General features: G+C 33.9%; 7 protein-coding genes and 4 long non-coding RNA genes across 25 annotated transcripts; 7 read left to right on the top strand and 4 right to left on the bottom strand.

Moving 5' to 3' along the window:
- Positions 1–3705: 3705 nt before the first annotated feature.
- Positions 3706–30622, top strand: LOC145321870 (uncharacterized). Its single transcript, XM_080163512.1, has 13 exons — positions 3706–4004; positions 5010–5050; positions 5783–5904; positions 6665–6780; positions 7029–7090; positions 8142–8247; positions 8625–8737; positions 22378–22556; positions 22851–23268; positions 23673–23829; positions 28624–28806; positions 29314–29480; positions 29959–30622. The coding sequence occupies exons 1-13, from the start codon at positions 3938–3940 to the stop codon at positions 30031–30033; spliced, it is 1806 nt and encodes a 601-aa protein (XP_080019638.1). The 5' UTR covers positions 3706–3937; the 3' UTR covers positions 30034–30622.
- A 42847-nt stretch (positions 30623–73469) lies between these two features.
- Positions 73470–80300, top strand: LOC145321869 (uncharacterized). The gene is made up of 17 exons (XM_080163511.1): positions 73470–73568; positions 73954–74042; positions 74522–74572; positions 74672–74737; positions 74820–74870; positions 75365–75469; positions 75892–75945; positions 76514–76564; positions 76659–76712; positions 77179–77229; positions 77747–77800; positions 78060–78110; positions 78725–78778; positions 79180–79231; positions 79519–79654; positions 79735–79858; positions 80017–80300. The coding sequence occupies exons 1-17, from the start codon at positions 73505–73507 to the stop codon at positions 80149–80151; spliced, it is 1242 nt and encodes a 413-aa protein (XP_080019637.1). The 5' UTR covers positions 73470–73504; the 3' UTR covers positions 80152–80300.
- An 880-nt stretch (positions 80301–81180) lies between these two features.
- Positions 81181–94743, bottom strand: Mcm3 (minichromosome maintenance 3). The gene is made up of 18 exons (XM_080163510.1): positions 94591–94743; positions 94120–94242; positions 93615–93789; positions 93232–93354; positions 92799–92911; positions 92402–92482; positions 92144–92228; positions 91763–91891; positions 91456–91577; positions 90699–91064; positions 89952–90035; positions 89649–89720; positions 88505–88805; positions 84303–84412; positions 83930–83983; positions 83375–83567; positions 82661–82732; positions 81181–81538 (listed from the first exon to the last, which is right to left on the bottom strand). The coding sequence occupies exons 1-18, from the start codon at positions 94698–94700 to the stop codon at positions 81458–81460; spliced, it is 2394 nt and encodes a 797-aa protein (XP_080019636.1). The 5' UTR covers positions 94701–94743; the 3' UTR covers positions 81181–81457.
- Positions 94744–96244: 1501 nt separating this feature from the next.
- Positions 96245–209619, bottom strand: LOC145321865 (uncharacterized). Of its 14 annotated transcripts, none has more exons than XM_080163505.1 (39): positions 209312–209619; positions 193871–193942; positions 191793–191873; positions 171876–171997; positions 171363–171530; positions 170738–171138; positions 170171–170294; positions 166668–166804; positions 159476–159623; positions 158664–158806; positions 157861–158520; positions 157256–157632; positions 156710–157002; positions 156124–156257; positions 155548–155618; positions 154927–155139; positions 154390–154536; positions 141182–141320; positions 140716–140813; positions 140363–140439; positions 138076–138137; positions 137933–137961; positions 137356–137385; positions 127664–127678; positions 127273–127380; positions 121704–121769; positions 120826–120882; positions 120260–120312; positions 119146–119233; positions 108848–108984; positions 108171–108291; positions 105916–106082; positions 105296–105404; positions 104205–104432; positions 103250–103405; positions 102088–102163; positions 100322–100963; positions 99369–99634; positions 96245–98346 (listed from the first exon to the last, which is right to left on the bottom strand). In XM_080163505.1, the coding sequence occupies exons 2-39, from the start codon at positions 193916–193918 to the stop codon at positions 98053–98055; spliced, it is 6285 nt and encodes a 2094-aa protein (XP_080019631.1). In that variant the 5' UTR covers positions 193919–193942; positions 209312–209619; the 3' UTR covers positions 96245–98052. The 14 variants fall into 14 exon arrangements, with proteins under 14 accessions (XP_080019631.1, XP_080019624.1, XP_080019622.1 ...); XM_080163498.1 differs by lacking the exons at positions 138076–138137; positions 209312–209619 and adding exons at positions 138624–138685; positions 195243–195290; XM_080163496.1 differs by lacking the exon at positions 209312–209619 and adding an exon at positions 195243–195290.
- Positions 180362–186326, bottom strand: LOC145321866 (uncharacterized). The gene is made up of 6 exons (XR_013880436.1): positions 186244–186326; positions 185093–185153; positions 183877–183954; positions 182273–182341; positions 181165–181234; positions 180362–180605 (listed from the first exon to the last, which is right to left on the bottom strand). It is a non-coding gene; the product is annotated as an uncharacterized LOC145321866 (long non-coding RNA).
- Positions 209620–215087: 5468 nt separating the features above from the next.
- On the top strand, positions 215088–218602 carry LOC145321851 (uncharacterized). Its single transcript, XR_013880429.1, has 3 exons — positions 215088–215169; positions 215785–217846; positions 218168–218602. It is a non-coding gene; the product is annotated as an uncharacterized LOC145321851 (long non-coding RNA).
- A 14235-nt stretch (positions 218603–232837) lies between these two features.
- On the bottom strand, positions 232838–242139 carry LOC145321850 (bifunctional arginine demethylase and lysyl-hydroxylase JMJD6-B-like). Its single transcript, XM_080163482.1, has 11 exons — positions 242033–242139; positions 241333–241442; positions 239186–239301; positions 238490–238616; positions 238143–238232; positions 237676–237777; positions 237150–237239; positions 236912–237072; positions 236209–236273; positions 235710–235800; positions 232838–234000 (listed from the first exon to the last, which is right to left on the bottom strand). Exons 2-11 carry the CDS (start codon positions 241368–241370, stop codon positions 233906–233908), a joined length of 975 nt encoding a protein of 324 aa, XP_080019608.1. The 5' UTR covers positions 241371–241442; positions 242033–242139; the 3' UTR covers positions 232838–233905.
- On the top strand, positions 234871–235528 carry LOC145323271 (uncharacterized). The gene is made up of 3 exons (XR_013880908.1): positions 234871–234936; positions 235085–235212; positions 235435–235528. It is a non-coding gene; the product is annotated as an uncharacterized LOC145323271 (long non-coding RNA).
- A 9386-nt stretch (positions 242140–251525) lies between the features above and the next one.
- Eaf (ELL-associated factor) lies at positions 251526–253530 on the top strand. The gene is made up of 2 exons (XM_080163495.1): positions 251526–252801; positions 252951–253530. The coding sequence occupies exon 1, from the start codon at positions 251699–251701 to the stop codon at positions 252764–252766; it is 1068 nt and encodes a 355-aa protein (XP_080019621.1). The 5' UTR covers positions 251526–251698; the 3' UTR covers positions 252767–252801; positions 252951–253530.
- On the top strand, positions 253529–273602 carry LOC145321863 (mechanosensitive cation channel Tmem63-like). The gene is made up of 25 exons (XM_080163494.1): positions 253529–253657; positions 253970–254058; positions 254608–254679; positions 255038–255197; positions 259930–259997; positions 260456–260573; positions 261253–261379; positions 261765–261867; positions 262333–262402; positions 262760–262826; positions 263402–263556; positions 264164–264281; positions 264700–264821; positions 265441–265567; positions 266080–266189; positions 266653–266756; positions 267172–267320; positions 267756–267913; positions 268355–268464; positions 269164–269270; positions 269667–269782; positions 270218–270293; positions 270694–270886; positions 272296–272371; positions 272797–273602. Exons 1-23 carry the CDS (start codon positions 253584–253586, stop codon positions 270883–270885), a joined length of 2592 nt encoding a protein of 863 aa, XP_080019620.1. The 5' UTR covers positions 253529–253583; the 3' UTR covers position 270886; positions 272296–272371; positions 272797–273602.
- A 3195-nt stretch (positions 273603–276797) lies between these two features.
- LOC145323270 (uncharacterized) lies at positions 276798–279159 on the top strand. 2 transcript variants are annotated; one of them, XR_013880906.1, is made up of 4 exons: positions 276798–276852; positions 276967–277017; positions 277457–277518; positions 278652–279159. It is a non-coding gene; the product is annotated as an uncharacterized LOC145323270 (long non-coding RNA). The 2 variants fall into 2 exon arrangements; XR_013880907.1 differs by lacking the exon at positions 278652–279159 and adding an exon at positions 278435–278461.
- Positions 279160–288358: the final 9199 nt, after the last annotated feature.

Here is a 288358-nt window from a genome sequence, read left to right as displayed (position 1 = left end):
CGTACGTATTTTTAAAACAAGAAAGAATTAATGTATAATTTTGTTTTGACTTAGAAATTAATGTTCTGCTTATTAAGTTCTGACACTACAGGAGTTTTTGATGGTTTGTCCTTCCTTCAGATTTTAGAGCTTTCTTTAATGGATGTTGTCATTCTTATTTTCTCTATCATTATTATTTATATTCGCTTGTTTAATTTTCTTATTCATGGAATGCCATGCTGTACAAATCTTGAAACCAAGTATGGGAGGTTTTAAAAGCATATGCCTTGAAAATCAGGCCTACGTCAACTTGGGTGGGGATGGGAGTGTTTCTACTCTCCTAACAAAATTTTTAGCTATTGAATTATGTTTGGAGAATAAAACACGATCAATTGTAGTTTCAGCCTTATAATAATTGCAATTCTACAATATGTTTGTTTGAGGGAATTATTAGAAAGACAAGATATTTTGTTTTCTGCTAATTATACATGATTATAGCAAGGAGAATAATTTTGGGAAATTAATAATGGTAGTTTTAAATACTTTACATAAGTTTGGACAGAAATGATAATTTTACACAAAAATTGTCCCTTTCTTTGTCAAAAAGCAACTGAAAGCTTTAAAACAACTGAATTTAGAAAGCAAAGTTTGATGAAATTCTTTCTTGTCTGCTTGCAGAAAGGTCTTTAACACAACCAATCCTTTGATTACACGACCTTTGTCTTAGAAATCCTAACTGTTCATTGTAATGAGTTGCACCTGTTATAGGCTAAGACATTCCCCCTACTTTAAATATTTAAAATATATTGACATAGCAGTAGTATGAACCAATTTTAACGACTTTATTGACGCGGTGTTAAGATGAGATTCGAACTTATCACTTCCACGACGACGAGTGGATTAGCTACGTGTTTAGCCACAGTCGAAGCATTTGAGGTAAGCTCCTAGGGTCTAGGAGTGAAGCCACTATTAAATTTGATGTTTTGTATGAACGATTTGACAGTATATTATTCCTCTTCAATCTTAGTTCTGTGTAAATTTAAACCCCAATAGATTTATAGATTAGATAGATAGTTAGCCTAAAGTCTGTTTGTTTTATATATGTTCTATCATGTATATTGCCATAACATTGTCAAAAATGTTTACAAAACAGACCTATTTCGACATGATACAGAAACACCTTATTTACAAGCCCAAGTAATCATTTCAGAAATATCTTTTTATTTCATGGAAAAATATTGAAAATACTAAAAATATGCCAATTTGGGTGTAAATTTTTATATGTATGGTTAAAATAAAATCATTGGAAAAACCTATTTTCATACATTTTCTCTCATTTTTAACAGTTTTATTCACTTCAATTAACTTTTCAAATGGGATTTATGCAATTATTATTATATAAAATAATATTAGGTAGAAATTAATGGTACCTCAGAGAAAGAAAATTTAGAAAATAAAAAAATTGACTTCTATCACTTCAGTGGACAGCAGTTAACTTTTTGACTTTACTTTCCCAACCGAGAACAATCCTATATTATGGATTAATTGCATAAGTGAACAAGTACTCTATTTTAGTTCCTCTATTATTGACAGATCAAATTACAACCTTATTTTAGGCTCAATTTGTTTTTCGGCAGTTCTATCTTCGTTTGGTGCTAATTATTACAAGCATAGCAACTCTATCATTATAAAACATAGAAATAGCGGGACAAAGTGTCTCAAAAATCAGTCACATAACGTCATAAAAATGAGGAATTAACCATCTCTTTTTTGTTTGTTTTTTTCCAAATTCTTCTCTCATCTCCATCCTTTTTATGATGTCACAAGGCTGATTTTTGAGACACTTTTTCCCGCTACCAGAAAGAACATTGCTTGTATAATGAAGGTTATCTATCCATTCTAAAAAACCCATAAATCACAATGGGAATTGTTATAGATGTATGATAACAATGTTGATGCTTTGACCCAGGAATAAGGTATAACCAACAAGCAAAATAAATCTAGAATATTTTTATGATGGGCAGATATAGAGGTCGTCAATTCTACAATGTGTTGACCCCCGACGACAGCTGAAAATAAAGTATAGGATTTGTGATCTTTTTCCAAATTAATTTCGTTGTTGGTATAAGCTGGCTTTGACCGTTCTCAAATGTATAAAAATATACGACCCTTTCTATCCTTAATTCTAAAACTAGATTCTTCCTATTTTCACTTATCTTTGAGAACATATCAATTTGATATCATGTAAATTTGCAGGGTAAAGAACTCCACCCTCAAATATTAAAGGGTGAAGAATTCAACCCTCGAGGGTGGGATTCTTCATGTGAGCTCGCTTCCGTATATTCTGACACATTTTTACCAGTTTTGAAAAGGTTTCTGCTACTATTGCACATATTTGGACTTGTTATTAAAGACAATTGAAAAGTAAAAGTAATTGTTTGTTAAAAATTTATTCTTTCGACCTAATTATCATATTACACTACTTCAGAAAGGAATCTACAGGGTTAAGACAATAGCCGATAAATTAATGTACATCTCCAATGAAAATACACAAAATTACCCCTTCTGTAGATTACAATTATTGCTTGAAACATTGGGACACTCAACTGAATATGAAACAACCAATCAAAATTAATGGAATTTAAACGTATTTTTTTGTTTATAATTGTGTAATATGTAGTAATACTATTTTTATTTATTTAAAACAAAAACTTTCATTTTTGTAAAATAAACATATGAAAATAAATACTTTTTAGAATTGTAAATTTAAAAATTTGTTTATACTTAAAATATAAAGAGATATATTATTTATACTTTCATGTGTAATTTACTAATTTATTTACAATCATTTAACAGTTCTTAAAATCTCTCAATTTTACTAATAGGTAATCCCCAAAAAGTCACCTCCAAAAAACCGCCAATAATAGTTATTGGCCTATTTTTGTTACATTTAAATTCTCGGCCTGTTATTAGTTGAAATTTGGCGGCAAATCGACTTGATTAGCTCGGAGTCAGTAGAGAGCAGAGCTGCTATTGGCTGCGCGCACGCCGCTCGGAGATTTGGGGTGGCGGCGGACAGAGCAATTGATTAATCTATAGTGGGGCTTAATTTCCGCACATGGTTATCTAGAAAATATTTAAAGTCTCAAAAAAAGAAAAATTTGAAGAAAAAAAATATTAGGATATTAAGATGAGATTTCCAGTGTGGCTTCGAAACTGACTAATATCCGCTTGATTAGAACCGGTTGTCAGCCAACGCCTCGTATTACAGACAATTTCCGACGAATACTCAAATAAAAATAAGAAATAATTAAAACCAGTTTTGTCATAGAGCTCCTTCGGCCCCTTGGGATTAAGAAAACTGGTTAGAATCTTATAGTTTTATCTTTTTAACATCCGCGGAAATCTGTCTATAAAACGATGAGATAAATAATTATTATGAAAAGGGTTGTTGCACTTCGTGCTGTAGCAATAGTTTGCGGTCATGAAGATTTAAAAATGAGATGTTGTGGAAGTCATTGCCCACAGCTATCTCGAGTCCCTAAAATATGTAGTTAGAACATAAACGAAGAAATGGGAGGGGGAGGAAATTTATTATCGAAAGTCCCTATGGAGAAAGGGGGAAATTTTGGGTGGGAATGGGTACTTTCGTCGCCGGAGCTAAACTATGGGGGGGGGAGGGGAATTTAACGGAGGTAAAGTCCCTCTGAGAGACAGATTAATCTAGACGCTTAATATGTAAACATTGCAAGCAACCTGTAAGACGCAACCTGTGTTTATATTATAACATATACAGTGATACCCAGCTAATATATATATATGTAAAACTAGCTAGAGTATAGTTAACCGGATCTAAAAATTTGTTGATATTAAAGACACATAAATATTATTATTAAACAAATATTTAATTGAGAAAAATATAAATATTTAATTAAAATCCAAACAATAGTTGTGTGAGATGTTGGAGGGTGTAGTGTGTAGTTCTCTGTCGCGCCTCCAGGAGGCCACAACCAATGCGGGTTCAGGTTCATCACCAACATTTAGTTTCAACTAACAGACCATTTCAAATTAATAAGTTTATAACAGATATTTTATGAATTAACAAATGTGATACGTGAAAAGCTGAAAGTAAAAAAAAATTGTGTTTCGTAGTTTTAAAACTACTTTTGCAGAGTAAAAGTCTTTTTAAGGTGATTTTGTGCTTATAAAAATTACCATTACAGCTAAATTAAAACTATCATTTCTCTATTATTTTTCTTGTTGAAGAACAAAAAAATTTATTTACTAAAAATCATATATGTGGGCCACCTAGCCATCCCCTTCCCCTTCATGTATAATATTTTTTCTAATAAATATATTTCTAGTCCCTATGGGGCGTTTTCCCTGGACGCGATGTTTAATTAGATAAAAAAATATTTTACTTAAGGTAACTTAAAGAACGTGTTTTAAACTTTGTGATTTTTTTTAGCCCATTCGTGACAAGTTCCCAAAGTTCAAAGTTTTGATTCACCGGGCTTCAACAATATATTTTTTCAATAATTACACAACAGAATTTAAAAAGTAAGGTGTCAAATCAAAGGTCTTACCATTTTTGTTCATAATGGCAATTTTCTTCATTTTTTTGTTGCGCTTTAGCACCTAAAAACCAACTTAATTTAAAAAAAAAATTACTTCAAAAATAAGAGGTCTACAAAAAAAATGATTGCATATCTAAATTCTATGGATCATTTTACATCTACTACCCACTAAAAAATCGACTAGCTATTTTTAAAAAATCACAAAAGTTAGGACACTTTCTTTGGAAGAAAGGAACATTGGACTGTAAATCACACTGGTACACAAAGTTTTATGACAACGTTCTCTTTGTGTACTTTTATTGAATTTTAATCAGTTGATTTGGAACAAGTAGTATTCAACTTTTCAACCAATACGTTTAATCTACAGAAGGGTTATTTTGTTTATAGTCATTTGGATTTATAAATTTCTCTGGTAAAAAGTGAATTGAAATTAAATGTTGGTTATTGCGCCAGGTTCAAGCACAAGTGGATTATGGACTCCAAGCAACTTACAGGCACACACACCATTATGCAATCAAATAGATTCAGATATCTAAAGGGATAAGACATTGGATTAAACTAGTGCTGAGATGGATTCTTAAAAAACTTTTGCCTCACTAAAATTAGTAAGGCTCGCTAAAAATTAAGAGGGGACAATTTTGCCTCACTATGTTAGTGAGGCAGTAAGCCAAAGAAGTTTTTTTTTAAATTATTTATGATTATTGTCAATCTTATTAAGATTTTTTGTTGTTGTCTGTTGAGATTTTCCTAACCAATGAACCGATTGACTTTTCGATTGTAGGAAAGATTCACATTTATCTCTGAATATTTAAACGTAGTGGGATAAAGTGACTCAAAAATCAGCCACGTGACGTCATAAAAACGAAGGAGATAAGTGAAAAAAAACCTAAATATAGATGGATAATCCCTCATTTTTATGACGCAAAATAGGTTTTAACGTTAAGTAACTTAATTTCGATTTTATCTTTTATCTTTTGGGAATGAGGGTAAATTACTGAGTTTTAATTTTTAAAAGTTTTATGAAGGTTGTGAAATCATAAACTTACTCGTATATTATTATGCAGACTGTCTAAATACACACTTGATTTTTTTATGTATATTTTTATCAAAACATAGCAAAAAGGTTTGAAAAATGCTTCAAAAATTAGTTAAACAATTTCAAATACAGACAAAGCTAAGAAAAGGATAAATATCTAAAATAATGCATAACGCTGTGTTTACTAAAGGGTCCCCTCGCGCCCCCTGGTGGTGGCCCTCACGATCTTGGACACCCTGGACACCCCGGGCACCCGGCAGGAATACATCACATCACCCATCACACGCAACAATACCCAGGAGATGGAAGGAGGTGAGGATAGTTAACATTTTCATATTTTTAAAACTGATTTTGTTTACCCAATGATTTTGAAAAGTTTGGACACAACAAATTTAAATTTAACAAAAGTACCCAAAGTTTTATAATAACGTTATCTTATTAATTGTCTCGAAAACTTTGGGTACTTTTATTGGATTTTGATTGTTAAGTTCCAAACTAGTAGTGACCCAACTTTTAACCCATAATTTTGATTTAAGGAAAAACAGTAACAAGCCCTTTTCACTCCACAGGGGGATCGAGTATAGGCCGCTGACAATTTGTCAGTGTTTCTGTAACAATATGGCTTTTTTTATGGATATGGGATAGGGTTGTCAGCCCTAAGCCCTATGATTGCGGTGTAAAGCGTCCATATGCCCATCAGACAACCAACCCTTTGATTGCACAACCTTTGTCTGAGAAGTCCTAACTGTGTATGGTAGTGAGTTGCGCCTGTTTTAGGCCAAGGCATTCCCCCTACTCTTACTATTTATGTCGCGCACCAGACATAGCAACAGTAGGAACCATTTTTAACGTCTGTAGTTATGACGCGGTGTAGGACCGAGATTCGAACCTATCACCTTCCCGACGACGAGCGGATGCGCTACGTGTTGAGCCACGGTCGCGGGTTTTTGATTTAAGGAAGGGGTAATTTTATTTATCATCATTGTGGATGTAAATCAACTTACCGTCTATTGTCTCATTACTTAAGATCTCTGCAGTTTTGATATCATCTTGAAAAGAAATTTATTTTTAGATCAGCAGGCGGGTGGCATGAGGCCATGACACTGCCTCCACCAGGCACCCTGGACCTTGGGGCCGCCAGGAAGGCGGAAGAAATGGTCTGGATGGATAGCTCAGCTAATTCTACAGGTATAGTGTCCATATCTATCTATCTAACTATCTATACCTGGAGCCACATGGAAGGCGGAGGAAATGGTCTGGATGGATAGCTCAGCTATTTTCTACAGGTAGAGTGTCCATATTTATCTATCTATCTATCTGTATATGGAGGCTACCAGGAAAGCGGAGGATGGATGGATAGCTTAGCTAATTCTACAGGTATAGTGTTCATATCTTTCTATCTATACCTGGAGCTTTCTATCTATCTGTTTATCTAGGTGGTGGAGGACAAGATGATTATGCGGAGGACCCCGAGGGTGATGATGGCAGTGACAGCAAGGCAGGACACATTAGCATAATAAATAGAGCATCACAGACATAGACGTCCAAGGGGGGGGGGTAATGGGGCGATTACCCCCCCCCCAAACGATTTTCCTCATTTTACCCCCCCCCCCCCATTTAAAATTTACACCCAACCATTTAGGAGGGGGTATTTACCCACCCCAAACAATTTTGGGGGGGTAAATACTCCCCCCAAAATAAAAAATCTCTAATAAAAAAAATTTTTGCGCACTTCGCGCGCATTTTTAATACTATATATTTAATAAAATTTAAATTACCCCCCCCAAAAATTTTACCACGGGGGTAAATTTTGGGGGGGGTAAACTAGATTTACCCCTGCCAAAAGATTTCAGGGGGGTAATTACCCCCTCCAAGCAAATTTTACCCCCGGGGTAAAAATTTTGGGGGGGGGTAAAAAAAATTTGCGGCGCGCTTCGCGCGCCATTTTACCCCCCCCAAAAACGAATTACCCCCCCCTTCAAAAATTTTTATCCCCCCCCAAAAAAAAAGCTTGGACGCCCCTGATCACAGACCAGGCATATAAAGGGATAGGACAAAGGCCGATAAATTGATGGACAGCCTCAATGTTTATACACAAAATTTTCACTTTTTAAGATTACAATCAGTGGTTGAAACGCTTGGACACTCAATGAACCAATCAAAATTCAATAAAAGTCCAACAGACGGACAGACATAACGTGAACTGCCCTCCCTTTATTTTTTAAGTAAATTAAAATTAAGGAGGTGGAGGGTAGACTTTTCTTACGAGGAGCCCTAACAGTGCGGGGCTACCAATATAACCTAACCTAATATGACCTAAAAAAAGTGTTGAATTTTGATAATATTTGTTTGCTTTCATTCCTTAACATTTGTTTGTTCATTATTTTTGGTAAGCTCAGGTAAGGTTATATTGGGTATTAGGTAGCACCATAGGATAAGGGTATCGCAAATATAGCCCCGGCAGGGTTTAGGCAATGAAAAACCCTACAACCCCAAACATTTTTCTCGTGATGAATAAAATTTTTAATGTGTCAATGTTGAAATATTAGATGGGGCTGAAAGATTTCTTTGCACACGATGATTTCTGTGAACAAGACTCTCCAGAATCTTCTAATAATAATTCTAATGAGAAATCTGGCAAGAGAAATAATGGAGGTGAGTTTTCCTCAGAACCTCCCATCCCCCTTCAAACCTCCATTTAAAACAAGATAAAATAATAAGGGATGGTAGTAGTTTTTCGTTTGTTAGGCTTAGAAAATAATTACCCCCCCCCCTCCCTTCTTTTCAATTTATTTCAGAAATTATAAAGGGAGGAGGGCAATAGGAAAAGATTTAGTTCTTTAACATCTTATTCCCTTCCCTGTGTTCAACTTACTGGACATAACCCTTTTTTTAAATACTAAAAATTCGACATAAACCCTAAAAATTGTATTTTGACTCAATATTTCGAGATTCAACAGGTTCAACTGTAGTAAACTCAAACCTTGCAGGGTTCATTTAACACACAACTTAACCTAACCTAATTGTTTAAGGTGGACGACGTCAAGAGAAGCCGCCATACAGTTACATAGCTCTGATAGTTATGGCCATACAATCTGTGCCTAGCAAAAAGTTAACCCTTTCAGAAATATATCAATATCTACAGGTAAACCTAACCATAGTTAAAAAATGTCCAATATCAACCTACACTTCGTCATAACTAAAGATGTTTGTTGTAAAACTTAAAATTATTCGCTTCATACAATATTTAATTAATCCTTATATCACAAGGGCAACGCGGCATTATTTTATGGAGAGACTGCGCATGCGCAAGTTACGTACGAAGATTCTGGAACAAATCAGCTGACTTAGTAGAGCGGGAATATTCTTGAAATTGTTCAGTTGAATACAACGTGTGATTTGATAACTATTAATAGTTTTATATTATTAAGTATTTTTTGATTTTAATTTGTTTAATGCATTTTTTCAGAGGTTAAAACAATTAAAATTAGAACACCCTAATTATATGTATTGTTAAAAATGCCGGGAGCTAAAGTGTATGCTATTTTCCGTCAATAAATACTAAGAAAATCCGGCAATCTTATTTTTAACATACGATAAATAATATAGACCGTATCTAATGTTGTTAAACGTACGTACGCGCCTCTTTTATATTATTAGGTATTGAAGCTACCTAAAGAAGTGATAGGTATTTCTGTGTGCCACAGTTCTAATTTTAAAGTTAATTCGTACTTTTACATCACAATATTTTATTTATATACAGTGATAAATGTATACTTTAAAGTTTTATTCAAACGATTTTTAAACAGTTTTTTTAGACAAAGTTTCATTTTACATATTATAGTGATTTATCAAATGTGTTAACATCCAGTGATTGATACAAATATTAGTTATCCCACTATCATTTTCGCGGTCTTATGTACTTTTGAAGCTTATAAGTGATTAATGTTAATGTAAATTATATTTCTTAACATTTCTGCGGATTTTTATGTACTTTACGAGCCAATTTCTATTCTGTTTCCTTTTGGTGAGCTCGTTAATTTAACATTATTATTTTTGTGTCGTACAATATTTAGCGTGAGATTTTATATTAAATCTGCGTTCATTGCTTGAGCTACATAAAATATGATATTTGCTTCAAGGGAGTATGCATGAATAAATTTCTGCCAATATATCCCCTTTATGTTTGAATATGATATGTGTTTCAAGGGAGTATACACTCTAAATCTTCAGTTAATGTATTCCCTTTAATTTGAGCATGAGAAATGCTTAAAGGGAGCGTGCACTAATTTCTCCTAATATATTCCCTCTATTTGTGCGAGATTTCATACTAAATCTGCATATTAAATTGCTTAAGTTACATAAAATTTAATATTTGCTTCAAGGGAGTATGCATGAATAAATTTCTGCCAATATTTCCCCTTTATGTTTGAATATGATATGTGTTTCAAGGGAGTATACACTCTAAATCTTCAGTTAATGTATTCCCTTTAATTTAAGCATGAGAAATGCTTAAAGGGAGCGTGCATTAATTTCTCCTAATATATTCCCTCTATTTGCGCGAGATTTCATATTAAATCTGCATATTAAATTGCTTAAGTTACATAAAATTTGATGTGAGTTCAAGGGAGTGTGCACCAATCATTGTCTGCTAATATATTCCCTTTACAATTGAATATGATATGTATTCAAGGGAGTGTGCACTAATTTTGTCTGCTAATATATTCCCTTTATAGTTGAATATTATATGTGTTCAAGGGAGTGTGCACTAATTCTCTGCCAATATACTCCCTTTAATTCAAGTTTGAGCTATACTTAAAGGGAGTATAGACTAATTATTGTCTGCTAGTATATTCCTTTTGCTAATCTTACTTGCTAGATTTCCTTTCTAATCTGCATAAAAACACTGGTTCTCAGTTCAGATCCAACACACACCCTTCACAAGTACTCTCTATTATCTTGGGTACTTAAGAGTACATTTCAGTTTTGGTCATACAATTATATAGCACTGAATTTTCAACTGTGCAAGAAAAATGACTAAGCCTCCGGATTCTGGTGACAATCTTAAAGAAAGGCAATCAAGGCTGAATCAAAGCATAACCGGTGGAACCTCAGTTCGTAGCAGATCAAACTCTACCAAAGAGCGGTCGTCAAACGCCAGAGGTAGACTCCAACAGGCAACAGGTGCACAAACACGGTCCCAGTCCGCCAAATCAAGTACGGCTGGTACATCAGCAGGTACTGATCCATTATCTGCATTAAGAAGATTCCAAAGGGAACAAGTCATAGAACAGAAGAGAGCAGTCTCCCATGTGAGTACAAGCACACCGATTGGGAGTCCCAACTCTAAATCCATTGGGGATGTCAGTAAGGACGAGCTTCAAGGTATAGGTGACGATGCTACCTCAACTTTCATCTCAACACCTATTGCAGCTAGTGCTGCAACTGCTTTGATTTCAAATCCTGCTGCATTGGACCCAATTGAAGATCATTGCTCCACAGATGAATTAAACACATTCCTGGATCTAATTGCTACCCATATTCATCATTATGGAACAAATATGGTTCTTGACAACAATTGGAAATCAAATTTTAATGCAAAATATATTGCAATATCAACAAAACTTGGTAAAGCCAGAATGATTGCCTTAGATAGAAAGCTGGAGTCTACAATCAAAAGATGTACTGAATTATCAGCAGCATTAGATGAACACAAGTTAATGCTGAGCATCAAATGTTCTTCAGAATCTAATCTTAGCAGCTTTCATGGTTTCCCGTCACTCATTCAAAATTCAGACTCACATTTGAGCATGCGTGGTATCCAACCGGTTTCTGTACCTGGCCATGAATTGACCAAGATTATTGAAAGGATTGCATCCCTTGAGGTCATAGTCCCAACAATCAATACTCTGAGATCACAACAATCTAATATAGCAGAGCGTGTTGCTATTCTGGAAGCTAATGAAACACTAGACTTGAATTCCAGACTCATTGCTCTAGAGAATGCTTTTAAGAATTATCCTTCTTCTCAATCTGTGGATAATCTTTCTACCAGGTTCAACACATTTGAGGCTGAATCCAAAGATCACATTAAATCATTGCTGGACAAAAATACTAATTTATCACAATCTCACGATGCCCTATTACGTGAACTTAATACTTTCAAGAATAATACAGCAATTGAGATTGAATCCCTACGACAGGCAGTTATGAATTTCTCAGGCAATGCCGCAGCCCAGGAGCAAACTGTTCCCATTACTGCTTTTACACAGGGCAATTCTGGGGATCGCCCAGCACTTGGTACTGCCAAAGAAAATAACATTCAACGTACTGCATCATGGGTTGAGTCTCAAGCTAATGTCACATATCGCTCAGCTAATGGACATGTTCTACATGACGAGTTATCCAACAATAACTGTCAAATGGAAAATCCTCAAAAAACAGTTAGAGAAAATCTTTATCCAATCCCTAGAACTGTGACTCGTCCAGCTACGCCTAATGTGAACATGTTTCCCATAAATCCAACTATTAATAGGAGCTCAGATAACGCATCCGCTGTAAGTAACAGTAGTGATACCAATAGCCCTTTGAACCTTCAAGCTAAGCTATTGAGGTCAAACATCAAAGGCTTATCAAGATTAATCGCATCTGACCCGGCTAAAATGTCTAAGTGTACATTATCTGATATATATAAAAATCAGTTAAGTACTATAGACTCACAGTCCAGAGAGATCCAAAGATCTATGCACCATTATATGAAAAATCCAATTCATGATGTTACTTTGTGTGAAGAAGTCACCCATGTAATTGATTTAGCTATAAATTGGACAATTAAGGTTAGAAATTTATACCACAGTCTTGGTATACATAAAAGATCCCAAGCTAGCAAGCTTTATGATAGCATGCCAAAGTTTTCTCGGCAATCTGATATAACAGTGTTTGAGTTTTTCAGAAGATTTGCTGCATATACAGAGGATTTTGATATTCTTGAGGAAAAGGCTGAGCTGTTGTATAATAAATTTTTATCGCCTAGCATTCAGGATGAGGTGTCAGAGTACAAGCATGACTATGAAGCAATCAAGAGAGTGCTCACTCACAGGTATGGAGACTTGAAGACAATCACAACAGATATCCTCTCTCCAGTTATTAAGCTAGTTAAGCCTAATAGACAGGATGATGTCAACATATGTCTTGAATACTACAGAAGTCTGAATTCTGCACTTCAAAGAATCAATAAGCTATTAAGCTCTGATGATATCCCACAAGATGAAGCAAAGGAATACATCTTTTCTCAGGATTTCTTGCACCTTTTACTGTCATTTATGCCTTATGATGCAAAGTCAAAGTTTGTTGATAAAATGCAAGTCATGGATGAAGATACAGTCAGAATCAGAGGTAAAACTGCATTTAAGTTAATTATTAACTCAGTCTATTTATGTTACCAATCACATGACACAGCAGCAAGAACTGAAGCTCCGCCAGGACAGGAAATGCGAAAGAATAAGACAGACAAGTCTAAAGTAGTTAAGATACATAGTGCTACTAATGAGCCCAAATCCACATCCGATTCTGATTCAGAAAATGATCAAGAACTCCCTACTAGTTCTGTAAATTTTCAAAGCAAGCCTGTAAGTACTAAGCCTACTTCGCAACTTAAATTTCCTTGCATTTTGGATGGACACAAGCACCAATTAAATGAGTGTAGGGAATTCTTCTTCAAAAGCCCCAAGGAAAGAATTGAAGAAAGGAAGAAGTTTGCCTACAGGCATTGCCTTGTCTGTTTACAATCTTCAGATCTCTGTAACTCTAAAAGGTGCTCCAATATTGAGCACATACCGACTGAATTAGTTTGTAAGGAGTGCAAGAAAATAGCCAAAACTAATCCTAGAAGATCTGTATACTCGGTACTTTTCTGCTTTAATCCTCAACACACAAAGCCATCAAATCTTGAATTGCTTAAGGCAATTGAAAATTACGTTCCTGGATTTATTCCAGACAATCTAAAGGCTCCAGTTAATATTGCATCACACTTTCAAGTCCTAGCTGGACTTAGGTCCAAGTCCAAACCAGCATCACTAACCAAAAAGCCAGATTTATTGAAACCAGTTCCAGTTTTTAATACTCACACTGGACAGGAAGACAATCCCAGTTCCGTAGACATAGTGCAAGAAATCAAACATGACTCTATTGGAGTTATGCAATTCTTGAATATTAAGGGCAAAGCTGTTTTGTGCCTTTATGACCGAGGTGCCAATCAGCACCTGGTCGAAGGCAAATTGGCAGAAGAAATTGGAATGAAGGTAACAGGCACAGAACCTAGTGCTATTGGTGTAGTTTCTGGTGGTAAAATATGGACGGAGTATGGTACATACCAAATGATAATCGGGCCAACCCCTGCTGGAAAGTACCATGAAATAGAGGCTCAAGGAATGCATACAATCACTACCAAAGTTCCCAGATATGATTTATCTTCAGTAAATGGTGAAGCCCGTGAGTTCGCAAGTATTTCTCAGGATTCACCTTTGCCAGAATATGTTGGAAGTGAGCGTATTGGCCTTCTTATTGGCTTAAAGTCACCAGAATTAGAGCCTGAGTGTGTTTTTACCCTACCTTCTGGAATTGGATTATATAAAGCACCATTCAAGGATATATTTGGATCCTACTATTGTTATGGTGGCCCACATTCCTCATTTACTGAAATCAATCAAAGGTTCCATGGAAATGTTAATCATTTTAATATATATTTCACTGAGGTAGTAAACCAGTACAGAAACTCTCTTTACCCTTCTTTATTGGCTGCCCTTGAGCCTGAACTCCTTGATAATGGTTGTGGAGTATCAGAATTCAAAGAACCTGATTTACCTTACAGCCTCACAAGCTTATCTGGGGAAACCTACTTTCCCACCCCTCTGGATAGTCACAGCTTTATTGAATTAGGTCATAATGTGGATGATGAAAGGATTCCTGATAATGAAATTTGTTCAAGTAGTCATTGCAAATGTTTTGTTACGTCAATCCTTAAGGCCAAGGTTCCTCTTAGAAGGCTTAAATCATTTGCAGATGAGGATGATAAAGACAACACCATAAATTTCAGGTGTGACAAATGCAAACTCTGTAAATGTTCCACCTCCAACAGAACAAAAATGATATCTCTGAATGAGAAGATTGAGCAAGAAATCATTGAGAAAAGTGTCACTGTAAATCTGGAGGAAAAGAAAGTCTATGTTGATCTTCCTTTTGTCAAACCTGCTGACAAATTCCTAACTGACAAGCATGGGGGAAGTAACAATTATAAACAGGCTGAAAGAGTCTATAAAACTCAGTGCAAGGCATCAGAGGAAATAAAGTCAATGATTCGAGAATCACATAAGGATCTTGTGTCAAAGGGATTCATGAGAAAGATAGAGGAACTTCCTCAAGAGCATCAAAATCTTATAAACGACAGCCAGTTCCAACACTACATGCCATGGAGATATGTACTTAAGGAGTCATCCAGCACTCCCCTACGCATGGTTGTTGACCCGTCTATGTCAGGGCTCAATCAATGTCTGGCAAAGGGTGAGAATAAAATGAAAAGGATTCAAGACATTTTAAACCGAGCAAGGTTTAAAAGGCATATCTGGACAAGCGATATCAGTAAGTTATATAATCGGTTACATCTTAAACCAAGCTCTTACAGATATCAGCTTTTCTTATTTGGGGATGACTTACATCCTGACAAAGCTCCTGATGTTTATGTCATGTTAGTAGCTTGGTATGGCGTCTCGAGCAGTGCCAATCAGGCAAGCTTTGCACTTGAAGAACTTGCAAGGCTACTTAAAGACAAATACCCCCTTGCATACATAGTTATTATACTGGACACATATGTTGACGACATGATAGGCGGTGCTCACACCATAGAGGAGTGTATGGAGCAAATTGATCAAGTTTTAAAGGTCTTAGAAGCAGGTGGCTTCTCAGTCAAGTATGTCATTCAGTCTGGCCAATCTAGTGTTGAAGAAGTAATCAAGGTTCTGGGTTATAAGTGGTGTATCCCTAACGATACTCTTGCCCCAGGCTTTTCTGAAATTAACTTCAATGATAAAAGGCGAGGTTTAAGAGCACCTAATCCTTTCCCAGTGTGCTCACCTGAAGATGTATCTGATCTTTTATCCTCTAAGAATATAACTCGTAGAATGGTTATTTCTATGATTGCTCAATTCTGGGAACCCTCTGGAATCTGGGAACCATACAAACTCCAGCTTAAGCTTGACGCTCAGGGCCTTTCAGGTATTGGTTGGGACACTCCACTCTCTTCTGAGATGCAAGAATATTGGCTATCTAGGTTCCAAGAATTTCTTGAATTGCCTAATCTCTCAGTTCCACGATTTATTCTTCCTGACGGTGCACTGCCAGAGAAAATCAGACTCCTTTGCATTAGTGATGCTGCAGAATTTGCTGGTGGTGGTGCAATCTATGCTGGAGTAGAACTACCTAATGGATCATTCAGCTGCAAGCTCCTTACCTCCAAAAGCAGGTTAATGTCCAGTTCTATTCCTAGGAATGAGCTGGAAGCCATAAGAATTACAGCAGCTCTTGCATATGATGTCAAATGCTCATTAGGAGATTCTGTAAGTGAAGTGTTGTACTTCACGGACAGTTCCATTGCAATGTCATGGTGTCACAATACCAAGAAGAGATTAAGACTCTACTGCCTAAATCGTATGATGGAAATTCGCAGACTCATAGAGGCTGTGGTTGGTAAACAGAACAATCTTCCTCTCTTTCATATAGATGGGGCTACAAATCCTGCTGACTTAATCACTAAACCATCTGCACTAAAACCAATGGATCTTGGTAGTGAATCAGTATGGATTTCAGGGTATCAATGGATGACTCTACCTTTAAATATGATGTCCATTACAACATATGAAGACCTTCAGCTCTCAGCCATTCAAAATCAGCAGCTTAATGAGGAGTGTTTTCCTGAGGTTCCACTACCCTCTACTCAAACAGCCTCAGTCATACAGGATCTAGCTAGTTATGATTCAGATCACTGCACTGGCTGCCCTTTTAATAGTGGTCATGTGGTCATTGAGACCTGTTATGGTATCTCTAGCATTTCCCAGCACTGTAATGATTGTGCATGTACCACAACTCTTCATTCCTTTGTTGCCAAAGGCGGCAGAGTGTCATCATACATAATTGACATTATAAAGTATGGATTCCTGAAGTCACTTAAGATCATGTCTAAGGTTTTGGATTTTATATGGTCAGTCAAGCACAAAGTCCATTTGAAAAATGGGCTTAAAAGAGTACCAACATGCCCAAAATGTACTGCAATAGAATCATGTGAAGGATTAGTTCCAGAGTACCTTAAAGTGTTAGATAAAGAAACTTTTAATTATTTCCTCAGGTGTGAGACGGCAGAAGTGATGTCCAAGAGCAACAAGGAAAAACTCAAGAATTTTCATTTACGCAATGGTATTCTATATGCCCAGGGTAGAATTCCTGCTGATGCTGAAGTCATTCAAAAGGATCTTACTTTTGAAGTTTTCTTTGATGGTGATGTAATAAGAGGTGTGTTACCAGTTGTTTCTGCTGAATCTGATCTATTCTTCTCTTTACTTCTTCACATTCATCATAATGTAAGAAAACATGCTGGCAATGAAGCTACTCTTAATGAAGTCATGAGATATGTATTCCCCATTGACAATCCTAGACGAGTTATCCAAGTAGTTAGGAAAAACTGTCCCAGGTGCCGATTGATCCTAAAAAAGACCTTGGAGTTGGAAATAGGGCAGCATCCACAGTCAAGATATCAAATTGTTCCTGCCTTTTATCACTCTATGTGTGATATAGTCTACGGATTCAAATCAAAGCCTTTTAAGAATTCTAGGGGGACCAGATCACAATCTGAGAGTAAGGTGTATGCTCTAGTAATTGTTTGTCTATTGACTTCAGCTACCAGTATTATGGTGTTGGAAGGCCTTGAAACTCAGGACGTCATTATGGCACTAGAGCGCCACTCCAGTCGTCATGGTGTACCATCCTGCCTGTTTGTTGATCAGGGCACCCAACTTACTAACTTGGATAAGGTCACCATAACTATACGAGATGCTAACTTGAAGCTTAGAGAGTCTTTGGGTATTGAAATTTGCCCATCAACAGCTAAAAGTCATATGGAAAGGGGTCGTGTAGAGAGAAAGATTCGCACCCTGAGAGAGATGTTGTTAAAATCAGCTATCAACACCCAGTCTCCTCTCACTCCTTTACAATGGGAAACAGTTTTTTGCAAAATGGCCTCCGAAATAGATGATATTCCACTAGCTCGAGCTGACCGTTCAAATTCAGCTGACTTGGGGTGGGACATCTTGACACCTAATAGGTTTAAATTGGGTAGGAGCCACAACAGAGTCCTTCAGGGTCCTATTCGTCTGACTGAGCAATCCTGTCCAGTACAACTTCTCAAGCGAATAGAGGATATTCAAAGATACTGGTATTTACTGTTACTGGAGAGAATACACCACTTGGTCCCAAAGCCAAATTCTATGTCAAAATCTGATGAGGTAAAGTTAGATGACATAGTAGTGTTCAGATTCAAAGACAACACTAATCTTAAGCTTGAACAATGGAGAATTGGAAGAGTAGTGGACATTCTGAAGAAAGGAAGAGGAGTCCTTATCTCCTATCCAAGCACTGTTGGCACTAAAGTTACTATGAGGTTTGTTGAAAGATCTCCTAGAGACATCTCTGTAATTTCATCAGTGACTGATCTCAATTTGAACTCTAGAGAGTTTTTCCAACAGATCAAGTTAATGAAATAATGCCTTTTATATATTTTATATCTTACCTATTTTATTGTGATTTTACCTTTTTTTTTTTTACCAAATAAATTATATCTTGAGTTTTTTATTGTTAGTGATAGATATACCTCTATATTTGCTCACTTTGTAAAATAATGTCTTTATTAAAGCTCCCGGTATCAACTTTGTATTATTTGCATATTTTATTGTCCAAATATATATTATGTTTAGATTAAGCAATGTCGGAACCATTAAACCTTAAAGCTAAGCGGAGATACCTTGATGAAAGATCTAAACCAAGAAATCCAAAATTGAATGGTGAAGAAAACTTTCTCACAGAGTCGTATCAATTCAAATTTTTTTCTGAGAAGTCTGATAAGTATGAGAATACCCTTTATGAGGAATCTGACATCTATAAAGATGAGCGCGAGGAAGCCCAAGTATCTTCCTGCCGTAGAATCTTTGAGCAACACTTTAAAATCTTTGAGAATTGGAATGTTGAGGATTTGCTTCCCAGGGGTAATTGCCTTGGTGATCTGCTTAAGGTAGATCAAAAATATACCCAATCTTGGCATCAACCTGTTCTCTTAGGAGGTAGATCTACAGAGATGGAACACCGCATAATCAATGTGCTTGGTTTTTCTGAGAAGAGTTTGTTGTCTGCATATGAGAAATACATGGAAGCTTTACTAGCTCAGCGCAAGAATGTATACAATGCTATGCATTTTCCTGTGTTTGTACAAACAATGAAAATCTCAAAGGATTCCTATTTTGAGTTGTTGCAGGCCAAGAATGATGGTAAAGTATCTCACACTATTACTGTTGAAGCTGATGATCCTAACCTGATTGATGTTCCTGTAGGAATCACATTCTCTGATGGCTACTGTTTCTCACTTACCATCAAGTTTCCATGGGAGAGAATTCCCAGTGATACCAATGGCCTCTATGTCCCTCTTTCCCAAAGTTTTGCATACACATTTTGCAAAATGCCAAGGCCTCTGGTAAATTTTTTGAATCAAGCTCCTGCCATGTATATGGACAATGCTGATCATTTGCTAAAGTTGATGGAGTCCTTTATGAATGATTTTTTCAATTTCAAATGCTTCAAGCTGAAGGTGTTTGATCTCGGAAGTCTGGCTGTTGCTGCTGGTTGCAGGATGGATTCCATGGACATATTCTCATTGGCTGTAGTTTGCACTGGTTACCCTTTTCCTGTTAACATAGAGTCAATGGATCAGAGGTGGGCTTGGAGTAGTTCTGAGACAGAAAATGATATAATCTGGAACTACCTGGACATGAGGTTGTTCGTAATGTCACAGATTTATCTGATTTTTATGGGTTCCCTTATTAGGAACTTGTTCCCAGACCCAGATATTGCTCTCTATGCTCTCAGAATGTCACAGGAATCATTCATCACATGGTTTTCTTGTTTTGTTGCTACTGCTCTAGTAGATACCAGTATTGACGATACCTCTGGATTGGGTGATGCTAAGTCTAGATCTGAATTGCTAAGGTTGATTAAAACTGGCAGCAATCCTCACTTGGAGCAATTGGCTGATCTTTATTCATCTGTCCCAGTTCCTCAGTGTGGTGGTGAGCGCTATTTACATCATGCAAGAAGCACTTTTATACATCAGTTTTCTGTGTTGGAGCGAATTCATCTTCAAGGTTATTGTTTTGAACAGCCATCTCCAAGACCTGATGTTCTTGATAAGAAGTATGAACTGCTATACAAGAGGGAATATGTCATTGATGATTCTGGTGCTCCCTGTTATTATATTGGTTTACAACCTAGCCCACAGTTTGCTGATTCAATTTATGAGTTGGATCTAGAAGGTGCTTCTCCTTACAAGGTGGAGAATCTCAAGCCCATGTATGGTCGCCAAATTATCCCTGCACTCTGTGAGTGGATTAGGCTAAATCATCATATCATTCCTCATTTTATGAGCAGATTGGAGGGACTCTCTACTGATGAATTGAAGATTTTTTGGATTGAGCATATAAGAGTCTATGATTATATGCGAGCCTGTATGTTAAGACTCTCAAATTTGAGAGGTGGAGTCAGAGCTCTTGATCTTGTTCTTGCTAAACGCCAAGATAATACTCGGGAGCATTTGGCTCAGATTGCTTCAGCTAATCCTGGAAGGAAAGGGAAGGAGAGGCTTGACCTACTGGATGATACTGTCCATCATGAGACTGATGATAGAGTTGGCCTAGTTCAGTCTGTTTATCAGGCTATTCCTGGGTCTAATGCTGAAGAGAATAGGAGGAAAGCAATTCAGAGAAAGCACCGTCAAGCAGAATATGTGAGGTATAATCCTGATGCTCTGTCCAGTAGGGATTATCAGAGAGCTAAGAAGATGAGAATAATGCATGAGGTTGCTGTCAAGGTTGGTGAAAGGAAGATAGTTAATGATCCTGTTGCTTCACTGCCAAGTAGATCTGTTCCCCAGTATTCAGGTGATGGCCAAGGTACTTCCTCTGGAGGCAGTAGACAGGAGGAGCTCCCATTGAGGAGACTTTCTTCCCAAGATGCCAGGCACTCTTTATCAAGAAAGAATCCCTCCTATCAGATTGATGGCTCTGCCAGTTCCAGGTTGTCTTCAAGAGGATCTTCTAGAAGTATACGTAGAGGAAGTGGTGGATATCCTTCCGGAAATCATTATTAAAAGGTGAGAATCTTATTATTTTTGGGGACTCCATTTAGTCCTGTTCATTCAGTTTTTTTTTAATGATATCTTTGTTTGTTTGTCTGTTTGAGGACTCCTTTAAGTCCTGTTCACAAAGTGATTTGTTCAATATTTGTATGAAGCTCTTCCGTTGCCGGGAATGTTGTAAAACTTAAAATTATTCGCTTCATACAATATTTAATTAATCCTTATATCACAAGGGCAACGCGGCATTATTTTATGGAGAGACTGCGCATGCGCAAGTTACGTACGAAGATTCTGGAACAAATCAGCTGACTTAGTAGAGCGGGAATATTCTTGAAATTGTTCAGTTGAATACAACGTGTGATTTGATAACTATTAATAGTTTTATATTATTAAGTATTTTTTGATTTTAATTTGTTTAATGCATTTTTTCAGAGGTTAAAACAATTAAAATTAGAACACCCTAATTATATGTATTGTTAAAAATGCCGGGAGCTAAAGTGTATGCTATTTTCCGTCAATAAATACTAAGAAAATCCGGCAATCTTATTTTTAACATACGATAAATAATATAGACCGTATCTAATGTTGTTAAACGTACGTACGCGCCTCTTTTATATTATTAGGTATTGAAGCTACCTAAAGAAGTGATAGGTATTTCTGTGTGCCACAATGTTAAAAAGGTACCTACTGCTGTTATGTCAAATACTTAAATATAAGGTTCCCGGACAAACGCAGGAGTCCCAAACGTCGGAGTGGACAAACGCAGGAGTGATAAAATATTAATTTGATTAGGTATTTCTATACAGGTTAGGTTAGGTTAAGATATGAATATACAAATAGGCCCAACGCAGGGGTTAGGCATTTAAAAAACCTAAAAAATGGTTTAAAATAGGTTAGGTTAGGTTAAGTAACCACTCCTGCGTTTGGGACTCCTGCGTTTGTCGTAGGACCAAATATAACATTATTTGTGGGTAGAATGCATGGCTTAAAAACAACATTTATTAAAATAACAATTTAAAAAAGTACTCTCTCTGTAAAGGGTTTGATGCACCTGTTTATGTGCCAACGTATTCCCATAATTGAACTAAAAGTATTATTCCACAAACGTCCCTTCATATCCTATATATTAAAGTAACAGGATGTTGTGTGTATATCCCTGTAGGTTAATTTACTTCCAGATTTAAGTTTTAGGATGGTTTTATGCTATTTTTCTATCCCTATCTTATTCCTTTAGATAGAGTGTCTCTAGATGTGCCGTTGAGTAAAATAAATGTTTGACTGCATTTTTTAGATTTTTACTTAAGAAAAGGATATAATACCTCAAATCAAAACTTTCTTTTCAGGCCAAATTTCCGTTTTTCCGTGGGTCGTACCAGGGCTGGAAGAACTCAGTGCGACACAACCTGTCACTGAACGAGTGCTTCATCAAGCTGCCGAAGGCCCTGGGCAGACCCGGCAAGGGCCACTACTGGACCATTGATCCCGCACAGGAGTATATGTTTGAGGAGGGCTCCTTCAGAAGGTGATTCAATTGTTTAATTGGCGTTTAAAGTGTCTATGGCTAACATTTAATCGAATTGCGATCTTTTAAATATCAGTATAGACATTTCTACAGTAAATTTTCATAATAAAAAAATAAACATCACAAATTCGCTAAATATGTATGTAACTTATTAAATTTTAAGTATTAATTATTTATATATTTTAAATTTGTCTACGACAAGAAAGATATCTGAGATTTGCACATTCACAGACATACCCTCAATATAGACTAGCTGCGCCCCTAGCATCTTTTTATAAGTATCCTTTTTTTCAGAAGACCGCGTGGCTTTCGGCGCAAAGCAATCAAGTCCTACCCCGACTCTTTATTCTCGCCGCCAACCTCTGTGTCCGTCACGGCCGGCGGCGCCGTGATCCCGCTGGACCCCTCCTCCATGCACCACCACCACCCGCACCACCAGAGCCCGCTGCGCCACCATCCCGCCTCAATGGGCGGTGGTGGCCACCACCCGTCGCACGGAGTCCACCATCCGTACGACACAATGGTCGGACCGCCGCCGCCGCATTCAGTAGCCGATTACGACCCCGCTAATATTAGCATAAGCACGGCGAGTATGTTAATGGGCGGCTCGGCATCTGTTTCGGCCCAACACGCGGCGGCGGCTGCCACGTTTTCTATGAACAACAATCATCATGTGCTTGGCAGCTACTCCGCTTATCCGACCTACGCACAGGTACAAGGGGTAATTTGGTTTAATTTAATTAGGATACATCAATCTATCTCTCATTGTCTTATTCCTAAAGATCCCGGAAAAATGCCAAAGAAAATCAAGGATCTAAAGGGATAAGACAATAGATGTTAAATTTATAAATGTCCCCCCCCCTTCCTGAAAAAAAATGACAAAATCTAAAAGGCAAAGATCAACAAATCAGACATAGAACAATTTACATTAATTGAGTAATAACGCAAACAAATTAAAATTAAACAATATTTACAAGCCTTAACAAAAAAAACATTAATATGGACATACTTGCATTTTAAATGTACGAAAGCATTTTCAAATTACAGAGAAGCATTGCTGATCTGATTTGGCCTTATTATCCTAGGAATTAAGCCAATACATCTTTTTTTTTCAAGGTTGAATACTCGCTGCCACCTATGGAGGGAGGACGCAGTGCCGACCTGACCGACCTGGCCCCAGCTGTGCCATGGTGTTGGGGCACCACCCCTGCAGACTATCATCAGGCCCTGCAGCCATTCCATACCTCAGCTCTGGATACTGATGCTAACTTAGGTAGGGGGCAGATAGATAGATAGATAGATAGACAGGCATACACACAGAAAAACAGATAGAAAGACACACATAGACAGACAGATAGTTGGATAGATAGATAAAAGGATGAATAGACATTTATGAGGGTACATGAATAAAAAGATAGACAGACAGACAGACAGATAGATAGATAGATAAATAGACAGAATCAATAAAGATGAATATTTAGAAAAAAAGATGGATAGACAGACAGCTAGAAAGCAATGAAGCAATGATTTTTTTCCCAACGTTGTCTTTCAAATCAACCAATTAATGCATATGAAAAGAAATGTATTAAGAATTTCCAAAATTAGCGCAGCAACAATAAGCTAATTATTCTAGAAACATTAAAAGAAGAATAGTGTTCTGTTATACAAAGGAACTTTTGAACAGAACATTTCCAACAAAAGATTATTTGCTTTATATGAACATTCTGAAGATAGAACCTTTTTAAAAGTTTTATTGCAAAATTTACTTAAGATAAAAATTAAGTTTTATTGCCCTTTCACTCTCTCTATCTCTCTATTTCTGTCTCTCCTCCTCTTTTTTTTCTCTCTCTCTCTCTCTCTCTCTCTCTCTCTCTCTCTCTCTCTCTCTCTCTCTCTCTCTCTCTCCCTCTCTCTTTCTCTCTCTCTCTCTTTCTCTCTCTATCTCTGGAGCCTCCACTCTCTCTCTATCTTTCTTCTCTCTCTCTCTCTCTCTTCCTCTCTCTTTCCTTCTCCCTCTCTGTCTCCCTCTCACTCATTATCTATGGCCAAGGTTAACCGTGAGAATTATTTTTATCTAATAATCTATCCTTCCTGTTTATCTATCTATCTTTTGTCCATCTAACTATCAGCCTTCCAATCATTCCATTTATTTATCTATTATCTATCTATTTGCCTATCTTTTTATCATTCTATCTGTCTATTGTGTTTGTATTGCTAGTAATCTCTCTATATATATCTTACTATCTATCTATCTATTAATATTGTACATAAATTTTTCTCATAATCTATTTATCTGTCCACCAATTTAGCTCTATATCTAGCTAACTAGCGGCTTCGCCCCTAGAATCCTTTGGTAAAGGTTGAATTACACTCTCCCATTTTTTATTCTAGTTTCAAAAGTAAAGTAAAAAAAACACTTTTGGGGTAAAATCTTTATTTTGGAGGGGGTGGTTAACTTATACCATCTTCCAAAATAGCTATAAACCTTCCCAAGACCTATAAGAAGCTACAATGTAGAAGAACCATATCGGTTTAGCAAGAGCCTGTTACCTTTATATAAAGAATATATCTATTGTGTCATTTTTAACGATTAATGTATACATCTATTTATTTTTCAGAAAAGTAGATATATTTTTTTTATTGCTGCACTACTTTGTGCAAAATTGTTCATGTCTTAATTATGGTGAGACTATGTTTCCCTAAAATTAATTGATTTATTAACTAAAGACACTTTCAAGTTTCAACACATATTTATCTATTCATCTATCTATCCATCTATCCATCTATCTATCTATATACTTATCTGTCTATCTATCTATTCCGTTACCCTAAAATTAATTGATTTATTAACTACAGACACTTTTAACACTTATTTATCTCTCCATCTATCTATCTATCTATCTATCTATCTATTAAGTTTCCTTAAAATTAATTGATTCATTAACTATAGTCACTTTCAACACATATTTATCTATCCATCTATCTATCTATCTATCTATCTATCTATCTATCTATCTATCTATCTATCTATCTATCTATCTATCTATCTATCCATCTATGCATCTATGTATCTATTTGGTTACCCTAAAATTAATTAATTTGTTAACAAGAGACACTTTCAACACATATTTATCTCTCCATCTATCCATCCATCTATCTATCTATATATTTATATATCTGTCTATCTATTCAGTTACCCTAAAATTAATTGATTTATTAACTATAGTCACTTTCAACACATATTTATCTATCCATCTATCTATCTATATATATATATCTGTCTATCTATAAATTAAGTTTCCCTAAAATTAATTGATTTATTAACTATAGTCACTTTCATCACATATTTATCTATCCATCTATCTATCTATAGATTTATATATCTATCTATCTATTCAGTTACCCTAAAATGAATTATTTATATTTATCTATCCATCTATCTAACTACCTATCTATCTAATCTATCTATCTATTAAGTTACCCCAAAATTAATTGATTTATTAACTACAGACAGTTTCAACACATATTTATCTATCCATCTTATCTTTCTATCATAGCACAGTCAAACTTTGGCGCTTGTATTATATCGACACAATATTGAACGAATAGTGTTTTCTCTTGGGAGGGAGGTGGTACTCTCCCCAAAATAGCTATAAACCTTTTCAAGGCCTACTAGAAGCTACACTGTAAAGGAGAACCATATCGGTTGAGCGGTCAGTGAGATCCTTTGGTACAGACAGACAAAGATCCTTTAAACTTTATTATTAGGATAAATTGCTGACTTTTTATATCTAATTTTTGTCATTAATTGAATGACAACACAATTAGTTTGGTTTAACAGAAATATCTTCAAGAGGGAGGGGACATTGGACTGTAAATTGTTATGGTACCCAAAGGTTTTAAGGTTTGTGTAAAACTTTGGGTACTTGTGTTAAATCTTCATTTATTGGTCCATTTTGAGATAGTCAAAAAGTGATAATTTAGTTATCATCATAGGTGATGCACATCAATTTATCGTCCATTGTATTATCCCTTAAGATCCCTGAAATCTAACTACATGATTTCAACACATACATCTATAAAGTTCTTATCAAGGAAGGACTTTGATATCACACACACACACGCACACACACACACACACACACTCATAATGATATTGATAAACCTAAATTTCAAAGATCTACACTTGGGAAAACTACTTTATAATCATTTCCAGAACGTCTTCACAATTTTTCACGAATATTAAATAAAAATCATAAAATTAATACCAGTCTTGTACACACGGGCCTTCGGCCCCTCGGGACTAACAAAACTGATTTTATTTTTCATTTTGATATCCTCGGAAAACTGTTTATAAATACGATGCAATAAATAACTATTAAAGATTCCAATAATATTCTATAGTATTAGTTTTTAATTAAAATTCCCTTGCTAAGTGTTAAGTGCTGAACATATAATCTAAGAACATCTAAAAATATCCTGCCTTCAAAACAGCAAAACTTGTATCAAGGAAAATAACAAATTGATGGTTATGTTATTTCTAGTGGAATTCAATAGGAAAGAAATATGCTAATGTATATAAAAAAGCACCTAAAAATGTCTTGAAAATTTGAATCATTGAAAGAAAACGAAGTAGTGGGTTTCATCCTATTCTAACAGTAGCCTTTGATAGGTTATTTTAGGTTGAGTTAGGTTAGGGAAATGCGAAACCCGCTACTTCGTGTTTTTTCCATGATCCGAAAATTTGCCTAAATATATGGACACTAAACACTCATAAGAACATTAACATATTAATTTCTCCATTTCATAATTGCAAAAACTTCTTCCCACCAGCAAATCTGAAAATCTTAAAATGAATTTTGATTTTTAAACATAGAAATCGATATAGGATATACGTGGATATATTGACAGGGGTAAATTTGTCGTCAATATAGTTTGCTAATATGGACCTCATTTATTGGTCAGTTCGTTAATTCAGTAGGAGGAAAGGGGATGTAGTAAAGGATGGTTTCTGGGTATCGTTATTTTAGCCAGCTGCGAACATCACTTTATCAAAGTACATAAAACAATCTGGTGCAACATCCAAGTAATAATATATCGAATATGTCTAGAGTAATAGGATACACCATTGTTACACCATTAAAGAATGGCACATTGAAATTTCACCAAAATATTAATTGTAATTTTCATAAATGCAAAAAATATTCCCATGAATTTAGATTCTAACTCTACATATTTATCTGTTGCTAAAGTTTTAAAGAATGGCTGATCATTTTAATAACAGTTATTTTTTGTCGCTAATAAGCTTTTTACAAAAAGTTATCAGCGATGACAAATTAATTACTTTCTTTATATAATTTACTAGCGGCTACGCCCCTAGAGGCCTCTAGGGGCACTTGAGGAGGGGAGAGTCGAATTTGATAACCCAATTTCTTATTTTAGATTTTAAAAGAAAAAGTAAAAAAAAAATTTGGGGGGGGGGGGATTTTCCATTTTTTGGGGGGGGTTGGGGGTGTTCCACCCCCCAAGAAAATAGTTATAAACCTTCCCTGGACCTATGAGAAGCTTCACTGTAAAGGAGAACAATATCGGTTCAGCGGTTAGCGAGATCCTTCGGGACAGACAAAAAACGCTTACTACTTTATATAATAGGATTAGCGGATTCGTCCCTAGCATCTAGTAACTCTGTATTCGAAGGGGCATAAGGAGAAAAAAATAACTTTAAATCATATCAAGTGACCTATGTGAAGCTTACCTAAAATAGAGAACCCAATCAGTTATGTAATTTCGAGATAATAAGCTTCAGACTAAAAACACTTACTACTTTACATAATAGTAATAATCAGAGATAATTTGGACTAAAATTTAGAATTATAGCCTAAAACCTGCCTTGGACCAATTCAAAGCTTCCCTAAACATTAAGGGATAAACCAGCCGTATATAGGATCTTTCATTACGTAAAAACACTCAGATACAATTAACAACTATATAAAATGGAATTGATACTTAAAACCTAAAAAATGGAATTGATACTTAAAACCTATATCTACAATGTTTAATTTTTTAGGTTACAAGCTGGATGGAAAGGTGGACATAGGACCGGATCACAAAACTGCTGGCAGCGGCCTTATCCATCCCATCTCATCCGCGGCCTCTACGCCGCCCGCATCCGCAGACCATTTGTCGGCGGCGGTATCTGCGGCAGCGGCTAGCAGTCCACCCCGCAGCCACAGTGGCCTAGAATCACCAGGTTTCAACAGTTTTTTAACGCAGCAAATCTATAAAATGTTTATTTCATCAAAATTCTCAGGGAGGGAGGGAACATTGAGTTGTTTATTACACTAGTCTCAAAAGTTTTATTTTAAAGTTTTCTTATTCGTTGGCTTAACAACATTGGAGACTTTTATTGAATTTTTGGTTGGTTCATAAAGTTGAGTGTGCAAACATTTCAACTTAAATCTAAGAAGGAATTGCCTAAAAACATTACATTTACCAAAAGTGGTTATTAAGGTCTAACTAACAGACAAACAAAAATGGTTTCTATTGGTTATATATTAAAAAAAGAAAGGAGAAAGAAAAGTAGCCTACAACCACCCCAAGTCTTAAATTTAAAAAATAAAGTAGCCTAAAACCATTAGGAGTCCAAAGAGAAGCTTTTCTAAAAAGGATGACGTAGTTTAGTAGTTATTGAAGACTGAAGCACCAGGCAAAAACACTTACTTTTTTATATTATAGGATAATATTGATATGTTTCAAGGTTTCAAGCTGGCTGAGGATTACTCTGTTAGCCGGGGAGTTGACTATTGTATGAAATATTCGACAACAAGTAACAACACATCCATAGGAGGAGGAGGAGAGGAGGGGGGCAAGAATACTGCAGCAGACCAATATACAATTAGACAATCTGAATTCAAACCAGCCCAGGTAAAGAAATACTTATAAGGGTGCACTTTCCCACAAAGTGCCTATCGAGCACTGAACCCCCTACACCGTATTTTTAAAAGGGATTGAATATACTTGACATAAAGTAATAAACGAAAAACTCTCCCTCTCCCCTTCAATTTGATTTTTAAAAAGGAGTTGGGGCTTGTTCTCGATTAAGCACATTGAAAAGTTATTATATTAAGTAGAACGATGTATGATGCCTAAGACCTTGGTAACCAGTGATACCCTACCCCCCCCCCCCCCCCCCTCCCACCTTCCAATACATGTGAAGCCCCTAGAGTCCATGGGATTAACAACGAAATCTTTTATGTTTAAGTGGTCAAAGTAATTTTTATTCTATCTTTCACTTTTCATTTGAGCAATTGGGCTGGGTTTAGGCTATTTTTTGCTCAGGGTATTGTGAATATTTATTTAGTTAAAATCAATGAAAAAAGTATAATATTTCATCCATTTTTAGGAATTTCTACTAAGCAAAGAAGGTAAAGGATCTAATTATAACGAAGAAGGATTTCAAACCTACAAACCATACTAATAAGAATTATAAAGGTTATGCAGTACCAAATCATAAGGCCAGCTCAAAACAATATGGAAAAAAAATACAATTTTAAAAGTGATTTAATAAAATGAAAAACAATGTTTTGTTGAATAAATTAGTTGTTAAATGTGATAAATGTCTAGATATGCCTTATTAAATATACTTACTTATGTCAAAATTAAAGTATTGAATTATTTTTTCTTTTGGTGCTTTCATAAAAAGTGTCTTATTGAGCAATGATACCCCTTCTCCTCTTTTTTTTTACCCAATGCCTAACCCCTGTGGGGCTCAAAATAACTAACATAACTTAACCTAAGCAGAACTTAAGTAATAAAAAATATTTAAAAATAAGTGGGAGGGAGGGATTCTGTTGCTTAACAGGGTATTATGACTGAAAGCGCCTTGTTTTTTATTTAGCAACACAAAAATGAATACATAAGTAAATAAACTTGATGTCAAATATTTTTTCTCTGTGATTTAATAGCTTTATTTTCTAACAACCAGTAATATAAATAGTCCTTAATATAGTAATAATATCTTTAAAAAAACAGGGCTTGACAGCCGCGCCACAGAATCACATAAGCCTCAAATTTAAAAATGCTTGTGTAAATTAAAAAAGATTGTGAAAAGATGGATTGTCTGTTTAGACATCCAGCTGAATTTTAAAGTTAAAATATGAAAATTTTACTGAGGCTTACACAGGGCTGCCAAGCCCTAAAAAAGTTGTTTTTCCATTAAAGGTTTGTTTGTGATTTTAAAGTTAGAATTTATTTAAAATAACGAGATGCATAAATAACAAGAGTTTATTTTTTCTTTACTAAAATTCATTTCTATAAAAAAAAAACTTTTAGTCAAATCTTTAATGGAACTCTTCCTTTATAATCTTTATATAAAAGTAACAGGATCTCTGTGTGTCTGTCTGTGCTGAGGGATCTCGCTAACCAATGAACAGATACGGTTCTCCTTTACAGTATAGCTTCCATGGGTCATGGTAAGGTTCATAGTTAATTTGGAAAAGGTTACCACTACCAACCCCCCAAAAAAATTGCTTCCCCCCCCCCCCATAACATTTCTTTTTAAACCAAAATAAAAAGTGGAGGGGTTAAATTTAACCCCAACTCAACAAGTGTCCCTAAATGCCTCTAGGGGCGTAGCCGCTAGTTATTGATTGAATATGTATTATCTATATTATTTAGTAAATTTTGAGTATTTATACAGGGAGGGAGGGGACATTGGACTGTATAATATAATACTGGTCCCCAAAGTTTCATTAAAATATTTTGGTTACTTTTATTGAATCTTGATTGGTTAGTTTAAATTGACTTAAACTTTTCTACCGGAAGCTTTACACATAAGGGGTAATTTTGTTAATTAGGGTTTACATCAATTTATCATCCAATGTCTTATCCCTTAAGATCCCTGCTTTTTATAGAGTAGGGATTAATCATTATTTTTATCAACGATGATAAATATAAAATTAATGATTTTAAAATTTAGAATATCAACACATGCGAAATATATTTAAGTCAAATTACAAATATTTTGAAGTTTTAACATAAAACATTAAATATTTTTGAAGCATTTTTTGTTTTGTTTTAAAAGTTAGATTTGAAAAGCCACCAAAGTGCCTAAAATATTGCTTAATATGTAACAGAAATATTTTAAAAATGTTCACTATTAAAAACTAGTTTTTACTTATAATTAAAAATCCTAGAACATTTAGGCATTCTGAAAAAGGGGGTCTAAAATAATTTTGAAATGAAATAATGTTTAATTTACTATCTAATAATAGAATTTGAAATTGTATTTGGGATAGAGGAATAGGACAATGGGTCTTAAATTTGATATTTTTATGGTTGTAGCTGCTTCCCTTTTTTAGCTGCTTTTTGAGTAGTTTGGGAAGCTTATTCTTAAGGGGATAATAAGCACAATTTAACAATATAAAACGGCCACAGTAAAAGTGTCTGACTATGACGTCAGAAAAAATTAACAATTAACCAATGAGAAGCCAGTATTCACTATGGTAAAATATATAGCGGCCTCTCATTGGTTAGTTGTTAATTTTTCTGACGTCATAGACAGACACTTTTACTGTTTTCCATATAAAACCTTTTTCTGGATTAAAATTACCTGTGGAATAGTTTGGACACTTATCGTTTAAGATTCAAAAGATGTCCCTTAAGATTTCAAGCCATCAAACAAGAGAAAGTTTTTATATAACTTTGGGAACTTTATAAAACTTTTGGGTCCAGTCCAATATCTTCCCATCCTCCCTCTGAAATGGACAATAGATCATTCAGAATGGGTTCATCAGGATTGGGTTGTACACACTAACAGTGTCTCAACTTTTCCACCAACAGAATGAATAACTTGATTAATTTATCGTCCATTGTCCAATCCACAAAACCCTGAAATTATATAGTTTAAACTAGAGAGGGAGGGGATATTGGGATGTTTATTACACTGGTCCCCAAAGTTTTATGATAACGTTTTCTTATTCCTTGGCTCAACAACTGTAGGGATTTTAATTGAATTTTGTTTAGTTAGTTCATTAAGTTGAGTGTCAAAACATTTTAACCCCTATATGATTGTAATCTACAGAATTTTGTAATTGTAATCTAATTTTGTGTATCTTCATTGGGGCTTCATTATCGGCCAATTACCTTATCCCTTTGTATCCTTGAGTTACAACACATTTGTGAAGAAACAATTAACAAGCATTTAGATGTTCTTATCTGTTATATGTTGAATAAAAAAAATATAAATGTCTTTAAAATAAATCTTTTATTTTATTTATTATTAATCAGAAAATTGGCGGTAAAAATAGAAAAAAATACATCAAATTAAAGTATATTAATGGGTAATAACCCGCAAAGTGCCTAGCCTAACCCTACCCTCCCCCAATATTGAAATAAATTGGAAATAAGAGGTAAAAAAAATATTAATTTTGTCTAACCCATGCAGAGTGCCCAAATCCTTCAGGGCCTGTACCTGCGATGCCCTAACCATGCACTTAATATTACCTAACCTAGAGGGATCTTGGGAGGGTTGTGGTACACTCCTCCAAAATTTTTATAAACTTTTCCAGTACCTATGAGAAGCTACACTGAAAAGGAGGACCATATCGGTTCAGCGGTTACAGAGATTATTCGGTTTATAGAGAAAGACACACATACATAGACATCCTGTTACTTTTATATAAGCTGTGCTACTTTAGTACTTATGGATCTAATTTTCCACATATTTTAAATTGATTTTTTTTGCAACAAAATTTGCACACTGAATTTGACGTGACTAGCAAATATTTTCGCACCCTATTAGTTTTACTCTCAGTTAACTTTTAGCAATAAAGCAATAATCTTTTTTTGCTGTTAATTTAACAACTTAATCATGTCGATTATATGTCAGCCATTAGCACTTTAATAATCGACAGAGAAGGGGGAAGTTTAATAGTATGCCTAATTAGCGTATGAATCAATGGTCAAACAAAAGAACAGTAGGAATATCAGGTGGAGTCTAAAAGGGTCCTGAATGTCCTGCTTGTACTGTCAGATATCTTGAATTTTTACGTGTTCCTTTTTTGACGACTTTTTATACAGTTTTGTACTATGAGAGGTGTACTTGGAATTTATAGTTGGGTGGGGAACACGAATATAATAGTGTGTTAACACTTTATGGACGAAATGGGCAAACTTTCTATTAAAAAGTTATGAGCTATTTTTTTAAAGAAAATTTAATAATAATGGGAATAAGATATTTAAGAATATCGCATTAAAGGGCGAATATAGGTTCCATATGATATGAGCTTATATGAAAGGTGCCATTTCATACTTTTAGAATATCTATGCCAAATTTAAAAATTCAAAAAAATCCTTAAGTAGATTTTGCAATTTTCTGTTTCAATTGAACATATGATAAATGAGATTGACGACAAACGGTTTATTTTAGCCCTTTACAAGACTTTTTTTTGACTATTTTGCTTAAGTTTGATTGACTATTACAATGGCACGCATCTTAAATGATAATTTAAATGTTTATTAATTTAGATTATATACTCTTTAATTCAATTTTTAAAAAGCGTAGAAATAATTTGCGTAGAAGTGCACCAATAGTTTTGACGAGGGTAGATAATACGTCTTAAAGTTTATTTTCTGTACAAAGATCATTGGTTAATTCTGGAAAATATAAAAACCCTAATGTACGCAATTTTAACACACACACACACGAACCTTAAAAAAACAGGGATTTGAAATCATTCTTCCTCCAAGAAAATTTTATCAATTATTTTTTTTTTACTTTTTACATTATTTGATGGTTTTTTAAACTTTTTAATATTTTACTTTATATAATTTGTATTAAGGTAGAAGATGGGTATATTTACCCCTGATTAATTGGTTTCCACGTTATTACGACTATCCTTTAACGAAAGCTTTTTAATTCAACCTTGCTACGAAGCCTTGTGTGATGCTAGGGTAATTAAGTTCTTAGGGAACCACACTTATTACATAATATTATCTTGAGTTAGAAAGGTTTTAAGCTATAAACAGACTTATACAATTAGATATGTCAATATCCTTAAGTTATTTATAATCTATATAATGGCACCTTTGAAATAAGCTCATATTATATCAAACCTATATTCGCCCTTTAATATTGAAAGAGGACAATGAATAGAAAAATTAATATCATTATGAATCTTTTGAAGCGAAGCTTTTCTAAAATTATGGTTACTTTGTCCGCCCTAAGCCCGCAGCGCTCGGCTCCCTAGTCTGCCTAGCCGCAGCGCTCGGCCCTCTTGCCTGCCTAGCCGCAGCACTCTGTCCCCTTGCCTGCCTAGTTGCAGCGCTCGGCCCCCTTGCCTGCCTAGCTAGAAAAAAACGCCGATAATTAATTTAGGCATGCTAGAATTACCCTATGAATTTCAAAATTTGTATTATCATTCTTAATCTTAATGCATTATTTATAGGTCGTAGCAACTCTAAAAAACTCTATATAATCTTTAACAAATGTCTGTATGTCACTTTCAAACATGATTTTTAAAACGTTGATTTTTAGGACGTTTAGGAACAATGTAATAATTAATGCAAATTGATAATCAAGTATAAAAATGTTGAAAAAAAGTTTCAGCCTTTTATTTTTTTATAGGAGCCGAGAAAATCACGTTTTCCTTAAACTAATACATACAGACAGACGGACATAAGGACAGACGGACATTTTAAATTATAGAGTAGCTTCGCTAATAATAATCAAGTATAAGAATGTTGACAAGAAGTTTCAGCCTTTTATCTTTTATAGGAGCCGAGAAAATCATGTTTCCCCCAAACTAAGACATACGGACAGATGGACAGACGGACATTTCAAATTATAGAGTAGCTTCGCTACTAAAAATGTTAATTCACAATTAACAAAGATGACAACATCCGCTATTAGCGAAGCACAGATGTATCCTATTGTATAAAGTAGTAAGCTTTTTTGTCTGTAGCTTCTTATTAGTCCAGGGAAGGTTTTAACTATTTTAACTATTTAAAACAATAACTCTTATAGAGTTTCAGAAGCAGAACATTAATTTTTAAGTCTAAACAAAATCATACATAAATGTGTTGCAAAATTGCACATATATAGGATAAAATAAAAGGGCATACTTTCATTTTTAGGATTTTATTGTAGAGTTGCCTTGCTTATAATACTTTACCTTGTTGTCCTAAGAATCAATATTCCAAAAATCAGATGAATAGGAGAAGCATATTATACAACAACATGTTGTCAAAATGCTAAGCTTCATAAATTGTACCTAACTGTTATGGGAATCATCATGCAAAGTTTGATATCGATGGGAAAATTCTAACATGCCGAAATTAACGAAAAGAGCTAACCATTACGGACGGACCGACCCTAATTTTACAAAACTCTCTCTTATTTGACAAAAATGCGGGGTAGTTTATTGTTTGTTTTTAAAAGCGAAGCTTTTCTATAATTAAAGCCAGTCTGTCCGTCAGTCCGTCCGTAACGGTTAGCTCTTTTTGTTAATTTAGACATGTTAGAATTGTCCTAGCGATTTCAAACTTTGCATGATAATTCCTATAACAGTTAAACTGTTTTTAAACTATTTTTTAATGGGGGGTCAAAAATATACTAGGACACCTAAAGAATCAGACTGCAGAGCCCAAATTTGAATTAAGTCCCCAATAAACTTTTTTTGGGGGATTTAAAAATTAATTTTTACTGTTGCTCTGGTCAATTTTACCAGATCAAAAGGTCTTTTTTTACTTCGTGTAATATTGTAACTTAGTGAACAATTTTATATAATTCACTTTATACTGATACAATAAAAAAAACATTACTCTGTTCAATGGAAATAATTTTTTTTTCTAAAACAATTAATTTCATTGAAAAATCTGACATAATACAATAAAAAACATAATGCTGAATTTAAACCAATTGCATAAACATTTGTTGTCATCTTAATTTATTTAACCCTTTACAGCCAATTTTTATGTGTTTTAATGTATAATAGACATGAAACATTTTTATGTTAATTCATTGATATATTGTAAAGAATTTATTTTTAATTAGTATTGATAGATAAAATCAAAAGACCTAACTTTACTGTATACAATATTTACAAAGCAAGACACTCTAAAAGCTGAGTATTTTACCTACAAAGGGAAGAAACATCACGATTCAGTAAAAATTATTTAATCCATAGTAAAAAATAAACTTTAAAATCCTAATAAAAATTGATGTGGGCAATTGTTCTCATTTTTGGCTTTGCAGTATGATTCTACAGATGTCAAAGTATATTTTTAATATACCTTTTAAAAATAGTTTAAAAACAGTTTAAGTAAAGATTTATGAAGCGTAGCAACTCTATAATCCTTACTAGAAAGTCCGCACGTCCAACCTTTTTAATGTTTTTTTATATCTTATAATCAATCTTTATATCTGATTTTTAAAAGCGAAGCTTTTCTATAATTAGGGTCAGTCTGTCCGTACGTCCGTCCATAACGGATAGCTTTTTTCGTTAATTTAGGCAAGTTAGAATTGTCCTATTGATTTCAAATTTTGCATGGTAATTCCTTTAGTAGTTAGGTACGATTTAGAAAGCGTAGCAACTCTATAATTATTACAAAAATTTCCGTACGTCCATTTTAAACATAATGATTTTTCTACTTTTTTAACAACAAATTTTACTTTTTAAAAGCGAAGCTTTTCTATAATTAGGGTCGGTCCGTTCGTCCGTAACGGATGTTTTTTTTCGTTAATTTAGGCATGTTAGAATTGACCTATCGATTTTAAATTTTGCATGGTGATTCCTTTAATAGTTAGGTACGATTTAGAAAGCGTAGCAACTTTATTATTATCACAAAAATGTCCGTACGTCCATTTTAAACATAAAGATTTTTTTACTTTTTTAAAAACTAATTTTTATGTGATCTAATCATCCGATTGATCTGATTTTTGGTATATTGATTCCTGGGACAACAAAGTATAATGTAATAAGCGAAGCAACTCTATAATCAAGTCCTAAAAATGTATGTATGTCCTGACATTACCCTGAATCAAGCAGTTTTTCAACAAATTTACTTACAATTTTGCTTTGACTCTTATACATTTATATTATGATTATTCAGTTCTGACACTATACAAGTGTTAATGTCCGTTTGTCCTACCGTTTCAGTGCTTTGCCTTTATGGATGTTGTCATCCTTGTTTAACAACAAATGTTTATGTGATCTAATCATCCGATTGATCTAATTTTTGGTATATTGATTCCTAGGACAACAAAGTATAATATTATAAGCAAAGCAACTCTATAATCAAGTTCTAAATATGTAAATATGTCCATAAACATTATCCTGTATAAAGCAGTTTTTTAACAAATTTACTTACAATTTTGCTACGACTCTTATACATTTATAATCTAATTATTCAGGTCTGACACTATATAAGTGTTCACGTCCGTTTGTCCTACCGTTTCAGTGCTTCACTTTTATGGATGTTGTCATCCTTGTTTTAATACCGTTTCCTATTACATCTAGGTATAATGTTATAAGCGAAGCATCTCCAAAATCAAGTCCTAAAAATGTAAGTATGTCCTTAAACAGTGTCTGTATTTTAGCAGTTTTGCCTACAATTTTGTTGACAAATATACATTTATATTCTTCTGCTTATTTAGTTCTGACACTCAAGGGTTTATGTTCGTTTGTCCTACTGTTATGGAGCTTCTCTTTTATGGATGTTGTCATAATTGTTTTACTGTAGGTCAGGCATTATGTTATAATACAAAGAATTTCTATTATCAAGCTTTATAATATAAGATAAAATCCTAAAACCTAATTGGACAACAATTAATTTAGGTTAGGTTAGATTTAGTCATATTAGAATAGGTATTTTAAAGAGGTACTAGCTAGGAGCATGGACTTAAGTCAAAACATATCTATTTTTCTCAACAATATTCCTAGTTTTAAAGAGTTCGCTTATCAGGCAGTCTAATTTAATAAGCTTCACATGTTTAAATATGAAATCCTTGTTATAATCGAAGCTTTTCTACAATTAAGATTGCTCCGTCTGTCCATTATTGTTCTATCTATTTCAAACTATGCATGTAGAACAGTGGGAAAAGGAGAAAAGGTGTTTTAATTGAAATGAAAAAATCAATCAAAACATTTTTAATTATTAATTTATTACCTATTCTTTTTCAATTAAACTGTAGGTAATTTTGATGAAATAAAATCTTAATTTAGAAAAGCTTAAATTAAAACAATTTTTTTTATAATTTTCCCAACAAGAAATAACGTAAATTTTTCATAAATAAAGAGATGAAAAAAAGGAAATATATGATAAAAAAAAACATTATAAGTGACAAAATTATTTGTTTATTATGATACGGAATTTCGGTTAACTATTATTATGCAATAACATTTTTTATTAAAAATATTAATATGTACTTTATTACCTTTTCATGGAAACAAAGACAAGACTGGGGGCTCTACTTATAGTCAAACAAAAAGGGGGAAATGAACCCACCATCTAATTTGTTATTTAATAGATACATCACTTACAATTTTATGATAAGAAAAGGTAAAATAGATAACTTTAAAAGCGAAGCCATTCTATAATTGGGATCAGTCCCACCTTACGTCTGTATGTCAGTTTGTACGTTTGTACTTTTGTACGTTACAAGCAGCTCTTATTGTTAATCTAGACATGTTAAAATTTCCTATTAATTTTATTTTTTCAATATCAAAGCGATTTTAGTATTTTTAGATTAAATCTTTAATAGGTTTTTTTGGCTATTTTTATATTTTTCACATTTCCCTATTGTATCTTTTGTGGTCTGATTTTAAAAACTTCAGTAAATAAGGGTATTAAAATTGAATTTTCCATCATTGTAAGGTATCTGCAGATGACAGGGCAAGTAACTTTTTCTTATTTCATATATTTCTTCATTTCTTGATAATGATAACCCTTTGTTCTTATCATCCTTAACCCTTAAAAGTAAGGCCCCTTGCTGCGCCTATTAGTCGGGGGGGGGGGGGGGGGTGCAACGCCCCCCCCCCTCTTATTATCTCAGCTCCTATTAGAGCTAGAAAGCTAAGAAAATTTGTGCATGTTCCCTGTTTAATAATAAAGGACCTAGGAAATCTTCCGCAAATCCTCCTAGAATCAATTATATGAAAGAAGTGTTACAACAATCTTGTGAAATTTTATTTAAAGATTTAATAAATTAAATTATTTTTTTGAAAAATAAGTTATTTCTATAGTTTTTTATAAAAAAAATTTAATCGGTTAATTTAGGAAAAATCCGCCTTAAGATGTAAAATGTCGTCTTTTTATTGAGAAAACTTATTCTAATCCGCCATAAGTGTCACCATTCTTTTTTATATAAATATTTCTATATTCTTATTATAGGAAAAAATGGTTAAATTTTATTTTGACCGTGCGTTAAAAGAATGTTTTATGTTTGTGATTGGTTTTTGTTTGATTTGTGGCCATAATAGTAATAGAATTTTGGCAACATTGACCCAATAAAATGATTCTTTTGATTGTATTGATTAATGCTTACTACACTTTTTCATAAAAGCGTTTGGGGAAAACTTAAGTAAAATTTTATTAGTTTTTGATGCTATTTAGGGTATTTTAGATCTAAAAACAATAAAATTGAGTATTTACAATATTTTCCTCTAAAGCACCTATACAAAAACGTTTGTAAGCCCATACTACAAGTGTCTGCATACAATAGAAGTCAAGAATAATAAAGGAATACTCTTTAAAAGGGTTTTAAAATACTTAAGCCTTAAATTACAAAATAACACATGGGAAATATTTAAAGGGTGATGTTGATGTCAAATAATTATTGTTAACTGCTGCAAAATTTTCAAGTTAAGAATATGGGTTATTATTGTTTAAGCCTTGGATTTGTTTTCATAGTGTTCTTCGTTTAAAACTTATTAAATCTATTGTGAAATAAAAAAAAACGAGTGTTAATGTATAATGTGTTTTGTAGATTTTGTTTAGTTGAAAACTTAATCGCAGTAAAAGAAATAATAGAAGATTAAAGTTTTAAATGTTTTTAAAATTATATTGAAAATTTTGATCTTCAAAATTAAAAAACTCTTCTAAGGCGGTATAGATCAAAAAATATCTAAAGCTTTTTTCAGATGGCGGAAAATTGTCTAAATGTGTCGATTAAATTTTTTGTTTAAAAAAAACATACAAAAAAGCAAAATTTTAAAAATTCAACCTCATTTTAGAAATCTACATAAAAAATTTCTCAACTTTATTGTACAAACATACAAGCAGGGATAAGGGATAAGGGATTTGTAGAAGATTTCCTAGGTCCTTTCCAACTAAAAGTGAGTCAAAGTCAATTTCAGCTTCCTTCACCCTTTTATTTAACAATCTTTGTTTTTAGGTCCTTTTTTATTAAACAATTTTAAAAGGCTGCCATTTTCTAAATTTTGAAGCTAGAAAACTATTTTTTTTTTTTCAGAAAATGTTATCTTTATGTAAATTTTGTATTACAAATCTCAAAACATAAGTTTTGGCGGGCACAGCTGTACTTGGCAGCTGCCAGCTGCCACAGTCATCAGGTAAACTAGGGCAGATCATAATGGAATTTTATTATGTTATTAAATGCCCCCCCCCCCTCAGTTTTTCATGTGTAAAAGATTGAAAACCATAAATAATTGACTTAGTACATATGGATATAACATATACCAGAGACTTAACCCATTAGTGCCGAACCGGGCATCAAAACCCGGTTCCGAAAAATGGAAAAAAAAACGGTTTCCGGCTTCATAATTGCATCATTCTCAGAATGAATCCCCCCTCTACTACCCTGACTTTCATTTCCCCCTGGAACAGGCAGTTTAGCTTACTTCCGTTTGCTGGTATAGCTCAACAAAATTTGAAAATCATGAAAATTCAAAATACCCCTTCTAACTTTTTTGTTTTTATAGTAAAGTCGCTGATTTTTTTTGTGAAATCTAATGTTTATTGACAAGTACATCTATTTGTGAATTCGTTTTATTCAAATTATAATTTTTTATATGATTTTTTTATCGTTTTTTTACGCCCTATTATGACCCGGTTCGGCTTGGCCATAAATACCCGAAAATTTTAATACCCGGCTCGGTTTCGGTTTTTATTACCCGGTTTTAACTTTTCAACCAATAAAAATAACAGTTTACGTCATTAGTAAGGGTTTGAGCCCCCCTAATAACCCTAGTAATCTCTATAGGTGTCACCCAATAGTTTCATGCTCGTTTTCTGATATGTAACACCCAAATTTTATATGTTCTTTTTTTGTAGTGTGTGTCTTTTAAAACTTCGAGCAACGGGTTTTTTTACCCGAAAACGGCGGCACCTATAACCAAAACACTAAATTTGAAATAAATCGCTTCGTATTATACTTGTAGCTCTTTAGATTACATGAGGTTGTGTAGTTTTCAATTACAGATCGTATCAAAGTTCTAAAAAGTGTTCATCTCACTTTTGGCGTTCAAAAATTACATTTTTCGATTTTTGGTCAAAATAACCGGGTTTATACAGGTCAACCGGGTTTTAAAACTGGGGGAAAGCACCAAAAACGGGTGTTAATGCCTGGTTGGTATTTATGGCCAAGCCGAACCGGGTTTTTTTGCAACTTTCCTGTGCACGCCACTAGAGCAAAACAAAAAAATACGAATTCCGTTTTGACCATTATAAAGCTTCCCTGAAACTTACAGCTCGATCGGCCCATAAAAGTGGCTTTCGGCACTAATGGGTTAAACAAAGAATTTACCTTACAAAGATACTAAATATACTCTTTTAGTAAATCCCTATATGAATTATAAGTATAATTAAGATAAACATTTTCTTAAATATTTGCTTTTCTACCTTAAAAATAAAAAAAATACTTTGACTGACTTATAGTCTAAATTCATTATTAAATAGTGGCCTTGCATAATTCTTTTTAGGACTCTAGCTCTGAAAAGAGATGAAATAAAAGCAAGGGTGTTCATGCCATCCCCCTCCCTTCCTACAGATTAGGGTCTGAAAAGGGGCCCGACTGTTAACCCTTAACTTATAAGTATGACTTTTATAAGTATGGGTATGACACATAACTGAGAGTTAAAACTTTTTGAATATCTCCATCCTGGCGGGAACAGGATGCCAGCAAACCTGGAAATTTCATCCAGATAAAAAGCAAATATATTTTTGTGACTTAAACAAAGCATTTTATCTTACCATAATACTGAAATATCCTCTAGTGATACATCCTCAGATGAAATACAGGTGTTCAAGTCAATTTCAGGTTCCAGGTATGATCCTTCAGGTCCTGATCCTCCAGGTCTCCAGAAATCTTTAAAAGATTCCTGTGACCGCAATTTTTGACTTAGAGACTTCAAATTGCTTTTCTTACATGTCTACATAATGTATTAAAATTTCATAAAGATCCGCCAACATTTTCCGCCGACTGCGGCGGCTTGCAGCTACCAAGTACAGCTGCGGCCGCTAGAATTTATGTTTTGATATTTCTAATATAAAATTTACTTAAAGATAAACATTTTCTGCAAAAAAATTGTTCTTCTTGCTACAAAAATAAAAAAATTACAGCTGTTTGAAATTTTTAAGTAGAAAAGGACTTAAAAACAAAGGTTGGTTAATAAAAGGGTAAAGGAAGCGAAAATTGACTTTGATTCACTTGAGGTCAGAAATTCATTATCAAACAGGGGACCTGCAGAATTTTTTTTAGCCCTCTAGCTCTAATAGGAAATGAGATAATAGAGGGTAGCGTTGATCGCAACCCCACCCCCACCCAAACCCCAATCATAAAATCATAAAAAATGTTGTCAAAAAGAAAAAATTTGCATTTTATAATGAACGTCTGGAATTTCTGGTTGACTTTTTATATCGTACAGGCACCCTACTACTACGTTGGAAATCAATAAGACAACTCTAAAATTCCTAATGACAATAAAAGCTATCCGTTATGAACAGATCAACCAACGGACCATTTATAAGCTTTTTTTATTTACACAAGTATCATAAAAAATGTTATTAAAAAGTGTACATGGACGTAAGGATTTTTTATTAACAATAAGCGATAATTGTTACCAACAGAAAGGCGGACCAACCTCAACTATACAAAAGCTAAACTTTTAGTGATTATAGAAAAGCTTTCTTTAAAAAAAAGTTAATTAATTTAATTAATTAAAAATGTCGCACATTACTGAGTTTGCGTTTTTTGAGATAGACCAAATTACATTCAGGACCCTTTTAGACTCCACCGGAATATCATATTATAAAAAAAAGGATGACAGCATCCATAAAAGCGAAGCACTGAAACGGTAGGACAAACGGACATTAACACTTGTATAGTGTCAGAACTGAATAATCAGAATAAGAGTCGAAGCAAAATTTTAGGTACATTTGTTGGAAAACTGCCAGATACAGAATAATGTTTATGGACATATTTACATTTTTAGGACTTGATTATAAAATTGCTTCGCTTATAATATTATACTTTGTTGTCCCAGAAATCTGTATACCAAAAATCACACCAATCGGATCATTAGATCACATGAAAATTTGTTGTTAAAAAAGTAAAAAAAAAATATTGAAATCCATAGGACAATTCTAACATGCCTAAATTAACGGAAAAAAGCTAGCTAAACAGGTCGTTATGTATGTTTTAATAAACAATACTAACTTACTGGCAATGGTTATATAGTTACTACGCTTCCTAAATTGTACCAAACGATAACAGGAATCCTAAATGGAGAAAAAATACAAATTATTACGTATTATTTACTAATTTCTATTCCCCTGTAAACGACATAGACAGGACAGGATTGAAAAATCAGCGCAACACATTTTTGCACGTTGACGTTTTTTGCACATTTTTAAAAACATTTTGTTGAAATATATTTGATTGATTAATCGTTCTAGCAATGGATATATTATTACTTGGATGTTATACCACATTTTCATATTCTGTAATAAAGTGAAACTTGCAGCGAGCTAAAACCCCCTATCCAACAATTTCTTCTTTTCGGCTGGATTATAACTGATTTTAAGCCATACTGAAATTCATGTATCGAATCTTGCTAAAGAGAATTTCCTATGAACAATAAGATAAAACCTTGGGGCCAACAAAATGGGAATAAAATATAAATATTGAAATTTTGTATATTATTATCCGCGGAAAACATCCATAAACAACGAAGCACGAATAATGTAATGGACAAGTGAACAAAGTAAGTTATAAAGAATATGTTCAGTTGTTATAACAAAGAATAGGAATAAAATCACGAAACCTTTAAAAATAAGTTTAGGTATTTTGAAGCATGACCTAAAGACAGACGGATAAAACAGAAGCGAATTTGTCATAGGAATCTTAACTAAAAATTACAGATGTCTATCATCAATGGTAGCCGAGAAAATCTCATTATCCTAATAGCGTTACGGACAGACTGACTGACGGACATACAAAGTAAAGCATAGAGTAGCTTTGCTACTAAAAATGTGCAATTAAATGTCCTGAAAATAGTTTACATTAGAAAAATTAAATAAATTGTAAAATAATTGACAAAATTTTTGGGTGATTACTAAACTAAAATAAAAACATACATTAACACCAACAAACATTTTAGATTAGAATCGATCCTTCTTTTTAAAAGCGAAGCTTTTCTATAATTTGGGTCGGTTCCTACGTCCGTCCCTACGTAACGGATAGCTGTTTTTGTTAATGTATGCATGTTAAAATTGTCCTATCGATTTCAAACTTTGCATGGTGATTCCTGTAGTAGTTAGGAACAATTTAGAAAGCGTAACAACTCTATAATCGTTACCAGAATGTCAGTACGTCCATTTTAAACAAGTTGCTTTTTAATTTTTATAACAACAGTTTTTTCATGTATATAATCATACTATTGATCTGATTTTTTGAGTACTGATTCCTATTACAATAAGGTACAATATTATAAGCGAAGCATCTCTGTTATCGTCCTGAAATGTCAGTATGTCCTTAAACAGTATTCTGTATTTAAGAAGTTTTGCAACAAATTTACTTATAATTTTGACAAAACTTGTATAATTAAATTTTGTATATCCAGTTTTGACACTCTTTAAGAGGTAATGTTTGTCTGTCATACCGCTTCGCATTTATGGATGTTGTCATCCTTGTTTGGTAGCGAAGCTATTCTATAATTTGAAATGTCCGTCAATCCGGTCAAGAACGGAATTTAGGGAACGTGAATTTCTCAGCTGATTTTTAAAATAGACATCTATTTTTTGTTTAAAGCTTTCGCTCACCTTTGAGTATCCAGAATATTATACTTACTTGGATCGTCGGTCTAGCAGTCATGCTACACTTATATGACTTTTTTTGATTTTTTTACATTTATTTTACTTATAAGTTGTCGATCATCCTTCTTTTACTTTTGATTTTCTCTCTCTCTCCCTTTCCTCTCAATATCTCTCTACTTTTCAGTCAAACATAAATCTATTACAATTTAAATTTAGAAGAACTAGGATTGAACTGATTTGACTGCTTTCAAGGGAGTTTTTGTTGAAAGACAAAATCATAATCTATATTTTTTTGACTGATTCTTCTAATTGGAAGATGATTAAAGTCCCTCAACAGATTATGAGGTCATACGATAGAAAAGCCAATGAAAGGCCAGAATACATTGTAATTGGCCAATGGTAAAATTTATGCTGGCCTCTCATTGGTTATTTTATCGTATGACGTCATTATCTGTTGATGGACTTTAATCATCTTCCAATTAGAAGAATCAGTCAAAAAAATATAGATTATGATTTTGTCTTTCAACAAAAACTCCCTTGAAAGCAGTCAAATCAGTTCAACCCTAGCTAAATCTTCATGCCATTTCCAAAAAGGTATAAAACGTTGTTCTAGCTCAACTGTGGCCCAGATAAGAGCCGCCGTGTTGAAGGGTAGCTTGAAAGATGGGAATTTGGATCCTGCGGTTACTCACGTCCCTAGGGAAATATTGCCTCCTAGCAGCCCAGATCTTAATCCATTAGACTATTTGACCCACAGCTACTTTGAAGCATGCACCAATAGACGTGCCTATACCACAAAGACCTCCCCCATTGCCACTATCATGGAGAACTTCGCCAGCTTGTACAGGGTCATGGTGAACAGGGCCTGCGGGCGGTTCAGGGGGCGGGTAGGGGCAGTAATTGAGGCTAGCGGCGGTTTTATTGAATAATCTAATAGTCATATACCTATTTTGCCTCTCAGTTTTTAAAATTCGATAAAATCTTTAAAATTGACGATTTCATGTTAATTTATTTACAAATTAGAAAAAGTCCGGATTTATGTGCTGCACCCTGTATGTTTTAATAAACAATACTAACTTACTGGCAATGGTTATATAGTTACTACGCTTCCTAAATTGTACCAAACGATAACAGGAATCCTAAATGGAGAAAAAATACAAATTATTACGTATTATTTACTAATTTCTATTCCCCTGTAAACGACATAGACAGGACAGTATTGAAAAATCAGTGCAACACATTTTTGCACGTTGACGTTTTTTGCACATTTTTAAAAACATTTTGTTGAAATATATTTGATTGATTAATCGTTCTAGCAATGGATATATTATTACTTGGATGTTATACCACATTTTCATATTCTGTAATAAAGTGAAACTTGCAGCGAGCTAAAACCCCCTATCCAACAATTTCTTCTTTTCGGCTGGATTATAACTGATTTTAAGCCATACTGAAATTCATGTATCGAATCTTTCTAAAGAGAATTTCCTACGAACAATAAGATAAAACCTTGGGGCCAACAAAATGGGAATAAAATATAAATATTGAAATTTTGTATATTATTATCCGCAGAAAACATCCATAAACAACGAAGCACGAATAATGTAATGGACAAGTGAACAAAGTAAGTTATAAAGAATATGTTCAGTTGTTATAACAAAGAATAGGAATAAAATCACGAAACCTTTAAAAATAAGTTTAGGTATTTTGAAGCATGACCTAAAGACAGACGGATAAAACAGAAGAGAATTTGTCATAGGAATCTTAACTAAAAATTACAGATGTCTATCATCAATGGTAGCCGAGAAAATCTCATTATCCTAATAGCGTTACGGACAGACTGACTGACGGACATACAAAGTAAAGCATAGAGTAGCTTTGCTACTAAAAATGTGCAATTAAATGTCCTGAAAATAGTTTACATTAGAAAAATTAAATAAATTGTAAAATAATTGACAAAATTTTTGGGTGATTACTAAACTAAAATAAAAACATACATTAACACCAACAAACATTTTAGATTAGAATCGATCCTTCTTTTTAAAAGCGAAGCTTTTCTATAATTTGGGTCGGTCCGTACGTCCGTCCGTATGTAACGGATAGCTGTTTTCGTTAATTTATGCATGTTTAAATTGTCCTATCGATTTCAAACTTTGCATGGTGATTCCTGTAGTAGTTAGGAACAATTTAGAAAGTGTAACAACTCTATAATCGTTACCAGAATGTCAGTACGTCCATTTTAAACAAGTTGCTTTTTAATTTTTATAACAACAGTTTTTTCATGTATATAATCATACTATTGATCTGATTTTTTGAGTACTGATTCCTATTACAATAAGGTACAATATTATAAGCGAAGCATCTCTGTTATCGTCCTGAAATGTCAGTATGTCCTTAAACAGTATTCTGTATTTAAGAAGTTTTGCAACAAATTTACTTATAATTTTGACAAAACTTGTATAATTAAATTTTGTATATCCAGTTTTGACACTCTTTAAGAGGTAATGTTTGTCTGTCATACCGCTTCGCATTTATGGATGTTATCATCCTTGTTTGGTAGCGAAGCTATTCTATAATTTGAAATGTCCGTCAATCCGGTCAAGAACGGAATTTAGGGAACGTGAATTTCTCAGCTGATTTTTAAAATAGACATCTATTTTTTGTTTAAAGCTTTCGCTCACCTTTGAGTATCCAGAATATTATACTTACTTGGATCGTCGGTCTAGCAGTCATGCTACACTTATATGACTTTTCTTCATTTTTTACATTTATTTTACTTATAAGTTGTCGATCATCCTTCTTTTACTCTTAATTTTCTCTCTCTCTCTCTCTCTAACTCTCTCTCTTCTTCTCTCTCTCTCTCTCTCTCTCTCTCTCTCTCTCTCTCTCTCTCTCTCTCTCTCTCTCTCTCTCTCTCCTTTTCTCCCTATATCTCTCTACTTATCTATAAATTTTCAGTCAAACAGAAATCTATAACAATTTAAATTTGGAAGAACTAGGATTGAACTGATTTGACTGCTTTCAAGGGAGTTTTTGTTGAAAGACAAAAGATTAATCTATATTTTTTTGACTGATTCTTCTAATTGGAAGATGATTAAAGTCCCTCAACAGATTATGACGTCATACGATAGGATAGCCAATGAAAGGCCAGTATACACTGTAATTGACCAATGGTAAAATTTATGCTGGCCTCTCATTGGTTTTTTTATCGTATGACGTCATTATCGGTTGATGGACTTTAATCATCTTCTCTAATTGCATGATTATCGTTGTCGATTTCAAGTACAACATAACGTTTGTACAACAAGAACAAGAAAAGTAATAGCTTTTGTTTATTATTGACTGACGGATTTTAAAAATCCGGGATGTTTTATTACCAAAAATTTTCGTATTGTCCTTATCCCCATTATAATTTGGTACATTTTGGACAATTAATTTTGTCCCGTTTCTCAAAACAATTTTAAAAGGTTTTTCTTTATTATTATTTTTAATTTCTCATCGATAATTAGATCTTTATTGTCCTGTGAAATTTTATGGGAAGAGCTCATATCATCTTCATCTAAGCTTTTAGATATTTATTAGCGTTGTTACTCTATAATTCACTTTACGTGATTTTCTCAGCTCCTATTTAAGATACTAGCGGCTTCGCCCCTAGAGGCATCCAGGGGCACTTGAGGAGGGGGAAGTTGAATCCAAAAACCAACTATTTAAAATTTAGATTTTAAAAAAAGTTTGGGGGGGGGGAATTTTTTCTATGACCTATGAGAAACTACCCTGTCAAGGAGAACCCGATTGGTTCAGTGGTTAGCGAGATCCTTCGGTACAAACAAACAGACAGACAAACAGACATCGTTCTACTTTGTAATATAGATAAAACCGAAATCTTTTTAAGAATAAGGATTCAATAAATAGGATTGTTTGATCCTTTTCTATAAAGTAGTAGTGTTTTTGCCTAAAGCTTATTATTTCATTTTAATAACTACTGTAACTGACCTGATTTAGTTCTACTTTTCAGGGAAGCTTAAGGTAAGTTCCCGGATGTTTTAGGCTATTTTTTTAGATTGAAGCCTTTCTATTATTCAAGGCTATTTATTTATCTGTACCCTTTTTAGCAATTTGAATATAGAGTCCCTAAATTCTAGGAAAACGAAGAAAGTCCCTCAACAAAATTTTGACGTCATAAAAATGAGGGATGAGGAAAGGGAAAGAAGACCCCTAAAAAAGAGATGAATAATCCCTCATTTTTATGACGTCACATTGAGCAACTTTCTCGTGTTCCAAATTCTAGGGGTGCAACCTGCTAATAAGATAAATGTGAACAATTTTTATTTTATATGTAAACAAAGTCTATTAAAAAACTGAAAACTTTATTATGATGATTTGTAATTTAACTTGTTTTTAAACATTACAATTTAAGGACAAGGATGAAAATATACATAAGTTGCAAGGTGTAGAAATAAGAGGGATGGAGGGGATATTGGACTGTAAATTACACTGGTACCCAAAGTCTTTTCGTTGGCTTAAAAACTTTAGATACTTTTGTTAAATTTTGATTGGTTGGATCCAAGCTGGTAGTGTTCAAACATTTCAACCAATATTTTTGATCTACAAGATTTTGTTGAAACAAGAGTAGATGTTCCTTAGTCAAAGGAGCATTTGTTTTATGTTTCAACCGTCTATCTTTAATAGTAGCTTAGTAAGTTCAATTATCCCCGTACATTCATGAACTGACAGACAAAGTCACCCCCACCCCCAAAAAAAACAAATACATATTAATTGCAAAATTTCTTGAAAACTGTTCTCATTAGTCGACCTTGGCGGCAGCTACGAAATTTGCACCAATAGGAGGCGTTTGAGTGGCGGCAAATTTGATTTGCCATCTGATAAGTATTAGAGTATTTTGCTTCAATTTATATCTTTGTCTATTTATTGAAGAGACACTACGATTTGTATTTTTATTCCACCCGCTAGCCGTCGGGGAGTTAATGGGTTCGATTCTGGGCCTAAAGTTGGCATAAGTAAAGACGTTAAAAGTTGTAAGAATGCCTTGGCCAAACATGGTGCTCAATACTACGCTTACTGCATAATGAACGTAATCCCATATATCCATTTACCCCCCCCCCCAAAAAAAAAAAAAAAACTTTTACCCCAGGGGTAAAATTTGCTTGGGGGAAGGGGGGGGGGTAATTATCCCCCCTGAAATCTGTTGGCAGGGGTAAATCTCTTTTACCCCCCCAAAATTTTTTTTTTTGGGGGGGGGAAATACCCCCTTCTAAATGGTTGGGGGTGCCCCCTGGGTAAAAGGAAAAAAAATTTTGGGATGCCTACGGCACCCCCAAATTCGTTTTTTTTTTTGGGGGGGGGGGTATCCCCACTTTAACCCCCCATTGGACGTCTTTGCATTTATCTATCCTTATGGTGTACTATTCCTGCGAAGCTCTTATAACCGTACTTAACCTAACCTAAAATAAGCATAAAAAGATCATTTATTGTCCAGATATTGAAAAAAAAGAGAAAACCACCAAAATTATTTTGCCATTAAAAAAGAAAAAGATGGATATTCCTTTTAAGTTAAATATTTATACAATTTATTTTCAAGAATTATTCTTTCTTTGCCTCCATGTTTTGACATTTTTTTTGTATATTTTTAACATTTTTATAGTGATTTTGGAATTAAATTATAGATAAAATCAATTTAGTCTTGTAAGAATCGATCTAGAAATTTTAACCCTATCAAATAATATAATATATATAATAAGTCTTCTTGGACCTTAATCGTCTACTAGCAAATTGCTTTCTGCTCTTTTCTAGCGACCTGGCTGTGTTAATTTTCCCAACGCTGTTGATCTTCAAAGACCCAATTGAAAGTCGGCACAAGGTCCTCGGGATGGGGATATACAGTTATTTAACCCCTTCCCCCTCACTAATTGTTATTGTATCAGTATATTGTCGATGTTTCGATATTATGCCAGCTTTGAACACCTTTTTATTAATGTTAATATATGAATATATATTTAATGATTCCAATGAGAAAATTAAACAGAATCCTATATTTACGCAACTTTACAATTTTTTACCTATAAAAGAAGATGATTAAAGTCCCTCAATAGATTATGACGTCCTACGATAGAATAGCAAATGAGAGGCCAGTATACACCCTGAAATCTGTAATTGACCAATGGTAAAATTAACGCTGGTCCCTCATTGGTTATTTTATCGTATGACGTCATAATCTGCTGAGGGACTTTAATCGTCTTCATATTCTGGTTATTAAATTCTTAAGTGCAAATGTTCATTGGTCATTCCGTCTGATTTTAGAGCATCGCTATTACGGATGTTGTAATCCTTGTTTAATCTAAACATTGAAAGCATTTTTAAATGTTAATGAATACTTTAAGAGTTGCAGAATTTTTTTTCTCGTATTCATTCGAATCCGGTGGATAGGAACCGGTTCTCATCCATACGAAAAAACTATGTCTAGCATCGTATTATATCCAGTTTTCTACGAATATAGAAATGTACAATCATAAGATTAAAACCAGTTTTTTTAGCCGTTGCCTTTGGCACCACGGGGCTAAAAACAACTAGTTTTAATCTTATAATTGTACATTCTATATCCGCGGAAAGCCGTTTATAATACGATGAAAGCAATAACTATTCTAACCTAATGAAATCAGAAATATTAAGAGAGAGGGAGAGAAATTGGACTGTAAATTACAATTGTACCCAAGTCCCAAAGTTGTATTAACATATAGTAGTGTCCCAAATAATTTTGATCATTGGAGACGTATATCAATTCACCGTCTATTGTCTTATCCCTTAAGATCCATGAAATTATACGTTGTACATTAGATAGGTTCTAGAATTAAGGATTCCAACAAAAAAATTTATAATATTTTTTTGTATGAATATTTTGGCGTTTTTATTAAACTTATGCTTCAAAATATCCACACAAGAGATAATATGTCCAGAGAGAGAGAGGGAACATTGAACTACACTAGTTCCCAAAGTTTTATAACAACGTTTTCTTATTCGTTGGCTCAACTACTTGTGGACTTTTTAAAATTATTTGGTTAAGTGTCTAACGTTTCAACCACTAATTGTAATCAAGAGAAGGAGTGATTTTAATTATAATCATTGGGGATGTACATCAATTTATCGGCTATTGCAAAATTTTCGAACTTAGGAGAAGACTATTTTTCACACAATTGTCCTGTCCTTACGTCCCTGGGGGGCAAGGGTGTCTGGATTTTGCTTATCAACATTCTACTTACGGTGCTCAGTTTCAGGGAGAAAGGCAAGGTCGGGGACTATCACTCAAAAATTCTAGCGAGCATATAATCCCCTACCCCCTTTAATTTTAGAAATAATTGGGGTAAGAGGGTTTGTTCTCTGGAAAGATGGAGGTACCCTTCCCTAAAATAGTTAAAAACCTTCCCTAGAACTATAAGCTGCTTCGATGTGAAGATGAACCATATCAGACAAAAAATACAAACAGACAAACATCCTGTTACTTTTATACAAAAATACTTCTTTAATCTTCTTTCTTCCCCTGATAAGGTGTGCTATTAAATGTGCTGAGAAAATTCCCCAACTTTTTATTCATCTCTGCTCTCGTCATTCTAAGGAGCACAGTTGCGTTATAATAATATCTGTCCGTCCATACGTCACATTTATACAATTTTATGTAACTGATCTGAATTTTTTGTGGTTGTGCTTTTGTGATATTATATTTATATCCTTTTATAAAAGTAACAGGATATCTGTCTGTCTGTCTGTACCAAAAGATCTTGCTCTTTGCTTAACCGATGTGCTTCTACTTTGATGTGAAGCTTTTTATAGGTCCTGATAACTTACATAAAATGTCATATAATCGTTATGAACCATTGAAATCCAGTTTTTTTAAGGAAACAAAAGTATTGCTTAATTTAGCCCACTTACCATTGGTAGAAAATGATAATAAATATTTTATTTCTTTACCAGTGGCTACGCCCCCATCTTCTAAGTGACAAACAAGGGCTTCAAAATTGCTGAAAACCATCTCTAGACTTAAATCTGAAAAAGATACAGCTTAAAACCATCACAGGGCCTACTTACTTAAAGTTGAGAACCCATTTTGTTCAGTAGTTATTGAGATCTTAAGCTTCAGACAAACTACTTTATATAATAGGATTGACTTGGGGTATTTTGTATAAGAAAAAAAAATATAATTAGCAGTTTTCAACCTATTATACCGTAAAAACCTGTTTTTCCATAGCATATGATTTTTGACAAACAGACAGACACTCTGTTCTTTTTATATAAAGATTTTACTAGTTTTCAATTTCGATAAAACGGAGTGGGACAAAGTGTCTCAAAAATCAGCCATGTGATGTCATAAAAATGAGGGAGATGAGAGGAGAAGTGGGTAGGAAAACCCTTTAAAAAGAGATGGATAATCCCTCATTTTAGGACGTCACATGGCTGAATTTTGCGACACTTTGTCCCGTCCCGATAACAACAAAACGAGATACAATTAATACGTACGTTCTTGTTTGAATTTTCATCACATGCTTATGAATGCTTGGATTTTGATAAAGTTATATAGAAATTCAAGGGATAGTGCAATGGAGATAAATTATTGATGGAAAATTATCCTCTCAATATTTTCAGCCAACAAATTACTGAACGAGAATATGAATTTTTGGGTAGAGTCCCTTCCTTGGCAATGCCCCTATAATGGGGCGATTCGTCGAATTTTGAAAATGGCCTTTGATAGGTTATTTTAGGTTATATTGGGTTAGGTGATTGCCCTGCAGGGTTAGAGCCCCCTGCAGGGGCAAGAAATAGGAGAAAAGCTACTATGAAAATACGAATAAACGCACCTTAAGAGCGTTGCCATGAAAGGAACTATACCCGATTTTTTTACAATTATAGTGCTTCATATCTCCTTTTTGCATTTATCCCACATGCATTATACATATTATTAAATTAAAAATTTATATTAATTTCTTATACTAAAGTATTAGGAAGTATGAATGTGTGTAGTGTATGTACAGTAGAATCTCAGAAATAGCTAACATAATATACCTTATATGCTTTTTTGATCAATAAGCCAATTTAAAAACAAGGATGACAACATCCATAAAAGTGAAGCCCTGAAACGGTAGGACAAAAGGGCATTAACACTTGTAGATTGTCAGAACTGAATAATCAGAATGTAAATGTAAAAGATCGAAGCAAAATTGTAAGTAAATTTGTTGGAAAATTGCTTGATGCAGGATAATTACTTAGGACATACTTACATTTTTAGGACTTGATTATAGAGTTGTTTCGCTTATATAACATTGTACTTTGTTGTCCCAGGAATCAGTATACCAAAAATCAGATCAATCGGATAATTAGATCATATAAAAATTTGTTGTTAAAAAAGTGAAAAAATTAACATGTTGAAAATGGACGTACGGACATTCTGGTAACGATTATAGAGTTGCTACGCTTTCTAAATTGTGCCTAACTACTACAGGGATCGCCATGCAAAATTTGAAATCTATAGGACAATTCTAACGTGCCTAAATTACCGAAAAAAGCTATCGGTCACGGACGGACGGACGTACAGACCGACCCTAATCATAGAAAAGTTTTAAAATGTTTTATTAGGATAAAATTAGAATATAAACAATGTAGCCTCTATTAACTAAAATAACAAAATTTGCCCAGCTTCCCTCTTTTTCATGCTTCTTTAGCGCTCTTTTTAGCCTTTTCATAAAAGTCAAAAGATGTGTTAAATTCATTTTACCTTGCAGGGCTGAATAATAACAAATTTTTACCTATAAAATTTTTAATTAAAGTTTAGCTAGGCGACTTAAATTTTGGTCATTTTGCGTGCTCCAAATCTACCCTAATGCTCTAAGTATGACATTTCAATAAGCTATTATTACAATTCTGATTAATACCATAATAAAAATGGATATAGTATACACGTGGATATATTGCCTGTTCATTCATTTATTGGTCATTTAGGTCATCACGTAGAAATCTGAATGGATAGGGAAAAAGGGATGGATGGGGGTTGGATGGATTATTTTTGCTAGTTGTTAGTATTACTTCTTTAGAGAATATTAAAATCCAATGCAAAATATAAGTAGTTATATACTGATTATAATAAATTATTCCTCTTTTGTAGCATTTCTATGATTTAACTATGAATATGAAGAAAATTCCAATTCCCATAACTGTTTAAATTTTGACATTATAAAGTTTATGAAACTTAAATATAAGATAATATGCAATGAAAAATAATAAAAATATATTCTTAGTAAACTAAGCTCACAATGATTCATTCATTAAGTAATAACCAAGGAAAATTATGTCCATAAGCAACACAGCATTATCAAGTTTAATATATGTAAACATAATTTTTACATATATTTTTAATCCTTATATAGAAATAACATTATGTTTGTCTGTATTTGTGTGTGTAGCGAAGGATATTGCTAACCGCTTTACCGATATGATTCTTCTTTACAGTGAAGTTTCTTTGAGGTCCAGGGAAGGTTTATTACGGGTTCCACCCTTTCAAGAGAACACCTAAGATTTAATTTTTACTTAATCTTTCCAAAAGTAAAATTGAAAAAAGTCAAATGCTGTACAATTTTATTGTAGTTTACAGATGTACATAGCCTAATTTTTGAGTAGCTAGGAACGGACGTATATAACCTATTCATAAAGTAGCTGCGCTCCAAACAAACAGGAAGCTGGGAAAATTTCTGTGATTGGGATCATTTGTGACTCTAGGGCAGCAGAATATGTCAACATATCAATATTTTTATTATTCTGGGTGGCAAGCACGTCCACAAGTGAGGGGGGGGGGGTGAATGATCCCTCCTGAGTAAATAAAATGAAAAGGCCTTCTGATTAGAGCCCACACACTTAAGTAAAAAAGAACAAGGATGACAACATCCATAAGTAGCGTAGCACAAAAAAGAATGATTGCACAAACTATTAATTTTTTAGTTACTGGATGCTCATTAGTACAGGGAATCTTCACAAAAAAATCAGTTTCCTATCTTAAATAGCTGAAAAGAAAATCATATTTTCCCCATGGCGGTAAGGACGGACTGACTGACAGACAGACAAAATAGATTGAGGGGAAAAAACCCTTGTTTTTTGGTGCAATATATAAAAAAATTTCCAAATTTGTGAAAAACTAAAGGCTTGTAACCTTGGCCCTTTTTTTTAGAAGGGGGGAAGGGTTAATTGTATTGGACCCCGATAAAAGTAAAATTTTGGTGTTTGGGGGTGTTATCAACCCCTGTTTTATCAGAGGAAAAGTGGTGTTTTTACAGGCAGTGCTAAATGTCTCCGAGGAAACACGGGTCGCGGATTTTTTGCATCCTCAATTTTTTACATTTTCTTTTGACTTTTTAATTTTTACATGCACTTAACTATTCTTATGGCATTAAGACTAAACATTTTTGTTGATTTAATAACAACACAAAATTTTAACCTATATAATGATTAGTTAAATTAGCGACTAGTGCATCCTATACATATATAGGGACAGAGAAATCTTTGTGTTTCCAGATATTTTTAAATTGTCCCTCGTAGCCTTTCCTAGCAATGGATATATTATTACTTGGATGTTGCACCACATTTTCATGTACTCTGTTAAAGTGAAATTCACAGCTGGCTAAAAAAAAACGATACCCCCTCATACACCACCTTTATCCCATCCCCTCTCCTCCTACTGGGTGAACGAACTGACCAATGAGGTCTTTTGCAGAAACCAAAATTTCCCCTGTTAACATATCCATGTATTCTATATCCATTGCTAGCACAGACAAACATTACGTAAATAAACAATCAATTAGAAGACTTGATTCAACTCTGCTCAGGGAGGGAGGGGACATTGGGCTGTTTATTACACTAGTCCCCAAAGTTTTATAATAATATTTTCTTACTCGTTGACTCAACAACTTTTAGGACTTTTATAAAATTTTGATTGGTTAAGTCCAAACTGTTCAACTACGAATTGTATTTAATTTACAGAAGGGGTAATTTTGTGTATCATTGGGGATGTAAATCAATTGATCTGCCATTGTCTTATTTCTTTATAGCCTAAAAGCTGTACTAACTGCTGTTGTCATTCAAATAATGGTTGAAAAGTTTGGACACTGCTAAAAAATTATATCCTCTACTTGGGATCTTAAGAAATAATACAATGGGCGATAAATTGATGCACAATCCTCCCCAATTATAAAAAACAAAATTACCTATTCCTTCTGTTTATTACATTTATTGGTTAAAAAGTTTAGACACTGTTAGTTTCAAACCAACCAATCAATATTTAACAATTTAATTTAATGTGAATTTTATTTAGAAAGTAAATTTTCAAGGAAAGGTTTCGTGATTTTAAAACAATATGTTTTTGACTTTAACAAAGCTAGTTTATATTTTTCTTTATTCGTCATACTGTTAAGATCTATTGGACAAAAAATCAAATTTTTTGTGTTAGTTTTCACCTTAGGTTTGGTTGCATTGGGTATAAATAAAAAAACAACAATAAGTATTATTCAAAAAGAAATATAAAACATGTAAGCAGGGGCGTCCAAGCTTTTTTTTTTGGGGGGGGTAAAAAATTTTAGGGGGGGGGGTAATTCGTGTTTGGGGGGGGTAAAATGGCGCGCGAAGCGCGCCGAAATTTTTTTTTACCCCCCCCAAAATTTTTACCCCGGGGGTAAAATTTGATTGGGGGGGGGTAATTACCCCCCCTAAAGTCTGTTGGGGGGGGTAAATACTCCCCCCAAATCTGTTGGGGGGGGGTAATTACCCCCCCCAAACTAATTTACCCCGGGGGTAAAATTTTTGGGGGGGGGTAATTTAATTATGTAAAAAAAGCACCTACCTAATCTATTAAGTTAATAAGTACTATCCTATAACATAAAGTAGTAAGTAAGGTTTATTTGACTATAGCTTCAGATTTCATTACTTTTAATACTGAGTTCTCCTTTTTAGGAAAGCTTCACATAGATCCCATGATGGTTCCACACTATTATAGGTCAATCCTTTGAGTGGTTTTAGGCTATTTTTCTCCTCCCTTTTTACCCTTTAGAAAACACGAGTTCTTAGATGCTAAGGGCGCCACTACTATTCAAATATATAGTAGTATCTCATTCTTTAGAACATAAAAATACAATAATTAACTCACTAACCAATGAACCAATATGATTATACTTTAAAGTGAAGCGTCTTATAGGTCCTGGTAAGTTTTATAACTAGTTTTGAGACACCCTGACATCCTCCCAAAAGAAATCGCCTATAGAAATTCTTTTTCATTATTTAATGAAATATTTAATTAAGTTAGGTATCTATTTTATGGAATCTTCAGTGCTTTACAATTACATCATAGATCCCCGGGATGGTTTTAGCCCTTATAAAGGCCCAAGCAAATAAAACATGATCAAATTTAATTTTGATATTTATGTCCGATAATTTTTTTTGAAATTGGACCATAAACACCAAATGATATGGAGAAAATTGTGAAAAATACAAAAATAGCCTAAAACCTGCTATAAAGCGGTCCTTTTATCTTTTATCTTTTTTATGAGTCTCGCCAAAACTAATACATAAGGACATACAGACAGACGGACAGACAGACAGACATTTCAAATTATAGAGTAGCTTCGATACTAAAAATCTAGAAATCAATCTAGCCCCTCAATTAACAGACAAATTAATGAAACATATGTCATAGGAATCTTCACTAAAAATTTCAGCTGTCTATCTTGTAAGCCAAGAAAATCACATTTCCCCCATAGCATTACAGATGGACGAACTGACGGACGGACTGATAGACAAAGTGAATTATAGAGTAGCATTGCTGCTAAAAAGCAAAATCCAGATTCATCCCACCTCAGAAAATGTCAATTTTTGAGAAAACTAAACAAGCTTTTTTTATGATTTCAATGGAATTGAATGCTTATTCTGTCCCATGAAGACGTCTAGACTCCTAACTCTTACCCGTTTTTGTACAACCCAATCTTTTTCTGACCTTTAAAAATAATCAAAAAATATTTTTTTTCTCGTTCGACTTTGAGACCCAATAAGTACCCGTAAAAATCATCTCACAAAAATTTGCTTTTATACTTTTTTGTAGGCAATTTAACAACAAACAACTTATGTTTTATGTAATTTTCTGTCAATCGATTAGAACATGGAGATAAATGTCATTTAATGAAGATATGTTTGGGGGTGCCAAATGGCCCATTACCCCCCCCCCCCTCCCCCTTGGACGCCTATGCATGTAAGAAATATATGAATTTTCAATAGATTTCCTTAAAACTACATGGGGGGCGATTGAGGGCACTAATTTTTAAGCACATGCATGATTGGGGGATTATTTGCAAGCACCTGTGACTTTGACGCCAGCGTAAGATTGATGGTGTTCTTTCATTTCAGCAGAATTTTTGTATCATAAAAATCATTGGTAACCAAAGTTTTTATAACCGCGTTATCGTATTCGTTGCTCAAAAATAACTTTTATTGATATTTTAAAATCGGTTAAAAACTTAGTGTCCAAGTTTTCAACTAATAATTTTGTAATCTACGTACCTTTGAAAGAGCATTTTTGTTTATAATCATTGGGGATATATATTTATTTATTATTCATTGTCCTATCCCTTAAATCCCTGATAGAACCTTTACGGTAGGGACTAAGTCATTAACATGCTAACTTTTGTAGTAGCCAACCATTTGATTGCATTTCCTTTCTGTATATGCTAAGTGCCTGCTTTTTTTGAGCCAAGGCATTCCTTTCCACTTTTAAGGTCACGCATCTAACATAGCAGCAAGAGGTACAACTATGAAATGTCTATAGATAGCGATATTCGAATTTATCATCTTTGTTTATTTATTTATTGCCAATACAAAAAAATAGTTAATTATCTCATCGTATTATAGACAGTTTTTTTGTGGATAGTAAAATTATAAAATCAATTCCAATTTTGTAAGACCCCTAGAGGGTAAAGGCCTGGGCTAACAAAATTGGTATTAATATTATGAATTTTTTATTTTATTTTGTATTCGTTGAAAATTGTCTCAAATACGGTGCTATACATGATTTTTCTGTATGGCAGAGAACCGGTTCTAATCCAGCGAATATTAATCGATTTCGAAGCCATACTGGAAATAGGTTTTTATGCAGAAATATGTTCTCACTGTTTAAAGACATGAAATAATAAATATTATCTATCCAGGGATCTTAAGGGATAAGACAATGGATTATAAAATGTTGTAAGTCCCCAATTATGATAAACAGAAATACTACTTCTACAATTTAACACTGCTAGTTCGGATCAAACCAATACAATGGTTCAAAATTTATACAAATAAAGTGAGACATAAAGCAGATTTTCAGTGGTCATAATTCAAAAATAGTAAAAGAAGCTGAGAGGATTTGAGATATTCAATTATGTGCTTGAAGCGGGTGTTATACAATATTTAAACCTTCCAAAGAACTTTAACCATACAAAAAAACGTATGAAGAGCATTTAAGAGATATTCTTTATTTTAAGTAAAAATTAACCGAAACTCGAACTCTATGTATGATAAATACAAATATAGTTTTTTTTAATTTCCTTTTAAAACTATCTATCAAAAGCCCTTTATTTTACGGAAATATTCCAACTAGAACCAAAGATATCAATTTTTCATACTTACAAGTCTCTTGATATATTATTTGTTAGAATTAACAAGAACAAACAAATTTTAATTTGGCCAATTCAATTGCCAAAATAAAAGTATTTCAAAGTCATCTTTATACCCCTAAATGTCCATTAACATCCCGCCGGGAACGACATAATTCGCCAAAAAATCTTCTAAAGCAGAGAATATCCTTGGTCCTATTTTTAACAAGAACAATATTGTTCAAACCGTGCAATATAAAATGCTTAATTGTGCAAAAACGGCCGCACATAGAGAAAACGGTTTTATAAATCAAAGAAATGAAATGTGAATTATTTGATTGCAAAACCTGCAGCCCCTAGCCGTTTTGAAAATAGAAAAAAAAAACAGATTCTTTAGTGTTAAAATCTTTATATTTTTGATGATTTTTAAAAATGTTGCTTTACACGATCAAAGAAATAAAAAAAATTCTTTAAATAATGTACCTGAAAAAAGTACCTAGGCCAAAAATTATTTTCATCAGCTGAAAATGAATGTATATTTAGTGTTTTGAAAAAATGAGGTAAAAAAATTAGGAAAATCATGAAAAACGACAGGAAGTTTTTACTACCACATTTAAAAATCTCATAAATCCGCCAAAAGTTATTATTTTTTTAAAATCCTTTTCTTGCTGTCTATAATAATTTTTTATCAGACATATAAGCAATTAATGCAGAAAAAGTTCCAAACTTTTTGCCAATCAAGGACACAGTTCTATATAGTGCCTTTAAGAAAAGGGTGATGAGTTTTAAACTTTTGGCCGAAACATTCCGAATGACGTCAGTTAAGAATTGTTTAATATTCTAACATGATGACATTTGGGATACAGCGGCCATAAGTTTCAAAATTTATCCCATTTTTATAAGTTATTATAAAGACCTTGATCATGAGGTCGTCAAAGTTTTTTTAGGAGGGTTTCAAAGGATTAAATGTGTCACTTTATGTATTTTTAAAAAAATTTGAGGGCGTTAAAATGAAGGAATTCAAAGTTTAAGGGGGGTTTAGCACCCCTTTATCAACCCCCTCCCTATACAGCAAACGTCTTTGTCGCCAATAATTATTTTTTTTCAGACATTTAATGAAAGTAATTAATGATTCAAGTGTTTGTGATTTTGAAATTATCGTGTTATCATGTCTGACATCAGTCAATTAAATCAAACCTTGCTTTTAAAACTATTATACAAAATGTACAAGGTTAAGGTTATAATTGTTTAAAGAAAAAAAATAAAACATTGAAATAAAACATCCATATTGACAATTAACAGTAAGAACAATAATTTTTTTTGGAAAATATTGAAAAAATATTCTTTAACAGCTTAAATATAATTTTCCTGTTTATCAAAATTTGCTAAAAATTCAAGCAATAAGTATATATTTATTATATTCTATCAATTTCTACGAATATAAAAATGTACAATCATAAGATAAAAACCATTTTTTTAGCCTTGCCTTCGGCACCTCGGGGCTAAAAAAACTTTTTTTCATCTTATAATTGTACATTCTATATCCGCGGAAAGCTGTTTATAATACGATGCGAGAAATAACTATTCTTAATATTTTGTTTGGTTCGTTCGGTTTTTATGTATCTCTCCCTTTCTCTCTTTCTTTCCCTTTCTCTCTCTATCTTTTTTATCTGTCGGTCTCATCTCTCTTTTTCTCTCTTTTTTTATACTTTTTCCCCTCATAATTCTTCATTTACCAGTTATTTTTTTTTATTTTTAGCTTTTAGTTTAAAACAACTTCGCTTTCAAGTAAAAGTCCCAAAGCAATTTTAAAACTTAGTTTTGTTAGAAAAGTAATAAAGCTAAGAAATATAAGAATTTTAATGACAGAGCTGTCGTGGTAACAATCCTGGATCTAGAATACATTTCACGGTTAATATTGCATATTAAATTGCAAATATTTATGAAAAACCCGAAAAACTTAACATGCAGAAATACAAATCGCTAAACATTTTATGTTCAAACATTGCATCGAAACAACCGACATAAAAAGACATACAAATAATGAGACATAATAGTTGTAATGTGGTATCCGCCGAGGATAAATGGCAGACACCGGAGTTCAATTAGGTTACGGCAGTGTGACAGACGTGGACACCTTACTATAGAGAAGCTACGCTTCTCTAGCTTTCACTAGATAATGATCAACATCTATTTTCAGTTGTCACTTTATTGAAGGTTTAAAAGATACTGGAGCTATATACAACAAACAATAATTACATGGATAGGAATAAATAATCATAACATCAAAGCATAAATAATACATATACAATGGTCAGTTTGGGCAATAATGATCCCCCATCCCTGAAAAGGGTGGGGGAGAATTAAGAATACAGTTAACCATAATAAACATGACAGATTCAATCATTAATTCTAAGCGTAGGGAGGGGGTCACTAGACCCCTTCCCCAGGACTCGGGGGAGGGCCATGGACCCTCCACCGAACCCCAGATCAGGGGTGCCATAGGCATGGCTCACGGTTGCCGAATACCACAACTCTCCCCTCGGAAGGCTGGGAGGTGGTTTCCCTACCAGACTTCCGACAGTGGTTGAGGCCTTCGGTCCGCTCCTTAGGGCTAAAATATATACAAACGATAATGATTCAATGGAATCCTAGTGGTGAGTATCTTCTTAGGGTTGATGGGCTCCCAATGTGGGATAGAAGGCAGAGGCTGGCTTGGGTTGGACACGTTGGTCAGCGCCGGCAGGTATCAGGTTTGCTGGTGGCACAGTGGTTGCTGGAACAGTCAGCAGTGGGGCCTGCTGGTTGTTGTTGGCAGCGGCTGGGGCACTGGCTGCCAGGTTGATCGTCTGAGCAGCGGCCTGTCCTCCTGAGGGGCCGCGGGGTCTGCCAGAGGGCGGTCCTGGCCTACCTGGGCGGTCATGCCCGCTGTCAGTTGATTTCATAGACACCATTTCCTCGGCTGCTTCCCTGCCGATGGGAATGGCGTCCCAGTCCACTGAAAAGTCCCGGGACTTGGCATGGTTGAGCCTGGCTCTAGCCAGCGCTTTCCTATATAAAGCTGGATGGTACAGGAACACTTGTGATATCGCATTCAGGGCTGCTCGGACTCCTCCTTGTGCTGCTGCCAGGGAAATGATGGTTAGGTCCCCCAGCAGTTTGAGGATCAACAACAGTAAACACAGTATGGCTGCGCCATCTCCCCACTCGTGGATGGCTTGTCTAAATCCAGCCCAGACATCCAGGGCTGCCTCTCCTTCCTCCGCCAGTCGGTCAATGTTGTAGGACACTATCCCATGGTCTCCTGTGGCCGAACAGCTGCCTTGCTGAACGCAGGAGCCATAGGATAGGCCGGTCAGCATGGCACTCTTGTATGCTGGGAACGCCAGCAGTTGTTGCCAGTCGTTCAACTCAGCCTGCGAATACAAGCCACCTGAACTGAAGTCATCTAAGGGTTCTGTCAACAACTGTGTAGGCGTATCCAGCGGGGGTGGCCTCTTCTTGGGAGCGGGGGTTAACTCTATCCAGCCTTCCTCCGCGTGCACAGTCAGGGGGTAGGTGGAGGAGCAGGGAATCTTGGTGGCGTGTTCACTGTATACCCGTGTCACAGCGTCTACAAAACCTGTGGGCTCTACTGGCACTTTGTCCCAACACTCCTTGTGTTCGCGGACAACGTACTTGTGACGTTGGCAGGTCAGCTGCAGCAGGATGTCTCCCCTCAGTACCGAGAACGTGCTCCCCTGGACACGCACCGGGTGGGCCGGGTCTAGTTGCTGGAGCTTCCAGCAGTTGGCCGCTACTTCTTCTGCTGCGGTGCTTTTCATGCGCGTTTCCAGGGTAAACCCAATATAACCTGCATGTATCTGTGCTTGAAGGGGAACGTCAACATCCCTGGCCGACACTCTGGGCAGCGCAGCCGCGGCTGGGTCAGCTGCCACGAACAACGCTGGATGGTTTGTGGCATGGGCCTCGAAGTCGCAGTTCACAATCGAGGTGGGGTTGGTCATGTTGATGAAAAACTGGGCCTGATGGTCAACCAGATATGCATCCATCACCAGGCTGGGCTGGAGGCTGCGGATCAGCCTCAAGGGGCAATCTCTTCCCAGGTGGTCCCACACGTAGGTTGCTTCCCCAGTGATGCAGGACAGCTCAGAATGGGGACACTCTAGGGTCAGGTGGTCAGACTGGGACTCCACCCGTCCATCCTCCACCACATAGGTCTCCTCCTTGACCAGCAGCCGTCGCTCCTGGAGCACTAATTCGTTGCGGTATAGCTGGCCCTCAAAGTGGACATCCTCCCCCTCACAACCCACCCCCTCGGGGCTGTTGACGAGGGCGCCCACCATGTCGATGGTGAAGAACAGGGGATGGTTCAGCTGGAACGTCAGTGGCTGGGTCTTGCCTGGCAACGTGTAGACTCGGTTCCTAGCCAGGTCTCGGCACGCTTCTGGGTCTATCTTGGTTGGCCTCATGAGGGTGGGGACCGAGGTCACCTTGAGGTGACCCCATACTCCACACCTGAATGTCCACTGGGACACGGTGAGCTGACAACTGTACCCAGTGGTTTCCCTCACCTTGACTTGCTGCAGGACGTGTACTTCATGGCCAAGGGGCACCTCTTGGTGTAGGGGCTCCGTGTTACACATCTTTTCTTTATTGTAAGACGTGACATGGGTGGGGTTGGCACAGTCCCACCCCACCAGGACGTAGCTGGTTGTAGGCCACACGGCTGCCAGCAGGAGGCCCCACAGGACCATCCACCAATGGGAGAGGCTTCCAGGCAGCCATCTTCCTCGTACACGCGGCTGGGGATCTTCAGCTCTGGTCACGGCTGCTTCTTGGGACTGGACACGGCTGGGCTGCTCCTGGCTAGATACAAGTTTCCATTGAGCGTTATCTGTATGCGGCCGGGGCACCCCGATACCCTCCCCAATGACAGACTGGCAGGCGACTGGCACTTGCCTGGGTGTCGGCTCCCCTAGCCCTAAGTGCTCCCTTCCCTTGTCCAAAGCATGCCCAGTGGCATGGGGCTGAAGTGCATGTGGCACAGGCTCGCCCTTACTCACTTCCCTCCCCTGCCCTAGGAACTCAGGTGCATGGGGCACAGGCAAGTCCTTATTTTCCCAAATTTCAATCTCCCCAGCCTCTGGTGCAGGGGGCACAGGCAAGGCTGGGTTTTTACAATATCTTGGATACAACACATTTAACAAATTCAACTTATCCTGATGTTGAGCAGCTGGGTTCCCTTGGCTGGCAGGGGGCTCTGGATGGCATGTAGCTGGGCTCTCCCTGCAGGCTGGTGGCGCTGGCTGACTGGGGGTGACGGGTGTCACCCCTTCCTCTGGGACCGCTGGCTCGTTCCAGGACTCAGGTCTCTCGGTGGCGCCGACGGTTGTCGCCCCAGACATCAGGTTGGAGGCTGGCTCGTTCCAGGATCCAGGTATCTCGGTGGCGGCGACGGTTGTCGCCCCAGGCACCAGGTGGGAGGCGCTGGATAGCACCCCCCCATCATCCCAGGTGGCGACGCCGGGTGGCGTCCCATACATCGATGCAGAGGTGCTGGCTAGCACCTCCTGCCTCTCCCATTCGGCGGCTGCCAGGACCTCCCCATACACCGTCTCAGAGACGCTGGGCAGCGCCCCTCCACTCTTGCTGGGTAGGCTCAGTCGGGCAGGTTCCATCATGTTGAGGCTAAAGGGCTGGGGCCTCAGCACCTCTGGCTCGGCTATGTTGTTGGGCTGTATCAGCTCTGGCCCCAGATGGTTAAGACTGAAACCTAGGCCAACCCGGTTGGGTTCAGCCGCGCCGCCCAGTACGTTGATCCTAGCTGGGACAGTCCCAAACTGCGGCATCCCATCGGCTCGGTCCGCAGCTCTGGGGGCGGCTGCTTGCTGTGGTGGTGCTGGGGGCGCGCTCCCTTCCATGTGGGCCACTCTGCTGGGCTTCCCTGGAGGGGCACCCTTGTCGGCGGTGCGCCTGCGGCTGGCTACCTGGGCCCAGTCAGCTCTACAATCGGCCGCCGTGTGACCGTCATAGTGGCAACGCTCACACTTGGCAGAACGGTCACGGCGTGGCTGGGTGCGTCTCTCCTCTAGGCTAACTTCCACAGGCGTTGGGCAGTCTCGAGCTCGGTGGCCTCTCCCCTGGCAGCGGTAGCAGCGGCCTGGAACCTTGTCATCTGGAGCGACCTTCCCCATCTGGTGGAGACCCGGAGCCAAGGAGCCAATCTCCATTGGCTCCGACTCGTCATATTGGGGCAACTGGATGCAGGCAGATCCAGTCAGCCCGTCGGTCGAGTCCACTAAGCACACACCTTCCTTCAGCTGCTTAGTAACCATGGTCACGGTGAACATGGCCTTACGAGTGTACTCAGGTACACTCGTAATTTCATGGTTCATCATGAGGCGTTTTACATTGGCGTTACGAATTCCACGATTTAATTCGTCCACCAACAACTCAAGATCCTCATGGTTGTAGGCGTCCCTATACAAGGCGCACTTAGTTGATATGTACGCTTGTATAGGTTCTGTCGAGTGTTGCTTGTAATCCCTAAACGCTTGTTTAAGCGTTTGGGATTCAAAAGCAGGGCGAAATAGCAATTCACACTCGGTCTTGACCTGTTCGTAGGTCAAGGCTTGGCCTGCCTCGCCAAACAGATGGGACGCCATTTCCGCCGCTTGCCCTACCAGTGACAGTAGTAGGGCGTTGCGGCGGTTGAGGGAATCATGAGGTGGCACGCGGTAAGCCGCCCATGACATCTCAAGTCTGCGGATATGTGCCGACCAGGATTGCTTGGGCGGCCCTCTAAACTCCGGCAGATTGCTCAGCATCAGTTTGCGGTACTCGGCTGGGGCCGGCTGAGGGTCATCCTGGAGCCATCCTGGGGCTTGGTCACCTCCTGGGGCTTGATGCTGGTCCATTGGGTCAACGGTGAAACGGCGGGCACAAAGTTATACAGTACTAAAATGAATGGTTTGTCACTTGAGGCTTCCTAGCCTAACAGCCAACACTGTTTGTATCACTAGGTTGGGAGTTTAGTTGCAAAGATATAACTTAGCTGTACTTATCACTAGTTAGGTGTTGAGGTTGTAGGGTAGGCTGGTAGAGGTAGATAGATGTTGAGGGTCTGAACTGCTGTCAGGAACTGATTGGGTTTTCCTTTATCACACTAGAGCTAGAAGGAAAGAAACTTGCAATTCTTTATTTGCTAAAAATACCCCTGTTAAATGCTATGGAGTAGCTCCGCTCCGGTGTGAGTGTGTGTGTGTGTGTGTGCGTGGAATCTCCTGTCCTTGTAACGCGCGTCCGCGCCGTCAAATCCGCGCACACGGGGAAAACGCGCTCTCACCCCTCAACTCGCTCTCTCATTGGTCCGCTTCGTCCGTTGGATTTATGATATTTTCCGCACTCTGTTGCGCTACCCGTGAATGGCGCTCTGTGTGTCCGATCGCTAGCCCCACACTACAGACGGACTTAGTCTAGTGTGGGTAGGAAGGGGGAAGCGCGTGAGGGGACGGGGGTAACTCCGTCCGTTCCCCCTGTGAGGGAGGGGGGTAACTGTGTGCTGGTGTAATAGGGCCTTTTCTTCTTAATCCTAGGCTTATCTATTATATCACCCTGATTGTATTTGCCTTCAATGGAGAGGGGCCCCTCCCTTTCCCTTGGAATAAGGGGTGTATTGTTGTTGTGCTGTGGGTTTGAGATTGTTTTGATTGTATATCAGGGTCTTTATTATATTACATCTAGCTTCTATTTTTGTCCTTATCACAATTGCATAACAGATTTGTTTACCAACTCTGTTCTATTTTTAGCTGTTATCACAATACACAATAATCCAAGCCTGTTCTATTCTTAGATTTATCACAACACAACAATTTGTTTGCCAAGCTTTGCTCATAAATCTATTGTTTGGCCATCACACTAGGGTGGTAATCCCTGCAAATGTGATATAATATCTGTTTTCTAGATGGGTGGCTGCGTTGTAGCTTCTCAGGATACTCGGAGTTGACGTAGTTTTTCTCTGTTCTGGTGCACTACACTCGTATGTTAGCTCGCAGCTTGCAGCTATGTGGCATGTTTCAGCCTATCGGCGGCAGGGAATGTCCCGTCCTGCTAGCGCCGCTGATCCAAATCCGGCTGATGGCGGCAGGGAATGTCCCGTCCTGCTAGCGCCACTGGTTCGGATCCTGCTATTTCTTGCAGTAAAGTTGGCCTATTTCCAGCCGTTTACACTTATTTGGCTTGTTTCAGCCGGTCCGCAGGCCTGTTTCAGCCCTTTTGGCGCTCAATTCTCCGTTAGATATCAGCGCTGCTCGGGGTTATTCGTCAAATTTCGCTGTCTCGCTTCCACAACTGCCGGATGCAGAGTTAAACTTTGCTGTCCAGGGTGGGTAATTCAGGTTGCTTGCGTCAGTTTTGCCAGATTCACTGCTGGGAGTACCTTAGCCTCAGATGCGCGTCTGCTCTACACTTGTGGTTCGCCGTAATCTCACACAGCTGTCACCAAAGTTGTGGTATCCGCCGAGGATAAATGGCAGACACCGGAGTTCAATTAGGTTACGGCAGTGTGACAGACGTGGACACCTTACTATAGAGAAGCTACGCTTCTCTAGCTTTCACTAGATAATGATCAACATCTATTTTCAGTTGTCACTTTATTGAAGGTTTAAAAGATACTGGAGCTATATACAACAAACAATAATTACATGGATAGGAATAAATAATCATAACATCAAAGCATAAATAATACATATACAATGGTCAGTTTGGGCAATAATGATCCCCCATCCCTGAAAAGGGTGGGGGAGAATTAAGAATACAGTTAACCATAATAAACATGACAGATTCAATCATTAATTCTAAGCGTAGGGAGGGGGTCACTAGACCCCTTCCCCAGGACTCGGGGGAGGGCCATTGACCCTCCACCGAACCCCAGATCAGGGGTGCCATAGGCATGGCTCACGGTTGCCGAATACCACAGTAAGACGCTCGTCAAGGCTATTCCGGATTATTTGTAGGCCTTACAAATTACGGTTGTCGTTGTAACTATGTTTGAACATTGCTGTTTCTCTGATAAAAGCCAAAAAAGATCATTGTTTTTTTATCATCTACTATTTTTCCGTAAACTGTACTGGATTCAACTTTAATTATCTAATAATTAATTATTTCTAATTTGCTTGAAATTGGATGGTGACTATTAGAAGCTTATTTACTGTAATCCTAGGCCGTACGTATGTATATCTAGCTTGATGGCCAGCAAAGGAAAGGAAGCTTATTTTCATTAGAAGCTGGCCTTATTGTACAATTGCATGCAACTGAATACAAAGGCCTGTTGTGCGCGTTCGATTATTGTACTTTAAATTAAAGCATTTTGGTATGACTTAACTTTGAATGAGAACCAATGCCAAATCTGGCCTAAAGTTAAAACCATTGAGATAATGTTTACACTACTATCAAAAAACAATAAACATGTTAAACCCATGAGTAAAAAAAATATTGAAAAAACGTTGAAAAAAAATCTTCGAAATAAATTTTTTTTTGAAATAATACTCCAATGAAAACATTCAATAATATTGCTAATGTTTATTTATAAAAAAAAAGTCAATTAATCTTTCTTGATTATACTTATTTTGGATATATGCGTTCTGGTTTCTTAGTCTTGGCAAGGTCAATGTATTTTTCACATTTAAAATATGCATTTATATATAAGAAAATTAATTATAATTTACGTTTGTCTGTACCTTAATATCTCGCTTACCGCTATTCAGCTGTTCTGTAATGGTCCAGGGAAGGTTTATAACTATTTTGCGGGAGCTTTCCTCCAACCTACCAAACGAAATCGCAAAAATATCCCGACCCCAAAAAAACTTTATTAAATTATTGTTTTCTCCATTGGCGTGCAGAGGGGATACACTCCCCTAGAAGCCCACCCACCAAATCAAAAGTCTTACAATCATCTCTAAATTGGTAAATTGTTCTTTTTAATGATCCACTACGCAACACAAAAATTAAAATTTTTGTGTTTTTATTTTAATAAAAATTATCAAAGACATTTACAATTAATATTAATATTAATATTAATATTAATATTAATATTAATATTAATATTAATATTAATATTAATATTAATATTAATATATCTATGTGTAAATTTTCTGATCCTATCATTGTGTTTTGATATGTTAAATGAAATATTTCTTTTCGATTTTCTTTTTTAACATTAAATGGGTTGTGATTGTGATAACTATTGATAAAAACACAGTCTTAAAATCCAAATTGACATTATTAAACCAGTTATAATTCTGCCTCTTGTAGTTTTGTCATAAACCTAAAAAAATAGCAAGGAACAATGAGCAAATTTGTATTATATTCAACTACAATAAATTGAGGGTATACAGAGATCTAAAGGAATGACACAATGACCAATAAATTGATGTATATCCCAAATGATGATACACAAAATTACCCCTTCTGTAAATTAAAATTCTTGGTTGAATTGTTTGAACACTCAACCTAATGAACTAACCAATCAAAATGCTCTAAAATCCCCAATTGTTGTTGAGCCAATGAATAAAAAAACGTTTTTAAAAAACTTTGGGGACTAGTGCAATAAACAGCCGAATGTCCCCTCTCTCTCACTCTCTGGCAGGTATGTCAGGACAAGACTTAATTATTTGATTAATTTCCCCAAAAATGTTTAGCTACCAAAGGTAAAATTTCAGAATAAAAACATTTTTTCTATCCCTTACTCCCTGTGAAATAGAGTCAATTTGATTTTAGAATACATTCAAACATCACGAGATCAGATGCTAAAGTAAGAATATTTTGCATGAAACAATCCCTTGACATTTATAAAGTTTCCCTGAAATGACCAACCCATTCGGACTAGATATTTCCGATATATTATGCTTTCAGACAAAGAACCTTACTACTTTAATTTATATTATCATATATATAAACACAGGTTATCTCTTTAACTTTTTATTGATGGAAGACAATTGTTTCACTATTAAATAGATCATCAGTTCCAATTAAAATGTATAAAATAAGAGTTTAAAAAATATATGTCCTTGCATTTGAATCCTTTTATAGGACAAGCAGCAACGCAAATAGAGGCCTAAAGCGGCGAAAGGGGAGACGTAGCTACCCTCCACGTTTTTTTTTTAATTTTAAATGTGAGGTAGATTTTTCCAGGGGTGAATTCTTAGGGTGGGTAGAGATAACCTCCCTTAAAATAGTTAAAAAACCTTCCCTTTTCCCATAAAAAGCTTCACTGTAAAGAAGAGCCATATCGGACTAGCGGTTGGCGAGATCTTAAGCTACAGAAAAACAGACTACTTATACAAGGATTAGTTCTAAACTATATTTATAAATTAATAATTTTGCACCTGTGCAAGTTTATAAAAGTAACGTGTGATTTTGAAAGGTTATGAGTCCTTCAGCACTCATCAACATATTATCATTTGTATATTTATATTTCTCGTATTCATTCAAATCCGGTGGATAGGAACCGGTTCTCATCCATACGAAAAAACTATGTCTAGCATCGTATTATATCCAGCTTTCTACGAATATAAAAATGTACAATTATAAGAATAAAACCAGTTTTTTTAGCCTGTGCCTTCGGCACCTCGGGGATAAAAAAACTGTCTTTAATCTTATAATTGTACATTCTATATCTGCGGAAAGCTGTTTATAATATATACGATGAGAGAAATAACTTCATTCGTATTTTACTGTAAGATTCTGTATACTTTTGTCTTAGAATTTCACTAAAATATGTATAGTATTTAGTAACTTGCACATACGGTTATATGTTTCAAAATTATTCTGTCAATATAATGATCACATAGCAAAAAATTTAATTCTAACTTCTCCGTTGCCAAAGTTGATTATTATAACTTTTTTATCCTGTTAAGACTTGTATCAATAGTTTAAGTTAAAATATGATTTCTTTTTAATCATTCTTAGATTATAAACTTGTTACGTATTGTCTTCGATCTGGTCAAAATGAAATCTTTGAAGGTTTTTTACACTGTGCTTATTTTTGGAATTGGTCTAAGCTCATCTCATGGTAAGATTATTTTTTTAAAGTTATGTTTTTATATTTAGTGTATTTATTTTCTTAAGATTTTTTGTTAGTAAATTATGATTTAAAGAATATATTGTTTCATACTTAAATAGAAAAGTCACATTAAATCAAAACAAACCAAGGGGGTCGTTTTTTCCACGTATTTTCCGTAAAGTTGTATGTTAGCGTTTAGTCAAATGCGCTTATTAAGTCTAACTATTCTTAATTATGAGCAAATGTTATGTGTATGAAATGATCATAACTAAGAACTGTTTAACTTTATAAGCACATTTGACAAAACGTTAACACACGACTTAACGGAAAATACTGTAAATAAATGACCCCTTATTTTTTAAATTCTGAATCTCAAACTGTCATAAATATGCAGATCTTAGAAAACCTGATGATGATGTAAATATAAAGCTACAAGTTAGAAAATTGAGCAAACAATTCTTAAGGGTAAAAGTACAGAATAAGGTAATTTTTCACATTGTCATTTTATACTTTTTTTAACATTTTAGATAACTTTGTAGTTTTCTATGAAAGCCACAACCTATATTACAAAGTAGAATGATGTCTGTGTGTCTGTCTGTCCGTCCGTATGTCCCTTAAGATCTCGGTAACCACTGAACCGATCGGATTCTACTCTTCAGGGTATATACTTATTGGTCCTGTGGTGGTTTCAAGCTATTTTCTTGGGGGGTGGGACACGCTCAACTCCGCCAAAAATAAAAATTACCCCCCCCCAAAAAAAAAAATTTTTTTTTTTTTTTAATTACATCATGGGGCGAAGCCGCTAGTGGGTTTAGATAATCTAAAACTCCTCAAGATCTTAGATTCGTTGATAAAATGTGGTTTAAGAATTAAATAGAAAAAATCCATTGCTGAATTTTATTGCCAAATATTTAATTAGTATACAAATACCTATATTCTAAATATTTTTATCCTCATTTAAGGAATTGAAATCAAAAGTAAATAAAATAAGCAAAGAAACAAATCTAAATAAGGTACAAATTTAAAATATTCATATATAAGAATTCCAATATTAAAGTTTTCAATTGCTATTTTAAAGTTTTCTGCATAAATCTTTAAAAACATTTTTTTAGGGTGAAATTAGCAATTTGGATGTAAATTTACAGAGGTTCAATGAAGAAAATAACATAACATTTAGGGTAAAGTAATTATTTTTAATATTTTATTGCTTTGAATATGAAACAGTGTAACAATTCAACGTAAAATTTTCTTATAATTTAGCATTTGGATTCGGATTTACATATTGTGAGTGAAGAGATGTTTTTGGCAAAGGTATTCTATTTTAAAAATATTTTTCATTATGTTATTTCGATTAGAGGTACTATTATTAGCTTTTGGAAACAATAAGATAATATTTCCTTAACATTAAATGCTGTTGCTGTTTCTAATTATTTTTTTTATATGGATATATATCCTTATACTAAAGTAACAGGATGTTTGTCTGTTTGTCTGTTTGTTTGTCTGTGTGTCTCCAATGATCTCGCTAACCGCTGAACCGATCGGGTTCTCCTTAACAGGGTAGCTTCTCATAGGTCCCCGGAAGGTTTATAACTATTTTCTTGGGGGGGGTGGGACACCCCTAACCCCCCCAAAAATTAAAAATACCCCCCCCACAAAAAAAAAAAATTTCCACCCCCCAAAAATATTTTTTAAAAATTTTTCTTTTGAAATCTAAAATAAGAAATTGGGTTATCAAATTCGACTCCCCCATCCTCAAGTGCCCCTAGAGGCCTCTAGGGGGCGTAGCTGCTAGTTTTTTCATATAGGATGAAATAACCAGTTTGGATAGAAGAGTTACAAAATTAGAAAATGAAACCGAGGTTATAGAAGCAGACTTAGAGACTATAAGTGGAGAGATGAACTTGACAAAGGTAATTAGTAATTAAAATATATCTTAAGCAAGAAATTTAAAGCAGACTTTAATTATAATCTAAAGTAGGCTTAAGGTTCTTAAGTTTACGAAAGTCGCAATATGAACATTTTTGCCAAATGCTACTCAAGTGAGGGAATCTAAGCTTTGTAAAATACTTTTCGCGTTCAAAAATAGGCAAAATATTTTGCTGCATTGCTACTCTATAACTAGGGTTGATCCGTATGGCTATATGACAGTCACTGAACAAAAATGTGAAAAGTTTTGATACAGCAAAACTCAACTCTGTAACGCCATTTGATACAAGATTTTGTTTCGAACAACAATTCTATGCATCTTGATAGTTAAGCAGAGGAAATTGTAGATAATAGTTATTAAGGGTGTGAATCAGAATAAGTTTTATGTTATTCTTTTTCATTTAAGGATGAAGTGACCAGTTTGGATGGAAGGGTGACAAAATTAGAAAATGACACTAAGGTAATTTTTTCAATTATAAATTTCCAAGGATCTCAGAAAAAAAGTTGTTCATTTTATGTCGAACCGACAGCTCTGACCGCTTTTAAATATGAATAAACTCTCCTATCACATTCTCCCATGAGATTAAATATCTTAAGTTAAGATGCGTCAAATTTCGACTAATCTTCTACGTTTTCAGTTTATGTTTTATTTATAGAATGGGGGTGGAGGGATGGGGTGCTATGCGCTCTTAGTGGCTAAATTTATATACTATCCCATGTTTTTTTCTCTTTTGTCTTTTACTGTAAGCACAGCAACTTTTCCAGAATTTCCTTTTTTATTATTATTGTAATTGTTCTCTAAATTCTTTATGAACATTAGAACTATGATTTTTGCCTCTTCTTAAAAATTATTCTTCAGTTGAAACTTAAATTGATATGATTTAGCCATTTAGACTGAAGAGGGTGCCATGTTCACTGAAATATATTTCATATAAATAAATATAAAGAAAAGACTTTTTTACTGTAGAGAATTAATCAAATATTAGGTCAAAGTGATTTGCTTACATTACATTTTCTTATAATTTTAGATTATTGAGTCAGATCTAAATGCTTTAACTGGAGAGGTAAACTTGGAAAAGGTATTTTTTTTCTTTTTTAAATTTTCAAATTGTTAACTAGATAACAAAAAGATATAAATGTTTTTGGATTGATTATTTATACTATTTATTTTAGGATAAAATTGTTAGTTTGGATGGAAGAGTGACAAAATTAGAAAATGATACCGAGGTAATAATTTCTACCTGTTAGTTTTTAAAAGCGAAGCTTTTCTATAATAAAGGTCAGTAACATCTGTAACGGTTAGCTTTTTTAGTTAATTTAGGTATGTTAGAATAGTCCTTTGCAGGATGATTCCTGTAGTAGTTAGGTACGATTTAGGAAGCGTCAATTTTGTCAAAACTGATATATTTATATTTTGCATATTCAGTTCTGACACTCTACAAGTTTTATGTTTGCCTTTCCTAATGTTTCAGGCTTAGCTTTTATGGATATTGTTTTCCTTGTTAAATCTATATTCCACAATAATTTATTTCCATAAATTGATTAAACAAAATCCTCAGCATATTTTCATTACTTATAATTGTCAACAGCAAAATTAGCTTTCAAAAATGCTGAAAACATATTTATCATTACAGCTTCAAATATCAAACAGCACTCAAGTTAGTTGTTAGTCCTTTATTTGTTTTAAATTTAGGTTATAGATGCTGATGTTGATATTTTGAGGGGAGATGTAAACTTGGCAAAGGTGATTTGTTATTTAAATTAACAACAAACCACTATTTATTTTACTAGCGGCTTCGCCCCTAGCCTCTAGGGGCTTTGCCCCATGAGGTAATTTTTAAAAAAATTTAAAAAAAAATCTGGTGCTGCTGCCAATAATTTATGTGAAGTGTGAATTTTTTTGTTTTTTTTTGGGGGGGGGAGGAATTTACATTTTTGGGGGGGTTGGGGGTGTCCCACACCCCAAGAAAATAGCTTAAAACCATCACAGGACCAATAGAGGCCTCTAGTGGCACTTTAGATGTTTTTGTTAAAGTCTCTACGTTACTTCTTTATGTTAATAAAAAAATAGTTATAAATCTTCCCAGAACCCATGAGAACCTACCCTGTTAAGGAGAACTCGATCGGTTCAGCGGTTAGCGAGATCCTTCGGTACAGACACACAGACAAACAAACAGACAAACATCCTGTTACTTTAGTATAAGGATAATAAAAAATAATATGGGATATGGGATTTTCATTGATGTTTAACATTAATTAAGAATGATGTGACCAGTTTAAATGTTAAAGTTGCACAATTAGAAACTGACTCTCAGGTATTTTTCTTTTATTTATTTATGATCAAACAATTTTGTATTGTGTCTAAGCATTAAACTTAAGTTAATGCCATTTTATTTCAATTGTTCTTTTTTCTATATAAGGGGGGAGGGGTGCTTTTTTCAAATTATTCACACAAATAAATAAGTATATGTAATTCAGCTGTTAAAATGTTTTTTTTTTAATTGTTATCTGACATAAAATATTAAAGTCTATTGAATATCTATTTATTTATATTTAAATACATTATATTTTCAGGCTATAGATGCTAATGTTGATACTTTGAGTGGAGATATGACCTTGACAAAGGTATAATTTTTTATCAATTCTAATGACAAATTATTCTTTTTATCAATATACAAAGTAGCTTTATGTCTGTCTGTCCGTCTGAAGCTTAAGATCTCGGCAACCACAGAACCGATCGGATTCTACTCTTCAGGGTATATACCTATTGGTCCTGTGGTGGAACACCCCCAACCCCCCCAAAAATGAAATTTCCCCCCCCCTCAAAAAAAAATTGGGGGGGAGAGTATGGTTCGCAGCACCCGAAATTTTTTTATTTTTTTTTTAAACTACCTCATGGGGCAAAGCCCCTAGAGGCTAGGGGCGAAGCCGCTAGTAATTACTTTAAAGAACTTAAAATATCCAAAAGTCTAACGTTTACACTGACCAAGCTTGTTTGCTTGATTCACTTCACTAAAAGATGCGATTGATAATAAGTATATTTTACTTGAAAAATATTTCGGAATGATGAAGTAGACTTTTTCCTTTTAAATTGTGTTGAGAAAGATTTTTAACTGAATATTTTTTCATTTTTTTATTATCTCCACGCCTACCTTTGTCCATTTTAAGTTTGCTGTGATTTGTTCATTACTATCTTTTATAGACATTATGTGATTATATCATAATCTATACAACTTTAGAATAAAGTGAACAGTTTGGAAGGAAAAGTTTCAAATCTAGAAACTAAGGATGAGGTAATTTTGTTTCTCGTATTCATTCGAATCCAGTGGATAGGAACCGGTTCTCATCCATACGAAAAAACTATGTCTAGCATCGTATTATATCCAGCTTTCTACGAATATAAAAATGTACAATCATAAGATTAAAACAAGTTTTTTAGCCCGTGCCTTCGGCACCTCGGGTCTAAAAAAACTGGTTTTAATCTTATAATTGTACATTCAATATCCGCGGAAAGCTGTTTATAATACGCTGCGAGAAATAACCATTATTTCACCTTTTTCAGAAGCACCCAAGTTTAATAAATTTACAATAAGGTTCTCCAAACAATATTTTAAATTATGTATACTACACAACTATTGAAACCATGAGATTAGGGTAAAAATTATAAATACTTTCAATATTCTATTAATTTTAGGCACAGCAAACTGAGATTGATAACATGGAAAAACAGTTACCAAAAATTTCAAGTAGATCCTTTGATTGACTGGCTTAAAATAATCTTAGGGCCAAGACATGAGCTACCTTTTTAACTAATAGTGTATTCACCTAACAGATTGAAGATTTGATTAAATAGAAATTTGTCTTGGAGGGATAAGATTAAGCTTAAATTTTGTCTGAGTTTATTACTCTATGAAAAATATGTATTATTACCAAGGGAAGGGAATAAAATACATTTTAGCATAGTTATCGTTTTCCACTTAAACAAACCAAGCTCTCCATTAACTGAATCTTATTGACATCAATTTATATTTAGATCTAGATCAGTGTTTTAATTATGGTGTATTAAATGAATATGATCGTGGTGTTGCCCATGGATGGGAAAAAGATCAAAGTGACTTGTTAGGAAGTGTCAGAAAAAGCCCAATGTGGGCAGGACCTGGTTGGTACAGGTACTTGCCAATACAAAATATAAACATTGATAAAATGAGCTGTTAAATAAACTATCAATCTTTAATAATTTTTTGCTTAGATTCCTGCCTCCAGCAGGGAATATCTTGCTCAGGACGGCTCCAGGAACGCATAACTGTGGAACGTTTGTGCCAGGATATAGCACAGGTGCTTTGCCAAGTAAAGGCAACACAAACGACCTTACGGTAATTAATTATAATTTGTAAGAAAAAACAGCATTCAATTGAAACAACAAAATTTCAATAGTAAATCCGATTGCACATAAAAGCAGTGGGAAATGTTCAGGATCTTTTACACTTACATAGAAAAAAGAATTCTAAAAATAAAACTAAACTTTTTAAAGGTTTGTTTTGATGCTGGCGAGAATTATAATGATTGTTACAAAACAAGATCTGCCAAGGTTACAAACTGCGGGCTCTACTATGTGTATTACCTGGATAATTCACCAGAGTGGTATAGATACTGCGCATCAAACTAATGTCAAATCATAAGCTTTAAGTAAAAAAAATCAGGGTTTCTCCCAACAAAAAACATCATGCACACTTATGAAAAATATTTATCCTCTGTATTATCATTTATTCATGTGTGATATTCTGGATCTGTTTGATTTTTAATAAATTTTAAGTAAACAAAAAAAATAATTTCTTTTTGTATAATTATTCATTTACATAATTTTGGTTTTTAAGATTGTTGATAGAAAAGAAAACTAATTTATATATCCAGCTTAGTTACAATATCGGAAGGAATTATAAAAAAAACAATAAAATTAGATAGCTACGCCTCAATAGGAAATAGTTAAAAATGTATTAATCTCATTGCAAATCGACCATGGAATGTGAAAACTAAAATTACATTTTCTTCTCGAAGGAAAATTTCTCGTAATTTATGCATCATGGCCAACAAAAAAGGAAATGCCCATTTATAGACAGTAGCGCATCTACTGTTGATCTTGGTGTGTCCGTCACTTGGTGGGCGTTTGTCCTACTGATTCAGAGCCTCGCTTTTATGGATGTTTTCATCCTTGTTCTTCTTTCGTTTTATCGATATTAACTTATAATTCTGCTCTACTAAAATTGTTTACCATAAAAGCTTGGGATTTAAGGAAGAGAAAGGAAAATCTCAAATAAGGAATCCACACAGCAATTTTAAGAAATAACGTTTTCCTAGTCGTTGGCTTAACATCTTTGTGGTCTTTTAATGATTTCTGATTGGTTACTTCATTGAGTTCAGTGTTCAAACTTTTCAACCAGTGATTTTTATTTACAGAAGGGGTAATTTTGTGTATCATCAATGAAGCTGTACATTAATTTATCGACCCTTTAGATCCCCACCACCTTCCGATCTATTAATGTCCGGTTATGTACCAGACATTTTAGAGCTTACACCAATAACGAAATTACTTAGGAAAAAAATAGTAAAATTGACGACTCTCCATTTGCCCACCAAATATTATTATAGATTTATTTCGCTTGTTGGTTATAAATATTCCTGTAATAAAAACAAAAAATTATAATGGTAAAAATCTATATTTTAATGAATAATTTTCATTTATTATAAAATATAATATTAAGCGTATAAGTTTCTTTATGGTAATATTATTAAAATACTTATTTTTAAAATGCTTTCGTTTAACTTATCACAATTTTAAAAGTAAAACGATAATTGAATTGTTGATAAAAAGTCTAAAATATTCTTAGCCAATATTGTTCACTTTTAGTAGAGGTTTTCTTATTTTTTTTTGGGTCACTTAAATTCAGCATTGCAAATATTGTTGCTGTTGTTGTTTAGATGAAGAAAACCGTATCGCCACTGCGCATAAGTTTGTTCTCGTCCTGCATTTTCTCAAGAATTGTCTCAATTTCGGCCTGAAAAAAATGTTAAGTTAAGATTCAGGGCTGTATGTTTTCATATTTGACCCGGCTGAGGGGGGGGGGGGGGGGGGGGGGTAAAAACTAGGAGGAAAAAAATAAAATATTTTAAATTAGGGAAAAAAATGAATCTTGTGCAGAATATACACTAGGCCGACTCAAGATGCAAAATTTTTTGGCGCGCTATTTTAACCCATTCTATTCATAAATATAAGACTATAGATACCTTTAAAAGTGTTCTCAGACTATTTTTTCAGCAATATGTCAAATTCGAATTTCATAAAAAAGGGGAAGGTTCCCCCCTGGGGGTGAAATTTTTTTTTCTTTCAAACCATGGCTTTATACACCTTCCTGAATTCGTCTTGAAGAGTACATTAAGAATCAAAAAACGTTTTTTGAAAATATTGATCCCAGAAAAAGTTATCCTCAAATAACCGTCAAAATCACCTGATTTTGCTAAAATGGCCAAAATCGTTAGTTTTTTGAGAATAGCTCTTGCTATGATCAAAATATTTTAAAATCGTTTTTTGATCCTTAATGTACTCTTCAAGACGAATTCAGGAAGGTGTATAAAGCCATGGTTTGAAAGAAAAAAAAATTTCACCCCCAGGGGGGAACCTTCCCCTTTTTTATGAAAATCGAACTTGACATATTGCTGAAAAAAAGCTACCAGAACACTTTTTTTGGTATCATTGGTCTTTATATCATAAAAGGAATGGGTTGAAATAGCGCGCCCATTGAATTTCAAAAAAAGTGGTAATTCTGAGTCGGTCTAATATACACCCCTGTTAAGATTTTAGTTTTCTAAATCATCTAATGGTGGACTATTTCTCGACTTAATTGTCTTTTTTTTCATATTTTGAAAAGGCTCCACGTTTCTGGAAATCATATACAAGTTATGTAATGGTTTTAAAATATGTTGTTTTTTTTTTTTTTTTGGGGGGGGGGGGGGTGGGCGACGCCAATAGTATGTTATAAAATACTCATTTTATATAAGTTTGAGATGTATATACATACGATCGTACTTAACGGTTTTAAAGGCAGAAAACAAGTCGGATAATGTAATACTCAAATTAAAGAGCAGCTGCGCTACCCAAAACATGTTAATGTGATAATCACCTCTGAGAATGGGTTATTTGTTTCAGCTCTCTTATAATATGCCAGGATAACATCCATCTCCAAAGATTGGGCCTGAAAAAACAACAAATAATTCTCTGTAGAAAGAGGTAACGATTAAGGAAAACCCCAATGTTTGCATTTTTTAATTAAACATTATTATTAAAATGATTTGCATTGAACAACAATTGAAATGTCACGAGACTAAATAAAAATAATATTTATATACCATAATTATCTAATAAAAAAGCTAGTTAAAATTTTAGTATCGAGTAGAGAATCTAAAGCGAATAATAGTTATTTCTCGCATCGTATTATAAACAGCTTTCCGCGGATATAGAATGTACGATTATAAAATTAAAACCATTTTTTTAGCCCTGAGGTGCCGAAGGCACGGGCTAAAAACTGTCTTTTAATCTCATTTTTATTTTCTATATTCGTAGAAACTTGAAAGCTGGATATAATACGATGCTGGACATAGTTTTTTCGTATGGATGAGAACCGGTTCTTATCCAACGGATTCGAATAAATACAAGAAAAATTCTTTTTTTGGGTCGAAATCAATTTAAATCATTTGGCCTTGCAATCTACTTATACTAGCGGCTAGAAGTACTTAAGCTTGGGGCGGGGGAAGTCGACTTGCCCCCCAAATTTTTGAGATTGGATTTTCTTTGCTACAAACAAAAAACCTACTTTATGTGATAGTATAAAACTTACTTGGTATTTCTCTTGGCAAAGTTTGTACAACAGCTTCATAAAGTGTTTGTATCTCTCTTCAGAAATAACAATCTCTTGTGATGATGTGTCCTTGGCAGCTCCAGCAACCTCGCGGACATCCGCAGCTGTGGGAACAGCTTCGCCGCTAGCCGCCTTGGCCTTCTTAGCCGCTGGTTCGGGGACTGGCTCAGCACTAAACAATGTTAAAGTTTAGTCTAAATAAATAAAACTGAAATGATTTTCTCATAAAAATCTATGAAGTTCTGGCTGGGATAACAAGCAATTGCAAAAGATATTAGATAAACTTTTAATACTTTAAAAATACTTTAATACTTTATGACTAACGAGATTAGAACATTTTTTTATCAACGGAATGTTTTAACATATTGTATATATCATGCGCTGCCTTTCAAGTCTTTACTTATGATGCGGTTTGGCCGATATTCGAACCTCCCCGACTATGAGCGAACGTTTTACAATCTCTGGCAGAAAGAATGTAAGTAAACCCATGTAAAATTAGATTTTATCGTGGTCAACTTGTGCAGAATTATTTACCTGGACTCTTGTGAAGCTTCTTCTCCCTCCTCTTCAGATTCAGATTCTCCTTCCCTGAAAAGAACAAATATTAAAATTGTTTTTATTCTTCTAGCATTTGAACAATGCATGCTAATTTTAAGTTAAACATTATTTCTTTTTTTTGAATAGATTAAAAAGTTTCACTCTTGTCCCACTTTTAAAATGTTTGCACTTGTGAAATTATTTGTTAATAAAAAGCGTAGTAATAGTAACAATATAGAAAGTCTATTGACATATTTATTAAGTGTACCTAGCCTTTTTAAAGAAGTTTTTTAAAAAGTATTAATTTACATAAAAATCTGTGGAAAGCTGTCTATAATGCAATGAGAAAAATGACTATTTTCATGACCACCTGTGTTTTCTCTTTCCATCCTTCTCAAGAACCTTCTTGAAGTATGCAAACTGAACAAGCTGGATGGCCAATAAGGCATCCTGTTCCTCAACATGCTTGCTTAACCTCACCTAAACAAAACAAATCATTTTTAGTTTACAGATAAAAATAAACAAAACGCAAAGGCAAGTTATCCAATCCATCTATTAAAAATTCTATAATTTTGTCTGAAAAAAGCAAAATCAATTGCATTTAAAAATTTCAACGATAGTTTTTTTTTGTATTTTACAGGGTGGCCCTCCATAAGGACAAAAGTTGGGTTCCACTTGGGTTCGGAAAACATAACTAATGCATACATGTTCTCAACTTCAGAATAAAGAAATTTATTTCAGCCCGTTAAAAAAATTTCTTATTACTTGGATTTTACACCAGATTATCATGTACTCTAATAAGTTAAATTTGTTGCTGGCTAAAATAACCCCAACCCCCAACCACCTCCTTTCCTCCTACTGGATGAGCGAACACAGTAAATAATATCTATGCAGACTGGCCAGCCAATTTTGAAAATAAAAAACGTACATAACGTACACAAAAAAATACGTTACGTACATAAAAAAAAGTAAAAAAACGTACAAATACGTACAAAAACGTACATTCCTAATAAAAATAAGTTAAATAATTTCCTAGTTACCTATTATCAATACATTTAAGTCTACTAGCAGCTACCTGTAAAGGAGAACCATAGCGAATTGACAGACACAAGATATCCTATTACTCTATTCAAAAGTACTAGCGTCTACGCTCCTAAAGGCCTCTAGGGGCACTTGAGGAGGGGAGAGTTGAATTCAATAAAAAAAAAACATGGATGACAACATACATAAGTAGCGAAGCTCAAAAGTTATTTATAGACATCTGGAAAAAAATTAACTTAAAATCGCAATTAAAATTCATTTTTGGGGGGAAGAGGTAGTTTTTTTTCTAAAGTCAATGTCTCTTGGGAGGGTGGATGGTGATACTCTTCCCCAAAATAGTTATAAAACTTCCAAAAACCTATGAGAAGCTATCCTGTTAAGGAGAACCATATCGATTCCGTGGTTAGCAAGATTCTTTGGTTCAAACAAACAGACATTCTGTTATTATGTACAAAGTATATCCTATTATAAGGACCAGCGACTACGCCCTTAGAGGCCTCTAGAGGAACTTGATTGGGGGGGGGGGGGGGGGGGGGGGAGTTGAATTCAAAAACCCATTTTTTTATTTAAAAATAAAAAGTAAAAAACAAGGATGACAACATCCTTAAGTAGCGAAGCTCAAAAGTTATGGATGGAAATCTGGGAACTATATAAACTATAGAGTAGTGTCGTAAAAAATAAGCATTTAACTTATTTAAATAAATCACAAAACCTTTTAAAAATATATAATAACGTGAAAATCTAGGAATAAATTCAGCCCCCCAACCAATAAGCAAATCTCAATGAAATTTAGTGGAAGTATTAAGAATGAAAACTAATACAATCCCTGAAAATTACAACCGTCTATCAGGAATATGAGTAGAGAAAATTACAAAAACCTATACATCTAGGAATCGATCTAGCACTGCAACAAATAGACAAACCTTAAAGAAACTTTTTGAAAATGTGTAGAATGTGAATTTATTTATTTCCTGAAAATTTCAGCCGTCTATCTTGAATAGAAGTCGAGAAAACCATGAAAAAAAGAAAATCTAGGAATAGATCTAGCACCCAACCAAAAGGCAAATCTCAATGAAAATATGTAGAATGTGAACTTATTCAATCAAAAAACAGGAGCCGAGAAAATCACGTTTCTCCGATAGCATAACGGACTGACAAAGTGATTATAGAGTAGCTTCGCTAATAATTTTTTTAGTGAGGGAAGGGGGAGTAGACCACCCCCATTTCTGATTTCAATTTTAAAAAGAAAGGAAAAATAGGGGAAGGGTTGTGATTTTTTTCTAAGAGTAGTTTCTCTTGGGAGGGTGTTTGTACCCTCTCCCAGGACCTATGAGAAGCTACCCTGTAAAAAAGAACCATATCGGTTTAGCGGTTAGCGAGAACCTTCGGTACAAATAAACTGACAGAGAGACATACATCCTGTTATTACGTACTAAGTATATTCTATTAAATAAAGGGGGGGGGGGGGGTTTAATGCAACCATCTCGTAATCAGTGAGCAAATGGCACTTACAATTCGAATTTCGATCTGAAATTTTTCATGAGTAATCCTTGGTAGGTCTATTTTCCCTAAATCGAACAAAAAGTTGAAAAAGTAACGGCAAACGGCTCGGCCGTTTAGCCGTTTTTTGGCTATTTTTAGGGCAAATTTGCATAAATTATGTAGGAATCAACTTTTTGAAACATATTTTTGCTTTATATCGTGTGAAATGATACAAAAAAAACATTTTTAGATTTCTAGTACCAGCAACTAGCGGCTAGAACAGTTTGAAAACGTTTTGGAGCAGCATAGAGTATTATGTGAAGATAGGTTTCGTGATGGTTTTCCTTGAAAATAGTTTTGAAAATGGCTTAACTGCTGAGCCGCCAGCCGTTAGCCGTTACTTTTCCAACTTTATGTTCAATTTAGGGAAAATAGACCTACCAAGGATTACTCATGCAAAGTTCCAGATCAAAATTCGAATTCTAAGTACCATTTGCTCACTGATTACGAGATGGTTGCATTAAAACCCCCCCCCCCCCTTAGTAAGTTTTTTGTCTGATGCTTAAGATTTTCATAACTACTTCACACAGTTACCGAGATGGTTTTAGGCTATTTTTCTACCATTTTGAATACAGGTTCTTGACGGGATATGGAAGGACAGAGAAAATAGCCTACAACCTCACGAAGATCATGTCGGTTCAGCAGTTAGCGAGATTCTTTGTTACAGAAAAAAAAGGATTTATAGGATAAACATATAATAGGATATAGGGTTATTGTGTCTATTGCTAAAGATCTCAGAAAATACTAGTCTTTAATACAAAGTAAATCAATGCCTGTCTGTCTAAAGCTTAAGATCTTGGTAGCCGCTGAACAGATTGGGTTCTAAATTCTAATCTTCAGGGAATATATCTACTAGTCCTGTGTTAGTTTTAGGCTATTTTCTTAGAGTGTGGGAAACCCACCCCCCCCCCCCCCAAAAAAAAAATCAACCACCCCTCAATTTATTTTTGTAAACTAATGCAAATCAGCGGGGTGGGGGAACCCCCACCGCACCCTGGGGCGAAGCCTAAATGAAAAAAATAATCACAATCTTTTTTTATATTTTTTTTTGACAAATTTCCAACAAACGATTCTATAAAAGAGGGATACGAAGCCTCTAATCCTAGTAGAAAGTAAAAAGCTTTAAGTGTCCCTCCCCCAAAGAAAATAGCAAAAACCATCACAGGACTATTAGGTATATTCCATGAAGAGTAGAGCACAATAGGTTCAGTGGTTACTGAGATATTAAGCTTCTGATATACAGACGGACAAGCAGACGGACAGACATCATTCTACTTTGCATTATAGATAATATACTATTTTTGTAATACTTTTTGTACAAATACAAATAAATATACAAATACTTTTATACTTATATTTGATTCTTATTCTTTAAAAACTGAAGATACCAAAAAATAGGACTTCTTAATCCTACACTGTGCACCATATGATATCTCGGAAAATTTACCCAAGTATATAAAGAATTTGAAAAAAATTATCGTAAAATCTATTAAAGGGGTAGTAGCATGAAATGCATTTAAACTTGAATTTAGTCAACTGCATATCTCTTTCTGTTCAATAGTTTAAACTATATCTATAGGACATATATTTCAAATCCATAAATTTAAACTGTAAGTTCTAATAACATATATGCATAATTTACATACATATTTTTGTTCTATGAAAATTGAAGATATTATTGAATTTATTTAAATAATACACCTATTATTTTTGCAAAAATTTTCGTACAAAACATACAAATTACTTTTCTGCTAATATTTGATTCTTATTATTTTTAAAAAAACGTAAAACGTACAAAAATACAAATTTCAAAATACGTTACGTACACATATCAAAATAACGTCCAGAACGTACACAGATTCGATGCGTAACGTACAAAACGTACACTCTGGCCAGTCTGTCTATGTTAGCAATCTTCATTGACAATTTTACCCCAGTTACTATGTCCACGTATATTCTATATCATTTGTTAAAAAAAAATGGTTTTACCTTGGCATGAGCTGTGGCCAGACGGATAAGTGTCTCTAGGGCACGAGCAGTCACGGGTTGAGTCCTAGCCTGGTCGCTGTTGAAATCAGCACTGCGCAGGTTGGCATACTCCTCCGCAATCACCTCGGAGGCGCGGTTGGTCAGCACAGGGCGGATACACTTGGCAATATGGATGTATTTCTTCATGAAGTGTGCGCTCACAATCTTGTCAGTCTTCTTCCTGGAGTTGCCGTGGAGCAGGGGGTCGTACTTCTCGTAGATGGGGGCCTGGTCTCCCTCGTGAGGGTCATTATCAAAGTCCCTAAAAATCATAATTCGTAAAAAATACAACTACCTAAGACAAAAGAAAATAATATTAAATTGAAATAACTCAAGATTTTCATTGATTTTTCTTTCTTTTGTTCAAAATTAATCCACTAGGTGAAAAATTATAATATAACCTACATTTCATTGGTGGAACAAACTATTGAGACAATGGACGATAAATTATAGTATATTCCCAAAACAAAACTACCCCTTCTATTGATTAAAATTATTGGTTTAAATGTTTGGAAACTACTAGTTTTAACCAACCAATCAAAATGAAAGTTAGTAAAGATTTTAAAACAAACTAATGTGAGATCGTGTTTATAAAAATATTGGTACACCAGTGTAATTTAAATAATGTCCCATTAGGGGCGTCGTAGCTCAGTGGTAACGCACTGAGTTACGGTGATGAGAGTTCTAGTCCCCATGAGGCAACTCGAATTTCTCAGTTACATTCACGCAACTTCCCCTGGTTGTGTAAGAAGGGGATTATAGAGTAAGTTTGGATACTTAAAAGTCAAGTACATAATATCAGTACTACCCTTATCCCAAGCTCCTCTGCGGAGAGCGTCATTCATTACGGTGACTTAATTTGGGACACCTGCCATACTCGGCGAGGGTGAGGTAATAATGAGTAGCTCTCATGAGATAGCGGGTCAAGTCATAATGTGCTTGAACGTGGAGCTTGATAGCCCTAGTGGCTATACAAAAGTGTCTCAGCCTACTCCATGACTACTTAGGTCCAAACCCTAAGAGACTATGGCTAAACAATCAATCAAATAATGTCCCATTCCTTACTGTATAGGAGTATTTGTGCTAATAAAAAAAAATCATTTACCTTGTGGTTAAAGAATCGGCATCGGCAGCAATACTAAGTACTTCACCATCAGCCTCGCGGGGGTTACGGTATCTAAACAATTTTATTACTCATCAAAAAAATACTTTAATTTGATATAAATCTAAGCTCGATATTTTCTAATGATTTTGCCTCTAACATTTATGTCAGTATCTCATAAAACAATCAAGAAAAGGAAAAGGACTGGCCGAAAAGCTTAAGGAAATGAACTTATATTTATGGATACTTCATCTGGGACACATGTCATGGATTAAATATTAATATAAATTGTAAACAAGGACGTACCTGTGCATTCTAATAACGTGGTCAGCAATCTTTCTATCGTTCTCTACGTCAATATTATCAACCAGAATGAACAACAAGTCAAATCTAAACATAATTCAGTTATTTAAGTGCTGAAATGTTTATAAACCAGGGGTGTATATTCTGCATGGGATCCCCGGCTCAGGGGGGGGGGGGGGAAATAAAAAATAAGTGGTTGGAGGGGAAAAAATGTAAAAATTAAGAAAACTGAAAACATTTTTTCCATTTCGCCCCCCTCCTTGGTTAAAAAAAACTAAAAAAAATGTGTGGTAGGAGGGATAAAATAAATAAAATATAGAGTTCTTTAAATATTTTTCTATTTTCCCCCCTACCTTTTAAGAAAAATCTAGGGGGGAAAAAAAATAAAAAATTTTGTAGCAGGAAAAAAAAATAAATCTTGTGCAGAATATACACCCCTGTTATAAACACAATCAAAAATCTTTTATCTTTTCAGCAATGATTTAAATTGATACTGAGAGAGATTCTCGATAAAATGCCTATCCCAGCTGGCTAAAATAACCCTCCCCCCTTAAGACTACCCCATCTCGTCCACTGAACATGGAGAAACCTATTGACCAATAGCTGCACTGAGGAATAGTAATCTAAATTGACAACCTTTCCCCTGTCAAATTTTCACGTATCTATAGCTATTCACAAAAATTAAAACCTATTTGAATAATACCTATCACTAAAGTTTCTTACAAAGTTGAAAGATAATGCTAACCCTACCTGGAAAGTAAAGAATCTTGCAGGCCAATATTCTCCATGGGTGACTTGTACACGTTATAGCGACCATACACAGGATTAGCAGCCGCCAGGACGCTGCACCTAGCATTCAACCTTGCATGGATACCAGCCTTGGAGATGGTGACACGACCCTGTTCCATAACCTCGTGGATGGCGGTTCTGTCCATGTCTGTCATCTTGTCAAACTCGTCAATGCAGACAATACCTCTGTCAGCGAGGACCATGGCACCGGCCTCCAGCTGGCGCTCGCCAGTCTCCTTGTCGGTGGTGACGGCTGCGGTCAAACCGACGCCGCTGGAACCTCTACCTGTGGTGGCGATGGCACGGGGAGCTGTCTGTAGCACATATCTAAAAAATTGATTAAGTAAAATTACGTATGATTTGCTTTTCATTTGCATGTATTAATAGGTTTTCAGAAGGATGGCTTCGAATCTTGGCCCAATCACAACCACAAAAGTCATACAATCAAGTCTGGATGCAAGCCTAAAGGTATAATGGCAGATATTTTTAAAGATAAGGCAATGGATGAATTGATGTACACCTTATGGCTTTGGTAGGTTAAAATTACTGTTTATTGTTATTGTTTAAGTTTAAACACTTAAAGTTTGAACAAAACAATCAAGCTTTAATAAAAGTTCCCGAATCTTTTAAGACAACGAATGAGTGAATGTATTCATAAAACTTTTGGAGACTTGTATTATTTACATTTATAGATATGTAAGTTGGTCATATAACCTACCTAAGAAGCTGAGATTTAGCAACGCTAGGATCACCAATGAGCAGACAATTGATGTCTCCTCTGAGCCTAGTTCCGCTGGCCAAATTTCTTTCAACTCCACCCAACAACATACACAACAAAGCCTGAAATATTTTCATACAATAAAAATTTTCATTACATGTTTTAGGTAGAGCTCTCCATTAAAGCAAAAAACTACACATAATCTGACCAAAAGTATCAAATAAGAAACAACCTTTCTCTCCTCACACTTTTTTTCTTAAAATTAATAGTAAAAGTAAAATTTTAGAAAACCGCAAAAGAAACCTACCTGTTTAACTTGTGCATGGCCATGAATGGAGGGAGCCAAACTTTTGGCCAGGATACTGAACACACCCTTTTGCTTGGAAAATCTCTTACATTCGACAACATCTTCTCCAGTAATGTTCAAATCAACCTCCTAAATATGTAAACGTTCAAATTAAATGCAAGTTAAGATTTTTAATAAAGAAGAAAAAGTAAGTTATCATGAAAATTACTGATGAAATATTTTAAAATTTAGATTGTTAAAGACAGGAAAACATATTTATGCTAAGAGACGGTCACATCCCAGCTTTGGAATTGCTGTGGTTCTTATTTTGGTACAAAAGAATATTTTACTTAAACAAGTTTTCTTTCTTTGCTTAGACAGTGGGGTCTTTATAGATCTTACCTTGGAGAGAAGTGTAACATTATTAGCAATAATGACAGTTCTGAAGGTACCACCAGTATAACCTTGTTGCTTGTTGGGCAAACATCTAGAAAATAGATTAGAAATCAATATTACATTTATATAAATGAATCAATGCGACTTATAATAAACAAAATCATTCGTCTGCTAAAATTCATTTAAGTTGGAAGGAAGAAAGGATTTTGTCTGAAAGACCATCTAGGGTAAAAATCTATTGTTGAAAGAGGCGCATCTACATACCTGTAGCATCCAGTAATCTGAACTCTGTCTCCAGGTTTCATGGCATCAACAAGATCATTATCAAGAATTACATCACAAGACCTGTTCAATTCAAAATACTTCAAATTATATTATTACATAAATGTAACAGTATGTCTGTCTGTACCTTATGTCACTAACCACTGGACCGATAAAGTTCTCCTTTACAATAAAGCTTATTACCAAAACTCTCCAATTTTTTTTCTCTTCATTAACATTGAAAGTGATGGTCAACTTCTTTATTCGAATTATTGTTAAGTATTTTAGTTCGTAATTAGGGTTCATCTAAATCTTGACTTAAGTATTTCTTACAAAGAAAGCAAAGCAAATAAAGTCCTCTCTCTAACTCTTTCCAAGGGGTAATTGAAAGTATTTGTGCCTTGGAAGTTGTCCAGTTGGCGCCTTTTCTGGCATCTCCTGGATGGAAACAGTCTGGTGATCCTTAAACTTGCACAGACCAAACTCTGTCTGCAGCAAGTTACCATCCTCGTCCTAGAAAAAAATAAAATTGTTAAAAGTTTGATTTTTTGTTTTTGTGCAATAAAATAAACTTTAGAATTTGATTTACAGTTGTGTACTTCAATAAGCTTTCATTTACAGTCTGTAGATTTTATGTATTAGCAATTAATATCAGACTTTTAAAATTATAAACATTTCCAATCTAAATCGCTTAAATGATTTAATCTTAAAAGGCAGATTAACATTTTACATTTTTCTTTAGATTTTTTAATCATGAAATGTATTAACTTTTATACTGTTCTATTGAACTATTGGGAGAAATTTGCGTATGTAAATACTGAATATCAAATAACCTGGGTAGGATAAGCCGCAGTTGATGGATAAGCATCCAAAGATGTTAAATCTGTGTAGGTTCTCTCCAATGTTTTACCAGTGGCCTCGCAATAGTGCACAGATTTTGCTACCTTTGGTCTCACCTAAAAGAATCAAAAGGTTTACAAAATTTGAAACTTCTGTCTTTTGATTAATATTACCTATTGTTGTGATAAATAATTTTAGTCATTTCTACACATATTTATTATTACTTGAATAAATTAAATAAGGCTTAGAACTGTTATTATTTAAAGGAACAGATGCAAAATAATAAATGATCAAGCAATCATGAAAAAGTTTTGAATATGTACTTTTTTTTATTTTCAGAATTAAAAATACTTTCTTTTGTGTTTAGTCTACTTACCAGGGAACATTTAGTGACAATTCCTTCCAAGCAGACCAAATTGCCTAGGTAGTGTGCAGCCAAGGTTCTGGCTGTCACGTGACGACTACCAAAGCTGCCCTCAAATCCAACATAAAAATCTTCGACCTCTTTGACATAGTTGGAGTCAATGCTTCCAATATATTCTTTCAGGGCTCTGAATAAAAATTAATATATTAAGATTTAGAAACTAGAGCTTCAGTTTAAATGAAAAATAAAGAAACCTAATGAAATATATATGATACCTAGGTATGATGAAAAAAATTATAATCCTTTAGGACAGATATATACACAGACAGTAAAATAAGAAATATCAACATAAACATAATGTAATATTTTCATTAGAATTTGTTAAAAAACGTAAAAAATTAACTTGTTAGAATGACGATGTATTATGTATATACAAGATATCATAATTAACAAATGAACAGAGTGCATCAATATTTCAGCAGTTATGCATGCATTACAATTTAGGTTTATAACAAACCTTTGGAAAGCAGACAACTCTTCAAAGCAGTTGTGTAGGAGGCCTGTGGCGCGTTCAGGGTTGGATTTTCTCAGGTCATTAATATTGATCACAAGTCTGCAACCTTTCTTCTGAATCATTTCCCTGAAATATGATGTGTAATCATTGGCTATGGAACTACAGAGACTGTCATCTTAGTCAATATGAAAGTTTTATTATATTCTTTTGGGTACCTTTAAAGATTACCTACATACTGTTGCACAGTAAAACTAACAAAACGATGTCTTTCTTTAAAATTTAAATAAATGCAGGTAATTTGCACTTGTGAATTGAATACCTATTTAGGATTAAAACAAAATATACCAACAAAGTTTAGGAAATGGTGTATTTTTTTATATAATAAGTCCAACATAATGTATTAAATACTATAAAGAATGATCCTTATCTGTAAGGATCTACCTTGGTACGCTGTTCTAGTAATGAAATAAATACCTGACAAGGGTGCTATATATTCCCTGTTGGTCTCCATCATCCAAGAAGTCAATATATTCTCTCTGGAAGTCGCGCAGCCTCTGGTCAATTTCATCGGCGCTGGCAGTCATTTTTAAGTGGCCTAAAAGTGATTTTTATGTATGGTAAGAATGAGCTTAAACATTTAATTGAAGGAACAGCTCATTAATATCTGCACAGACACACATTTCAAAAACTATCAGCTATATTGATTACCCTCGACAAGGCTGTGGCATACGTCCTACCTAAACTCATCCTATAAGACGTAGGGGGTTATAATTTACGTAAACTAACACCAAAACCGCTAAATTTCTATATGGCAAAATTATCTAAATATATTTAAACGACTTTATTAATTAATAGGACAAAGACCCAAAACAAGATTTAAAATCAGCTAGTAAGATTGGGAAGCAAGTTTCACTAACAAGTTTGTTTTATAAATGTTCATTGGTGGTTTTAGGCTATTTTCCAAATACCGTCCCCGAAATGTAAAATTATGCATAAAACCGGCATAAATTTATATGTCATTTATGATAACTAACGACTAAATAGCACTAAAAATATAAATACTAACGAAATTTTCTACACTTAGAAACACTTAAAATAACATAAAGTGTTATATTATAACGATAAAATATTAAATAACATCAAATTATAATTGCAAAGCACATCATCAGACCACTTACTTACAGACATTGTAAGTTTGTAACACAATAACACTAATATTGGCGCCAAATATATTTTCAGGGTTATCAACTTTTTCGGGAGCATTTTTCATTTTTACGTAAAAATTTCTTTTTACAGCCTTGGATTTCTTTGAATAATATTGTCTTAATCTCCGATTATATTCTTATTTAGTATTTTAAAATGTCTCGTATGAATTTGGCTAAAATAAGTATAAAATAAAAAATCTCAATTATAATTTGACAACTTAGTACTTAATGTCGTCTTTACTTAAAAGATTTTTGGAATAAGGATTTTAATCACGAAACCTCGTGAACTAATAATTCCTCATATAAAACTAACATGATGTTCTTTGGTTTGTGAGTTTATTGTAAAAGATCTCCCCAATGCGGAACTTTCAGTGGAGCTTCTTAAAGGTCATGGGAAGTTTTTTTTTTATCTTTTTTGGGGGGTAAGTGAAATTCATCTTTTAAGAAAAAATGTCCCTAGAATATGGACTTATCCCATTACTTTTTCGTTTCTTTTGATGTTATATGCGAAGCTTCTCTAAATGTAAGTTATTAAATAGTATTCTGTAATTAATCAGTTAAACAACAAATTTACTGTAAATATTATTTAAACTTGTATTTATTCTGATAATTCAGTCATGACACTACATGCGTTAATGTTCGTTTGTCTAACCATTCAGAGCTTCGCTATTTAGTATGTTGTCATCCTTTTTCTGTCTTTCAATAAAGACAAGTAGTATAAAGGATTTACTCAGCTGTTGTCTAATATAACAAATTGCTGTTTTTAAAGTTTTTTCTAACCAATTTAGATCTAGTATTTATTATAATATCATTAACGCTTGAAGTGATAAAAGATTTATTTTCTATAGCAACTATGTTGACACAAATTATAGAGTAACCCCGCGACTAAAAAAATCAATATAAGCAGAAAAAAACACGAGAAATTACTGAGAAAATTTATTTTACAATTTGATAAATAAGATAAACCTTCAAAATCCGAGTTTTACAAAGCACCAAGTTTAGCAAAATGCTTCTTTAATAAAATATTTTTAGTTTTTCTTCATAAAGATGAGATCTTAAAGTAAAACTGGCATCAAAAATTAAATTAAAAACTAAATTAATAAATTACTAAGTCATTTTAGCTCATAAGGGTTTGAGCTTGCATTCATATTAAGAACTTTTCTACTGAAAAGTAAAATATGAAAAAAACAAAAAATTTTAATTTACATTTTTCAAATTAGGTTAGCCAATGATAAATAAATCATTTTAATAATAAAAAATGTTTTACATGGCAATGGATGTGAGAAGGTTTGTATAAAGAAAATGATTACAAAATAGCACAATTAGGCTAAAATTATTAACATACATATACATATGCATAATTATAATTATAACAAGGTCAACTTACATAGAAATATATTATTACAAGGTTTTTATTTGGCACCTACATTAACAAGTATAAAGGAATGTAATGGTTCAATTTATAAACAAAAAATTAAAGTAATTATAATAAGTCAAGGTATCATAAAAACAATATGTATATAAATTAAAATTCTAGCTGATAAAAGTTGAAAAAAACATAACATGAACAAATGCAATGATACCAAAAAATTACTAAATTCAACAATGTATAATAATATCTAAATACAAAAAAATCATATTTTTGTAATTTCACTAGTTGGAGCAAAAAAGGTTTACTATAATAAGACAAGTATAATACACAATGTAAAAACTACATGGATTATTTGAATCTAGTGCAGTTCAAGGTAAAATGTTCCTAATAACGATTATATTAAAAATCTATGAACTTTAAATGCTGCCAAACGGCTAAACGTACGTGTCAAGCCCACACACTGTTTCAAGTAGCATAAGAATGCCTATAAATAATCTGGAATAGCCCAAATCCAATGATGCATAGGGAAAGCTTAACTGTCTAAAATTAGTCTTTTTCGCGCATTTAAATCTACTGCGAGATTTCTGTGCTTTATGACCAGATCACTTGTAGGCCTTCTTTTGTCGGTTTGTGCGAGAATAGTATAAACGTTCCAACGTTTGGCCGTTAGCAGCCTTTAAAGTTCCTATATTTTTGTTGATAATCGTTACCAGAAATATTTTCACGTGAACTGCACTAGATCCTATAATTTCTAACTAGAAGGGTTCAGATGATAAAAAGATAAATATAAATATACACAAAAGTTATGGAAGCAGACAATTTTTTTCAGTATGACTGAAAACCGGTTCTAATCCAGCGGATATTAATCGGTTTCGAAGCCATACTGGAAAAGTTATTACAGTTCAGTTTCTTCCCTAATTTCATATTTAAAATAAACAGTTAAAATTATTTAAAAGTTGCTTTGGCCTGAAAGAATTTTCTCTATTTAATATTTTATCCATTATGGAATATTTTAATTAACATTAGAATCATTTAATTTTAAAGAGAATCTGATATTTAAGACAGTAAAATAAAAATTTTACTTTACAAAAATATTTGTTTTATGGTTTGTTGATAGAGGAAAGGCAATTTCAACAAAATATTTCAAAATCATTTTAAATGTCAATTAACATTTGAAATTCATTTGATTTAAAGGCCTTTCCAACTTAAAAATGACAATAATATCAATGTATTTTGATTTAGATTCTAAATTTTTAAGAATCACATAAAAATATACATACCTACTTTGAAGATAGGTACATTTTTGTAAAGTATAACCTTATTATTTTTATGTGGTTTCTTGATATAATTATAACTGAGTTATCTTAGAATACTTGAGACCAGACCTTTGCCCCCCTTCTTGCTGCCCCCACTACTCCCTTCCCCACCACCAGACAACTTCCTCTCCTTCTCCACCCTCTTCCTCTCCTTATCCCCCACCTTCTTCAGCTTATTGGCATTGTCCCTGATGCGCTCCCTGTCCTGCTTCACCTCGACACCAAGACGTTTGAGCTGGTTGGTGTCGAGGGCCAGCAGCTTGTCCCCGGAGATGCCCTTGTCCATGAAAGCTGGAATGTACTGCTGCATGTTCTGGCTCAACAACCAGTTACACACCTAAACAGAGATTGGTGTAAATTCAAATGTAACTTTTTTTACTTTTGTAACAGAGAGGGAGATGACATTAGGCTATTTAGTCTCCAAAGTTTTGAAATAACCTTATCTTATTCGTTGACATAACAACTTTGGGGATTTTTATTAAATTTTCATAGATTATTTGGTGCTTGCTTACATGTGAAGACAGGAGCACCGAAACCCCCCCCCCCCCGCTTAGTTTTGACAAAAATCAAAAATAAGGGGGGGGGGGGTAGTTTTTTAACCCCCCGCTTAGTTTTGACAAAAATCAAAAATAAGGGGGGGGGGGGGGTAGTTTTTAACCCACCCCCTTAATTTTGAAGAAAATCAAAACATGAATATCCCTGTAATAAGGTTTCCCCTCTGGTATACTGGATTTACTTGATTTACCTCACTCAACTTTCTGGCGTGTTGTACAGTGAAAAAACTACCCCCCCCCTTATTTTTGATTTTCTTCAAAATTAAGGGGGGGGGTTAAGTCTTTGCCTTGCTGAGCACTTTTCCTCCTTGCCTTTTCCAGACATTAAAAAACTACCCCCCCCTTATTTTTGATTTTTATCAAAACTAAGCGGGGGGGGGGGGGGGTTTCGGTGCTCCAGTCTACCACATGTAAGCAAGTACCGATTATTTTATTAAGTTAAACCTCCAAACTTTTCAACCACTAATTGTGATCTGCAGAAATGGTAATTTTGCGTATAAAAATTGGAGATGTACATCAATTTATCGACTATTGTCTTATCCCGTTAGATTCCTGCCTATTTGTATCATTGACTAGATTCTAGGAATTTTGTGGGGATTTTACTACAAAGATGTGACGTATCCCACCCCCCCCTGGCTGATGAAAGGCATATCTTAATAATAAGTATGCTCTGAAAAATAATATTTTGAAATTTGTCTTCAGCACCCTGCCTTTTTGTTGTTATTATTTGTTAACTATTTAACTGCAATTTAACGAAAAGTCTTATAGAAAGATAATGTTAACAACATTTTTGATTAAAACCCACCTCTTCTGTACTCCATTGCTCAATATATGGCGACGGCTGCTGAATACTCTTTGCCTCTTTACTCCCATACCCACCATACCCCTGCTGCTGACTATCTCTAGCTGCTGCTGGATAGCTGCTGGCGGCTGACTGACTGTCTCTATTGCCCGTGTAGCCGCCCGCAGCCTGGTGTTGCGGCTGGTATGCAGGTGGTGGGTAGTTGTGGTGAGAGTCGTGTGAGAACTGAGTTCTGTACTGTAGGGGTAGCACACCAACCTCACTAGGTTCTAGACAAACACACACAGGTATAGGTTAGTCACATCACAAACAAAACAAAACATAGGATTATCTCAAGAAAAGGATATTTCATGAAAACAAGTATTTTGTCTCAATATTTTATGCCAGACAAAAATATAACTTTAATAACTTATAAGTGTACTTGTCTGGTGAAAAACTTTAAGACAAAATATTTTTTTTTAATGTTATGAAATATCCTTCAATGTTTTAATGAAAACAAATACTGTTCGTAGTTTCAATTTTAATATTACATGCACAAAGACCCTTTAAACACAACAGAAATTAAACTTTAGTTAATAACAAAATTGCTAAACATTGTTCAAAACTTAACTTCAGTTTATCCTGAATTACGTAAAATCTATAATTGGACAAAAGATTTTTATATTCAGCGGGAGTAAGTCTTTCTTGAGATGCTATATCCATTCTTACCTAATGTTTGTTGATTAAAAGCCAAAACAACCATTATTAACAAAATATTTTAAATGTTTTACAAGAATTAATTAACCTAAGTTGGTCAAAAAGAATAAAAGAAATCAGAAGAAAGCCATCACCATTTTTTACTCTGGAAAAATATTTAAAGAAATTTTATGTTATAAAATTTAGATAGATACTATAAGAAGCTATGTCTATGTTGGTTAGTATATGAAAGTAATTTTATAATTAGTACAAAAACCTACCAACAGATGGCTGAGGTCCTCCTACAATAGGGTTGATAGTTGGCTGACTAACCATGACAACTCCTTTGCTTGTGGGTGTACTTGTTGTGTACTGCTGATGATCAGAACTGTACTTTACATTACTGTACTGCTGTACTTGGCTGTACTGTTGTGTATAGTGTTGATGTTGTTGCTGTTGTGTGTACATGCTGTACTCAGCTGTTGTTGTGTGAGACGGTTGGGGGGAGGAATTATTGTAGGGCATTGGGTGGGGTTGATGTGCGTGCGGGGGATGAGAATGAGAATTGGGGGAGTAATTTAAGGAAGTGGGAGGGGAGCTTTCATTGGATGATCTGGGCTGACTTAATGATCTTGGGGGAGGAGAGGATGAAGAGACTGAGGCCCTGGAAGGGGAGGAATAGCCCCCTGCTTGAGGGATACCATGTGACGAGGGAACAGGGTGATGTTGAGGGACATGTTGAGGGACTTGTTGAGGGTGATGAGGAGTGCTATGGGCAGGGGAGTGACCTTGGACACCCTGGCTTGAATGAGAGGAATGAGAAACAGCTGTTGAAGAATACGAAGGCGGCTGATGACCGGATGTTACAGCATGACCCGGCTGCTGCTGACCGGCTGAGGTGGAATGTGGTTTCCTTGATGGCACTGCGACAAGGGATACAGTAAGTGTTTGTTAGATTTAACAAAAGCGTTTGATACAGTACCAACATTATTTATTACATAAATATAAAGGAAAAAGGATAGTTGCATTATTGTTCATAATATTCCAAATATTATTCATATTCTTAAATGTAATCTTTGAATATCATATCTGACTAAGTAAAAGTAAATGCAACACAAAAGAATGTAAAATTTACATTTATGAAATAATGTTAGCAATGTATCAAATAAATGTACAAAAACCCTTAAATATGTAAAAAAAAGCTTTTAAAGTAAACCAAGAAAAAATGTTTCGTTTGTTTGTTTTTAGTTAAAATCACAAATTAAAAACCTTCCTAAGATTTTTTCCAGGGCTCGGCAGCCGCGCCAAAGCCTAAAATTTATACCAACTAGTGTGATAAATTGTTTAGACATTCAACTGAATTTTTAAGATATAATACGACGATTTCTTACGCACGGCTGGCGAGCCCTGATTTTTACTCTCATTGAAGGTATAAAATTATCTTGTGATTTAACAACCAAGTCTAATTTGAAATTTTTTGTTAGTTAAATAAAATATTAAGTCTTGTTGGAAATATGGTTACAACAATAAACATTACGAAAAAAATACAAACAAAGGCAAAACTGTAATTTTCAATATAAAACATGCAACACAAATTTCTTGCAGAAACATAGCAGAAATTTTATTTATGTTTTGCATTGATAGAAACATGTTCAAGTAAAACAAATACAGAAACATCCAACAAAACTTAATTTTCATAAAAAAGCATAAATGTACAGAATATAACTCAAGAAACAAACCCAACTTTTAAAAAGAAAGTAACACAAAAGGAAAGGTTTCTGTAAAGGAATTTAAAAAGTTTACAAATTGATATTTTAGAGATATTATGAAATATGATTCTTTATACAAGGAAAGGTGATAAGCACAAAACAAATTTAGATCAACTTTTCAGTCAGTCTAAATCCACATTTAAAAACACAAAATGTTATTTGACTAGTGAAGAAAATGTGATAAAATATTTTTGTGACTGATGTAAAATTCCCTTAGAAAAACCTTTCTTTGAAAATACAAACAAAATATAATCTACAATATTAGAATGCATAAATACCTTTATTGTTTGGTGGATCAGGGGACCCCTCACCAGAGGCTTTCCTTCTGGCTTCCAGCTTGGCACGTAGTTGATCCTAAAGGGATATTTTAATGAACATTTTATAAGTTATCCTTAAATAAAAGTAACAGGATGTAAGTCTGTCCCTTTGTGTGTCTGTAACTTAAGATATCGCTAACCACTGGAAAGGCAGGGTTCTGCTTTTAAATACAGGGAAGGTTCAGTGGCGTCTAAGCTATTTTTTTTTTTTTTGGGGGGGGGGGGGGTAAAATGCCGCGCAAATTTTTTTGGGGGGGTAAATTAAATTTTATTAAATAATTAGTATTAAAAAGGGTAGGGTAGGGGTAAATTTTAAATTGGACGTCTTTGGGAAGGTTTATAATTATTGGGAGAATGGTATATAAGAAAAATCGGGTATAGTCCTTTCCACGACATCCCTCCATAAGGAGCGATTCTTCGTATTTTTAAAATGGCTTTTTATAGGTTATTTTAGGTTAGGTTAGGTTATATTGTGTTAGGTGATTGCCTCACAGGGTTAGGTAATTGGCCCCGCAGGGTTAGAGCCCCCCGCAGGGGCTAGAAATAGGAGAAAAGCTACTGTGAAAAATACGAAGAATCGCTCCTTATGGAGGGATGTCGTTGAAAGGACTATACCCGAAAAATCGACCCTTTAAACAAAATTTCTTTTGCAGGGTTACTTTAAATTAAAGCTTAAGGAGCACAGTTGCTAGTAATACATAAAGAAGAGATATATTTATCTAAAATATAATTAAAGGTTATTAAACTATTGACACGCCCTTTTTAGGTAACATAAATAAATACCTATACTTTTTTTTGATTTTAAAAGTTAACATTTCAGAAAAAGGATTGTTAGCATAAATCACACGAATTTAACATTGCATTGGTATTCCACACAATATGGCACCTATGAAACCTTTATAACGCAACCTTTGATAAAAGAAGGCACAAACTAGATTTGTGCTGATAATTTGAGAACTGGTACACCGACAAACCTCCTTAAGGGACAAACTTCCTAAAGGACAAACGTCTTAAAGAACATAGGTCTTAAGAAATGTCCCTTTAAGTTAAACGTCCTAGAAATTATGAAATAAAAAAAATGAGGACTAAATCCACCAACAGTAAAATAATTTAACAATCATACCTGTAGGCCCTGAGCTCCGCCCAGAGCAGAGCTGCCTATCCCCGGCCCAGGGGGTGTGGGTTGACCCGCCCGGCTTGGCACAGGAGGTGGGGGTGGACTAGATTCGGCGGACTCTCCGCCTCCCCGGGTTTCTAATCCCCGCCGTTTCTGGACATTCTAAAAAGAAAATAATAATAAGACAACAACGATTGTGTGCAACACTAACAATCAAACAAAGAATTAACCAACAAGATAGCGCGCATTGGATATTTAGGTTAGAAAGTAACCTAAAGAATACATAAGACAGAATTGAATGAAAGATGAATAAGTAAAAAGGAAAACGTATACAGATGAAACTTATTCGTCTTGTAAAGAGCGAACGACGAGCGGATAAACTGCAGAGTAGATTTACTACCAAAATTACTTTTTACACCAGATTTTTAATAAACTAATCCCTCCATAGAATATAAATATAACTATATCATTAGTAAATATACTTAATATGTAGAAACATGCGTCTGTTTAAATTAGCAATTAGATGTTTTGAGGGTTTTTGTATTTAGATCATAGAGGGTGTAGAAAAAAACAGGAATATAAGGGCGCTAATTCTACCGGAACTAAAAATTAGTTTAAAATAAAAATATTCAATTATCTTTAAGAATAAAAAAAATACTTTTGCTGTCATTATTTTAAAAACTGTTCTATGCATCTTATTAACGAAAATGTTGTAGTACATAATACCTCTTCCTAATTGCATGAGAAAAATGCAGGGCTCGGCAGCATCGCCTCAGCCGCGAATAAGCTTCAAATTAAAACCAGCTTGTGTGCAAAAAAAGAAATCCGAAAAGATGAATTCCCTGTTTAGAAACATGTTTAGACATCCAGCTGAATTTTAAAGTTATAGAATGACGATTTCACCGTTGCTTACACGCAGCCTACGCACGGCTAACGAGATAAAAGAGAAAAGAAAACTTACCGCAATTTCTTCCATCAAAGAATTTTTAGCCTTCGTGGGCGATGTGTTGGGTTGAGATTCAGCTAAACTGGAAGACGATGGGGCAACTTTGCTTTTCTCAGAAAGAGACTTGGTTGACTTTTCCGAAGCTGTGGAGTTGTTTTGACCCTTGGGAATGGTTACAGAGGTGGGGAGGGTGGGGCGGGGGTACACCCGCCGCTCTGCTGTCACCTCTATCATATCTTCAACCTAGAAATAGTTATTTATTGCATCGTATTATGGACAGCTTTCCGCGGATATGAAAAATGTATTATTGTTTTGTTAGCCACGAGTGGCCAAAGGACCGGCGTAACAAAACTGGTATTATTTTTACGATTTTTATTTTAATATCCGTGGAAAATTGTCTGTAATACGATGCTAAACAAGATTTTTCAGTATGGCTGAGAACCGATTCTAATCCAACGGATATTTATCGGTTTCGAAGCCATCCTGCACTGGGAATAAAATTAGGCCGTTTAAAAAAAATTAAAAGTCAGTCATGAACAGAAATATAAAATCAAATGTTAAGACACCAAAAAAGCTTAACGTATGGAAGGAATAATCAAGTATTAAGTATCATTAAATAGGAGAATCTTCCTATGCAATTTCAGAAGCTAATTTCATGGGGCTGCCGAGAAAATTAAAGAGAGGGGTAGGTTTCTGGTAAAATCCGTAAAGGTTATGTGTTATAAGTTAAAAACAGTAGTAGAACGATAAAAATGTATGTTAACTTTAAAATTTTTTTTTGTCTATAGTTCTTTTCAATAAGAAATACACATATTTAGTGAATATTATCATTCTACTACTATTTCTAAGCCTTAAGACACACACCTTTACGGATTCTACCAGAAACCTACCATTCTCTTTCTCATTCAGAAATAAAATCTCCCACATAATAAACTGTCTGATGGACTAACAGACATATTGGGAAAAGGTTAGCTTTGCTTCTAAAAATTGAAGATTTCAAGTTCACAAAAAAATAAAATAATTGGAAATTTGAAGACATAAAAATGATCCTTTTGTTGTTCATGGATAAATAGTTAAACAGAAATAAGAGAGGAAATTATAGTTACCTTAGAATGAATATTACTTGCAGAGCTTGAACTAGAATAAGATGATCTTCGAAGTATTTGAGATTTTAGAACTTCATTGCTGGGCTTATGGCGACAGGCTAGTATACTCCTGAAATAATATTAAATTATTAGTAGTGGCAGCTATTCGATACGGTAACAGTGCATATTTGAAATTTTAAAGTTTAATGTTCTAAGAAATAATAATCAATATCATGGAATATTAACAGATTAGTAGCGCAACTTCTATAAAATATTGTGTATTTGTAATTTTAAAACTTAATTGCTTGGCTAGTATCGAGAGGCTAGAATAATCCTTAAGAGCCTTAAATCAAGTATAAGAAAGAAGGTTGAACATTCTTACGATTTTGTCTTTAAGTCTCTACTTAATCATGGTAAATCTTAGATGTAGGCAACAAATAAAGAATGCACTAAATGTCTTTTTTTTCCAGATATGTAAGTATACTGAGAGAATATTGAAAAACTAACAATCCAAAATTCTAAAATAAAGCATAATCATGTCAGTATTATCTGGTTATTTTTATCGTCTTATGTTTGATGTATTTCACTTGAATCTAAAAATTTGCATAACCCACGGGAAAAAGAACAATATAGCTTGATACCTGTGAACTAATTCTGTCTTGTGTTTGGCAGCAGAGTTGTCAAGTAGCTGATGTCTGGGCACCTTGTCAAGCTCCAGACTGGCCTCAGACCCAAGACTACTTGTGTCAGACATATCCTCGTCAGGTTCAGATATATCACCGAGGAGGGAGTCAAGATGTGGTATACGCTGAAAATAAATATTTATCAGTATACATACGTTTTATAAAAAAGGGCTGCGCTAGGAGCTATGTATTCGAAGGAGCAAAACTTGGACATAAGAATTAAATAGCCTATAACCATCCAGAGACCTATAAGAAGTTTCCATAAAATTAAAAACTCAATTGGTTCAGTAGTTATCGAAATAAGAGACTGCAACCCTAGCATATAAGGGCTTTTTATTAAAAGAATGAATTAAGGTCGGAAAAATTTCATAAAACCACCCTAATACTTAAATCTAAAAAAGAGCTTATAATCCTTTCAGGGCCTATTTGATCCTTCCATAAAATGGGGAACTCAATCAGTTTAGTAAATGCATCCAACAATGGCATATTTACATTTAAGAATACATTGATATTGCAGTCATACTATATCATCAAGTAATAAATCGAGGCACGGAAAATACTTAAATTAAATATTCATTTATTTATTAATTTGTAGTCCCTTATTATCCCTGATTTTCTTTAAAGTTTACCTATATATTTAATGATTTAGCTTGAGTGAACACTTATTAAAATCCAGGTTAAATGTAGGTAGCAGAAAATAAATGAGAATAACGTGCTGTCAATGGCAGTGTTATGGTTCAACTAACAAGGTAAATTAAAGCAAGCCAGGTTTTAGTCTATTTTGACCCTCTCTCAACAACAACCCCCTCCTCTCCCTTATCTTAGGTAAAATCTTTTCTGTATTATGTGCCAATAATATATATTATACTAACTGCTACGCCCCTAAAGGCCTTTAGGGGAAATTGCATTTTCTTGAGGGGGGGGGGGGAGTTGGGGTTGATACCCTCTAACAAAATATTTGGACCTATGAGAGACAATATTTTAAAGGAGAACCATATTGGTTCAGCGATTAGTAAGATACTTCGCTACGCGTTTGATTATGAACAAATATCACTCAGATTTTATGAAGTTGATTGAAAGAACCCAATCTAAAAATGCTGAAAAATGAATACTGAAAAAGGGCAATCTTACTCTTGTAGGATATTGCAAAATTTTGATATGACAAAAGCCGATGAGAAATTGTGTTTTTACTAATGGATCCTTTATTATTAACTTTATAAATTAACTAAAAGTTCATATGGAGGATAAAGTTACGCGGTTCTGGGAGGAAGGGAGGGGTCATTGGGATGTTTATAACACTAGTCCCAAAAGTTATGTAAAAAGGTTTTCTTATTCGTTAGCTTAACAACTTTTTGAATTTTCATTGCTTGCTTCATTAAGTTGAGTGCCCAAACATTTCAACCACTAATTGTAATTTAAGGAATAGGTAGTTTTGTTTACCATCATTCGGGGAATGTACAACAATTTATCTTATCCCTTTAGATCCCTGTACATAGTTACAAGCCTACATTTATATATTCCCCACAAATATCTGAAAGATATGAATGTCCTAATATACATAGAAAGAAGTAAAGTTTTTGTTTGTTTGTTCGTTATGATATTGCCAACTACTGAACCGATTGAATTCTCCATTACAGGGAAGCTTTACATAGGTGTCAGCATGATATTGATTATCAGGTTATTTATTTTCAATTTTAAGTCTTGGGTATGCTTCAGGCTATTTTTTACATCCTTCCATACCACTAGGGCACATATTACACACATACTGTTAAAAGAGTAGAAATTTAGAATTGTCCTTTAGCAAGCATTTTATCTTAGGAAGAGAGTGAACACTTGATTGTAAATTTACATTAACTGTTTAAAGACAAGTTCTCGCATTCCTTTGCTTTGCTTTAAATAGCAGTATTCATACTTTTCAACCAATAATTTTACTCTACAGGCAGTCAGGATAATTTTGTTTAATACAATCATATTTCTTTTGCCTATATTTTGGGTTAAGTGACTTTTTTGCAGACACCATGAAACAAATTGCAACTTTTCTTACTTTTTCATAATAAATTGTTTTTAACTTTGTGTAAATTGTGAAAATTGAGAAAATAATGTACTCCCCAATTATTATAAACATAAAATATGTAGATTAAAATTATTTGTGGAAAAGTTTGGACACTAGTACTTTGTACAGACCAATCATAAAATACATTAAAAAATCTTACCACTGGGTTTTTGATGGCGGGTGGGGGCGATATAGATCTAGTGATGTAAGGTAGGGAGGTTGGTAGCCCAGCTGTTCTCTGGAGGTTTAGCAGCTCCCGTTCTAGTGTGTGCACACGTTCACTATAATTGAAAAGCAGTCAAAAAGCCGCTAAATTTGAAGTCTAAGTTAATAAACTAACCTTTAAGCTAAGATAAAGAGGCGAAATTACACATTAGCATATTATATATTTCAGTATATAGGTTCGAGCCTTGCTGTATCACGAAACATTATTATTTTTTCTATTGCTGCTGTGTCAGACGCTTGATTAGAAAAGTGTGGATATGATAGCTCATGGTAAACAGTGGTTTGTAACCAAAGAGTAGGTTGTCTGAAAAGACAATGGTTCGGGAATCCGTCTTTTTTAAAAATGTTATTAATTCACAGGGTTAAACTCAACTAGTTTTAGGGTTTAACCCATATGGGAAATACCTAGTTATGAAGGAGAGAAATTAAGGAAGTGTGTTGGAAGATTTATTCAATCAGAAATTATGCAAGAAACTTTTTCCCTTGTCCCTGTGTGTTGACCAATTGTCTTGAATAATTCCTCATAAAACCCGCGGCATTAACGTAATTGGTAACGTGCAATCAAAGGGTTGGTTGTCTATCGGAAGAATGTCCGCTAGAGTTCATCAATACCTGAGAATATCAACATGTCTGGAATATTCCTGATCTCTGGAGATGAGTTGATCCTTCAGTACATTACCAGCCTCTTTCAAGGATAATATCAGCCGTTTAGCATTAGAATACTTGCGGTGCAGGTTTACATACTCTTCCTGAAATAAAATATATTCTGTTATTTTAAGCAGGTTTTTTTTGTATGAAGCTTAAGATCTCTGATATTGCTGGTAAAAATGGTTTGTACTTTTCAGGGAATGTCTATAAGATGTTTTAAGGATATTCCTGACCTCCCCCACCCCACCCTCTCCTAGAGGTTTGGGGCTAAGTGGTATTTTTTTTGTCTGTAGCTTAAGATTTCTGTAACTACTGAATCATTATTCCATACACATTTGCAGACTGGCCAGCAAATTTTGAAAATAAAAAACGTACATAACGTACACAAAAAAAATACGTTACGTACATAAAAAAAGTAAAAAAACGTACAAAAAACGTACATTCCTAATAAAAATAAGTTAAATAATTTCCTAGTTACCTATTATCAATACATTTAAGTCTACTAGCAGCTACCTGTAAAGGAGAACCATAGCGAACTGACAGACACAAGATATCCTCTTACTCTATTTAAAAGAACTAGCGTCTACGCTCCTAAAGGCCTCTAGGGGCCTAGAGGAGGGGAGAGTTAAATTCAATAAAAAAAACATGGATGACAACATACATAAGTAGCGAAGCTCAAAAGTTATTTATAGACATCTGGAAAAAAATTAACTTAAAATCAGTGAGCAATTAAAATTCATTTTTGGGGGGAGGAGGTAGTTTTTTTTCTAGTGTCAATTCTCTTGGGAGGGTGGATGGTGACACTCTTCCCCAAAATAGTTATAAAACTTCCAAAAACCTATGAGAAGCTATCCTGTTAAGGAGAACCATATCGGTTCCGTGGTTAGCGAGATTATTTGGTACAAACAAACAGACATCCTGTTATTATGTACAAAGTATATCCTATTATAAGGACCAGCGACTACGCCCTTAGAGGCCTCTAGAGGAACTTGATTAGGGGGGGGAGGGAGTTGAATTAAAAACCCATTTTTCTTATTTAAAAATAAAAAGTAAAAAACAAGGATGACAACATCCTTAAGTAGCGAAGCTCAAAAGTTATGAATGGAAATCTGGGAACTATATAAACTGTAGAGTAGTGTCGTAAAAAATAAGCATTTAACTTATTTAAATAAATCACAAAACCTTTTAAAAATATATAATAACGTGAAAATCTAGAAATAAATTCAGCTCCCAACCAATAAGCAAATCTCAATAAAATTTAGTGGAAGTATTAAGAATGAAAACTAATACAATCCCTGAAAATTACAACCGTCTATCAGGAATATGAGTAGAGAAAATCACAAAATGGTTTTAGGCTATTTTTCTACCATTTTGAATACAGGTTCTTGAAGGGATATGGAAGGACAGAGAAAATAGCCTACAACCTCACAATGATCATGTCGGTTCAGCAGTTAGCGAGATTCTTCGTTACAGAAAAAAAGGATTTATAGGATAAATATATAATAGGATATAGGGTTATTTTGTCTATTGCTAAAGATCTCAGAAAATACTAGTCTTTGATACAAAGTAAATCAGTGCCTGTCTGTCTAAAGCTTAAGATCTTGGTAACCGCTGAACAGATTGGGTTCTAATCATCAGGGAATATATCTACTGGTCCTGTGGTAGTTTTAGGCTATTTTCTTAGAGTGTGGGAAACCCACCCTCCAAAAAAAATCAACCACCCCTCAATTTATTTTTATAAACTAATGCAAATCAGCGGGGTGGGGGAACCCCACCGCACCCTGGGGCGATGCCTAAATGAAAAAAATAATCACAATCTTTTTTTATATTTTTTTTTGGACAAATTTTCAACAAACGATTCTATAAAAGAGGGGACGAAGCCTCTAGAGGCTAGGGGCGAAGCCTCTAATCCTAGTAGAAAGTAAAAAGCTTTAAGTGTCCCTACCCCAAAGAAAAAAAAGAAAAAAACCATCAAAGCTATTAGGTATATTCCATGAAGAGTAGAGCCCAATAGGTTCAGTGGTTACTGAGATATTAAGCTTCTGATATACAGACGGACAAGCAGACGGACAGACATCATTCTACTTTGTATTATAGATAATATACTATTTTTGTAATACTTTTTGTACAAATACAAAAAAATATACAAATACTTTTATACTTATATTTGATTCTTATTCTTTAAAAACTGAAGATACCAAAAAATAAGACTTCTTAATCCTAAACTGAGCACCATATGATATCTCGGAAAATTTACCCAAGTATATAAAGAATTTGAAAAAAAATTATCGTAAAATCTATTAAAGGGGTAGTTGCATGAAATGCATTTAAACTTGAATTTGTCAACTGCATATCGTTTAAACTAAATCTATAGGACATATATTTCAAATCCATAAATTTAAACTGTAAGTTTTAATAACATATGTGCATAATTTACCTACATATTTTTGTTCTATGAAAATTTAAGATAATATTGAATTTATTTAATATAATACACCTATAGTTTTTGTTAAAATTTTCGTACAAAACATACAAATTACTTTTCTGCTAATATTTGATTCTTATTATTTAAAAAAAAACGTAAAACGTACAAAAATACAAATTTCAAAATACGTTACGTACACATATCAAAATAACGTCCAGAACGTACGCAGATTCGATGCGTAACGTACAAAACGTACACTCTGGCCAGTCTGCATTTGACACTTGCAGATAAGGGTCCTGCATTTAAAGGTATGGCTGTCTCAGGGGCGCCCAAGCTTTTAATTTGCGGGGGGGGGGGGGTACTTTTTTTTTTTGGGGGGGGGGGGTGGCACCTCCAAATTCGTTTGGGGGGGGGGGGGTAATCACCCCCCCATGGACGTCCTTACTGTCTGATAATTAATAATAGAGAAGCTAAGCTTCTTAAAAACCACAGAACTGCTTATTTTTATGGAAAATATTATAGCCAGAAGCCTTGATATTTATTTTTACTCACTTATACGCGTAGGCATGCTTTTTTTTATCGTATTCATTGTTTACTTTCGTTTCTGTTTTAATAGCAAAGCTATTCTACAAAGAAGGCGTATCAACTTTTTCACTTTTTATTTAAAATAGCTAGCCGGTTCTTTTAGTAAGTAGTAGATGTAAAATTTTTGATAGAATTCAGATATGCAATCGGTTTTTTTAGACCTCTTATTTTTTAAGTAATTTAAGTTTTTTAAAAAAATAATTAAGTCGGTTTTAAGGTACTAAAACGCAACAAAATAAAAGAAGAAAATGGCCAGTATGAACAAAAATAGTAAGATCTTTAATTTGACACCTTACTTTTAAAATTCTGTTGAGTAATTATTGAAGAATCAATTTTTTTAACCTCGGTTTAATCAAAACTTTGAAGTAAAATATAATCTCCCACAGGCATAAAAAATATGGGTTCATATATACCTTTAGAATCAGAAAAATATTACGAATCCATTGTAAGCAAAATTGAAAAAAGTAAAAAAATAAAAATAATAAAAATGGCCTAACGTATTATTTTTTACAGGTAACACTTAATTGTAACTATTAAACCAGCCAATCACAAGTCTCAAAAATTGACTAATCAGGAAGCTTAACCTCAAAACCTCAACCAATAGAATTGACAAAAAAAAAAGGATAATGTTCATAGAATATATACAATAGATACTACAATGAAAATAGTGATACTTACATAACATGTAAAGAACGAAAAATTATGAACAAATATGCTTCAATCTGTTTATAAACTTCAAAACAATGCAGTTAAAAATGCTTTATTGTTTCTTGTGTTTAAAAAATATCTGTTACATTGTATGTATATTTATTTAGGTTTATTTCAAGTTTCAAGTTTTCAAGTTGTTCAACCCTTTAAAGCCGAAAATTATGATTCTTAAAATAAACTTATATTTTTTATTATAGTTTTATAAAACTTTTTCAATTTAGCTTACAATGGATTCATAATATTTTTCTGATTCTAAAGTTATATATGAAACCATATTATTTATGCCTGTGGAAGATTATATTTCACTTCAAAGTTTTGATTAAACCGAGGTTAAAAAAATTGTTTTCTTCAATAATTACTCAACAGAATTTTAAAAGTAAGGTGTCAAATTAAAGATCTTACTATTTTTGTTCATACTGGCCATTTTCTTCTTTTATTTCGTTGCGTTTTAGTACCTTAAAACTGACTTAATTATTTTTTTGAAAAACTTTAATTACTTAAAAAATAAGAGGTCTACAAAAAAACCGATTGCATATCTGAATTCTATGAAAAATTTTACATCTACAACTTACTAAAAGAACCGGCTAGCTATCTTAAATAAAAAGTGAAAAAGTTGATACACCTTCTTTAACATTTTAATCAGTTGGTCTGTCATAAAGTCTTGTTTAAAAAAACATGATTATGATACAGGAAGGGAGGGGACATTAGACTGATATTAAACTACTGCTCCAAAGTTTAATAAAAACATTTTCAAATTCGTTGGCTTAACAACTTTTGGGACTTTTATTTAATTTTGATTGATTGGTTTATGAAGTTGAGTGTCCAAACGTTTCAACCACTAATTGTAATTTACAGAAGGGATATTTTTGTGTACCATCATAGAGGATGTACATCACTTTATCAGCCATTATGTTATCCCTTTAGATCCGGCCATAATTATGATAGCTTCTTTATATTGCATAATGAACACATTGGTCTAATGGTGGTTTTAGCCTATTTTTCTGCCCTCTCAATTCTAATAGAGAGCCCCAGATTTTATAAGCGCAGCAGCCAGAAAATCATAAAGCAATTTATAATGAATAAATATTCTGTAAACTTCATAAGATTAGAATATTTAGTTTCCCCCTGTGATAGTTTTAAAAATGAAAAAATAAGATAAGGCTTCGCTTTATTGATGTTGTCACCCTTGATTATAGTTATTGCAACGTACTTCTATAGAAGTACATCTAAAGAACTATTGAAAAATATACAAAATGTCACTTTATATAACCTAATCAATCAATCACATGATCAAAATTAGCACTTTTGATTTATTTTCACAATTTTCTTACATACTAAAGAAATTTGCTAAAAGTGAAAAGTTGTTTTTAGTCCACTTCTCTACTTTACTGTTATTTGTTACTCTCCATTTATCATGAAATTTTCTACTCAACATCCCATTTATCCACTTTTCCCCCGGGGTGGAGTAACCCCCCCCCCCCTCTACATGAGTGACTAACATAACCTTCCCCTGTCCCCAGCCCTGTCCTTTCTCCCTTGGGCACGCACGCTTGACCAGCATATGCTCGCTGTCTAGCTACAAATTCGGTGTTCCAACGAATCCGCAAAAAAGACAAATAGTAACAATACAAAAAAATCATGTAAAAACCAACATTTTTGCGTTAAAATCTAAGATATTGGATAAGACAATGGCCAATAAATTTATGTACATTTCCAATGATGATACACAAAATTACCCCTATTGTAGATTACAATCAGTGGTATAAACGTTTGAATGCTCAACTTAATGAAACACAAATCAAAATTCACTTAAGTACCCAAAGTTGTTAAGGCAACGAATAAGAAAACGTTATTATAAAATTTTGGGGACTGGTGTAATAAACAGCCCATTGTCCCCTATCTATCCCTTGTTAGAAACTTAAACATTACACCCCATACTATCTATCTTTAGACAACCCATCACAACATTTTTTTTGCAATTGTGCTTTCTGCGGATAAGTAATACAATGCTAATATTATACTTTTGCGGAAACGAACAAGCACCTCAATTTCACAATGTGTCACACTACCTCACAAATGCAAGAAAAATAAACTATTTTTTACTAAAAATATGGAAGTTTATTTTAAATAGAAAATTATTTATGTGAGAGATAAGACTTTTTATGACTTATTAATTAAGGATAATTTAATTATGACTTTAGTAACGCAACAATTTCATATTTTGGATTAAAAAACTCTTTTAATTGTCAAAGTACATACAGTAAATTTTCTACTACTGTTCGTTGGACGTACTGAAGTATAGACACAGTGCGTATGAAGGTGCTTTGACTTTTGTGTCAGAACCTAAATTGTGACATAGTGCATTTTATTACCCTAGGTTAGGTAACTTCATTTCACTTTTCAATAAAATCTAAAATGCAGCCGTTTTTCAGAAAATTAGATTTGAAAATTTCAAGTTCAATTTTCATCCATTAGGAGTTACCGCATAATCATGACAAGAAAATCAAAGATTATTTATTTAAAATTTTGAACAAGTTTGTTTTTATAAAGTTTTTCATAAAACCACTCCTGAAGTGAGTTAATCAATGTCTTTTTTTACCAGTTGCTTTGCTAAGGTCACGGAAATTTAGTCTTAAATAAATCATATATATAGAGGTTTTATGACAGATTTTATAAAAGCAAGGTTGTTCAAAAATTTAAATAAATAACCTTTGCTTTTCTTGTCATGATTATGCGGTAACTCCTAGTGGATAAAAATTGAACTTGAAATTTTCAAATCTATAATTCTCAAAAACGGCTGCATTTTAGATTTTATTGAAAAGTGAAATGAAGTTTCCTAACCTAGGGTAATGAAATGCACTATGTCCAAATTTAGGTTCTGACACAAAAGTCAAAGCACCTTCATACGCACTGTGTAGAGAAGATGCACTATCTTACTTTTTACTATTTTTATGAATTACATAAAACTATGTGGTAAAATCGTAGCCACACTACAGCTGTTAAACGTGTGTTTGTCCCGTATTTAGAGGTCATTTTTAACCCACAGCGTTAAGTATTTTGCATACAGAGAAATTGCAGAAAAATGGAAATTTTTCAAACAATAAATTCTTTCTTACAAGGTTTAGAGAATTGTTTACCGAAGAAAATATTATTGCCGTCAAATTTTCAGTAGGCTTATATCATTATATGCTATAAGGGGGGGGGGGGGAAGTTCTGACACATTTGCGTAAACGGTGAGTATAGGCTTTATCTTTGGACTGATATGATAGGTTATTAGGGATAAAATCATTCTTATGTGATGAATTTCCCCCAGATTTAAGATTTTTTGCATAGGCCTTCAGGTTCCGGAGCTCCAGGCCTCCAGGTGGTCTCTGTACAGGTAAAAATGAATTTTTTTTTTTTTTTAAGTAAAAAAGCAACTTATAAAACAAAATATGCATATTTTTTCTTCAAATATGTGAATAATATTAAAAAAGATGCATATTTTGTTTTATAAGTTGACCTGTAACTTTTTAAAAAAAAAAATTTATTTTTCATTTTTACCTGTACAGAGACCACCTGGAGGTCTGGAGCTCCGGATTCCTGGAGGCCTATCCAAAAAATCTTAAATCTAGGGGAAATTCATCATATAAGAATGATTTTATCCCTAATAACCTATCCTCTCAGTCCAAAGATAAAGCCTATACTCACCGTTTACGCAAATGTGTCAGAACTTCCCCCCCCCCTTGTTTTCAAGAAAATAAATAATAAATGTATTTCTACTGTGGACAGTTTTCCGCGGAAAATGAAAAAATGTAATTTTTGACAAAAGTTTTTATTAGGATAACATATAACTAAAAATGTTTTTCAGCATACCTATACTATTCCTTAACTTGCTTAAAATAAATGATGCTACTATAAATTACACTTTGTCCACCAGTCCAGTAATTAAAGATTCAACTTTTGTTTAAGATAAATATCTAGCTAACCCCAATTAATTTATCATTTTATATAAGCTTTATACAGGTCCCGGGATGTCTTTAGGCATCTTTTCTTCCCCCCCCCCTTTAAACAGAGAGCCCCTAGAGGCAAGGAGCAGAGCCAATAATCAACAAATATATAGTAAAAATAGCAAAGTCTCTTGAATAAATAAAATGTTACAAAAATATGTGATTTTGAAAGTTACTTTGAGCCTATTTAAGAAGGGGATAATAAACGAACTAAATTAGACGATTTCAGGGATCTAAAGGGATAAGGTAATGGCCGATAAATCTATGTACCAATGATGATACACAAAATTACCCCTTCTGTAGATTATAATAAGTGCTTGAAACGTGTGAACATTCATCTAAACGAACCAACCAATCAAAAGTCCCCAAGGCTAATAAGCCGACGAATAGGAAACTGTTATTATAATACTTTGAGGACTAGTGTTGTAAGCAGCCTAATATCCCCTCTCTCCCTGAAACAATTGTGTCCATAGAAAAATATATCGCTAATCACTGAACCGATTTGGTTCTCCTTTACAATTTACAAAAAATGCCCCACCCAAAATCAATTTTCTAATTTTTTTATTCTTTTATTCTAATTTGGAAATGCACCAAGAACCTCTAGATGCGTAGCCGCTAGCTTAATATAAGAAAGCTAAAATATAATAAGCGTCTTGATATTTTGGACTAAGGTGATATAAGAGGACTATAAGAAGTGGGTCATAACCAGGAATAAAGACTTAGCAAATAAACAGCAAATCTTATACTTGAACATAGACAAAATATGTGCGATAAAAACAATATTGGTTTTGATTTAGATCTGTAACCAATTAAAATATTTCTTAATGGGGGAAAGGAATATTTGCTTCTTAATAATTTCTAATTTACTTATTATCTTTGAAAAATATACAAACACTTTATTTATCGCCCTATCCACGAAAACACTTGCAAATAAACAATAAGTGGTGTGTGTGTGTATTTATTTGTGATTGTAGCCTGGCTCAAAAAAATAAAACCTTTTCGAGCAAGGCTATGAATCTGAGAATGTTAATAATATCTTTCATTCAAGTAAACTAGCAAATAAAGTTTTGAGCAAGGCTACTTAAATCTTTAATTTTGTGTACTGCTAGTTCCAATTGAAGGCTAATATTATCTATATTTTGAGTCAGGCTAATATGAAGTGTAGGCTTACATATGAAATAATCTTACTTTATTTTGAGTCCGGCTAATACGAAGTGTATACTAACATAAAGACTAATTTTACTTTATTTGGAGTCAGGCTAATATGAAGTGTATACTAACATGTAGAATAATTTTACTTTATTTGGAGTCAGGCTATTATGAAGTGTATACTAACATGTAGAATAATTTTACTTTATTTTGAGTCAGGCTAATATTAAGTGTATGGTAACATATAGATTAATTTTACTTTATTTTGAGTCAGGCTAATATGAAGTTTATACTAACATGTAGAATAATTTTACTTTATTTTGAGTCAGGCTAAAATGAAGTGTATGCTATGCTAACACATAGAATAATTTCTCTTTATGTATGTTTAGTGTATTCTTTAAGCAAGGATTATATACAATAAAGTTGGTAAATAACAAGGATCCTAGACGAAAAATTGAATACATCCCAAAAGAAGCCCTTTTGCAGAATTAAATTATTGGTTAAAAAGATTAGACACTACTAGTTAAGTCAACCAAGAGCGTAGCCGCTATTCCTTATATAAAAGTAACTGGATTTCTGTCTGTCTGTCTGTACTGAAGGATATCCGCTGCACTGGAGCGAAATGAATATCCTTTACAATGTACCTTCTAATAGACCTGGAAAAGTTTTTAACTATTTTGTGAGAGAGTAACTACACCCCCTAAACGAAATGAATCCTAGAAAGAAAATAATTTTATAATTAAATAGTAAGTCATGGGTTTAATCCCCCCACCCCATTCACTTAAGTGTCTCTTAAAAATTAAAGCATTATTATTTTTCTATCTCATGTTACAGTATCTTTTAATGTATATTGTTTTACATCAAGTAAAAGTACTTATAAATGTCTTATGTTTCTATTTATAGCGAAGCTATTCTATCTACTAATCATTTTTGTACGTCGTGACTGTTATATTTCTTTACATTTATTTTTAAACATATATCAACATATGTACAGTCAATAAAAGGAAAGAAAATAAATTTTTAAAAACCACGAAACCTCTTAATTAAAATCAATACTATTACAACTTTAACATGGCCGGACGAAAAAATGCATAAAAGCGAAGCTGAACAAAAGCCCGCCTGAAAGACAAATATGAGATGAGAACCATAAAAACATTCATTAAAAAGCTTTAGGCAAAAAGAATACAAATATTTTTCGAAATTGCTTTGATAATTTTATCAAAATGGAGATACGGCAGTTTTTTGTTTAAAGTTGCCAGAATATACCCATACCCAACTATAAAAGGAATCTTCTTGTCGTGTTTGAAGTCTATAAGACGATTCTATCTAGTATAAATTATCAACCCATTTTTGTCAACCTTAATGAAGAAGTTTCGCTTGCAAAATGAATAAAAAAATGGTCTCACCTGATTAAGATGAATCCTCTCTCTGATCGACTCCGTGTCCTCTTCAATCCTGTCCTTCTCCTTCGCGTTCAGGTCCTCAGTAGCCAACCTGCAGTGCAAATGTTATTAATGAATTTTCAACAGTCAAATAACCGTCAGTCAATAATTTTGCTCAGTTTTCTATCGTGTACTACACATTATTGAAAAGGGGCGTCGTAGCTCAGTGGTAACGCACTGAGTTACGGTGGTGAGAGTTCGAGTTCAAGTCCCTATGTGGCAACTCGAATTTCTCAGTCGTTATACATTCACGCAGCTTCCCCTGGTTGTGTAAGAAGGGAGATTATTGAGTGGTTTGGATACTTAATAGTCACGTACATAACATCTGTACAACCCTTATCCCAAGCTCCTCTGCGGAGAGCGTCATTCATTACGGTGACTTTATTTGGGACACCTGCCATACTCGGCGAGGGTGAGGTGATAACGAGTAGCTCCATTGAGACAGCGGGTCAAGTCAAAATGTACTTGAGCGTGGAGCTTGAGCTGGCCCTAGTGGCTTTACAAAAGTGTCTCGTCCTCCTCCATGACTACTTAGGTCCAAACACTAAGAAACAATGGCTACACACACACATTATTGAAACTAATACTAGTATTCCTATTATTAAAGTATTAGGATTTTTTTTATTTGTAATGACCTTGCTAACCACTGAACCGATTGAGGAGTTGAACATTTTAGGAAAGCGTAACAAAGCTATTGTCTTATAAAATTTAAATCTTATGATTTTTTTCCTCCTTCCAGTATAGAAGCACTGCATTTAGTTTATTCTTGATTCAATACTTAATCTCATCTACATGTCAAAATACTTATTTTTAACCCTTACTCGGAGAAAATTTAAGTATTAATTAAACATTGAATATCTATAAAATCCTAACTAAATAAAGAAATAAAAAAGGATTTCTATGGGAAAGAAAGTAAAATCAACCTTATCCACTGTTTTTAAAGTAGGAAAACACTTCTTTTTCGACATTTTTATGTAGAAAATCAGGCAATGTTAACATATTGGATAAAATGACGTTTTATCAAACGACAAAAACCGGTTAGTTAAACGTACAAAAATATTATTTTACATGAACTAACCTAGATTCCAGTCTCTTCATCTCTGTATGTAAGGACACATTTTTCTGCTCAGCCTAAAATTAAAACTAAATTTTTAAATCTGTTGTAGTTAGTAGTAGTGATAATGCCTTGGCTAAAAGAAGGGCGAATCAATAATTAAGCATTTTTACTATTGGAAACTCTTTGTGAAGTTCATCAAATCAAATAGTTTTAGTTGTCTGCAAGAAATTTACCAACATTAAAATGAGCTTCATATCAGGGATCTAAAGGGATAAGACAATGATGACACACTTTTGAAGATTACAATTAGTGGTTTAAACGTTTGGACACTCAACGTATTAAACCAACCAATCAAAATCAATTTAAGTCTCTACAGTTGTTAAGCCGACCAATAGGAAAACGTTGCAATAAATCTTTAGGCACTAGTGTAATAAACTCTCCAATGTTCCCTCCCTCCCTGCCAAAGGTTGATAATTTCGTTCTCGACAGTTTACTCAGGTTATGAAAATAATAAAAAATCTATCAAAAAAAGTTTGAACGTGTCACACTGTCCATGTTTAAGAATATTTTAAATAAAGTTTAGATACCTCTTTAAGCTGGCGTCTGAGTTGATTAATATCATCACAAGTTTCTTCCAACCTCGCCTAGAAAACATAGTTTTTTTTTTAAATTCATGTAAAAAAAAGACCGTTAATTAATAATATCAACTAAAGAACCAGTAGAAAACTTCTCAGAAAAGTAAAATTTATATTAGTCACCATTATTGATTTTTACCTTAAAAGAATCAAAATCAAAGATAAATAATAATAATAGAAATTGAACACTACAGACGAACAGACAAACTTAATTGTTTAGTAGCTTTTCAATAAAAAGTTAGTGGTTCTTTTATAATACAAAGTAGAACGATGTCTGTCTGTCCGTCCGTCCGTCTGTCTGTCCGTCTGTCTGTCTGTCCGTCCGTCCCTTAAGATCTCGGTAACCACTGAACCGATCGGATTCTACTCTTCAGGGAATATACCTACTGGTCCTGTGGTGGTTTTAGGCTATTTTCTTGGGGGGTGAGACACCCCCAACCCCCCCAAAACAAAAAATCCCCCTTCAATTTTTTTTTTTGAAGGGGATTTTCTTGATCTCTTTTTTTTGTAGGGGATTTACTTGGTCTTTTTACGTATTTCGGTTAAATTTTTTTTATCACCTCTTGAGGCAAAGCCCCTAGATGCTGGGGCGAAGCCGCTAGTTTAATATAAAGTAGTAAGTTTATACTGTACGTTTAAATCTCCCAAACGACTAAATAGTGTTTCATTTCAGGGTAGAATAATGCTTATAAATCCTGGACAGGTTTTCACCCTACAATTTAAAATGACCCTGTAGCCGTAGGATTAATGCACCGTCGCTAGTCTAGATAGACAAATAAGGAAACAAGAACAAAAATATCTACAAGGGGCGGAGCAAAAAAAGAATTTACCTTTTCAATATGTGAAGGTGTGGGTGTTGCACTTCTATCCTCCTCAATATCTTCATCAACTTCATCCTAAAACAAAAATAAGAGATCAAGGATAGGACAATGGAAGATTAAATTAAAATATCCCAATTCTTTTCTAGTGTTTTAAACGTAAGAGGCGGACATGACGGACGGACGGACGGATCACGATGTCTATTTGTAGAGAAACTTCACTTAGAAATCAAACAACAGCAGAAAAGTCTATATACAAGTTAACCTACAATTTTATGATGAAGAAATTATGCCTTCTATAGATCAAAGTAATTTGAGAAAGGGTTTGGAAACTTGAAGTTTGTACCAACCAATCAAGATTTAATAATAAAGTTCCCCAACGATTTAAAGCCAAAAGATTAGTTGTAATTGTTACAAACAAAGAAAATTATTTCAAAAGCATTCTTTTTAAAATTAAAATATCTCTACCAATGTTACATAGAGAGTGTTTATGCTAAAATTTCAAGTCTCTAAACTTTGTAATCAAAGTTTAAAATGTAATAAGGAACTTGCTATTTGTTTAGGACACTGTAAAAATATATTCCAATATGTTACAACTTTTATTTCTTATAGTGTACATTCACCAAAAAGTCCTAATTATGTGACAAAACTTCAAAATGGACTTTTTTAAAGCATATAACCAACAAGTAAATTACATCCCTAACGCCTAGAATGTTTATTGTAATAAACCTCAATGGCATAATAGACAGACGGACATGCAAACAGATTAAAAATGGTCAGACAAAGCGAGAGATATTGGACTACAGGCGACATCAAATCATTTGAGAACATGTTAGTTTTTTCCAAAAAAAAAATTCCCATTATAACTAACCCTGCGGAGGGGGGGGGGACTTATTCTATGTCATTATAAGATGTAAGTTCTCAAAATAACAAAATTAAATTTTTAGAGTGCATCTGCAAACAAGATGAAATTACAAGAATATCCAAGTTATGAGAATTAATTTGTGTAAGTTTAGCATGCGTTCTTCAGGAGTCTGTTTGTTTGTTTGTGTGTCTGTTTGTCTGTCTGTTTGTCTGTATGTTTGTCTGTCTGTGTGTGTGTCTGTTTCTATGTCTGTCCAGGTATAAGTCTGTATGTAAGTCCCCAAAGTTGTTACTGACGTTTTCTTAAATTCTTTCGGGACTTTTTATTAACTTTGATTGGGTGGTTCATTAAGTTAAGTATTCACTAATTGTAATCTAGACAAGCGGTAATTTTGTGTAACATCATTTGTGAAGTACCATCAATTTATTGGACTTTTATCGGCTTTAGATTTCTGAAGTTTATCAGTGGTGTGTCTAAATGTATGTTAGATTAGGTGCATTATTTGCCAAATGTACCACTTTTCTGCACTACCTCTCCGATTTTGTTAATACTCTATATTTTGGTCCGTTGGTTCATTCAAGGATGCTGGATGGCCAAAAAAAAGTTTCAGAGTCCCTGGATGTCTAGATATCTAGCTATCTATGAAGGTAGGTAACAAAAATGTAAAAAACACCCATTTTTTCACAATTTTAAAAATTAATTTTTTCATCAATCTTACATCCAATCTATACATTTTATACACCAAAATGATCGTTTATTCATGTAAAAAGCGCACATAATGCTATTTTGGCCAAATTTCTAATTTTACAGGGTGTCCAACAAAAAGTGTATTTTGGATATCTAGCGTAATACCCAAAATACCTGTCCGAAAAAAATCATTTTTTTTGGCTTAAATCCTGTGTTTTATCTGTGTGCATATGTGGTATATAACGGTTCGGACCACCCGGGACTATAAGGTTGTCAAATTTCACTTTGGGACACCCTGTAAATGTGATTTTTGCGTCTGTAGAGCTAAAACTTGGTCCAAATTTGCTATTTTTTTCAAATTACTCTAATATGTGTCTTAGTATGTTTGGCCATAGTGTTTTCTGACTAGATCAATATTTTCATATTTTTTGGACACCCTGTATTTTCAAAAAAAGAGAAAAAATTTTTTTGTTTTTTTTAAAATTTTTTTCTATTTTTAAGTTACTTAAAACTGTCATATAGATACAGATTTTGACTAATAACAATAATATTTGCCTATTTTACAATTTTTTACACTTTTGGGACACCCTGTGCATGTTTTTAAAAAATGATGGTTTTTGCCCATTCTTGGGGGGAAGGAGTCGTTTTAGGGCCATAGACTATTTCTTCATTTTTGTAGAACTTTTCAAGACACATCATTTGTTATTTATGCAAAAACCGCAAAAACCGAAACGTTTTGCCGTTATTCACCGCCAAAGGCAGATTTTTTTACGTTTTTTGCCGTTCCCGAGGTTCTAATGGGCATTTGTGGTAAGAAGACGTTGATTTATCAAGATAACTGTGAAATACTTTTATTTAGGCATTTTAATTTACTAAATTTCATGTAAAGTAAATTTTTTTTGTATATCCAACTGATTTTTGTCAAAAGAAATTTCAAATGCACATGATTTATGTTTCTTTTATCACTTATGTTATAGGAATTATTTATGTTGTATTCACTTAATTTTCTTGTTTTAACAATTGAAATCCATCTCGACGAAAAACGGTTAGCTGCACAAAAAATTTTACTTAATAGTAAATTTAGTAAATTAAATTACCTAAATAAAAGTATTTAAGAGGGATCTTGATAAATCAACGTTTTCTTACCACAAATGCCCATTACAACCTCCGGAACGGCAAAAACGTAAAAAAATTCCGCCTCAGGCGGTGAATAACGGCAAAACGGTTCGGTTTTTGCGGTTTTTGCATAAATAACAAATGATGTGTCTTGAAAAGTTCTACAAAAATGAAGAAATAGTCTATGGCCCTAAAACGACTCCTTCCCCCCAAAAATGGGCAAAAACCATAATTTTTCAAAAACATGCACAGGGTGTCCCAAAAGTGTAAAAAATTGTAAAATAGGCAAATATTATTGTTATTAGTCAAAATCTGTATCTATATGACAGTTTTAAGTAACTTAGAAATAGAAAAAAAAATTTAAAAAAAACAAAAAAAAATTTTCTCTTTTTTTGAAAATACAGGGTGTCCAAAAAATATGAAAATATTGATCTGGTCAGAAAACACTATGGCCAAACATACTATGACACATATTAGAGTAATTTGAAAAAAATAGCCAATTTGGACCAAGTTTTAGCTCTACAGACGCTAAAATCACATTTACAGGGTGTCCCAAAGTGAAATTTGACAACCTTATAGTCCCGGGTGGTCCAAACCGTTATATACCACATATGCACACAGATAAAACACAGGATTTAAGCCAAAAAAAAAGATTTTTTTCGGACAGGTATTTTGGGTATTACGCTAGATATCCAAAATACACTTTTTGTTGGACACCCTGTAAAATTAGAGTTTTGGCCAAAATAGCATTATGTGCGCTTTTTACATGAATAAACGATCATTTTGGTGTATAAAATGTATAGATTGGATGTAAGATTGATGAAAAAATTAATTTTTAAAATTGTGAAAAATGGGTGTTTTTTACATTTTTGTTACCTACCTTCATAGATAGCTAGATATCTAGACATCCAGGGACTCTGAAACTTTTTTTTGGCCATCCAGCATCCTTGAATGACCCAACGGACCAAAATATAGAGTATTAACAAAATCAGAGAGGTAGTGCAGAAAAGTGGTACATTTGGCAAATAATGCACCATTATATTCCTGTAAGTTAAATTCAGACTATGTGATTGGGCCTTTATTTGGTTTGGTTATTGATCATAATATATGTTTTTGGTCTATATGTTTTTTTTGTATTTATGGTTGGCTATAAATGAAAAGGTTTGTTTATTTGTCTCTTATATTGAACATGTCATTTGTTTATTTATGTATCGAAAAATCTATGTCTGACTGAATATATAAATGTTTATGTGTATATATCTGCAAGTATAACCATGTATATATCTGTGTATACCTGTATATCTATCTATCTGTGTATACCTGTATATCTATCTATCTGTGTATACCTGTATATCTATCTATCTGTGTATACCTGTATATCTATCTACCTGTGTATACCTGTATATCTATCTATCTACCTGAATTGTATGTTCTCCCTCATTGATAGTATAAAGACTGTATATCTATTTATCTGTGTATACCTGTATATCTATCTATCTACCTGTGTATACCTGTATATCTATCTATCTACCTGTGTATACCTGTATATCTATCTATCTACCTGTGTATACCTGTATATCTATCTATCTATCTACCTGTGTATACCTATATATATATATATCTATCTATCTATCTATCTGTGTATAACTGTATACCCATCTATCTATCTAATTCTACCTGAATAGTATGTTCTCCTTCAGTGGTAGTAGCAAGACTGTATATCTATCTATCTGTGTATACCTGTATATCTATCTATCTACCTGTGTAAACCTGTATATACCTGTACATCTATCTATCTACCTGAATAGTATGTTCTCCTTCAGTGGTAATAGCAAGACTGTATATCTATCTATCTGTGTATGACTGTATATCTATCTATCTGTGTATAACTGTATACCTATCTATCTATCTAATTCTACCTGAATAGTATGTTCTCCTTCAGTGGTAGTAGCAAGACTGTATATCTATCTATCTGTGTATAACTGTATACCTATCTATCTATCTAATTCTACCTGAATAGTATGTTCTCCTTCAGTGGTAGTAGCAAGACTGTATATCTATCTATCTGTGTATAACTGTATATCTATCTATCTGTGTATAACTGTATACCCATCTATCTATCTAATTCTACCTGAATAGTATGTTCTCCTTCAGTGGTAGTAGCAAGACTGTCTATCTATCTATCGGTGTATACCTGTATACCTATCTATCTATCTAATTCTACCTGAATAGTATGTTCTCCTTAAGTGGTAGTAGCAAGACTGTATATCTATCTATCTGTGTATGACTGTATATCTATCTATCTGTGTATAACTGTATATCTATCTATCTGTGTATACCTGTATACCTATCTATCTATCTATCTACCTGAATAGTATGTTCTCCTTAAGTGGTAGTAGCAAGACTGTATATCTATCTATCTGTGTATAACTGTATATCTATCTATCTATCTATCTACCTGAATAGTATGTTCTCCTTCAGTGGTGGTAGCAAGACTGTATATCTATCTATCTGTGTATAACTGTATATCTATCTATCTATCTAATTCTACCTGAATCGTATGTTCTCCTTCAGTGGTGGTAGCAAGACTGTATATCTATCTATCTGTGTATAACTGTATATCTATCTATCTATCTATCTACCTGAATAGTATGTTCTCCTTCAGTGGTGGTAGCAAGACTGTATATCTATCTATCTGTGTATAACTGTATATCTATCTATCTATCTAATTCTACCTGGATAGTATGTTCTCCTTCAGTGGTGGTAGCAAGACTGTATATCTATCTATCTGTGTATAACTGTATATCTATCTATCTATCTATCTACCTGAATAGTATGTTCTCCTTCAGTGGTAGTAGCAAGACTGTATATCTATCTATCTGTGTATACCTGTATATCTATCTATCTATCTACCTGAATCGTATGTTCTCCTTCAGTGGTGGTAGCAAGACTAGTGGGTTCACTCTCCTCCTCAAGTTGATTAAAATATTCCTGCTGCCTTATTGCCCTCTCTCTGTCGGCCTAAATAAAAAATTGTTATTTAATAATACAACCTTTATCTGAAAGTCCTAACTAACCAGCTCTATGTTTTTGAAACCCTAAGTCCTTAGTATGTCAAAAATGTCTTTCTGTCTGTGGGCAGCGAACGATCTCAATAACCGATGAACCGATACGGTTCTCCTTTTTAGTCTTCTTGATATTTTTTGGTAAACAGCTCATCTTAACATAGATTGAAAGGAAAACATTTAACGTGTCAATAAAGGCCTCTAGGGGAGAAGCCGCGGGTACAAATGAAAAATCTCACCCAATATTCCTCAAGCTGCGTGAAAAAAAAAGAATATAATATTAGATTATTTACTTTGAAATGAGGTTTAATCAGGAAGGGATACGACAAAGAATGATAAAGGGGAAGGTAGGTTGTGATAAAAGGGATGGGGGGGGGGGGGGGGGGGGGGGGGGTTAATGCAACCATATCGTAATCAATGATTAAATGGCACTTAGAATTCGAATTTCGATCTGAGTAATCCTTGGTAGGTCTATTTTCCCTAAATCGAACAAAAAGTTGGAAAAGTAACGACTGGCGGCTCAGCCGTTTAGCCGTTTTTTGCCTATTTTTAAGGCAAATTCATCATTAATTACGTAGGAATCAACTTTTTAAAACATATTTTTGGTTTAATTCGTGTTAAATGATAGCAATAACCATTTTTTTAATTTCTAGTATCAACAGCTACCGGCTAGAACCGTTTAAAAGGTTTTTAAGCGACAAAAAGTACTATGTGGAGATAGGTTTCGTAACTAATTTGCTCTTAAGATAGCAAAAAATGGCAAAACGGCTGAGCCGCCAGCCGTTAGCCGTTACTTTTTCAACTTTTTATTCGATTTAGGAAAAATAGACCTACCAAGGATTATGCATGCAAAATTTTAGATCGAAATTCGAATTCTAAGTGCCATTTAATCATTGATTACGAAATGGTTGCATTAAACCCCCCCCCCCCCCTTTGTAAAGGTGTGAGTTTTAAGGCTTAAAAACAGTAGTAGAACGATAAAATTTATGTTAACTAAAAACAAATTTCTTTGTCTATAGTTCTTTTCAATAAGGAATACACATATTTAGTGAATATTATCGTTCTACTGTTTTTAAGCCTTAAAACTCACACCTTTACGGAATTTTAGCACAACCTACCTGCAAGATAATATTCCCAAAAATCTAAATTATTTGGTTGTAGATTAAAAAAGCGTCGATGTTCTCTCCTTTCCTGGTTAGAAATATATATTTATTCAAAGCATGCTTTAACATTTCTATGGTCAAAACAAAACAAAAATAAATAAAATTGTAAATGTACAACGACACGGAAATTAAGTATTTACATGAAATTCAGCGGGCGTGAAATATTCTTTTTATTCAAGTTAAATGCATACAAATAGAAAAATTAAAATTCCAACAGTTTCCTACATTTTTATGTTGTTAATGTCCCCCTTATAAGGTGGATATTTTATCTAAATATATTTTTTGGCCTCTAACTTTTCTGTCTTTAACGAAAGTGATGATATTATATGATAATGTATGCTGTAACATAAAAAATAAGAATAGTTATTTTTCGCATCGTATTATAGACATTTTAATATTCATGGAAAATTGTCTGTAATACGATGCTATACATGATTTTTTAGTATGGCTGAGAACCAGTTCTAATCCAGAGAATATTATTTGGCTTCGAAGCCGTACTGGAAAAAATTTTATTTGAATGACAATTGGGAGGAAAATATTTTATCACAGATGATTTATTTTTCTCTCTATTTTTTTCGAGCTACCAAAGGCAAAGTTTTATTCTTAAAAATATTTCTTCCCTTGCCATATCGCATTTCATTGATTTCTTTTTCATCTAAAAAGTTACTAAAAGTTTACATACAGAAGTGAGGGTGGTTGAACTAAGAGGGTAAAATACATAAATCTCTGAAAATGCGCTCACTTGAAAGCTAGCTTGTATAATTCATATTAATATATGAAAACAAATACATTACACACACACACACAATCCTGTTAAATAAAGTAGTAAGGTTTTATGTTTGTCTGATTTCCTCAACTATAGATCTTTGGGTTAAGCTATTTCATTATTCAATTTAAGTCTTGGGATGGTTTTAGGCTTTTTTTCTCACCCTTGGAATACAAGCGATTAAATTTCCATGTCAAATCTTAAGAAGGTAATGTTATGTCATATTTTTTACTGAAAATTGTTCTTTTACCTGATTATTTTGTGGTAGGGTGAAGCGTTTCAACCCTACAACGCGAGTTTGATTCAAAAGAGCCCTAGCCTTTAAGGATTCTATCAATAAAGAACTACAAGTAGTTACTGTTTAAGAGATATATTTGAACTGAATGCACATACAACAAAGTTACTAGTTTATATACAAAATAGATTATAAATGGGTTAGGTAGAGAAGGGTGTGGGGGAGATGGGGGGAAGCCCCATCCAGGTGAGCAGTAGAGTGGTAGGCTCCCGTAGGGGGTAAGGTAGACGTCTCCCGGAAAAGGGTAGGTTGCTGGGGGCATGAAGTGGAGAGGGGCAGCGCCCCTCCCATTATCAGCGGTGTACAAGTTGACCGCCGTCTCTGATGTGTAGACAATGGCCAGAAAGGGGCTGGGTAGAATTGTGATAAGCTGGGATTAGCGTCTGGGTGTTATTTGTTAAACATGGAGCATCGCATACTCTGGAAAAGGCTTGTCCGTATGCCGCCTACCACAATTTCTAGGTAAAAAACTGCAAACTTATAAATAAAAATATACACAAAAATATGCACTTTTTAAAAGCGAGAATTTTCTGTATAGCTTAAAAAGCACAACAAAACTTATTTGGACGTTTAGTTTTTGTAGCCTTTTTTTTGGGAATAAACGAATCGTCTTATAATTACTATTTTTTTTGACTTTTCAGTATACATGTAAGAAAAATACCAGTTTGTCAATTTTTATACAATTTTTAAGCTTTTTTACTACTTATTATAATCATATTTTTATTATTAGTAAAAAAAGATGCTAAAATTTTAAAGGCACGTGACTTTAAAATGGTTACCTAAAAGTTAACACTTTCACCATCGATTATTACATTTGAAAGTTTCGCTTTTTTGTATGCTACCATCCTTGTTATTCAAGCATGTACAATAAAAATGGTTATGAATCAGAATTTCAATTAAACTGTAGGCACGAATATTAAACAATAATAGGCTCTACTATCAAAAAGCTATGAATCTTTATAAAAAAAAGACTTATCGAAATTCTCGAAAAAGTTTACAAATAAAAATATTGCAGAAAATTCGCTGTATTAAAGACCTTTGAAAGTGACTGATTAATAAAAATCGTTATTTTTCACTGCATATAATTAGAATATTTTGAAGCTAGTTAAAATATAACAGATCCACGATTTAAACAGTTAGATACTCGAATGGATTTATAGATATTTGCAAAGATTATGTAGGTACCATTTTTTCTTCTTTTAATTTTACATACAAGAACAGTCCTTTTCATTTTTTTAGTTTAAAAGTCACAATCTTATATTAACCCCAATTTATTTAAAAAAAAAAAAAATTCAAAGGTTTTTTTTGTTTGTTTGTTCATTACTTGATTGAGATCTGCATTGCAGGGAAGCTGTAGTAACGGTTTTAGGCTATTTTATTACTTTATCATACTACCATCTTTGGAAGGTTTCAAGCTATTTTTGGGGCCTCCTCCATCCCACTACGAATAAACATCCCATGCGAAGCTATCCTAATACACAGTAAACAATTCTTGTATCTAACTAATTGAATCGTGAGAGGCGGCAACAAAAGAACAAAAGTCTTGCAAAATTTAGAATTAAGATTTGCAAATATGGCAGCGTTTATGGTTTGATTTGTCATAAATAAATAATATTCATTTATTAAAATAAAGAATGACATCTTACAGTCTAAAGTAGTAAGCTTAACCGATTGAGTTCTTCATTTGATGGAAGCTTCAAAAAGTTCCAAGGATGGGTTTGGAATCTTTTTCGCAAAATCCTAGCCCTTCCAAGACATAGAGCTTAGATGCTAATGGTGCAGCCATTAGTACATAGTCCATAAAACAAAGCATTTCTAATACAGGAATATTTTATATTAAGAATAGTAGGTAAATATCCTAAATTATTTAGTAGGAAAATGTAAGATCTCGTAAACGAATGGACCGAACATTTATCATTTTGAGAAGTTTAGTATTAGTGTAGGGCATGTTTTAGGGTATTTAGAGGAAGGTTTATAAAGCTTCCAAAGATGATAGGGGCGACGCCACTAGTATAAGTTGTATCCCCTTTGAACAAAAACGCGGCGCTTAAAAAAGTAAAGTTTAAAGAAGAAAGTATGAAATATTGCTTTTTGAGCGGAAATTTGTGCATTTATTGTTAAAATCTGATCATTTTTTGTGGTCTTGATTCGCGACCTTTTTCAACCCACAGCCAACGAGGGTGTTCTTTCACGTCTGCAGAAACAGGAAACAAAAAGAGCAATTAAGTCTGGTTATCAAAGCAAAAAGAGAAGGAACATTGGTTTGTTTATTAAACTAGTCCCCAAAGTTTTATAATACGTTTTCTTATTCGTCGGCTTAACAACTCTGGGGACTTTTATTAAGATGAGTTCAATCATTCCAAGCACTCATTGTAATATATAAAAACAGAAGGGGTAATTTTATGTGTCATTATTGGGGATGTACATAAATTTATCGGCCATTGTCTTTTTCCTTTAGATCCCTTAAAATTGTTGGGTCACCTTCATAAAAATGATTGCACTGAACACCCTGCCAATCACAAGAGGATGGGGCATATTTTAGAAATATTACTTTAAAAAAAACATGTTTAATAAGAATTAAGATCAGAGTATTGAATCTGAAGAAAGACTGTTATGCCTTTTGGTGAGCACATACAACTTCCTACTTTATACAATAGGAAAATGATCTTTTTCGATTGTTGGCAATGAAGATTGTCTTCAAGCGAAATATTAATCAATGGGTTCGATCACATGTTGTTTTTATTAGTGATAACAATCCGTCAAATTTTTGGACCGGATTCGGATTCTTACAAGAATCCGTCAAAAAAAAGGCGGATTCCCGCGGATTCCGGATTCTTATTTTTGGCGGATTCCGAATTCGGATTCTAGCAATATTTTAAAAGGCTTTTTTTTTAATTTTAAAAATTAAAGTGCTACATATGTCCTAAACATTAATGTTCTTGGTGTTATCTATTATTCACCTCTGAGAATCGAACCAGAGTTCAAAAGATATTATATATAATGCATGATAATCTTTGTTTTCAAAAAGGCGGAGTTGAAAGAAAAACCTCAAGACGCTAATTTAAGCCTACCAATTAAGAATCCGAATGTGCTATTAAAAAACGGATTCCGGATTCGGATCCGGATTCAAAAATTAGGCGGATTCCGGATCCCGGATTCGGATAGCCAACCCAAGTTTTTACGTTAAAACTTAAGACTGTTCAATGTTCATCCCTTGAATCTTGTAGGGAAAATATGAACTACAAAGATGCGGGGGATCTTAAGGGAAAAGACAATGACCGATAAATTGATGTATGTCCCCCAATGATGATTTACAAAATTAACCAGTCAGAAAATTGCTATTAGAGGTTGAAACATTTTGACACTCAACTTAATGAACCAACCCATCAAAATTCAATAAAAGTCCTAAAGTTGTTAAGCTAACGAATAAGAAAATATTATTATAAAACTTTTGGGACTAGTGTAATAAACAGAACAATGTCCCCTCCCTCTCTGATATGATGATAACATCCTTAAGTTATAAAGTAAAACTAAAAACAATAAAACTCCTTAAGAAATAATGATCATTAGATTTAAAATAATCATTTTTAATTAGATTAATGTAATGTTTCATCGAAAGAATGACTATGTTCCTTTATTTTTTTTTAGTGAAAATGATATTAATACTAGATATTATTCGAGTTTTTTTTCAATAAATTCTTTAATTTAAGAAAAAAATAAAATAAGTTTATAAAACAAACCATCATACTTTAATGAAAAATTGCAATTTATATGTTAGTACCTAATAATAAGAGCAATTTTATTTAAAGGTCTTTTTAATGACTTTACACGACTTCCTAAGAATTGAATGCTAATTATTTGCGGCCTTGGCAATATCCTTTTCCATTGATTTGTTAAAAAAAACCCTCCTTTTTTATCAAGATCTCTTAAACGGCGATATTGGAAATATTGAAGGCTATTATTAAGGAGAAGGATGTTAGAATAACCTTGAAGTGTCCAAAATATAATATATCTTTCTTAGAAAGAAACGAAATGGTTTTTCCAGTAGGGCTTTGAAAACGATCAATAACCGCTGGATTACAACTGGTTTTTAGACATACTGAAAACTTACGTATAGCTTTATTTTTACAGACAATTTTCCACGAATATTCAAATAAAACATCATAAAATTAACACAAGTTTTGTAAGTCCGGGCCGTCATTCCCTCGGGGCTACCAAAACTAGTTTCAATCTTTTAATTTTTCATTTCAATATCCTGGGAAAGCTGTCTATAATACGATGCGATAAATAACTATTACGAGGTCCAAATGAAAAGCATAGGAAACTGCTGAAACCTTAAATTATATGTGCGACACAGAATTTGTTGTATTGTTTTGTTTTACCAATGAAAAAGGAAGCGGAATGTGGACAATTAAAGTAAAATTATAGAAGGGGCAGTTAAAATAACTTTATGTCCATGCGGAGGGGATCCTATGTCAACCTTCAATTGGGTCTTTCAGCCAATAGCGTCGGAAATATCAACACAGCCAAGTCGCTACAAAAAGAGCAGAAAGTAATTTGCTAGCAGACGAAAAAGGTCCCCGCCACTGTAACCATGAAATTGTCTGGCTTTAATATTTGTTCTTGAGCATATAGAATTTAAGTGCCTTTCTTTACAATCAACCAATTGACACCAGATGAATAAGGCTTAAAAGTTAAAATCAATTAAGATATCTTTTTTATAAACATAAGAGTATTAAGACCTTAAATAATCAACTAGAATCAGGTAATTAAGGATTGATACTTCTGAAGAAAAAGTATCTTGCCTCCAATTTTTTCAACAACAAACAATTATACTTTTATTAAATTACTTATACAACAGTATCAGTAAAAATTACTGCCAAATATTTTACTCTTTCATGGATAAAAAAACATATGTTCTAAATTTTGACTATTTTTACATTTCCTCTCAACCATGAACCTCCCTTCTCCCCCTTCCAACAAGGAAGACAAATATAATTAAGTTTTATTGTTAAATTCCTTCGTAGAAAAGTTAAACAACAACAATATCAAATCAAAACTCTTTAGGTTTAATTTTCAAATTCATGCTAGAGTAGTAGGCTGTTTGACTGTATGTTGTCCGTGTTACTTTGTATAGCAATAAATAAAATAATAGGATTAACGTTAATTATAATTGGAGATAGTGATTAAGAGAGAGATAGGGGACATTGAGCTGTTTATTACACCTGTTCCCAAAGTTTTATAGTATCGTTTTTATATTCGTTGAATTAAAAACATTGGGGACTTTTTATGAATTTTGAATGGTTGCTTTATTAAGTTGAGTGTTAAAGTTTTCCACTGATTGTAATCTACAGAAGAAGTAATTAATCATCATTGGGGATGTATATTAATTTATCGGCCATTGTCTTATCCCTTTAGATCCCTGGATAGAGCGTACTTTTTAGTAACTATTCTAATATGATTACTTTGATTTTGTTTAATTACAGAAGCATCCTCTTGCTATAAAAGTTTATACTAAATGCAAGGCCTTGCAGGGAAATAGGGATAGTACAATTGAAGCCTAATTCGTCTATATTCAAGCCTATATAAAGACTTTTAAAACTTTAGAAATAGGGAGTATAGAAGGGTTTAATTTGCTTTAAATAGAAAAATTAGTTTTAATCCAAATATTGTTAACCTAAGTATTAAATAGAAAATTTCGTATGCTTGAATTGGGTATGTTCATAAAATTATCTTGCGTTGGTATTTTCCTTTATTTGGGGAAATAAAAGGGACCCAGCATCTACTAAAGTGGTTTTGTTTCTTTAGAAATGTTGCATTGACATGTCGTTAATTTTCAATACGTCGTTTTTGTGACGTATTTAAAGAAAATGACTTATTAATATGGCCCTAATTGTTTTTTATTTGCCATTATTTTTCTTAAAAAAAGAAATTACAAATCAATGCCTGATTAAATATAAAATTTAAGGTTGTTTCAATACGTCATATTCTATTTTTTCCACATATTAATATATATGTTATAGAATACATATTAATGTGACAGTAAATAAAATAAATAATGTGGATTCAAAACGTCCTTTATTTGTAATAAGTCATCTTTATTAATTAAATAATTTAAATGACGTATTGATAAATAAGGACGCATTAAAATGATCTTATCTAAATTTAATAAGGAAATGGATCAAATAGTTACTGATTTTGACACTAGATGGCAGTTGAAATCACTAATTGTTTAGCTTTGTTTTCTCAATGTTTTGACCTTATTTTTAGTTTGACAATTATTATTTTGTAATGAAATGAAGGATATTAGTACTACAGACACCACTATGTATTTAAATTTTAGTTCCTTTATGCATGTATATTATGAAAACTAATTTTTTTGGTGAGACCTTCTAGAAAGAATAGAACTATATATATAGGTCATGAAACTTTTCTGTAAGCAATGAAATAATAGAAACATATTATGTGTTTGATTCAAAATTGTTAGATTAATTTTAACCCTGAATTATTTCTACTATTTTGTTTGTAAGTAAATAATACATTACCAAAGTTTGAATTCAATAGGACAATTCTAACATGCCTAAATTAGCGAAAAAAGCATTCTGTGACGGACGGACGGACGGACCGACCCCAATTATAGAATAGCTTCGCTTTTAAAAAGGTCTACTAATTAAATTCAAGGACAGATCAACAGAAAATTAAAAGTATCCATAGCGGCTTTTTCAAGGACGTCCAAGTGGGGTAGGGGTAAAGGGGTGCAGAGTTACCTGTCACCCCCAACAAAAAAGAGAAAAAGAAAAAAAGGTTACTCAAAAAAATACCCCCCCCCCCTCCCACTTTTAAAAGCTTGGACGTCCTTGAGTTTACTGTAGGGTCAATAGAAGCATGCTGAAAAATCAAAAGGGGGGGGGGGCGAAAGTGACACTTTTTGAAACCAAAACTAAGAGTCAACAAAGGAACTCAACTAAAAAAAGGGTTACAGGTCTGAGATTTTGCATGGCAGTTGCTTTATAGGGGTACAATATGGAACTGTGAAGAAACGGCGGCGCAACCGCCGAAAATCGCCGTTTCCCGCCGTAATTTTTGTTGCCTTTTCTCGGCGGTTTTCGGCGGTTGCGCCGCCGTTTCTTCACAGTTCCATATTGTATCCCTATAAAGCAACTGCCATGCAAAATGTCAGACCTGTAACTCTTTTTTTAGTTAAGTTCCTTTGACTTTCAGTTTTGGTTTCAAAAAGTGTCACTTTCGCCCCCCCCCTTTGAAATTAACACTGAAAATAAAAAAGGAAAGGTTAACAGGAACTTATATCTATATTCTAAACTAATCAAAACTCGCAAAAAAAATCAAACAAGTAATAACATTTTTTGATAGCAGTGGAAATATTAACATTTTACTAGAAAGTTTTAGCGATTTCCAAGAAGATTGGGTTTTCAAAAATTCGATATTTTGATTCTTTTTATCTCAAATTGTCAAACAGAAAAACTAAAATTCTTCCAATTTAATATAATTTTAAAAATCCTCCAATAATGTTAATGCTAATCTTTCTAATGCATCATGTAAAAATGAATATTTTTGCCTGTGAACCATCAAAAAAAAACAACCCTCTATTTTGCAGACCCTACTAGGAAATTCAAAATTTTTCATAATGAAAGGGGTGTGTTTTATGAACGGTCCACTGGCTATAAAAAAAAAGGATTTTTGTCTTACCCAAGAGTCCTCATCCTCTGGATATTGAGGCTTTAAACACATTTTAATTATTTATTTTATTTTAAAACTTGTATCTTTTCTGTCGGTCAGACGGTAATTTTAGTTTGTTTTTTTGCGTGTATCAACAAAATGACCCCATCTGTAAATTTAAATTATTAGATAAAAAGGGAATAGTCCCTTTCGTGGCAACGCCCCTTAACGGCGATTAATCGTATTTTAAAAATGGATTTTTATAGGTTATTTTAAGTTATATTGGGTTAGGTGATTGCCCCACAGGGTTGGGCAATTGGTCCAGCAGGGTAAGAGCCTCCGCAGGGGTTAGAAATAGGAGAAAAGCTACTTTGAAAAATACAAAGAAAGGGAACTATACCCGATAAAAAAAATCTTATAAAAACGTTTTCTTACATATATTCTTTAGCTTTAAATGAATTTTAGTTAAATCATTAAGTTTAGTGTCCAAACTTTTCAGCCACTAATTGAATTTACAGAAGGGGTAATTTTATGTATTATCATTTGTGATGTACATCCATTTATCGGATCTTATCTTATCCCTTTAGATCCCTGTTAATAATCTCACCTGTAGACTTTGTCTGATTAATTGAGCAACTTCAGAGTTCTCAGGATCCTTCTCTCTGCCAATGATAAAGTTCACGAGACCAGAAGTATTCCTGAAATAATAATAGTATTATAGACAGTTTTCCGCGGATATTAAAATAAAACATTCAGAGTTCTCTGGATCCTTCTCTCTGCCAATGATAAAGTTCACAAGGCCAGAGGTATTCCTAAAATAACAGTATTATAGACAGTTTTCCGCGGATAATAAAATAAAAACTTAAGAGTTCTCTGGATCTTTCTCTCTGCCAATGATAAAGTTCACGAGGCCAGAAGTATTCCTGAAATAATAATAGTATTATAGACAGTTTTCCGCGGATATTAAAATAAAAACTTCAGAGTTCTCTGGATCCTTCTCTCTGCCAATAATGAAGTTCACGAGACCAGAAGTATTCCTAAAATAATAATAGTATTATAGACAGTTTTCCGCGGATATTAAAATAAAAACTTCAGAGTTCTCTGGATCCTTCTCTCTGCCAATAATGAAGTTCACGAGACCAGAAGTATTCCTGAAATAATAATAGTATTATAGACAGTTTTACGCGGACATTCAGCTTGATCCTTCTCTCTTCCAATAATAGAGTTTACGAGGCCATAAGTATTCCTGAAATAATAATAGTATTTTAGACATTTTTCCGCGGGTATTAAAATAAAACATTCAGAGTTCTCTGGATCCTTCTCTCTGCCAATGATAAAGTTCACGAGACCAGAAGTATTCCTGAAATAATAATAGTATTAAAGACAGTTTTCCGCGGATATTAAAATAAAACTTCATAGTACTCTGGATCCTTCTCTCTGCCAATAATAAAGTTCACGAGACCAGAAGTATTCCTAAAATAATAATAGTATATAGACAGTTTTCCGCGGATATTAAAATAAAACATTCAGAGTTCTCGGGATCCTTCTCTCTGCCAATGATAAAGTTCACGAGGCCAACAGTATTCCTAATATAATAATAGTCAGTTATCCCATCGTATTATAGACAGCTTTCCGCGGATGATTTTTATTTCAATATTCGTGAAAAATTTCTGTAAGTATATCGAAGCTACTCCATAATACGAAATGTCCGTCCGGATGTTCGTCCTGTCGTCCATCTGTCTTTAAGAAACGGAATTTTGGAACATGAACGCTGGTATTCAAAAAGAACGGCCAAATTTTTGCTTTAAGATTCAAAATACTGATACTATTCAGTATATAATTTACTTGGTCCACCGGTCTGTCGGTCATGCTACATAAGGTCAATAAAAATTTAGGCAAAAGATAAGTAATTTTTGTTTAATTCATATTTTTTGTGACCATGAGTTCTATAACTAACTGTTGGTCCATTTACAATTTTTTAGTGTTACCATCCTTGTTACCTTTCTATATAATATTTTTTTTTCTGAGAATTTTTTATAACCTAATTTGTAGCTGTGCTTCTTGCTAACCCACTAATTCTTGTTTTATTACACTTATCTCACTCTGTGCAAAAATATAGCTCCAATTTAAACTTTTATTACAAACTTTTGTGTCTTATACATCAAATATCTCACTTTTTAGTGACTAAGATACTCTATGATTAAAATATGTCTTATGAAAGGATGGCAACATCAATAAAAGCGAAGCTCTAAAATAAGATGGAAGGACAAACGGACAATAACTTTTGCAAAGAGTGTTAGAACTTTAAACAGATCAATAATTTGTTGAATAATTTCATAAGTAAAGGATGCAGTAAAAGGCCATACTTTCATTTTTAGGATTAAATTATAGATATGTCTCGCTTATAATATTGTTCCAGGAATTATTAAAATCAGATAAATAAGGTAATTTATGTAATACAAAATTTTGTTGTAAAAAAGTTAAAAATCAGCATGTTTTCAAACGACGTACGGACTTTCTGGTAACGATCATAGTGTTGCTGTGCTTCCTAAATCATACCATACTGTTACAGGAATCATTAGGATATGTCTAATTTATCGAAAATAGCTAACAGTTCCGGACGTACAGACGGACCCTAACTATAGAAAAGTTTTTTTTAACAAGTTTTGATTTTTATTTTGTCTGTCTATCTCTAAATCTAAAATGGCAAATTTTAATGCTTTTTAAAAAGCTTCCATAAAAAAAACCTTTTTTTCCAAATTATGTTCTATTGTTTGTTTTTATAACATTCTTACAAAAAAATAAAAGGGTATAGAATTACATAATTATAATTGCGTAATTATGTAACAAAGGGCTCTTACGGAATAAAATAATAATAAAAAAGAATTATGTATAAATCTTAACTATATTAAAGAGTTGTTGCTACAAAAAAAAACTAAATTTCAAAAGACAAAATCCTTCAAACATATGCTGCATTTGCTGAAGTAACCCTAGCCAAACTATATTTTAGAGTGGACTTGCTAATGATTATAGCTACCTTAGGACATATGCTGCATGTGCTTGAGTAACTCCAACCAAACTAGTTCCGTCAACTTCGATGATCTGATCATTCACCTATAGGAAATTTAGTTGTAATTAAAAGGCGTCCACTAGAGGCCGGTTCAAGCCAGGGAGGGAGGGAACATTTGGCTGTTTATTACACTAGTCCCAAAAAGCTTATAATAACATTTTCTTATTCGCTGGCTTAACATACTTGGGGACTTTCATAGAATTTTGATTTGTAGGTTCATTTAGTTTTATCTACGTTTCAACTAATAATTTTAATTCTAAAAAGGGGTAATTTTGTGTATCTCAGGCCATTTATGAGATCTTAAGAAACATATTCTTTACCTGGATCCTGCCATCCTTGTGTGCAGCCCCGTTAGGTGTTATTGTCTTGATAAAGATACCCAACTTCTCCAGGCCAGCGTCAGCACCTACTCCCATTCCTAAAGACAATTGTTCATTAACATTTCGAAAACAGTTCATTCAGAATTTTCAAAATAGTTTTAACCATTTTCAAATGAGCTCAAACCTTGTATGAGGAGTTCTGGTACGATAATTTAAAAAGGACGCATAGTAATTCTACACTTCTGATTAATTTTATATAGTAGAATCATCTTATTGAACTCAAAATTTAGGATCATGGAAAGAAAACGAAGTAGCGGGTTTCGTAGTATTTACACAGTATCTTTTAAAAGGTTAGAGCCCCCCGCAGTTGCTAGAAATAGGAGAAAAGCTACTGTGAAAATACGACGAAATCCGCTGCTCCGTTTCTTTCCATGATCCAAACTTTAAATTAGGATAAAGGACCTACCTATGATTGAGAGACCCAGTCCATCCTGCCCCTTGGTAAGATTGACAGGAAATGTGTCCATCTTTTCCACCCTCTTTTCCAGCTCATACTCGGCACTGGCGGCCACAGGATCCACGTCGTCGTTCCGCCGGTCATAGTCCTTAAAAATAAGAAAAAAATAAAAATCGACGGAAGTGCCTGGTCGACCGATCCCAATTTTGATTAAATTGAAAAATTATGTGGCGGAGGAAGTAGTTTTTCGTTTGTTTACTTCTAACGTTAGGTTAGGTTATGTTAAATTGGATAAAAGTCCAATTATAGAGGAGCTTCGCTCAAGGCAAAGAAAAGAGCGCTGCTTTGAATACCAATTAAGATGGATGGCAGCAGCCTATTATTGCATCATCAAATTTAGGAAAAGGGTTGCAGTGATGGGGATCCTAAGAAATTGATCATATTTACTAAATTATGGTCTTTAGAATCTCTAAAAATATCCAGAGAATTTTCACAAATGTTATAACCAGGTTTCAATCTATTTTGAACACATAAAAATTTATGGGTTTATGGGGTGTGATTTGGCTTTTATTTGTTGTTAAAAAGTATTTTTTAAGGCAAGCAGAACCATAAACATAGGATACAGTATTTCTTTCTAACTCTTTCAAAGTTATTAGTTATTAAAAGTATTGTATTATAGACAGCTTTCCGCTGATATTAAAATAAAAAATAATTAACAAACTAAATTTGTTAGCCCGCGGCTAACAAAACTGGTATTAATTTTATTATTTTTATTAAAATCTTAGTGTAAACTTGTCTGTAATACGATGCTATACTTGAGTTTTCAGAATGGCTGAGAACCGGTTCTAATCCAACGGATGTTCATCAGTTTCAAAGCCATACTGGAACGTATCCGCAGCCCTAGCATCATAAACAAAGATGGATAAAATATTAAAAAGCATAAAAAAACTGCCACGATCATGAATTATGCAATTTTAGGAGCTCAGCTACTCTGCAAATTATTAATCCCAATTATGATAAACTAAAATACCCCTTCTGAATACTAGATTATTGGTTGAAAAGTTTAGCCACTGCTTTGTTTGTACCTGATAATCAAGATGTAAAAGCCCCCAAAATATTTTAAACCAAATAATATTTAAAAAAAACGAGTTTATAAACCTTTAGGCACCAGTATAATTTACAGTCCAATGTCAACTCTCTCCCTGGCCCCTTCTGAAGAAACTTAGCTATAAATTGTGCAATGGTTTCAGAAACCTTTCTCCTATTACTTTAGTATTTATGACAGTTATCTTTTTCTTTTCTTTGTATTTGTTATTTGGGCAATGTTATCCTTGATTCAAAAAGAAGAATTGACAAAAGAATATTGAATTAAACGCGTGGGATATAAAATTTAAGACAGCGAACGTTATGAAAATTAAAAGCTATATTTTCTAAAAATTATCAGGAAGGAAGGGGAAATTGGATTGTAATTTACACTGGTACCGAAATATTTGTGAACACCTTATCTTACTCGTTAGCTCTAAAACATTGGGTAATTTTATTGAATTTTGAATGATTAGATGCAACTAAAAGTGTCAAAACTTTTCAACCAATAATTTCAATATACAGAAGATTATTTTGTTTATAATTTATCGTCCATTGTCTAAGCCACATTAACCCTGAAAAATGCTAGATGTTATTGTTCTTGGACAAACAACGGTTGCGATATTCTTATGGGAATATTTAAAAAATATAAAAATAATACAATTTGAAATTCCAAGAAATTATAAGCCATATTAATTGCATAAAAAATGTCAACATGGTAATCTGATGGTGTAGCATCTTTGTTAAGAAACATTCCCTGCAAGTAACGATATAAAAATGTATTTATAATTGCCTCCGCCACAATAAGCCCAGTAATAGTTAAAGGTTAATGGTTATAGGTTGAGAAATATGTATTTTTTGTTTGGGGGGGAGGGGGGGGGGGAAGAGATAAACCGAAAAATTAAGCTGACCTAAGAATTAGACATATCCTTAGTAATAAACATCTCTGTTTAATGTTTAAGTTTTGTAATCCTTGCAAAGGGTTAAAGGATTTGAGCTGAAATGTAAAAATCATTGGCTGCACTGTTTTTAGATCGTTTTTATCGACATGAATATGAATAATATTAATTACCTATCTCAGTCTGTCTGGGAATGAGGGGATGGTATAAAAATGGATATATTTTTACTTGGATCTTACACCAGAGTTTCATGTTCTCTAACAAAGTGAAACTTAAAGCGGGCTAAAATAACGAATAACACCTTCAACCCCTTTTACCCCATCCACTCCCCTCTTACTGGATGAACTAACTAACTAAAAAACGAGTTCCATGCTTAACGGCATTTTCCCCCGTCATAATATCCACGTATATTAAACATCCATTGGTATAACGCTCATCCCATTGGTGCCAATTTTTCAAAACGAGTTAAGTTTTTACTAAACCAGGGATAAATGGAGAGGTCATCTTAAACTTATGAAATTAATGCACAGAAATAATTTTAAAATCCCAGTGTTTCTGTGGTAATACGACAACCAGACGGACAGGCAGTTTACAGAGTTGCTACGCTGTGACTTATCATAACAAACCCACTGCACTAATCTTATTATATCACCATCTATCTCATGACCGATGTTGACCCCGTTATCTAGCGGTCAAACTGGCCTGCCTAAATGTGGGGAGGGGCTCAAACATGCAACTATCACGCGCCCCTCACGCGCTTATATAACCGGGAGGCGCTGCCTCCCCTTTTACCACCGCTGCCCCCACAGCCTGTCTACCGCCGGGAGCTAAGCCCTAGCGTCCCACACCCCCTTCAAACCTAACCATTGTTATAATCTGTTGTATATATATAGTAAACATTGCTTGTAAATATTATTCAGTTAAATATATAATTTCTGTATGATTGAATCCTGCTTGTTTGTTTTGGTAGAATAACTAAAGGCTAGGGCTCGTTGAACTCGAACTCGTTACCCTGTGGGCCGAGAACGCTCGGCTTACCATAACTTGGTGTCAGCGTGTTTCAATCGAGCCTTACAGAAACTAGCCTATTCTACCTCTGATTGGACCCTTTGGCAAGTAAGGGGACAATCAGCCGCCAACTGAGAAGCCAACTGACCCGCGAGACGGCCTTTTTAGGTCGAATTTCCATCATTTTGAACGCAATATGTGGGCCTCTGGCCTACGGCAAGCAGATTTAGCCTGCTAAAAGCGCCAGTTAAGACGCTTCTTCCATACCGTGTAGGAGTAGCGCTAGGTGCGCAGCCACGGTAATCGGATAATTTAGCTCAGACGGCTACAGAACTGAGTCTAAATTGGCAAGTGTAGCTGGGACAAGCCCCAGGACACCCAGGCCAAACCTACGAGACAGACAGCTGGGTACTGGTCTCCCTGAGAAGGCAATGTGTGGCTGCGAAGCTTCAGCACACAAGTAAGCCCTACCACTGCGACGGATAGCAGATTTTGAGCCACAGGCACGGCAGGACGGGACATTCCCTGCCGCTGCCTTCCAGGATTCGAACCCGAGGCGCTGCAGGACGGGCCATTCCCTGCCATCATTTTCGGCATTCGAACCAGCGGCGCTGTAGGACGGGTCATTCCCTACCGCCGTCACCCCTCTGAACCTTGCAGGACGGACATTCCCTGCTGCCAGTGCTTCCAGAATCACACCTAGAGCTCCTAGTGATAACAACACATAAGTGTGTATAAATGTCAACCAAGTGATAAAAATAAATATAAAATTGTTGACCCAGTGATAATCAATAAGCTCTAGTGATTCGAAGCTACAGTCTAAGCCACCATGGTAAGCGATACCACCATAGCTGCGGTTCGGCCACCACCGAAGTTTCTGCCAACCCCAGCCGAACGGGAGGCCCCCTTGTCTCAAGGGCAGGACCTCCACTTCCCCTGCCATATCAGGGTGAGGTTTCCTACTCCTGACCCTGCCCAGCATGTACAGGTTGATGCCATGATCGATTCTGGCAACCGTGTACCAGGGTCTGCTGTAATTTCTGAACACCTCATGCACGCAATGGGCGTGCAGCGCATGTTGATTCCGGACAACACCCAAATCCTGACTGCTAACGAGGAAGGCCAGCCCCTCCAGGTAATAGGAAAATTGAAAGAATTATATATGGCAGTCTCACACACCCTTATACTCCATCTTTACCACGTGACTGTGGTCCGGAACCTCTCACACCCTCTGAACCTAGGAGGGTATTTTCTCAAGGAGTTCGGAACTAGGCTCTGTTTCGACATGCAACCACCTTGCTTGTGGGTGCGTGGGGAGTTTATCCCACTCCGTGGCGTCCCCATTGACCGGGAGACAGCCGAGAGAGAGCTGAGTTATGAAGGGCCTCTGCCAGGCCCACTGCCAGAGCAGCCGCGTGTGGTCGAGAAAGGCACGCACTGGGTGGATGCTGCGCTCAACGCCCATAAAGGGGCCAACCTGCTAGCCATGGGGTTGCCCCCAGTGCCCAAGGTGCCGCGGGAGAACCTGCCAACAACGTTCCCTGAGATTGCCAGCCCTCCAGAACCAATCTTCTCCTCCGACACCTTTATCAATGGCCAGCCGTGTCCACCTGGCCCCCTCTACCTGGGACCCCCAGCCAGTCAACCAGCCAAGCCCGAGTCCAGACCCGTCAAGTCGCGGTCTGATGCACCCGGAGCCACACTCAACTCCCAGGAATCAGCCTCTCCCGGCGCCGTGCCCGTCAAGTCGTGGCCGGCCGCCTCCGGAGCCATGCATGGCTCCGCTGCCTCAGCCTCTCCTAGCGCCGAGCCCGTCAAGTCGCGGCCGGACGCCCACGGAGCCCAGGCTGGACCCAGCGCCTTGGCCTCTCCCAGCGCCGAGCCCGTCAAATCGTGGCCGGACGCCCTCGGAGCCACACTTGGCTCCGACACGTCAGCCCCTCCCGAGGCCGAGCCCGTCAAGTCGCGGCCGGTGGCTCCCGGAGCCGAAGCTGACCCCACACCAGCCACGTATAGGCTAAGCGCTGTCACTCCAACTGACGGCCAGCCACCCCAACTTCGCACGGCCAAGCGGGTGGTCTTGCCTGGCCGCGGTGTCATGGCGGTCCCTGTTGAGTTAGTAGGCCACCGCACCAAGGATGCCATCCAACTAGCCGCCCCAGAACAGAGGTTTGGGGAGGATCTTGTCATTCCAGAAGGCCTGTATGCCCACAGGCCTGGATCCGCCACTGTGTTTCGAGTGCTGGTAGTAAATGAAGGGGAGACGCCCCTCCTGCTGGACGCTGGCCTCCCAGTGGCAGGGGAGCTGGTCAAGCCCGACATTTTAGAGGTTTCTGATAAGCCTTCTCCGAGTCTCCACTCGTTCCAAGAGCCTGTTGAGCCCCCAGACATGCAGGAGTTGTGGGAGGCCCTTGAGATGGAAGACAACGAGTTCCTGCGCAAGGATCCCTTGCTCAAAAAGGAGGTTTGGACCATGTTATCAGAGTACAGGGACGTCTTCTCCAACTCTACCCCCGGCTGCACAGATGTAGTCGAGCTGCAGCTGCGCCTCAAGCCAGGGACCCAGCCGATCCGCCAGAGATTTAGGGATCTGAACCCGCGGCAGGAGGCTGAGCTGGAGAAACAATTGGACACTTGGCTACAGGAGGGAGTCATAGAGCCGTCAGACTCCGCCTGGAGCAGCCCCTTGGTGCCCATCAAGAAGAAGGACGGCAGCACCCGCTGGGCCGTCGACTACCGAGCCCTCAACAAGTGCCTGGAGCTGGATAGCTATCCTCTGCCCAGGATCCAGCAGCTGGTAGAACGAGCTGGAGGGCACCGCGTCTACAGTGCCCTAGACGCGGTGGCCGCATACTACACCATCCGTGTGTCTGAGGACAGCCGGCCCTGCACCGCCTTCACCACCCCCAGAGGCTTGTATCAATGGAAAAGGATGCCCTTTGGCCTGGCTACGGCACCATCTGTCTATTCCAGATTTATTGCAGGGGTCCTAAACCCATTAGGCACAGCCAACCTCCAGTCATACCTTGACGACGTCCTGACCTTCCACCAGGATACCTGGGCCCACCTGGCTAGGCTCCGAGAGGTCTTGGAAGCCCACCGCAGGGGAGGAATCCGCCTCAAGCCAGCCAAGACTAAGCTGTTCCGAGCCAAGGTGGATTATCTGGGCCACACCCTCAGCCGTGAGGGGATAGCCATGCAAGAGGATTATATTGACCGTATCCTGGACTGGCCGGCCCCCAGCACCCCCAAAGATTTGCTGGCGCTTCTGGGGTTCTTTGGATACTACCGCCTGTTCATCCCAGAGTATGCCGACCTCACCTACGAGATGAATCGGCAGAAGACGGCCAAGACCCTAGCCTGGACACCTGAGATGGAAGCCCAGCTGCTGCAGCTCAAGGACAAGTTCCGTCAAGCCCCCATCCGAGCGCCGCCCAGGTTTGACTTGCCAGCGGTATTCCAGCTCACCACAGATTTTAGCAGCCGCGCCATCTCTGCCATTCTGAGTCAATGCCAGGACGGCAAGGAGAGACTGATTGCCGCCGTGGGGCGCAAGACAACCGACCCCGAGACTCGCTACCCGTCCTGGAAGGGAGAGATGGCCGCCATTATGTATGGAATCCGGAAATTCCACGGCATCTTGTCCTACCGCAGCTTCCAGATCAACACTGATTCCTCAGCCTTGCTGCAGATGAAGTCACTGAACACATCCACAGGGATGGTGGCCCGCTGGCAAGAGGAGCTAGCGGCCCTAGATTTTACTGTCTGCCACCGTCCTGGCACCCAGAACACCAACGCTGACGCCCTCAGCCGCCGGGAGGACGCCAACATGCCAACGGCCAGCCCGAAGAATTAGCAGAGCAGGCTGAGTATATCCATAACCTTTGCCAGCTAGGGGAGTCCGCAGCCAGCCGGCCCCCTGCCGCCTGACTGGACCCAGCTAGAGTACTAGAAGCCCAGACACAAGACCCTCTCCTGCTCCGTGTCCGCCAGTGGGTGGCTGATGGCAGAGCCCCAACCAAGGCTGAGCTGCGCGGCAAGGAACGAGACGAGCAGCAGTACGCCAGCCGCTTCCCAGCCCTGGGACTTGACGAGCATGGTTGCCTCACCACCACTGACCAGACCCTGACAGGGGAACGGACAAGATACCTGCTGCCTTCGGCCCTCCAGCAGGACGCGTTCTTTCTAGCCCATGGGACCCCCATGGCTGGACACTTTGGGATGGACGCGACTATCGCCCGTGTTGCCATGCACTTCTGGTGGCCCAACCTGGCCCGTGACGTCCGCCTGATGGTTCAGACTTGTCCTGAATGTGTCCAGAAGGTTACCAAGGAAAGGTTGAAGCAAGGGATACATGTACCCTCCCGCCAGGGGTATCCACAGCAAGTCCTGTTCATCGACCTGGTGGGGCCGCTGCCAGAGACCCCAGCTGGTAACCGCTACATCCTCACCTGCCAAGATGGGTTCAGCCGGTTTGTCAGCCTCTACGCCATCCCCAACAAGCGCACCCTCACGGTGGCTGAAGCCCTGCTGCACCGCCACCTGGCCACGTTTGGATGCCCCCTGAAGATCCACTCCGATAATGGAATGGAGTTCACCGGCCAGGTATTCCAGGAACTGGCCTCCAGGCTTGAGATTGGCCTGACACATCCACCACCCTACAACCCACAGTCCAACCGAGTGGAAAGGTTCCATCTGACGCTCAATACAGGCATGCGTCTGTTTTTAGACAGAGACGACAACAACTGGGAGCCCCACTTGCCTGCCATTGCCTTCGCCTACAACACCAAGGCCTGCAGATCTACCGGCGTGACCCCGTTCCTGGCCTTCTTTGGGAGAGAGGCCAAGCTTCCGGTGGACATGGTGCTCCGGCTGCCAGAAACAGAATATGCCTCGGTTCCAGCCAACGTCCAAGCCCTCCTGCAACGTTACTATGCAGTGTATGATGCCATCCAGCAGAAGGAGGAGGGAGCCATCCGGAGGAGCGCGGCAGCCTACGAAGGCACGGCCAAGTATGAGGTTGGAGACTTGGTCTGGTACCTGGCCCCCCGCCTGGTGCCAGGGAAGGCAGCCAAGATCACCAAGAGATGGACTGGCCCCTGGAAGGTAGTGAGGAAAGCTACAGAAGTCCATTATGTCATCAAACCTGCCTCTCCAATAGCCAGGATCTCGGAAGTTACCGCGCATGTAGGCCGACTGCGCAAATACACTGGAGATGTGACTGCCCACCAGATTCCAGCAGACATTCAGGTTGACGTGGACGGCGACGAGGATGCCACCGAGCTGCCGGTTGGAGCGGCGGCGCCCGCAGCTAGCGACCCAGGACAGTTCCCAGTGCACCAGCCGGCCGCAGCCGCCCCACAGCCCAGCGGCCAGGATCGTGACCCAGTAGAAGAGGACCTGCAGGAGCAACCCAACGAACCACCGCCGCCGCCGCCAGGTCCAGAGCCCCCCAGAGATGCCATCTGGAATCCTGATACAGACATGGAGCACCTGCCAGCCAGCAGCGAGCCTGTAGGAGGAGAAGCAGCTGTTGCAATGGAAGAGGCCGCCCCAGAGGACGAAGCTGAAGCCATGTGCCCCCTGTTGATGACAGCCATCCCTATCCGGGTAGGAGCTAGGAGACCAAGCAACCTGAACCAAGCCGGCGCCCCCATGGAATTTTATGCGCCCTCATCCATCGTCATTCCCCCCTTGGGAACCACCAGGGTTAGCCTAGGCCTCCGTGTCCAGCTACCAGCTGAGGCAGAGCTAGTCCTGCAGACGAGGCAAAATTTCCAGCGCCGGGGCCTGGCCGTCGCCAACCCCCGTCTAGAAGCCAACCAGGAGCTGACAATGCTGATATCCAACCACAGCCAGACCGAGCAACGAGTGTCCCGTGGAGCCTGTGTAGCCAGAGCTGTCCTCCATCGAGCTGTGCCCCAGGAAGAGCCTGTCCTGTGCAGACATAGGTTGTCGTATCCCCAGGTTCAAGGCCTGGTGGCTCGAGAGCCACGCAACCCTTGAAGGGGAGGTTGTGGTAATACGACAACCAGACGGACAGGCAGTTTACAGAGTTGCTACGCTGTGACTTATCATAACAAACCCACTGCACTAATCTTATTATATCACCATCTATCTCATGACCGATGTTGACCCCGTTATCTAGCGGTCAAACTGGCCTGCCTAAATGTGGGGAGGGGCTCAAACATGCAACTATCACGCGCCCCTCACGCGCTTATATAACCAGGAGGCGCTGCCTCCCCTTTTACCACCGCTGCCCCCACAGCCTGTCTACCGCCGGGAGCTAAGCCCAAGCGTCCCACACCCCCTTCAAACCTAACCATTGTTATAATCTGTTGTATATATATATAGTAAACATTGCTTGTAAATATTATTCAGTTAAATATATAATTTCTGTATGATTGAATCCTGCTTGTTTGTTTTGGTAGAATAACTAAAGGCTAGGGCTCGTTGAACTCGAACTCGTTACCCTGTGGGCCGAGAACGCTCGGCTTACCATATTTCAGCCAATTTGAAGGAATTATTGGACGTATAAACATTCAAATGAACAGTATTTAAATTCTGCTTGTGTAATGAAATACATTACACCTATTTTTCCTGACAATAATCCAATGACCTAGAACTTTCATTCATAAGTCTAATTAATTTTAAAAATTAATCCATAAAGCATAAAATTCAGGAGTGCTTGATGGCTATGGGTAGCGAAGAGGGGTATTTTGCCGTCAAATTTGCTTCAATGCAAAATGGGTGGTACAATGGTTAGGGAGGAATTTTTTTCATACAATGGGAAAAGTAGCTTATACTTGGGATAAAGGAATTTTCATCTAAATTAATAATAGTAATATATTGCATTGTATTTTACACATCTTTCCGCAGGTATTACAAAGAAAAATTACAAGAATAAAATGAGATTTGTTAAGCCCCAGGGGCTAAACTTGTTTTTAGTTTTAGGATTTTTAATTTAATACTCGTGAAAAATAGTCTGTAATACTATACTGGAAAATACATTATCAGTAGGGCCGATAGCTTTATGATTTTCAGTGAAGCTTTGTAGTTTAGGTACATCAACAATTTAGTTAGGAATGTTATCTATTATGTAAGATGCAAAATAGATTTTCCTCAGATGAAATATGATCCAACTATGATCTTACATTGGTAAGAGGATGAGTGAAAGTACTTATAGACAGGGAGGAGGGGGCATACGCTTTTAATACACTTGTTCCTAAAGTTTTATAATAAATAACCTTTTCTTATTCGTTGGCTTACTAACATTATGAACTTTTAATGAGTTTTGATTGGTTGGTTCATCAAGTGGGTTTCAACCAGTAATTGTAATCTACAGAAGGAGTAATTTTGTGCATCATGTTTGAAGATTTATATCAATTTATCGTCCATTGTCTTATCCCTTTAGATCCCTGACTTTTATAAATGTAAAAAATTTGGGTAAGCACCATTCGCTTTCTAAAACATATTTTTACGGACATAGACTTTTATTACAAAAACATTTTAAAGACTAAATTAGTTTTTTTGCTTATTGATATAATGGGATAAGACAATGGCCGATATATTGATGTAAGTCCTCAATGTTGTTTCACAAAACTAACCCTTCTATAGATTGCAATTAGTGGTTGAAACGTTAGGGAACTCAACACAATGAACAAAACCAATCAAAATTCAATGAGTCTCAAAAGAAATTTAAAAAACGAATCAACGTTATTATAATACATTGGGGACTAGTGTAATAAACAGTTTAATGTCCTCTCCCTCCTTGTTTTCTTTTGTCTGGCAGGCTGAAGTTTTTCTACAGATTAAATATCCCACAAACGTTGATTTTAAGATGAACCCGGACCAAAAAATATCCCATTCAACGAATTACATTTTAGGATTAAAATCTTAACCCTATAAAAATAGGGCGTTGCCCATCCTTTACCAAATTTAGAAATTCATTTTATGCGCTAATTTTTTTTTTCTGCCTATTTTGCTAATGAAAATGAAAAAATAACAAAATCTTAAGAAATCTTAGGCTGGGCAAATGCACTTTTAAAAACAGCAATTAGTATTTGTAAAACTAAACTAGCGGTTGCGCCCTTTGCTTCTAGAGGCTCAAATGAATAGGGATAATAAAGAGCAGAAAATAGCCTAAAACCATACCCAGACATATTTTTAAAAATATAATAGCTTCAACTATTCTGGGACCTATGTAAAGCCGCACAATATTGGAAATTCGAAATCTTAAGCTGCAGACATTAAAATTTAATACTTTATAATACAGAAAAACAAAATCATGAAAAATCTTTGAATTACGTATTGAATGTATGTTCATGTTCAATCAAAAATTGAAAGGATTATTTAATTATTTGTGGTTTTCATAATTTTAGTTTAAACACGCAACGAGTGTTCTATAAATCTTGAATATATCATAATCCAGCCGTTTTTGAGATATTAAATAACTATTTTTGACAGCCATTGTAAAAAATACACACCTACTTTATTACATACTAGCGGATTAGCCTCTAGCATCTAGGAGTTTCTGTTAAAAAGACAGAGGGGCTAGAAAAATAGCTTAAACCATAACAGGACCTAGGTGATGCTTACCTAAAAATTAGAACCCAGTTAATGAGATCTTAAGCTTTAGACAAAAACCCTTACTATTTTATATAAAAAGAAGATTCAGTTTACTAAATGCTTCAACATCTCAATTATTTTCTTTGTTAAAACTTAAAAGTAAGTTTGTCTTTTTTACTATCTATTCGTCTATGGACGAGTAAATGCTTGTTTAATTTATTGTGTGTGCAAATCAATTAAGGAATATTAAATATCTCTATAAAAACCACAACTGTGTTCATAAGTAGCGCAACAATAACAAACAATATTTTTTTTTATTAATACATTAAAGCAGCGTGTCGGAGCCGTCTAATTTTGATAAAATAAAATAAATAATATAAAATATTTTGCTTTTATTTGATTAAAGCTATATAAAAGTAGAAGGATGTGTGTCTATTTGTTAAGTAACAATAGTTTTTTAGTTTATTATACCTATGGAAATAGACCGTTGCCAAATTATAATATTACTTTAAAAAATCATTTTTAGCTAATCTGGAGCCGGAGCCGTTTTTAACGAAAAATACGGCTCCGGCTCCACCAAAAATGTTGCTGCTCCCGGCTCCGGCTCCGAAACGCAGCATTAAAGGCAAAAATGATTTTTTTTAAAACATCAGGAATAAGGTATAGCCAACAAGCAAAATATATCTAAATTAATATTTTGGGGGCAGACAAAATAGTCGTCAATTTTGATATGTGATGTGCCCAACTACAGCTGAAATTCACGTTTAAGTTTCTTTTTTATTCGTTGTTGGTATAAGCTGAGGAAACACCACTGGAACAATTTAATATAAGCAATGTTGCAAAATTCAAAAATCCGTCAACAAACAAGACAATTGCCAAAAAATTTATGTACATCCCCAATGATGATATACAAATTTACCTCTTCCGTAGATTGAATTTAGTGGTTGAAACGTTTGAACACTCAACTTAATGAAACAACCGATCAAAATCCACTTAAGTCCCCAAAGTTAGTTAATAAACAGCCCATTGTCCCTCCTCTCTCTAGACTCTCTCTCTCTGTATTTTGACAAAATAATATAGTGACGGACGGACATATCCTAGTTATAGCATAGCTGCGCTACTAAAAACCACTAATGACAGTCTATTACATTAAAATCTGTATTTACACATGCCACGGTCCGCTGATTTACTAAAGGATTATTAGTTTTAACACATCATAAAAATAAATCCCATCATCCAATACATTAAAGTAGTTGGATGTTTGATTGTATCATGTTCAAAAGGTATCAAAAATGAAAAGAATAAAAGTTTCTTATGAAGCTTTATGCTGGTTCTGGACACGTATATTTAATGTCGTAAATTACTTTAAGATATAGAACCCCCAATAAAAGGAACCCCTTCAAGAAATCTTTGGCTATTGGGTCAAACTTTATAATGATCTTTGCATGTGTAGACTAGGGACACAGCCTAATGTCATATTAAAACTATGTGTGTGTCCGCTATAGCATAAAAAAGGGTTTAATAAATTATACAACTTTAGGGTTATTAAATTGTATAGTTAAATGTAATAATCATTGCGTTTTCCTAATTCGTAATCTATCTTTTTGAGGCGAGTACTTATCCCCTTCCCCAATCAATAAAAAAAAGAAATTGACCAACCTCAACACTGTGGGTGGAGAACTGCTGGATTGGAGCCGTGGAGAACCTGAGTCTGGATGGAGGCTTAAAATGGAGGTTGGACATGGGGTTATCCTCCATGGGCTGCAGCTCGTCAACAGTCTTTGTCTCAAACCAATAGTGTCCATCCTTAATAGCAATATAAATCAGGAATCTCTAGGGATAAGACAATGGCAGAAAAATTAATGCACATCCCCAATGATTACAAACAAAATTACCCTTAAGTAGATTAAAATTAGTGGTTGAAACGTTTGAAAACTCAACTTAATGTTCCAACCAATAAAAATTCACTAAAGCCCCCAAAGTAATCGAATAAGAAAACGTTATTTTATAACTATGGGGACTAGTTTAATAAACAGTCCATTAAAATAGATTAATAGGGATATAAAAGTCAACTAGAAATTTTAGATTTGATAATTTAAAGGACGATTAAGAACAATTGTGATTTGGTAGCAAAGTTATAAGTATACTGTAACTGCAAAATGTTAATAAAATGAAAAAAAAGAAGGGTTAACTAACCTCATAATAATGAACTTTATTTTCCTCATCAAAATAAGTTTCCCTGAAGGGCTCGGCGTCCCTGACGAACAGATTGCCCAGCTTGTCCCTGACCATGTTGCTGGGCACCTCCGCGTCCTTGTTGTTGATGATGTCCTTGTCCTCCAGGGAGGGTGGGTCAACCAGGAGGTGGGTGCTGTCGCCAGATACATAGTCACTAGAACTTTCCAAATCCTACAAATTAGATGATCTTCATAGTGACTATAAAAAAATGACGTCATACATTACAAATGACCAATGATAGGCTAATACACAGACTAAATTACCAATGGTAGTCCAGTATGACGTCATTTTGTATAGGCACTATAAAAAGCTTCTACAAATTAATCTAAATGAAACAAGGATGACAATATCAATAAAAGGTAAGCTCTAAATTAAGATGGTAATAAAACTATTATAAACACTTGTAGAGTGTGAAAACTTCATAAGCAGAATCATAAACTTTAAAATTGTAGGTATGTTTTGATGCAAAATTTAAAAAATGCAGGATAATGTTTAATTAAGAATATACATACTTTTTAGGACTTCTTTAAAGAGATGCTTCGCTTTAACATGGTACCTTTTTATCCTAGGAATCATTACCTGTGGAGTTTGACTGTAGACCAAACTGTCCAGTTTTTGTACAGCTGACACTGTTGTATTTGTACTTGATACTAAAGTAGAAAAAAATTAGGTAATTAAAATCTTTAAACCTTAAAAACTTTTTAAAGAAGCAAATGTAGTATTTACAAATCTACTGAGCTTGAGGACAAAATCAGGAAAGAAGGGTGCAATGGGCTGTTTATTACACTAGTCCCCAAAGTTTTTAATAACGGTTTGTTGCTAAACAACTTTGGGAACTTTAAATTAATTTAAATTGGTTGATTAAGTTAAGTGTCCAAACGTTTAAACCAATTGTAATCTACTTCAGAGGAAATTTTGTTAATTATCATTAGGGATGTACATCAATTTATCGGTCATTGGCTTATCCCTTTAGATCCCTGGAACAAAATACTTAAATACTGATGAACAAGGATTATTTTACTACAGGTATTTTTATTATAAAATAAAAATATTAGTTTTTATCTTTATTACTAATAAACCACAATCATCTTAACTTATTTTCGGGGCATTCAGATATACAATCAGGAAAAAAGTAGCTTCACTTCTAAAAAATACCTCTCTGACCTGTAGTATGAAACCAGGAGTCAATGGATTGATTGACTAGAGTGCTGCCGAGGCTCAGGTTATCCGTCACATCCCTACCACCACCCACACCAACAACATCACTGAAATCCTCTTTACTGGAAGACCTACGGAATAAGTAAACTATAGATACCAAGCAATTCACGGCAAATGTGAAAAAAAGTTCAATCGCAAATGTCCCATTACAAGCGGATGATGCTCTGGCTTCACTAGATGATCACTTGAAATCGTAGTAAAATCCCACCTAAATATGCTAACGTTCAACGTTCAACGGATTTCTCATAAGTCAAGCGTGTGACTTGTATAATAAGAGAAAAATAAATGCTTTGGCTTCGTCACTTATACAATATGCCCTAGTTGCTATGTTTAAAATCTACGGCTAAAGTTTGAAAGTTCCATTTATAGTTATTTAAATAGCTAGCCCTTGACAATTAAGAAAATAAGACTTTTTTTGCCTACAGAGTTAAGGAAACTAAGCTTTAAAAAGCACATTTTAATTTACAATCAATTTCAAATTTATTAGTATAAGAGCTGTCGTTAATATTGTAAATTTCTGTACCTTGGAGGAAGGGCCGGTCTGACGTCTGACTGAGTAACGGACACATACTGTTCGCTGGACACGAACGACGTTCGACCTATCACATGATCGCTACTAGCACCATCTTGCGACGAGAAATTCGACTTTTCTTTCGAAGATTTTCTGTGGGGCTCAGGCTGTAGCTCTTGAGGACTCAGGAGACGTACAACCTCTTGGGCTTGTTGGTCGGACAGGACACTGCCGGCTCGGCTACGCCGCTCCATCAGACGGTCTGCCAACAAGTGGTCGGCTTCTGTTGGAGTCATTGCCTCAACCTGAAGTAATAGGAATGATATATAAAAAGTGACAATCTTTCTATAAAAGTAACAGGCTGTGTATTTCGAAGGATATGGTTCTCCTTGACAGAGAAACTTCTTCAGGGAAGGTTTATAACTACTTTGGGCGAGGTTACCTCTATCCTCCCAAGAGAAACAGTCAACAAAAAAATACCAATCCCCCGCCCATTTTAAAGAATAATTTATTTTAAAAAGAAGTAAATAGAAAATTACTTTAATGATGAATCTTTACCTGCTGTTCTGATTTGGCGGGTGCAGCGGTTTGAGACACCGTCTGTTGTGTCGGCTGTGGCGTAGGAGCTGCCGGTTGGGGCGTGGGACACACTCCATACGTAATCGGAGTCGACCTAAAGCCGCCCTGTCCTAATCCGCCGAAAAATCCGCTTGAAACAGTCGGATCAAACTGCAGCTCCTCGCTAAATTCATCCATTTCCTCGGAACAGCTGGTGCCTGGCCGTGGCTGCTGCAGCTGGGACAGCGGGTGACCGCTGACAACAGCTGCAGCAGGTTGATTACTGATGGCGACTCCCATCTGCGGTTGGCTGATTACAGCTGGGGTAGGGTGAAATGTGGGTTTGGTTTCTACTGTTGGGGATAAGGGTTCATCTTCTAAAAATTATTAGAATTAAAAAATGAATGAAATATATTTTTTTCTAAATGGAAATAATATTTGTAATAATTGTATCTGTTATTGTATTAGGTATAAATATACAACAAGAAAAATATCTTAAAATAAAATTTACAACAATATTTACCTAGCTAGTTAAAAAGAGAAAATGTAGAAAAATGAATGTAGTTTCATAAATAATATAAAACAATAAAAAATAAGTAAAATACCTTCAGGACTAGCTAAGAAAGCCGGTTTAACGATCGCCTTGCCGCCCAACGCGACACTTTCCGTTGACTTCTTCACATTAGAATATATTGGCACAGTTTCGGCTGCGGCGACAGCCGCTGGGGGTTTATCCACCGCCAGCGACGTGGTTGCTGCTGTTGAGGTTGGACTGGTTATCGGGATGTCCGCCATTTGCGGGATTTGTGGGGAGAGTGGTAACGGGCGCTGCGAATAGCTTGGCGATTCTGGCGACGATAGGGCGTCATTTGCAGCGCTGCTGTTTCGTTGTTTACTTTTTGCTCCAGGTAACTCTAATGATGTTTTGGCGGCTGTTGGTGCAGGTGCAACAACTGGCGACTTAACAGCCGCAACCACAGGCCGAAGCGTCGGCTGCTGCAACGGCTGGCCGGTTTCAGGTAGGTCGAGTGTCGTTGGCTTTGGCCGTCGTTTTGGCGTTTCGGTAATTTGTAACATTTTCGTGGTGTCGTCTGTCTGCTCTTGGAGCACAACAGGTTGACTATCCATCTCCCCTTCATCCTCCTCTAGATCGACAGTGGTGATTTCTTCAGGAGGATCAAATGCTGTTGTGATCACGGCGGGAGTAGGAGTAGCTGCTGAACCATTTATGATTTTGGTGTCTGACTTTGAATCTGATTCTGTATCTTTGAAAAGAGAGGTTTATTTTAAAACAACCGACATTCCATGCAATTAATAAAATTATTAAGTGAAATCCATTTATATTGAAGAAATGTAACTTAGAATAGGATAAAAGAATTAATATAGAAACAAATGACCACTCTCTGACCTAAATCTAAAGCTGATCGGTTAGGTAAAGAAGGTGCCGTACTGGTGGGTGAAGGAATAGCTGATGCAGGTTTGTCTGCCAGGTGAACATAACCAGAAGGTTCGAGGCTAGGCTTCTTCAGAATTTCTTCTCTGCTTGGCAGTCTAAATTAAATGATCATTGGTGAAAACATAAACTTCTATGCTGCTATCAGCATTGCAGAGCCGTTTGATTTTGTCCGCCTGTGAAAATAAAACATATTTTTTTGGCAAGTTATCTTTGACCTTTAAAGGTTTTTAAAGTTTAATTTTTGATAAAAATGTACTTGAAAAACTTAAAAGGGGCGTTTGCACACGACACAACAGATTTACCAAATTATAATTGATAAAAAAATTTACGGCTCCGGCAAAATATGGCGGCTCCCGGCTCCGCAACGCTGGCTGCTATGTCCGAAACATGACACTAATAGTTAGAGAAAGGGTCAAATGTATAAAAATAAGGTCGTGCAATCTAAGGGTTGGTTGTCTGCAATAGTAAGTAAGGATGTTAGTGCCTTGGGATCTACTATAAAGTTAATTCCATTCGCTCCCTCTCCCATAGCCTTATGGATGCAAATCAGCAAAAGTAGTGTAGATGCTCAATCTTAAGTCACTAAAATGTTTACAAAAACAAAATGCCGTCTTCTGTAGATTAAAATTATTGATGGAAAAGTTAAAACACTTATAGTTTGTACTAACCAATCAATATTTTATAAAATTCCCCATAGTTTTAGGCTAGCAAATGTAAGAACGTTCTTATAAATGAACAAAAAGTTATGGCAATTAATATTGTACCTGGAATCTGAAGGAACTGGTTTCCTTTCAGCCTCTTGGAGGCTAGCACCCCTGTTGAAAGATAATTTCTTGACAAGGCTTGGATTTGGCTTGGGAGAGAGGACAGGAGGCTTTGCTACAGAGGTTCTTCGCTCCTCAGTGCTTGATACTAAAATATTGAGTTATTTAGAATATTTTTGTATAATAACGGATATATTATTACTTGGATCTTACACCGGATTTTCATGTTCTTTAATAAAATGAAACATGCAGCGGGCTAAAATAACTCCCCACTTAAACCCCCTTTACCTCATCCCCTTCCTTCCCTTCGGATAAACGAAATTACTAATAAACGAGATCCATGTTAGCAACCTAAATTGACGAAAATTTTTACATTTCATAATATCCACGTATATTTTACATCCATTAGAATTATATATTCATTATTTTCCATTGACCAATATACACATGTATTTCTTATCATAAAAGAGTTGAATGCATATCATTGTAATTCTTAGAAAATCCGGGACAGGTTTTGATCATCTTTTCCGACTGTCATAATTTAAATTATCAATACAAGTAAAATATTCTTTTTTTACAATTATTTTTTATAATCCTTATCTGAAGCTAAAGATCTCGAAAAATGCCAGTCCGAATTGGTTTAAACACTCTGTGAAGCTTTATAAATATCTTGGGGTTATTTTAAACTACTTTCCTGACCCCTAAACTCCCGTCCATAAAAGCTAGACACGAAGCAAAGCATTTACATTATATGAAAAAATTGCAGGGAATCAACTTTTTCTTTATTTTTTTTGTAGGAATTATTCATGTTTTGGTCAAAAATAAATTATTAGGGAGGGTCAACAAAACTGGTTGTGATACTTGTTGGATCTTTTCTATTGAATAGCTTTTAGTGTATTGACTTTTTTATGGTATTCATTTTTATTCAACACATACATTCAAGTGCATAAAAGGGGGGGATACAGGGATAGGACAGTGGAGGAGAAATATATATTCACCAAGTTCTACCTTTAATAAAATAGGGGCGAAAGTGAAGGGGGCGGGGGGAAGGGAAAAGTTTAAAAAATTGCGTCAAACTTTTTGAATGCTTTCAAAATATTTAAATGTATACAAAATGACGAAGTTATAAAAGTTAGTAAAAATGAAGTTTCTTTTCTGTATTTATACACATTTTGAAGCAACTCTACAGTTTGTGTCTGCCAACTGTAAGGCTGTAAAAAATTAAATACATTATTTCACAAAGACTACTTTCTTGTTGTCTTTCTTAAATAATTTGTTTATTTCTTATTTGAACCTAATCGTTCTTGTTCTAGGCTACTCTTTTTAAATGGTTTAAACTTTTCTATTCTAAAGATGTATTTTGCTTCTTAGGTGGGCTTTAAACTTCCTTTCTCTGCTAATTGCATTTAAAGAGAAACTATTACATTTTCAAATTTAAAATGAAAATTTTAAAGGTAATTTCATGACTATCATTTGCAGGGAGGAAGGGGACATTGGGCTGTTTATTACACTAGTCCCCAAAGTCTTATAATAACGTTTTCTTATTCGTCTTAGTGAATTTCAATTGGATGCTAAAGAGGACTATCCACGAACAAGAGCAAGTGATTCTAAGCATCTTCCAGCATTGACCCATAGTATTTTTTTAGTGAATATACTAGGTTTATGTTTAATATTAGCTTTATCGACTAAAAAGTTTCATCATGGTTTTATATGAAAAAAACTTTGAAATGTAAAGCAATTTCTAAAGCAATATCATCAAATGCTTTATTGAGTTCAAAGGACAAAATAAAATAACACTGCAGAAAAGCATCAAATGTTGTAAATTGCAAAAGTACATTATTTAAACTGTTTACAAGTTACCAACCCTTTTTCTAAAAATACATTTTTAATCACAATAATCTATTTTGTGTCAAAGCTGTTAAACAACAGTTTGAACTCATCAAAACATTCGATGATATTGCACCAAACAATGCTTAAAATTTCAAAGTTTTTTTCATATAAAACCATGGTGAAACCTAACTTTTTAGTCGATAAAGCAAATATTAAACATAAACCTAGTATATTTACTAAAAAAATACTATGGGTCAATGATGGAAGATGCTTAGAATCACTTGCTCTGGTTCGTGGATAGCCCTCTTTAGTGGAATGTCAAAACGTTTTATTTAACAGCTAATTGTAATCTACAAGGGGTAATTTTGTGTATCATCATTGTGGATGTATATAAAGGGATAGTTTCACGAAGTGCATTTAAAAAAAATAGTGAACTGTAAGTTTTTTCTATTTTAAATAACGTAGTAGTGCATAATATAAAGTTATTGATTAAAATTAAAAGATTTGACCAGGGATTTTCCTTAAAAAATGAGTGTTTTATTTTCAACTTCGTTGCATGTTATATATGGCAAAAACTTTTTTGTCATAAATACAACTTTAGATAGCATTTACTAGTTGATAGAACTTCAAACTTTTTATATAACAAAATACACATAACAACAAAGAATGACCAATAAAATATTTAGTATAGTACTTAGAGTAGTGATCTTTTTATATGTCTTAGTAGAATTTATTAGGCTTTGGATAGATATGATTGCGATAAAGAATTTTAACATTGACCTGACCGAACTTTTTTTATTTGACAATATCTCAAAAAGTTAGTGATTTGCAACATAAATTACATGAGAATGGTCTTTTTATATATATATATATGTTGTATGGTTAGTTGGTATTTCTAAGACATATATAAGTTCACTACTCTAAGTACCTTAACTCTTTAAATACACTTCGTAGAACTATCCCTTTATCGGCTATTGTGTTATCCCTTTAGTTCCTTGATCATTTGTGTTATCAATATTAGATATTCGACAATAAACATTAAAATTACCTACTGAAGACATTATAAATCAGGATGTATGTACCTTAATTAAGATCTTGGTAATAGTGAAGCTTTTTATAGAATCTTGGAAGGTTTTTAAAAATCTCTTTTCGGGAAAAATATATCTAACCTCTCATAAAATTTCATCCCCCAACCCAGTCTATTTTAATTGTCCCTCGAGGCTTAGAGGGCAATAGTCGCTAGTACACTAAAAATTAATTGATTAAGTATCCTTTTAAGATAAGCAATGCAATGCGCAGCATTTTTATAGCCATTATAATTTTGCTTAATTAGACAGCTTAGAGGAATAATAGGACTTGAACAAAATAAACAAATTTCTTCCATATTTGTTTTAGGTTTTAAAATATTTTTTTTTCTCGTATTCATTCGAATCCGGTGGATAGGAACCGGTTCTCATCCATACGAAAAACTATGTCTAGCATCGTATTATATCCAGCTTTCTACGAATATAAAAATGTACAATCATAAGATTAAAACTAGATTTTTAGCCCCGAGGTGCCGATGCGAGAAATAACTATTCTTTATTTATCTTGATTTAATTTACAGCTCTATTCTTTAAAACAAAATTGAACTCTGGTGATCTGTAAAAATGTAAGCCGGAATATCTTGTACTTTTCAGAAAAGCATTACATATACCCTTGAATGGTTTTCGGCTATTTTCATGACCTTTTCGCCTTCGCCTAGAGGCTAGGGGCGTAGCAACTAGTATCTAAACAAGAAGCGCTTAACTTGCTAAAAGTTAAAGCTTTATTCTTACAATGACCAAGCATAAAGAATATCTAATAATGATAGGTATTCTACTTTACTTTAAGAACTTATTTATAAAAAAGCTGCCCTTTTAGGAATTGAATTAAAGAAACGCTTTGCTCTTTTGAAGACGTAGCATTGCGAATATCTAATAATATTCTGTTTCTTATTTTTTTATGGCTTCTTCGGCCCAAAGGATGTAATGTCTATCCACAAAGTTATTAAGCAAGGTTGGACGAATATGATTACATACACGCACAATCTGTATTAACTAGAACATACCGCATTCATATTAAAACCTTCCATCTACCAAATAATGATAATATCATAATGATAACTTAACAAGGACGACAACATCCATAAAAGCAAAGCTCTGAAACGGTAAGACATACATAGTGTCAGAACTTGAAAAGCAGGTTATGATTATAGAGATGCTTCGCTTATAACTATGTACCTTGTTTTAACAGGAATCAATATTCCAAAAATCAGATGAATAGGATAATTATATCACATATAAGATTATTGTTAAAATGTTTAAAATCAACATGTTATAAATGGACGTCAAGACTTTCTGGTAACGATTATAGCGTTGCTACGCAACCTAAATCGTACCTAACTGTTGTACGAATCTTCATGCAGTTTAAAATTAATAGGATAGTTCTAATATGTCTATATCAACGAATCCGGACGAACTGATCCTAAGGGGGGTGGGGGGGGGGGCGTAATGACATAAGCTCTTAAACCGTGAGCAAAATGGTCTAAATATTGAGCTAGACCCTTCAAACTTGGTATATAAGCCTAGTCCTATAAATATTACATCTAAATGGCAAAAAAATCCAAAAAAAATTATTTTCAGGTTAGGTTAGGTAAGAAAAACCCTGCGGAAATGGGGTTTTTAGGCATTTTTTGGTCTATTTTGATGTGGAAACTTGCCTTAAATTGTTTTTTCTTAGGGTTTTAACTTAAATACACTGTATCTATTCATATGGACATTTTTTAAGATGATTCAGCAAGTCGGGGACCGACCCCAGGGGGCTAGGTGGGTGGCCCGCAGGGGTTAAGTTCATTTTTCCCAATATATTTGTTGTGATACATCAAATTATAGGTTTTTTAGGTCAAGGAACTCAAATTCAGAGCTTATTGATATAATAAACTTATATAAACTTATAATTTGATGTATCGCAACATATATATTGGGAAAAATGCACTTAACCCCTGCGGGCCACCCACCTAGCCCGCTGGGGTCGGTCCCTGACTTGCTGGATCATCTTCAATAAAGTCTTCATTAATAGACACAGTTTATTCAAGAAAAAAACCTGTAAAAATATAAGTAAGTTTCTAGGTTAGGTTAGGTAAATGCTCTTCAGCCCTGCAAAAAACCAACCTAGCCCGGGGGGGTTAGCTTCAGGTCAGTCTAATGCTAATTTTCGCTCATAATTTGAGTTTCTTGACCTAAAAAACCTATAGTTTGATATAAAACAAGATATATATTAGAAAAAATGCACTTAACCCCTGCGGGCCACCAACCTAGCCCGCTGGGGCTAGCTTCAGATTAGTCTAATGCTTATTTTAGCTCTGAATTTGAGTTCCCTGACCTAAAAAACCTATAATTTGATGTATCACAACAAATATTTAGGGAAAAATGAACTTAACCCCTGCGGGCCACCCACCTAGCCCCCTGGGGTCGGTCCCCGACTTGCTGAATCATCTTAAATAATGTCCATATGAATAGATACAGTGTATTTAAGTTAAAACTCTAAGAAAAAACAATTTAAGGCAAGTTTCCACATCAAAATAGACCAAAAAAGCCTAAAAACCCCATTTCCGCAGGGTTTTTCTTACCTAACCTAACCTAAAAATAAAATTTTTTGGATTTTTTTGCCATTTAGATGTAATATTTATAGGACTAGGCTTATATACCAAGTTTGAAGGGTCTAGCTCAATATTTAGACCATTTTGCTCACGGTTTAAGAGCTTATGTCATTATGCCCTTCCCCCCTTATAAACAAGTTCCGCTTTCAACAAGTATTATTGCGCAGTAAACATTTTATCAACCTGAATAATGAACCTTGGTTGCTATGGCATAAGATGTAAAATTGGCACTGAAGTCTAGACTTGGATGTAAATATAATATCTACAAATTAAATTAGCATAAAAACTTTGAAACTTTAATAACTCATTTAATCTAGAATGGAAACTTCTTCTAGGCTGGTAATAAATAAAACTAGAGAAAAAAAATGATCTTTACTATTTTTAGAATATCATTTGAATTTATTAATCAATTCATTTTGTGTAAATAAAAGTAGAATTCCATATGTTAATAACTTAAAATGATTAAAAAATGCGTTAATAAATTGATAGGCATGCTGCATATTTTGTCAATATAAAACACTGTATAGTCAATATTAATGTATTCATTTCTTTTTAAATGACAAACTTATTACGATTTTAGACAAAAAAAATTTTTTTTAAAGACTATCCTGTTTTCATATTTTTTTGTTTCAATGATAAAACACTCAGACTTTTATATTGCAAAAAGTTTATCGGACATCCAAAAGCAAAGGCGAATTAAATCAAGAAGAAGGATGTGGCACCTTTCTTCATCTTTTCCACCAATCAAAATAGAAAGATCTTACTTGACACTTGAGAAATTAACGCTCCTTTTACTTTGTAACATTTACAGCACGAAAATAAACACTTTGTCTCAATAATCATCAACGGAAAATATGATATGGTATCTAAAACAAGCAGTAGAAATATAATCTCTTTCCACAATAAAAACTTGCACATAATGGCACTAAGTCCCCTGGTGAGCACAGATCCCCCCCCCCCCCCCACTTCGTTTTTTAAATTTTTAATAAGGGGATGGATAATTTTTCGTTAGTTTTTATTATTTCATTAGGTCAGGATAGGTTAGGGGGTTCTGGGTATCCCAGCAGGGGTTAGGGATATAAAAATAAGGCCTCCTGTATTCTCAATTTATTTTAAATGCAAGGATGGGGGTTAACAGTGCACTGCTCAACCGTCATTGTGTAATCAACCACATGCTCGTTCTAGCATATTTAATGAAATGCAATATACAAGGGATAAAAAAAAGACATTAAAACTTTTTTTAACACAAAATATTCAACAAATTATGATAGTATGTGGTATAGGTAATGTTTTGAATGGAGCGGATGTAATAATTTTATAATAATGGATGTAGCCTATACGTGGATATTATGACAGGGGAAAAATTGTCGTCAATTTAGGTTAATATTTATTGGTCAGTTTGTTTATCCAGTAAGAGGGAAGGTGAAGGGGTTCGGATAAAGGGGTCGTTATTTTAGCCCACTACTAAGATTTACTTTATTAGAGTTTATTTAACATCCAAGTAATGATAAATGATAATATTCAATGATTCATAGCCCCTGCGTTGGATCTAACCCTGCGGGGCAAACATTTACATTTACCTACCCTACCCTAACCTAACCTAAAATAAGCTATCAAAAGTTACTGTGAAAATACGACAAAACCCGCTACTTCGTTTTCTTTCCATGATCAAAATTTACTAACCTGGAGTTACTCTTGCAATAGGTTTCCCGGATGACTTGTTGTTCAAGATAACGGGGTTGCTGCTTAGCGGCGTGGTTAACGGCGGCGGTGGATTGGCAGGTAAAGATGGCGGAGTTTTCAGTTCACCGCTAACATCACTGAAAGAAAGAATGATACATTTTACATGTTGTCTATTCATGGATCTAAAGGGATAAGACAATAGCCGATAAATTTACAATAAGTGGTTAAAACTTAAAAGTAAAACGTTTTTACACTCAACTTAATGAAGAAACCAATCAAAATTTTAAGTTTTCATACGAATAGGACTAGTGTATTAAAAAGCCTAATGTACCCTCCCTCTCTCTGTGTCTATTACACTTACAGAAAAAAAACTACTTAATAAAGAGTGGGTGAAGCTAAATCATATAAAACCCGCTTTGAATGTTTTGCTTTTAAACATTTTGCCTTTTTGATAAGTACTGTTGGCTGCATCCCTAGCATCTTTGGGCTCCACATTCAAAAAGAGAATAAGGGGGTCAGAAATATAGCCTAAATCTATGCCATTTGTAAACCTTTCCTAAAATGGAGAACTAATTCGGCTAAGGCATTGGCGAGATCTTAAAAAAACAAAAAAAAACTATTTATATAACTTGCTTATTAAGTCATAAAAAATGAAAATCTGCCTTGTTAATTTAACCATTTTATAATTATGCTATGAAAGCTTAGTTTAGGATTAGATTTATGACAGCTATTTAATTTCATTGCTAATAGCATAATTTCACTAAATTATAATAGCTTACTTTCTTTATCCTTATGAACTTCAAGAATTTTAATTCAAATAGGTACACTTTCTATATTATCATTTCTATAAAATATGACAAAATAAATTAAAAGTTCTAAAATTGAATTAAAGTGGATTTTAAAAATATCCTTATAATAAAGTAACAGGATGTTTGTCTGTACAGAAGAATCTTCCTAACCACTGAACCGTTATGGTTCTCCTTAATAGGGTAGCTTCTCAAAGGTACCACAAAAGTTTTTTTGGGGGAGGTTACCGCCTACGTACTAAGAGAAATCGCTCATAGAAAAAAATTACCCCCCCCCCCCAAATTTTTTTTCTCTCGGAATAGTTGAATTAACACAAAACAAACTCCTTTTTATGTGTTTACAATATAATATTTTTCATATAAAATATTAATTTGCCATCTATTGTCCTACCCCTATATCCCTGAAATACAAGTTCACACTTGACATATTCAATATAAAAAAGATTCCCACATTTTCTATTTTTTTTTTAAGCCTACAACTTTTAAATGGCGAAGCTTTTCTACAGAATTGGTATTACGTAAGTTGAGTGCAATTTAAGCATGTTATAATAGTCCTATCAATCCAAAGACTTATGTTTAAGAGGCATAATATTGTATCCATATTAACACAAATAAATCTTATTACAACAATATCAATTTTATAGCGTGATTTTCATATTAGAGAATCATCTAATCATTATCAACCTCTTCATGATCATTAATTTCTATTGGTAAGACCTAGCAAAAGAATTAGGTATGTCTTACGAATAAGCTTTGTACTATTTCTTCGACTTTATAAAATATTTAGGTGCCTCACCAATTATCTTTGAAAATAAAGGGAAGTAATTTTATTTTAAATATTAAAAAAAATTGTTCATGAATAAACGAGTTAAAAATCTTTCGTGCCGGATTTTAATAAATTCATCCTCGTTACTAATTTTTTCCCGTAGTTAAGTTGAGAAAATGTCATTAGCCTGGAGTTTTAGTTAAAGTTAATTAGCTCATTTCATGCAGATTAATTTTCATTAATTTAGACCATAGATAACGAGTCTAGTACCCTTGTTGTTTAGCCCTTGCAAGATAACTTACAAATTTAAATATTTTTTACAAATTTTAAATATATTGGGTACCTACCTTTAATTTTATTTAAAAACAAATGTAAAGATTAAATTGTTTTAAGCGATGTATCTCTACATTCAACTCTTAAAATGTATGTATGTTCTTATATATTATGCATCCTATATTTAAGATGCCGATCTACAACATTGAATTTTCTGAATAAAAAATAAAAACGTTTAATGTTGAAAAAACAAAGAGACTGTTTAGTGTTTATTACACTAGTCCCCAAAGTTTTACAATAACGTTTTCTTAATCATTGGCTTACCAACTTTGGGGACTTTCAGTGAATTTCGATTGGTTGGTTTATAAAGTTGATTGTTCAAACGTTTTAACCACTAATTTTAATCTACAGAAGGGGTAATTTTGTGTGTCCTCATTGGGTATGTACATTAATTTATCGGCCATTGTCTTATCCCTTTAGATCCCTTTGAAAATCTTCTTTCCCTGGAAGGACATCAACACGAGATTTCCTGTCTCATGTTGGCAAAAAAATCCAGGGATTAAGGATTTAAAAAAGAATTATAAGCTTCAGCTAAAATTAATAAAGTTTTCCATGATTTTTCTCCACATTACATATATGATGTAAAAATTAAACTTGCTAAATAAAAATCATCTAACCTTACCCCAAAACAAATGATTCATAACAAAGTTTTTATTATCCCGCAATTATTTTGTTAGGCGGTAGTGTTAACAATATCCGGACAAAATATTAGGGTTTTAAAACATTGAAAATTATTAAGAAACGAGTATCAAAACGTAGTTAACAAAGCTCAATTCTTGATACATTTTAAACAAGAATGGCAACATCCATAAGTAACGAAGCATAAAAGTTAATTGATGCACAAAAGGACAAAGCATGTTATAAAGCAGATTTTTATTGTTTAGTTGTTATAAAAATATAAAAGGAAGAATTACTGGATAAATCCTAAAAATAACAAAAGCTTTAGAAAAATAAGTATGCGTGTCTTTTGAAGTATTAGAGACAGCCCGAAGGACCAGGTAAATTACTAGATGCTCATGTGAGTGAGAATCTTACAAACAATTCCGCTGTCTATGTTATATAGCAGACGAGAAAATTATATTTTCCTGATAGCATATGACGGAAACGGAGAGACAAAATGAATTCTAGAGTGTCTTCGCTACTACAAATACTATTTTATATAATACTAGCGGCTACGCCCAAAGAGGCCTCTAGGGGCACTTGAGGAGGGGGGAGTCGAATATGATAACCCAATTTCTTATTTTAGATTTTAAAAGAAAAAGTAAAAAAAAATATTTTGGGGGGTGGAATTTTTTTTTTGGGGGGGGGGAAGGGGGGTGCCCCCCTATCATTTTTAATTTTAGTTAAAAAATGTAAAATTTTTTTTTTTTTTTCATTTTTGGGGTGGTTAGGGGTGTCCCACCCCCCCAGAAAATAGTTATAAACCTTTCCGGGACCTATGAGAAGCTACCCTGTTAAGCGGTTAGCGAGATCCTTCGGTACAAACACACAGACACACAAACACACAGACAAACAAACATCCTGTTACTTTAGTATAAGGATTTAGCATTAAGATTGTTAATTAAAAGTCTTTTAAGTTCTATTGATCAAAGCTATACCTGAATTTATCTTTGATATTCTCTTGTTTGCTGAGAGTTGGTGTGCTGCTGCCTAGTGATATAGACCTGGAGCCGCTTGTAAAGCTGCCTGTAAAGCCGCCAGGATAGCTGCCGGATATTCCTGTGCACGAATTTCAACTTTATTGATAAACAGGATTTAAAATTATTCTTATTTCTAATTCTATATCAGATGTTAAGCCAAGAATAGTTACTTAACATAGTTTTCCGCGGATAGTAAAATGAAACAAAAAGAATTACTTCCTGCTTTGTTGGCCGCAAGGGACCGAAGGTCTTGGTCAAATTAAAAAAAAGATGGATTTGTAACTACATTGGAATAATTCATCGCACCAAATTATAAACAGGTCTCCGTGGATAGTAAAATAAAAACTAAAAGATTAATTCTCTCATGGTTTTATTTATTATTCGTAGAAATTTGTCTGTAATACGATACGATACATTATTTTTAGTATGTCATATAAGAACCAGTTCTAATCCAGCGGATATTATTCGGTTTCGAAAACATCCTGTAAAAGGTATTACAAATATCATAATATAAAGTAGTTCCTGAATGATTAAATCCCCCACCCCCAGACAACATCCCAGGCTTATGATCATTCTGTACGCTACTACGCCGCACACTATCAACACTGTCCGCCGTGGTTCTGCTCCCACCGGCCCCCGACGGACTCGCCGCTATGCTCTTAAACCAGTTCTGATGTTTTGAAATGCTTTCTTTCACATTAATTTTGTTATTTCTGCCCGGTTTATCGGGCGGTGCTTTGGTTTTATCACCGCCGCTTAACTGGCGCTGTTTCACGGCGGAGTCAACGACAGAGGTGCCGTTAAGTGTGCTGCCACCAACGGGGGTTGATTTAGTGGGGCTGGTTGTAACACGGGAAGGCCCCTGGAAGCCAGATTGAACACCTCGGTAATATTTGAAGCCGTCGCCATTTTCTTGACTTGATATACTGAAAAGAATTAAATTATTGAGAAAAAAAATATAAACTGCAACATTATGTTTAAATATTTTGTGTTTATACTTATTAATAAGTAAAGTATTTTTTGTTATACTGCTAGAGATCGGACTTTAACTCACCCTTTTCCTCAAATGCAAGTAGAGAACTCTTGTGGCATAGCCGCAAGTAATTTAAAAACTAATAATAACTTTAAAATATGATTGATAATATTTTACCTATGCCTATCATTAGCACTACTAAGTCCTCCAAAATGGCTTGACACTGAGCTGGACCTGCTGGGTGAGGTGGGACTGTTAGACCTGGATCTCTGGAGGCCTAGAGGTCTGCCAGAGGCAACACTGTCGTCTGATCTAGAGCCTGGCCTCTGCGATATGGAAGACGATCTAAAATAATTATCAGATTAACAAGATGTTCATAAAAAAGGATTTGTTAATTTCTAATAAAAGTTAGATTCTTTTTCATAACATTCTTAAATATCTTAAAGCATAAAAATTTGTTTAAAATTGTCTTCAGGGATATTTCACCAATGATGATAAACAAAACTTAACATTCCCTAGAAAAAAATTATTTATTGAAAAAGTTAAGTAATAATCCATTTTTAAACAAACCAATAAATATTCAATAAAAGTATCTAATGTTTCCGAGCCAACAATTAAGATAACATGGTTATAAAACTTTGGTAATCATTAAAATTTAGATGCTAGTGTCCACTCCCTCCCTGTTTTTACCTGGATCCTGCAGGACTGGTAACTCTGGAGTTTTCTTCTGAAATCTTGTCATAGTTCTCAAATTTGCTTTTCGCATTCTGAAATCTTTCCAGGGAGCTCTCTGTTCGAATTACGCTGGCCGTCTGAACATAATAAAATGGGTTAGGTCAAGTTGAGGCAGTACTAGTTATTTATCGCATAGTATTATAAAAAAATTTCCGCGAATAGTAACATAAAAAATATATGATCAATGCCAGTTTTGTTGACAATATGAGGATCCAAATGCCCGAGCAAACAAAACAGGGATTAATTCTATTTTATACGATACATAATTTTTCAGTATGGATTTGAACCAGTTTCAATTCAGTGAAAAAAAATATGAATCTAAGCCATATATTGGATTAGTTTTCTTTTATAATACTTTTTGTTTACCTAGTTTCAAAGGATTTCAATTAAAATTAATATTTTTATAATTTTACTTTTGAAACAAGATAGGTATAATTTTTCAATGATGATGTTTTAACAGGAAGTCGGAAAAAAGTTACAGAATACGGGTATTTCCTTTATTTATTGTACAGTAAAAAAATCGGTTACCGTTGCGCGGTAACAGTTTTCTTCCGCCAAAATTAGATCTATCTATTTGTCGCTTTATGCAAACGTTAATTTTTCAAACGGACTGACTTACATTTTCATTAATAGATTGGCTTCGCTACAGAAAATTGAAATTGTTGTATTTTTCCTCTTTTTTATATTTATTGTTTATGCGTAAAACAATTACTTTTTATTACACATACAGATATCAAAGTTAACCATGATTAATGTTTATTTATTGATGAGGAACAGTAAATGACACTAATACTGTGTACATCAAAAAAATCAAAATAAAACAAGGTCGAATGTATAAGTGGGTAGCGAAGCAACAACATGCTAAAAACTTTTAAAGGAAATATAATGATAAGACGGCCGTTTGCTGTACACTTTTAAACGTGGAATAGCCGTACAGATGTACTCTAGTTAGAGATTAACTGAGCTACTAAAAAGTTCACGTAAATTAGTCCTGCCATTGGTCATCATTTTATTGCGTTATACAAATAATTTCTTTCATGATTTTCTTATTTGATGGGAGAATAAGGTTTTTACTTGCTGTGAATTTTTCACAATATTTTAGTGTGCTTTTGTTTGTGTGTGTGTGTAGTGTGTGTGTGAAAGTGTGTGTGTAAATGTGAATGTATTACGATGAGGAAGGAAAAGAACAATAGACGAATAAAAATAATCTACATCACCTTCCCTCCAAATAATTTAGAACAATTGAAGGAAGAATTTGGGGGAAGATTTATAATTTGTCCATTATCTCATCCTTGTATCCCTGGCTATCTAGGAAGACCTTTAAAAAGTGTATTTGTGCAATAAAAATGGCAAATCACACAATTAAAACTTGTTTTCAAATCTGGAAAATCATTCAATTTCATTTCATTTTAAACTGTGTGCTAATGTCATGTCAAAAAGAGCTAAATTAATTTTTATCATTGTAAAAAACCTTAGCAATATGCCATAGAACAGTAAAGTGTAATAAAGTAAAAACATAGAAAATCTTGTAATACATATATTAATATATTGTTTTAATGATAGTATGTTTATTATTTGAACAAATATAAGGCAGATAAAAGCTATAGTACCCAAAGTTTTATATTAACGTTTTCTTATTCGTTGGCTTAACATCTTTGGGGACTTTTAGTGATTTCTGATTGGTTGCTTTGTTATGTTGAGTGTCCAAACGTTTTAACCACTAACTGTAATCTACAGAAGGGGTGATTTTGTAAAAATTCATTTGGGATATACAGCAATTTATCGGTCATTGTCCTATCCCTTTAGATCCCTGTATATATTTACTGTTGATATTTCATCCTGTAACAAGATTATTCTTATTGAAAGGGAGTTTAGAGAAATTTCTCTATGATCAAAATCAACTTTCTTTCATTAGTAAAACAATAGTCATAATTCTATCTTTGTATCTACAATTTCATGCCTTTTATGTCTTAACCAGAGTTGTAAGGGGCTTATAATCATGAGTTTTAAAAAGCATTTTAAGGGAGATTTTTAAAATTCAAGGTAATTTGTTTTAATCCGGAAGGAAGGGGACAATGGGCTGTTTATTACACAAGTCCCAAAAGTTTTAAAAGACGTTTTCTTAGTAGTTGGCTTCAAACCTTTGGGGACTTTAAATGAATTTGATTGGTTGATTCATTAAGTTAGTGTCCACACGTTTCAACCAATAGTTGTATTCTACAGAAGAGTGAATTTTGTGTATCATCATTGGGCATGAACATCAATCTATCGGCCATTGTCTTATCCCTTTAGATCCCTTGTTTTTAATGCTTTCTTAACCCTTGAAAAAACAAATTATTCTTAAAAAATAAACCTTTTTTGTTTTACAATCAACCTCCCATTAATCTTGGATTCTTCTAGAGTTTATATTGTGTCAATTTAATGATAAAAGGGGGGGGGGGGAAATGTGGTGACTCGTCACACGACATACCAGCAATTTTATTTTGGGTGCTACTCCCTTAGTTTTAGAGATAATTGGATGAAATCTTTTGGGCTGGGTCACTAATTACCCCAACTATTGGTATCTTTAAAAAAAAACGGCGGCGGGACCGCCGCTACCGCCGCCACCAAAAAAATTTTTTTTATTGCATTTCTCGCCGAATTAGGCAATTTGGAATAATTTGAGCCCATGTTTTTTCCCCTTACAATCAACCCTGCGGGGGGACTTAGTCATTTTTTTCAAATTCTCGTTTATGAAGGTATATCTTAAATACAGTATGCTATTCTTTTAGTTTTAGAGATAATTGGATGAAATCTTTTTGATTGTGTCACTAATTACCCCAACTATTGGTATCTTTCAAAAAAAACAGCGGCGGGACCGCCGCTCCCGCCGCCCGCCGCCGTTTTCCGCCGCCGTTTTCCGCCGCCACCAAAAAAAATTTTTTATTGCATTTCTCGCCGAATTAGGCAATTTGGAATAATTTGAGCCCATGTTATTTTTTTCAAAAATTTTTTCCCTTACAAGCACCCCTGCGGGGGGACTTAGTCATCTTTTTCAAATTTTCGTTTATGAACGTATATCTTAAATTCAGTGCTACTCCTGTGCTTTTAAAGATATTGAAACAAAATCTTTTTAGGTAGGTCAGTAAAAAATAATTTAATAAAAATGGCGGCGGGACCGCCGCTCCCGCCGTCCGCCGCCGTTTTCCGCCGCCACCAAAAAAAAAAAATTTATTGCATTTCTCGCCGAATTAGGCAATTTGGAATAATATGAGACCAAGTTATTTTTTTCAAAAATTTCCCGTTACAAGCAACCTTGCTCCCGCCATCCGCCGCCGCCGTTTTCCGCCACCGCCCAAAAAAAAATTTGAAAAAAATTGCCTAATTCGGCGAGAAATGCAATAAAATTTTTTTTTTGGTGGCGGCGGAAAACGGCGGCGGCCGGCGGGAGCGGCAGTCCCGCCGCTGTTTTTTTTTGAAAGATACCAAAACTTGGGGTAATTAGTGACACAATCAAAAAGATTTCATCCAATTATCTCTAAAACTAAGGGAGTAGCATACTGTATTTAAGATATACCTTCATAAACGAGAATTTGAAAAAAAAGTCCCCCCGCAGGGTTGCTTGTAAGGGAAAAAATTTTTGAAAAAAATAACATGGTCTCAAATGCTTCCAAATTGCCTAATTCGGCGAGAAATGCAATAAAAAAAAATTTTTGGTGGTGGCGGAAAACGGCGGTGGCCGGCGGGAGCGGCGGTCCAGCCGCTGTTTTTTTGAAAGACCAAAACTTGGGGTAATTAGTGACCCAGCCCAAAAAATTTCATCCAATTATCTCTAAAACTAAGGGAGTAGCATACTGTATTTAAGATATACCTTCATAAACGAGAATTTGAAAAAAATGACAAAGTCCTCCGCAGGGTTGCTTGTAAGGGAAAAAATTTTTGAAAAAAATAACATGGTCTCAAATGATTTCAAATTGCCTAATTCGGCGAGAAATGCAATAAAAAATTTTTTTTTGGTGGCGGCGGAAAACGGCGGAGGGAGCGGCGGTCCCGCCGCCGTTTTTTTTTAAAGATACCAATAGTTGGGGTAATTAGTGACCCAGCCCAAAAGATTTCATCCAATTATCTCTAAAACTAAGGGAGTAGCACCCAAAATAAAATTGCTGGTATGTCGTGTGACGAGTCACCACATTCCCCCCCCCCCTTCACAATTTTTTTGCCATGCTAAGCTATGATCCTTTCCAGTAAAGTAATAAAATCCTAATAATTATGGATATTATGTTTTACAAAAAAAAGATGTTAGAAAAGTAGAATAATAAAATCAAAATAAGCAGCAGACTTTTAATAAGAATTTAGTATTTGTATTAGAATTTCATAATTAGGTCCCCTTTAATCTGTATGGACCAGAAATAAAAAGGGAGTATGATTTTAAAATAATCTTCTAGATTTACGAAACTATAAATCTAATAATTTAAGTTTTATCCACATATCTTACATCCATTGTAAAGCTTAAAAACATATCCAATGATTTATCCACCTATCTTATATCTATAGTGAAGCTTGAAGACATTACCAATAATTTATCCACGTATCTTATTTCAAATGTCCAGCTTGAAGACAAAACCAAGTTTCATCCACATATCTTATACCAAATGTGAAGCTTGAAGGAAAATCCATCGATCTATCCACAATCCACATATCTTATATCAATTATGAAGCTTTAAGACAAATCCAATGATTTATCCACCTATCTTATATCCATTCAAAAGCTTGAAAACATATCCAATGTTTCATCCACACATCGTATATGCATTGTGATGCTTGAAGACAAAAAATATTTTATCCACCTATCTTATATCCACTGAAAAGCTTGAAAACATATCCACTGATTTATCCCCCAATTGTAAAGCTTCAAGATAAAGCCAATGATTTATCCACATATCGTATATCCAATGTTATGTTTGAAGACAAATCCGCGTCGTGACCCATTACTGTGCAAGAAAATACGAACCATACAATGGGTTCAAAGGTGACAAGATTTTTTTCTTGGATACTTGCTTTAAAAAAAACACTTTAATTGTACAATTTACATTTATATTAGTATCATAAGATCTTAGAAAATACATAACCCATATTTCCTCCTAACAACTTAAAATGGTAACATAAGATAATAGTCAATAAAATTTATGACAACTTTTTAACCTTTTAATCCAACGTAGTGTTAGAAAGGGCACGAGGTATAAAGGTTGTTTAGAAACATAGTCATTAAATCATTATTTTTCCCACTTTCAGTCGATCAAGCAAAAACTTTTATGTCCCATTTGAGGACCTTAAATTCTGAAACAACCTCCCTTAAAAAAAGGGAGAAAATCCTTAGTTAAATGAGTTATTTGTTATTTTAAAGTTAGTTTCCTAGTAAGATTTGAAGCATAATATTTCGAAAACTACTTAAAACAATCGAGATTTCCAATTAAGGAAAGCTTCACATAAGTTAGGGATGGTTTTAGGCTATCTAACTTTTAGAATTAGGTCTTGGAATGATATTAGTCTTTTTATTCTGCCCTTCCATAACATATAACAGAGCCCTTTTAGATGCTAGGGGTATTTGACGAGCAGTTTTAAGTTTCTAAAGTACAATTACAAAACTGCTTTCACTTATTTTTAAAATGATAGGTATAATCAGATGTGCTGAAAATGGATTGCCTATTTCTTTAATAATTTCCAAATGTGTACAGCAGACAACCCAATGATTGCAAACGCTATTTTCAGCTACTCCTGTCAAAGGGAAAAGCGATATAATGTATAATACATTATACATTCAAAATTCTAATTTTTCAAATTTTGATTTTTTTTTGAAGTTTGAAGCTTTTTTAGCTAGTAGTAAATAATGAGATAAGACGTGGATGCTAGGTACACTTTCGGAAACTATAATTCAGTACATCTATGATCACATGAAGATTCCAGGGACATTGGGCTGTTTATTACACGAGTCTACAAAGTTTCTAATAACTTTTTCTTATTGTTCATTATAGTGAATGTAAAAACTTGTAATCTACAGAAAAGCGAATTTTGTATCATCATTTGGGATGTACATCAATTTATCGGCCATTGTCTTATCCCTGTAGATCCCTGTGAAGATTCACATAGCCTCATATTGTTATGTTATATTATTTTTATTATTTTCTCACATATTAAAGATTAACTGTAATTTAATACATCTTTATACTTTTCGATGAATTTTGTTAAATTACCAGATACAAGTGAAATCAAGGTTTAGACATCAATAAGAAAAAACTGTTTTGCCTCATAAGTTTTCCGTCAGCAAAAAGATACAATTTTGAGAAAAATGTCTTCTGCATATAAAACAACTTGTTACAAAATATCCAATTATTTTTGAAGTTGACAACAATTACAGTATACTAATATAGTGTTTTGTGCTCGAATAGGCATTTGAAGGAAACTGCCGAATATTCCAATTCATCTGAAAAGTTCACTTCTAATTTTTGCAGATTAGCCCGTCCCAAATTTATATTTCAAAGGGGGGAGGCGGATGTGCCACTTTTTGAAACCAAAAGTAAAAGTCAACAAAGGAACTCAACTAAAAAAAAGAGCTACAGGTCTGAGATTTTGCATGGCAGTTGCTTTATAGAGGTACAATATGGAACTGAAACCGCCGTTTCCCGCCGAATTTTTTTGTGCAATTTCTCGGCGGTTTTCGGCGGATGCGCCGCCGTTTCTTCACTGTTCCATATTGTAACCCTATAAAGTAGTGATGGGAATCCGGATCCGGAATCCGAATCCGGAATCCGGAATCCGCCCAATTTTCGGCCAATTTTGGAATCCGAATCCGGATCCGGAATCCGTTTTTTATAGCGGATTCCGGATTCTAAATTGGTAGGCTAAAATTACCGTCTTTTTTCTTACAACTCCCTCTGTTTGAAGGCAAAGATAAAAAAAAAAATTTCTACATAACAAAGAACCACGTACATCTTAGTTTTGAAATATATATTTTCCCTAACAGGCATAGAAGAGTTGAGTATAGAGGGTTATCCGTACTTATTTTTCGTGTAGATTTAATATCTGAAGCCAGATTTTACAAAGGAGTTGCTGTTTTCGAGATATAAGGGGTAGTAAATAGCCCCTAAGTAAAAAAATAATGATACCGAGAAAAAGCCTTTTCATTTTCACAAGAATAAACGCTTAGTGTAAAAATAATAAAATCAATTTTATTGATTAAAAAAATATTATTATATTTTGGGTATTTTACAAAAAGCCTTTTAATAATATTGCCAAGGAATATAGAGAGATATTTGTTTACATTATGCAAACAGCTGTTTTATGTTTGTTTATATTATGCAAAACATATGTTTTATATCTAATATGAAATACCTGGACAAAGTAATACTTAATATGAAGGGGTATAATAGAAGAAAAATATACACTGTATATCTTATATGATTGGCTACGATTAAAGAGGCTTTTAAGGACACTTGACAGAAGGGGTGGAGTCAACCCTAAACTTTACATTAGTTTTAAAAGAAACGGTTGTAAGAGTTAGTTTTTAAGGGACAATTTCTCTTTGGGAGGTTGAGGAATCCTCTCTCAAAAGTTCTTAACCTACAATTTATCTACAAGAAGCTTTATTATGACCATATTGGTCCAATGGTTAACACGATCATTCGGTTCACACAGACAGACTAACAATTAATCATTCTGTTAGATAGCAAATGAGTTCGATATACACAAGATCTTATTTAGGTTAATCTCTGAGCCAAATCTTGCTTAATTTCTGTGCATGATTATATTTTCACTAGCCCTTTAGACAACCAACTCTGTGATTGCACAACTTTTGTCTGGAAGTCCTTACTTTACATGGTAATGAGTTGCAGCTGTTTTGGGCCAAGGCATTCCCCTGTTCTAACTATTCATATCACGCACTTCACAGAGCAGCAGTAGGAACCTTGTAACATCTTTGGCAATGACGCAGCAAGATTACTTTTTGGTTTGTTATAGGAAATCTCGAATGAGCTCTTTATTTTAACAAAGCTAAGTCCTAGGATAGCATATGACTTGTTTACTTAAACATTAAAAACTTGAAGTTAAAAAAAAGTAAAGTTTATTGAGAGGGTAATTTTATTTTAGGGACGATTTCTCTTGAGGTGATGGTACCCTGCCCAAATTGTTTTAAACCTTCCCAGGTCCCGTCTGAAGCTACACTGTATAGAACCATATCGGTTCAGCGATTAGCAAGATCCTTAGTTACATACAGACACACACAAAGACATAGATCCTTCTACTTTATTTTTAGGATTAGATGTTTAAAAATTTCTAAGAAGTAGGTACATAAAACTGAAGAAAAAAAGACTGAATTTAAAAATACCCTTTGAAAGATGAACCCATCTTGGTTACAAATTAATTCACTAACATGTACAGATAAAAAATAATCCATTAGAAAAAAATACTTTATTTAGTATCTATTTATTAAAATAAAGTTAACATGACAAATTATATAACATGGCCTGAAATGATATTACAAGGATAACAAAAAAATGTGAATTTGTGTATTTAATTTAAATACATAAAATTTCTTTTTATTAGAACTGAAATGATAACAATTTTAATTTTAATGAAGAGGGAGGGAAAAGAACATCTCACTAACTTAATTTTATAAGAAACAGTAAACTTTCCCGTCTTCTTGGTTCCATCCTAAAAAAATACATTAAAGTTTACAAAGAACAGGTTTCGAAGGTTTACTTTATAAAGGGCCTTTAAAAAAAATTACCTACTTTAATTTGACTGCATAACTTAGGTTATTTCTCTGCTATTTTTGGCAGATTCGCAAAACGCTTAAACGCACATCTTAAATCTCCCACAAGTGCAGAAAAAAATATGTCGAATCACCCGTTGATTTTGAGTGAGAATAATAACATTAAAAAAAATATAGGGACAGGTAGCTTTATTGCTGAATTAAATTTTAAATTATCTAAGTTTAATCCTCTTATTTACAATCATCTACTTCTTGTTATTCGTGGATTTCTTTTGTATAATTGTTTGAGCTTTATACTAATGGGTGTTGTCATCCTTGTTATTACTATTCCTCATATTTTCATTCATTTATCGTTGCAATATAGGTTAAAATTGAATGTTGAAATAGTTTAAAGTATTAATGAATACGCGTTTTCAACATTACCACTATTATTTTCTTTTTTTATCGGATAGGTAATTATCAAGTACTTAAGAAGCATATAAAGATTAAATTTATTACCTGAAAATTACTTTACTTCTCATATTCTTTGTAACTTCAAATGTGCAGGACCAGGTAGATAATTTTGATTCTAAAAAATTATTTATTTCATTATTTTATCTCTTATTTTCGGAGTAGGTAATTTCAAAGTGGACTACTTAATATATTTCAAAGTTTCTCCTCCTGTATTGTCATTCCCTTTAAAAGGGGGAGGGGATTAATGCAACCATCTTGTAATCAATGAGTAAATGGCACTTAGAATTCGAATTTCCATCTGAAATTTTGCATGAGTAATCCTTGGTAGGTCTATTTTCCCTAAATCGAACAAAAAGTTGGAAAAGTACGGCTAACGGCTCAGCCGTTTTTTTGGCTTTCTTCGGTTCGAATTAGTCACGAAACCTATCTCCACAATCACATAATACTCTATGCAGCTCAAAAACGTTATCATACGGTTATAGCCGGTAGCTGTTGTTACTAAAAATTTAAAAAATAGTTTTTGGTAGGTATCATTTAACATGAATTAAACCAAAAATATGTTTTAAAAAGTTGATTCCTATGTAATTGATGATAAATTTACCCTGAAAATAGACAAAAAAACAGCTAAACGGCTGAGCCGCCAGCAATCACTTTTCCAACTTTTTGTTTGATTTAGGGAAAAAAAGACCTACCAAGGATTACTCATGCAAAATTTGAGATCGAAATTCGAATTTTAAGTGCCATTTACTCATTGATTACGGGATGGTTGCATTAACCCCCCCCCCTTATCCCTGCTTAAAATGCCTACAATCTTAACCCACAACCGTGGCTTAGCGCAACCGCTCGTGAATGGTTTTAACTGAAGACGTTAAAAATGGTTCTTTACTGCTTCTATATCAGAGTAGGGGGAATGCCCTGGCCCAAAACGGTCAAAACTCATTACTATGCACAGTTAGAACTTCTCAGAGGTTGTGCAATCAAAGAGTAGGTTGTCTGATGGGTATTACTTAACCTAATACCCAGGTGTTTGGACAGAAAACGAGAGATTTCATGTGATAGTAGGGCAGTATTATCTATCATTGAATGGTGAATATCTATCTAATGAAAAAATAATTAAATCCTCCATTTTTATATCCTACTAACCAAAGCTTACCTAATAATGTAATGTGGATAGTTAGTAAAACTCTTGCTTGGATTTCTTCTCAAGACTGGATTTTTGCAACTAAAAAACATAAGTGTAATGGTTTAAGTTTTTATATTGCATCGTATTTTAGACAGCTTTCTGTGGATATCAAAATGAAAATATTATTATGTCCGCTGGACTGGTTATGAGTAATACAGAAGTCATGTTTTGTTTCGTATTAAAGATAATTTTTTAAGAATTAAAAAAGTGATCAAAAATTATTGTCAGTTTTGATTGCCAGGAAAAACAAAGCAGCTGGAATTAATCTTTTCATTTTAATACATGTAGAAAGCTGTCAATATGGCACCCCTAAATTCGCCCGCCCCCCACATGGACGTACCTTTCCTGATTTTTTCCCCAAACATATCTATTCTTGATTTTAACAAATGCTCTATAAATCTTTATGTGGGTAATCTTATCCTAGATTTTTTAACTTTTCTACTTATGGATGTTGTATCCTTGTTTACAATACATTGATAACATAAAGATCATCTAAAATGTGGGTTTCACCACCCCCTCCCCCTAAAAAAATGAAAAAATAACCCAGTTCCATGTTAATTTTACCCAGACGTCATTAAGTTTGGAGGAGGGGAGGGGGTAATAAAGAAATAAATTACTGTTTCTTAGGTTAAAAAAACAATGTTAATAAGGCCAAGAAAATAAAACATAGACATATCTTCCTGATTTTGGTGCCTAGTGAGCAGAGAACCTAACTCCCACCAGCCCCCCTCCCCCCCCCCCCCCAGTTGGTTTATTATTGAAAGGGAAAAAATTTTCTTCAGGAATAGCCCCTGTGTGTTCCTCCCTTACTTATTTTAAATAATATCAAAATAAAGGACAGGGATTCTTTGCTTAACTAGGTGCTTTGTGAGGAACCGCCTTAAAATCTATAGTTGGTTATACATATGTTCCCTTTTTTATAATCATATTACGAAATGCTGTGTCCCAATCTTCAAGAATTATCATGCAGAAAGTTTTTTTTATCTGTAGCTTAAGATTTCGAAAAGCATTGAATTAAAGGAGTTTTCCATGAAAGAGAAGCCATTATATTTTATAGATTTAAGTCTAAGAATGTTTCTCCTCGTATTCATTCAAATCAGGTGGATAGGAACCGGTTCTCATCCACACGAAAAATCTATGTCTAGCATTATATTATATCCAGCTTTCTACGAATAAAAATGTACAATCATAAGATTAAAACCAGTTTTTTTAGCCCATGCCTTCGGCACCTAGGGGCTAAAAAGCCGTTTATAATACGATGCAAGAAATATCTATTCTCTTATTTATTAGAAACCAATATCAACCGGTGAATTAAAACCCGTTCTCATCCACACGAAAAACTATATCTAGCATCGTATTAAATCGAGTTTTTACGAATATATATAAAAATGTACAATCACAAGATTAAGAGATGCCGAAGGCATGAGCTAAATAACTGTTTATAATCTTATAATTGTACATTTCTTTAGAAAACTGTTTATAATACGACGTGAGAAATAAATATTTTTTTTTCTCTACCCCTTCCAATACATTAGAAGCTAGTGGCGCAACAGCTAGTATTATTTATACCTTACCTGTAATCCATCCATATGTAGAAGTTTGAAATATTCAATGGAATAAGCCACGTAGCATGGTAGAGTTTGACTGTTCACCTAAAATTGTAGGTATTATTTCAATATGTTCTAAAACACCAAAATAATTCTAAAAATGATGCCTTAAATCTATTCAAGTTTTTAAGTATAGTACCTAAAGTTTTTAAAAGCAAAGCTTTTTTATAATAAGGGTTGATCCGTCTGAAACATTAATTTGAATATGCTAGAATTGTCCTACCGATTTCAAACTTTGCATGATTTTCCGATAACAGTTAGGTTATAATCGTTACCAGCGAGTCCGTACGTTCAAAACATGCTAATTATTAGCTTTGTATGATATAATAATTATATTCTTCTGATTTTTTAATAATGTTTCCTGGACAAAAATATACAATATTAGAGCTAAGCATCTGTATTATTAAATATTAAGAAAAAGTATGTCATTGAACAGTATCCTTTATTTTTGAAAAAAAATTAGACTTAATTTTTTGCTTATGAAGTCTTGATACTCTATATGATGAGTTATTGTTCGTTTTTCCTTCCTTCTGATTTTATAGCTTCGCTTTCATGAATGCTGTCATGCTTATTTTTATACAACTACATTATGAAAGGGGGGGGGGGGGGGGTTAAATGCAACCATCTCGTAATCAAAGTATAAATGGCACTTAGAATTCGAATTTCAATCTAAAATTCTGCATGAGTAATCCTTGGTAGGTCTATTTTCCCTGAATCGAACAAAAAGTTTTGGCTATTTTTAGGGCAAATCTGTCATAAATTACGTAGGCATCAACTTTTTGAAACATAGTTTTGCTTTAAATCGTGTGAAATGATACATACAAAAAAAACATTTTTAGATTTCTAGTACCAGCAGCAAATAGTATTATTAGTTTCGTGATGATTTGCATTAGATATTGCCCAAAAAATGGCTAAACGGCTGAGCCGCCAGCTGTTAGCCGTTATTTTTCCATCTTTTTGTTCAATTTAGGGAAAATAGACCTACCAAGGATTACTCATGATGCAAAATTTCAGATCGAAATGCGAATTCTAAGTGCCATTTATATATTGATTACGAGATGGTTGCATTAAAAAAACCCTTTAGTAGAAAAATCTATAAGCTTTTTTTCGATTTATCTATTATAATTTAGAAATCAAGGCTGTAATATACTTTTTAGAGAACCCCTTAGTATATTGTTCTTACCTGGTTATATTAGTCAAGAACTTCTTGCATTGACCTCTCTCTGGCCTTATTGTATTTTATTCTAAATAAGGATAATAGTTAACATTCACATTGTCGTATTACAAACAGCTATCAGTGAATAGTAAAATGGAAAGTTGCAAGATTAACACCAGTTTTTTTAGTCCCGAGAGCCAGGCTAAAAAATGTTATTTTCATATGATTTATATCTTATTTTATGCGTAGAAAAATTGTCTGTAATAAGATACGATAAATATTTTTTTAGAACCGGAATAATCATTTCTTCCTTTTTAAAAGCAAATATAAAATTCAATTATTGTATGTATATTTTTCTTAACTAGTTCAAAGAAAGTGGGGGGGGGGGGGGGTTAAAATGTGGTGACTTGTGCCACGCCATACCAGCAACTTTATTTAGGGCGCTACTGCCTTAGTTTTAGAGATAATTGTGTAAAATCTTTTGAGTTGTGTCACTAATTACCCCAAGTTTTGGTATCTTTAAAAAAAACGGCTGCGGGACCACCGCTCCCGCCGTTCGCCGCCATTTCCCACCACCGTTAAAAAGACCATGTTATTTTTTCAAAAAATTTTTCCCTTATAACCAAAAATAAGTTTTGGAATTCAACTCCCCCCTTCTAAAGTGCCCTTAGAGTCCTCTAAGGACGAAGCCGCTAGTTTTTAATAAAAAAGTAACAGGATCTATGTATGTTAGTACCGAAAGAGCTTGCTAAACGCTCTCGTGCCCCTAGAGGCATCTAGGGGAGTTGCAGATAGTGAATTAAAGTTGTTGGGATTTATTGTCTGAAGCTTAAGACATTAAATAACACTAAAAGATTGAGTTTTGTATTAAGGAAGCCTCAAAATGATTTTAGGCTTTATATTTCCAGATATAAAGTTAGTTTTCTCCCCCACCCTTCAGAAACAGAGCCTCTAGATGCTAGGGGCACAGCCGGTAGTATTAAAAAACGAATTATGTGCGTGTGCACGAATGGATCTCGCTTACAGCTGAACTGGTATGGTAGGTCATGGGAAAGTTTAAACCGACCCCCGGGCTAATTATATTAAATAATGAGTTCGCAGATTGGAACTGCTTGATTTAAAGAATTAGATAGCTAATTTTAAACCCCTGCTCAATGTTATGGAATATAATAGTTTACCTATTCTGTTAAGCTCTGACGTAAATCTTGCTGCAAACATTTAATGTGGAGATTACTTGCCATTTTAATGAAATCTGCAACATATACGTATTAAAACAAATATTTTCCTTAATAACATGACAAATATAAATAAAGAAAAAGTGTTTGTTGATACACTTAAATAAGCATAAACGGGCGGGTACATGATGGGAATAACAATTAAAACTGATATTTTATTTCATTAAAACAAAATTACGGAACTGAAGTCCAATTGTACTTTCTTGTTGATAATATTAATTAATAATATTTACTGAAAGGTAAAAGTGCGTCCTAATATAATGCACATTACACAATGCTAACATGTATTTATACGTTTGTGTGTTAATGTTTTGAGTGTATGCGCTTATGAATATGATGATTATCTAAAAGACACCGGTCTAGAAAACCCCTTTCCCTTTCTCTATTTCTTTTTCTTCCGCACCCTTACCCTTCCTCCCTTCATTGTAAAGGACTAGGAGGCACAAAAGATTACAAAAAAATTTTAATTCCTGGAAGCAGCGTTGTGCTGCGGGTGTGTGTGTGTGTGTGTTTCGATATAAAGTAAACAATTAATTAGAAAGAGAATCTTTTATTTACAGCTATTAAGAATGCGGGAGTGTGGGTGTGATGACATTGCCGAGCACCTTGAATGTTGTGTGTGTGTGTGTGTATGTGTGTGTATAGGCAACTTGGTTGGCGTGTGTGTAAGATCGTGTTAATTGCCATATGTTTTTTGAATAAATTAAAAATTACTGCAATGAAGGCTTTTAGTTAAATGACCCAATACTAAATCTGTAAAATATTTATTCTGTTGTATGTATTTTATTTTTTTTTACATAAAGCCGCCTTATTCCTGTGAAAATTATAGACCTCTTTCTTGGGTTTTTTAACTTAGGGGCTTTTTATTACCCCTGATATCTCTAAAACGGCAACTCCTATGTTAAATCTGGCTTCAAATATCGAATCTACGCTAAAAATAAGTACACTAATATTAAATGATCTATGCTTATAAGGGTAAATACATATTCCAAAATTAAGATGTACGTGGTTCTTTTAATAATTACTAATATGATGTAAATGTTTTAGTTATGCTGGAAGTCAACATTTTAAACAAAGCAAGGCTTCAACCAAGTAACATAATGATAAATTAACGAAAAAGCTATCCCTCTGTGACAGACGGCCTTTTAAAATACTGCTAGAATCCGGAATCCGAATCCGGAATCCGCCAAAAATAAGAATCCGGAATCCGCAAGAATCCGTCACTTTTTTTGACGGATTCCTTCAGAATCCGGAATCCGAATCCGGCCCAAAAATTCGACGGATTCCCATCCCTACTATAAAGCAACTGCCATGCAAAATCTCAGACCTGTAACTCTTTTTTTAGTTGAGTTCCTTTGACTTTTAGTTTTGGTTTCAAAAAGTGGCACATCCGCCTCCCCCCTTTATTGTGATTTAAAACATAAATATAGATAGGTACGTTTTATACAAACGTCAATTTGATCCAAAATACGTATATTAATCCTAATGACGTGCTTTAATTATCTTAAAAGAAATATAAAAAAAATGCATTTCGAGTAGTGATTCGAAACCGATTAATATCCGGTGGATTAGAACTAGAAAAATTATGTATAGCATCGTATTATATCCAGTTTACTACGAATTTAAAAATGTCCAATCCTATGATTAAAACCAGTTATTTGGTATGTGCTTTCGGCATTTTGGGGCTAAAAACTGGTTTTAATCTTATCATTGTCATTTTTTTAATCCGCTGAGAGCTATTTATAATACGATGCGATAAATAACTATTATCAGTGATTTATTGACAATTACTGCAAAAAAATGACTTTACCTCAAATAATGTTATTAAATGTTAATCAATCTATTACTAACCTAACTATTTGTGACAAGCTAGCTGACAAAGCCCCAAGGCGCAAGGGTTTAATGCTCCGTTTTTTAATTAAGATTTCCATTCCACTGATAAAACAGTGAATACAAGAATGGAGTAAAGTATATTGGGAAAGCTATAATTTTGTTTAGAAAAGTGGCATTGATTAAAAAAAAAGGTTTGAATGGAGTAAAAGTGTAGCTTAAAGTGTTATACTATTTTTTAAAAAACAAGTAATAAATATTATTTGATTCATTGTTAAAAGAAAGAAAAAATATTATTTTACCATGGTGGTCTCTAGTCAGGGAGTAAGGGAGGGGACAATGGGCAATTAATTCAATATAAGAGTTATCAAAGAAAGGGCATGAAATCCAGTTTAATCCAATAAATTTGTAGGAAATTATAAAGGGATTGTTAATTGAATAATAGATTTCCATAGCGTCATGTAAAGTGAAATCACAACTTGTTTTTGATGAAATATATTGAGGTTTTTTGGTGTGATTTTTATATTAAAAGATTATTGGACCCGGCCAGCTGCTAGAAAGAATATGACTGCCCCTTTTTATTCTGTTTATTTCCCTTGCCCCTTGCCCCCACCTCCCTTCTCCTTTCTCCCCGTCTGCTACATTCCAAACTAACACAACGAGTGTTTATTTCCCTTCCCCCCACTTCCCTTATTCCTTCTCCCCGTCTGCAATATTCAAAACATACATAACGAGTAGCGGCATTCTATGTGCAAGTCCCCAAACTCAGTCAGAAACTGCTAAATTCTTGCACATTCCCTTTAAGCCAGTCCCCAAAGTCTGAGACTCCTAAAAATTGAATATTCGATCCATTGTCCCCTCCCTTACTCCCTGGTCTCTAGTAGTTTGGTATTTTATACTATTTTCGTCCTAAACGCTAACGGCAAAACCAATGTTAAAAGACAATAATTACACATATATATTCAAAAAAAAAATAGGTTACAGGCACAATCATAAGGTTTTAAGTCCAGAGTATTTTTACAGCCATGCGTTACGCACGAATAGAAACGTAAGGATGCATCGATTTTAAATGTTTAAAAGCTACGCTTTTAAAATACACCAATATACTGAGCTCTATTAGTTTATCCAACTGTAGAAGGCTGGAACAAAGGATCTTATTTTGAGAATGAGATGCACAAAAAGTATCTTTCTTCTTGTTAGAAGCGCGGCAACTATACTATTTACTAATGCCGTACGTCCTTTTATTTAGTTTTTATTCTATAGAGATCAACCTATATTTTTTTAACAACACTTAATAAGTTTTCTCTTTAACAAATTCAATATGCCTAACTAAAGATTTAATTTGTAAACTTTTTGTCTAATGAAATTAATTTTTAATGAAATTGTTTGTAAATGTAATGATAGCTGCACTACTTATGGAAGATGTTGTTCTTGTTTAATTCTATCCATCTAAGTGTTTGCTTCGCATAGAATATACGAGATCTTTAATTTGAATTCATAGAATACTTTAGAGTAAGGGTTAGGTAGTATTGTATAAGACAACTAGAACGGCTTCTTAAAGCTTCTCAGTAATGCATCATTCAATTAAACTAGTCATTTCATATACGCAATTTATATTCTATGTTAAAACCCTATCTTGTAACAAACAACAATTGTTGATATTCTATATTATTCTATGTTTGAACCTTATCTTGTAACAAACAACACAGCAATTTTTATTCTATATTATTCTATGTTTGAACCCTATCTCGTAACGAACAACAACAGTTTTTATTCTATGTTTGAACCCTATCCTGCAACAAACAACAACATTTACTATTCTAATTATTCTATGTTTGAACCCTATCTTGTAACAAACAACAGAATGCCTTATGCTGTTTTAATTATCGAAAGCAAAGCTTTTCCTTAATTTTATTTTACACGTCAATCTATCTACAGCTATTTGCCTGATTGATAGAATGTAAGACATCTAAATAAACGTCATACTTTAGAAGCTAAAATAGTGCTTATCGCCAATGTGTGTCCTTACAAACTGTTGTTTGTTGTCTGGTGGGTGTTTTTACCGCCATACGAAGAAAACTATAAATATATTATGTGAATGTGAATTAATATCCCCCAAACAACTTGCAATGTATATTTATTATACTGAATAATCTTTTTTTGTTTATTTATATTTTCCTCGCCCAAATGACCTTATACTATTGAAAGATCTATAGAATATCAATAAAGTATATATACACTACTCCTTAATATTATAAAGATTTGCCTAGCAAATGATAACTAATATAGATATTTGCATTAAATGAAGACAAATATCTCTAGTAAAATAACATTTACTAAATGTGATAAAAGGGTGCTTCTCCCCTTTTGTTTAGTATAATATAAATACATACATAAGACTAAGAGGAGAAAGCTTATCCCTAAAGTCCCTGATTGACATACATTATAGTATAATATAAATATATGCATAAGACTGAGAGGAGAAAGCTTATCCCTAAAGTTCCTGATTGACATACATTATAGTATAATATAAATATATGCATAAGACTGAGAGGTGAAAGCTTATCCCTAAAGTCCATGATTGACATACATTATAGTATAATATAAATATATGCATAAGACTGAGAGGAGAAAGCTTATGTACAACCAGCAAAGATACAATAATCGTACTTTTGTCAATTGAAAAAAATGTTCTATCATATAAACTGTTAAACACCGTTAATAAATCAGCTGCCGCTCTAAAGTTATTTTTTTTCCAAAAACCCAAAAATCCAATGAAGTAAAATCCCAAAAAAGTCAAATTTCAGTATGTCACATATAATTACGTTGTTACCTATCGGAAAAAACATTGAAAATGGTCTTATCTCAATATAAAGTAAGGTTTTTATTTTTTGTTTGAAGCATAGGATCTCTAAAATTACTGTGGCATATCATTTATATAGACCTTGAGGTTGGTTTTGTGCTAAAGATATGATAGTTAGGCCCCTTGAGGCTAGGGATGTAGCCGCTAACTATTCATACAACGAACGCACAAATAAATTAATACTATGGAAAAATTGCCATAAAGCAAGTGATTATAATTTTGTTGGTTGTGTCTAAGTCCACCTACAAGAGTGTCTATATAGTCTTATATAGTTCTTTACTACAAGACATGCTAAGAATACACATGTCAAATCTTCACAATGTCACGTTTACTGATATAATAAGCATAATTTTAGTCTGTCATAATAATCATTAAGAAAACAAAATGTATGGTTTAGATATACCTATGTACGTTTTTAGAATTAAGAAAGAACGATGTTTAGAGTAACATTTACTATTGAATGGCAGAAACTTTAAAAGCAAAAAAAATTTAATGTAGGATGTAAATACATTTTTGCGATCGCCCATATATATATATCAGAGTGGTTATAGAATATACGTGGATATCATTTAGGGGGAAAATTGTCGTCAATTTAGGTTGCTAACATGGACCTCATTTATAAATTATTGGTCAGTTCGTTCATCCAGTAAAAGGGGAGGGGATGGATGTGGATTATTGATATTATATATTAAAGCCTATTGAAAGTTCAAATTTTTTATACAGAAAGAAAATCTAGTGTAACATCCAATAATAAATATTAGCAGTATGGATTAGCTGCGCTGCGCAAATATAAACCTACCTTGGGAGTGACTAGATGGTCAAGTTTAGGTTTAGTTTGGACCGGCGGGGCTTCTACAGGCCGACTTCCTACTCGAGATTCCTAAAATAAATAAAGAGGTTGCTACACTTCTCAGGGAAGGGGGATGGGCATTAGGCTGTTATTACACTAGTCCCCAAAGTTTTAAAATAACACTTTCTTATCCGTTGATTTAACAATTTTGGGGGCTTTTATTGAGTTTTGATGGTTGGTTCATTACGTTAAGTGTATCGTCAATGGGGATCAATTTATTAATCATTGTCTTATCCCTTTGGATTCCTGTAGGGTTCTACAGGATAGAAGGAAATAGAAATATTGTTGTTAATTTTAATATTAAGGCATAAAGACATAATTCAAAACTTGCTTGTTTAAGCACATTGAATTGTATATCACTGTAATAAATCAGAATAAGGACATTTTGTCTACAAATTGCGCGTAGCTTTTAAAATAATCAAACGGCCTAAAAGGCTGAATATTTCATCATTATTTCTTTGCAAAAATATAATCTCTTTTTTGTTGATAACATTAACAGCACGATATTGTACACTAAAATATTCAATTTTATACATTTTGTCGAAATCATTTTTGAGAGTTTGAATAAGGGTGAAAGGCAGGAATCTAAAGGGATAAGATAATGGCCGACTAATTGTTAATACACAAAATTAATCCTTCTGTAGATTACAATTAGTGGTTGAAACATATGGACACTCAACGTCATTATAAAACTTAAGGAACTTGTGTAATAAACAGACCATTATCCCCTCTTTCTCTGGTTAAAGGTATAATAATGTTGTTTTTAAATGAGACATCCTTTTTTAGACAAAACTTTTCAATTTAACTTAAATAACATGTCGTACATACGGTCAACCTTAAACAATCATAAAGAAAAAACCATTCCCATATAAACGACCCCTTAAATAGTGAATAAATGATGACCTATCGGTCCATCATTTATTCCCTCGGGTAAGAAATACTCATTCCTAAACAAAAAAAACTGGACAGGAATACCCCATTTTATTGCAAGCTACGTCAATTTTTGTTTTTGGACACCTTATTCTTTAGTAAAAATATTATTTTTCCTTTGTCAGCTATTTTTGTCAGGGATCTAAAGGGATAAAACAATGGCTGATAAATTGATGTACATCAATAATGATGATGCACAAAATTACTCCTTCTGTAAATTGCAAGAAACAGCCAATAAAAACTCAAATAAAGTTTGTTAAGCCAACGATTAAGAAAACGTTATTGTAAAACTTTGGAGACTAGTGTAATAAAAATCCAATTGTTCCCTCCCTCCCTGTATTTTTCTAGACATTGAAATAGAATAAAAAGAGTATTTCTGTTTGGACCTAAACTGTAAACAATAATATTATTTTATTATTCCTTACAATACTTCCTATCAAATTCAGTCTTTTACATTTTATCGTAGCTACTCTTTAGATGGTCTGTCCGTATTTAATAAGCAAGATTTAACTTATCTACAATATATTTCAAAAACTTCAATTTGGTGTTTTAAAACTTTTTTTTCTGACAACCAACCATTTGATGGCAAAACCTTTGTCTGGAATATGATTCTATGAATATTCCTCATCTTAAAAATAACTTCTGTAGCTATTATTTTAAAGCCTTCAATAAAAATCATATTAGCCAATCCCCAGTGAGGGAGGGGACATTGGGCTGTACAAACTTGAAGATTCCAAATTTTAAACAGATCTACAGAAGGGGTAATTTTATTGATCATAATTGAACATCATTTTATGTTCATTTTCGAATTCCCAAAGACCCCTTCTAATCTCACACCTTCCTCGACAACAAACGGACGTGATGCAAAAAAAAACAAAGATTATTCACGTTTTTTTTATATTTTAAAATATTTATTTTTCAGCATGACTGACGGACCGACGGACAAAGTAAACTACATACTGCTCATTAGTATAGGGATCCTTCAAAAAAACAAATTCAGCCGTTTATCTTTAATAGCAGCTGAGAAAATTACATTTCTCCATAGCGCTACAGACCGACAGACAGACAGACGCACATACAAATTGAAACTGACTTACCGTAGCCTCAAAATGGTTGCGAAGGTTGGAAACTTTAACAGAGGACATCACAGTCTCCAAGTAAGGGTCATCCTGAACACAAAAAAAATTGTTATTAAAAATCTGTTAATAAACAAGAATTAGGGCAGCTTTCCGCGAATAGAAAATAATAATGATTTATGATAATTTCATTTTTAGTGGATAAATGTCAATTTTACAATACACGATTTTTCAGTAATGCCCAGAGCCATATACACAACTATAACTATAATACACATATTTATCAGTTTAATAAAAAAAACTCAGATAGACAGTTATAGTTATATTTTGGACCTTACAAATAAGAACTATTTTAATAATCAAATGATGAATAGGTACATAAAAACAGAACTCCTTTTTTATTAATACAATAATAAAAGTTACCAACATACAGACACATAACTTGCTACAAAAAACATACAATAGCTTAGTTTGTCATAAAAAATAAAAAAATTTGGAAAATGTAGGTAGATATAAAGAATTATGTTGAAATTTGTTGTCATAAAATAAAACAAAAAAGTTTTTAATATTAATAATCAAATCAAAACCATATTAGATTCTGTATAAATATATAATTGAATAATCTATACTAGAAGACATAATTAATTTGGCAGTTATCAACTATTTCACTCTAAGAAAAAATAGCAAAACTTAAATCAAATAAAATCTAACAGTTATATTTGGGGATCCTTCCAATGACATATATTAGAAGCTTTATTGTAATGGAGAACCATAACGGTGCAGCACCTGGCGAGATTCTAAGCTACAGGCAGAACACAAATAGAGAAAGCAAAACAGACATCCTGTTACTTTAATATAAGATTACTTTCAAAATATAACATCTTATGTTTCTAAGTCTTATGTAAATAAACTTACTAAATATCCTACATGGAATTATCCCTTTTACATTAACTTTTTGTGTATATTTTGTAGAGTGGTATATGAGATACCTTGCCCAAACTCTGGACTAATTAAAAATCAATTATACATAAGTGCAGGGGTAAATATTTCAGCATAACAATAAATCAACCATTCTATAATATTCCTTTAATAGCCATTAGTCATGGTTCTTAAGTTAAGGGATAAGACAATGAACGATAGATTAATGTACATCACCAATGATTACTAACAAAATTACCCCTGCTTCAGATAAAAATTATTGATTGAAAAGTTTGAACACTACTAATTTTGAACCAACCAATCCATTTCAAATTTTTCTTGTGTGCAACGAATAAGATACTGTTATAAAACTTTGGGTTCCAATGTAATTTACAGTCCCCTTCTTACTTTATATATATTCATCCCTGTAGAAGTTAATATTTTGTCTTAAAGTTTTCATTAAAATAGGATTTACCTTTGCCAAATTATTAAATTGCTTTATAATCATTCTTAGCTGAAGAACAAAAATATTAACAAGGACATCAATATTATATAGTTGCTACGCTTGTTGTATAGTAGTATATCTTGAATTAAAGTAAGCGAAGCAACAAAAATTAACAAAAAATATCATGCAAATAAATTCTGATAAAAGCGTTTTTGCATCTGTGTTTGTGTATATTTGAGCTAGATAGAACAACAGCAAAAAGAAAAGCTGCGTTTAGCACATTATTTACGACTAGCAGCTACTAAAGGTGGTGGGGGGATGTCGCCCCCACCCCTACATTCAATTTTAGTTATAAAAAGATAAAAAAAATTCGTGGGGGGCTTTTTTTAAACGATTTATCTTGATAGGGTGGTTGTATCCTCCCCCAAAAATAGTTATAAATCGTCAAAGGACCTATATAAAGCTTCACTGTAAAGGAGAACTATATCAGTTCGAGATCCTTCGGTACAGACACACACAGACATAGATAAATTTACGATTACATGTTATTAAACGAGCAGTCACAGTAGAGAGTACGAAAGTAAAAAGTATGTATGTCTTGAGAAACTATGAAATTAGGATTTTTCACACATACAAAATCATACACAATTCTAATAATATATGATCATAACAAATGTCTAAATATAACTGATATAATAAATATGTGTCATTTTTAATCCAATGCTTATCAATTCAACAAGGAGAAAATTATGTGAAACTTTCGCTCAGGGTGTCAGAGCCGTATAATTTTGATGCGGCTCAGGCTCCGCGGAGCCGTATCTGGAAATACGGCTCCGGCTCCAACCCTAAAATTAATATATTAATTTTTGGCAATTATTGAATTTGATAAAATAAAATAAATAATATAAAATATTTTGCTTTCATTTGATTAAAGCTATGTAACAGTAGAAGGATGTGTGTCTATTTGTTAAGTAACAATCGTTTTTCAGTTTATTATATGGAAATAGACCGTTGCCAAATTATAATATTACTTTTAAAAATCATTTTTAGCTAATCTGGAGCCGGAGCCGTTTTTAACGAAAAATACGGCTCCGGCTCCACCAAAAATGTTGCTGCTCCCGGCTCCGGCTCCAAAACACTGCTTTCGCTTTTAAAGTAACTTTTTAGGTTAGGACAATGGACGATAAATTATAGTCCCAAAATTATGTGAAAATGTGTAAAACATCTTGGTATCTTGTAAATACGTATGTGAGGGAGGGTAAAAAAAAAGAAAAATGTGAAAAAAAATCACATTTTTAAAATTCAATTATTAAATAAGAAGGGTCTTTTAAAACCTAACCTAACACAAATATAGAGAAGTTTAGTAATTCATAGATGCTTCAGAAAAATTAGGTTTTGCTTGAATTTTTTCTTCTATAGATATATATTACAAGGGTATGATAATAGTTTGAAAGCTACATGGAAGAAAATTATGATTTTTTACCACATAAACTGTAAGGAAATGCATTGCTAATGTAAAAAAATAAAATTAATATTCCCTTTAAATACAAAACATTAGGTATTATATATAGAAAAGCATCGCATAAGACAATAAATGTCAAGAAAATTCGCCAAAATTTAAAGTCCCAATGACGAGATAGAGATAAAGTTTTATTCTTAACTTAATTTATTTCACTACAAAGATTAACAATTTTAACCAAAAGAATTACACTAAGAATCTATTTAAGTTTCAGTTCCAAAAAGTAAAAAGTTGTATTATCCTGTAGTAGTAGGTATGGTTTTTAGGTCTGAAGTTAAAATCTCGGAAATCGCTAATCCGAATTGATTGTAATTTTCAGGAAAGCTTACTAAAAGTACTAGGGAGGTTTAAAGCTATTTAGTTTACTTCCCCCAGCCCTCCACTAGAAGATGGGGCGAATCAACTAGTATTACTGATAGTATATTGCACATGAAAAATTTAGGATTTAATACAACATCCATAAAAGCGAAGCTCTGAAACGATATGACAGACGAACATTAACTATTGTTGAGTGTCAGAACTGAATATACAAAATATGAAAATATAAGGTTTGACAAAATTATACGTAAATTTGTTGCAAAACTTATTAAATGCAGAATTCTGTTTAAGGACATACTGACATTTTATTACTTGATTATAGAGATGCTTCGCTCATAATATTGTACCTTATTGTAATAGGAATCAGTAATCAAAAAATCAGATCAATCGGATGATTTTATTACATAAAAAATTGTTATTAAAAAAGTAAAAAAATCAACATGTTTAAAATGGACGTACGGACATTCTGGTAACGATTATAGAGTTGCTACGCTTTCTAAATCGGACCTAACTACTACAGGAATCACCATGCAAAATTTGAAATCGATAGGACAATTCTAACATGCCTAAATTAACGAATAAAAGCTAACTATCTCGGACGGACGGACCGACCCTAATTATAGAAAAGCTTCGCTTTTAAAAAGACAAGTGGACTATCAACCTATCAAGGTTAAATTGCAGAGAGGCTTCGGGATCTACTGCAGTTCACGGTAAAATATTGCTGGTAACGAATCTAGCCAAAATTCTATGAATTTTAAAGGTTGCTAGCTGCCAAACGACTGAACGTACAGATCATGCCCGCACACTGTTTTAAGCGGCATAAGAAGGCCTACAAATAATCTGGAATAGCCATAAATCAATAATGCATATTTATCTCGCAGTGCAGAGAATTGCGCGAAAAAGGCCTATTTTACTTGTTTTTTTCTTCAGTGAAGCTTTCCCTGTGCATCATTGGATCTTGGCTATTCCAGATTATTTGTAGGCCTTCTTATACCGCTTAAAATAGTGTGCGAGTATGATCTGTACGTTCAGCCGTTTGGCAGCTAGCAGCCTTTAAAATTCATAGATTTTTGGCAATATTCGTTACCAGCAATATTTTACCGTGAACTGCAGTAGATCCAGGCTTCGCAATCTTCTTAAGAAATATATCCATATTCGTAAAAGTTGGGATAATTCATCTTTAAAAAAAAACTATTTTCTTTCCAATTTTCTTAGTAACAAAACAGTCAAAAACCAACATACAGAAAAAACAGTGCATTTGGCCTCATTAGAGACAAAAAACTGGAGGCAATACAGTTTTTATACAGTTGTAATATCCCATCCGTGTATGCGTATCTTTGCCTTCTTTTTCCTATATCAAGTTTCACATTTAATATTCTTAAGCTTTTAAACCATATCAAGAGATAGGATTTATGGGTATACATTAGCAACAAGAATAACATTTTTCCTAAGTAGGATATTTTTTGTGATAACCCTCATCACTCCCCTTTCTCCACCCCTCATCCTACTCTTTTTATAATATAAGGTAAAAAAAGATATTTTTACGTAAGGTGATGGGGATCGGAAATATATTTTTCACTACTTTTTTTTGTAGAGTTGATGTATCCCTACCAGAGAATATGGACTAAACCCTGTCCAGAACCAAAACAATGCTTCCAAAAAAGTTGTAGTTCTTTTAGTCCAGCGGTTCCGAGATATTAATGGATATACCAACATACCTATACAATTACTTAAGAACATACTCTTCTCGAATAGATATTTTTCTACAGTAATTACATTTACATGCCCCTAGCATATAGGTTTTTTAATGTGTTGAAGAGTATCAAATTAGATTTTTTGGGAAGATTAGCCTCATACATAACCCAAACAAAGCTTCTCTTAAAAATAAGAACTAAGTCAATTGAACAAGCAAATGGATAAAAATTTATATATTATTAGGATTCAATTAAGCTAAATATTAGAATAGAAACCTTATATCTGAACATATTATTTGTAGCAACTTCGTCAAACCACCTTTCTATACTGATAGATGTTCGTCATATTTTCTAGGAGGCGTAGCTACTCTTGGATACAATTTGTTTATCAATACAATCAATGGGTAAGGTAATATAGAGAACATTTTTTATTATTCAGTGGTTATCTTCTTGAAACAACTATAAATCAGAATGAAGCTTTCCTAAAAGCAAAACTTAACTATCCCCAAATTTTAGATTTCCATTTGACAGATGGACGTCGTACTACTTTGATTTAAACATTAAGCACAACCAATGATAATATACAAAATTAGCCCTTCTGTAGAATACAATTAGTGGTTGAAACGTATGGACACTCAACTACATTCACCAACAAATCAAAATTTTATAAGAGTCCCCAAGGTTGTTAAGCCAACGAACAAGAAAACGTTATTATAAGACTTTGGGGACAAGTGTAATAAAAAGCCTATTGTCCCCTTCCTCCTTGTATTGCATTGCTACTTTTGTAAATAACACATCCTTGTTAATAAAATTGTATTAAGTGAATGAAGCCAAGTCTAAGACGAATTTTACATAGAAACGTGATTTTATTATCCTTATACTAAAGTAACAGGAGGTTTATGTATCTGTGTGTCTGTCACTGTGTCTGTACCGAAGGATCTCGCTAACCGCTGAACCGATCGGGTTCTCCTTAACAAGGTAGCTTCTCATAGGTCCCGGGAAGGTTTAAAACTATTTTCTTAGGGGGGGGGGATACCCCCAACCCCCCCCAAAAAATGAAAAATAACCCCCCCCCAAAAAAAAAATGATGGGGAGGACCACCCAAAAAAAAAAAAAAAAATTCCCCCACCAAAAATATTTTTTTTACTTTTTCTTTTAAAATCTAAAATAGGTAAGAAATTGGGTTATCAAATTCGACTCCCCCCTCCTCAAGTACCCCTAGAGGCCTCTAGGGGCGTAGCCGCTAGTAGAAACTAAAGTAATTGAATGTTGGTCTGTATGTCTAAAAGAACATGGAAATTCCATAGGTATATGTCTACAATTTATAGAAAAGCTTCGTATTGGTTCTAGTTTTTTCTAGTTAGATGGTTCATTTATATTTAATAAAAGGCAAACACATCTTTTAAAAACCTCAACCTTCATCTACAAAATCTAAAAGTAGGAAATGACACCCTTTTATAATAAGTTATCGAGTATCTTTAGAAATATAATCATTGGTATGACCTAATCTAGAAATTTATTTCAGGGATAAATTATTGACAAAATATTTTCGAGATAGTTTAATTTGGCGTTTTTTTTTACATTTCTACATTATACCAAACAAGCTGCTTCCCCACTAGCCTAAAAAATACAGAGGGGGATTTTTTCGTTTTTTTTTTGGGGGGGGGGGTCCCACCCCCCAAGATAATAGCTTAAAACAACCATAGGACCAGTAGAAATATTCCCCGAAGAGTAGAATCCAATCGGTTCAGTAATTACTGAGATCATAAGCTTCAGACGGAAAGACAGACATCAATCTACTTTGTATTATAGATTGTATCACACTGCAATATTTTATATATGCCTTTTAAGGAAATGATTACCTAAAAAATTGTAAAAAAAATAAAGAAAATACAATTATGCCTTTACTCCTGATCTTACTTAATATTCTTAATACGAAACCTTTCAATAACTCTCTGTACGTTAAGGAAAGGGTGTTCTATCATTTACACAAAATTATCATAGTTTACATAGCAAATTGATGCATATACCTACTCAATAGCAATTACAATTTAGGATTGTAGTACGTGATTTTAAAGATAAATTTAGAGTATGTTTATTGAAGAGAATTGAGGTTTTAAAAGCTTCAGACGATTCAATTTAAGTATCAGCTTATTTATGACTAAAATTTTTCAAAATAAACTAATTTTACTTGTATGACTAAAGACCAGAAGAAAAACTGACAAAAGTAAAGCAATTGAATATTATAAATTGCTTACGTGTTTAATCAAAAGTTACAGCGTAGTACAAACATCAAAAGCAATCAAAAGCGTTAAAATAATGTTTATTAGTAAAAATATAATTATAAATAATATAAAATAATGACGTCTATCTAACAGTTTAACAAATGACATGTCTCATTTTATTACCTATACTAGCGGCTGCGCCCCTAGGCTTACTTGGTATATACGAAGGGCAGAAAAATAGCCCAAAACCATACATAACCAGATTTTCTTTTAGAAAAAATAGCCTAAAACCATCTCTGAACCTTTAAAAAGCCTCACTGTAAAGAAGAACGATACAAGTTCAGCGCGGATAGCGAGATCCTTGGCTACGGACAGAAAAAAAGATTACTACTTTATATACTAGAATTGGCAATAATGAACAAACGTACAATCATATATTATCTGTGCTGCAAAAATCTGTTTGGCTGATTTAAAAAATCAAAGAAAACAATTAAATGAGATGTGACAACCAAAACAATAATTATAAATGGACACTCCTCTTCTGTAAAATATTGTTGTTTATGTCAGTTCGTACGTCTGACGTTGTATTTAGGTATTTAATATAAATAAATTTATCCCCTCCACTCCCACTAAATAAATTAACTGAACAATAAATGACAGGGGAAATAAAAACTTAAACTTTCCCCCTGTCATAATATCCACGTATATTTTACATCAATTTTATAACAATTGAGCATTTTGTTTCTTCTAAGCTTCTTTGATTCTAAAGTGTATTAATCTATTTCTCAGCTTTACTATAAAATAATGTAGATAACCGTAGCAATTTTAGGCAATAAGAAACGTTAGCTGTTACACCAATTTCTTAAGTTCTTTTAGACCAACATTTTTTGTAAAGATTACACTGACTAAAGAAAAATTAAACATCTTTGATTTGTATGGAATATTCAGTCGTGTTTGATTAAAAATTTTAAAATAGGAGTATCCTTTTTATTTGATAATAATTTCATGTAAGTTTAGCATGAACTACCGATCATGCAATTCAATAAATAAAAAACGCTCGGACATTTTATTTGAACATAATATTTCTGATTTTAAAAAAAAGATACTTTTCTATATAAGGGGTATGCCGTCTTTCTTTACCGATGGGGAGAGGGGACAATGGGATGTTTATTACACTAGTCTCTAAAGTTTTATTACAACGTTTTCTTATTCGTTGACTCAACAACTTTGGGGACTATGGTGATTTTGATTAGTTGATTCATTAAGTTGAGTGTTTAACCACTAATTTTAATCGACAGTATGAATATATTTGTGTATCAGCATTTGGTAGTTTCATCAATTTACTAGGAGAAATTCATTCATGTTTGAGATGGTCTATCGATTAAAAACCTTATAAAATTCTTGTATTAATTCATAACAATTTTCTGACTGAATTTAACATAAATAAATGAAATGGCAATTCATAAGACAATTAGACAAAATGTTTTAAACAAAGCAACTCTAAGCAAAAATTCAGAAGCTTTATGAGGCTAAGTAAAATATCATGCATGTTAACGTTTTCAGCTATGTTTGAATGCATTTATCAAAATTCTTTGAGCAAAGACAATTAAAACATTCCAGGTTTTAAAACTGTAATTTTTCATTGTTGCAATTTAATAAAAAAAATCCAGGGAGGGAAGGGGCATTGAACTCTAAATTATACTGATACCCAAAGCTTTCTTATTCGTTGGCTTAAAATCTTTGTTAGGTACTTTTGAATTTTGATTGGTTGATTCCAAATCAAATGTCCTAACTTTTTTTAACCAATGTTTTTCATCTACAGAAGGTGCAATTGTTGATTATTATTTTCTGGGATGTATATCAGTTTATTATCCGTCATCTTATCCCTTAAGATCCCTGATAAAACCTAATTATAAAAATCACACAATCAAGAAATTAAGTTAACTGTTTTGTTCATTTCATCTCATGGTAAAGTAATAAAGAAACAATTAAAAGTTTTATGTTGTCTGAGTGTACCAAAAAAGCTCCTGATAGCTTTACAGCTCTACAATTTTCAGTGGCTAGTTTTAAGCTATTTTGCTAAAACTAATAAACTTTAAAATTCCTTAGCAAATCCTTACAATAAAGTAACAGGATCTATAAGTGTCTGCCTGTTTATACCCAAGGATACCGCTACCAGCTGAATCGATGTGATTCTCCTTTACAATGTAGCTTTCCATAAATAATGAGAAGGTTTGTGACTATTTTGGGGGAGGATATATCCACCCAAGAGAAATCGCCCAAGAAAATAATGCCCCTTCGCAATTTTTTTTTAATAGTGGGATGAGTCGACTCCCTCGCCCCCTATTTAAGGGCCACTATTGGCCTCTAGGGGCTTAGCAGCTAGTGTAATATAAATAATAACAAACATAGGATTGATTTTTAATATTATGAACTTTGAAGATAAAAATTAAAGCACCTCCCATAATCTGCAACTTTGTTATGCTACAAGAGACAGATTTTTAAATAAACAGGAATATTCATTTACTTTCCTTTGTCCTTTCAATATCAGGGAGGGAGGGGACAATGGGCTGTTTATTATACTAGTCCCCAAAGTTTAATTAGCGTTTTCTAGTTGGCCTTACAACTGTGGTGACTTTTATTGAATTTTTATTGGTTGGTTCATTTAGTTGAGTGTCCAAACGTTTCAAGAACTAATCATAATTTACAGACGAGGTAATTTTTGTATCATCATTGTGGATGTACATTAATTGCCTTATTCCTTTAGATCCCTGTAACAGTATACTCCTGTTAAATACATTTCATGGAACTACCCTTTATGTTGAAAAGTGAACTGTAGGGAGCCAATATGATCAATCTTAATTACCAAGGATACAGGATTCAGAAAATGTACGATAAATTAATTTTCAAGGCCTATTATAACTTATTGTCAATGTCAGATACAGATCATTTTAAGCCCCATATTCCTATCCCTTCTCCCTGGTTGATTGTAAATAATATTGAATTTATATAAACTATTTACTTAATATTAACAAATATTATTTTAAGCCCCATAGTCCTATCCCTTCTCCCTGGTTAAATGTAAATAATATTGAATTTATATAAACTATTTACTTAATAATAACAAATATTATTTTAAGCCCCATAGTCCTATCTCTTCTCCCTGGTTGATTGTAAATAATATTGAATTTATATAAACTATTTACTTAATATTAACAAATATTATTTTAAGCCCCATAGTCCTATCCCTTCTCCCTGGTTAAATGTAAATAATATTGAATTTATATAAACTATTTACTTAATAATAACAAATATTATTTTAAGCCCCATAGTCCTATCTCTTCTCCCTGGTTGATTGTAAATAATATTGAATTTATATAAACTATTTACTTAATATTAACAAATATTATTTTAAGCCCCATAGTCCTATCCCTTCTCCCTGGTTAAATGTAAATAATATTGAATTTATATAAACTATTTACTTAATAATAACAAATATTATTTTAAGCCCCATAGTCCTATCTCTTCTCCCTGGTTGATTGTAAATAATATTGAATTTATATAAACTAGGTATTTACTTAATAATAACAAAAGGAATTAAGTCGCATCACGCTGTGAAATTCAAATATTTGAAACTTTCATACGCTAAACACAGACAAATATTATCAAAATTAAGTTTTAATATCATGAGAAAAAAAAGAATTTCCAATTCCTATCCTTAAGTTAAGGATGTCTGTCTATCTGTAGCTTAAGATCTTGCAAACCGCAGGACTGACATGGTTGTCCTTTACAGAGAAGCTTCTTAGAGGTCCAGGAAAGTTTATAGTTATTTTGAGGTAAAGCAACAAAACCCTCCCAAAAATACCTTCACTTCCCCCCCCCAAAAAAAAAAATTTCTAAACTTTTTTTCAAAATCAAAATGAAAAGTGAATGGTTGAATCCCCCTCCCCCTTCCTTAAGTGCTCCTAGAGTGAAAGTAAGGGGCCTAGCCGCTAATCTTGAATGTACCAATGTTTGTTTGAATAAAATCTACTCTTGGTAATTTGAATTTTCCTTAGGCACCCTAGGAAATTATTTTTCAACTCTACAATACTTCCTCTCTAAATATGAGCAAGTTCTAGGGTTCTTTATCAACATGTAAGCACTGTATAATTACAGTATCCTACAGGATCCTAAAATGCTCTGTGATAGGATTGTATGATGGTCTTGAAACCCGCGTTGTAATGGCTCCTCAAGACATAAGCCAACCACTTTGAAGTCTTTACATATTATTGAAGAGAGAAAAGGGAGAAATTTGGGCAGTGTCTTTATATTTGATTTGTACCACGCTAGGTTACCTCCCCCCTCCATAAAACCTTTCTAATATTGTCTTAGCCGTTTTTTATATTAATATTTTAATGAATTCTTTTTTTCTTAATACATACTAAGTAAATGTTCGTTTTGACCGTCCAAATACTTTATTTGATAAATGACTTCCAATTTTAATAATTAATTTTCTATTAAAATATGTTAGAATTAAATGAGCTATTAAAAAATACATCCTTACAAATAAGAAAGAGGGGGACAATGGGCTGTTTATTACACTTGTCCCCAAAGTTTTCTTATTCTTTGGCTTAAAAACTTTGGGGACTTTAGTCAATTTTGATTGGTTGGTTCATTAATTTGAGTGTTCAAACGAATCCACCACTAATGCTAATCAACGGAATGGGTAATTTTGTGCATTATCTTTGGGGATAGGATGTACGTCAATTTATCGGCCATTGTCTTATCCCTTTAGATCCTTGCATACAAATATCTATATTTTTATTGCTTTTTTTAGTATTGCTGTTCTACCAATGAAAATAAGTGTATGTTTTTTTTTAGGGGGGGAGGGGGGGTTGAGAGATTATGGATTGATTATAAGTCTCATAGAAATTAACCAAGCTGCTTCATATGTGCGAGATATTTTGTGCCCCTGAGATGGAAATTTTTGCCAGGGGCGACAGCTAATCACACAAACACACACACTCACGCATATATAGGCACATATACACACACACTCACACACACACACACACACACAAACAAACACATGCACATAAATGTTACAAGCAAGGACAAGTGTTCTTATTAGAAAATTGGTTATTAATGCCTAACCAAAATACACTTTTAAGCTTCAACATAAAAAAATATTGATTGATGAATAAATGAGCTTGTCTGTTTGTCCGTTAAGATCTCGCTAACCACTGAACCGATTGAATTCTACATTAATGGGAAGATCTCATAGGCCTGTAAGGTTTTATGATACTTTAATACAAATTCTCACTCCCCATTTGAATAAACATACCCTAGACTCTATAGGCTCAACAACTAGTAATGGGAATCTTAGAAATCTTTAAAAATCTAAAAGACAAGGATAAAATAAAAAGCGTTATTTATTAAATAGGCAGGCGAATGCATGAAAAATCAGTTCCAATTAAGATATTAAAAATTGAAAATTAAAAAAAAATATATGTAGGTCTTTGCATTTTGAATTTTAAGAATAGAAAAGGTAGTTTGCTTAAAACGTTGTTAACTTATGGATGTACTAATATCGTGATATGATTTGAGAATATTTGTCCTTTCCTCTGATAACATATGTATATGATGAAACTATATGTAGAACAATGTGTATTATACATTCATACGGTTCTTTAGTTAGGACATGTGAACAACAAGGACATATGTGTTCTTCAGTAGCGAAGCAACACCAAACTGTCAATATCTTTATACACTGTAAAATTTTGTCTTAAAAATAGATCATTCAAAATAAGATTTTTGCCTTTAGGGTTTAGATTCGTTAGGAATTAGCTATCCACTGAGTGAGTTCTTTTTCCAGGGAAGCTTTGTAAAATTGCATCAGTCATAAAAGGTGTTTATATTTTTTTAATTAAAGTTGTCCAAAGGGGCTAGGGAGGCAGCAAAAGGCTAGGGAGGCAGCAAAAGATAATGTTCTCGTGGTTCTTCAAGACAAGGCAGACATTGTTAATTAGAAGCGGAGCAATTGCAAGCTAAAATTTGAGATGAAAAAAGACAATAATCTTAGCTATACCTAGGGGAACTGCAATTCCATACTTGTATTAAAGACCTATATTCTATAAAATATCTAAAAAAATACTTATATTCATTCGATAAATGCTGCACAATTAAATTGTATTAAAAAGGTAGAATCACACGTAATTTAAGTTTTCTTAATCATTTCTTTAATATGTAGTTGGCTTGATAATATTTGCAGGAATCTAAAGGCATAGAACAATGGCCGATAATTAACATTCAAAAAGATTATGGACAGAATTACCTTTTTAGTAGTATACATTTAGTGGTTGAAAAGTTCGAACACTCAACTTAATGAATTAACCAATCTAAATTCAATAAAAGTGTTAAGTCAACGAATAAGAAACATTAATATAAACTTTAGGGACTTGTATTCTATAAATAACTTGTAATAAACAGCCAAATAATCCTTCCATCCCTGATATACTTAACCTTGATAAAGATACTTTTAGTTCAGCATTTAATTTCTATTCTTCCAATGGTAAATATAAGGTTAATGAAACACAATGCATTATTAAGCGGAAATTTTCACAAGGACAATAAGAATTATTTTAATTGTGTTACTGTTTAGTGTTACACCGCGGCTAAGAGGTAAGTTTTTGAAAACAAACAACTAAAAACAATAGTTTTTGCGCCACTAGCATCTAGGGACACTTTATTTGAAAGGAGAGAGAGGGGGCAGATAATAGCCTAAATCCACCTTAAGACTTATATTTAGTAGGTAATAAAAGTACAAACAGGACCTATGTGAAGCTTCCCTGAAATGAAAATCTTCAGTGGTTAGCAACATCTTTATGGATTATACACCAAAAAACTTACTACTTTATGTATAACACATCTTAGTTTTTTTCCTTATTTATAAAGAGAAAAGTTATAGCAGTGATAATGGTATATAATAGGTAGAATTTTATCGAAAATTGAAAGTTAATCCAAAACCAAAACGTATTTATGAATATTTAATACCTAGTTTAAAACCATCCAATGACCTATTAGAAGCTTCCATGTTAGTTCGAAATTTTAAGCTACAGTCAACAAAACCTTAGAAAGTGTTTTCTCTTTGGAGAATATAGACTCAAAGCCCCAAAATAGATAAACAAGGATCGAGAAGCGAAGCACAAATCTCCTCTTAGATAAAATTTTCAAATTGAAAAAAAAATCTAAGAGGATATTACCAACAAATCATTAATTGGCATACCGATCTGGTGATTTTAATTTGAATTTAGAGATTTTAGGAAATCATGAAACCTTTCAAATATATTCGATTAGAATGAATTATTCTATTGAATGCATCATGGCGGACAGACAAACGGACCAAGCAAGATGTAATTACTGGATTATCTTTAATACAAAGTAGTACGATGTCTGTATGTCTGAAGCTATCTCAGTAACCACTGAACCGAAAGGGCTCTTCTCTTTAGGGAATTTACCTACTGGTCCTGTAAAGGTTTTAAACTATTTTTTTTTTTTGGGGGGGGGGGGTGGAACAACCCTAATACCCCCCCCCCCCCCCGAAAAAAAAATTTATTTTTAAATTTAAATAAGACAATAATAGGTTGATCAAACCTCTTGGGGCATGCCCCTAGAGGCTAGGGGCGAATCCGCTAGTAATTGATATGGGAAATCTTCAAAAAAAAATTTAGCCGTCAATCTTCAGGGTGCCGGAGCCGTATAATTTTGATGCGGCTCCGGCTCCAGCTCCGGCTCCGGCTCCTACCTTAAAATTTTTCATTATTGAATTTGATAAAATAAAATAAATAATATAAAATATTTTGCTTTTATTTGATTAAAGCTATATAAAAGTAGAAGGATGTGTGTCTATTTGTTAAGTAACAATAGTTTTTCAGTTTATTATATGGAAATAGACCGTTGCCAAATTATAATATTACTTTAAAAAATCATTTTTAGCTAGTCCGGAGCCGGAGCCGTTTTTAACGATAAATACGGCTCCGGATCCGGCTCCACCAAAAATGTTGCTGCTCTCGGCTCCGGAACACTGATCTTAAATAGCAGAAGAGAAATCAAGTACGTTTCTACCTTATAAAACATAGCTGACTGACGGACATATGGAATTTAAAGGAAAGGAGCTTCGCTACTAAAAATAACCTTCTCTAGACATATATGAAGCTTTAATATATATAGGAGAGCCAGATCGGTCCAGCGGTTTGCAAAATCTTAACGGCAAGACAGATATAACTTCTAACAATATAAAATAATGGGTTACGGGTACCCAAAAACTTAAATATGTATTTTAAACAAAATAAAAGTTTTTACCTTTTATATCATATCAAATAAAAATGGTTTCTTAATAACAAATCACTTGAAAATTATCACAAAGACTTAAATTTCGGTCACATTTATATCGATCATTTTCTATAATCATAAAATTATTTATTTTATCACCTAAAAATTAACACATATTTATTTCACCGATATTATTAAACTTTTGGCACTATTATAACATAAAATCTTATATGTAAATTAACAAAAATTGTGCGTAGCTATAGGTTTCAAGTATTATTTTTTTAATTTCATGAGTGGTTTATGATATACAACCCTGTTTGTTGAACCCTTTCCTGAAATGAACTCGACTCGACTTTGTATTTTTGTGTCAGCGACAGCAGTCAGAAACGAGATTTTTTCTCTTTTCAACCATTTTCTAATTTTTAGCTGACTTTTTGAAAAAATCATCAACATATAGGTTTAAAAACAAATAGGATTATTTGTAAAAGGGATTTATATTAAACAAAAATTAAATCAAAGAGATCCTATGTTTAAAAATGTTTTTATTTTCATAATATTATAAAATTGTGACTTTTGCTGAAATGAAAAATTTCCAGCTCCAAAGACGAGTGGAGTTGACTCTCTCTTATTCATCAACCCCATTTGTAACTCCACAAGTTTGCTTCCCCTTTATGTAAATTTTCCCCCATCTTAGCCCGGCTCCATTGACTAAATATAATACTTAGATTTCTTTTCATAGATAAATTATTAAAAAACGAAGGTTTTCTACATTTCGAACCTATTTAGGTCGTAACGGGGCACCATCCCAGTTGAGGAGTGAGATTCTACCCCATACGAAAAAATAAACCCCCCCCCCCCCGCCATCTGTCAAAATAAACCCCCCCCCCCCGGCATCATTTGATTTTGTACCCCATCTTAAATTTTGGTCCCTGTAATTTTCAATGTTTAAAACAAAGCTTGGTGGTAATAAACTATGAGTTATAGGGGTAAAATATTACATATGGGGTAAGTATATAAAATATGGGGAACAAAAATCACACATGGAGGTCCAAAAATTAATATGGGGTCATTTTTTCATGATGGGGTAGCTTCAAGTGCTTATATCTGGAGAACCGTAAGAGATAGAGGCCTAGTTGCTTGACTGTGGTAACTCAGATTTACACAAGAAAGCCATTTATGCACATGGGGTGTCAAAATTTGAGATGGGGTATTTTTTTCATGATGGGGTGTCAAAATTTGATATGGGGTATTTTTTTCATGATGGGGTAGGTTTGAGTGCTTATATCTGGTGAACCGTAAGAGATAGAGGCCTAGTTGCTTGACTGTGGTAACTCAGATTTAAATAAGGAAGCCATTTATGCACATGGGGGACCAAAATATGATATGGGGTATTTTTTTCATGATGGGGGTAGTTTAAAGTGCTTATATCTTGAGAACCGTAAGAGATAGAGGCCTAGTTGCTTGACTGTGGTAACTCAGATTTACACAAGGAAGCCATTTATGCACATGGGGGACCAAAACATGATATGGGGTATTTTTTTCATGATGGGGGTAGTTTCAAGTGCTTATATCTTGAGAACCGTAAGAGATAGAGGCCTAGTTGCTTGACTGTGGTAACTCAGATTTACATAAGGAAGCCATTTGTGCACATGGGGGACCAAAACATGATATGGGGTATTTTTTTCATGATGAGGGTAGTTTCAAGTGCTTATATCTGGAGAACCGTAAGAGATAGAGGCCTAGTTGCTTGACTGTGGTAACTCAGATTTACATAAGGAAGCCATTTATGCACATGGGGGACCAAAATATGATATGGGGTATTTTTTTCATGATGGGGGTAGTTTCAAGTGCTTACATCTGGAGAACTGTAAGAGATAGAGGCCTAGTTGCTTGACTGTGGTAACTCAGATTTACATAAGGAAGCCATTTATGCACATGGGGGACCAAAATATGATATGGGGTATTTTTTTCATGATGGGGGTAGTTTCAAGTGCTTATATCTGGAGAACCGTAAGAGATAGAGGCCTAGTTGCTTGACTGTGGTAACTCAGATTTACATATGGAAGCCATTTATGCACATGGGTGACCAAAATTTGATATGGGGTATTTTTTTCATGATGGGGGTACTTACAAGTGCTTATATCTGGAGAACCGTAAGAGATAGAGGCCTAGTTGCTTGACTGTGGTAACTCAGATTAAAGTAAGGAAGCCATTTATGCACATGGGGGTACATAAATTAATATGGGGGTCATTTTTCTATGATGGTGGGTAAAAATTGAATATAGGGGCCAATTTTTTATGATGGGGTTTGGGGTTGAAATTAGGTTAGGTTAGGTGAAGTTAGGTTAGGTTAGGTTAGGTTAAAATGGGTTAGGTTAGGTTAATATGGGTTAGGTTAGGTTAAGATGGGTTAGGTTAGGTTAAAATGGGTTAGGTTAGGTTAAGTTTGTTAGGTTAGGTTAAGATGGGTTAGGTTAGATTAAAATGGGTTAGATTAGGTTTAGTTGGTTCATGTTAGTTTAAAATTGGTTAGGTTAGGTTAGGTTAAGTTAGGTTAGTTTAAGATTGAGTAGCCCTGCAGAGTTAGGGTCTCCTGCAAAGGTTAGGTAATATTGAGGAGCCCTGCAAGGTTAGGGCCCCCGGGGGGGCCTAACCTTGCAGGGCTACTCAATATTACCTAACCTAACTTAACCTAATTCCCTCTCCACCATAACAAATGGCCCCTATATTCAATTTTTACCCACCATCATGAAAAAAAACAACCCCATCAAATTTTGGTACCCTATGTTCATGAAGGGATTAGGAAATATTGAGTAGCCTTGCAGAGTTAGGGTCTCCTGCACAGGTTAGGTAATATTGAGGAGCCCTGCAAGGTTAGGGCCCCCGGGGGGCCCTAACCTTGCAGGGCTCCTCAATATTACCTAACCTAACTTAACCTAATTCCCTCTCCACCATAACAAATGGCCCCTATTTTCAATTTTTACCCACCATCATGAAAAAAGAAACCCCCAACAAATTTTAGTACCCTATGTTCATTAATGGATTCCTTATGTAAATCTAAGTTACCACAGTCAAGCAACTAGGCCTCTATCTCTTACTGTTCTCCAGATATAAGCACTTGAAACTACACCTATCATGAAAAAATACCCCATATCAAATTTTGGTCCCCCATGTACATAAATGGCTTCCTTATGTAAATCTGAGTTACCACAGTCAAGCAACTAGGCCTCTATCTCTTACGGTTCTCCAGATATAAGCACTTGAAATTACCCCCATCATGAAAAAAATACCCCATATCATATTTTGGTCCCCCATGTTCATAAATGGCTTCCTTATGTAAATCTGAGTTACCACAGTCAAGCAACTAGGCCTCTATCTCTTACGGTTCTCCAGATATAAGCACTTGAAACTACCCCCATCATGAAAAAAATACCCCATATCATATTTTGGTCCCCCATGTGCAGAAATGGCTTCCTTATGTAAATCTGAGTTACCACAGTCAAGCAACTAGGCCTCTATCTCTTACGGTTCTCCAGATATAAGCACTTGAAACTACCCCCATCATGAAAAAAATACCCCATATCATATTTTGGTCCCCCATGTGCATAAATGGCTTCCTTATTTAAATCTGAGTTACCACAGTCAAGCAACTAGGCCTCTATCTCTTACGGTTCTCCAGATATAAGCACTTGAAACTACCCCCATCATGAAAAAAATACCCCATATCATGTTTTGGTCCCCCATGTGCATAAATGGCTTCCTTATGTAAATCTGAGTTACCACAGTCAAGCAACTAGGCCTCTATCTCTTACGGTTCTCCAGATATAAGCACTTGAAACTACCCCCATCATGAAAAAATGACCCCATATTAATTTTTTGACCACCATGTGTGAGTTTTAACCCCTTGCTTCAATTTTAATATCATAGCATTGGTTGCTACCCCATCTGTGTTTTTCAACCAATCATCATGTTTGTTGACATCCAGAAAAATGTATATTATGTAGTTCAATAATCTGCCACTAGATGTTCCTATTTCAAACAAACCATTGTTTTTTTTCTTCAATGGAGCCAAATTTTTATCTTAAAATATTAGGTAAAGTAAAGTATTAGAATATGTTGGTGATTTAGTATAAAAAAAGTCTTAAAAGAGAAATAAAAAAAATAAATAGAGGCATTTTCAAATTTTATTCAAAATATAGGAAAATATAGAAGAGTGAAAGGCATAGCTTCACTACAGTGGAGTATGGTAGCTTATGCTACCCTAATATAAATTCTTTCGCGCGAGGCTCACCTCGCAAACCCCTCCAGACTCTCCCCTCCCCCCTACCCAGATTTTATTTCCCCTTCTGCCAATCATTCCCCCATCTGTCAAATCAGATCCCACCTTCCAATCCTGGCCCCATGTTCCTATTTAGACCCCATCCTTCATTTGTGTCCCCTGTTCAATAATTTATCCCTTCTCTGACATTATTTTGTTTCTCTTGGAGAGGTACAAAATATGAAGATGGGGATAAATTAACATGATGGGGACAAAATCATAAGATGGGGTAAAAATTTCATGATGCCGGGGGGGGGGGGGGTTTAATTTGATAGATGGCGGGGGGGGGGGGTTTATTTTTTCAGATGGGGTAGAATCTCACTCCTCAACTGGGAACTTGCCTCGTAACGGATAGCTCTTATCGTTGATTTAGACATGTTAGAATTGTCCTTTTGATTTTAAACTGGACATGATGAAACGTAGCAACTCTATAATTATTATAAAACATTTTTAGCTGTTTTGATAAAAATTTTCTAAATGATATAATTATCCTATTGTCTTTAATTTAATGGATTACTGATTCATGGAACTCATACATTAGCTAAACACAATAATTAATTTTTTTTTAAATAGGAATATTTTTGTAATTTGTATTTTTAAGTTGTCAATTAGCTACAGAAACACATTAATGTTATTTTATTAGGCTAAAGCTTCTAAATAGATGCTACAAGATCCATATATTAGCTTCTCATACCCTTAAGATTTTCTGCTTAATGACATATCCCTTAAATTAGCGGATATTCCCTGGACCCATGAGAAGCTAGATTGTAAAGAACAATAATATAGGATTAGCGGTTAGCGAGATCTGCCCGTACAGACAGCCATACGGACATTGGTTTTGAAGGAATTCTAGATACAAAGACGACATTATTAATACAATATTTATTGCAGCATTTGTGCATTGTTTATATTTTGGTATTTTTAATGTAAAAATCATTTTTATAAATTTCTACAGGCATTTTTTCCAATTTGATTCTTCTTAGTTTATTTTTATATTATTATGCACTTAAAAATAAAGTATCTCTTTTTTTGGGTGATGTTCTTTTATTTAAAAATACAAGTTTGGCCGCTCCATATGAAGTTTATAAATGAATAAAACGTAAAAAAATCTTATTGAGTTTTTATTCCTAGATTTTAAGGTTTTATTTAAATTTTCTTATTGCCTTACACATACAGTGTTGGGCAGTGGTTTAGCTGGTCGCCGTGGTCTAGGAACTAGCCTTAGTTGACCTTAAAATATTTAAGTATGAGAGCCAGTTCGGGTTTTTTATGCCCGGGCCCCCCCCTCCCCACACGAAAACTTGTGATATAGTCCAATTTCTAAATATGGTATAAACATACCAGGAATATATAGGTATACTTAACAATTATTTTTTTTTTCAACTTACAGCAAAAGTTTTTGGAGTCTTGAAAATCCTTTAATTTTTAAAAAACTACTTAGGTATATCCTATTGAATTTTCAATCTCATATTTTATCGTTTACTTTTCAGATATAGCAAAATGAAATGATCGGATGAAAAGTATGTTTGAAACATTTATTGAATCGTATAGTTGATTACGAAAATATTAGGTAAATATTTATTTTCCATTATGTCTCTGAAATAGGCAGTTAAAGATAGAATTATTATCCCCCCCCCCCCCCCAAGTTTAATTGCATTTTAAAAATCCAGTACATGCTTATCCAATGTTAAAACATTAACGTTTGAATGTAGAACCAACAAAGGCACCACAACTTGAGTCTCAGACCCATTTGAAAAATCTTTTATCTTATGAACATATTAACATATTATGGGACCTATATATCAAGTTCAGTTTGTTTTAATATTTCTCATGATTTCCGATAGTGCAGGGTTCAGATCATATTAAATTACTAACCAATAGTTTCTATGCATAAAGAGATATTAAGAAATAACCAACAACGTACCTAACTTTTTTACCTCATTTATAATTGCAATATACACTGTACTGGTTAAGAAAACAAAGCTGAGGCTCAGCTAGCCTGCGATGCCCAGTGTTGTTAAATACATTCACTCGTTAGGTATTTTTTGTCATTACAAAAGCATGAAGCACTGGATAAATTTGTATAGTGATTAGACAAAAAAAATAATGGTTTTATTTAAAATATTGTAGTTCGATCAGTATTTTTTTGATAAAAGTCTATACATTAAAAAAAAATTTGTTTCAGGTTTCAGAACATCAGGAATCAGGAGTCACAATGAACACGTGTGAAATCTGTCAGAAGACATTCGTCAAAAAATATAACCTTAAAGTGCACATAAAGAGAATACATACAGGCGAGAAACCTTTCTTCTGTGACTTTTGTGAAAAATCATTTAGAACATTAAATGATTGGAAAAGACATAAACTTACACATACGGGGGAGAAGCCATACTCTTGTAATATTTGTAGAAAAAAATTTAATCAGCAAGTTAATCTAAAAGCACACAAGTTGACTCATTTTAGCATTGAGCCATTTAAATGTATGTTTTGTAAAGAGGAGTTTTCCTTCTTGAACGATTTGAAAGTACATGAAAGATTCCATATAAAAGTGGACCAATTTAAATGTAATAAATGTGGAAAGTCTTTTAAATCAAATAATGAGTTAACTGACCATGGTAGGATTCATACCGAAGACAAACCTTTCAAATGTGATTTTTGTGAAAAGTGCTTCTCACAGCTCGGTCATTTGACTGCTCATAAAATGTTTCATGCAGCTGAGAAACAATACTTGTGTGAATTATGCCAAAAGTCATTCTGTTCAAGTTCAGACTTGTCAGTGCACAACAAAACTACCGAACATCTCAATAAGATAGAATCTATGCAAAATAAAGTTCAGCCTTCTTTATCTTCAATTTATGTCAAACAAGAAGTGATCAAAAAAGAGACTGAAAATATTGAAGACGGTGTTAAACAAGAAATAAAAGATGATGATTTTTTACCAGTAGATTTTCTTACGGTAAAGATGCATACAAATGAGAAACCTTTTAAATGTGATTTTTGTGAAAAGTGCTTCTCACAGCTCGGTCATTTGACTGCTCATAAATTGTTTCATGCAGCTGAGAAACAATACTTGTGTGAATTATGCCAAAAGTCATTCTGTTCAAGTTCAGACTTGTCAGTGCACAACAAAACTAATGAACATTTCAATAAGATAGAATCTATGCAAAATAAAGTTCAGCCTTCTTTATCTTCAATTTATGTCAAACAAGAAGTGATCAAAAAAGAGACTGAAAATATTGAAGACGTTATTAAACAAGAAATAAAAGATGATGATTTTTTGCCAGTAGATTTTCTTACTATAAAGATGATTACAGATGAGAAACCTTTTAAATGTGATTTTTGTGAAAAGGGCTTCTCACAGCTCGGTCATTTGACTGCTCATAAAATGTTTCATGCAGCTGAGAAACAATACTTGTGTAATTTATGCCAAAAGTCATTCTGTTCAAGTTCAGACTTGTCAGTGCACAACAAAACTAATGAACATCTTAATAAGATAGAATATATGCAAAATAAAGTTCAACCTTCTTTTTCTTCAAGTTTGATCAAACAAGAAGTGAATGCTGAAAGTATTGAAGGCGTTATAAAACAAGAAATAAAAACTGACGATTTTTTGCCGGTAGATTTTGTTGCTGTAAAGATGGAGGCTGCAAACGAATAAAATGTACTTAGAGGATTCTGTAAAGCAGATTTTTGGAATTTTAAACTTCTAATTTGAATTAGACAAATCTTTTTCCTATCATATTATGTAGTATTTTTTTTGTATATAGCTTACGATTTCGATAACTACTAAACTGACTGACTTATCAATTTTATGAAAACTTCAAATGGATTATGGGGTATTTTAGGCTAGGTATTTTTTTGCTTTCCCGACTCCTTCATCTATGCTAGAAGTGAAGCTGCCAGTATTATTATGATGTTTACTTTACTTGATTTATTGTATTTTATCAAAGGCTTCAATTCTGAAATATTTCGTGTATAAGTTTATAAGTATGTGTACACTAACAATTGCGACTAGGTATGTTTTGTTTAGTTAATTGTGGTACATTTGTATCCCTTTTTTTTTGTTTTTTCTCAACCATGTCAAAAGTATTTGGCATGAGTTTTAAAATAAAATTTGCAAGCAAATCTGTTAGATAGTTATATCCTTTACACTTTGACATACGTTTTACTTTCAGACAAACAAAATTAAATTGTAAATAATGCAAATCAAACCTGCTGTGCTTGAAATCCCACTTCTTGTAAAACAGGTAAATATAAATCAGGGCTCTTCAGTTACAATTTAAAGTGTGGCTCGACTTTGAATATATAGATATATTTGGACTAATTCTATGATAAAGATAAGTTAGTAAGTGGTTTGTTTCCTTGTCTGTTAAGATCTCTCTAGTCACTAAACCGATGGAGTCTATATTTTTTAAAGTTGTGCATATATCCCATGGTGTAGCTCATAAAAATTTTAAGTCTTAGGTTTCAGGCTATTTTACTGCCCTTCTATACTAAATGTTAGTTACTATGAAGTCGAGACAAATGATTTAGGCTAAATCTCTCACTTTTGATAATATATATTTCAGGTTCAAGATCAATAAATACTCTGCAATACATCATGAACACTTGCGACATCTGCCAAAAGGAATTCTGTACCAAAAGATATCTCCAAGAACATAAATATATCCATACAGGAGAAAAGCCATTTAAATGTGACATATGTAATAAGGCTTTCACGCAGCAAAGTGGTTTATCAACACACAAGAAGATCCATTCAGTTGAAAAGCCAATTAAATGTAATATTTGTGAAAAAGCATTCTCACATTTAAGTAAGTTGACAAATCATGAACGATTTCATACAGATGAGAAGCCTTTTAAATGCGAAATGTGTGAAAAGGCATTTATACAACAAAGTGATTTGACTAAACATGTTAGAATACATACAGGTGAAAAGCCATACACTTGCGATATATGTGATAAGGCATTCTCAGTAAACCATCACTTAACAATACACAAGAGATGTCATACAGGCGAGAAACCATATAATTGTGATTTATGCGAAAAGTCTTTTTCTGAGAGTAGCAATTTGACAGAACATAAGCGGATTCATTCTGGAGAAAAACCTTACTCTTGTGACATGTGTGGAAAGACTTTTAATAAAATTGGTAATTTGTCAAGGCACAAGAAAATTCATATTGCCGCTGAAGCTAATATCAAACAAGAGTTAAAAGAAGAGGAAACTCTTGATAAGGATCCACTCAATATGAGTCTAGAGGCTGAAAATATAAAGCAAGAGATAAAAGAAGAAGCACTTTGTGCTGAAGATTTTCTCTTTATTCACATGGAGGTTAAGAATGAACATAATAATGAGGATACATTAAAACAGGAATTAGAAGAGAGAGAAGAAATTCCAGATTGAGATTTTTTTGAAAAAGGGGGGGGGGAGGGTTGAATTTTCCCTCCATCTTTTAATAAACACAAAATTTTTACTTAATATAGAAATAAGTTTAGAAAATTGTTTAAGGCCTACATATGTTATATGAGTTAACTTTGGCACTTGATTACAACTTTTTTTTCAAAATTAAGTATATAATGTGTACCATAACTTGTTAAACCAATTAAATCATCTTTATAATATTATTCATTCTTCATATATAGAATAATCAAGAAACTATTTTTAATTATTTGCATAAAAATACAAAAAGCCTTGAATTTCAAAGTTCATATAAATGAGTTGAACAAAAAACTATCTAAATCATTATTTTGTCTACGAAAATGCCAAAGTTACTTACTGAAAAAGCCCTCAAGGCTCTGTATTTCTCTATTTTTCATTGTCATTTGGTTTATGGAATCCTTATTTATTCATGTGCATCACCTTCAAATCTTACTGGTATCATAACAAAACAAAAAATGGCTGTAAGATGTATTAAGCAAGCAACTTATTATAGCCATTCTCGACCTTTATTTAAAGATCTCAATATTTTACCCTTTGAATCTTTATCACTTTATTTTAGATTAAAATTTATGTATGAGTACATAAATAACTTGTTGCCTAGATCTTTTAATAACATGTGGCCAAGAAGGGGGGAATTAAATGGTAACTATAATTTGAGGAACAATAATAATCTCACTGTTCCTTTTTCCAGAATCAACTTAGTAGAGAGGCTTCCTCTTTGTTCTGTACCTAATACATGGAATAATTTTAATGACCGTGACAATATAAAAAATGCCTTAACCCTAAATCAATTTAAGAAGCAGCTTAAAAAATGTTTTCTCTCAAGAATAGATATAACATGTAATAGACTACTTTGTCGTTCTTGCCACCTAAGAATGTAAAACCTCTATGTTGTCTGTTTTACAAGCCCTAGATTAATCAATTCTCTATTCTTTACTAAATTATAAGTATTTTAATTATTAATATGAACCCACACACACTCACACAATCATCCTACCATTTCCTTCCTCATATCCTCGAGAGAGATTATTTAGTCCTTTGACACGTATATTAATTTTTTTTGTCTTATGTGGATATTATTAACCTTGTTATTATACTGTAATTAATTAATCATGATCAATTTTACTGCTTGTTTGTGATTATTTATGTCATGTATATATGTATGTCTATTTTACTATGTGTCATAAAATAAATATTTCATTTCATTTCATTTCATAACCTTAGATTTTAAAACTTTATAAGACTTCATTATTTTTTTTTGCTGTATAAGTGGGGGGGGGAGTTTTGACACATTTGCTTTGAACTGAGAGGATAGGTTATTATTGATAAAATCATTCTTATATGATGAATTTTACGAAGTTTTATGATTTTTTGGATAGACCTCCAGGTTCCGGAGCTGCAGGCCTCCAGGTGGTCTCTGTACAGGTAAAAATGAAAAAAAAAGTTACAAATCAACTTATAAAACAAAATTTGCATCTTTTCTCTTCAAATATGTGAATAACATTAAAAAATATGCATATTTTGTTATATTTGTTCACCTGTAACTTTAAAAAGAAAAAAATTCTTTTAATTTTTACCTGTACATAGACCACCTGGGGGCCTGGAGCTCCGGAACCTGGAGGCCTATCCAAAAAATCTTGAAACTTCGTGAAGTTCATCATATAAGAATGATTTTATCATTAATAACCTATCCTCTCGGTCCAAAGATAAAGCCTAGGTGCCAGGTTTACGCAAATATGTCAAAGCTTTCCCGTCCCTTAATTACCTAACTTTGTAATTATTATTATCTTTTCCTTTTTGCAATACTTTTGTTATCATATCTGATCTTTCATATTTTTTTCAATATTTCTAACTTTGTATGTTATGTTTAACTTATTTGTTAAGGTCAACTTATATTTCAAACAATAATAAAAAATACTTGAATAATTTTTTTTCCCTGCATTTTTGCTTTTGTTGAAACTACGATATATTCCAAAGTTACATATAGTCAAAAAAATGCGTTTTTCGATTTTTTGAAACGAGAAGAAATACAGAAAAAATACACTTTTACGTTCTCGTTCTCTGTAAAAAAAATACGTGAAATTTATAAAAGGTATTTTTATATCTCTAAAACTGGGGCCATAGTGATTGGTGTATAATATATTCATGTGAAAGAAGTAGTGTAAGATAAATTAAGATAACTCTTTCATTAAAAAAAAATCCTAAAAAAGGTCAAAGAAGAGTACTTTTATGTGTGTAAAGATGAGCTCTTTAATGAAACGGCAATTTGTCATATTTTTTAATTCAAATTTATAATAATAAAATCTCTTATAAAACTTTAATGAAGTAAAGTAAAATGTCAAACTGTAAAAATTCGTCTACCGCCAAATATTTTTGTACCTCTTGGTGGTATTCTCAAACAAATATGAAAACACAAAAAAATATTCGATTTTACAGAAAAAAATGAGTTCTTTACATATTTCTTCTAAGTAAATTAGATTTTAAAGTAGAATAATTAAGATTCATTGTTTTTCTTTAACTCAAGTACCTACCTTTTACATTAAATAATATTTATTTTAGGTTTAAGAAATTCAACAACTCAACATGAACACTTGTAAGGTTTGTCACAAGGAATTCACTCGCTTATGTGTGTTTAAAGTTGACATGAGAATTCATAATGGCGAGAAAACTTTTAAATGCGATTCATGTGATAAGGCATTTAAATCCAGCAGTGAATTAACTGTCCATTCTAGAAGTCATACTGGCAAAAAAAACATTAAAGTGCGATATATGCAGTAAAGCTTTTTCTGTTAATCATTCTTTGGCTGTACATAGCACTATCCATACGGTTGAGAAGCCATTTGCATGTGTGGGGTGTGAAAAAAGTTTACGTACAAATGTTGAATTAACTCTTTACCTGAGAATTCATACAGGTGAGAAGCCATACACATGTGATATATGTCAGAAGCCATTCTCACGGATGGATAACTTAAAGGCCCAAAAAGAACCCACACAGGGGCAGGGGCGTCCAAGCTTTTTTTTTTGGGGGGGGGGGTAATTCGGTTTTTGGGGGGGTAAAATGGCTCGCGAAGCGCGCCGCAAATTTTTTTTACCCCCCCCTAAATTTTTACCCCGGGGGTAAAATTTGCTTGGGGGGAGTAATTACCCCCCCCCCCCCCCCTGAAATCTGTTGGCAGGGGTAAAATTTGTTTACCCACCCCAAAATTTACCCCCGGGGTAAAATATTTGGGGGGGGGGGTAATTTAAATTTTATTAAAAATTTAGTATTAAAAATGTGCGCGAAGCGCGCAAAAATTTTTTTTTGTTCCGAGATTTTTTATTTTGGGGGGGGGTATTTACCCCCCCAAAATTGTTTGGGGGGGGGGGGGTAAATACCCCCTCCTAAATGGTTGGGGGTGCCTACGGCACCTCCAGGGTAGGGGTAAATTTTAAATGGGGGGGGTAATCGCCCCATTACCCCCCCCCCTTGGACGTCTATGCACAGGGGAGAAACCATACTCTTGTGATACATGTGACAAGTCATTCAGAACTAGCACAGAATAAAGCATCCATAATAGGATCATACAGGTGATAAATCATTTAAATGTGAGTCATGTGGAAAAATATTCGCACAAGGTAGTGCGTTAAATATGCACAAGATACTTCATACAGGCGAAAGGCCATTCAAATGCCAAATTTGTGAAAAGACATTTGTACGATATATTGATTTGATAAAGCACAACAAATCTGTAAAACATGTTAAGAAATTAGAATCTATAAATTTTGTTGATTGTGGTGAAGTAAATAATAAACTTGAAAATAAAGATGAAATACCTGTAAAACCTGAAATTAAAGAAGAGTAAAGGATAATTATCCTATTTTTATCAATATTGAGGCTGTGAATGGTAAAGAAATTATAAAACTTGAAATAGAAGGAGTATAGGAATTAGAAATATTAGTTTTAAAGCAAAATAACCAGAATAACTTCAGCTTGTAAGATTGTTAAGAAAGAAGCAAAGAATGAATTTTCATTTGATGTAGAATGTAATATTGACATTAAAATAAAAACATATTGTTTAGTTAAAGATCCTTTTTAAAATAACTTCCACGGGGGCTTTCAAAAGATTTCTTTGACATAAACTCGAGCTTTACATTGACATCTTAAGATAGCAAATATGCCCAAAACAATTTGTTTGAATGTTTGAATAAATGTGTAAAATTCATATTTTGTATTCAAGGTTTTATAGATCTATTTTATAATAAAATACAATGATTTTTACAATTATAATTTAAGGTTTTTTTTCGTAGACTTTGTATAAATATACGTAAAATTTAAAGGTAAATATTTGTTTTTATTATGTTTGTGTTGTCATAAGATAAGGAATGAAAATATTTAGAAATTTTCAGTTTGGCTGCCAAACAGCTGACCGGCAGCTGCCAAACCTGCAGCAGCTTTAAATATAGATTTTATTTTATTTTCAGAATATTCTTTAATAAGAAATTGAATAAAATATAAATATCAATATTGATGAGGGTACATACAATTTTAAAAAAGTGTTTTTTGTATTTAAACAAGGATGACAACATCAATAAAAGCGAAGCACTGAAACGGTAGGACAAACGGACATTAACACTTATATAGTGTCAGAACTGAATAATCAGAATATAAATGTATAAGAGTCGAAGCAAAATTGTTAGTAAATTTGTTAAAAAACTGCTTGATACAGGATAATGTTTATGGACAAACTTACATTTTTAGGACTTCATTATAGAGTTGCTTTGCTTTTAACATTATACTTTGTTGTCCCAGGAATCAACATTCCAAAAATCAGATCAATCGGATGATTAGATCACATAAAAAATTGTTGTTAAAAAAGTAAAAAAATCAACATGTTTAAAATGGACGTACGGACATTCTTGTAATGATTATAGAGTTGCTACGCTTTCTAAATCGTACCTAACTACTAAAGGAATCACTATGCAAAGTTTTAAATTGATAGGACAACGAAAAAAGCTATCCGTGTGTGACGGACGTACGGACGGACCAACCCTAATTATAGAAAAGCTTCGCTTTTAAGAAGCTTTTCTATATTAAGGGTCGGACCTTGCTTCCGTCCATAACAATTAGCTCTTTTCGTTAATTCAAATAGATTAGAATTGTCCTATCGATTTTAGACTTTGCATGATAATTCCTATAACATTTAGGTGCGACTTAGAAAGCGCACCAACTATATAATCGTTACCAGAAAGTCCGTACGTCCATTTAAAATATGCTGATTTTTTACTTTTTTGACAACAAATTTTTGTATTTTAAAATTATCCTATTCAACTGATTTTTGGAATACTGATTCCTATTACAACAAGGTAGAATGTTATAAGCGAAGCATATCTATAATCAAGTCCTAATAAGGTATGTCCAGTATCATGTATTTAAGCAGTTTTGCAACATGGGCGGAGATTATGTCCGGTTTAATTAATTAACAATTGTAAAAGTGCAAAACAAATGTACAATATTGTTGTCTGTTGGTCTGTACACATTAATTTGAACTTTGGATTGTTGAAGCAGCTACATTACAACACAAATTGACTTGTATACATTTTAAAACGTGTTTCATATCAATAAAGATTAATTTTCCGCCCGAATGTTTATTTAAGATAACACAATATTAAATTTTCTTGTTCAGAAGGAAGAGTCTGTGTTGATTATCATATTTAAGCAAATGTGCGGATATTTTTTTTATTTTATATAATAAGAGTTACCTATTGTTTATGATTTAGATTTAAAATAGAATCAACGTTAGTCAGCAACTAACTTTCAAAGTGAACAAGGAGAAATCCATTATACAGATCACTTGATATTTTTTAGTCTGTAAAATTACAACACAAATTAATATGTACACGGCATGACCATTAATAAATTATTTTAATGGTTTAAAACATTATTTTTAAAAGTAGCATATGTTATTGTTCTCTATACATTTCCACACCAAATTATATAAAAATATTTGTTTCTACACCAATCAACAACGGAGTTTTGAAAAAAAGCTTAAAGAATAATTAACTTTTAAAGTAAAATTATTTTTTAGTGAGAAATCAAGTAATTCTTTAAAAATTCTGATACTTCTATAAAACTTACATAAAATTGTTTCCAAGAAATTCTTTACTGTCAGCACTTTTTTACTTGTTATAAAAGACATTTTAAAACTGTGCATGAATTTATTGGTTAATAGTTGCAACAATTTGAAAGGGATAGTTGCACGAAGTGCATTTTAAAAAAATATTTAACTGTAAGGTTTTTTCTATCCTATTATATAAATTAGTAAGCGTTTTTTGTCTGTCTCGAAGGATCTCGCTAACCGCTGAACCGATATTGTTCTCCTTTAAAGTGAAGCTTCTTATAGGTCCTGGGAAGGTTTTAAGCTATTTTTGGGGAGGGTGTCTTTACCCCCTTCCCCCCCCCCAAAAAAATAATATTTTTCAACCTTTTTGAAACTCAAATTTAAAATGGGATGAGGTCAACTTTTCCCCTCCTACCTTATGTGTCCCTAGAGGCTTCTAGGGGCGTAGCCGCTAGTCCTTATAATAAAGTAACAGAATGTTTGTGTGTTTGCGTGTTTGTGTGTTTGTGTGTTTGTCTGTACCGAAGGATCTCGCTAACCGCTGAACCGATCGGGTTCTCCTTAACAGGGTAGCTTCTCATAGGTCCCGGGAAGGTTTATGACTATTTTCTTGGGGGGTGGGACACCCCCAACCCCCCCAAAAAAGGAAAAATCCCCCCCCCCCCAAAAAAAAAAATTTTAATTTTTTTTAACAAAAATGAAAAATGTTGGGGGGCATAGCCGCTAGTTTTAAATAATGTAGTAATGCACAATATAAAGTTATTAATTAGAATTAAAAGATTTGACCAGGGATTTTCCTCAAAAATGAGTTTTTCATTTTTATTTTCAACTTCATTACATATTAATGGCGAAAACTTTTTTGTCAAAAATACAACTTTATATAGCATTTACTAGTTAATAGGAACTTCAAACTTTTTATACAACAAGATACACATAACAAAGAATGGCCAATAAAATATATATATGGTATAGTACTTAGAGTAGTGAACTTTTATATGTCTTAGTAGAATTTAATTAGGCATCTTATAGATATGATTATGTGTTAAAGAATTTTAACATTGACCTGACCAAACTTTTTTTATTTGACAATATGTAAAGTTAAAGTGATTTGCCACATAAATTACACGAGAAATAGTCTTTTTTTTCCCCTAATATGTATACCCAAAACACTAGTATTAGAGAATGATTTGCCGCATACTTCACACGATTTATAAAAAAATTGAAATGGGGTTCCCCTTGGGGCAAGTTACTTAAAAAAAACTTGCCCCAATATATAGATAAACTAGATAAAATAATTGCCTCTGGAGATGCTCCTAAAAATTTTAAATAATTTTTAAAAAAATAATTAAGTACCTGATGAGAAGCCCCCACTCCACCACTAATTTTGAATAATTAAAAAAAAAAAATGAGAGGGGGATTTTTATTTTTGGGGGGTTGGGGTGTCCCACCCTCCAAGATGTTAGCTAAAAACCACCTCAGGACCAGTAGGTATATTCCCTGAAGAGAAGAATCCGATCGGTTCAGTGGTTACCGAGATCATAAGGGACAGTTAGACAGACAGACATCATTCTACTTTCTATTATAGACTAGTGGATGCGCCCCTAGCATGTAGGGGCTCGCATGGGCTTCAAATGGGAAGCATGTGCAGAAAAATAGCCTAAAACCATACAAAGACTATAATAAAAAAAAATAAAATAGCCCTAAACCAATCAAGAAGTTAAGTGAATCTTTCCGAAAACGGTTCAGTCAAAAAAAACCTTACTACTTTATATAATAGGATATGTTGTATGGTTAGTTGGTATTTCCGCGTGAGATAATGTGTAGATTGTAAGTAAACTAGAAGGTTTTCTTAATTTTTTAAAAAGTATCTATAGAAATCTGTCCTATGAAGAACCGGACGTTATTTATTATGTTTTTTAAGTAACTTGCCCCAAGGGGAACCCCTGTTCAATTATTTATAACTCTTGTGAAATGTGCGGCAAATCATTCTCTAATACCGGTGTACATCACAAAAAAGCCTTAAAATCCTTTTTAAGCCCATTTTTCTTTCAAATGTTTTGCTTAAGTTTAAAATTCTTTTCTTGGATGCTGGTCTTATTTCAACCGGGTTACCTAGAACAATAATGTTCAAAAGAATAAAATACCCAAAGTTGGGAAAGGGAGAGAAATAGTAACATTGTTGTTTAACTTTTCCTTAATTCTACCTGCACCTATCCTCCCATTTGTGGGACCTAACCCTTAACCATAGTGACTCAATTCTCATATATTAAGTTCAATTTTGGAAAGGGCAGTCCTTTCGGGACCACCCTTAAACGGAGGGGGGGGGGTAGTACCGATTAAAGAAAGTTGTTAAACAATACTACATTTTCTCAAGAGGGGGGGGGCGGGTGTGGTCTAGTGGAATAAAGGATATATCGAGGAATATGTGTATATAAATTCAGGACCCCTAATAGTATTTTCTCTACTTTCAAGGCAAAATCTAAGAGGGAGGGAAAAGGACAAGTAACTTTTTCAATTCTTTTAAACCATACGCCTATCCCCCCATTACTGCTATTTAAAGCTCAACCATAAAATGATAATTCTCATTGCATTAACATTAATTTTGGATAAGGCAGCCCTTTCGGGGCCACCCTTAAATGGGGGGGGGGGGGGAGAATTATCATAAAATTACATTTCCTTAAACGTCCAAGCTCAAAAGTCTGGGGGAGGGAATCTCAATTTTTATTTTGTTTTGTTTCCTGGGGTACAATTAATTATGATTTATTAAGGAAGGGTGAAAACTATTGAAAATGTTTACAATTACAAGTAAAATAACTGAAATGGCAAAGGCATTGCGGTGGATCACTGTACGCCTCACAGTGGTTGAGAAGGAACTCCCAGATTCTGTAGAGCTTGGCCACTACGTAGTTAAGCAATACAGCACACTCCGCTCCTGGTTGTGTTGTGCACCGCTTAGACCATGCACAGACCATCTATTGGGTAGTTAGGGGAGATGATGGAGGGGGTGGGGGGGGAGAGACAACACAATATAGCTTCATACATTTATCTTCCACATAAGATGAGGTAGTCTTAAATATTAAAGTATAAATTAAAGACCTAACTCTTGAAGGTCGTCTTTCTTATGTATTAGGTAAAATGCTATAACACCGGTGTTTTGGGTATACGTATTAGGAAAAAAATGGACCATTCTCATGTAATTTATGTGGCAAATTGATTAACTTTTTTAGATATTGCCAAATAAAAAAAGTTTGGTCTGGTCAATGTTAAAAATTCTTTAACACATAATCATATCTATCCAATGTCTAATATATTCTCTAAGTAGCTTAACTCTTTAAATACACTTCGTGCTACTATCCCTTTTACTTTTGCCGTAAAATCCCTAAAATGCTACAATTTACTATAGGTATTATTCATAGTTTTATACACTTTGTGTGTATGTAAAAATTTTGTTGTAACAATAATTTGTTTAATTCATGAAAATAATTTCAGGAGATTGAGAGAGGATATACCAGCATGAATACCTGAGATATTTGTATAAAAAAATTTAGATTTAAATCTGAAATGGTTGTTCATATGAGGGTTCACACTGGTGTGAAACCATACTCATGTGATCAATGTGATAAGAAATTTTCTCAGAGTGGTGATTTAACTAGACATAAAAGAATTCATAATGGTGAGATGCCATACTCATGTGACCATTGTGAAAAGACCTTTGCAACTGGTAGCCACTTCACTAACCACAAGAGACAATATACTGGTGAGAAACCATACCCATGTGATCAATGTGAAAAGTCATTTTCTCAGAAAAGTGTATTAACTATGCATAAAAGAGTTCATACAGGAGAAAAACCATTCTCATGTGATCAATGTGAAAAAACCTTTTCTCAGAATATTCATCTGGCTAAACATATAAGTATCCATACTGGTGAGAAACCATACTTTTGTGATCAATGTAAAAAGACATTTTTGCAGAAAAGTGATTTGATTGTACATAAAAGAGTTCATACAGGTGAAAAGCCGTACTCATGTAAACTTTGTGACAAACATTATCCCTCTAATTCAGCGCTAGTACGTCATAAAAAATCCCCTGGACATTTAGAAATGATGAAAAGCTGTAATAATACAGTTCCACCTTCTGTATCTATTAGTTTAATTAAATGTGAAGAAGTTTATATCAAGGAAGAAATTAAAAAAGAAGAAATATTTGATGAAGATCTTCTTTGTATCCAGATGAGAGCCGACAATATTGGGGAAAATATTAAACAAGAAATAGAGGATCCTCTTTCTTGTGAACAGAATTATGATGAAGATAGAACTGATGCTATTGTTAGTGTTCATCATAAAAAAGAAATATAAAGATTTTATCATCATTAAATACAAATGTTTACTTAAAGAAACAGGATTAATGCTCAATCAAAATTTTATTTTTAACTTAAATATCTACATTGTATATTTATTTGTTGTAATTTTTTATTAATTTTCAACATCAAAAGCTATGTGTCAAATAAATTTTGGACAGAAATCTAAAAAGCAATTCAGTTCTGTGTTTATTTCATTTGATATGTGATTTTTTTTAAGTTGTTTCTAAATTTTAATTAAAATTACTTTACACTTAGTTTTACAGGATTTCCACATAAATCCTGTCTCCATTTTATTTGAATTAAAACTTGCTTTTAAAGAATAGTCTTTAATTTGTTTATTTATCTTGTAGTGTAAATAAAATAATTGTCTGATGTAAAGATATTATTTTTAGATTAAGGGGGGGGGAAGTTTGTACACTTAAAGTATCGATAAGATATCGACCTGATTTTTTCTTTATAATACTTTTTTAACATACCCGAATCAACAAACCATTACAGATTTCATTTTGGGACTTTCCTTCTAGGGGCTTGTGGAGCAAGAGACCCCCAAAACACAAAAATATGAGTACTGGGCTTATTTATGAAGATATCGACCTGATTTTTTTTATAATACTTTTTTAACTTAACCGAATTAACTAACCATTACAGATTTCATCTTGGGACTTTCCTCTTAGGGGCTTTTGGAGCAAGAGACCCCCAAAACACAAAATATGAGTACTGGGCTTATTTTTGAAGATATCAACCTGCTTTTTTTACATAAAAATAATATTTAAACATAACCGAATCTACGAACCATTACAGATTTCATTTTGGGACTTTCCTTCTAGGGGCTTGTGGAGCAAGAGACCCCCAAAAATCATAAAAATATAAGTTGTGGGCTTCTCTTTTAAGATATCAACCTTATTTTTTTTATATAATAAAAAAATACTATTTTAACATAACCGAATCTACGAACCATTACAGATTTCATTTTGGGACTTTCCTTCTACGGGCTTGTGGAGCAAAAGACCCCAAAAACACTAAAAATATGAGTTCTGAGCTTATTTCTAAAGATATCAACCTGATTTTTTAAATAAAAATACTATTTTAACATAACCGAATCTACAAACCATTACAGATTTCATTTTGGGACTTTCCTTCTAGGGGCTTGTGGAGCAAAAGACCCCAATAACGCTAAAAATATGAGTTCTGACCTTATTTTTAAATATATCAACCTGATTTTTTTAGGAACACTTTTTTTAACATAACCAAACTAAGAAACCATTACAGATTTCATTTTGGGACTTTCCTTCTAGAAGCTAGTGGGGCAAAAGACCCCCAAAAAATATTTTTAGAGATATTGAGCTGATTTTTTTCATGAAAACTTTTTTCACATGTTTGAACTAGGTAGCCACTAATAATTTCATTTTGGCACTTTCCTTTTAGGGGAAAGTAGGGTAAAACACCTCCAAAACAAAATAAATTGAGTTCTCAGGTTATCTTTAAAAATAAGCTCAGAACTCATATCTTTAGTGTTTTGGGGGTCTTTTGCTCCACAAGCCCCTAGAAGGAAAGTCCCAAAATGAAATCTTTAATGGTTTCTTAGTTCGGTTATGTTAAAAAAGTATTATTTTAAAAAGATGAGGTTGATATCTTTAAAAATAAGTTCAGAACTCATATTTTTAGTGGTTTTTGAATCTTTGCTCCACAAGCCCCTAGAAGGAAAGTCCCAAAATGAAATCTGTAATGTTTTCTTAATTTGGTTATGTTAAAACAGTATTATTTTTTAAAAATCAGGTTGATATCTTAAAAAATAAGCTCAGAACTCATATTTTTAGTGTTTTTGGGGTCTTTTGCTCCACAAGCCCGTAGAAGGAAAGTCCCAAAATGAAATCTGTAATGGTTCGTAGATTCGGTTATGTTAAAATAGTATTTTTATATAAAAAATCAGGTTAAATATTATTTTTATGTAAAAAAAAGCAGGTTGATATCTTCAAAAATAAGCCCAGTACTTATATTTTTGTGTTTTGGGGGTCTCTTGCTCTACAAGCCCCTAGAAGGAAAGTCCCAAAATGAAATCTGTAATGGTTCGTTGATTCGGTTAAGTTAAAAAAGTATTATAAAGAAAAAATCAGGTCGATATCTTTAAAAATAAGGTCAGAACTCATATTTTTAGTGTTTTAGGGTTTTTTTGCTCCACAAGCCCCTAGAAGGAAAGTACCGAAATTCAATTTTCAAAGTTTTCCATGTATATCAAGTCATATAAGAGAGCCTACAAAAAGAATTAGGTTGATAACTTTAAAAACAAGCCCATACGACCCTCCCAAACTTTGGTACTGAATTTCATTTCCTATAAGTGTACAAACTTCCCCCCCCCCCCCCTTTATAACCAATAAAAGTTCAAAGTGTATAGATTTTGTAATTGTTTGGTAAATGACAATTATTATCTAGTTTATAAACAATTGTTTTACAAAGGTAATATCCAAATAAAAAATATCATTATTTCTCTTTAAAAAATTTGTATGGTTTATGTAGTTTTTAAGTGAAGCTTTTTTACATTTCTTTTATTTAGACATGTGATAGAATTGTCATATCAATTAGGTATAATCATGTAAGTATAATTTAGAATGCATAGCAACTTTATATAATACCAGAAAGTCAATATTTCATTGTTAAACATAATGATAATTTCTTTTTGGTTACATTTTTATATACCTATATGAAAAAAGGATGTAAAGTTATAGAACTAATTCTTGAAAAAAGGATTTTTAGTTGGATAAATATCAGAGAGAGAGAGAGAGGGCAATGGGCTGTTTATTACATTAGTCCCCAATGTTTTATAATAACTTTTCTTATTCGTTGGCCTAATAACTTTGGGTACTTTAGTAAATTTTGATTGGTTGATTCATTAAGTTCAGTGTTTAAACATTTCATCAACTAATTTAATCTACAGAAGGGGTAATTTTGTCCCTCATCATTGGGGATGTACATCAATTTATCGGCCATTGACTTATCTCTTTAGATCCATGATAGAATATACATTGATGATATTTTAAAGCATCAAATTGATGTGATGAAAAAATTCAATAAATTGAAAGCATTTAAGGAAAACAATAGATGGTGGAACGTGGACCCTGTTCGGACGTTCAATTGGGCCTTTTAATATCAATAACGTCGAAAATATTGACACAGCCAAGTCGCTACAAAAGAGCAGAAAGCAATTTGTTAGCAGACAACACTGGATCCAGGTAGTTGTCTGGTTTATATATCTATACTAAAGGGATTTATTTTGTAAGCAAGGGATAATATATATATAAGTAAACTGAAAAATCACTATTTGTTACTAAAATAAAAACCAAAAAATGTATTTGAAAATATATTTCTATTAAATATAAGCACAAATACAGTTAAATATAACAATAAAGTGTTTAATAAAGATAATGCATTGGATGGCTTTGTGTAGCTGTACTATATCAATCGACAGAGATTATAAATTAACAGTGCATATTAATATTATTAAGTACAGTGTCTTAAAGTTATATACAAAATTATTCTTAACATGACAAAATAATCAACTATAACGTAATATCTTTGTACATACAATTAAACATAAAATTTTTATCACAGTATCAATGGCCCAACTGTTAATGTTGACTTAAAATATAAGAAATGCTCTCTATTAAATAAACTTACATGTTGCTCACACCCTAAGTAAATTTTGTATGCCCCTTCAGGGATAGTTGCATGAAGTGCATTTAACGATTTTGTATTAATAACAAACAATAAGGCAGCACTAAAATAGTCGTCATGCTATTTTTGTGTAAACAAGACAATCATATAAGTTGCATATATGACAGGAATATGATTTTCAAGTTCCTATTGATAATTTTAATACTACATGGTTTCAATCAAATACATGCGTGTAACTATCCCTTTGTGCAACTTAAAACAAAAATCTTTAAAGCCTGTTTAATTACATATTAATCAAAAATTTTCTAATATGAGATTAGTGTAAAAGTATCATACAAAAAAATTTTAGAAAAAGGGCAGACATTACCTTCATTAGATTTGACCTCAGATAGGCTAGGTATTAGCTAGAATCGATGTTAAAGTGTATATAGAATCATAACATGCTTTACAACTAACTCGTCACAATCTATTTTATCGGATTATTTGTATAGTTTGTCATGACGCTTCTATAGAAACCTCGATTATACCTAGTCCATCTGAAGCCAAATCTTAAGAAGATTATTTCTGCCCATTTTTGGCAAAACTTTGTCTTCTTTACAGGATCCGTGTGAAGAATTTTTAAAAAGTGAATGATATTTTATGAGATTTGTGAGAATGAGAATTTGCAAAATTAAATGAATAATAGTTTCTGCCTCTCTGTAAGGTTTATTTTTCACGTTTAATCTCCCTTGATCCGCAACTTTAGTCATATTCATTAGTGATGACCAGGCTGAGTTGGTCTCCAATAATTTGTGTGGCGTGAAACCAATAGTTTGTGTTGATCACTATTATATCACCTAAAATAAAAAATGTCTAATTTGATACGATTTTTTTAAACAAAGCTTTTCTATATTTAGGGTCGATCCGTCCTTAACGGAGAACTCTTAGCGTTAATTTAGGCATTGGTCCTATCGATTTAAAACTTGGCTCAATGATCGCTGTAAAAAAATTTATACAATCTTCTAGAAAACTCTAGCAACTCTATAATCAATACCAGAAAGTCCGTATGTTTAATTTATGATGATTGTTAATGCCCTGGCAAAAAAAACTTAATTTATTAGGATTTTTATTTTATTATACGTAGAATCGGTAATATCCTCTTAGAATTTTTTTTTCAATTTTGAATTCCCCCCTGACAGCGAACTATGACTCGGGCCGCAGTGCTCGGCTCCCAACCCTGCCTAGCCGCAGCGCTCGGCCCCCTTGCCTGCCAAGCCGCAGCGCTCGGCTCCCTAGCCCATAACCTAACCTAAAATAGTTGTTCGCTCTCGGAAATTTTAGGTCGACCTATAAAAGCTTTAGGTTGAACGATTTTATAAAGGTATTTGTGGGTTGTACTTGTTTATGTTGACCTACAGAAAAAATCGGTCGACCTTTAAAAGTTATTTGTGAACTTGTAATGAATGTTATTATTTAAGGACTTCTGTGATTTCCCCCAAACAAGCAAGTGGATCACGTGCAAAGGAAATTAAGAAGCCTAGAGAAGAAAGAATCTATAGTTTTATCTCTATAGTATTATGTACGTCCTTAGATGGTTTTATAATGTTGGAGTTGTACCAACCAAGCCTTCTTTGTATGTATAGTTTTATCATGTTTTTATTGATAGGGCCTATCAATGTAATTTGATTAGGTTTCCAAGGTTTTAATTTATATTTATATCTAATTCTATTTTCAGACCAATTTCACTGTAAAAAATGTATGTACATCTTATGCTAATCTGTGATGTATTAAAGGTAAATATTTATGTATATTAATAGTATTGACGAGTCAAAGCAACCAAAGATAAAGTGATACGCTCCTAATACGCTCATAACTACGATTATCATAACTACGTTTGAAGAATGAAAGTTTCATGGCTTTAGCTTATACTGTATTCTCTAGGCCTATGGGGAATGCTGTGCACGCTGGATTCACTGACACAAGCAAAACCAAACCGAGAAGAATGCCATGGATTACTCAAAGATTAAGCTGCTTGGGATTGGCCCGTGCTTTACCAACTCTTGCACAATGTAAGATTTTAATATTTTATTTTATTATATTTTTCCATTTTTACAATGCCTTTGTTTTATGGTAACTAATCTTGTAATAATTGGACATTGTAAAAATTAATGTCCACAACTTTTAATGTGAATTGGTCTGATTATTTTGTCCTTATAAAGCTTTTAAGAAATTATTAATAGATTCAAACAAAAGTAAAGTAAAAGACAATTAATTCTTTCTTTCTTTTTCAGGTTTTTAAACCGTTCAAAGTATAACCAAAGCTTTATAAAAGTATTGTACATGAGCTATATGTGAACAGTCTGAAACTGTGTTAAATTTTTCAGAGTGTAAAGTGACTAAATACGGGTTAGTTTGGCCAAAACCCAAAAATGATTTTTTACAGTGAATTGAATCCTAAAGGTGAGAAATAAAATATTTTCCCGTACAGAACTGGGCACTTGACTTGGGTCAAATAAAATAAAAATAGGTGAATTCGAGTTTTTTTATATGATTATTCCAAATTTACCTGGATACACCGTAGTTTCCATTTGTTTATTACCACAGGTCCAGTAGCATTCAGGAGGAGGGGTCAATGTCCATTTCTTCACACCAATTATCTGAAAATAACAATTATGCCGTCAACAAATGAAAACTTTAAACTGTATTTTTCATGAAGGCTTTTAAATTTTTTAGATTGGTTTTATGCCATTTTCTAAATTCTCCAGAGCTGGATCTTTAAATCATTTCAATGGTGCGCCAAATCGGGTTGAGCCAAATTTCAGCCAATCACAGCGCGGCATTTCGTAAAATGCTGTGATCTCATTGGTGGAAAGTTGGCTCACCCCGATTTGGCGCACCATTGAAATGATTTAAAGATCCAGCTCTGCATTCACCTAGAGGCTAGGGGTGAGAAAACATGGGGTATTTTGGTATAGTTTGACTACACTTAATTCCTATGCTTAAACAAAAGCTTATGTTGTTCACTTAGATTTAGCTGAGCTATTCTATAATTAGGAATGTACTACCTGTGCCTGCCATGATGATAGGTCTACATTGTCAATATGTGAATGAGCTCCAGGTCCCGGTGTACCTATAAATATATGCTAATGCTAATGTCGTTTGGGTGAGTTGCACCTGGACTGAACAGTCAACTTATCAACTCAAGGCCAGACTCTTGGTCCTTCACCTCATACCCGTAGTACAGTACATTACAGACAACCAACTCTCTGTGATGCACGACCTTTGTCTGAGAAGTCCTAACTGTGCATGGTAACGAGTTGCGCCTGTTTTGGGCCAAGGCATTCCCCCCACTCTAACTATTTACGTCGCGCATTTGACATAGTAGCAGTGGGAACCATTTTTAACGTCTTTAGTTTTGACGCGGTGTCGGACCGAGTTCGAACCTATCACCTTCCCGACGACGAGCGAATGCGCTACGTGTTGAGCCACGGTCGCGGGTCAAACCTACCTATAAATATAACAATCTTGATGTTCTCTAAAATGCCATTCAAGAGAGGACAATGGGTTTTATAATAACGTTTTCATTTAGCTTCACAACTTTGGGGACTATAGTGAATTGTGATTGGTAGGTTCATTAAGTTGTGTGTTCAAACGTTTCCTTATCCCTTTAGATCCATGTATAAAAACTCTTGTTGGTAAAGTTCAAGGCAAATAATATAGGACAGGATACACATTACCTGAAGCATTCCAATTTGTTTTTGTCCTTACCTATAAATATCCAAGGCTTAGAGGGCGGGGTTGATTCTGGATGTATGAAGGCCGGACGTTCAAACATTGTAAATAGTTGCTCTGCTACAGGTTTATGACAGACCGCCCAGCCAACATACCAACCCTTGCCAGCCTCTTGCCGCACCCTGTAGTCGGGAAGCCTAAAAGTAACAAGATTAGTTTTCTTGAAACTAATGAATTTTTTAAATAGAAATTAACGAGATTGAAGTTGACTTACTTAAAAACAGCTGCCAAATTTCTGAATTCCATAGTTTTGTATCTGTTAAACCAACATTCGTCACTGTTGTAGTCCAATATTTCAGGATCACTAGAAAAGAAAATAAATTACCAAAATAAAAAAAAGCAATGTGAGATTAGGGGGAGTGGGGATATATCACGATGAGATTGAAAAGCTTGGAGGGTGGGAGAAATCAGAGCCCGGCAGCGTCAGGGAAATAAAACTTTCACAATTTTCAAAATAAACTAAAAGTCTGAACACGACCCAAACATTGCCCTCCTTTCCAAAAATTTTTCAAAGCATATAAACTGTTTTATTTTGAGGCTTAGTCTCGGCTGAGGCGCGGATGCCGAGCCCTGGGGAAAAAATTAATTTTGATATTATGACATAATTCCGTTTGATAAATAATGTGCCTCTTTTTTTATTGTTATCATAAAATGTTTTGGATTTTTAGAGTAAACAGTTCCTTTGCAGTATTTAATAAATAACTTTTTAAGCCTAATCTAATATACACATTTTGTATTACCTTAAATATTGATTTTTAAGCCAATAATAGTCAAGATCTTGCATAGCTTTCCAGTGAAGAGTGGCGTTTCTTACTACCAACGGACGGCTTGAATAGGCATATCTAATAATATAGAGTTTGAATTAAGCCCTGCAGGGTTAGGTTGTATGAATTTTTATGATGCTACTAATTAGAATACATTTACTTAAGTAGTTGGTTTTCTACCTATGTGGGCGTTAATTAAATCTCATAGTTACTGTATTTTGTAGCCATATAAATGGAGGCACTCTGTCTTTGATTTTCAGGAAAGCTTTATATAAAAGTAGTTGGAACATATTTAGGTTAACCAAACTTAAGAGAAAATTCAGAATTGTTTAATTCTAAATTTATTTCTTGAAGAATAGGGATGGGGGGGGGGGGGTTAGTTCTAGTAAAAAAGGTTTCTTCAAAATAATTTTAAATTCTTTTTCTTGTTTAGGAATACTTACTTCTCAGCAAAAAGTTCAATGCTAAGATCATTGACATGAAATTCATCAATTTCTCGGATACCACTGCATGTGTTACAATCTACTGGCAATCTAAATATTGTTCGATCATTAGTGGAATCAATTTATGAGATTAGTTGGGTTTTTTTTATTTCTTATCAACCAAACTTTTATAACTCTAAAAAAACTACAATTAATTGGAATTTTAGCCTACAAAATTTATGATTTTTATTTTGATTGAAGGATTGTTTGTCTAATGGTTATTAACTAACCTAACAATATAGGTAAGGGTATAGGTTATAAAGCAGATAATGGTCAACTAAATAATGACACAATAAGTAGTGTTATACCTGCAAAAATCTACGCCATAGCCATCCCCATTAGGTGACTCCATGATACATCTATTCTTATAATCCCACCTGTATCCTCTCACTGTATCCAGTATGTCTTTCCACCAGGGTCCAACTATTATACCACCTAAAAATAATTATATTCAGAATTTTTGCAATACTAAAAATTTTTAAAAGTTAAATAGGTATAAATTTCAATCATGTTGTTTGAAAAATGCAGCAATTTTACTTAAACCCTAATACATTTTGAAGTAAAAAACCTAAATTTGTATTCTTATTTTAGGTATGTTCATGTTAGTTTGGGGGTTTTGAGCTCTGTTAAAGCTTCTTGTTGCGCGTCAGAATGCTGCTGCCGAGCCATGCTTTATAAAAAGAGGGTTTATTACAAATTCTGAACACTAAGCAAACCCAGGGAGAGAGCTGAGGGAACATTGGGCTGTTTATACTAGTCCCCAGAGTTTTTTAATATTGTTTCTTATTAGTTGGCTTAACAACTTTGGGGACTATTATTGAATTTTGATTGGTTTTATTAAGTTGAGTGTCTAAACGTTCCAACCACAAATTGTAATCTACAGAAGGGGTAATTTTGTGTATCATTAATGGTGATGATTATCAGTTTATCGGCCCTTGTCTTATCCATTAAGATCCCTGAAGCAAACCTAATAAAGTTCAAAGAATATTTGATGAAAATGTTACCTATACAAATACCAAGTAATAGGGAGATAACTGAAGGTAGAGATACAACAGTAATTTCAGATCTTGTTCTAAAATCTCCATTTTTATTAGTGTGATTTATTCCTCCATTCTCCTCTCTAAAATAAATACAAACATACTACAGAAATTAAAAAGATTATTTTTATAAAAAAAACGTAAATATTCTAACATTATTTCATTTTATTCCCTGATATGAATAAGCTTTCAGCATCTCGTAAACGGATTGACCAATTAAATTGGTCCCATAGTGGAAACTGAGACAAAATCTACTAATTGATTACACCAACTTTATCTGCAAGGCATTCCCCCTTATTTAAGCCATAATGTCACGCGCCTGGCATGAAAGCAGCCAATTCCAATTTATTCGCTAACTTAAAAACTAAATTAAAAATCATATTATTACACTACAGCTGAGGCATTAATCTAAAGAGAAGCTTTTTTAGTTATCATCCAAATCTTTTTTTTTTTCATGTTGATTAATTTGTGCAGTGAAAGCCAAAAATAAAAGGTGTTTAATCAAATACACAAAAGACTTGATTTTTACATAAGCAAACAAAATTTATTAATGTCAATATAACCACTACTTTTCCAGTTTCCAGTAGAAATAAAACTCTCAAAACTGCACCACATTCCAACTTATTGACTAGGTATTGAATTTTTTTTTGGGGTTGTCTGAAATTTTACTAATGTGATATTTACGGAATCCATGAAATTTTTTCTGACGTGTTTGAACAGTAATACAAAAAGGTGTGCCTTAGTTTATTATTGATGCGAAAAAAACTTAAGTCAAAGGTTATCTTATCACCATGCTAAGAATACAGAAAAAATCTATATAAAGAAGATTGAATACACATGTCTGTTCGATTGTCATATAAGATCCCTTAAACAACTAAAGCAACTAGCAACTGCTTGTTAAGGTTCGATTCTACTCTTTTTTCTAAAAGATAGGTGAACTGAACACCTTTGGAAAATATCCACTATTTTGCTATGAATTCCCTACAGAGGCAAGGTATTGGTAATCCCTCTCTAGAAAATGGGGGGGGGGGGTGTGAGAAATTTTACACAAATTATTTTATTGAGCACTGGGGGGGAGGGATGAAAGTTTTTCGTTTGCTTATTACTTTAGGTTAGGTTATATATTGGGGACTAGGCTTCGCAGGGGTTAGGCTACTCCCTTATTATCAATTTATATTTAATATAAAGGGGCGGGTGCTCAACAGACACTTTGAGTGAAAGCACCTGGGGTGTAATGCCCTCCTCATTTTAACTATGATCTTAAACATCTTACTTCTAAGTTCTATTATTAGAATACTTGTCAATGTCTGTGACCAACACTTATATGGATAAATGGAAAACCCAAACATATTTATTAAATAACACGGATTTCATACGTTCGAAGCAAAACTTCTCTACAATTTTCATAAAAAGACCCCTTCTATGTAATCCTCATATATGTAGTATCTTTTTTTGTCTGTAGCGAAGGATCTCGCTAACCGCTAAACCAATAAGGTTCTCTTTTACAGTGAAGCTTTTTATGGGTCCCGAGATGGTTTTAGGCTATTTTTCTGCCCTTTATATCCTTTGAATATAGAGCACCTTGGTGTTATGGGCGCAGCCGCTCTTCTAAATCAAAGGAAAACAAGGATGACTACAACAATAAAAGCGTAGCTCTAGAATCAGACGGCAGGTCAAATGAACTTAAATATTTGTAGTGTGAGAACTTAAGAATCAAAATATGAATTTAAATGTCAAAACAAAATTGTATGTAAATTTGTTGTTAAATTGCATACATTTAGAATACTGTTTAAGGACATACTTACATTTTTAAGAAATTATTATAGAGAAACTTCGCTTATAACATTGTACCTTGTTTTTCTAAGAATCTTTGTTAAAAAACATATGAACAGAATAATTAAATCATAAAAAATTGTTATTATAATAGTTCAAAAATGATTATGTTTTAAATGGATCTACGGACTTTGTGATGATTATAGAGTTGATACGCTTTCTAAATTGTAACCAATTGATACAGGAATCATCATGCATAGAAAATTTAAACATGACTAATTTTACGTCAAGATCTGACGGACTGACACTAACTAAAGAAAAACTTTGCTTTTAAAAATCACCTTTCGCCCGAAGATTTTCTTTTTCTGAGTTCCGACATTTTATTGAAATTTTAACTGTGTTTAACTGTTTGTTGATGTAACACTAACAACATACTAATTCATTCTGGTCTAGATGTGAAGATGCATTAGGCATTTACTTTTTTTTGCAAACCATCAGCGACGGAAAAATACTAAAGTAAGAGAGAGAGGGGGGGGGATAGTGTGAAAAACGAAGGAGAGATAGAGAGAAAAGAGAAAAAGAGATTATTATAGGAGTATGAAAAGGAGAGAGAAAGAAGTGATTAAATAGAATGAGATATAAAGTTTTTCTAAGGCTTAATTCTTTTAAATAGCTATTGGCTTCTTATCTAGTCTTTAGTTTATACGGGGTGGGGGGGGGGGGGGGGGGACACTTTTGCGTAAACAGCGAATATAGGCTTTGTCTTATGAGTGGTTTAGGTTAAGGTTATTTAGAAAAAAGTTTTCTTTGGAGATTTTGTTTTATAGTAAAAATATTTGGATTTGGCCCCTCTAGGTTCAGGTGCTGCAGGCCTCCAAGTGGTCTCTGGACAGGGAAAAATCTTTAAAAATTAGTTTTTGAAGAGTTAGAGGTCAACTTATAAAACAAAATATATATTTTACTTCTCCAGAGACCACCTGGGGGCCTGAAGTAGACATCCTGTTACTTTCACATAAGAATAATGCATCATTGTGTATCCCTTGTCCATATATTTTAATTCCAGGATCTGAATAGTAGAAAAATCAAGTGAACCACTCCTTCACATTTCCTCACTTCGTCACTGTCATTTTTAAAACTCTGAAATAAGTTTTCAATTAGAATTTGTTGAATTTATGATCACTATTGACAAGAAAATTATTCTGTCAAAAATAAATAGTAATTCAATTGCAATGTTGGAGGTAAAGAGGTGTTTAATCCCCTCAAACTTAGAAACCCTCATTTTCCCCCCTCAAAATAAAATGCTTGGGTGTCCTTGCAAAGATATATTTATTTAGAGAATAAGTTAAGTTAACTACCTATTTTTTTTAAAGTTTTTTTTTATTTCTGATGTATAGAAACATACAAAAGGCATTATAAAATCAAAACAGATTAAAAGAATTATTAACACAAATATCTGTGACAAAATGTGGAAATTGGATTGTATGTATCTTCTTCAAGATTCAGAAACTTACTGAAACAAACAGTACAGAAAATATGCCTCTAACTAAACCAATTAGTTTTGAGAAAAAAACAATGTGCATTGAACATATCAGTATTTCATGGTTAGTTAAAACTTATTTGCAACTTTGCATTGCATTAGAAAGAAAAAGCATTTTCCATGATTAATGTTTTTGGACACATAAAATGAGTCTATTTATGTTAAACTACGCCCCTAAATGCCTCTAGGGCCACTGGGGGGAGGAAGGGTTGTAAATCAACCCTTTAATTATTAAAGGGGAGATTTTTATTTCCGGGAGAAAATAGCTATAAAACTTCATTAAGCCCTTGAGAAGCTTCAATGTAAAGAAAAACCATAGTGAGACCTAAGCTTCAGTTACACAGACAGAAAAACATCCTATTACTTTAAAATAATAATTATAATATTTTGAGTATTTTATTTTAGTTATTTTGTCTGTCCTATTTTGTTTATTGCCCTGAAACTTAAGTCTTTAGCTAAAAGAGATATTCTTTCTCCAAAAATAGTCTAAAACCTATCCAGAACAATAGCAACACTTCTGCATTTAGCACAATCCAAGTAATCAATTATAATTATTTAGTGAATTAAATTTTTATGCAAAGAGGGTCTTTTTCAATCAGTTATGATAATGATTTTGTTGATTTTTTTTGTGAATTTACCTACTTCCTAGTTGGAAGGTGATTTATCCTTTCAAGATTTTTTTTGAATAACTTATTAAATTACTATTGTTTGCATGCAAATTTATCTTCTTACATGTTTGCCCTGTAAAAAAGTTGCTTTATAATGTTTTCCTACTAGTTTTATCAATTCTATGTAAATTTATATGATTTTGGGGAGTGGGAACTAAAACTACAGTAAACTATAAAGGGCTGCGCTCTTTAAGGTTCCAGTGCTGCTACTAGTATTGTGGCCACGCCACTAGAAGCATTTAAGAGAGAGAGAGACGTCGAACATCCACATTCCATTAAATTTAAAAAAAAGGTAAAGCAGAATAATTTTTTGATTTCTCTTGGGAGGGTGAAGATTCCCACTAAATAGTTAGAAACCCTGGACACGTAAGAAGCTTCAATGCAAGGAGAACCATGTCAATTAGGGATTATGCTGTTTATTTGTCTTATTTTCAACTTAATATGAGAAGCGAAACATGCGTCTTCCTTCTTGACAATGATAGCAAGAGTTTTTTTCATCATTCTGAGGAAATAAAACGATAAATTGACATGAATTTAAAGTCATCATGATTTAAGATTTGCGTGGCTGTGTTAAAACTAATGTTTTTATAATCACTAAACAAATGTCTTGTCATGTAATCCAGGAAGAAAGGATGTACAATGAAGTTTTTGGACAATAAAATTTAAAAGGAACCAACATTATTTTAGATTATAGATTGAATAATATTGGCGCTTCCACACAAAGTACTCTTTTGAGCATTGATAACACCCTCCCCCAGGGTAGGTTAGGTTATATTGAGTGATGGATATATAGGTTGTATTATTTAGAGTTACTCAAAAACTATGTGGTAAAACTTAAGTATATTTTAATTATTTTAAAGTCAAAATTTAAAAGTTAATTCAAATTTCAATTATTCCAAATCAAAATTCAATATTAATAAAGAATAAAATTTTGGGGATTACTATGCTAATTATCTAAACTAGTTATCTTTATGAAATTTTTCTCTTTAAATTTTAAAATTAAGTTTGAAACTAAATTTGTTTTTGGTTCTACCTAATCCCTGCTAAAAAAAACTAGCATCTTACTTTTTGCAAAATTTAGTGTTTGTAAATTAAATCAAAGTTATGAAAATTATGGACAGTTAAAAGAATTAATTCTAATTTATCAATAGGAAATAAAATATCATTAGGTATAATGTATTTTTTCTCTTTTATTGCTCTTAATATTTTGTAGTAAGAGTAGAATTAGTACTTTTTTGGAAAAAATTTAAATTCTAGATAAGAAATTAAACAAATATTCATTGCAAAAAATACCCATTTTACCAAAGACTTTATCCAAGATTTGTGTTTGCGTGACTATATTATTAAGAATAAGATGCTAAAAGATCAAATTTAATATTTTTATTAAGATTAATGATTTTTAATTAAAAAAATGTTTCAAATCATTAATTACATATTTTCAAATGTTTATTTACTTTTTTTACCATTAGTGCATCACCCATAGTCTCTAAGTATAAGCAAAAGGAGGGGTTTGAGGTTAACTCCCCCTCCTAATATTAGGTTTTTGTCTTTTAAGAAATTGGAGGATTTGAAGGGAGTTTTTTTTATAGGAACATAGACCATCTCCTTCCCCCCAACTATTTTATAATAGCCTTAAACCTACCCTGGAAAAATAATAAACTTTTCTTAACATTGTTAAGCTCTCATTCCAGTAATTTCAAAGATCCTACCTAGACCTAAACACACAATCTAATGCTTTATAAATGTTTTCCCAAAGTTAAAAGAGTCAACGCAACCTGCACAAAAATTAAAATAGAATTGTTGCATTGCTTTAAAGCTTTAAATACAGCAATATGACTTATTTAAAATTTAAAATCTTTGTATTTTTCACAGTAGCTTTTCTCCTATTTCTAGCTCCTGTGGGGAGCTCTAACCATGCGGGGCCAATTACCTAACCCTGTGGGGCAATCACCTAACCCAAAATAACCTAACATAAAATAAACTATAAAAATTCATTTTAAAAATACAACGAATCGCCCCTTATGGGGCGATGTTACGAAAGAGACTATTCCCGAAATTTTGTCTAAATTTCTTTACAGTGGAGAATGTCATCCTTGTTTGTTTCTAAAATCCACTTTAAACAAAATTACTTAACAATTCCAAAATCCCATATACTCTTAATATTTAACTCGTATTAAAAAAAACCTTCCTTGCATGGATACAGGGATAAAGCAATGAAATATAAATTAATCTTTCCTCATTTTTTAATGTATTATGCAATCATACACAGCTTGCATTTTTTGGGGGATATATAGGGAATGTAAATTAATTTTCAAGCAAAGGTACTCTCCCTCCCTGAATTGAACCGCAAAAATTTTACTGTTTAAATTTGGTTGTAAACAATTATTAGTGTGTAAACTGTACACTCTTTTAAGTACACAAATGAATGTGCGAAAATATTTGCACTTATTTAAAATTAGGTTTAAAATTAAACAATAAAAATATTTTGCATAAATACGACTAATTCTATATCTCCCACGTAAATTCGATAGAAACTGAAATTACTATAGAAAGCCAAATAGAAATACAGCATAGGCATTTATTATAATAAACTACAAAGGGTAAAACCAAATTAGTTCACTCGTTTCAGAGATCTTATAGACACAACCTCTTAAGTATTATTTTGGAGAGACAAAAAACCAAAAAAAATGTAAAATAAATTATTAGAGCCAGGTTAACTTTGCACAGGTTTATTCTGCAATATAAATTAATTTTAATTTGTGGAAAAATTTGAATTTTTAGACTTTAATCTTCTTAAATAATTAGAAAGAGGGAAGTCATTTTCTAGTAAATCCCGTAAAGGTGTGTGTTATAAGGCCTAAAAATAGTAGTAGAACAATAAGGTGCTCTATATATTTGTATTCCCTATTGAATAGAACAATAGGGAAATTTTTTTTTTTTTTTGATAACCGTACCTGGAATATCTTTAAAAAATACGAAATTTCTATCAAACGCTTTGTTTGGCTCAAACTGACAAAAATTTTTAAAAAATATAATTATAATAATAATGTTTTCTATAGGTACAAGGTAAAGGTTAAGAACAATCTATACCATTAAACAAAGGAAGAAGTCATTCTTTACAGGTTGATTTATTATAATTATATTTTTTTTTAATTTTTGTCAGTTTGAGCCAAACAAAGCGTTTGATAGAAAATTCTTATTTTTTAAAGATATTCCAGGTACGGTTATCAAAAAAAAAAAAAAAAATTCTTCCCTATTGTTCTATTCAATAGGGAATACAAATATATTGAGCACCTTATCGTTCTACTACTATTTTTAGGCCTTATAACACACACCTTTATGGGATTTACTAGAAAATGACCTCCCTCTTTGTATACAATGTATTGTACAGGGAAATTAGTGGAAAGTGGCTCATAGGAATCAATCAGGATTCAAACAGACTTCATTACTGAATAATATACCCTATTACCTACAGTTTTCATAAATGCTGAGCATTTTTATGATTACAAATAACTGTCTATATGTCCGTCTACAAAGAAATTAGAGGGAAGGTGAATTTCTCTTCTGATTTTTTTTGTGAAAATTCAACTGATCAATGTGTATCAAGTCTATATTATCTTGTCATTATCTGTCAATATGCTAAGTAGAGAATTATATTTTGATTACTCGGAAACTATCTCAATATTTTTGTGATGATTTTGTAAAAGATTTTAAAGATCTATAGCTGGTATTGTCTGTTTGTCCTTTAATAATTTTTGTTTGAAATGTTGTCATTCTAGGTTATGTACAAAAACAAACTACGTTAAAGAAAACAAGGATGACAACATCCATAAAAGCGAAGCTCTGAAACGATATGACAGACGAACATTAACTATTGTTGAGTGTCAGAACTGAATATACAAAATATGAAAATATAAGGTTTGACAAAATTATACGTAAATTTGTTGCAAAACTTATTAAATGCAGAATTCTGTTTAAGGACATACTGACATTTTAATACTTGATTATAGAGGTGCTTCGCTCATAATATTGTACCTTATTGTAATAGGAATCAGTAATCAAAAAATCAGATCAATCGGATGATTTTATCACATAAAAAAATGTTATTAAAAAGTAAAAAAATCAACATGTTTAAAATGGACGTACGGACATTCTGGTAACGATTATAGAGTTGCTACGCTTTCTAAATCGTACCTAACTACTACAGGAATCACCATGCAAAATTTGAAATCGATAGGACAATTCTAACGTGCCTAAATTAACGAATAAAAGCTAACTATCTCGGACGGACGGACGGACAGACCCTAATTATAGAAAAGCTTCGCTTTTAAAAAGAAAAATATACACAATGTCAATAGCAACAAACTTAAAGTGTAAGATTTAATTGAAAATATATAGTTTTTAAGAAAATAATACATTGTTTCTGTGGCCAACGAAGACTTTCAATTATTTTTCTAATAAAAGGTATATCTGGTATGGATAATTTTATTCTTGTTTTGTATAAATGCAGACGCTAACATATTTTACTGTAAATCATATTCAATTCTATTTAATATCTTTTACATAATTAAAAGGTTGTTCAAGTGTTGGTAGTTTGGATTCTTATTTATATATATCCTGTTAGTAAGGATTTTTGGTCTTAATCCTAAGATCTCGAAAATTACTGTTCCGATTGGGTAATCCATTTAAGAGAAGCTTCACATAGGTCTTTGGATGGTTTTGGGCTATTTTATTTTTTTAGTTTTAAATCGTCGGATGGGTTAAGGCTTTTTTTCTCCCCTTTCTCTACCCCTTCAAAAACAAAGCCCCTTGATGCAAGGTGCGCAGCCGCTAGTATATTATTAAGTAAAAATTAGGGTTTGGCCGGATACTTTTTTAGCCGGATATCCGGTATCCGGATAGTTTCAATGTCCTGTATTTGGCCAGATATTGAAAATGGCCGGATATCCGGCTCAACCCTAAAAATAATTAATTAAAAATCACTAGTAATTTATTAAATGTTGTCAAATCTCTGTTTGTTAGAACATATTTTACAATTTGAGAATATTTTAAGGTAAAGAATTCTTTGTATTTGATATTTTAAAATCAGATAATTAATAAGAATGATAGAATAAAGTTACAGAATGATTAGGTGATAAATAGTCCTAGTATATGCTTTAAATTGTTTTGTCCAAAAAAGGAAATTATAGAAGGTTTTCTCAACTCTATTTTATGTATGTAGCGACGGACATTTCCTATATAAAAAGAAGCTTCGATACTAAAATGCCCATAAAACAAAAAACTATATCAACCAAATAATCAGCTCAAACATTGCCTAGTCACGCTTGAATGCTCTTCTGTGTCTCACTAACTTTTGGTATTTCCAAAACTGCATAAATCTCCTCACACACATAATTGCATGTCCGACGCTCAGCGCACATTATGCGCGCTAATTTGTGTGCGTGTGTGTGTGCGTGTGTGTGTGTATATGGTGTGTAATTGGTCAGTAGTGCCTTTATTACGTACTTTTGATTTATATCCTAATTTTGTTTATTTTTGCGGTTCACCAAAATGCTGCATAATAAATATTTTTCAAGAAAAAATGTATTATTAGTAGCGCACCTATTCTGCAATACAATAATGAGATGTTTGTCTACAAAACAACATAACCATAGCTTTCTTGTTTATTTAACAAATTAAAAATTTAAAAAAAAACCATTTCATCATAACTGTGTTGCTCTTGGACGTAATTATCCTTGAATATTATACTTATTTAAAAATAATTGAGCATTTAATTTTTAATGCATCAATAACAAAATTGCTTTAATAAAAATTATTTGTAATATTTATTCGCTTGACTGGTTTCTGAGAATCCAAATTTTAGTCGCGTTTTTGTACTAAAGCAAGCATACATTTCAGGGAAAATATGGAAGATAAATTTCCCTACCTCAATCTTTTTAGAATAAATTTGGCTCTTATTGTTAGTGTAAAAAGAGGTGTATATTAATTTATGCGCCATTGTTCCCTCCCTCCCTGACAACATATAACACACAATTTGTGCATGATTGCGTGCCCTAAGCATAAATAAATCATATTCTTATATTCACATATGTCAAAAAATATACCAAAACTGCTTGTGCTATCATTACAAATAATTAAAATCAAATTAAAGTCGGATATTAAATAATTTTAATTTTCAAACCTATAAAAGTCAGATATACATAATGAAGACGTTGAATTTACAAAATATAAATCAGTTGCGAAAAAATATGAAGTCACAAGGGAAAAATATGACCAGAATTTTAATGTTTATTTATTTCATTTAAACAATCACCAGATAAGATATGATCCATGGTGAGCTCTCAAAAAATCAATTATTGAGTAGTTAATTGTGTAATATTTTAGGAAATTATCAAACATAACAATCTTTCTAAATGTTTTAAAGACTATTATATATTATTCTAAAAATACATAAAAACTTAAAATATTGTCAAATAGGTGCACTAATAGATTTGTTAGTTATTTTTGCAAGACCTAACCCCCGCAGGGCCTGTTCCGGCCTTCAGTGCTTTACCCTTGCGGGGCTACCAAAATTTTTAAGTCAACAAAAAAAACGTGTTTATAAAACTTTTAGAATCAGTATAATGTACACTGTACACTTACAGTCCAATTTCCCCCATAACTCCCTGCCCAAAAATCTAGTTTGGCAAGGATCGAAAGGAACTATCATAGTAAAGAAATTCTGTCTATTGCTAACCAAAATCAGTCAATATAATTATAATTATGCAATAAATGGTTTAGGTTAGGTTGACTTATCTAAAAATGCAAACGAACAAAATTCTTTGTATAAAATACCTATTGCATTTGCTTGGGTATCCAAGTACGTATTAAAACCATAATAACTTATATATATATTCCTTGGTGCGTAAAAATGTACTTTGGGTATTTATATTGAATTATGATTTGTTGGTTGAAAACTAGTGGTTTATCATCCATTGTCTAGTCCCTTAAGATACTTGATACCATGTGTAGAACAAAATTCCTAAAACTGAAATGCAGGGATCTAAAGGGATAAGACAATGTCCGATAAATTTATGTATATCCTAAATCATGATAAACAAAATTACCCATTCTGTAGAATAAAATTAGTGGTTCAAACTTATAAAACAAATAAATAAAACTTTAAAGAAGTACCCAAAGCCAACGAATAAAAAAAAAACGTTATTATAAAACTTTGGTGACTAGTGTAATAACAACTGAAATGAGTCCTGCCCAAAAACTTGTTTGTTTTGATTAAAATATCACGTCTGCTTTCAAATAAAAACAAATATTTTAAAACAGCTGATGCAGAAAAACGACGACATTTAAAAATATTTCTGTCAATTTCAAATGGCCATAATCGTCTTTTTTAACCCTTTACAAGCAGATTAAGCATATAAAATTACACATATTTTAGTAAAGATTGATAATCTTTTAATAAATAATAAATTTTGTTAATAAAAATCAATATTTATATTATGACATCATGGAAAAATTCTCACGGCATTGTCCTTATTTTTTATGGCTTTTAGTAAACTAAGCAAATATTTTTCATTTATTAAATTAATTTATGTAAAAATATTTTTTCTGATTTTTCATTATAAAAATAAATGTTTCACGTATTTGTCGTTTTACCTATGATTGCTAATAAAAAGACAACAAATTTAGCTACTAAAACATTTTCTTTATAAATAAAAAAAACTGTTTTACTAAAAGCCGTGATTTATTTTTTCGTCAATAGATCTACGTAAAGGGCAATTTTACTTTCATTTTATTGTGTACAAAGTACTATTGCCTAATTTAAGGCCTTTGTTTATAGGCATCTGCCAATTATGCAATTATTTTTGAATACTTAAAGAATTAAAGTGAATTTGATAAAGTACTCATTTTTAAATGAAAAAACTTATATTATAAATTTTGAAATAATTTAAACATGATTTTGATTGTCTAAGTTTTCCTTTTTTTTGCAAGGATATGCCAACCAAAGGATGTTAATTTCTAAAATATTATTGTATTTGTAAAGTCTTGTTTAATCTGTATCTTATTTATTAAAGGAAGCTATATTTCTTCATATTATGTTCCCTATATGTATTTTATACGTAGGTATTTTTACCTATTTGTAAAACGTCCTTTAAAAAAATATAAATACGTTTTTATTTATTGAATGATTTATTGGCAATTTTCTACCCAAAATAAAATTCTTACTCCTTCTGTATTATATTTTACTGTCGCTACGTACATGTGATATAATTCGTTTAATTATTATACTATGGATACCTAATCTTATTAACATTTTTATTTTCAGATTTTTTCATTTGAAAAGAATAAAAATGGAGTTTAATTTGCCTCAGTGATGAAAAAACAATGATAACTTCATGTATTAAACATTTTAATAGATAATTAATTTATTAGTGAATATCAGTGAATTATATTGTAGAATTACACAGGCTATTTCTATCTTACTAGACTACTTTTTGTTTAAATATGACAGACAACGTATCTATATCCCAAGTGCTGGGATCCAAACCTAGAATATTAAAAGTAGGCAAAAGTTTTGAGAAGCGAGACAACAGAGTTGAATATGACACTATTAGATATGATTTTAAACCTGTATCTATTGATGAAGAAAGAGAAGGTACGCTGGAAGTTGGAGAAAATAAATCTGTAGCAGTTTCTTTGCCTCATGTCGACGGGGCAGGGCAAACTAATTACAAAGGTCATTTGAGCCAGGCTAACCCTAAAGAATGTGTTCTCATTATTGACCATGATACTGGAGAAATAACAATCGAACGTGTGTCCAAACAGATCTTGCTAAAGAAGACTCGCCCTGAAAAGTCGGACACTAAAATGTTATTAGATTTAGATAAGATTTCTGCCCCGTCTGCCCCTTTACCAAATCCTTATGAAGTTAGGCAGGTTCCAACAAAGCCAAGCTTTTCTGGCGGCCGTGTGTCGGCTCCTGGAGGGTCTAGCAGTAAGAAGAACGGATCTAGCAGTGTCAAAGACATGGATACAGACTTTCAGTCAGTATCAGTTAGTCAGTCGCAGGTCAGCAGGAGTAGCCCAGTTCCCCATGCACAGCCTAAATCTAGGCCTCCGCCCAAGGCACCCCATAGTTTTAACAGTATGAGTGGGGTTGGGCCAACACCTCTTCCCAGCAACAACAAACCCCCTCCCAACAGCTCAAACTTAGAATCTAGCTCTAGCAGTTCTAGCAGCGACAGTAGTAGCAGCTCCAGCGACGATGACTCAGATTTTGAAGATGCTGCAAAATCCACAGCTCCCAGTGGACCAGGCGGTATGCCTACATTTGGTGGTGGCGTCCAGGATGGCGGGTATCAACGAGGCGGCGGAGTTTTGCCAACCGCCAGGCCAGCTCACCATTCCCCGCATCAAGCAAATGGGGTGCTGCCCACGTCACGTCCCAGTCAGCAACATCACAAGTCGCACAGCAAGTCAGCAGCAGCCCCCAGTCTGCCAGTTATACAGCCCCAGTCTGCTCCCAGTCTAGTTGATGATCTTATGCTCTCTGAAGATTCAGACAGCGATTAGGCACATTTTTTTAGTGTTATTGTCATTTTTTCAGGGTTACAAAGGATTATACATCAAAATAAAATAAAATTAAAATCTTCGATATTTTTTTAAAATTTTGCCTAAAATACCTATGCTTTTAGATTTAAAGAAACCTTTTGAAAATATGTGAAATCCTTTTTTGACCTGTTTGATTTTTTATCAGTAAAATTATCACCTTATAAAAATTATATATTATTGTTATTACGTATTGTAATGTAAACTAATATCTATAAAATTAGATAGGGTTACATACATGTTAAAATGTTTGTTGAAAATGGGTAGGTTGTCCGTTTTTCTCTATGTGTACTTTAGAATCTACTCTAAAAAGCATGTACTTAATTCTTATATAAAATAGGTACCTATTTATTTTTTCTCTAGTAGTAGTTACTAAGTACAATATGTATTGTTAATGACAAGAGCTTTACCATTTTTAACAGTCAGAAAAGCAGAGCAAAGACTTATATTAGGATTATTATTTATACCTACATATTTAGAGAATTTCTACTATTTATTTCACTAGAATCTGTTCTTAATTTGCGATTTCTTTTCTCGTAAAACGTGCTTAAATTAAGGAAATTTATTTTAGGAAATAAAAAAATCTAAAATCAAAATTATTATTTGTTCAAGTCTTTGTTGGTCATATTTCTTATTATTATTAGCTGTGTTAAAACATCTGATCTTAATTGTTAATTATTTATATTAAAATGTTTCTAAAATAAATGTTATTTTTACATATTTTTCAGGTTAATTATGAATATTTTAAATTGTATGATGAATCCATAATTATACAACAAGAATGAGTGTAAATTTTCCAGAACTGAGCGTATTTTCTACTCCGCCCTCTACGACACCTTTCTCGTTGGCTCCAGGAAACTAAAACATCAATATTATATTACAGGGATCTAAAGGGATAACACAAATGCCGATAAATTGATGTACATTCCCAATGTTAATACCAAAAATTAACCCTTCTGTAGATTAAAAATTAGTGGTTGAAGCGTTTGAACACTCAACTAAATGAGCCAACCAATCAAAATTCACTGAAGTCCCCAAAGTTGTTAAGCTAACGAATAAGAAAACGTTTTTAAAGGACTTTGGGACTAGTGTAATAAACAGCCCATTGTCCCCTCTCTCTGAGGACGTACATAATATATTTATTATAATTTTTATGTTTATGGTAGGCGTGAGAGATATAGATGATGGATCTACGTTTACCCTTACGAGTATCTTTACTCCAACACCACCCCCAACTCCGCCTAGAAACACTACAGGAAGAAACAAATCAATCAAAAGATTTTAGATAATTTGGGTGATTTCCCTCACAGTGCCTCTTAGTCGAGATAGAACCCCCCCCCCCCCCATCCAACCCCAATTGTTTTAAAATATAAATCTTGTTAAATCATATTGAATGACTATTTCAATATTCTTCATGAAAAAATCAACACAGCAGATTACCTATTATTAACCTAAAAAAACACTATTCCTAAAGCTTTTATAAAAAGGACACATTTTCTTTCTGAAATTTTTACCGGAGATAAAACCATTATTTAACTCTTTAAAGAAAATGGATATATTACTTGGATATTACACCAGATTTTAATGTTCTCTAGTAAAGTAAAACATGCAGCGGGCTAAGATAACGATTCTCCCCTTTTAATCATTTAACCCCACTTCTTCCCTTCTACTGAATGAATTAACTGACCAAGAAACGATAGGGGAAATAGCAATTTAATTTGACGACAATTTTTCCCCTGTCATTATATCCACGTACATCTATTTTAAAGAAATACTAAATAGAACTTGTTTTGTTGTTGTTATAGTAGTTCCATACACCCCAATCTACCCAGACCCAGAGAAATGTAATTATTATATTCTGAGCCATAATACAACAGGTATGTAATATGTATTTTTAGTACGAATCTAATCTATAATTTGAAATAATAATTCGCTACTTGTGGATGTTGTCATCCTTGTTTATCTATTTAATATTAAATTCATATTTATAGAGTAACATAATATCTTGAAGACAAAACTTGTTTTTCTAGATAAGAAACATATTAATGCTTATTGCTCGATTTTCCAAATAAAATAGGAAAGGAAAGAAAATAGAACGTAAAAATCTTTTGTTAATGGATTCTTTTTATAATTCAAGAAAATATAGACGGGCGGCTTCTACACTTCTTTTTAATATACCTACCTATTTTTTTTGTAATTGCACTTCAATTAAAAATAAAACATTTTGTTTTATAGAATTTATCGAGTTTGGTAACCCTTACGGAGGAATACCACAGAACTTGTTGATCAATGTCCTTGGCTGGCTGTTTCTAGTCATCCTGTTTGGAATCCTACGGCGGGCAGCTGGCAACTATGGCAGGCTGGCTATTATGCGCAGAGAGGATGATGAATCCAGGTATAGTTGTTTTTGTGCAAGATTTATGAAACGTCTAATTCATTTTTGTTTTTAATTGAAAGTTTTTTTCTGGCAGGGAGACTGTAACCCAAATCTAAAGATACAGAAATTAGAATTCAAAAAATCTTTATTATTTCAATATTATACAAACAAAGAGGCAATAACTTTGTTTTTTTTAAACAAATACCATACTTAATCCGATTAAGTTAAAGGGGGACGTAACTGAAGCTTTTTTGATGCTGGGGGGGGGGGGGTTTTCTCCGGAACCACTTGATGAACCGTGCAAATTTTTTGGATTTAAGCTTTTAGGGGTATGAACATCTTATGGTTTCAAAGTCACCCCCCTACCCCCACCCCCTAGCCCCCCGGGGCTCAAAACCCCCCTAAAAATGAACCTAACCTTAATTTTCTCAGAAACCATTTGACCAATAGGGATGATTTCTTAAACTTGAGCTTTTATGGTTATAATCTAACTTCTAGATTAGAAGTCATCCCCCCTGCCGCCAACCCCTAGCCCTCCGGAGCTCTAAAAAATCCTAAAAATGAACCTAACTTTAATTTTCTCAGAAACCATTTGACCAATAGGGATGATTTCTTAAACTTAAGCTTTTATGGTTATAAACAAACTTCTAGATTAGAAGTCACCCCCCTGCCGCCAACCCCTAGCCCTCCGGGGCTCCAGAAAACCCTAAAAATGAACCTAACTTTAATTTTCTCAGAAACCATTTGACCAATAGGGATGATTTCTTAAACTTAAGCTTTTATGGTTATGAACTAACTTCTAGATTATAAGTCACCCCCCTGCCGCCAACCCCTAGCCCCCCGGGGCTCCAAAAAACCCTAAAATTGAACCTAACTTTATTTTTCCCAGAAACCATTTGACCAATAGGGATGATTTCTTAAACTAAAGCTTTTATGGTTATAAACTAACTTTTAGATTATAAGTCACCCCCTGCCGCCAACCCCTAGCCCTCCGGGGCTCAAAAAAATCCTAAAAATGAACCTAACTTTAATTTTCTCAGAAACCATTTGACCAATACTGATGATTTCTTAAACTTGAGCTTTTATGATTATAAACTAACTCCCAGATTATAAGTCACCCCCCTGCCGCCAACCCCTAGCCCTCCGGGGCTCCCAAAAAAACCTAAAAATGAACCTAACTTTAATTTTCTCAGAAACCATTTGACCAATACTGATGATTTCTTAAACTTGAGCTTTTATGATTATAAACTAACTCCTAGATTATAAGTTACACCCTTGCCTCCAACCCCTAGCCCTCCGGGGCTCCCAAAAAACCCTAAAAATGAACCTAACTTTAATTTTCTCAACAACCATTTAACCAATAGGGATGATTTCTTAAACTTAAGCTTTTATGATTATAAACTAACTTCTAGATTATAAGTCACACCCCTGCCTCAAACCTCTAGCCCTCTGGGGCTCAAAAAAATCCTAAAAATGAACCTAACCTTAATTTTCTCAGAAACCATTTGACCAATAGGGATGATTTCTTAAACTTAAGCTTTTATGGGTATAAACTAACTCCTAGATTATAAGTCACCCCCCTGCCACCAACCCCTAGCCCTCCTATTTTTCAAATGGTTTCTGAGAAAATTATGGTTAGATACATTTTTAGGGTTTTTTGAGCCCCGGAGGGCTAAGGGTTGGCGGCAGGGGGGTGACTTATAATCAAGGAGTTAGTTTATAACCTTAAAAGCTTAAGTTTAAGAAATCATCCCTATTGGTCAAATGGTTTCTGAGAAAATTAAGGTTAGGTTTATTTTTAGGATTTTTTGGAGCTCCGGAGGGCTAGGGGTTGGCGGCAGGGGGGTGACTTCTAAATCAAAATTTTGTTTATAACCATAAAAGCTTAAGTTTAAGAAATCATCTCTATTGGTCGAATGGTTTCTGAGAAAATTAAAGTTAGGTTCATTTTTAGGGTTTTTTAGAGCCCCGGAGGGCTAGGGGTTGGAGGCAGGGGTGTAACTTATAATCTAGGAGTTAGTTTATAATCATAAAAGCTTAAGTTTAAGAAATCATCCCTATTGTTCAAATGGTATCTGAGAAAATTAAGGTTAGGTCCATTTTTAGGATTTTTTTGAGCCCCGGAGGGCTAGGGTAGATATACCACACTTTTCTGGGATCTTGCTGCGTCAAGTATCAACCGTTGGGAATATCAAAGGATGACTCCATGCAAAATTTGAGCCGGATCCGGCAAAAACCGGCCGTGAATTTTATGAAAAACCGGTTTTTTCCGGTTTTTAGGGGGTATCTGTAAATCGATTCAGCTGGAGCAAAACCGGTTGGAGGTACAAAAAATTTTACTTCACATGAAATTTAGCCAATGCAATTGCCTACAAAAATGTACTTCATCATCAACTTGATTGGACAACTCTTTCCCCTCCTAAATGTCCATTAAAACCTCGGAAACGGCAAAAATCGTCAAAAATCACGCCTTCGGCGGCAAATAACGGCTAAACGGTCAGCCGGAGGCAAATGAAACATAAATAAAGAAATGTCCGCCTTAAAAAGTTGTTCAACATCAAAGAGATGCTTGAAGTCTCTAAAACGACTCCTTCCCCTCCTTTAAGGGGAAAAACTGAAAAAACGTGATTTTCAAAAGTATGCCCACTTCGTGGGTGTGGGGGGCACTGAACCCGTCACCCCAGGGTCACCAAATATAAAGTCTAGGCGGCCCACAATGCTGAATTTTCACCAAGTGAAAGTCTTGTGTCATTATCTCTTATGAGAAAAAAGTTATTAATTAATTAAAATTTCAAATTGTGATTTTTTGATGGATTTCTTTGATGAAATGACAGGCCGGTCAATTTTTAGGCCATTTTTTGCGGTTTTTGGGCCGTCACGCCCAAACGGTTTGAGATAATCTCACGGGACCTTTTGCCCAACCTAAGTCTGGTTATTTGTGAGGTCTAGGAAAAAAAACAGACTTACGCAAAAGATTATAATTATAATCTTTACACAAAAAAATGGCACGAGGTGAGGGTTTGAGGGGGCAAAATGAGCCGACCAGCGATTTTTGACGGCGCGCAGCGACGTCGTGCTTCATCCAATCCGGGATTTTTTTTTTCTTAGACCTTACAAATAACCAGAATTAGGTTGGGCAAAAGGTCCCGTGAGACTATCTCAAACCGTTTGGGCGTGGCGGGCCGAAAACAGCAAAAAATGGCCTAAAAATTGACCAGCCTGTCATTTCATCAAAGAAATCCATCAAAAAATCACAATTTGAAATTTTAATTAATTAATAACTTTTTTCTCATAAGAGATAATGACACAAGACTTTCACTTGGTGAAAATTCAGCATTGTGGGCCGCCTAGACTTTATATTTGGTGACCCTGGGGTGACGGGTTCAGTGCCCCCCACACCCACGAAGTGGGCATACTTTTGAAAATCACGTTTTTTCAGTTTTTCCCCTTAAAGGAGGGGAAGGAGTCGTTTTAGAGACTTCAAGCATCTCTTTGATGTTGAACAACTTTTTAAGGCGGACATTTCTTTATTTATGTTTCATTTGCCTCCGGCTGACCGTTTAGCCGTTATTTGCCGCCGAAGGCGTGATTTTTGACGATTTTTGCCGTTTCCGAGGTTTTAATGGACATTTAGGAGGGGAATGAGTTGTCCAATCAAGTTGATGATGAAGTACATTTTTGTAGGCAATTGCATTGGCTAAATTTCATGTGAAGTAAAATTTTTTGTACCTCCAACCGGTTTTGCTCCAGCTGAATCGATTTACAGATACCCCCTAAAAACCGGAAAAAACCGGTTTTTCATAAAATTCACGGCCGGTTTTTGCCGGATCCGGCTCAAATTTTGCATGGAGTCATCCTTTGATATTCCCAACAGTTGATACTTGACGCAGCAAGATCCCAGAAAAGTGTGGTATATCTAGGCTAGGGGTTTGCGACAGGGGGGTGACTTATAATCTAGAAGTTAGTTTATAACCATAAAAGCTTAAGTTTAAGAAATCATCCCTATTGGTCAAATGGTTTCTGAGAAAATTAAAGTTAGGTTCATTTTTAGGGTTTTTTGGGAGCCCCGGAGGGCTAGGGGTTGGCGGCAGGGGGGTGACTTATAATCAAGGAGTTAGTTTATAATCATAAAAGCTCAAGTTTAATAAATCATCAGTATTGGTCAAATGGTTTCTGAGAAAATTAAAGTTAGGTTCATTTTTAGGATTTTTTTGAGCCCCGGAGGGCTAGGGGTTGGCGGCAGGGGGGTGACTTATAATCTAAAAGTTAGTTTATAACCATAAAAGCTTAAGTTTAAGAAATCATCCCTATTGGTCAAATGGTTTCTGAGAAAATTAAAGTTAGGTTCATTTTTAGGGTTTTTTGGAGCCCCGGAGGGCTAGGGGTTGGGGGTAGGGGGGTGACTTTGAAACCATAAGATGTTCATACCCCTAGAAGTTTAAGTCCAAAAAATTTGCACGGTTCATCAAGTGGTTCCGGAGAAAACCCCCCCCCCCCCCCCCCCCCCAGCATCAAAAAAGCTTCAGTTACGTCCCCCTTTATGTATCATAGTGGATCAAAGAGACACACAAGTCATACCAGAGTAATGTTGTAAAATTAATTCCTGCTTTGTTGTTCACCCACGCCTCCGGCTATTGGGGGCTAACAAAACTGGATTCAGTCTTATAATTTTTCATTTTAACATCCGCGGAAAGCTGTCTATAATATTATAAGACAAAAAACTAGGTATTAAACAAAATATTTTGTTAAGATGGACACAAGTATTTTTCTCTACAACAGATAATGATGATGAACCTATTGAGAATACAGTTGAAAATGGTAAGAACTTTATTACTTTTAATTACTAGGTACCTCCTTTTGGCTTTTACGTACAAGTAACAGGGTTTTACTTGAAGTGAGTTAAGATAGTTTGATTCCCATAATGGGCCTTAAAGTGGTCTTTTACTGTATTCTAGTCAATTTTTAATTCATTTTCATATAAATATAACTTTTATTGCTGTTCTACTAAACAAGATTTTCATTTTTTTAAAAAAATTTTAGTACAAATATTCTACTGTAGCTAAATAATTTAGGAGTCACTTTATTAAAGATTAAATAAACCTTTTCCAGTTTTTCACCAATTTGCATTTTTCACCCCAAAAAATTCTTGGATTACTTATCTTGGTGGGATCCTACCAACTGAGAAATATTATTTTGAGATCAAAAAGTTTACGTTTGATTTTGTTTGCGTCTCTCGTCAAATCCCACGATGCCTGTAATAAAACGTTCTTATTTAGGTGGAATAGAAAGTGAGTCTGAATCCCTGACGTCCGCCACAGACTGGGGAGATGTGGATAGAGGAATTTGCTCCTGGGTCACATCCATCTTCACCATATCAGATGATATGATACTAAGGTATAATAAATTTTTAATAGCGAAGGTTTTTTATTATTAGGTTCGGTCCGTCCGTACGTACATTAGCTCTTTTCGTTAATTTAGACATGTTAGAATTGTGCTACCTATTGAAGAAAGTCCGTACGTTAACTTCAAACATGTTGATTTTTAACTTATTACCTACAGCAATTTTTTACATGATATAATCATGTAAACATCATGACCTTAAATAATTATTTGATATCTTTATGGATAAGACAATAGACGATAAATTGATGATGATGATACAAAAATACCAATATACATATGAAAAGTATTGGATGAAAAGTTTGGACACTACTAGTTCTGGGTCAATCGATGAAAATTCAATAAAAGTACCTACCCTAATTATTTTTAGCTAATGAATAAGTTAACGAGTTTTTAAAACTTTGGTTACTATTATATTTTTTTTATATAGTTCATAATGTGATAAGTTCTAATCTTAGCCTACACTGATAAGAGAAAAGAAAACATTTGCCAGAAATCAAAGCAGGCACAAATCAAAAGTCTAGCAATCAATGGGTTATTTTTCCGTAGAATATCGGAATAAATAAAGCAAATGTTTTTTATGAAGTTTGTGCTATTAACCAACCCTTAGTGAAACATTGAATTCCAATAGCTAATATTATCCAAAATAATTTTCTTTTTCATGTTTGTTTAGAAAATGTGGCCACGATGCTCTACAGTATATAAATTTCCAAAGACACATGATCATCTTTGTTATGATCATCACCTTCATCTGTATGGTCTTTATTCTACCCATCAACTTTACCATGGGAAATGTTCAGGTTTGTATTTATGTTTGGTAAATGTATAGCTACATAATGACTAACTTGGTTCGTTTTTTCATAAAGAGATAATGTTTAGCTGTTGATTTTTTAAGTCCTTAATGTTTATACCCACCCCGATTTTAAAAGTAAAATAAATTTTAGTTGAGAAGTGATTTTTTTCTAGGGTGCTTTCTCTTTAGAGGGTGGTTTACCCTCCCCCAAAATAGTTATAAACCATCCCACGACCAATGAGAAACTAGATTGTAAAAGAGTTCTGTACACACAGACAGACAGACAGACAGACACACACATATACATACATCCTGTTACTATTATAAAAAGGATATTTATGTTCTGGTTATCTTGAAAACTAATTTTGTTTTAATAAATATCCTTATTTTAGGGTGACACAACCAGTTTCGGACACACAACCATTTCAAATTTACCCGCGGATGCTGAAGTTTTGTGGGTTCATATTGTTATTGCAGTATTGTTTATACCACTAGGTAAGTAGTTTACTTCAAAACAAAGGTCGTGTAATCAAAGTGTTGATATTTAGATTGATCAGAATACACATAGAAATGTAAATTGTTAATAAGCTAATCATGCAAAAAATATTAGCTAGTCACAAATAATCATTATTGGGCTAAAATGTATTGTTTTTCTGCATTATTGTGTTATTCTAAGATAATTTCAAGGCTACATGTGACTGATTAAAGTATGTTTGTTATTTTAGGCAACAAAGAGCTAGTAAGTTCTTTATATTAGGATAGGGATAGTTGTCTATATAACAAAGAGTGTGATTTTCAAGTCTTGATATTTTTAAAACTAAGTGGTAGAAAATTGAAATTCTTTCAAATAAATGCCCTATAAATATGGTTTAAACCATTATAAAGGAATAAATATGTGGTTCATTAAAATTAAAAGAATTTCTTGCAACTACCCCTTTACATTTGATTCTTTTGTTGTAGGAATATATATTATGAGAAGGTTTTCTGTAACCTTAAGAATGGAGGGGGATACCAGCTGTATTAGCTCCAGGTAAGAAAACACATTTTCATAATGGATATATTATTAATTGGATGTTACACCAGAGTGTCATGGGTCCCACATCCTCTCCCCGTCTACAAGATGAACGAACTGGCCATTAAATGAGTTCCATGTTAGCAACCTTAATTGACGAAAATATTTCCACTGTTTTAATATCCACGTTGTAATATAATACATTACTTTTTTAAAGTCCTACAATTCTGATTTCTTATTCATAAGGAGATATTATTTTAAACACCAAATAGTGCTTTCACACTAATTGCTTGTTAAGCACTGAAAACAACGATAGAATTATTTCATACCATCACATTATAGCACTAAGATCTCCTGATTTTCCTTTTTTTCTAGAACTCTGATGTTTGATTTAATTCCTGAGAAGTATTGTAAAAAGGATTTGATCATCAGACACTTCCAGGTTTGGACCTTTTGAAATATAAATATGTAGTGGGATGTGTGTCTGTCTGTGTTTAGGAAGATTTAAGCAGTAGAAATAAAATAGATGTAAATCTTCAACTCCTTATTTTCTTTAGTTTGACGCGGTGGGGAAAGCTTTGAAACCGACATATCTCAGACAAGAATGTTTGGATCATGGAAAGAAATAAAAGTAGAGGGTTTCGTCGTATATTTACAGTAGCTTTTCTCCTATTTCTAGGCCCTGCGGGGGGCTCTAACCCTGCAGGACCTATTTCCTAACCCTTCGGGACAATCATTACCAATTACCGAACCTAAAATAACCTATCAAAAGCTAAAGTGAAAATATGACGAAACCCTCTACTTCGTTTTCTTTCCATGATGCAAATGTTTATCTACTAAATTCATATTAAAGCTATTAAATTGGCGGAGATTACAATGTTAACAAAATACTTTACGCCTATTTCTTTATTTCAATAGATTAAAGCAGATTAAATGTAACATTATTTTGTTCTCCATTTTCCTATATACATGTCCCTCCTAAAATGATGATTACTTAAATGTCTTTTTACTTTATAGGAAGCATATGATGAAACTGACATTCCTGGATATGACGTGGAAGATGTCCAAATTTCATATTTTGTGTCCAAACTGATCACCCTGACCGCCAAGCTGGAGAAGGCGAGGAGAGCGGTCAACTATTGTGAAAATTATATTTCTAAGAAGGGGGAAAGGTAGGTCGACATAAACTATTTTTTAGTAAAATGATGATTTAGTATGAAACAGGGATAAGGGACCAGGATTCCAGCAAATGTCATAGGGTGATTTCAATAAATAAATTTCTCGTATTCATTCAAATCTGGTGGATAGGAACCGGTTCTCATCCATACGAAAAAACTATGTCTATCATCGTATTATATCCAGCTTTCTACGAATATAAAAATGTACAATCATAAGGCACGGGCTAAAAAAAACTGGTTTTAATCTTATAATTGTACATTCTATATCCGCGGAAAGCCGTTTATAATACGATGCGATAAATAACTATTAACCCTTTATTGTCTCCCCTTTATTCCACCTCCCCGGCGATGTTTTCAAATCGGGCAATTTTTATACAATTGCTGAATTGTCCAAAAAGAATAAATCAAGATGAGAATAAAAAATCATCGAATTACAGTTAATTTTCCACGAATTTTAAATCATATAATTAATACCAGTTTCGTTAGTCCGAGCCTTCGGCATCTCGGGGTAAAAAAACTAGTTTAAATCTTATAATTGTACATTTATAAATCCGCGGAAAGCTGTCCATAATACGATGCGATAAATAACTATTACATAAAGATTACAAATGAATGACAACAGCTGTGGCATTGTGTTTGGTTGTTGCACTTGCGGCTCCATCAACAACATTGATGCCCTGGATTTTTATCAACAAAGAGAATCAGACCTGAGAAAGGAGGTAGGTGGTTTGTTTTTGCCCTCATGTTTAATCTTTTTATTTAAAAGGGGGAGGACCTTCTTAACTCACTCACCTTGTCATTATAATTACGAGCTTAGACTTTTTTTGTGATGATTCCTCATTCTAAATTGTATCTTGTAAAAGTCTTACTTAGTCCGTTTGTTTGTACGTCATGATACAAAAGTCATAAAAATTTATGTATGTAAAAGTTTCGCGATTTTCCAAACATTTATCATTCTCCTTTATCTCCTTTTTACCAACTCTTGTTCATGACCATTGATTATCTTTCTTTAACACACTTTGTCCGTTTGTCTATCCGTGATTTTTTGTGCTCCTCTACTTTGTTTTTTATCATTCTTGTTTTACTTACCCCCCGTAGGTCTTTTCCAGCACAACTAATATTAAATGATAATTCTAGGTTGAAGAGGAACAACAAAATTTACATAAGAAGCCAATAGGAGTGGCCTTTGTTACATTTAACAATCTTAATACAGCTGAAGCAGTTAAGAAAGATTTCCAAAAGAAATTCTGCTGTTTAGGGTAAGCCTTGACATAACATTTTTTGTTGTCAGCAACATTTATCAAGTATAGGTATAATTTTTTGGTTTACGTAAATTTGATTTTTTACAGGAGTAGTGCAATGAAAGACTTTATAATAAAATGTTTGATCGCCACATGTTTTTTTGGGTTTTCCTTTTCTAATTATACGAACCCCACAGGGTTATACAATTAGACACCTCTCAATATATTTACATACGTAACTTAACTTTGTAATGCATCGTACCTGTTTAGTGGCCAATGCATTTATCTAACTTATCCTCCCTGGCATTGTCACGTGTATAATAAAGCAACTGTGCAAACCAATCTAAACGGTTTTTCATATAATGTGGCATATAAAAGTTTTTAACATAAACATATTTATTTGGCCAATAGAATTTAAACAAAGTAATAAAATTCAAAAATATAAGATACAAATAGAATTACAATTAAAATTACTAGGTATAACAATAAACAACCTAAATCCTAATCAGTTCTGCCCGGGTAACCATGAATAGATCACTATGGATATGTCTACTTTGCCTAAAATAGATTAACATAATTTTGAATCATTCAACTATAGTCCTTATCATTTTATGAATATTATTGAACAAAAATTTAGATCCTCCCCGAAGGATTCATCTCTGAACAAGGAGCTACGCCCTGCTACATGGGAGGTCAGGTTTGCCCCGCCCCCAGAGGATATCTACTGGGAAAACTTGAACAGAAGTAATTACAGAATCATCAAGGTAACATTCAGAGATTTAAAGGGATATGTCATTGACCGATAAATTGATGAACATTCCCAATGATGATAAACAAATTTACACCTTCCGCAGATTACAATTTGTGGTTCAACTAAATGAACCAACCAATCAAAATTCAATAAAGTCCCCAAGGCTCAACGAAAAAAAAAAGTTTTTATAAGACTTTTGGGGACTAGTGTATTAAGCAGCCAAATGTCTCTTCCCGCCAACCATGGTAACACTAAATTCTATTATGAGACAACTTTTAACAATTTAGATTAACTAGAATTATTGTAATTATTGGACAAACAATGATGACAATATCCATAAAAGCTAATCTTCATATATCAAGAGGTCTTACAGACGAACATTAGCAAATATAGAGTATATAACCAAGTTCATGTTATACAAAGAAAAAATATCTGCTTTTGAATGCTTTTAAGCCGCTTTTTGTGACACAATTAGAAAGTAAAGTCCTTAAAGTTACTGTTTTATTTTAATTTTTATAATTTTAGGTGTGGGTAATTAACACAATATTGTTTCTTGTCCTGTTCTTCTGTACATCACCAGCCTATGTTATGAACCTGCTAGAAACTTTACCTTTCCTTAATACAGAATCAATCAGGAAAATATTATCATTAACAAAATCTGCAAAAAATACTAAAACTAAAATATATGCAAAAAATAAGGTAATTCTAAATTAAGGCTTAAAATACGTTTGTTTTAATGCGTACACAAGACCCACTTGTTTAATCAGATAACAGCTTTATTTATAAGAAAAAAATAAATGCAGGAAGAGAGTTTCAACTCCCTTTCATTAGAATTTAAAAGTTGTAGTATGTCTTTCTGATTTTACCAGGAATAATGTATAGGTACCCAACAAGCAAAATAAATCTACAATAATATTAGTGGTGCAGACAAAAAGGTCGTCAGTTATGAGTGCTAAAAATCCCTTTTAGGTTTCGTGATTTATTTTTCGAATTAACTTCGTTGTTGGTATAATCTGGATTTTTACCCCCCTCATACACCCTTTGTCAACTATTTGTGCGCGCCACTGAATAACATGTTGATAATATAAATATGAACAGAAATGAGATAAAAGTGAGCATGCCATCCTACATAACTGATTTTCTGCCAACTCTTCTCCTTTGGACATTGTCTGCCCTGCTACCAGTAATTGTTGCATATTCAGGTTGGTTCTAGTTTTTTTTTTATTCCTAACAGCTATATTTTATACTGAAAAACCTTATTGTGTAAATCCAAAGAATAAGCTGGAAGGCATTGTTTATTTTACAATTGGTTTTAATTTTTAAATGACTAGCGGTTTATCCCCTAGAGGCCTCTTGTACTTTACATAATAGATTGAAAAGAAAAAGTTAAAGATTTTTTTTTTTTTTTTTTGGGGGGGGGTATTTCTAAAGGGTAATTTCTCTAGGAAGAGTTGAAGCATCATCTCTCTAAAAAAAATTACAAGCCTTCCCTGGATCTATAAAGATTATTGGGAAGTACAAGCATATCGGTCTAGCGGTTAGCGAAATCCTAGGCTACAGATAGACATCCTGTTACTTTTATTTTAAAAATGCCAACTTAATTTTTTTTGTTTTCAGATTTTTGGTTGGGCCACTGGCGTAGATCCTTAGAAAACCTGTGGATTATGAGAAAAGTATTTGGATATTTGTTGTTTATGGTTCTAATCCTGCCATCCATTGGTCTTACAACTGTCAGAGGTCTTGTAGAGTCTGCACTGAAAAGCAAGGTATACATCTTATTATTTGACCCAAGCATGTTATGGCATTAGTTGTATGTCGCCTATTGTTGTTTTATTGATTTGATATATATGTTCTTATGTATAAAGATGAGATGCAATTATAGAAAAGAAAGGAATGATTTTTGTTGTGTGTGTCTGCTCTTTAGATATCAGATTTTTAGTCTTATCCAGAGCTTACTCTTATTACCAACTTGAAAAAATTTTCTAAAAAAAATACCAAATGCTATAAGGTTATTCTTTATAATCTGACATCCAAACATACTTTTAATACCCTCCTGGAACGAAATTGAAGCCATTGGGATCAGGAGGGAAAGGAGACTACCCCCCCCCCCCCACCCCCATGATACAAAGGGCTTCAGTTATGTCATCCTTTTACCCACATCCTATGATTCCTTTACTTATATCCTTTATTTAATTATTAAGAATGACACAGCCGAAATAAACTGGGAGTGTATCTTCCTGCCTGATAATGGCGCATTTTTCATCAACTACGTGACCACCAGCGCATTGATTGGCACAGGGCTGGAGATCATCAGGTTCCCGGAGCTACTCATGTACTCCTTCAGACTGGCCTTCGCCAGGTGGGTCATTTGTTTTAGTAGAATAATTTTTCTACTATTTAACTTAGACGGTCAGTTGGTCAGTAACGGGTCACAAGGAAGGTTTCACTTTACTTCGTTGATAAATTTAAACTGATTAATTTCACAATTTACACCTTCCAGTTTACTTACATATATAATATTTGTGTACCTTTTTTCTGTTTCTCTTGTTTTTTTACTTTAACTTCTATTTATTTTGGAAATAGAGATTTTGTATGTCTCATATTTGCAGACAGGCTTTGTTAGTTTTTGTAAATGTTTCTTGACCTAAAATTATCCTATTATCTATTTATTGTAAGTTTGACTTACTCCAGGCCTTTGATAGTTAGTTGACGATTTAAACAAGTAATCAATATTGATTAGCACTAATTTATTTATAATTTTAGACTGTATCTAGTTGGGTTAAACTTGTGTTTATTTTAGGTCACAAGCAGAAATATCTTCTGTGAGAAAAGAAATTTTGTACGAGTTTCCATTTGGTATCAACTACGCCTGGATGCTTCTTATCTTTGCACTTACAGTCTCATATTCAGGTTTGTAAATAATTTGGTATCAACTACGCGTGGATGCTTCTTATCTTTGCACTTACAGTCTCATATTCAGGTTTGTAAATAATTTGGTATGAACTACGCGTGGATGCTTCTTATCTTTGCACTTACAGTCTCATATTCAGGTTTGGAAATAATTTGCCTGTCATTCAAAAAGACATTATAAGATGATCCAAATAAATATGTATATAGAAACAGATAATTGACTACACTGCATATTCACAGGAATAGTTTTATTTTATTTAATTTTTGTGTGGAATCAGAAGCTGTAAAATTCAGGGGTGTATATTTCTCCCCCACATCCCTCTCCATAACTTTTTTTCAATCCCTTACTTTGAATTTCTTCTGTAAATCGAAATATGATTGTTTTTTATGCCTCAAAAATATCGGAAACAAAAGTAGATGCGTAATAATTTTATTTTTGCGCGAACAAAAGTCCATTTTTTTAACAAAGAGGCTAAGATATGAGTTATATATTTTCCAGTATCGCTTCGAAACCGATTAATATACGGTGGATTAGAACCGGTTCTTCGCCACACTAAAAAATTATGTATAGCATTGTATTATATCCAGTGTTCTACGAAAATAAAAATGTTCAATCATAAGATTAAAACCGTAATTAAAGCTGTTTATAAAACGATGCGATAGATAACTATTATTAATAAACAAAAATTCTTGTTTTAGTGATTTGTCCGCTGATCACCCCTTTTGGTTTATTCTACATGGTTATGAAGCACGCTACTGACAGATATAATATCTACTTTGCTTATAAAGCTTCCAAAATTAATAAGGTAAATTTTAAAACTTTTAATGTTCATTAGGTAATAATTTTGATTTTTATAATAAATTCACTGTAGTGAACATGGCACCCTCTACAGTCTACAGTCTTTTGCAGTTTAGCTGAGTTTATCTTTGACCTTCATAAAAATAACACGATGTCTGTCTGTGTGTAGAGAATAATCTCGCCAATATCTACTTAGTAACTTCCAACTCTTCTTTCATATGCCCCTAGAGGCCTCTAGTATTACATATTTTAGGGAGTTTTTTTATTTTAAGAAAGTGTTTTTTTTTTGCAAGTTAATAGTTTCTCCTATCGTATTTTTTTTCTTTTTGATAACTATCACAGCATAGAATGTAAACACGTAATTTATTTTCATATTCTTTAGTTACAATTTTTCTATTTTCAGAACATTCACGGCTGTGCAATAAATTGTGTAATGATCAGCTTATTAATTCAACAGCTCATTCTTCTTTTCTTCAATACTGTCAGAGCTAATGGTACCTCGGGACTCCTCCCCCCTAGGTAAATACTTTAGTATTTTCTTCAATACTGTCAGAGCTAATGGTACCTCGGGACTCCTCCCCCTAGGTAAATACTTTATTATTATCTTCAATACTGTCAGAGCTAATGGTACCTCGGGTTTACTACCTCCGAGGTAATAACAACTGTTAGGTTAGGCACGTGAATGACGTAGAGCATAGTCTAGAACCATTTCATAAGAACACAATTATCGTGCAATCAAAGGATTGATTGGCAGCTGCCTATTGAGCATCGAGAACTAAAGAATTTGTTCTACTTCAATTAAAATTTACAAAAACTATTTTTTTAAATGTTCTAAATATCCAGTTGAAATTTGTTGTTCAAGTAGGCATTAACTTTATTTTATTTCAATTACAAGAAATTTTTATAGCATTAATTTTAGGAAATGAAAATACTAATACTTCATATTATTTTCAGGGGTATATTTTCGATAACCATGTTTACAATTTTCTCTCTTCTATTCCTGGTGCAAATCTTTTTTCATGCATTTAAGGTAAGGTTTAAACAATAGAGGAATAACTGTATGTCCATACTCCGAGGATCAAAATATCGTCGAGAATATTAATACAGCCAAGTCGCTACAAAAGAGCAGAAAGCAATTTGTTAGTAGATGAAAGGGTCCCCAACTGGGGGATCCAGGTAGTTGTCTGGGTATACATCTATATTTATAGATTTATTCTTTAAACTTGGATAGAAACAGAAAATCTTGCAAGTCATTTTAAGTTATCAAGAGGTCAAAAATCTAGCAATTAAGTAGAAGTTGATAGTCTTTTTAGCTGTAAGTCTCGTTTGGATAGATGATCAGACTGATATATCGTAGTTAAAATGTAGCCATGATACTTAACATTCTACATTTGTTATATAGTGTTTTTCTGATCAAATATATTTTTTAGGGTATATCCCCCATCCAATACATCCAGAAATCCTCGCAACAATCGCTGCTGACACCTAGCGGTGGGCTGGGAAATGATAGTTTGGACGGTGGGCGGGTGCTGGCCCCCACAGTCACTCCCACGCGCCACTCCAACCATAGGACTCAACAATTTATACCGGATGTACTTAGGAATGTTAATGTCAATGTTTAAGGTCTTTTTATCGGGCTTTAAGTGTTATATTGGTCGAATTTATACACCAAGTAAATATGTCTTCATTTTGCCCCCCCCCCCCTCACCCTCGAAAAAACTGTAAATACTTTCTTTTGGATTTATTGATTGGGGAAAAAGTGATAAAAATCTATATTCCAGTTATTACGTATTCCTTGCATGCTAAGTTTCTTATTATAAGAATTCGGCCAAATCAACACTTTACCCTTTTTAAATACAGCTTTTAAGTGTTAAGTAGGGATAAGGGATATTTGGAGCCATTTTTGATAACCTAGTCTATATTTAAATACTTCCAATTCATGGTATATTACAATTTGGCTATGTATATATTTCTCAATCTTAAATAAAATTTTCACATGAAAAACAACGGTTCTAAATCTTTTTATCCCTTAGCATTTCACATCTGGCTTTTATGTGCTTATTATTATTATTATTTTTATCTCTTTTTATTAATGTCTTTCCGAATCCCTAGGTCCATGGACATTAGTTAGTAGCTTAGAAATCTCACGTAATTCGTATTATAGTTTTTGAATTGGGAAGTTTATATATTTTAAACATATTTAATTGTCAGGTTAAGAATCTATTAAAAAAGATAATTCAAGATTACAGAAAATAGGAATGTTTTTTTTTAAGTAACTGATAAAAATATCTTCCTTTTCCAGTATGGTTTGGAAAACGTTTAATATCCACTGGATTTGAACCGGTTCTTTCTCAGCCATACTGAAAATTCTTTGTAGCAATGTATTACAGATAATTTTCCACGAATGTTAAAATAAAATCACAAAATTAATACCAGTTGAGTTTAGTAGCACGGGCCTTCGGCCAATCGGTGCTAGCAATAATACTGGTTTTAATCTTAATATTTTTCATTTTAATATCCGCGGAAGGCTGCCTGTAATACGATGCGATGGATAACTATTTTATCAAGTTTCAAATCTATCTTTCAATGGACATTACTTCAGGTTCCACCCATTAATGTTAGTATTAATATCACCTATTCTAAACTTGCCATAATTGTCAAGAACAGTTTTGAAAACTTTATTAAATCTAATTTTTATGACAAGCTTAATTTTATATTCAGCTAATGACCAAAATATTATGAATGTATAGACTATTAAGGAGGAATGTGAATTTCGACAGAATGAGCAAGTAAGGTGAGGTAAAAATGGTACCCAAAGTTTTGGGTACTTCAATTAAATAATGGATGGCATGCTCAAATCAGCTGTGTTCAAACTATTTAACCATTAATTTAAATCTGTAATAGGGGAAATATTATTTTTGGATTGGGTACTTTAATGGCGTCCTCTTTGCTCAAGCTGAGAAATTTCACATCCCACTTTTTACATCTTATTTTTTTCTTATGCATTGGCCTAACATTATTTTGACATAAAGACAAGAAGGAATCAATATAAATTGTGATCTTTAATAATTCAACAATTAAAAGTTATTGTTTTAGTCAATTCTTGCAGTTAGGATATAAAAAATTCTAAACTTTTCCTTCATTTTTTTTGCATTAAGATCCTTTTGTTTCGTTATATCTCATATTGAAATTTCAAGGATCAGTCACACTATTAAAGTATAAGAATAGAGGGGGCACGAGTTATATGTAACTAAATATATCCACTTGGTTGGTACCCTGTGCCGACTTTTAATCGGGTCTTTGAATATCAGCCAATAGCGTCATAATATAAACATAGCAAAGTCGCTACTAAAGAGCATAAAACAATTTTATAGCAGACGAAAAAGGTCCCCACCACTTTGGCGAGGTAGTTTTCTGTGTTAAATATCAATAGTCAATACATATACAATATTGCATAACAGACCTTTTCTTTTCTTCGCAATTAAAACCATATGTAAGAGTATCCTAATTTTAATTGTATCCTAACTGCAAAGTCAACCAAAGTACCATAAATTGTCTTTGACAAAAAATTATAATTATGAAATAAAAACCACTTAGAAAGAATTAAAAATCCTTATGTATTGCACTAATTTTATGATTAGATAGGGATTGTTCATCAGAGGAAAACTATTTTACCTCCAATAAATAAGTTTCTTTCATTCTTTTAAGAGTTTATCATTTATTAAGTAACAATTGGAAGATAATAGTGGTCGTTAACTCTAGAAATGTTCGAGCCAAAATAGTTTTCTTCTAATGAATTATCCCCCTGTCAAAAAATATAACAATAAAATAACCCATTGAATATGTATATAACTCATAAAAAATTGTATAAAAATTGTTTTTATTGCTTATTGTGATTTTATTATGATTTCAAAGATTTTATGTATATTGTGATAAGTTGAAAATTTTGGCCTCATCATAAAAATTCTCATTTAGATTCCAAAAAGTTTTCTGTTTAGACCAAGAATCCGCTGATTTTTCACCGGAAAACAAACCGGTTCTTATCACGTTTCAGAACCGGTTTGTATTTAGTGGAAATGATTATTAAGGAATATATTATTATTGACTAAGAAAAGGTAAATTATTCACAAATTTCAGTACAACATTAAGAGATGAAAATTTAATCTATTTTTAGCATTATATTTAGACAGACAGACACACGGACTGACAAACTCAAGTTTAAACTTTTCAATTATATGTTTTTTTGAAAATTGATTAAAAATTTTGTGATTTCTTTATTTACACGTTTCTGTATTATTATTTTAATGTTAGAATAATCCAAATATAAAGGTTCTTTATAGTTTTATTATCTTTTTGGTAGCGGAGCTACTCTATAATTTACTTTGTATGTCTGTACGTCTAATCGTCATGGAGAAATGTGATTTTCTCAGCTGCCATTTAAAATAAAACTTACTTGGTCCATGCTACTGTCGATCATCGTACAAAAGACATAGAATATAATCTTTATAAAGTTAGGTTTCTTGGTTTTATGATATTTTTCAAATCCTAACTTTTCTTTTTTCTCTCTCTTTTTTATGACTACTAAATATCAGCTTTATAATATAAATTTTCCTTTTTGTCTATCCATTTTTTTTGTGGTTGTCGTGTCACTTATGGATGTTGTCATCGTTGTTTATCATGGGGTATATCAAGAATGACGATGCCTACGAAGTCGAAGCCAATTGCATTGGACAAATCATATAGAGATTTTATTTTTTGGTCTGCTGAAATCTTGAGAAAAACTTTTTCTACAAGGATAACCATAATTTGATGCGTGCCTACAGATCATGCCCACAATGATTTTGAAGGTGCTTTGGCTTTTGTGTCAGAACCTAAATTAGGACATAGTGCATTTTATTACCCTAGGTTAGGTAACTTTATTCACTTTTTAATAAAATCTAAAATGCAGCGGTTTTTGAGAAAATTAGATTTGAAAGAAGGTGTATCAACTTTTTTTTTTATAGCTAGCCGGTTCTTTTAGTAAGTAGTAGATGTAAAATTTTTCATAGAATTCAGATATGCAATCGGTTTTTTTGTAGACCTCTTATTTTTAAAGTAATTTAAGTTTTTAAAAAAAATAATTAAGTCGGTTTTAAGGTACTAAAACGCAACAAAATAAAAGAAGAAAATGGCCAGTAAGAACAAAAATAGTAAGATCTTTAATTTGACACCTTACTTTTAAAATTCAGTTGAGTAATTATTGAAAAAATCTATTTTTTTAACCTCGGTTTAATAAAAACTTTAGACCTAAATATTTTCTCAAACAGACATAAAAAACATGGGTTCATATATACCTTTAGAATCAGAAAAATATTACGAATCCATTGTAAGCAAAATTGAAAAAAAGTAAAAAAATAAAAAAATAGCCAATTGTATTTTTTGTTCTGGCAACACTATCGTCTTCCCTTTTTTACCCCCTCTTTACCCCCTCTATACCCCCTTCCCATTTTCATACTCAATTGAAGAGTTAAGACGTTGCCTGTACAATATAATATGATATTTTCATATAATTCCTTTTATTGTAGTTTATATACTATATTGTAAACTTTTTTTTCAATTTTGCTTACAATGGATTCGTAATATTTTTCTGATTCTAAAGGTATATATGAACCCATATTTTTTTACTTGTGAAATGATAAAATTGAGTTCAAAGTTTTTATTCTCGTGGGTTTAAAAAAATCGATTTTTTCAATAATTACCTGACAGAATTGAAAAAGTAAGGTGTCAAATTAAAGATCTTACTATTTTTGTTCATGATGGCCATTTTCTTTCTTTTTTTTGTTGCATTTTAGTACCTTAAAATCGACTTAATTTTTTTTTTTAAAACTTAAATTACTTAAAAAATAAGAGGTCTACAAAAAAACCGATTGCATATCTGAATTCTATGAAAAATTTTACATCTACTACTTACTAAAAGGACCGGCTAGCTATAAAAAAAAAGTTGATACAACTTCTTTCAAGTTAAATTTTCATCCCCTAGGAGTTATCGAATAATCATGACAAGAAAAGCAAAGATTATTAATTTAAAATTTTGAACAATTTTGCTTTTATAAAGTCTTTCATAAAACATCTCTATATATGATTTATTTAAGGCTGAATTTCCGTGACCTTAGCAAAGCAACTGATAAAAATGGCCATTAATTAACTCACTTCAGGAGTGGTTTTATGAAGAACTTTATAAAAGCAAAGTTGTTTAAATTTTAAATAAATAATCTTTGCTTTTCTTGTCATTATTATGCGATAACTCCTAGGGGATGAAAATTTGACTTAAAATTTTCAAATCTAATTTTCTCAAAAACCGCTGCATTTTAAATTTCATTGAAAAGTGAAATGAAGTTACCTAACATAGGGTAATGAAATGCACTATGTCCCAATTTAGGTTCTGACACAAAAGTCAAAGCACCTTTGAAATCATTGTGTGCCTTGTTGCGAAATATTTTATAGGTTTAGTTTAAAACATCTAGGTTCATGCCTACTTAATAGTCAAACTATTTTTGTTTGTTTTTTATTTCCAAGAAAATCGAGAAACAAATAGGATTATAATTCCAGTGTGACTTCCAAACCGACCATCATCTGCAGCTGATTGTAACCTGTTCCTAGCCATGCTAAAAAATCTTGCATAGCATTGTATTACATATATGTTTTCACAAATGATTAAATAGAAATCATGATGTTGCAAAATCGTTATTTTTTTTGTAACAATCAAAAAAATGTTTTCTGATGTGAATTTTAAAAGATAAGTTTTTAGAAAAAGTGCAAATAAACAGGCAAATATAAGTTGATTAATATTAAAACGTAAATTTTTAGTAGCAAAACTTCTCTGTAAGCGTTTGCATCTGTCTTTCATTCTGTATTTTTAGGAGGGCCCGGTTTTTAATATACTACATGTTTTATCTATTTATGTTGTTTCAGCAAATCAATTCCATTTGAAATTGGTGAACATTTGGATATTTTTGTGGCGTAATGTTGAAGTAAATAGAATAGTTATTTATCGCATCGTATTATAGACAGCTTTCTGCGGATATTAACATGAAAAATTATAAGATTAAAAAAACAGTTTTGTAAGTAAAATTGCCTGTAATACGATGCTATACATAATTTTTCAGTATGGCTGAGAACCTGTTCTAATCCAGTGGAGATTAATCGGTTTCGCAAAATAATGGAAAAATTTTATTAAAGTTTCTACATTCTATATTTATTGTTTTCTCATATGATAAGCCATTATCTACAGGGATATAAACGGATAAGACAAAATCTGTTAAATTGAAGTACAACCCCTATGATGATACACAAAATTACCCCTTTTGTAGATTACAATTAGTGGATGAAACGTTTAAGCACTCAACTTAATGAACCAAACAATCAAATTTCAATAAAAGTTCCGAAAGTTGTTAGTTCAATAAATAAGAAAACCTTGGGGACTAGTGTAATAAAGAGCCTATTGTCCCCTCCCTCCCCGCATTATCTATTCAAGTATTGGAATTTACACCTTCATAAAAAAAATAAAATTAGTCTTTATCAAGCAAGATGCGTTGTCTTATCTTTTTAAGGTTATCATAACATGTTGCTATTTCTTTTTAAAATAAAAACATTTTCTCAAACATTAAATTTTTTACCTTTAAATCCATAATCTTTTAGTCAATTCAATACAATTATCTATTCAGTTTGTTATTATTCTATGTGAATGGACTCAAAATATCGCAAATCATAACAAAGTAAGTATCTTCATCTCCACTAATTTTTACATATTTCTTCGTAGGGCTCGGCATCCGCGCTTCACACTCGCATGAGACTCAACTTTAAACCCGCTTGTGTGCAAAAAGATGGGTTGCAATTGTGTGGGAACAAGTTAAGATATCCAGCTGAATTTTAAAGTTATAATAAGACGATTTCACTGAGGCTTACACGCGGCTGCCAAACCCTGGTTATTTGGCTGTAGACAAGTCGAATTTAACTCCGATAAAAATATTAGCATCGTAGAGCAAGGTTTCTGTTAAAGCTTAGTTGCTGCATGTCCAATGCCATTTTATTGTTAATCTTTGTTAGTAAAGGAAAAAATTACAATATTTATAATCCTCCTAACGCAGAATTTTACACAAATAAATAGTCACTAAAGATTAATTTGTCGCCAAATAATTCATCCTTGGAATTTAGGACAAGTGATGATTTATGGTCAGGAACCAATGCTCGGATTGGGATGGGTATCTTTGGAAAAGGTTAGTTCTTGATAAAAATTTTGTGGCTTGAAAAAATATTTTTAGGGGTGATATTTTTTTTTTTTGGGGGGTGGGGTGAGAGAGTTCCCCCCCCCCAAGAAAATAGCTTAAAACTACCACAGGACACTAGGTATATTCTCTAAATAGTTCAGCCCGATCGGTTCAGTGGTTTCGTAGATATTAAGCTTCAGACACACCTAGCTATAGACGGATAGACGTCATTCTACTTTGTATTATAGATAAAAGCGGACTTTTATAGATTTATAGGTATTGACAGCCGCTAATATTTGGATGAAATTAGCCAACTGGTTACGATTCTGCGGCCATATTGGGCATCTAGTAGCCATGTTGGCGGCTGGTTCTCTTACAGGAATGCCGTCCTTTGACTGCAGATTCTAAATAGTTAATTGTCTAGCTGAGTAGCATAATAAAATGTGTACTTCCAGCCGTTTTGTGTCAAAACAATAAGGCCTTCAGCAAGCAGCTTAGTGTAGGAAATAAAAAAATCAACAGTTTTCCATGAGCTATGCGGACAACCTTGATGCATTACTAAAAGAAGTATTCTATACGGACAGGCATTAAAAAAAGGAGTCATACTACTAGAATTAGAACCATTCAGACCCCCTGAATCACTGCTGGATAGACAACCTGTATTCATCTGTCAACCTAACCTAACCTAACTAAACTATTCAGGACCCTCTGGATCACTGCTGGATAGACAACCTGGATTCATCAGTCAACCTAACCTAACCTGACTAAACTATTCAGACCCTCTGGATCCCTGCTGGATAGACAACCTGTATTCATCTGTCAACCTTACCTAATTAAACTATTCAGACCCCCTGGATCACTGTTGGATAGACAACCTGGATTCATTAGTCAACCTAACCTAACCTACCCTAACTAAACTATTTAGACCCCCTGGATCACTGCTGGATAGACATCCTGGATTCATCAGTCAATCTAACCTGACTAAACTATTCAGACCCTCTGGATCACTGCTGGATAGACAACATGGATTTATCTGTCAACCTAACCTAACCTAATTAAACTATTAAGACGCTCTGGATCACTGCTGGATAGACAACCTGGATTCATCAGTCAACCTAACCTAACCTAACTAAACTATTCAGACCCTCTGGATCACTGCTGGATAGACAACCTGGATTTATCTGTCAACCTAACCTAACCTAACTAAACTATTCAGACCCTCTGGATCACTGCTGGATAGACAACATGGATTCATCTGTCAACCTAACCTAACCTAACTAAACAATTCAGACCCTCTGGATCACTGCTGGATAGACAACATGGATTTATCTGTCAACCTAACCTAACCTAATTAAACTAATCAGACCCTCTGGATCACTGCTGGATAGACAACCTGGATTTATCTGTCAACCTAACCTAACTAAACTATTCAGGACCCTCTGGATCACTGCTGAATAGACAACCTGGATTCATCAGTCAACCTAACCTAACCTGACTAAACTATTCAGACCCTCTGGATCACTGCTGGATAGACAACCTGGATTCATCTGCCAACCTAACCTAACGTAACTAAACTATTTAGACCTACTGGATCACTGCTGGGTATAAACCTGTATTCATCTGTCAACCTTACCTAATTAAACTATTCAGACTCCCTGGATCACTGTTGGATAGACAACCTGGATTCCTTAGTCAACCTAACCTAACCTAACCTAACTAGACTATTTAGACCCCCTGGATCACTGCTGGATAGACAACCTGGATTCATCTGTCAACAATTTTCATGATGGGGCTACTGACGTTTTTACAGGTAACAAAGAAGGGTACATTTGAGATGGTTTCCTGATACAAAGTGCATTTTTTTTACATCAGCTAGATAACTAATTATTTATCAAATGTTTGATTTCTCCATCTTTACTTATTTCGTACCCAACGGTGTCTTTGTTTGTATCTGTACATTAAGTTGTAAATAATCGAATAAATAAAAAAAATAGTTGCTGCATTAGATACAAAAAAACAAGTAGTATACCTAAATTTTTATAATTAGAATTCAGACAACTATTTAACTCACGTTTAACTGCTCAATTCTCAGTTTACTTGGGTATAATGAGTATTGATAATCTTTTAGTGTGATAGAGGAAGGATTTGATGGATGGATGTTTGATTATATTGAGGTGAAGTTTATGTTGCCCTATCTCTGCGTTCAATGCACTGGACGCTAAAAAATCATGCTAAAGCTCTTTATACAGACTATAAAAATAGGGATAAATTTAAAAACTTTTGGCCGATGTATCCCAAATGACGTTATATTAGAATAATGGACTATTCTTTAATTACGTCATTCGTGATGTTTCGGGCATAAGTTTTTTAATTTATCCCCTTTTTATAGGCACTATAAAAAGCTTCATCATGCAAGGTCATTAAGGTTAAGAAAAAAATGTTGTTTTGACTTTAACAATTCTTTTATTATGGGTTTATGAATCGGTAATACACAGGGAAAAATTAACATTTACCATGGATCTTCAGGGACATGCAATGGGTCATAAATTTATATACAACTTTAATTATGATAAACAAAATTATCCATTCTGTAGATTAAAATTGTTGGTTGAAAATTATGGATACTTGTAGTTCAAAAGTGCCTTACCTATTTTCTGTTTTACTATGAATTATACAGTAAGTCCTCTATTTTTCGATATGTTCGTCTGTCCGTGAGTCTTAAGCATCTAGGGTGGCAAACGTCATTTTCTCGTCTTCAATCTAATATTTTTTGTGATTTCTTATACTAATAGGTATCCAGTATAAGATTTACTTGTTTTTAGATCCGTTTTGAGGATTTGACAGATGTTATGTGTATGGGAAATCAACCCACCCTTTCAGATGATTTCAGGAATATATTCATTTTAATGTATAATAATTCAAATTCAATAATTTCCAAAGAAGTTAAAGGGACGAAGGTGACATTCAATTGTAAAAAAAATCTGGTCCCCAAGGTTTGATAAACATATGCTTTCATTGGTTAGTTTTAAAACTTTGGAGACTTATTTATTAAATCTTGATTGGTTGGTACAAACTAGCATGCTTTCCACCTTTAGTCTACAAAAAGGTCAATTTTGGTTATCGCAATTGGTGGGAGAGCTGTATATATTTTCATCGTGCATTGCCTTTCCCTTAAGATCTCTCATTCAGAGATGGGTTTTTGAAAAAAGAATGCCGCGTTTTTTTGACATTTTTTAGACATGTCGAATAAACAGAGTATACAACTATTTATTTAATTATTTCGCTTTTGTTGGTACGGCTTTCATAGAAGAAAAACAAATTATCTTAAATCTATTTTTGCTGCATATTAATTAATGCATCTTTTTAGAGCTGTATTAGACATTATACAAATGACTAAAATATTAATTTTAAAATTATGAATTCTTTAGTTGTATACTCTGTTGGCATTTACATAATAATTATTGATTGAACGAAGACGATATCGTCTTCGTTCAATCAATCAATGTCTAAAAAATGCCGGAAAAATGCGGCATTCTTTCTCAAAAACCCATCTCAGGAGTATTTCTTCAATATGTTCTCGAATTAATATATGAATAGGTTTTATCTTCATAATGGTTATAATTGCCCTTTAAATGATAAAACAAATGAATAATGTAAAAATTATAGATTTGAAAGTGTACAGTGTTACTACTTGGGAAAAGATGGAGATATCATGAAATAAAACACCAGTTACAGAGAAGCTGCGCTACTTGTGATTTATTTGGCTTTTAAATTACTGTGTAATAATTCATCTTTAGTAAACAGTTTAACTTTTAAATACCAATTTTTTGTCAATATAATGGATATAGTAAATGATAGCTAATAGCAAATAAAATTTTTTTTATTTTACAAGACCTAATGTATAAACAGCTTGACTTCTAAATACTAATTTTATTCTACAGTATCTATACAACATAACCTAATTCTAAATACTCTATCAATAATGATAATTTAATAAAAAAGAAAATAGTTTTTTCATATAAAATGTTAAATATTAAAATTTATGTATATTAATGTATTTTTAAACATCCCCCCCCCCCTGCTGATTATTGCCTCCTGCTAAAAAATCCCTTTCAGTTTACTTTTAACATCCAACTAAACTCAAGGTTGATCATATTATTTTCTTCTTTTTTTAACAACATTTTCTGCCTTTATAGTTCTACAAATTTCTTTATTTTTACCTATCTTTTAATATGTTAATTAAATTAATATGATTTATGTCATTTAGACTGAAGAGGGTGCAATGTTCACCGAAATATATTTCAATAAAAAATAACTAAGAAGTATCAAAGACTTTTTCACTCAGTGAATTTATCTCTAATTAATATGTTTATTTATCATGTTTAGGTTGTGCAAATATTGGGAATACAGACGAAGACCAAACTGCATAACTATTGTGTCACTTTTGATTCCTGTGACGTCATAAAATGAGGAATATGAGATTAGAAGTGGGAAAGAAAACCCATAAAAAAGAGATAGAGAATATGACGTCAAAAGTGGTGCAAACGTTATGCAGTTTGGTCTTCGTCGGCATACAATCCTTATATATTAAGGTAACAGGATGGTTTTTTAAGTATCTCGCTATCCGCTGATCCGACATGGGTCTTTTCTACAGAAAAACTTCTTATCGGTTCAGTGAAGGCATTTTGTAATTTTTAAAATCTTCTCTGAAAAACGAAATAATAAGTTATTATACGTGACATACAAACATATTTTTTTTAGTAGCGAAGCTACTCTATAATTCACTTTGTCCGTCCGACAGTCCGTAACGCTTTAGGGAAAATGTGATTTTCTCGGATAGAACAGTGAAAATTTTATGGAAGATTTCCATGCCCATCTAATCTATACATTGTTTTGTCTATCTCTCTGTTACTTGGGGTGCTAGATCGATTCCTAGATTTTCAAGTTTTCGTGATTTTCTCAATTCCTATTCATGAAAGAAGGCTGAAACTTTCAGAGATTAATTTATTTTACATTCAAAATATTTTCACTAAGTTTCGTTATGATTTGGGGTGCTAGATCGATTCCTAGATTTTTAGGTTTTCGTGATTTTCTCTACTTCTATTCAGAATTGAAGACTGAAATTATCAGGGATTGAATATGCTTATATTCTACATATTTCCATTAAGTTTCATTAAGATTTGTCTATTAATTGAGGTTCTAGATCGATTCCTAGATTTTTAAGTTTTCGTGATTCAAAGGTTGTGTGATTTTAAAAGCTTCGTGATTTCCTTTTTTTATATCAAGTTTAATGTTTATTGTATGACACTGCTCTATAGTAAATTTTTTCCCGATATCCATTCATGATTTGTGAGCTTCGCTACTTATGGATGTTATCATCCTTGTTTGCATTATAAAAAACCAACTTTATATTAATTTAACTTTGATAAATCAAACAATTCGATAAAATATTAATTTTTTCTCATTTTTAAAAATCAATACAAGTTTCATGAAAAATTGCAAAAAAGTTCGCAAATTAATTTTAATGATTTATGAAATCCATAATAGAGCTTTATACCAAAGAGTCATAAAAAGCCTATGTATGACTTAAAATTAAACTTAATTGAAAAAAGGATGACAACATCCATAAAAGCAAAGCTCTGAAACGATAGGACAACCGAACATTAACATTTGTTGAGTGTCAAAACTTAATAAGAAGAATAAAAATAAATACTGTGCCTGGTAATAAGTTGACAAGGCACTCCCCCTACTCTTACTTTTAAATTTGATTTAACTAATGTGTCAGATATGACTACTCTCATTATATACTAATGGACATAAAATTTATTTTCCAGTGTCCTACCTGTATATCCTTATAATGTTATGAAACGAAAAACTTGGACAAATTTATAAATGTTTTCATAGCTGGACACTTAATTTTTCTTAATTGTCTCATCCCTGTTATGAAATATTAAACTTTATTCATGGAAATTGAATTAACCTCCTATTGTCCCATCTCTATATCCCTGCAATGTTACGAATCCAAAAAGCTAGAAAAATGTATAAATGTTTCACAGCTGGATAAAGAAATTAACCTACTATTGTCCTATCCATATATAACTGCACTGTTAGGAAACAAAGACCTTTTACAAGAAAATTGAATTAAACTTCCATTGTCCCCTCCCTACAATGTTATGAAACAAAGACCTTTTTCATGGAAATTGAATTAAACTCCTATTGTCATATTCTTGTACTGTTTTGAAATTGTAATCCTTGATAAATATAAAAAGATTTCATAGCTGTACATGGAATAAATTTTCCGCTGTCCCATCCCTGTATCCTGCAATATTATAAAAACGAAAATCTAATGTATATAACATAAACGTACAATTAATTCTTCAAGATCCAGTCCCTGTATCCCTGTTAAATTTAGATACATTAAACCTAGATAAATATTATTAAAATCAAGTATAATAAGATTTATTCTTGCATGTCCTATCCCTTTCATAATGTTATGAAAAATTTAAAATTGAAAAATGTGTAAATATATAAATGTATCCATAGCTGGACATAGAATTAATTTACCATTGTCCCATCACTGCAATTTTATGAAACATTAAATAAACCTCATTCATGGAAAATTGAATTAACCTCCTTTTATTCTATCCCTGTAATGTTATGAATCCGTAAACCTTGACAAATGTAAAAATGTTTACGTAGCTGGACATTGAATAAATTTTCCTTTGTCCCATCCCTGCAATATTATGAAACCAAAAAAATGAACTTTGTTGTCATAGGAATCAGTATTCCAAAAATTAAATGTTATTTAAGATAGTTACAAATATCATATGAAAAAATGTTGTAAAAAAAAAATCAGCATGTTTTAAATGGACGTATGGACTTTTTTGGTAACGATAGAGTTGCTACGCTTTCTAAATTGTACCTAACTGTTATAGTAATCAACCTGCATAGTTTGAAATCAAAAGGACAATTTTAACATGTCTAAATTATCATAAATAGACGGACGGGCGGACGGACCAAGGCCCCAATTATAGAAAAGCTTTGCTTTGAAAAATTTTCTCATTTGTCCTACACCTGCAATGTTATGAAACCGAAAACCTTGACAAATGTAAAAATGTTTACATAGCTGGACAATATTGAACATACATAAATGTATAAATATTTTTACACTAATCAGAATCGTACACTATGATCCACGCCTATACTTTTGTTGTTCGTTTAGAAGCCTGCTTGAACCCTTCCCATTTTCAATTGTAAAAAAAAAGTAAAAAAATGGAGGCTATTTTTCTTTGGATGTTTATTGTGTACCTTCCCCCTAAATATTTATGAACCTTCACTGGACCTATCATAAGCTACATAGTAAAGGAGAACCATATCGGTTCAGTGGTGAGCGAGATTCTTCGCTACAAACAAAAAAATCCTTACTACTTTATATAGTAACTAGCGTCTGCGACCCTGGCATCTAGGGACTCTATATTCGAAGGGATATGGAAGGGCAGAAAATAGCTTAAAACAATACCCAGGCTTATTTATCAAAATAAAATAGCCTGAAACCATCTCAGGGCCTATAAGAAGCTCTCCTCTAAAGAAGAACCATATCGGTTCAGTGGTAAGCGAGATCCTTCGCTACAAACAAAAAAAGCTTAGTACTTTATATTATAGAATAAGAAGATAGCTACTGCTCCCCTACCATCTAAAAGCTCTGTAATCGAACGGTATGGAGAACAGAAAAAACAGCCAAAAACCAACCCAAGACAAAGACTAAATATAAAAATTTTGCGAGATCCTGTACAACACTCTCATACACACATCCATACGGACATACAGACATCCTATTACTTTTGTGTAATTTGTAAGGATCACTTTCTGATTTATTAATATTTCAAACTAAGGTATTACAAATTTATCTCCAATTTTCTAGCCTTTCATCCTTGAAAAAAAACAAAAGAGATGCGTAATAGGAAGTGGTTAGGTTTAGATAGATAAATATAAATGGGATAAAGCACAAAATAATGCCATTCCTCCCGGTCATACGCCGTCATGCGTCATCTCAGTTTTCGCTATTTGATTTACTATTTTTCTCTATAAGATAAAATCGGTACTTGCAAGATTATTTAATTCGCTTTTAAATCATTTCAATGGTACGCTAAATCAACCCGCGCAGAATTTCAGCCAATCACAGCGGCGCATGTCATGATATAAAAAGATTTTTTCTCAAATCGCGAAATCTGTGATTGAAATTTTACGTCACCTTTCCAACATTGCGTACAACCGCGTACGACTTTGAGAAACGGCATTTTATAATCTTATCCCAATATAAATGGTTTGGAGGGAGGGGAGGGGGTGTATTCCCTTCTAACTTCCTTCCCTATTACACCTGTATTTCCTGTAAATTATGTATGTTCGTAAAATGGAAAGGGATGTTTCATTTAAAGAAATCTTTTTTGTCTCCTTATTCCTTATGAAAACAAAATGTATAATGCATTCTGTTAAATATAATGATAGTTATTTATCACCTACTGGACAGCTTTCTGCGAATAATAAAATGAAAAATGATAAGATTAAAACCAGTTTTGTTAGACCCAAAGGGCCGACTGAAACCTTAAAGTCAAAATAGTTTTTCTTCTTCTGGTGAAATCTTTCTTAATGTATAGTTAATCTATACGATGTTCGTCTGTCTGTAAAAAGGATCTTAAAACTTAAAACTAAATATACTTTACATCGTTCATTCTCAATCAGAAAAGAATATAAAAATCAATATTTTTGGTTAGAGTAATTAGTGGTGAGTAAAATCTACAAATATAATGAAATATACCCACAACTACTAAAACTACGAAACTCCCCCTAGCTACCTTATTTTTTTCGATAGATTACAAATAATGAGAAGGGGGTGGGTTTTTTATACCTAACCCTGCGGGGCCTGTACCTGAGGTTCATTTCATTTTTAATATAACCTATAACCTTATCTAACCTAAAGTAATAACAAACAAACCAAAAACTCCCCTCTCAGTCTCCTAGTTTTCAATTTTTTTTCAAAATAGGGGGGTCGAGGGTTCCGTGCTTAACAATGCAATTTTAGGGAAAACACCAATTTATCTTATCCTTGAAAGTAACTATTGCATGTATTGCACTTTATATCAGGAAATTTTCTCATCCTTAGATGAATTAAGCATATCATACTGAATAAGCGATATAAAGAATAATGAAAAATATTGATTTTTCTATTCTGCAATTATCCAACCCCACCTACTTAAAAGGAAACTACTAACTTTTAATTTCTGGTTACTCCTATATATTTCACTAGTGGCTTCACACCTAGCCTTGAAACAAAAGAAATCATTTCCTTTTTTGGGGTGGGGAGGGGGAGTCATTTTCGTAAGGGAGAAAAGCATCCTCCCGGCAATATGGCTTTAAACCTGCCCTCTGCAAATACTAAATTTCCTAAACCAAAACGATTGGTCTATCTGTTTCAGTTTTGAGTTGTTATAAAATATATCTTTTTATCTCTCTTTATCTATCTATCTTTCTCTCTCTTTCTATTTAATTTTCTTTCTCTCTATATCTTTATCTATCTATTGGGGTGGGGAAAGTTAGGGCAGGGTCATTTTAGGGGAGAGAAGCATCATCATAGTCTTAAACCTGCCCTCTGCGAATACTAAGCAAACGTACGAAAAAAAACGTTCTGAGAACATACCCAAGTTATAGAGTATTTGCGCTGAAAATAAAAATTACCAAAAAAAAGAAAATTATGAAGTGTCCTTTAGCTAGGATGTAGGAGGCTAATTTAAACATTACAAACCATTCTAAAACAATAATGAATCTTTCATTTCCGGTCTATTCATTACAGTAATGTCCAGTTAGGTACGCATCAGCCTTTTTAATATCCTTTTTTTCTAGGGAAAATATTTAATTTCATAAAAAACAAGGATGACAACATCCATGAAAGCGAAGCACTGAAACGATAGGACAAATGGACATTAACACTTGTATAGTGTCTGAACTGAATAATCAGAATATAAAAGTATAAAAGTTAAAGTAAAATTCTAAGTAAATTTGTTAAAAAACTGCTTGATACAGGATAATGTTTATGGACATACTTACATTTTATGACTTGATTATAGAGTTGCTTCGCTTATAATATTGTTCTTTGTTGTCCCAGGAATCAATATACCAAAAATCAGATCAAACGGATAATTAGATCACATAAAAATTTGTTGTTAAAAAGTAGAAAAATCAACATGTTTAAAATGGACGTACGGACATTCTGGTAATGATTATAGAGTTGCTACGATTTCTTAATCGTACCTAACTACTACGAGGATCATCATGCAAAGTTTGAAATCAATAGGACAATTCTAACATGCCTAAATTAACGAATAAAAGCTATATATCTCGGACGGACATTAACATAACCTAACCTATCGGCACAAACACACGAAAAACTAATCCCCATTAATTTTATTTTTTTTTCTCAAAAAAATTACATACACATTGCTGCCTGATGATTTAGAATAAAAATATACCATTTTAATTTCTTAAATAAAATGAATTGTTTATGTTATTTGAAACATATGTTCATTGTTGATATATAAATCTCAAGAATTCAAAATGAGAAGATTTGTTGTATTTTATCAGAAGCTAGGCTACTCTATATCCTATTTTGTCCGTCGGTATGTCATGTAAACGACCGGAAATATAGGGAAAATTTAATGTTCTCAATTTAGGATTTGAAGTCAGATTGCTATTTGACAAATTTTTGGCTGCAATCAATATATATGATTACTTGGATAATGCACCATATTTTCGCCTACTCTAATAAAATTGTACTTCCAGCTGTCTATTAGAGCTG

This window comes from Acartia tonsa, chromosome 6, assembly GCF_053477335.1.
Source record: "Acartia tonsa isolate MP-2025a chromosome 6, ASM5347733v1, whole genome shotgun sequence".
Classification (NCBI taxonomy): Eukaryota; Metazoa; Arthropoda; class Copepoda; order Calanoida; family Acartiidae; genus Acartia; species Acartia tonsa.
Note: the sequence above shows the minus strand (reverse complement) of the source record. Positions and strands in the feature narration are given on the sequence as shown.

Coding starts and splice junctions, on each gene's coding strand:
- LOC145321865 (XM_080163498.1), bottom strand. CDS start 195,275: ATGATTATAAAGCAATTTAATAATTTGGCAAAG. Junction 171,139..171,362: donor AGTGCTAATGATAGGCATAG/GTAAAATATTAT, acceptor AATTCTTTTCAG/TATATCAAGTCAAGAAAATG. Junction 103,406..104,204: donor CTTTGATGGAAGAAATTGCG/GTAAGTTTTCTT, acceptor TTTTCTTTTTAG/AATGTCCAGAAACGGCGGGG.
- LOC145321869 (XM_080163511.1), top strand. CDS start 73,505: ATGAAATCTTTGAAGGTTTTTTACACTGTGCTTATTTTTGGAATTGGT. Junction 73,569..73,953: donor TGGTCTAAGCTCATCTCATG/GTAAGATTATTT, acceptor ATAAATATGCAG/ATCTTAGAAAACCTGATGAT. Junction 78,111..78,724: donor GAGATATGACCTTGACAAAG/GTATAATTTTTT, acceptor ATACAACTTTAG/AATAAAGTGAACAGTTTGGA.
- Eaf (XM_080163495.1), top strand. CDS start 251,699: ATGACAGACAACGTATCTATATCCCAAGTGCTGGGATCCAAACCTAGA.
- LOC145321850 (XM_080163482.1), bottom strand. CDS start 241,370: ATGTCGGAACTCAGAAAAAGAAAATCTTCGGGCGAAAG. Junction 239,302..241,332: donor AGAAAATCTTCGGGCGAAAG/GTGATTTTTAAA, acceptor TATTTATTTTAG/AGAGGAGAATGGAGGAATAA. Junction 238,233..238,489: donor TATGGCGTAGATTTTTGCAG/GTATAACACTAC, acceptor AACAATATTTAG/ATTGCCAGTAGATTGTAACA.
- Mcm3 (XM_080163510.1), bottom strand. CDS start 94,700: ATGACTGCCAGCGCCGATGAAATTGACCAGAGGCTGCGCGACTTCCAG. Junction 92,229..92,401: donor CAGATTACTGGATGCTACAG/GTATGTAGATGC, acceptor TCTATTTTCTAG/ATGTTTGCCCAACAAGCAAC. Junction 89,721..89,951: donor CACGTTATTAGAATGCACAG/GTACGTCCTTGT, acceptor AAAATTGTTTAG/ATACCGTAACCCCCGCGAGG.
- LOC145321870 (XM_080163512.1), top strand. CDS start 3,938: ATGTTGGAGGGTGTAGTGTGTAGTTCTCTGTCGCGCCTCCAGGAGGCC. Junction 5,051..5,782: donor GGACTCCAAGCAACTTACAG/GCACACACACCA, acceptor TGTTTACTAAAG/GGTCCCCTCGCGCCCCCTGG. Junction 23,269..23,672: donor CTTATCCGACCTACGCACAG/GTACAAGGGGTA, acceptor TTTTTTTTCAAG/GTTGAATACTCGCTGCCACC.
- LOC145321863 (XM_080163494.1), top strand. CDS start 253,584: ATGAGTGTAAATTTTCCAGAACTGAGCGTATTTTCTACTCCGCCCTCT. Junction 261,868..262,332: donor AGTATTGTTTATACCACTAG/GTAAGTAGTTTA, acceptor CTTTTGTTGTAG/GAATATATATTATGAGAAGG. Junction 262,827..263,401: donor TGATCATCAGACACTTCCAG/GTTTGGACCTTT, acceptor TTTACTTTATAG/GAAGCATATGATGAAACTGA.